General features: G+C 34.4%; 5 protein-coding genes and 5 long non-coding RNA genes across 22 annotated transcripts; 3 read left to right on the top strand and 7 right to left on the bottom strand.

Moving 5' to 3' along the window:
* Positions 1-30,619: 30,619 nt before the first annotated feature.
* On the top strand, positions 30,620-31,693 carry LOC130048678 (zinc finger CCHC domain-containing protein 12-like). Its single transcript, XM_056145691.1, has one exon. The coding sequence runs from the start codon at positions 30,620-30,622 to the stop codon at positions 31,691-31,693; it is 1,074 nt and encodes a 357-aa protein (XP_056001666.1).
* Positions 31,694-37,691: 5,998 nt separating this feature from the next.
* Positions 37,692-41,200, bottom strand: LOC130048135 (uncharacterized). Its single transcript, XR_008796978.1, has 2 exons — positions 40,756-41,200; positions 37,692-39,160 (listed from the first exon to the last, which is right to left on the bottom strand). It is a non-coding gene; the product is annotated as an uncharacterized LOC130048135 (long non-coding RNA).
* Positions 41,201-41,798: 598 nt separating this feature from the next.
* On the bottom strand, positions 41,799-180,823 carry LOC125654515 (multiple epidermal growth factor-like domains protein 11). Of its 7 annotated transcripts, none has more exons than XR_008796960.1 (6): positions 180,324-180,823; positions 176,212-176,518; positions 174,941-175,273; positions 172,032-172,144; positions 170,445-170,779; positions 168,002-168,645 (listed from the first exon to the last, which is right to left on the bottom strand). XR_008796960.1 is itself a non-coding variant. In XM_056144402.1 (6 exons), exons 3-6 carry the CDS (start codon positions 174,955-174,957, stop codon positions 168,245-168,247), a joined length of 768 nt encoding a protein of 255 aa, XP_056000377.1. In that variant the 5' UTR covers positions 174,958-175,273; positions 176,212-176,518; positions 180,324-180,728; the 3' UTR covers positions 168,002-168,244. The 7 variants fall into 7 exon arrangements, 5 of the variants coding, with proteins under 5 accessions (XP_056000376.1, XP_056000378.1, XP_056000377.1 ...); XR_008796959.1 differs by having other exon boundaries at positions 172,032-172,240; positions 180,324-180,817; XM_056144402.1 differs by having other exon boundaries at positions 170,445-170,585; positions 172,032-172,240; positions 180,324-180,728.
* On the bottom strand, positions 78,813-81,522 carry LOC125654518 (uncharacterized). Its single transcript, XM_048884486.2, has 2 exons — positions 79,949-81,522; positions 78,813-79,212 (listed from the first exon to the last, which is right to left on the bottom strand). The coding sequence occupies exons 1-2, from the start codon at positions 80,376-80,378 to the stop codon at positions 79,142-79,144; spliced, it is 501 nt and encodes a 166-aa protein (XP_048740443.2). The 5' UTR covers positions 80,379-81,522; the 3' UTR covers positions 78,813-79,141.
* Positions 86,070-86,831, bottom strand: LOC125654562 (uncharacterized). Its single transcript, XR_007362414.2, has 2 exons — positions 86,482-86,831; positions 86,070-86,216 (listed from the first exon to the last, which is right to left on the bottom strand). It is a non-coding gene; the product is annotated as an uncharacterized LOC125654562 (long non-coding RNA).
* LOC125676907 (uncharacterized) lies at positions 92,340-93,698 on the top strand. Its single transcript, XR_008796974.1, has 3 exons — positions 92,340-92,417; positions 93,371-93,455; positions 93,585-93,698. It is a non-coding gene; the product is annotated as an uncharacterized LOC125676907 (long non-coding RNA).
* Positions 128,572-141,875, bottom strand: LOC130048138 (uncharacterized). Its single transcript, XR_008796988.1, has 3 exons — positions 141,547-141,875; positions 140,449-140,706; positions 128,572-128,612 (listed from the first exon to the last, which is right to left on the bottom strand). It is a non-coding gene; the product is annotated as an uncharacterized LOC130048138 (long non-coding RNA).
* A 448-nt stretch (positions 180,824-181,271) lies between the features above and the next one.
* LOC125662402 (uncharacterized) lies at positions 181,272-184,987 on the top strand. The gene is made up of 3 exons (XR_008796979.1): positions 181,272-181,471; positions 182,728-182,863; positions 184,857-184,987. It is a non-coding gene; the product is annotated as an uncharacterized LOC125662402 (long non-coding RNA).
* Positions 184,988-188,854: 3,867 nt separating this feature from the next.
* LOC125654540 (multiple epidermal growth factor-like domains protein 10) lies at positions 188,855-195,110 on the bottom strand. Of its 5 annotated transcripts, none has more exons than XM_056144418.1 (5): positions 192,780-192,861; positions 192,450-192,514; positions 192,182-192,322; positions 190,288-190,374; positions 188,855-189,024 (listed from the first exon to the last, which is right to left on the bottom strand). In XM_056144418.1, exons 1-5 carry the CDS (start codon positions 192,851-192,853, stop codon positions 188,912-188,914), a joined length of 480 nt encoding a protein of 159 aa, XP_056000393.1. In that variant the 5' UTR covers positions 192,854-192,861; the 3' UTR covers positions 188,855-188,911. The 5 variants fall into 5 exon arrangements, 4 of the variants coding, with proteins under 4 accessions (XP_056000393.1, XP_056000392.1, XP_056000394.1 ...); XM_056144417.1 differs by having other exon boundaries at positions 190,222-190,374; XR_008796963.1 differs by lacking the exon at positions 192,780-192,861 and adding exons at positions 192,661-192,746; positions 193,748-193,860; positions 194,980-195,110 and having other exon boundaries at positions 188,855-192,514.
* Positions 195,111-202,117: 7,007 nt separating this feature from the next.
* Positions 202,118-217,969, bottom strand: LOC125654531 (uncharacterized). Of its 3 annotated transcripts, none has more exons than XR_008796962.1 (7): positions 217,865-217,969; positions 213,091-213,343; positions 212,621-212,740; positions 212,291-212,339; positions 211,123-211,247; positions 207,111-207,238; positions 202,118-207,027 (listed from the first exon to the last, which is right to left on the bottom strand). XR_008796962.1 is itself a non-coding variant. In XM_056144410.1 (7 exons), the coding sequence occupies exons 1-7, from the start codon at positions 217,875-217,877 to the stop codon at positions 206,933-206,935; spliced, it is 705 nt and encodes a 234-aa protein (XP_056000385.1). In that variant the 5' UTR covers positions 217,878-217,919; the 3' UTR covers positions 202,118-206,932. The 3 variants fall into 3 exon arrangements, 2 of the variants coding, with proteins under 2 accessions (XP_056000385.1, XP_056000384.1); XM_056144410.1 differs by lacking the exon at positions 207,111-207,238 and adding an exon at positions 215,875-215,924 and having other exon boundaries at positions 217,865-217,919; XM_056144409.1 differs by lacking the exon at positions 207,111-207,238 and having other exon boundaries at positions 217,865-217,968.
* Positions 217,970-218,590: the final 621 nt, after the last annotated feature.

Consider the following 218,590-nt stretch of genomic DNA (forward strand, 5'->3'; position numbering starts at 1 on the left):
AGTTTGGTCATACTTCGTCATTCAATAACTTATTCAAAATAAAAAAAATATGTTTGTCGGGTTAGCGGTACTATGATTTATGACTATAACAATGACCTGTGTATAACTTGTACATTCCTTGCAAATTCGAGGGGGTTTTCGCCTCAGTAGAACAATGGGGGTCAGCTAATCCGTGTATTTGAAATCAACAGAAGTGCTTAGCTTCTTGCGGAAAGTGTGAAATATATTGGGTCGGCGCAAGATACCCGTGATCTTAGACTAGAACTGATATCGCGCCGACCCAATATATTTCACACTTTTCATGAGAAGTCAAAACCCAAAGTAGTTAACCGTAATTTAGTTATACTGTGACAAGACCCTAGGAATTTGCATGGTATATACTTATTATACAAAAATCATTGCATTATCCAGACACTCCCGATGAACATCTTTTTTTAATGAAAACCTCTATCAAAGTACATCGAACATAAGTCTCGGTCAAATGTAATTAACTCGGGATTTTAAAAATAAATCATTCGATGGTTTGTATTTTTGCTTCTATTAATTACGTAATAAATTAATTCCAATTTGTTAATCATCGACAATGCTCTAATTTCTATATTGGATCAAGTTATATTTGTCAAGATGCATATCAACACAATATGATGGAGGTAATTATGTTAAACAGCGCATTTGTCAGAGAGAGAGAGAGAGAGAGAGAGAGAGAGAGAGAGAGAAAGAGAGAGAGAGAGCACATCGGTAATTATTAAATATCCCTATCACATGTTGTACATGTATGTTTTTCATTTACTGAATATACTAATTCGCATTCAAAACAGGAATTGCCTGCAAGTACGCATTATTTAAACATAGAATTTAAGAATATTTTAATGAAGAAAGAAGATTAAAAGAAAAAAATTCAAAACCAGGTTTTCTTAAAAACATAATATGTAGTGTTTGGTATCGTTGGAATCGGTTCAATATGCTAAAAAACAATATAAGTATCAGGGGGGAAATTATTGACATTTTTTCTTTTTCTTAAAATTCCACCCTTATCTTGATTATTTGGCCTGCGGCACATTTTCACATCTCCCGCAAGGCGCCCGTGGCCAGAACAAAGCTCTTAGCAGCTGTGTGTATTCGCAAATAACACACACCGTGGAACACGGAGGACACGGTGTATCTCCGTGGATTTTCCACCGTGGTCTTTCCACCGTGGGGTGTATAAAACTCGTGTCGTGTACTGTATATACATACAACCACATGACTTATTTTGCATCAATTTTTTTTTCTTTTTAATTTAAGGGGAAAAAAAACCCAGTTTATCTAATCAAAACAAATCTTAAAATATATTTTTATATACACTTTAGCATGTTTATTGATAGGGTCCCTGATGTTGACATTACTGCACGGTAGTAACGTGCAAACAGAAAGTACATAGTTTTAGTCAGAATTTACAGGGGTGGGGTTGTAGTGGAAGGATTGGTTAACCCAAAAGTTCTAAATCTGTGTGATATTACAGTTTCTGTTTCATCCAATATATTTTCGATTTTTATACTCCTATACGTGTATTTGAGTTTTATGATTCATGATACAGGTAGTTGAGACTTGGAACTAGTTCAAATGTTAATAGATTCACCAATTACAGAAAATCTTAAATGTCACTAATGACAAGTGTACTATGACATTCACTCTTCCTGAGCCAATTTTAACTTGTTCAGAATGAGTACTTTTTTCGCAACTTGCATGGTTGCCTGGTCACAGTAAGAATATTCTTTCTACTTTTGGTTCTGTTTACATGCAGATGAGATAATTCATTGTTTATTAAATATTACCATTTTACAATAGAATACTTGTAGGGTTGTGCAGATAAAATCTTTGAATTCATATACAGTGGATTCACAAGAGTCAGACTCACAAATGATATACATTTATTAATTTAAGTATTCACAATTACTATTTATCTTATCTTTTACACCATATTAGACAACTGTTGCATATGTAGTGAAGTTTAAGTTGTTTCAAAAAGGTGGTATTTGACTTTAGATTAGGCCAAAATAAAATATGTGTGTTTCCTAATTCACTCTTTAAAAAAATTTAGGTAGGGTACTAAGGTATAGGTAAAACATTTTATTTTATTGAAATATTTTATTTGAAATCTTAGTTTTTGATATCCTTTCAATACAGGTCTATGCACTAGAAATACTTTTCACACATTTTGAAGATCAATAGTACTAAAATGTACTTCAGAGAAATTCGAATGCAAAGAGATAGAAATTCTAAATTCAGGATTTTTATTTTCTTTTTCATACATGCATATCATCTATAAAATATTTAGGATAAGCAGCAAAAAAGGAAACTGGAAACACACATTTCATTTTGGTCTTACTCTGATGGCACTAGTGTGGCAAGGTTTTGGATATGATAAATCATTTATTAACTTTTAAAACATTGTTTTCCATGTTTCAGGTAATACGGGATTTTCCACGAGAAAAGAAACACAGAAGAGGTGCTGTTTTGCCTAATCAACATCATCAATTGACTGATGAAGAGTCAGAAGATACTTACAGACAATAAAAGTTCTGCATGTCGTTCTACAGGAAGCACAGATAATAATACTCGACAACAATATTATCCTTGTGAAAAGGCGAAGACAACGAACAGCGACCAATCTCAAAACTCTCATAAGACTCATCATGCAAAAATGTTGAAAAACTTCTGGCAATTTGAAACCATTCTTACAATTCAAGTTGAAGATCAAGTGTGGACACAGCAGCTAATTAGTGTGTCTCAAAATATGACAGTATTTCTCATGATCTGCTGATATAAACAGTCATTTTAGGAATTGATGACAATGGACTCCACCAAGAACTAGCAGAAAAAAGAACTGGGTGGACATTGAAATGCAGAAAAAAGGCCACAAAGCTCTCCATTAATTGGTTATATTGCCTCATATTTGTCCAAAAAAATTTAAGAGTGTCATCGAGCCTCCTGAAGCAAAAAAAAAAAAAAAAAAAGAAGCGATTGTCTGATTTAGACTCAAATGATTATGTTGAACAAATGAGTAGTATGGTCAGTGATGTGTTTACTTCTGTAATTGTTCGATAAGTATGCATACATGATAACATGTAATTATGAAACGTATTAGGAAATATATTGCAATCATCTACAGAATGGTACATTTTTTAACAGTGTTAACATGCATATATACATTGAATATTTCAAGTTTATATATATATATATATATATATATATATATATATATATATATAATTCGACTGTAGTTCCCATACATCTATACACTTGGCGTTTGATTCACAATGTTTGAAAGATTTCTCAATAACACTTTAATTATCAGTCACATACTAAATAATATTAAACACGCGTCTACACTGTGCATGGAAATGTGTGACGGTGTTAGCTTGTCCATCTGTCAGTCTATCCACATGTAGACATTCATTTCAGAATAGTTTTCCGTAATTATTTGATATCCAGCTACATCATGATGATATATAGCAGATAGAAAATATGGTAGAAGATGATCTGATTCAATGTCGTTTGGAAATTAAATGTTTCACAAGGATATTGTCAGACATTTTCATTTGAACGTTTAGCTTTGTAACTTCCTAAATTCTTTCATGAGGATCAGATACCCCAATTTTACATGTAAATGTGCGCTGTAGGAATTCAACTATATATTTTCTGAGCTGTGGTCTCTTGAATATGCCGTTTATTTTCTCACACTGATACATTCTCTAAGAAAGATAAGAAATAATTGATTTATACGTAGTCATTAAACATAGCCACATGACACATTAGTTTGATGCCAGCGGAACAAATCCATTTTGTGATCAGGTATTTCAAGTTTTGTGCTGCATGAATTTTATAGCATATGTTATTCGTGGTATGAATGATCATATTTCATACTTTACTGCCATAAAATGCCTGAAATATACCCAAAACGATGCAAAACGATCAACAATAAATCATACGCCATGCTTCGTTTAATTTAACATTTGATGAGTTAGAAATTGAAATATTCTGAAAATATTTTAAATAGCGGACACATTTTATATTGATTGTGATACCCGTGTTTGCCATGATTTGCTATTCATGGTTGCGAATCATATCTGACATACTACTGTTAGTTCCTTAAACTTAAATTTACTAGCAAAGGAATAGATGTTGTCAACATTAGCAAGATTCTTCGTCATAATAAGTTTCTTTTTATATTACTATTCCAATATATATTAAGTTCAGACTTGCACCATGCATTGCCTACAAATATTCTTCTACTGTTGGATCGGAACTATCTTAATAGAAAACCAACATTATGGAGCTTTGATATATTAAGCAATCTTTTATAAAATTCACCCACATGTTCCTGTTGTTCTTTTTCGTTGAACTATAATCCACCTGGACATGTCATTATTGAATGAAGTCTTTTCTTTTCCCTCAGGGTGTATATACGTATTAGCTGAAAAACTGAAAGGATCAATAACGAAATAGCAGACACAGATCCTAAACCAATAGTGTCAGTAACAACGTTTTCAAATTAGGACTCGTAGTTGGCAAAGATTCGGTAGAAAGTGTCTCTGCAATAATTATCCGCATTCACTTTACCTTATGACAACTATTCAAATTAAAGAAATGGTAACACTGGACTACTTACAAGAAAGGTAAAGATAACGAACAGTGATCATTCTCATAACTCGTGGAAGGACCCCTCTACAAATTGTCAATGGAAATCTCACCGGCATACGCTATCGAGACAAAATTAGTCAGCGCCATGTGATACTTTTCATACAGAGACAGCAAAATCACATCACTCTGCAGCAAGACAACGCAAGGTTACATGTTGCACGTGTAGTCAGATACTTTTTTTTGTTCAATAAAATGTCGATGTCGTGCCTTTGCCAGCTGTTTCTCTCGATTTATCCCCGATTGAGCGCGTTTGGAATGAAATGGAACGACGTCTACGCCGTTTAACAAATCAGCCAGTGACATTGGCTGATTTAGGCCAGGCTTTAACCAACATCTGGAACAACATACCTCAAGCATTTCTGAACACTTTAGTAGCATTAATGAGGCGCCGTTGTCAAGCATGCCTGAATGCAAATGGTGGTCACACGCGTTATTATCGTTGTCAATTCAAGTTCGAATACCAGTGTCTTTCGAGTGTGCTGAAATTGACGTTATTCGACGTTAACATTAGTGGATGATGAAATGTTGTTTCGAATACATTTGTTAACAGTATTCCAAAAATAAAATTTGTTCATTGTTTTTTTTTATAAGAGACCATAATCAGAGTTGTGAATCAAAACAAAAACAAACTCGTAGATGGCTTTTTTTTTCGCAACTGGTGGGGTTTTTGGATGAGGGACCGGGGTTTGTTGTGTAATGACATCACATTGAACCCATAATCAATGCAAACCCTAGCCACATCGACGATTATTTTATGGAAGGACGAACAATAAGATCGATCAAGATCATATTCATTTCGAATCGGTTCCAAATAATAAAGACTTGTTAATTTTAAATGTATGATAATTTCCAGAGTAGATTATCTGATGAAAGGTGACGATAACGAAGAGCAGTCAATCTCATAACTCCTATAAACAAGTTATATAACAATAACAGAAATATAAATCATTATTACTTGCGATATTTCTAACCCCAGGCAAGTAGCAGTTTTGTTTTTAAAGTGGGAGGTGTTAGGGGGTTGTCAAGATGAAATTGTAATTGTCGAAACTCGTGAAAAGAGAAAACATTCCACTCTCTTCAAAATTGTAACTCGTTACAGGAGTATGGTGTGAAGGGAAATTGCCTATCTACCTCATCCGACAGACCTTCATTTCTAATTCTTTATTCATCTTGTTCATTACTAGGAAAAAAAACTATTGGAGGGCAGAGTCACGCAATATATCTTTATTTGCATATAGAAATAACATATACTGATCAGATGCTGATCGTTGTCAAAACAATTCAAATAATAAAGGGAACGCCTCTCCTCACACACCCTGGTTCGACTTGTCTATGTTAACACCATCCTGATATTTTTTATAGTCTGATCAGAATTTCCTTTCCACACATCGTTGGCGCCATATTTTGAATTCATTTTTTAGAAATTTACGTGTGTCATTAACAACTATTTTAGTATAACGGGTGGATATATATATCATTAATATAACTGGCTACTTAAGATTCTTTAACGATAAAATTTGCGACATTAAAGCCTATATAAAGGATGAACTGCTATCACTTAAAAAACACTTGCATGTCCGTAAAAATTGGTTTATTACACTTGATATACAAAGTTCTAATTAAAATATTGCTCCATCATTTTCTTGGGACACTCTTTGTTTTCCAAACAAGAGAGTGTGTAAGGGGTGTGCTTGTCTGATAATTTTCAACATGTAACGTTACATATAGCTCTGTTTATCATTTATTTATCAACTTCTATTATCATTGACAAAAACCCCTGATCAGAAGAGATTCATATGAATATCTTATACAGTATCAATCATGTAGGACCTAAATTATATGCATCCATACTACTGTAATAAATTAGACGACGATTTGGAGGATTTTCCCCAACTTTGCAATGACTGCAGTATGTACGTAGTCAAAGGTAGACGTCTGCTCGAAGATTTTTTACCTATATCCACTATTGTTGGCAAAAATGGGGTGTAAACGAAACGGATACGAATACTGTACACGAAACTACCTGCCGGGGTTCCAACAGTCTGGTTTAAAGTCAACATTTCGCAAATTCTATGGTCTTTATAACGATCTAGTTTGCCAATACAACTTATTATTGAGTAAAATGCTGTCAGACGTGTTTCATACCGATTGTTATGTCGTTGTTGACACACTGAGATTGACTACGGATAACGCCGTTTAACTGATCAATATATAGGGCTCACGGTGGGTGTGACCGGTGGACAGGGGATGCTCACTCATCCTAGGCACCTGATGCCACATCTGATGTGTACAGAGGTCCAACTTTGCCCAGCTCCCTATTTTGTATTGTTTATATGAGTTATGAGATTGATCACTGTTCGTTATCTTCACTTTTCATTACGCATTTACATTTGGATAATAGATTGAATTTACTAGTCCACTGAAGATTTGTATTTTAAAAACTTTGTGCGTTTTGTTAACTTTTGTGTCATATTGAGCAGACCAAGAATGCATTGTTTAGTGTCCTGTGCCTATAAAAATCTTGTCATCGACTTTAGGTAACGTCTGTGCATGGTTATGGGTTTTTTAGTTTACAAATACAAATTTGAGATTGATTGTAGGTCACATTTTCATCTGGAATTTCGTTCTTTTTTGCTCTCGTGGCCAATATTTCTTTTGCAATATGTTTCTACTATAACGTCGGAAGTAAGTTATTCCCTGTAGACGATCGCCTTGAAGACATTGGACATGTATGTCTACCGTCAGAATTTCATAAACAGATTTGTTTTATAAAGTTCATTAACATCAACAAAGGGTATAATGTTGTTTGTAAACGCATTGTTGTTGCCCGTATTCTTATATCTATTGCAGTTACTAATTCATATTTTGTGTCCAATGACAAAGATTACCTTTTTGTCGGGAGGTCAAAATTTACGAACGATCCTGTCTTCAAGCTGTCAAAGAGTGATTATACCCCACAGGTATTTTATTCCTATAAAGCACGCAATGAAAAGTAATCCATGGGAAACCAATCAACTTACACTTTGATATAATATCTACCTTTGATAATTGATTTCAAAATGGGCGATATTTCAATTTAAGCTATTTCAATTTAACGGACATTTTAATGCAAAGAAAATAAAATATTGAAACTTGAGTTTTGTTTTAAATTTTACTTCAAAATAAGCGATATTTCAAAATAAGCCACTTCCACACACGTGGAGTAAGCTGTATACTGTATTCAACTGCATCCTGTACAACACATGTAACAATATGATCTAGACGCCACGCCAATGCTTAAGATCAAGAAGCACCCAAGACCTTCACTTTTAAGTATCACCGGTCGGTAGAGAAAGGAAATCCCTGTCAGTGTAGGATATGTACAATAATATATTGAAATTGAACAATTTCAAATATACCTTAGTGAGGAAAAGCACAGTTTCAGAAGAAAGAAATCTAAAATTATAAGAAAAAAAACCACAATTACACTCTAACGCACAAACTACAGATCAGCAGGCGACACATAAAACGATAGTGAGCTAACAACGAGATATTTAGATTTTTTTTAAAAATATCAATGTATTGCTGATGATTATTTTTTTCATTTGAGTTTCAAAAGGTTAGTTGGTTGTATATTGTTTAACGTCCCACTCAAACAATTTTCAATCATATGGAGAGGTCACCATTGCCGAATGTAATTTGACTGAGATAACTGTGGAGGACATACTTTTTAATATATTTTTCGTATAAACTTTTTATTTAAAATGACAGTTTGGTTAATTCAGTGGAGTCAGCTATTGAAAATATTACGGATATCATCACTCATAGGTTTTGAAGCAATGCGTCCCATCCACCATGGCTTAGGATTTCCGCAAAAACGAGCATTTAACAACAAACCGCAGAGTGAAATTGTATCCAATTCGTTCGTTTGTGATGTGCGTGATGTTGGAATTCTATATTGGCATTTTATCACAAACAGTATAATTTTTCAGCTATGTGAATGAGTTTTCAATGCAATGCTTGACTAAAACGGATATACTATTAATCATTATGATTTTCTCTTTGTGATAAATCATGAAAGGATATTCGATGACAGATTAATGTGGTATATATATATATATATATATATATATATATATATATATATATATACGTATATATGAAGCACTAAAATGACCAACAACACGAACAACCAGATTTTAAAATTTTCGGGACGACCGGTCTCTGACTTCTTCAGGACAAACGAAAAGAATTACATAATGGGGCCAATATCAACAGAGAATAATAACAAAAACTACATATCTAGCACTACAACTACACTAATCTACAAACGTATTTACAACGCATACTACATGTTTTTTGGTCTTTTGGCTTGCCCATCAATGTTAAAAGTGGATCGAATTAGGACATGCCTTATTCGTCCAAAGAGCTGATCCAAAACGTACGAAGTGATAAAAACAGATTTACTTAATCGCAAGTGGAACAAGTAAACCAATCTGGTTGTTCGTGTCGTTGGTCATTTTAGTGGTTTGTATAATTTTTTGTATTTGACCTTGTATCCATGTTGTGGATCCGACACTTTTAGGTATCGGGTGTTGTTGGAACTTAGTGCTTATATATATAGTCAATCAGCCACTAAACATCGATTACGAGAAATTTGCTGCAGAGATTTTGAAACAGCAAAATGACAGCAAGAATCAAAACCATGTAGAAACGGAGGAATCAGCAGAGTCAACTGTAGCTCAGTCATCTGGCACTGTGGATTAGCCGAATAGTCCTGACACTAGCAATAACATCTCTACTTTAATTAATCAAATATTTAATACAGAGAGCTTTCAGGGAAGCTCCATACTTGGCCAAACAACCAACACACCTTCCATGCCAGCTTTTGCACATTTGACACCTATGGCATGCGACTTAAAACAAGCCTCTCTCAACCCTGCTACAAAAAGGCATATCTACATACATGGGATTTGTGTCATTGGTCAGCATCAAAGCTTACTCTCCCATTACAATTATCTACAATGTGTAACTTTTTGGCTCACCTATATGAAAACAATTATTCGGCAAGCACGTTAGCATCACAAGTTTCCGCCATTTCATTTCTTCATAAAATTTTAAACTTGCCAAACCCATTTTCTAGTACAAAAATTGTTAAAAAGCTGTCAAAAGTCATGTCATGGGGCAGACTCGCGACTCCCAATAACAGGAAATTCTCATGAAACTCCTCAATGCCATACATCATACATGATCCAATTTTCTTCCCCGTGTTTTATTGAAAGCATTGTTTCTCTCTGCCTTTTTCGGATTTTTCAGACTAGGGGAATTAGTTACCAAGTCAAAACAGGCTATAGTTCAAGTAATACAAAGGTCAGACGTCCATTTCGAAGCAAAAGAAGAGAAATTAACCAGTGTAAGCTTAATTTTACGTCATGCAAAAAATATGCAAGCTGACCAATCAATTACTATATGCTTAGAGGTCAAGCCTGACAAGGAATTATGTCCAGTTTTTGCTCTCTTTCACTATTTGCGTAAATTCAAACATTCAAGTGGTCCCCTTTTTCAGTTTATTAATGGGCCCCAGTTTTACATTCATTTGTTTCAAAACAATTAGAGGCAGCTATTTCATTCATGGATTTGAATCCAAAATTGTACAAAGGTCACAGTTTTCGAATCGGAGCAGCAACACATGCAACTGGTTAGATTTTTCTGAAAATGCGATACAGCGAATGGGTCGATGAAAGTCCGATGCTGTTAAGAGATATATAAGGACGGGTTCTTTTACTCTTTCAATCTAATGAGTCAGATTATGTCTGTCATATTCCCCTGTAGGTGTCACTAGATCACTCAACATTAGATGGGTCAGATTATGTCTGCCATCCTCCCATGTAGAGACCGTCTTCAGATAAACATTAGATGGGTCAGATTATGTCTGCCATCATTCTATGACTCTTAGTATATGTAAGTTATTAGTGATGCGTAGGCCAGATTATGTCTGCTTCTTTCTCCGACACCTGTGCTGCTAGAATACATGTACTCCTGTATGTGCTAAATAGGTGACACTGATGTAATCCAGGTCATAGAATCAGGAGTTTTGCTGGCTATTTGAAATTGTATAAGTATTCTGTTGTGTTATGCATTATTGAATTTCCTTTTCTCAAGATTTTCGGATATCAAAAAGGATTTTCTTTCCTCTGGCATGTTTATATGTTGTTTCCCTTGGGTGGCGGAAAATCCAATGTTTATTGGATTTTGGTGGCCTATTGTTTGTTGCCACCTTATTTTTCATCATAGTGATTATAATTTTCACACTATATCTTAAAATGTAACTTTGGGAGATCCTAAACCAAGTCTATGTACAATTTGATAAGAAAGTATGATCTCCCTAATTGTTTATCTTGATATCGTCTTGTCATTAATAAATGACAGTTTTACAACTACAATAATTACTTGTTTGTTGAGATGAAAAATAAATAGCTGCGGGAAACATGTTTTAACTTCTAGATTTATCATGCTGGCTTTGTGACGTAACAATGCACTAGTACATGTGTGACGTTAGATTATCTCTTGACGTAATAAATTACTGTATGACGTTATCAGTATATTGTTATTATCGTTAGTCGTTTCACTTGTATTAAACGAATCATAAGAAAATATATCCACCGCCACCCCTTCAACCATCCTGCTGTGTATATTTTACACGTTGTCATTTGGCTATAGTTGTGACCTATTGTTTGTTGCCATCCTATTTTTCATCATAGTGATTATAATTTTCACACTATATCTTAACATGTAACTTTGGGAGATCCTAAACCAAGCCTATGTACAATTTGATAAGAAAGTAGGATCTCCCTAATTGTTTATCTTGATATCTTCTTGTCATTAATAAATGACATTTTTACAAATACAATAATTACTTGTTTGTTGAGATGAAAACTAACTAGCTGCGGGAAACATCTTTTAACTTCTAGATTTATCATATAGAAGGCATAATTATATATATATATATATATATATATATATATATATATATATATATATATATATATATATATATACATAAATAGCAATATATATGTATATATATATATATACATATATATTGCTATATATATATATATATATATATATATATATATATATATATATATATATATATATATATATTGCTATTTTTGTGCTTTATATGAAGTATTTCGAATGTAATGTGTATCATGTTTGATCCTCTTAAATGTACGTCAAATAACTGTATCCCATTTCCATTCTCAATTACCATGTAGCGTGTGACAGCGTGGTGAGTATTCCATCGTCAACGATAGCAAGTTTTTTCTAGACCTGGCCAAATGGTCGATCGGTCTAGCGCGCTGGTTGCACGCTGCTGGGAGATTTGGTACCGTAGGTCGTGAGCTCAATCCCGGGTAGGGACGGAAGTGGGTATCCAAATGAAGTGAAATTTCCTGTGCTTTATATTAAATATTTCTTCACCTAGGGCAGTTATATTCATTTAAGACTTCATTGCTATTTCTGTGCTTTATATGAAATATTTCTAATGCAATGTGTATCATGAATGATCCTCTTAAATGTACGTTAAATAACTGTATCCCATTTCCATTCTCAATGACTGTGTAGCGTGTGATAACGTAGCGAGAATTCCATCGTCATCGAAAGCAAGTTTTTCTAGACTTGCTTACATGGCCAAGCGGTCTAGCATGCTGGTTACATGCTGCTAGGAGATATGGTTCCGCAGGTCGTGAGTTCAATTCCGGGTAGGGCGGAAGTGAGTATCAAAAGAAAGTGAAATTTCCTGTGCTTCATATAAATAAAACTGAAGAAGACCGATAACACGTTCGAAATATTTCAACAAAGTGTTTAGAGTTATATATATATATATATATATATATATATATATATATATATATATATATATATATATAAAGTGAGGAAGGAAACGCTTAAGCTTGCCTTTGCAACACTGGAGAAATATACTTATATATGTGGATACTGTAAATCAATCAGGAAAACCGTATAGTCTCATATAATCCCTGGAAGGAAAATCCCACGAAATACATGCGGAAATATCAGTAGGTGGTTATATTGAAAACTTAAAACTATTAGGAAGCTCTTACTACATAAATTTGATAAAAACTTCGATAATTTATCTTCTTTATAGGAATTATGAGATTAATCACAGTTTGTTACATTCGCTTGCTCATCTAAATAAACGTAAACATGTAATACTTATGTTGTTGAATACTATACCCGCTCTAAATGTAAAACAAATAACAAGAAAACAAATTTCGATAAATCAAAAGGTGTTTGAATTTGGAGAGTATTAATGGATCTCGGATTATATTCAAAATGAATTAAACGTTAAGTTAAGCTCAATGCAATCTTAAAACAAAACTATTATATCACTACTCCAGTGCCCTTTCTGATACGCCAATTTTGATATAAGAGCTCTTCTGTGTAGGAAGTACATTTAGTGGAACTTTGAAGGCCTTAGTGGGATAGAGTGACACTACAGTCAGTGTGGAAGACGATAATATCTATTAAAACGGCTTTGTTTTTAATATATAAATGTAGGAAATGCAAAACACTATCGAAAGAAATGTTTTATTAAAGTTGAATCATGAAAACAATGTCATATTTGTAAGTAACATCCTGGATACGATACCTACAACAAACGAAATAACGTGATATGATACGATATATAAAGAATTCCATGTATCTAATTACTCCCTGAATACTTATCGCTTAGTTTGTGTATCAGTTGAATTCAGGTAGCGAAACAGCGTAGATGAAACTTACTGAGTGCATTCAGTTATGCAGTGATGAATATTTGTCACACTCCCGCCTGCGTTTTGCGCCTTACTGTATACGAGAGTTCTCCAAAAGGAAACAATTCGGACGTATTTCGTAATTGGCCTATTACAGATTTATTTATCATGACAATCATATTCTTTTCTCGGGTGATGCTGGTTAAAAGTGTTAATGGATGTGGTATTTTCAGATAAATGCATCAACTGTGATGAATTCCGTCCTTCCATCCATTTAGTGTCAGGGAAAATCAGATGGCATATGATAGACCAATAGTCTGAAAGTGAATTAACTTGCACCTGGTCTACTTTTGATATACTTCAAAACTGGTACCAATGTGTTCTGAAGGGGCCACTCTAAAACAATTGTCATTGTCAAAATCTATTCAGGAATGAATTGGAAATGACCTTTATCTGGGAAATACTCATTTCCATATAGCTTTATTTTTCCTGTAAAGATAATTGATGTTGTTCTATCCCCATTTGCTGACACTAAATAGTGTGGTATATACCACGTACATTTGGTTTGATTTGTATCGAAAGACAAAGCAGATACAATATGTTGATTTGAAATCAAATATATCAAGTCTCTTGCTGTGCCATTTAGATATATTGACGACGTATTATCTATTAAAAGTAATAATTTTATATCATATGTAGATTTGATATATCCCATTGAACAAAAAATACAAGATGCAACATAGTCTTCCAAATTTGCTTTGCAGTTAGATATTTTATTAAACATTGATGTTAACGGCAAAGTAGCATCTCAACTTTATAAAAACCGGATGATTTCACCTTCACCATCATCAACGTCCCATATTTATGTAGCAATATTCCATCATTACCTGCATATGGTTTTTATGTCTCTCAACTAATTCGATATGCAAGAGCTTTGTGTATTATAAGTGTTTAAGTTGAGGCAAGCTACTGCCCAACATGTTGATGTTACAGGGATTTCAACAATCTTGTTGAAAGTAAGCAATTCAGTAATTATATGGTTGCTATAACGATGTAGTCTACAAATACAACCTGTCATCGGGTTATTGGTGACTGACGTGGATCGGTTTTGTATTCCTTGTGACGGTCCGTATTGAGCCTAATGCACCACATACATATTTCCAACGTGTCAGTGGACTGTGTTCTTTACACGGACAGATTGATTAATATCGATGCTGTACCATCTTTAGAACCATTTTGTATGGATAATATTCAACTGACAGGTGAATAAGGTAACATAATAAGAAAATATTTCATCGAAAAAAAAAATGGCGTAGGTAAAATGAAAACTACCCTTCAAGAATTTAATGTCACGTTAATCATAGATATCTACATTTAGTCTTCAGAAAGTAATAATCATAAAATGTAAGAAACATAAAATATAATTAAATGTTCTTGCATTTGTACATTTCAAATGCATGTTAAATAAGTCTTTTGCATAGCATTCTTATATAAAGTGAGTGTGTATCTATCTTTGACAGTTTAAAATGAGTAGGAATTATAACGTTTTTTACATAATATTATTATATACTACCAATTTGTCCCATTCCACTGATCAAACTGGAATGGATGGTATGATGAAATCTTCATTGATTGATTCATACAATGGATGCGCCGGTGAAGGTGGGTTTTCGTCAGTTACATGTGGCGTTTCTTCTCTCCGTACGGCGCGTATTAGATAAAAGATCAAAAGGATCAATAACAAAATCACAGACACCGATCCTGAACAAACAATGACGATAACGATTGTTGAATAAATGTTGTTGGTTTTCTTCACACCATAACTCGTAGTTGGTGAAGTTTCAGTAGAAGTGTTCATGTAGTAATGTTCATAATTCACTATACCTTTCGAAGACAATTCTGACAAATCATTGGTAGAACTGGTAAAATAAGACGCATCTTCCACTCCCAGGGTCGATGTCAATGAATTTTCTGAAATAGATATACATTTAAAACAACTGAAGTCCCCAAACAATAATACACTTGACGTTTAATTCATAGCGTTTGAAAGGTTTCTCTATACTATTTCAATTGTCATTCACACATCTAATATTTATATACTCCTATAAAACAGTTCCTATATAACTCCTTACGAATATATGTTCAAAATTTCAACTGTTCTGGCGACTGTTGGATTAGGAACTGTTAAATTCAACTGTTAAAAACGACTGTACGTTGACCGATGACGTCAAATGGCGCTAACTCGAGTATTCCTTTCCTGTTGTTTGGATAAATATAAATGGTGGATGCCCATTTTGCGGAAGCAACTGGGGACGAAATTCAATTAATGTTTCAAAGTAGGGATAAGAAAAACATAGAAAGTTATTTTTTCATCATTTTCTAGAATCAATTGTTTAAAATTAAGGTTAATTATTTTCCTGTTCTTCTTGTAAAAACTATTATATGCAAGTCACATGATTCTTCGTCTGCTGATTTATTAATGTAATGGCGACGTTCACTGATTTTACTAATTCTGAAATACAGAATCTATTAGATGAAAAGTAGAACAGAAATACGAAACATATAATTATAGATTGCGACATTTGGTATGCTTTCTTTTAAACTAGTAGATACGGTGCAAAATGTATGCAATCACACTGTCAATTTCAAAGTCAACACACCATGTGCATCTACTAAAGACAGCCTAAAAATGAAGGCGTATAGGAAGAAAATATTGACTGGTTCCTCAGACAAAATTTGTTTTGTTTGACTCTCGAACGGACATGCTGCCCTCAGCCTACGGCTTGAACCAACACATTCTTTCTTGGGTCAAACCATATGTTGTCCTCGAACCCAGTCAATAACTGTATACTATCAAACACGCGAATTAAGATAGGGCATACAGTGACATGACGCTGTTTTGTTTGTACATTCGTCTGATCCCATGTAGACAATAATCTCGGAATATTTTGCCCTTATATTTTGAAGTTTAGCTAATTATAATGAGATATATTTCAGACTTGAAAGGGGAAGATAACGCACAATTATCAATCTCAGAACTCCTATGAGGTATACAAAATAACGATCTGAGCAAACATGGGACCCTGGGTATAGCAGAGATAGGGTCAGGTGTCTTAGAGGAATAAGCACCACCTGTCGACTGGCCACAACTGTCGCGAGCCCTATGTCTTAATTAGGTAGTTGAGTACTCCGTAGTTGCGGCATGTTTGGATATATGTTCTTTTCTTTGGACATGTTCATGCCAAGGTTTAATAAACGATCACGCACAGTCTATCATTGCAAGTACATGCATTTTGCAGGAAGTCGTCATTATATTCCCTGGTCTTTCATATTTTGGATAATTATCTTACCGTTTCTTTTCTCACACCAACACATGTTTGAGAAATTTGTAAATCATGAAATAAGAGCAGTCCAACTGAGTAAATATCAAACATAACCAAAATATGCGTAAGAAGTTTACAACCAGTGAAACCAAACAATATTCTGATGATATTTTTTTTCAATTGTTTGTACTGTAGGTATTTCATAGCACATATCACATGTCATGTGCTTTACCAATAATTCGTTTGTAATTTAATATACCTAAACAAAATATTCTTTAAAGCGAGCGCATTTAGCATTAATTGCAGAAGCAGAATAGCTCGTGATTTGGAACTTATGGTCATAAAATATGTCAAGGAGGCATACGTTTGCCAAGCTCTTTATTTTGTATTCCTTTTAGGAGTGATGGGATTAATCACTATTCGTAATATGCAACTTTCATATTGCTGGTTATCATACGCATAGTGTAAAAATAATTCCTACCTGTTTGGTCAGAACATTTCCCAGTCATATGGTCACATGTTACGCTACACTGTAATGAACATTTTGTTTGGCATTCCACTCCATACAGCCCAGGTAGACAGATATCACTGCAGTTTAGGCCAGTGTACCCTGCCGTACATACTGTGTGAAATAAGAAGGATACAATTTATTATAACAACAATAAAGGTAATGGCATTGATGAAAATTGAATTCAGTTTCCAAGATATCAAACGTTAGTTCAATTAATGTCGTGGGACTATCTCTCTTGCTTTGACACTCCTGTTCAGTTTGGTTAAAGAATGATCCAGGGCAGCACTGATGGCCTTGTCTCTCTCTGTGAATATAGAGTATGAAAATCAATATATATCGTAAGGGGGTACCGAGTATCAAGACGGTAACTATGGGTAAAAGAGTAGACGTTTGAATGATAACCTTTCGATGTTTTATGAATTATGTAAGAATTTCATTGACTTTAACAACTGATATATCCACTATGACATTGAACATATACATGTATACCAGTCTCCTGTGCCATGGTATTGGGACATTATTGGTGGTGCTGAGATTAAGACAAAACATACATATTTATACTCACCTATCATCACAAGGTGTCTCCATCTTGGTTATAGCATACACAAAGCAGAAACTCCACATGTATTGTAAACACATCATGTATGTTTGAAATTTGAACTGGGGTGATAGTTATTAAATATATTGAAATTACTTCCTGTGAAGTCCTTGAATTTAATCATATATTTGCATATCAAGTGGAGGAGGATACCATTATGTTCATTAACAACTTTTTATGATTTGGTTTATTGGTTTAAACAAAACGATAGCCCTAGAGGAAATAATTATAAAATTGCTATTAATTTGTTACCTATCTATACTATTGAAAGCAGCTAAATGCATCAAAGAAATTTGGGTAAATAAAGAAGACATTGTATCATAGCCTATCATATCATAAGTCTAACATATAATTTTATTGTGAGACGAACGGATTTCCAAAATACTTAATTTCTGTTCAATTTGCAATGCGGCTTTAGTTTTTAAACTTCTTAGAACACTTTAAGTTTTAAAAAAATATCTTTCGTTTTGATAGTGTCTGTGCGTTTTTTCTCGGAAGTATTCGTTTAATTTGCAACAACATATTTATTTGCCATGATTTATGCAGGTATATGTTTGCCTTTCATTTCATTTTGCTTTGTTTGTGGGATATACGGCATTGACGGGTCTTTGTTATCTTTAATACACAAGTTTTGAGATGATATTTCCATTTAGAGAACTCTAGTACCCAGCAAGGTGAGAAAAAATCGTTTTCATTCGGGAGTATGAACAATTTTCATAACCGTATTAATGAATGTGCTCAATGATTTTCTAATGAGCAGTTTCGTGCTCAATGATTTTCTAATGAGCAGTTTCATCACTCAAATTCGATTGATGCACCAGCTAAATTCGCGGGTATGTTAAGGCATGTCATGCTTCATTTATGCACGAAAACTGCATAATTTTTTAGATCTGTTTTACACAGAGAGAGGGAGCTACTAACTCTTAAAAACTATTTTGGATGTTTACATGAGAACATTTTGTATCATAACAACATAACAAACATGCGCTTCCGTATGACGTCATTGCATGACTGTTATAAATAGATCATGGAGGTACCTTAATAGAAAATGTAAAAGTAACACATTATCCCAAGATTTAAATATTGGTCTAACTGGCGATAATGACGGTAAAATACCCATAGTATATCAGCATTACTGATAAAATCCTACCACTTTCAGTTAGAAATAATTATTGAACATTTAAACACGAAGCCCTGTAGCCCATGTTTTATATGTTGCACTGATGCTATGTAGTTTTCTTTAATAGTTTTCTTAACAGACGATTCTATCAGTAATTTCCGTGTACATTAGTTTATGACCTTTCAAACTGTATAAAAAGTCTCTAAAAGTATGCGACATAATGTGTTACTTTTGCAGTTTTATTTCAGTCTGTGACAGAGGAAAATCGGATCGACATGCTAAATGGAATGTTTTCTCCGTTAAACAAAATTGTCAATGAATGATATCAACATACCTTCTTCATATAAATAAATTCTCAGCGTTTCACATATATATTCCATATATCCCATGTCATATATTTCATATACGCCACATTTTGTCGATATTTGCATGGCACACATAAACAAATTCCTTGCATGTGTCAACGTCACTCGATGTATAGTCATGACGTCATCAGTTTACTTTCATATCGATCAGACAGAATATTGCACAACAGCAGTATAGCATTTCGAATTTCGTTGGATCTTAGTATCTGCATGGTTTATTTTATGCATAAATAAAACTTAAATGAAAAATAAAATCGGAATTTAATATATACTTAGTGATATACTTATTTCAATTATGACGTCACATTGTTTCGCAGATTTTATCCCAGTAAAAATTATCATAACATGCCTTAACGTAACCGCGTTGGCAAAAAATATTCAAAGAGTAATTAAAGTTGTGGAATCATTATTAAATCACGTTATTTCGTTATTCGTACGTGTCCTATATAGAACATTTCTTGCAAATATCACATTGTTTTTATGATTGTAATTTCGTAAAACACTGTAGTTATTTGATACCTTTATGGATGACATCCTTTCCAGTCGTGTGGTCACAAACACGGCTACACTCCATTGGACATTGTGTTTGACAATCTAACCCATACATTCCGGGTGGACATACGTCGTTTTCTCTAACAAGAGAATCACCAGTTATTGAGTCAAAGATGTTGTTCTTCCTATTTACTGTGTCTTTCAACAATAATCCAAATGAAGTACTGTTTGCATTGCTATTAATATAAGTGTTTTCATTTGCTAGCATCGATGTTAAAGGGTTTTCTCAAATATATATAGATATAATACAAGTGCATTTTAATAGTTGAATTCGCAATGTTAGAAAAAAAATGCATATCTTAATCATATACCAAATTCTATTGAACCCCCGTATTTAGAAAAGATACAGTGTGGTATGACGTTGATTGTAGATATGTCCTTTCGCTCAGCCGCTTGAAGACAATCAGTTTAGATAATATTTCCGTTGTGCTTTGATATTAAGCTTCACATATTAAAGTATAGCAATATTTATTTTTCATGAAATTTAGTCCACCATGGCAAGCTTGGTAACCTATACACAATATATCTACCAATTCAGTTCAGATACTGTACACAGTCTTTAAAGTTTAAAAAAAATATCTCATACGATATAGGTTTTAAATGATTATAGTAAAATTTATATAGTGCCTTATATAAAAGAAATTACCATAAGACGCTTTAAAATAATACTAATAATATAATTCAGAGGAATTTAACTTGATATTCCCAGGCTATTGTCTCATGAACAGCTATCTGACAGTTAAGACATCTTCAGCACACTTTTTCAGAAACGTACAAAACATGAATAGATATGGAACGTTACAGAACGCTTGCTGATACGGTCCTGAACGCTTAATATCAATCTAGATATCTTACTTCACCCACAACTTCGTATGTGTAAATATGAATTCTTATGGAAGAGAAATAAAATAAAACAAAGGAAAAGGGAAGATTAGTGATATTTTACTAATAATTCATAGAAAGTTCAGAATTCTAATTTTCTAAAATTATACCTATGGTATACCTTTAAGAAACTATGAAGTTTATTTCAAACAATTTACGGAATGTAAAAATTAATTCCTACCTGTTTGGTTAGAACATTTCTCAGTCATATGGTCACATGTTACGCTACACTGTAATGAACATTTTGTTTGGCATTCCACTCCATACAGCCCAGGTAGACAGATGTCACTGCAGTTTAGGCCAGTGTACCCTGTCAGGCATACTGTGTGAATAAAATGAATGCAAATTTTAATAATGACAATAAAGGTAATGGTATTTATGAAAATCGAATTTAGTTTCCTAGATATTAAACGTTAGTTAAATTAATGTCATGAGACTATCTCTCTTGCCTTGACACTCCTGCACAGTCAGGTTAAAGAATGATCCAGGGCAGCACTGATGACCTTGTCTCTCTCTGTGAATATAGAGTATGAAAATCAGTATATATCGTATGGGTGTACAGTGTATCAAGACAGTAACTCTAGGTCAAAGAGAGTCAACGTTTGAACGATAACCTGTCGATGTATTGTTGATTATGACATATGTGAGAATTTGATCTACCTTAACAACTGTTATATCCACTATAACATTGAACATATATACTGTATCCTGTGTCATGGTATCGGGGTATTATTGGTGGTGCTGAGCTATAGACAAAACATACATATTTATACTCAACTATGATCACAGGGTGTCTCCATCTCGGCTATAGCATACACAAAGTAGAAACTCCACATGTATTGTATACACATATTCAACGTTTGAATTTAGATTGGGATGATACTTATTAAATACATTGAAATTACTTCCTGTAAAGTCCTTGAATTTAATAATCATATTTTACATTTCAAGTGGAAGAGGATACCATTATGTTAATTAACAACTTTGTATGATTTGATTTATTGGTTTAAATGTAACGATAAACCTGTTGGGAATAATTGTAAAAGTGCTATTATTTTTTGACCTTTCTATACTATTAAAAGCAGTCGGCTGTATCAAAGAAATTTGTGTAAATAAAGAAGACATATATCATAGCTTATCATACCATACGTCTAACATATATCTTTATTGTGAGACGAACGTTTCCCAAAATACTTAATTTCTGTTAAATTTGCAATGTGGCGTTAGTTTTTAAAATTCTTAAAACATTTCAAGTTGAAAAAACTTTCGATTTGATAGTGATTGTGCGTTTTTTCTCGGAAGTATACCTATAACATGCAACAACATATTTATTTGCCATGATTTATGTAGGTATGTGGTTGCCCCTATTTTCCTTTTATTTTGGTTGTGGGATCTACGACATTGATAAGTGTTTGCTATCTTTGATACGCAAGTTTTGAGATGCTATTTCCCTTTAGAGAAATCTAGTACACAGCAAAACGACAGAAAAAAAATCGTTTACATGCGAGCGTATGACCAATATCCAGAACCTCATTGATGAATGTGCTTAATGAGTTTCTCATGAGCAGTTTTATCACCCCAATTCGAGTGATGCACCAACTAATTTGGCAAAAAATATTCAAAGAGTAGTTAAAGTTGTCAAATTATTCTTATATCACGTTATGTCGTTGCTCGTACTTATCCTATATAGAATAGTTCTTGCAAATATGACATTGTTGTTATGATTTCCCTTTCGTAAAATATTGCAGTTATTTGATACCGGTGTGGAAGAAACCCTTTCCAGTCGTGTGGTCACAATCATGGCTACTATCCATTGGACATTGTGTTTGACAATCTAGTCCATACATCCCAGGTGGGCATACGTCGTTTTCTCTTAAAAGAGGATTACCAGTTGATGAATCAAGGATATTTTTCTCACCACTTGCTTTGTCTTTTGATCCAAATGAAGTGAAGTTTGCATTGCTATTATCAGACATAATTGTATCTCCTAGCATCGGTAGTAAAAAAAATTCTGCAATAGATGTATATATAACACAACTGCAGTTTTCGTAGTTAAATTCGCAATGTTAGAAAACAATTTGCATATTGATTTTAGCATTGTATGACGCTGATTGTAAATAAGTCTATTCGTTCAGCCGCCTGAGGACATTCAGCTCGGATAATATTTCTGTTGTGCTTTGAGATTAAGCTTCATATACTGGGGTATAGCAATACTTAAGTTCAGGAAAAGTAGTCCATTATGGCAAGATTGACAACCTTTTGTCGAGCTATCTACTCATTCAGTTCAGACATTTTTCACAGTCTTTAAAGTTTAAATAATTAACTGATACCATATAGGCTTTAAATGATGAAAATCAAATTTATAAAGTGTCTTATATAAACAAATTACTCTAAGGCGCTTTACAATATGCTAATAATGTAATTCAACAAAATTCAACTTCATATTCCCAGGGTATTGTCTTATGAACAGCTTCCTTAATTTTTATATTTCTGCAGCACACTTTTTAAGAAATGTACAAAGCATTAAATAAATTGTGACCGTTATAGACCTCTTGTTGCTACAGTCCTGGGGGCCCATTTTACAGAAGAACTAACGCAAAGTCGCAAGTCTTAAATTGTATTACACAGTTATTAGTTTGATTGATTAATTAATTGATGGAATATTGTTTTACGTCCCTCTTGAGAATATTTCACTCATATGGAGACGTCACCACTGCCGGTGAAGGGCTGCAAAATTTCGGCCTGTGCTCGGCGTTTATGGCCATTGAGCAGGTCGGGATCTTTATCCTGGCGCACCTGCTGCTACACGGGACCTCTGTTGTTGCAATCTCATCAGAAGGACCGCCTCATTTAATCGCCTCGTACGACAAGCAAGGGGGTGCTGAGGACATATTCAAACACGGATCCCCACGGAATCAGTTATTAGTTTGAATGAAGAAATTTAAATGCTTCTGAAACCTAACTTTCAACATTATTTCTTCACTATTTTACATTGGAGTGCATTATCTTATAATAAGCTGGAGTATTCCAATATGTAAAGTTGGTCGTAAGACGAAAGTTCTTTTGTAAAATGCACCACTTAATTAAACTTAATTAAACATGCGGCTTGTTAAAACTTTACAAAATCATTCTCTATGATAAATCGAAGACTAGACTTTTTGACATCATTCAGATGAAAGGCGAAAATAACGAACAATAATCAATCTCATAACTCCTATAAGCAATACAAAATAGATAGTTAGGCAAACACGGACCCCTGGACACACCAGATGTGGGATCAGGTGCCTAGGAAGAGTAAGCATCCCCTGTCGACCGATCACACCCGCCGTGAGCGCTATATCCTGATCAGGTAAAAGGGGTTATTCGTAATCAAAATCAGTGTTCAAAGAACGGACTAACACTCTATATGAAACACGGCAGACGACATTTGGTCCATTGATTGGTTGTAATGACGACCTAGATCATTATAACGACCATACAATTTGTGAAATGCTGACTTCAATCAAGACTGTTGAAACAAATGCCAGAAATGTTTGCAAAGATCTTTATGAAATCAAACTTTGCGCTTTGCGCATGATAGAAATATATCTTTCAGAATACATATGTAATATCATTCACTGGATAAAGTAAAATGTTTGCTAAATTTTGATAGTGAAAAAGGTTTATATTTTCCATACTTAATCAATCATTTATGATAAAAATATGTTGTAAAAAACCTGTTATGCTGGTATTCCCTTTGCTGTATGTATGTTATACAAAGTGTTCCCTAACATCAGCAATTAATGTATACATAGTTATATAATATGTCTTACGGCGTGATCGTGTTTGAGGGCGAATCAAAAAATATTGGCATTAGTATCTAGATCCATAACAGGGCAAATATATCTCCAAAAATTAGCACCTAATGTGAGAGGACAGAACTCAATCAAAACATTCTAACTTTAGACAATTTTGATCCGCCTATTAATTGAACGCGGGAAACGTTTGCAACTGATGTGAACAGTGCATTGTGACTCATATTCAGCGTCGGTGTATAGCAAATACACCAACATAGGGAGGCATTGCATTGTACAATCGCGTTTTAAATCGAGGAGTGATTATATGATTTAAAAAAAGATTTAAATGCTTTTACAGATTCAATGTAACATCTCAGAACGACCTTAACTTGGGTACACGAGATTCAAAATGGAGAAATACATGTCCACTCGCTAGTATTCGAATCGACACCATTGGGACCAAAATTGTCAAGTTCCATAGGTAGAGTTTAATTTTCGACTTTCTTAGCAGTCTTTTTTACAAACTGTTGACATTAAACAGTTGATAAGTGTTTATCAACTTTCATTATTCTGTTTTAGAAAACTCTGTGATTTTCCGATGTTGACCCATACTTCTGTTTTGATATGTCTGACGGTGTAAAAAAGATAGCAACATACATATTCTCTTTAGTTAATGAACAAGCCAAACTGTATGAATTGAGAATTAATAGTTCTTCCATTTTCAACCAATGATATTTAAAAGTCACATGAGAGTGGAGTTACCTTAAATCACGCTTCCAGCCATGTATAACATGTTTCAAAAATTGCTATATATGTCTGAATAGCAATATTAAAAAACAGTTGACTATGGCTTACGTCAAGCATCAGACATTTTCTAGACACACAAAAATACAGCATGGAAATTTAGACAGATATACATGTAAATTCGAAAAAGAAAATCATATGATATAGCTGAAATTGAACGTCTTGTCGAAGATTTAATCATCTATATCCACTATTTTTGGCAAAAATGGGGTGTAAACGAAACTGATACGAATACTGTACACGAAACTACCTGCAAGGGTTCCAACAATATCGTTTAAAGTCTACATTTTGCAACTTCTACGGTTTTCATAACGATCTAGTTTGCCAATACAACCTATTATTGGGTAAAATGCTATTGTTTTTTGTTTTAGAGGGGGGGGGGGTTAAGACAATTCAGTATTTATTGTGCATGTTTAATTCCGTTAATTTTCTATTTCATAGGCCTAGTTCGAAGGCCCATCAACGTATCAGTGTTCCGTTGTCCAGTATAAAATTAGAAAAGGAAAAATAGTGTCGTCTCGGTTGTCAAGGAGGTGTGTATCCATACCAAGTTACATTTATACAATATCAACAAATATTTTTTTCAGCCTGCTCAACAAATCAAATTGCGTGTTACAAATAAAATTAAATTATGAATTATGACAGACGGATTGAATGCTATATTAGGAGGCACAGATGTCAGATATCCACGTAAGTCCTCCGTGAACTTAAAAGTCTACCTCGCTCAGAAATTAAGACTTCAGAGGTGCCGACAATTTTAAAGGTCCACCGTGTTTTATTTTACAAAAAATAGTTTAGGAGGCGGATGTTTAAAAAAAAACATTTTCTAATTAGTTACTATAATTACTCAAGTTTAACCAAACGTATACAGTTGTTTCTCTTTTTATCGTCAATTAATATCAATTTTAATGGAAATTAATACGAATAGATATATGCAACTTGAAAATATAAACTCGTCTTTGAGATAGACGGTAAAACAATAACATTTACTGTGGTCCTTTCACTGAATGGAATTTTAATTTGATCACGATTTTTTTAATTATGTCCAATATAGCGGGGAAAAAGTAAAGTTTTATGTAGTGGGGCAATGTATCACAGATTCAAACATCGTGATAAAAAATATACAAAAGTTCCTAGCATTTTAACAGTTGTGATTTACAACCAGAATAAGCCCCTAAAAATATATTAACCTATGCGTCCATTTTGTGTGCATTACACTGTGATTCTCATAACGTCAACATCATGATGTTATATAGGTTTTTGGTTGAAAAACAATACAAAGTTAATCGACTGTATAACGAAAACTAGAAAAGATATAGTTATAAAATAAATTGTTTTATAACCTATAACTCCTAGAGCATCAACTGTGAAAGTATCATTTATTTTGTCGAAAACATAAATTTTAGTACTTTGTGGTACTGGTTCTTTCGATAAATCAAAAGGTTTTTCAATATGGAGAGTATCAACGGATCTCGGATTATATTCAAAATGAATTAAACGTTAAGTTAAGCTCAATGCAATCTTAAAACAAAACTATTATATCACTACTTCAGTGCCTTTTCTAATACGCCAATTTCGATATAAGAGCTCTTCTGTGTAGGGAGTACATTTAGTGGAACTTTGAAAGCCTTAGTGGGATAGAGTGACACTACAGTCAGTGTGCAAGACGATCATATGTTTTGAAACAGCTTTGTTTTTGGTATATAAATGTAGGAAATGCAAAATACTATCGAAAGAAATGTTTTATTAAAGCTGAAACATAAAAACAATGTCATATTTGTAAGGAACATCCTGGATACGATGCCTACGATCAACGAAATGACGTGATATGATGCGATATATAAAGAATTCCATGTATCTAATTACTCCCTGAATACTTATCACTTACTTAGTTTGCGTATCAGTTAAATTCAGGTGGTGAAACAGCGTAGGTGAAACTTACTGAGTATATTCAGTTATGCAGTGATGACTATTTGTCACACTCCAGTATGCAAACAACTTCTTTTACACCTTACTGTGTACGAAAATTCTCCAAAGGGAAACAACTCGGACGTATCTCGAAATCGGCCTACTACAGATTTATTTATAATATAAAATGATATTCTTTGATCGGGTGATGTTGGTTAAAGTGTCAGTGGATGTGGTATTTTCAGATTAATACATGCAAGGTGAAGATAACGAACAGTAATCAATTTCACAACTCCTACAAGCAATACAAAATAGATAGTTGGGCAAACACGGACCCTGGACACACAAGAGGTGAGATCAGGTGCCTAGGAGGAGTAAGCATTCCTTGTTGACCGGTCACACCCGCCGTGAGCCCCATATCCTGATCAGGTAAACGGAGTTATCCGCAGTCAAATCAGTGTGCCAAGAACGGCTTAACAATCGGTATGAAACACGTCAGACAGCATTTGACCCAATGCGAGGTTGTATTGACGAACTAGATCGTTATAACGACCATAGAATTTGCGAAATGCTGACTTCAATCGAGACTGTTGAAATCCCTGTACCATCAACTTGTTTGTCAGTAGCTTACCTCGATTTAAAAACTGACTATACCCAGAACAAGCTCTTGCATATCGAATCAGTTGAGATATATAAACACCATATGCAGGTGATAATGGAATATTGTTACATAAATGTGGGAAGTTGACGATGGAGAAGCTGAAATCATCCCGTTTGTCATACAGTTGAGTTGTCAGTTTGCCGTTAATGTCTAGTTTCAATAAAATATCTAAGTATGAAGCAGAAGTGGACGACTATGTGGTGTCCTTTATTTCGAGTTCACAGGGATATATCAAATCGACATATGAATGAAAGCTATCATTGTTAATAGACAAAACGTCATCGATATATCTAAAAGTCGAATTGAAGAGAGATTTTTTCTTCTCACGTAGAATTGAGGAATTCCGTCCTTCCATCCATTTATTGTCAGTGGAAATCAGATGTCATATGATAGACTAATAATCTGAGAATGAATTGACTTGCACCTGTTCTACTTTTGATATACTTCAAAATCGTTCTCAATATGTCCTGAACTGGCCACTTTAAAACAATTGCCATTGTCAATATTTATTATGGATGTTCACGAATGAATTGGAATGATCTTTATCCGGGAAATCATTATTTCCGTATAGCTTTATCTTTCCTGTAAAGTTAATCGATTTTATTCTGTCCTCATTTGCTGATACTAAATAGTGTGGTATATACCACGTGTATTTGGTTTGATTTGTATTAATATACAAAGCAGATACAATATTTTGATGTGTAGTTGAATATATAAAGTGTCTTGATGTGGTCTCCATCTTAACATTTAGATATATCGACGACGTTTTATCTATTAAAAGTAATCATTTTATGTAATATGTCGATTCGATATATCCCAGTGAACTAGAAATAAAACATGCAGCATAGTCTTCCAAAGGACTAAGACCATGTTTAGCTATATCGGCCCTGTGGTGTGTTAAAAAATAAAGCAGAATTAATTGAAATAAAATTGTTATCATTTGATAATATAATCTTTATACCATCGCGACGTGCCAAGATTTCCCCGCCAAAACGTCAGCTTGTGGAATTCTATGCAAGACAAAACCGGTATCGGTCTGGTTTTCTGCAGAAATCTCCACTTTTTTCAAATTTAGTCATATAATTCATATAAAACACGACCTTCGATCCAGAAACTGACTGTAGTCTATCAAAATCTATCAATACAAATAAATTTTGCACGAACGATTTTTTGGATCGAAAGGTGTGCTGTTGATGAATATCAACTTTGAATTAAATCGAGAGCAATCCGGAATTATTTATTTTTGTGAGAGTTGTGGGTATTTTATTAATTATGTTGCTTTGAAAAATTAAAACAACATACTTATGTGGAGTCTATGTAGTAGGGTGAATTAATATCAATAATTTATTTTATTTTTAGTGTAAATAAAATATGTAAGTTGCAAAACATAAACTTTTATTGGATTATATAATGGTCTTCCATATTTCTCTATTTAGATATGTAGTAATGTAATTATGACCTTAATGGCTTTCCTTATGATTAAACCATGCATGCAGTTGTTGTTCATGGTCTATTTAATTCATTTTGGTTGGCTAAGCTTAGTGTCAAAGGTTATATGTCATGGGTTTTGTGAGTTCTGTTGGATTTTTAGATAGTCAGTTGTATTCACTAGCAGAGTGTTGAAGGGTGGTTTTCTTTGCATATCTTTTGACATCTTTTTTCTGACTTGAGGTAAGAAAATGAATCTTAACATATTAATTGGTGTGAATGTGTTAATGAATGAAAGAAATGAAATTATGTACTTTATTTCATATTTAACAAAGGAGTAAAATAGAATTAATATTTTATACAGGTTCCTTGAAAATCAGTTATCTTCCTATTTTTGATATTTTGGCTCTGGTACCATATATCTGGTAAGATCATTGTTTTGTATGTATTTCTGTGATGTCTAACTTGTATTTGTCATATAATTTCTTTTGTGTGTGTTCGATGTGTACTTTACCATTTAGTTTGCATAAATGTCATAAATGATAAGATTTATTATATTTAAATGCATTATGGGTAAAGAGCCTCCTTTTGAGATTTAAATGTTATTTTATAATTTTTCTTAAACTTTACACAAAATAATGGACGACTAATTTTGTGTTCATTGTATTGAAATTATTTCCAAAGTATTTGTGAATATTTTTTTTTTTTTTACATATAACTGAGGTTTGTAGATAGATATTTACAATCATGGTTTAGTACAAGTATTGAAGTTACTGATTTGAAAGAGTGTTGAGAGATAATCTGATGCAAGAAAGATATTAACATTCATTAACTTACAGTGACTTTAATAACAGGATTGTGACTGAATATTTATTGATATAAGAGGTCAGTGCTTGGATCAAAGGTGTTATTTAGATGCAGTTCAGTCAAATCAGGTGTGTTGGTACTTAGTGTACATGGATAAATAGGCAAAGTGTAAATAGGTGAAACATCTTACCAGTCCCCTCAAGCAATTCAAATTTACTCTTTAGCAAATAAGGGTGTACAATAGAGTTACTCTTTGCAAATAAGAGTGTTATTGGTTATGGGTACACATATGCCGTAAAACGTATGCGAAACATTTTGCGATTCATGACAATTATTGGTACCACGCGCGGTTTATTTCCGATTTGGGTTATAACCATCGTGTTTTGTTTCACGTATACGGAAATTTAGTTTTACTGGCGCATTTTCATTCGCTAACTATAACACAATGGCGGAAGTACCTGAACAGTATAAAAGACTACTGGAAACTTTAGGACAAATGGAAGTTGTACCGAAAGCCGATAATCCAGATGATCTGGTGCAATGGATGAAAGAATATGTAGAGTCAAAAGCTGAAACTACAGTAAAAACTGAAAAGGTAGAAACACAGCCAGGGAATCAGAAGAAATATCAACACATTGTCCAACCCCTGAGGTTCAGTTTATTCTCTGGGAATGATAAGTCAAAAGGATCAGACACAACATTTGACTTATGGCTATACGAGGTGCAATGTGTCATGAGAGATAAAGTGCATTCAGAGGAAGACATTGCACAGGCGGTCAGGAGATCACTTCGAGGAGAAGCAGGCAGAGTGATTATGAATTTAGGTCCTGATGCAAATTTGCAGAAAATCATTTCAAAACTAAACAGCGTCTATGGAGATATTGATGAACGGGAAAATATCTTAGGAGAATTTTATGGAACCAAGCAGGCACGAGATGAAGATGTAACAACTTGGAGTTGCAGATTGGAGAATATCATGCAAAGAGCAATTAAAGTGGGAGCAGTCAAACTTGAGATGGCAGATGAGATGCTGCATGATATGCTATATAAGGGTTTGAAACCTGAGTTAAAGGCCAGTTGCCATTACGAAAAGGAGATACACAAGAGTTTTGATGACTTACGAGTTGCTTTGAGAAAACTTGAAAAAGAGCTTAAGTTGGATGAGGAGGATAACAAGAAGGTTCAAGTGAAGCAAGCAGTTGCACAGAAAGCAGATTCGGGTGAGATTGAAGGAGTGTTGAAACAAATAACTCATCGACTTGAGAATTTGGAATATCAGAACAGAGGAAGGAAACGATACAGAGGATCTGGAAATAGGAACAGAGACAAAAACTATTACAGGAAAGACAAAGAGGATGATAAATCACAAGAACAGGTTAACGACCAGTATCCAGACATTGTTTGTAGGAGATGTGGCCGTGAAGGACACATAGAGCGAGGTTGTCGTGCAAACAGGGATGTTCACGGTAAACCTTTGACTTTAAACTACAACAAGTCTATGAAAAGAGGTCATCCATAGACTTCAACAGAAAACAAGACCTCATATCATCAGTAAAAAAAATGAATACTTTACCACCTGGATTATGTGGAGATCCAACTGAATCAAGTATCTTAATAAATGGGATTGAAGCTAAAGCACTCATTGACACAGGTTCCACAGTTTCTACGATTAGTAAACAATTTTATGAAGATCATTTCAAAGAAATTCCTGTTCAAGATTTAGGATCTTTGCTAAAAATCGAATGCGCTGATGGACAACATTTACCCTACGAAGGCTTTATTACACTTGATTTACAAGTGTTAGAAATGAAACCAATAACATCAATTCTACTCGTCATACCAGATAGTCCTTACAACCAGAAAGTACCGATATTATTAGGGACAAATATTTTGAATACCTTAATGAAATTGTTTCAGGAGAAACATGGAGACAAATATTTGGAGAAATCAAAGTTGACAACACCATGGTATTTATCTTTTCGAGCTATTTTACTTAGAGAAAAGGAATTAAGGAAAAACCGTTATAGATTAGGATTAGTTAGGAGTGCCGAGAATACAACAGTCAGAGTACAACCAAATTCCAGGATAGTTGTTAAGGGTTGTATAGATCAGGCAATACCATACCAACAAACATTAGCAATGCTACATCCTACAACTGAGACAAAACTCAACAAAGATCTTGACATAGAACCATCATTGATAGAGTGTGATACTAGTAAAAGAGGATTGGATCCAGTAGACGTATACATCAGCAATGTTACTACCAGAACTGTTATCATTCAACCAAGGTCAATTATATGCGAGATTCAGCCAGTATTAGAACAAGACGTAAATGAGGAAATTAAACGCCCATCGATAGATATCCTGAACAAGATATCACTGGAAGAGAACGAATTGTCAACTGATGAAATTCAGCAAGGGAAAGATCTTATAGCAAAGTATAGTGACCTATTCTCAGAAAGTGACACCGATGTTGGACATGCTGCAAATGTTTATCATAAAATTGAGGTAGATGATGAGAAGAGTTTTAAGCAAAGATATCGAAGAATACCCCCAGCAATGATCAACGAAGTACGAGATCACTTAAAGATACTTTTGAGATCCGGAATTATTAGAAAATCTCATTCTCCATGGTCGTCAAATGTAGTTTTAGTAAAGAAGAAAGATAACTCCTTAAGATTTTGCATCGACTATCGACAACTAAACAAAAGGACAAAGAAAGATGCGTATGCTTTACCAAGAATTGAGGAAATGTTAGACTGTTTAGCAGGAAATAAGTTCTTCTCCGTGATCGATATGAAGTCGGGATATCATCAGGTTGAAATTTATGAGCAACATAAGGAGAGAACAGCATTTACGGTAGGGCCGCTAGGATTATATGAATTTAACCGTATGCCATTTGGTCTGTCTGGAGCACCTGCCACATACCAGCGTTTAATGCAGGAAGTTTTAGGAGACTTACATTTGAAAATTTGTTGCATTTTCATTGATGATGTGATCATCTTTTCTTCATCATTTCAAGAGCATTTAGAGAGACTGCAGTTCGTCTTTGATCGTATTAAAGAGGCAAATTTGAAACTTTCTCCGAAAAAGTGTATTTTCTTCAAGAAAAAAGTTAAATATGTAGGACATGTCGTTTCAGCATCAGGTGTAGAAACAGACCCAGAAAAGATTTCAAAAGTTGTAAGCTGGCCAATACCAACCAATGCAGAAGAGGTAAGGAAATTTATTGGATTTGCGGGATACTTCAGACGATTCATTCAGAACTTCAGTCAGTTGTCCAAACCTCTCACAGAATTATTTCCAAGTACATCAAAGAAAAAGAAAAAGAAACATGCTAAAGATTGGGAATGGGGTGAAAGACAACAAACAGCATTTGATATATTGAAAACAAAACTTTCATCAACTCCAGTTTTAAGTTATCCAGACTTTGCAAAACCTTTTGAATTACATACAGATGCAAGTGGACAAGGTTTAGGAGCAGTGCTTTACCAGGATCATGACGGTTTAAAAAAAAGTTATTGCATTTGCAAGCAGAGGATTGTCGAAATCAGAACAGAATTACCCAGCCCATAAACTTGAGTTTTTGGCGTTGAAGTGGGCTGTAGTGGACAAATTTCATGATTATTTATATGGGAATTCTTTTACAGTTTTAACAGACAACAATCCACTAACCTATGTGTTGACATCTGCCACTCTGGACGCAACAGGACATAGATGGCTTGCAGCATTAGGGACTTACAATTTTGACATCAGGTACAGGCCTGGAGCAAACAATCAGGATGCCGATTCCTTGTCTCGGATTCCATTATCTAAAGAATCTGTTAAGTCGATATGCAAGAAACTGGACATTGCTAGCATTGAAAGTTTTGGCAGTCCAAATACAACTGACATAGTGCAGATAGATCTAAACATGGATGTGTGCATGGATGTGGACTGGAAAACACTACAGTTCCAAGATAGTAATATTAGACCCTGGATGGAAAGAGTCCTCACGGGAGATAAACCAAAGAAGGGTCAGATGCCACGCAGTCCTTTATTTAAAATGTTCGATCGTCTGAGTATAGAAGATGGAATATTGTACAGAGAAGTTACTCTTCAAGATCAGATCAAGAAACAACTTATTTTGCCGTCAGTGAAAATACCAACGGTATTACAACTATTACATGATGAAATGGGTCATCCTGGCAGGGAACGAACATCATCACTGATAAAGGAAAGATTTTATTGGCCTGGTATGTCTAGGGACATTGAGCAATGGATAACAACTTGCGACAGATGTATAAAGAGGAAGGCACAACCTGACCGAGCACCATTGGTAAGTATTACTTCTACCCAGCCATTAGAATTAATCTGCATTGATTTTCTATCTCTGGAACAATCAAAGGGAGGACAACAAAATATATTGGTAGTTACAGACCACTTCACTCGTTATGCACAGGCTTATCCTACTAGGAACCAAACAGCAAAAACCACTGCAGATGTTTTATTTAACCAATTCATTGTTCACTATGGAATTCCAAAACGCATACATTCGGACCAGGGAGCAAATTTCGAAAGCAACTTAATTAAAGAACTCTGTAAATTAATTGGATCCCAAAAATCGAGAACAACACCTTATCATCCAATGGGAAATGGTATGACTGAGAGATTTAATAGGACTTTACTCAACATGTTAGGCACTTTAGATCCAAATCAAAAACTAAACTGGAAGTCTCATGTAGCAACATTAGTTCATTCATACAACTGCATCAAACATGAATCAACTGGTCAATCACCATACTTTTTGATGTTTGGAAGGGAACCAAATTTGCCAATAGATATAGCTTTTGGACTAGTTAAGGAAAAAAGTAGGAAACCTCAGACCAAGTATGTCAAAGAACTCAGGGAGAGATTATTGCAAGCCTATGACTTAGCATTTCGAGAAGCCGAGAAGATGAGAAATAAACAGAAAGACAGATATGATCAGAAATCTCGAGGAGCGGTATTAGAAGTGGGAGACAGAGTCTTAGTACGGACAGTGCATTTTGAGGGCAAACACAAACTAGCCAATAATTGGGAAGACATGCCATATATTATCTTGTCTCAGCCTAATCCAGAGGTTCCAGTGTATGTTGTGCAGAAACAAAATGGAGAGGGTAAGAAGCGTACATTACATCGAAATTTAATGTATCCTATTGGATTTATTTCAGAACGCCCAATACCTGTTCCAAGACCTAGAGCGAGACATTCCATATCAACACCAGTGACTCCACGTCTTAAACCTCAAGGTGACAGAGATGAGGACAATATCAGTACAATTTCTGATGACAGCAGGATTTTGGTTATGGAATCTGAGAGCAATATTTCAACCAATATTGAAAACAATGATATCCAGGAACCAATCCATGAAGAAGGAAGCGCTTCCGAACAGCTGGATGAGTCCGAAGAGAGGGATTCAGAAGCAAATGAGGTGATGGAGGATTTTGGTGATGATGCTGATGCTACAGATGAGGATGAGACAGTACCTATTCTCCCTAGAAGATCATCTAGAGTTAGGCAAGCACCAAATTGGATGTCTTCAGGTGATTTCATTACCAAGTCAAACATATCTGATAAAATGAAGTGGCAAGAAAAATCAGACTTTATATTGAATTTCTTGAAAACAACTTCAAACGCATCAATTTCACCAGAAACTACAGATTTTGTTGTGAAACATGTTTTAAATTTCTGAAGTGACTTTATTTCTGATTGAACTGTATATATTGCAGATATTGGAGTTTTGATTTCAGTGCACCAATTTTAATCAAATTTGAATTTGCATGCATTTATGCTTGCAGTGTGGTCTTGATTGTATCATGACTTATACTTTATAAAGATATTCTTTATTTCAGCAAAGATGAAGATCACTTAATTCAATATATATGCTGAATAAAATGTGTTGGTATATCAGCAACATTGAATTTGTTTATTTTCTTGCAACGGACTCCTTGAATGACATGGAAGTCATTTTCGTACAAGGGGGAGTTTGTAGTAGGGTGAATTAATATCAATAATTTATTTTATTTTTAGTGTAAATAAAATATGTAAGTTGCAAAACATAAACTTTTATTGGATTATATAATGGTCTTCCATATTTCTCTATTTAGATATGTAGTAATGTAATTATGACCTTAATGGCTTTCCTTATGATTAAACCATGCATGCAGTTGTTGTTCATGGTCTATTTAATTCATTTTGGTTGGCTAAGCTTAGTGTCAAAGGTTATATGTCATGGGTTTTGTGAGTTCTGTTGGATTTTTAGATAGTCAGTTGTATTCACTAGCAGAGTGTTGAAGGGTGGTTTTCTTTGCATATCTTTTGACATCTTTTTTCTGACTTGAGGTAAGAAAATGAATCTTAACATATTAATTGGTGTGAATGTGTTAATGAATGAAAGAAATGAAATTATGTACTTTATTTCATATTTAACAAAGGAGTAAAATAGAATTAATATTTTATACAGGTTCCTTGAAAATCAGTTATCTTCCTATTTTTGATATTTTGGCTCTGGTACCATATATCTGGTAAGATCATTGTTTTGTATGTATTTCTGTGATGTCTAACTTGTATTTGTCATATAATTTCTTTTGTGTGTGTTCGATGTGTACTTTACCATTTAGTTTGCATAAATGTCATAAATGATAAGATTTATTATATTTAAATGCATTATGGGTAAAGAGCCTCCTTTTGAGATTTAAATGTTATTTTATAATTTTTCTTAAACTTTACACAAAATAATGGACGACTAATTTTGTGTTCATTGTATTGAAATTATTTCCCAAGTATTTGTATATTTTATGTGGTGTGTGATTGTGTATGCTTATAATTGTTTATTATGTTTCAGAGCTGCTATTTACATGTCAGAAATAGATTTATTTCTTCAATAAACTCATAACCTGTCACGGATGGTCTGTGTGGTCATTAGAACCGGTTTGCAACCCCGTAACATCTACATCATTTCCATGCAGAATACACCCCTATGTGGTGTTTTTATCAAAAGCTATAGAATTTTGATGCGTAAACAAACGAATCTGCTGTCCGACAAATCGGACCTTCAATGCTATAGAACGTTTTTATTTAGACGACACCAACAGAATTACTAAGATCAAAATGAAAAGAATTTATAGAACATGCATTGATATAACTAAAATTATTGCCGATATATCGAAAGTATAACGTTAACTAGGGCAAGTAAACATATAAAAGATTTTTAAGGGTGTGACGTCATAGATGTCGTGGCTTAGTGGTAGAGAGCCCGTCCTTCAATCGGGAGATCCGGGTTCAATTCCTACCCGTGTCAATATTTTTTTTTTTTTAAATCATACTGTTAACTACATTTTTCTTGGCGTTATTGAAAAATTAATTTCTTTCAAGACACTGAAGATGAAATTATACCTGAATACAAATAAAAATAACAATCACAGAACACCAAGAAAATATGCAAGGATTACAGATTACATTTTTAAAATTCATTGAAAAAAACCAAACCAAAATACTTTATTTTCGGACTTGATTTTATTTCAAAGAATGAACCAGCAAAAGATAATGGAAAGGAAAGTTTTTCCAATGCATCTAATGTACAGAAGAAAAGTCAGAAAAAATGTGAATCCATTAGCTATTCGTCATTTCCTGCAGAGTAAGAACTTTCTTGTTGAAACCACCACATGCTATATTGTGTAGCAAGTGTAGACATGTGTGTCAGTAAATTCACATCCAACAAAATTGTCACAATCAATCTCGGCCACTTCCTGAGACAAAGTCTCTACAGAGAATTTCAATACCTCTCGACAGAACCAGGCCTGGGGTAATGGTAATTAAATGACAACCAGTTTCAATGTAATGGGGGTGTAATGGACCATTTTTGCATTACAAGTAATGGTAATGTAATGCATACTGCACTGTACATTATTTTTCATTACATTTACACTACTTCAAATATTTGATGATATTTCGAAGATTTAGAATAATTCATTTTATTAGTGATTGACTGAAGCATTTGAAACATTGATGACAATCAAATGCAATGAATAACTTAATAGATATGTTTCCTAACATTGCTGAATATTTTGTGTTCTTATGTTAATGTATAATTAAAAATCATAATACAGAAATAATTTTTCTGCCATTTCTTTAATATCTGACAGTATGTTATGTAAATGTGTAATGTAAATTCACTCTCAAGTAATGTAATACATTATATTTCAAAATAGGAGTAATGGTAATGTGAAATTTTCTAGGTAATGTAAGGCGTTACATTGCTATGTAATTGACCTCAAGCCTGGATAGAACACCTTCTCATGCATATATGCAAGTGCCTTGGACCCAACTTGTCATTTCCTCTTTTGCAAGATTTTCAGCATTTCTTCATAGAGATCATAATTCCAACTGCAAGGTGTCCAAGATGATGAATTCAGACCTGACCAGTGTTTTTGACAATTTGATAATTTTTGACTCTACACTTTTCATCATTCAAAAAGTACATTATGACATTCATAATTCAACCTGCAGATTTTCATTTGAATCATCAAATATGAATTCTTCCAAATAATAACCCAACCCCCCCCCAAAAAAAAACCACTTTAAAAACCTCCACAGGTATATTTCAAATGACATAGAAGTGCCATGGGTTAATAAGGGTTAAACTTTAGAGTCGACATGTTTCTTCCAAGCAATATAGTCTTGTTTGGATCCAGTTTTTCCAGTTCTGATATAACTGCCTGATACTGTACAATGTAGGTGTCAATCTGGTCCCCCTATTGTGGGAATCTGTTTCCACATAACTGCTGTATAATCTGGTACCTTGCTATTGGCAGGCACAACAAGGAAGCTATTCCTTCAGTGATGTCCAACACTTATCCGCATGTGTCACTGATGCCACTATCATTGATGAGTAGGAATATGGATTCTTGTCAATCTGATTCATGTCACCCTTGCCATCAATTTTTGCTGTACATATTATATCATCCTGAAATTCAAATTACTCCAGTATTATATCATTATCAAAACTATATCATAAATGAAAGGTGAAGATAACAAACAGTGATCAATCTCATAACTCCTACAAGCAATACAAAATAGATAGTTGGGCAAACACGAACCCCTGTATTATAATATTCATATAAAAGTTGTACTTTCATGCCCTCATGTATTTCATTGATACAGAATTCAGAAAAATTACATTTATGTATTCGGTGGGAGATTGACATGTCTCCAACTAAACAATAGAGGACAGTTTAGTTACATGTACATTTCTGCATAAATAATGATATACACAAACATTTCATTTGAATTTGATTCCCCATCTAATAATTTTTGTTGTAGCTAATGTTGATATATTACATGTATCTTACTTCACAATTATCAGCAAATTCACAAAATATTTTTATCTTTCATGCTCTTTCTTGTGGTAGATGTATGGAAAAATTTAATATTCAATAATATAAAGGAGATAAGCTAACAAAAAAATATATGCTTAAATCATGGTAGTACCCATGAAATTCAACATTCTCTGAGTGATTATATATCTAATCCCAATGCAGGCATGTAAGTTGTAAGTGTAATTGTTGAAATTAAGTTTGACATGTTTACAATTTATCTTGAAATAAGGCATATTTAAATTATAAAACTAAACTGTTCTTATGATTTTCCTGGCTTAATGGTGCTTTTAAGTATTTAAAAATTATTGAATGTAAAAATCATTCCGACTTTTCTAATCCATGTTTCTGCGTAAGGCCAAAATATATATATATGTTAATTGGTTTCCACTTTCCCGACTACCCTAATTAAAAATTTCTGTTGACCCTAACACAATTTTTTCTATTCTCACAGATTTTGCAAATGTCATCACTACAACAAGAATATATGTATTGACTAATATGAAGTTATTTATTATGCACTAATACCAGACAGATTCCAAACCACAGAAACAGTTTTTGTTTACAGTAAATTGAAGAAATGTATCGATTCATCATATAACTTTTATTTGATTACTAAATAATCACTAAGTTAAGTTTAAACATAGTAGAATACTCATTCGAAAATTATTCAACCTATAACCCCCCACAGGCCTACATGTTACCCCAGAGACATATACCATTATGAAAATATACATCTATATACAATTATATGCCTCTTTAACCTATCCAAATACTTTTTAGACCATACAATGATACATGGAAAGTTCAAAGTGTGAAGTGAGTCAAACATCATGTAAGAAAATTCAAATAGACCCGAGAAGGTCATGCACTTGGAATTGAAAATGGCATGATCGTGAAACAGCTGATTTTTCTGATCAGCTGATATACATACAATTTTAAATCTTAACAATATATAATTATAATAGATAAACAATAAATATATGTTGACAACAGTTAACAGATTTGTTGTGGGATTTCCAACAGCCCAATGCGTGAATATTATGTGTTTGTCAACACACCACAGGCGCACCATACTATTCGTTCCATGCGACTTCTTTATTATTTTTAAGAGCAATTGGTACACCTATTTGGTTATACAGTTTAACGAGTAGAGGTGAAGTATATTCATATTTCTAAAACTTACGTTGAAATGAGATGAGTACATCCTCTGCAACTTCCACGAACAGCACAAACAGGCTAACGGCGCGGCGTGTGAAAATGGCCGAATGAAGGCAGGATTGAAAAATATGGTGTGCCATTCGGGCTATAAGTAAAATAACCTTATTGCGTATTTTGAAAGAAAATTTCTTTTTCAAGATCTTATTATATATTAAACAGCTCATTGCATAATTATGTTTTACAATACGTTACCACTTCTAATAATATATAGCGACGTTGTATGACGCAATCTTACAAAGTAGAGCAAATTATAGGATTTATACTAGTAATGTAAACCTAAAAATAGTGTTCTTTCACGAACTCTACATATAAAAACCAGTACATTATAGGAAAAGAACATGTTAGAGAATATTTCTAACAAAAAATTATTCACTTTGGACGTTAGGCCGAATTTTGATAAACATGGTCTTAGTCCTTTGCTTTGCAATTGGATATTTTATTAAACATGGATGTTAACGGCAAACTAACATCTCAACTTTATAAAAACGGGATTATTTCACCTTCTCCATCATCAACATCCCATATTTATGTAGCAATATTCCGTCATCACCTGTATAGGGTTTTCATATCTCTCAACTAATTCAATATGCAAGAGGTCTGTCTGGGTATTATAAGCTTTTAAGTTGAGGCTAGCTACTGCCCAACATGTTGATATTACTGGAATTTCAACAGTCTTGATGAATGTAAGAAATTCACTAATTCTATGGACGTTATAACGATGTGGTTTATCAATACAACCTGTCACCGGGTTATTGGTGTCTGACGTGGATCGGTTTTACAGTCCGTATTGAGCTTACTGCACCACAGAGTTATTTTAATTTGTCAGTGGACTGTGTTCTTTACACGGGCAGATCGATTAATGCCCATACTCTACAGACTCTAGAACTATTTTGTATCAAAGATATTCATCTGACAGGTGAATAAGATCATTTCGTAAGAAAATATCTCATCGAAAAAAAAATAACATAGGTAAAATGAAAACTAACCTTCAAGATAGCAATGTCACGTTATTCATAGATATCTACATTTAGTCATCAGAAAGTAATAATCATAAAATGTCAGGAACAAAATATAATTAAATGTTCTTGCATTTGTACATTTAAGATGTATGTTTAATAACTCTTTTGCATAACGTTCTGATAGAAAGCGAGTGTGTATCTATCTTTGACAGTTGAAAAGGAGTAGGAAATATAACGATTTTTGCATAATATCATTATATTCCACCAATTAGTCAGTCAGCATTGATCTCATTCAACTGATCGCACTGGGATGGAAGGTACGACGAAATCTTCATTGATGGATTCATACAATGGATGCGCTGGTGAAGGTGGGTTTTCGTCAGGTACATGTGGCGTTTCTTCTTTCCGTAAGGCGCGTATTAGATGAAAGATCAAAAGGATCAATAACAAAATCACAGACACAGATCCTAAACAAATAATGACAATAATAATTGTTAAATATATATTGTTGGTTTTCTTCACATCATGACTCGTAGTTGGTGAAGTTTCGGTAGAAGTGTTCATGTAGTAATGTGCATCATTCGCATTACCTTTCGACAACGATTCAAACAAATCAGTGGTAGTTTTGGTATTACAAGAAACATATTCCTCTCCTAGCATCGATGTCAAAGGATTTTCTGAAATAGATATACATTTAAAACAACTGACGTCTCCCTACATCAATACACTTAGCGTTTAATACATAGTGTTTGAAAGGTTTCTCTATACTATTTCAATTGTCATTCACACATCTGATATTCATATACCCCTATAAAACAGTTCCTATATAATTCCTTACGAAAATATATTCAACATTTCAACTGTTTTGGCGACTGTTGGACCAGGGACTCTTAAATTCGACTGTTAAAAACGACTGTTGATCGATGACGTCAAATGGCACTAACTCGAGTGTTCCTTTCCCGTTGGTTGGTAAAATAGAAATGGCGGATGCACATTTTGCGGAAGCAACTGGGGACGAAATTCAATTAATGTTTCAAAGTAGAGATAAGAACATAAAAAGTATAACATTAAGGTTCATTTTTTTTCTTTTCCTCTTGGTAAAGCTGTTATATGCAAGTCACATGATTCTTGGTCTGCTGATTTATTTACGTGGTGGTGAAGTTTACTGATGGTGAAATACAGAATCCGTTAGATGAAAAGTAGAGCAGAAACACGAAAAATATAATTATCAATTGCGACACTGGTTATGTTTTCTTTTAAACTAGTAGATACGATGCAAAATGAACGCAATCACACTGTCAATTTCAAAGTCAACAAACCATTTGCATATACTAAATCAGCCTAAAAATGAAAGCGTATAACAAGACAATATTGACTGGTTCCTCAGACAACATCTGTTTTGTTTCACCCTCGAACAGATATGTTGCCCTCAGTCTGCGGCTTTAACCACAAAGTCCTTTCTTGGGTAAAAACGACCGTTGTCTTCGAACCTAGTCAATAACTGTATACTATCAAATACGCCCATTAAAATAGGACATACAGTGACATTACCCTGTTTTATATCTGTCTGACCGCTTGTAGACAATAATCTAGGAATATTTTGCCCTTACATTTTGAAGATTAGCTAATTATGATGAGATATATTTCAGACGTGAAATATGAAGGTAACGAACATTTATCAATCTAAGAACTCCTATGAGGTATTCAAAGTAACGATATGCGGAAACATAAACCACTGGATATAGCAGAGATGGGATCAGGGCGCCGTTTCATCAATAAGTGTAAATTTTCAACTAACTAAGTCTTACGCCGACTACGTAAATCTAGTTACGTATAATCTTAGTTTAGCGCAAACCGCGTTTCACGAAACGACGTAAATACATGCGTACGTTACTACTCGACTAAGTTTTCAACTAAGCTTACGTACTTAGTTACCGCGTCCTGAGCATGCGTACATCATACTTCGTTGTTTGTTTTTTCACTTGTCGTCTGGACCAAAATATTGAATGAAAAGAACGCAAAGAAAATGCACAAGAGGAATTGGGAGGAGACAGAGATGGCCGTGTTGGCAGAGGCAGTAAAATTTTCCTATACCATACTATTTGGGCACTGCATATACTAAATCAAACATATCACTCCATAAACAAAATTTGTTTTTATCTATAAAGGCCTATGTATATAGGCCTACAGTATTTTACATCTCTTCTTCTACGAAAATTAGTTGTTTTATGATTTCAAAGATTATTATATTTTAAGTGCATGTAGGTCGATACGATACATCTACATTGTATATAGATATTAACTATATAGGCCTATTTATACTTTAATTGGTTAATTAATGTAGACTCATAGGCCTAAATGTGTTTGAACAATTGAATATGTGTGCATATTTTTTAGTTTGGGATTATATACAGGCATGTACCATCGTTTTGCAAAGTGACGGGGGGGGGGGGGGGGGGGGTTGCAGCTGGAACAGAAATTAGATGTTGACTTTTCAAATAATCTTTTCTGGTGATTTCCAGAATTTGTTATCTCTCAGGTTTCATTTTCTTCAATCGTGGTGGTGCTATATTCTTCTATAATGAGTGCCTCAAAACATTTTCTTACGAACATGTGTGTATGGGGTTGGGGGTTGGGGGTGGTTAGACTTCTTCTATTAATGCTCATACCTCGCTAAATAGTTTTTATTCATAATTTCCTCTCATTCACTTACAGTACAAAGTTTTAAAAAATCGTATTGTTAAAAAAGTGAAGTAGCAACGCAGGGTGACCCCCCCCGCTTCACTCCGATTCGTGCCTGATATACATGTATATGTTATGTTTTCTTTATCTGAGAACATAAAATATATATCTGTACGGATTATCCTGCACATCACTTATCACCGAAATTCGTCAAGTATCAAACTGTTACGAAAACTTTCTTTTTATTTGGAAGAACTTTATTATTGATATTTTGAAAATCTTCTCCAAAAAATCCCGTCTTAATAGATACATAATATAGTTATATGATGTATCTCTTAAGACGGGATATTTTTTTTCAAGATTTCAGATATACAATGCAAAATAGTAGATTTTATAATAACTATTCATGAAATATACATTACATTCCCGTAGATCCACCCACCATACGACAGAGATCAAATTGAATCGGGCTCGCTAATCACTTGTTCCAAGTTAGTCCAAGCCGATGTTTTGAAGAGATTTTTAAATAGCCTACATATAATACGTTCCCTTTACGGTGGACTACACTGTACATTCATCATTCATGTACAGATAAACACTTGTGAAAAATAATCATAGCTATAAATTTACTAGTTTTCAAAGGGAACTAACCCTTGTAAGGCCTTGCATATTTATCGTTGTAAACGTCTGAAAGCATCCTGTCTTAAAAAAATCTATCACGACGCAAAGCTCGTCGGTAAAAATTCCATATATATCTACATACAGTTAACAGTCGGCCATGATTTTTGCTTACGTATATACTTACGTAAGGGTTCGACCTGACGTAGTATTTCTACTAGTTAGTAGAAAACTTGCGTAAATTCTAATCTTACGCCATTTGATGAAACGGACTTACGTAAAATATTTAGTCTAGTCAGAAAGTTACGCCAAACTAAGCTTATGCAACTAGTTACGATGTTTGATGAAACGGCGTCCAGGTGTCTAGGAGGAATAAGCACCACCTGTCGACCGGTCACACCTGCCGCCAACCCTATGTCTTGATTAGGTAAATGAAGTAATCCGTAGTTGTGGTATGTTTAGATGTATGTTCTTTTGGAGTTGATATTTTACAATCATTTCTTTGGACATGTCCAAGTCAAGGTTCAATAAAGAATCAGACACAGCATAGCCTTGCAAGTACATGTATGTTGCAGATATTCGCCATTATATTACCCGGCTTATCATATTTTGGATAATTATCTCACCGTTTGTTTTCCCAAACCAACACATTTTTTGAAAATATTGTAAATCATGAAATCAGAGCAGTCCAACTGAGTACATATCAATCATAACCAAACGATGCCTAAAAAGCTTACAGACAACGGATCCAAACAATCTTCTGATAATATTTTTTTCAATTGTTTGTACTGTACGTATTTTATAGCATATAGCATATGTCATGTGTTTCACCATTTCATTTTTTCTAATTGAAATATACAAAAATAAATGAATGTTTGATCGCGGGCACATTTTTATATTGATTGCGAAACTCGAATAATAATAATGATTTGCAACTTATTTTCATAAAGTATGTCAAGGAGGCATGCGTTTACCTAGCTCTTTATTTTGTATTCCTTTTAGGAGTTATGGGATTGATCACTGTTCGTTATCTTTACCTCTCATATTGCTGGTTAGCTTACACGGAATGTAAAAAAATATTCCCACCTGTTTGGTCAGAACATTTTCCAGTCGTATGGTCACAGGTTACGTTACACTCTAATGGGCATTTTGTTTGGCATTCCACCCCATACAGCCCAGGTAGACAGATGTCACTGCAGTTTAGGCCAATGTACCCTGCTGGACATACTGTGTGAATAAGAAGTATACAATTTATAATAACGACAAAGGATGTAATGACATTTATCGAAATAGAATTCAGTTTCCCAGTTATCAAACGTTTGTCAAAATAAGTGTCATAAGACTATCTCTCTTGCTTAGACACTCCTGCACAGTCTGGTTAAAGAGTGATCCAGGGCAGCACTGATGACCTTGTCCCTCTTTGTGAATATAAAGTATGAAAATCAGTACATATCGTAAGGGGGTACAGTGTATCAAAACAGTAACTATGGTTAAAAGAGAGACAATGTTTGAATGATAACCTTTCGATGTTTTGATAAGCAATGGAATATCTAAGATTTTCATGTACTTTAACAGCTGATATATCCACTATAACATTTCACATATATATCAGTATCGTGTGTCATGGTATCGGGACATTATTGGTGGTACTGAGATATAGACAAAACATACATATTTATACTCACCTAGGATCACAAGGCGTCTCCATCTCGGTTATTGCATACACAAAGCAGAAATTCCACATGTATTGTAAACACATATTCAGCGTTTAAATTTAGACTCGGGTGATAATCATTAAATACATTGAATGTACTTCCTGTAAAGTCCTTGAATTAAGTAATCATAGTTTTGCATAACAAGTGGAAGGGGATACCAATATGTTAATTAACAACTCTGTATGATTTGGCTTATTGGTTTAGACATAACGATAAATCTATTTGAAATGATTGTAAAAGTGATAATAAGTTTTGACCGATCTATAATATTAAAAACAGCCAGCTGTATCAAAGAAAGAACCAAAGCCACGAATTGCCAAAAATGGCCCTTTGTCAAAACTTAATATTATTTTCAGGGACAAACGCCAAGAATATCTATTTCTCAAATATGCTATTCTTTTTCCTATATCTTTTCAATTTGTTAACTTATTGACGTTCAAAGTACCCATTGTTTTTGGTCAGATTTTTATTGACGGCATACTTTTGCAACCTGATGTCACAATTTTTCAACGTTTCATGTACTTTTATGTTCAAACTCCCTAGGTAAGCAAAACAAAAACACTATTCAGTACAATTTTATTCTAATATTGTACATATATAAAATGTTCTATGTTATTTTCCTTCAAACCGCACACACATGGTATACTCGTACATATCTCTCTGTTTGTCTCCCTGTCTCTCTTTATTTATATACAATCATTCAACAGTTTTTAAGTAATATTAATTCAGTACTTCTATACCTAGCTTTGTTATTTAAATATGACATAGATGTTAATCCAATTCTAATATATTAACTGTACTGACCGTTGTTGCACAGAGCGATAGTTTTCATGGGGGTGAGGGGGTGTGTATTGCTCAAACTCCTGCTCACAGGATGTACACAAAAACACGATGGATCCAACAGTTGACTTACGGATGATATCTATCGGCCTATTACTGTACGTTTCAATATAACATGTGGGTACATAATGATCACCTCAATCAATAATATTTTATACGTTTGCGGGTTTTCACGATATTATTAAATTATCCCACCTACCCTGAAAACAATGACAGCCAAATTTCGGGCAGTGGTTTTGTTATTTCAGATGCATGATGCTGCATACAATGTGTATAAATTTGGACAGTGTGCAAATATTTTTATCTGACGTGTTTCACTTTTATTTTTGCACATCGATTATTATTGAAGTATATGAATTTGTGTTTGAAAAGCTATTAGGACACTACATTGGAAGGAAAGGGGGGGGGGTAGAGGGGGGCTGTTACAAAAGCCACAGCTAGTACAAAGTACATATAGTTAGAAATGAATAACATATGAACATTTAGTTCGATCATAGAAAAATAATAATTTATTTTACATTAGGCTAAGGAAAACTTACATGTAATGTCATCATCAGATAAAACTTCTTCTACATGTATTTGTTATTCCCGGACATATATATCATTCTGTGTGTATACCAAAATACCTAATTATCAATAAGTCAATAATATTTATCAAATGAATTCACTCATAAAAAATATGATATATTATTCAATTTTTACATATTGTGAAAAATGCACGTTTTATCTATTAAGTTGTCTATTTCATTAAGAACATTGACATGTCGGTGGCTGGATTAAAAAAAAAAAACAAGTTGGCACAATCTAACATTTGGGGCGCTGTAAAAATACAGAAAAATGAGGGTTTACAAATACATGTAACATATCATATAAAAAGTAAATGTACTAATAGGAGTTGGTTTATATGTCTAACACATGTTAGTACCCTCCTTCAATATGAAAGGCTATAATTAAGAACTGTCATTCTTCTACCTCACTGTCATCAGTGTCAGTTACATCAATGATAGCAGCATCTTTAACAAAATCACCCCAGGTTTGAACATCTGAAGAGCCCCCGCCATTGTACCTTGTAAATCCTAAGTACCACACGGCAGACGCTATGTGTGAGCATACCCCAACCACACGTGCCCCTGCACGACATTTACAGTACCATGCACTGCCTACTTTGTAGCTTCACTCTAATTAATCTAGGATGTTATTTGTTGACCAAAATATCAGCATCGCCTTCAATGTACTTTTGCATATTATCAAATGAATTTACTCATCAAAAATATGATATATTATCCAATTTTTACATATTGTGAAAAATGCACGTTTTATCTATTAAGTTGTCTATTTCATTAAGAACATTGACATGTCGGTGGCTGGATTAAAAAAAACCCAAGTTGGCCACAGTCTTACTTGATACACGCTGCATGTTACATTTCTTAACTCTTCCTCATCAACTTTGGGGAAATTCAAGGAATCTGTAGCGACTTCCCAGTTGGACGACCTTCGGTCCAGCGTGTTTTCTTCCACAAATGTCTGGAGACTGTTGACTCTCTTCGCCAGGCATTTCATTTTGGTTGGAATAGCCTCATCATCATCTGCATTTCCTGTCGAAAGCGATGCTAAATACTTATTGGAAATTGCGCACACGATGCGCACGTAGTATCCTATGAAAGGCATTTTACGAACCATTTAAGAAAAATTTAGAACCATTTTGTATCGATAATATTCACCTGACAGGTGAATAAGATAACTTAATAAGAAAACAAAAATGGCATAGGTAAAATGAAACATAACCTTCAAGAAATCAATGTCACGTTAATTATAGATATCTACGCTTAGTCTTCAGAAAGTAAAAATCAGAAAATGTCAGAAACATAAAATATAATTAAATGTTCTTGCATTTGTACATTTCAGATGCATGTTAAATAACTCTTTTGCATAACGTTCTTATAGAAAGCGAGTGTGTATCTATCTTTGACAGTGGAGAAGAAGTAGGAATTATCATGTGTTTTGCATAATGTCATTATATTCCACCAATCGGTCAGATTCCACTGATCAAATTGGAATGGAAGGTATGATGAAATCTTCATTGATTGATTCATAAAATGGATGCGCCGATGAAGGTGGGTTTTCGTCAGTTACATGTGGCGCTTCTTCCTTCCTTAAAGCTCGTATTAGATGAAAGATCAAAACGATCAATAACGAAATCACAGACACGGATCCTAAACAAATAATGGCAACAATTGTTGAATATATCTTGTTGGTTTTCTTCATACCATGACTAGTAGTTGGCGAAGTTTCGATAGAAGTGTAATAATGCTCATCATTCCCTATACCTTTCGATTCAAACATATCAGTGGTAGTTTTGTTAAAATAAGAAGCCTTTTCATCTCCTAGCATCGATTTCGAAGGATTTTCTGAAATATATATATACATTTAAAACCACTTAAGTGTCCATACACCAATACACTTAGCGTTTAATTCATTCATAGCGTTTGAAAGGATTTTTTATACAGAATCAATTGCCATCCACACATCTAATATTGATATACACTTATAAAACAGTTCCTATATGACTCCTTACGAAAATATGTTCAACATTGCAACTGCTCTGTCGACCGTTGGACCAGGAACTGTTACTTTCAACTCTTAAAAACGACTGTTGATCGATGACGTCAAATGGCACTAACTCGAGTTTTCCTTTCCTGTTTAAATAAATAGAAATGGTGGATGCACATTTTGCGGAAGCAACTGGGGACGAAATTCATTTAATGTTTCAAAGTAGGGATAAGAAGAACATAAAAAGTTATTTGTTCATCATTTTCTAGAACCAATTGTATAAAATTAAGTTTTCTTATTTCTACGTGTATTATATTCTTGTGAACGCTGTTATGCACAAGTCACATTATTCTTGGTATGTTGATTTGTTATTAGTACCCATCAGCACAAAAGTCGTTTCGAGGAAGGTTATGTCGAATGGATGCAAACACAAAGAACACACTCTGGACTCGTTTGTCTCAATGCTTTCAAAATCTTTCCTACGAGTAGTACTAGTTCTGTGTACTAATTTAAGATTCAGCAAAGGAAAAAATGTAGCACCAAACTTGGGTCAGTAAACCACTGCGCGTCTTTCTTCTTTTTCTCTTATTTTCCTCATCTCCTTATATATAAGTGTTTAAGTTCATTTTCCACTAACCGAAACACAATTAAACTTTATCATTTACTCTCAATTATCTGTACGCAGTCTGGATTGAAAAACATCAAGGTGTATTGCAATTAAGATTCTCAAAGGAATTTATCCTGGAAGGAATCAAAATAGTTTTCAAAAATAATCATTTCTTTTTTGATAACCAATACTTTGTACGAGTTTCACTTATTAGACTGATGATGAAATACAGAATCCATTAGCTGAAAAGTAGAACAGAAGCATGGAAAACATAATTATAAATGGCGACACTGGGAATGCTTTCTTTTAAACAAGTAAATACGGTGTAAAATATACGCAATCACACTGTCAATTTCAAAGTCAACAAACCATGTGCATATATTAAAAGAGCTTAAAAATGAAGATGTATAACAAAACAACTACTGACTGGTTCCCCAGACCACATATGTTTTGTTTGACCCTCGAAAGGACCTGTTGATCTCAGCCTTAACCAACGCATCCTTTCGTGGGTCAATAACTGTATACTATCAAACACGCGCATAAAGATATACGGTGGCATGACGCTGTTTTGCTTGTACATTTGTCTGATCGCTTGTAGACAATAATCTCGGGAAATTTTGCCCTTACATTTTGAAGTTTAGCTGATTATGATGAGATCTATTTCAGACATGAAAGGTGAAGATAATGCTCAGTTATCAATCTCAGAACTCCTATGAGGTATACAAAATAACGATTTGAGCAAACATGGACCCCTGGATATAGCAGATATGGGATCAGGTGCCTAGTAGGAATAAGCACCGCCTGTCGATCGACCACACCTGTCACAAGCCCTATATCTTGATTAGGTAAATTGAGTAATCCGTAGTTGCGGCATGTATAGATTCATCGCAAGGTTCAATAAACGATCAGACACAGCAAAGCTTTGCAAGTACATGTATTTTGCAGGAATTAGTGATTATATCCCCTAGTCTATCATATTTTGGATAATTATCTTACCGTTTCTGTTCTCACACCAACATATTTTTGAGAAAGTAAATCATGAAATAAGAGCAGTCAAACTGAATATATACCAAACGATGCGTAACAAGTTTACAACCAGTGGAACCAAACAATATTCTGATAATAATTTTTCAATAATTTGTACTTCATGTATTCTATAGCACATATAATATATCATGTGTTTCACCATTTCATTCGTTTCTAATTGAATATACTCAAAGAAAACAATCGCCAGCGCTTTTAGCATTCATTACGAAAGCCGAATAGCTCATAAATTGAAACTTATGATCATGAAGTATGTGAAGGAGGCATACGTTTACCTACCTCTTTATTTTGTATTCCTTTTAGGAGTTATGGGAATGATCATTATTCGTTATATTCATCTTTCATATTGCTGGTTATTTTACAGGAAATGTAAAAATAATTCCTACCTGTATGGTCAAAAAAAATCCTAGTCGTATGATCACATGTTACGCTACACTTTAATGGACATTTTGGTTGGCATTTCACTCCATACAGCCCATGTAACCATATGTTACTGCAGTTTAGGCCAGTGTACCCTGCTGGACATACTGTATGAAATACAAATGATACAATCCATAACAACAAGAATAAAGATAATGACATTGAGGAAAATTGCATTCAGTTTCTAAGATATCAAATGCTAGTTAAATTAATGTGGTGAGACTATCTCTCTTGCTTTGACACCCCTGTACAATCTGGTTAAAGAATGATCCAGAGCAGCACTGATGACCTTCTCTCTCTCTGTGAATATAGAGTATGGGGCACAGTGCATCAAGACGGTAACTATGGGTGAACGAGAGTCAACGTTTGAATGATAACCTTTCAATGTATTGATAAGTAATGAAATATGTAAGAATTTCATTGACTTTAACAACTGATATATCTGATATATCCACTATAACATTGGATATATATGTCAGTCTCCTGTGCCATGGTATTCGGTCATTATTGGTGATGCTGAGCTATAGACAAAACATACGAAACATACACATTTATACTCACCTATGATCACAAGGTGCCTCCATCTCGGCTATAGCATACACAAAGTAGAAACTCCACATATACATATTTAATGTTTTAATTTAAACTCGGGTGATAATTATTAAATATATTGACATTACTTCCTGTAAAGTCCTTGAATTTAATCATATAGAATGAAAATATTCATATCTAGTGATCAGTCATTCAAAAACTTACTTTGTTAAACACCACTCTGATTCCACGCACAAGTGCTCTGAAGTTGAAATAAAAAATATGTTAGAGTTCCTCATTGACAATATCTTCGTGGTCTTTGGTGATCAGGTCTTCCAACAGTCTGTTGGAATTCCCATGGGCACGAATTGTGCTCCTTTGTTAGCTGACCTGTTTTTATATTCGTATGAAGCAGAATTTATTCAAACACTTTTACGTGAGAAGAAAAAATCTCTCACTGTGACCTTCAATTCGACTTTTAGATATATCGATGACGTTTTGTCTATTAACAATGATAGCTTTCATTCATATGTCGATTTGATATATCCCTGTGAGCTCGAAATAAAGGACACCACAGAGTCGTCCACTTCTGCTTTATACTTAGATATTTTATTGAAAGTAGACATTAACGGCAAACTAACAACTCAACTGTATGACAAACGGGATGGTTTCAGCTTCTCCATCGTCAACTTCCCACATTTATGTAGCAATATTCCATTATCACCTGCATATGGTGTTTATATATCTCAACTGATTCGATATGCAAGAGCTTGTTCTGGGTATAGTCAGTTTTTAAATCGAGGTAAGCTACTGACAAACAAGTTGATGGTACAGGGATTTCAACAGTCTCGATTGAAGTCAGCATTTTACAAATGTTATGGTCGTTATAACGATCTAGTTCGTCAATACAACCTCGCATTGGGTTAAATACTGTCTGACGCGTTTCATACCGATTGTTAAGCCGTTCTTGGCACACTGATTTTGACTGCGGATAACTCCGTTTACCTGATCAGGATATGGGGCTCACGGCGGGTGTGACCGGTCAACAGGGGATGCTTACTCCTCCTAGGCACCTGATCCTACCTCTGGTGTGTCCAGGGGTCCGTGTTTCCCCAACTATCTATATTGTATTGCTTGTAGGAGTTATGAGATTGATCACTGTTCGTTATCTTCACCTTGTATGTACAACACTGCACGAGTGTATGTAATGAGAGAGAGAGAGAGAGAGAGAGAGAGAGAGAGAGAGAGAGAGAGAGAGAGAGGTGTTCAAACGATGATCTTGTAATAATCGCGCTCTTATTAAGACAAATGATATCGTTAATTCAATACAAGAGAACAGTAACTCAATATTGCTCTCATTAATTGATAATACAGATTTCTTTGATTCATTTAAAGCACGTGATAATTAGAAAATAAACATATCTTTAAATAATGTTATTTTCAATTACTTCATTTTATGCTAATTCAGCGCTCAATATATCTTATATAGCTATGCCATTTTGCCGTATTACATTTTGCGTTGAACTCGACGCAAATTGTAGTAATGCAAAATGCAATAATTGAGTTTATCATATGCGAAATTTTCAAGCACATAGAATTTTTTTTATTTAAACATATTTTATTGAGAAACGCAACAGGATTGGGCAACAGACATAACCTATGTAGGCCCTCTCCCAAATACAAAGGTCAAGTACAAAGGTACATAGATTCAAGGGGAGGGGACAAGAGTGTTTGTCCCCCACTTTTGATAACAATATCCATTTTATTTTGTTATTTTTCCGCCACACTCAACAATTTTTCAGTTATCTGGTGGCGCCCAGTTTTTGTTGGTGGAAGAGAGAAACCAGATACAATGTACCTGGGAAGAAACCACCGACCTTCCGAAAATAAACTGGGACACTTTCTCACTTACCGGCGCGAGCGGGTTCGAACCCGCTCCGACAGAAGTGAGAGGCCGTTATTTTGTTATGCAAGTAAAAAATATATTGGGTGACAACTCCCCCCCCCCCAAAGTTCTGATATAATAGTAGAAGACACACACCACCACCAATAAAGAAAATGAAGATATTATGAGGCACTCATAGTAGAGGATTCTAACCACTCATCCCACCCCCAACGATGGAAGAAAATGGAGTGTAGGGGGTTGAAAGTATGAAATGATAAACAGTGTAATTATCAGATGAATAACGTATTTAACTCGGGATGTTCTTTTTTTCTTCCTCTATTTTCTTTTTCTCTTTAGATTTGTCTATTTCTTTAGCTTAGTATGCCTGACAAGACCTAGAATACACAATTTCCGAGTTGTCCGATAGCTCTTTCCCTTTGTGAAACTCTTACGCACAGCGAGACGCAAAACATACTAGCGTCCACACGCAGTGGGTACAAATACTTATTGCTGCCTTCATTTATTGCTTAAAGGCCAATTATCAGACACCATGCAACCACCCAAACTGCAGGGACACACATTATTTATCAATGCATTAGCATTTGATAATTAAATCGCTCAAACAAAAATCGATTATCACCATCTTTTTTTGATTAAAATATCACTCGTGCAGAAGAGGAAATAAAAAATAATTTCATATTTAATCTAATGGCCCAATTCAAACAAATACTATTCTTGATAAGGTCAGTTTAATGTATACTAACGGCTAATATAAATAAAATTTACACAGCTAGTCTTTAATACATATATACATCTTGTACCGAATGCTGGACAACTCGCCCCAAGACAATTCGCCCTCAAGACAACTCGCCCCCTCTTAGGACAACTCGCCCTCTCTCAGGACAAGTCGCCCCCTTCTCTTGAGACAACTCGCCCCCAATATTATATATAAATATATTATCAAATTTTATTTTTATTTTGTGTGTGTGTGTGTTATTTCCACTTTTAACCCTATAAAGATACGTCTTTTTATTTCATACTTTAACACGAATAGTACATTCTAATAGAATTATACACAGATCTAATTATTGCATTTCAGAAAAAGTTCTATTTTCATAAATCAATTGGCAAGGAAAATTATATTTACTGATCTTCAGGTAATTGATTAAATGTATCCAATACTGAGAAAATTTAGGGGTTGGTGTGTGTTTTATCAATATAGTATACATAAGTGTAAAGGTGAAGCATGGATATTCTGATACATCTAATTCTCGTTGAAAAATAATAAAATTCCAATTTTAGAAATTTTATAACGGCTTTGCTTTACTGATTCTTTTTATGCGGGGTGATTCTTTTTACACGGCGATTTCAAAGTGTAAAGAACTCTGAGGATGAGTAACTCATAACGTTTGAAGTAAATTGATAACAGCTTGGGGAATTCAAACAATTAGATTTAACAACAGACGCATATTATTGCATGATAATTATACTACGTCAGCTGTAGACCAAGGTAATACTCTCCCTATACCAAACACTAACTTGTTTCCGCTGAAATTATATATTTTACATGTACATAAAAGTGATGATGAATTTACTGAACCCAAACACTGAATTTTCACTAAAATCTTTCGTCTTGCATAAAAAGACACGGAGTTCGGTGTTTATGTGAACACGTTTTATTGTCTGTGATGTATAAATTATCTATAAGAAATTCATTGCTAATACACCTCCAAAAATAATAATTGTAAACATGTATGATATGAAGGAGCGAGTTAATTCAAGAGAGGGGCGAGTTGTCCTGAAGAGGGGGCGAGTTGTCTTGATGGCGAGTTGTCTTGGGGGCGAGTTGTCCCGATGAGGGGGCGAGTTGTCTTGAGGGCGAGTTGTCTTGGGGGTGAGTTGTCCTGATACCCTTGTACCCACCGAAGCGTTCAAGAGAACACTGACCGTACCTCCATCACAGTAGAGCTGATATCTCGGAAGTTGCTTTGAAGTAAACTGTTCATTCTTTTAACTTCATTTTACGATGATAGAAAGAAGCACACATTTTCATTTGATTATAATGAAAGCATTTGCGTAGACCTACCCTTCTTATAGACCTACTTCTATGATTTATGGTAGTCATATTTCCTTAATATTTAGTAAATATTATGTATAATTCACTAGCATTACGACAATAATTTTGATTAGAAAAAAAAAATCACACACTATTTATGTAATGTTGGATGCTTTATAAATATCGGTAATGATGAAATATTTGGGTACTCAACAATAATCGGTATCGGCACATTAACAATTGAAAAAACCCCAGTAAGGGCAAAATCAAACGTTTAATGTTTGATAAAAAGAACCCACGAAAACATTAAATTCACATAGTTTTCATCAAAACCCCCCACCTCCCTTAAAACTTAATATGATGAATGTTCGATGACTGAAACTTGCGGGATTTTTTTTTTACCCCCCCCCCCCTCCCCCAAAATATTTGAATATTAAGAATTTTATCAGACATTGAGCTTTTCTTTTTATCTTGTCCCAAATATCTAAGATCAAAACCTGGCATCCTAAAATGAGATTATCACTTTCAATTTCGATAAAGTATCTCTCTGTTTATGTGTCTCTGAATTTGTCTGTCTTTCTTTCCCATCCTCATGATGGATACTTGAAAATCTTTCTCTCTGTCATATTTCATTTTTGGCATGAAACAATCAAGACTCCATTTAACTAAATGATAGGTTACATTGGAAAACTATATTGTTATGCTGACTTTAAATGAGCCTGTTGAAATTTCTGCATCATCAACTTCTTTGTCAGTAGCCTGCCTCGATTTGAAAGCTGGTCACACGCAGAACAAACTCTTGCGTATTGAATCAGTTTAGATATATAGCTCTTATCCTTGGACGAATTTGGCTCCACTTTTTTGGCACGCTGTTTTTTTTTTTGGCTATATTTAGCTCCAAAACTTCATTGTTATTTCGGATTTCAAACATTTCGGTTTGGGAACAAAAATTATGTCGCTGATCAATCAGTGAAAAACGTGGATAAAGGTGTATTAGTAGAATGTACTACTCTTTTATTTATATTGTTAACGTGTTTGAAATATTATTAAGACCTTCTCTGTGTTAAACGAATGACACAGCCGGTAAGATTGGTTTGCTGGTTGGATATTGTTTAACGTTTCGCTCGAGAATTGTTCACTGATATGGAGACGTCACCATTGCCGGTGAAGGGCTGCAAAATGTTAGCTTATGCTCGGCGCTTACGGCATTTGAGCTGGTAGAAATATTTATCTTGCCACGCCTGATGTGACACGGAGCCTCGGTTTTTGCGTCTCATCCGAACGACAGTCGGTAAGGATATTGTCACAAAGATGGCGGCAGTAAAACATTCTGTCCATGCTCTTTTCCTCATATGTTGTGAATTCAAGTCCACAAAAGTGAATTCTTGCTGCTTGAGAAAATAGTCATGAGAAAGATTGATTGGTTGATTGTATCTTGCTTAACGTCTCACTAGAGAACTTTTCACTCATATGGAGACGTCATCAATATCGGTGAAGGGCGCTTACAACCATTGAGCAGTGAGGGTTCCTAAGCGTGCGATACCTACTGGGACACGGGGCACCCGTTTTTAAGGTCATCTCCGAGGACCCGAGACATGCACACCTAATGCCGAGCGTTTGGGGATAGAACTATCATTACCTGTTTTAAAGACTTACGTAAGTCGTGACCAGAATTCGAACACCGGCCTTTCGCATGTGGGTGAACGCTCTAACCTCTAGGAAGAAGAATTGGTATAGTAATGCCTTACTTTTAGGCAATACTGTATTTTCCTATTGTGTGTTAACAATCACAACTACAACACATTGGACTTGTGTTTGACATTCTACACATGTAGTCACATATCCCAGATGAACATACATCATGATGTAAACGAATGAATAATTCGTTTATAAGCACATACTGTACTTTCGTTATATGTATACAGCAAACGTGAACATGTTATCGTCATTAAATAAGTTTATCGCCAGCTAAATTAAACGGTTTTGTGGTCAGATACTTCAATTTCTGTATTGATATTTAACGTTTAGGTTTGACGCTTTAGGATAAATATATTTCTTATGCAGTTTATAAATGGAAACATAGCGTTCAAACAGAGACAATATTCGTTAGATAAAAAACGCATTTGATTATGAAAATTCATAATAGGATTGGACAGCAGGCAATGAGCAGTAACTGATGTCCCAGTGTCATTATGATACCATTCATCGTCATTATGAATCGTGTCTTATCTGTTATATATTTTATCTTGCACTGTATTGCATCGGTAGCTGTAGTTCAGCACGAGAGGTTTCAAACTCAGTCTTTAGAAAATTCATTTTCACAATCCGTTGTTGGTATACTGGTCGTTTAGCTTTCACGCCGCTTTGTATGCCTGTTCGTTTTGAACAGATAAAACAAAGGTCTGGGTTTAATGCATCTTTTGATAAATGATTTTGATAAGTCTGCATATGCCACACATTGACATACATTTGATTTAGTTCAAAATGTTTTGAACGTTTGTTGCTAAAATTTGAATTTTCTTCAAGGTCTTACAGGAGTCTGCTGGAATCCTCATTTGAAAGATGTCCTCCTTATCAAATAACTCGTGGTTTATTTTTTGGTAATCCTATGAGGATGAAATGAAAATGCTTGAAAAACTTACAGTTTGCAACCCTTCACCGGCAATGGTGACACCTTCATGAGTGAACAATTCTGGAGCGGGACGTCAAACTACGCATAATCAAGTAGGCGTTCAATAAATTCAACAGTCTGTTTTAAAGTCAACATTTTGCAAAGTCCCTGTTGTAATGTAATGATGTAATTTGCAAATACAACCTCACATTATATTGAATGTTGTCTGGGGTATTTCATGAAAAGGTGGAAATAACGAACGGTGATCAATCGATAACTCTTATAAGGAATACACATTAAGACTTGAACAAACACGGGTCCCTGTATATACCAGAGGTGGGATCATGTATTTATGATGACTAAGCATCCACTGTTGACCGGTTACACCCACCTCTTAGCCTTATATCGCGTAAAAGGAAATACCCGTAGTCAAAATTATAGCACATGCAGATAATAATTCAATATTCATACATAAACATTGGATGTTAACGATTAATTTGACGATATTAATTGGTGGGATATTCTTTATATATTGATTTTGACTACGAATTGGTATATTCCGTTTACCTGATCAAGATATAGGACTCAAAGTAGAAGCAGTTGGTCAACAAATGATGCTTACTCTTCCTAGGCACCTGATCCCACCTCTGGAGTACCCGTTATTCCCTGCTTCAATATACTCAATAGTGTATTTTTTGTGCAATTTGTAAGATTGATCAATGTTCGTTAGATTTACTTTTTCATATTACAGTATACATTGTAATATATAATCAAAATAATTTGCAGTATAATACCTCCAATGTTTTATTACCTTGTCTTACAATTTACAAAATAAAGTATTGTAAATAGAGGGGAACGTAAGGTAGATCGATCTGCATGCGGTGTCATAAATGTTAGCAAAAATCTTTATGAAATTAAACGTTGCGCATGATAGAAATGTATATTTCAGAGGAATATCATTTACTGGATAAAGTAAAACGTTTGATGGTGAAATATCATTTACTGGTTAAAGTAACACGTTTTATAAACTATTGATAATGAAAAGGTTTATATTTCCCATAGGTAATCAATTATCTCTGATACAAAATGTGTTATCAAGAAAAATAATTATTATGCTGGTATTTCCTCTACTGTATGTATGTTCTACAATGTGTCCTCTAACATCAGCGTTTGATTTATACATATTCATATATTAGCAGTTTTTTTTTCTAAACTGTTAACATTAAAAAGTGTTTATCTACTTTAATTATCCTGTTTTAGAAAGATATGTGATTTTCCGATATTGACCTATATGCTTCTGTTTTGATATGTCTGACATTTTAAAAGATATGGCAACATACATATTCTCTTTAGTTAATGATTAAACCAAACTGTATGGAGTGGGAATTGATAGTTTTTCCATTTTCAGCCAATTATATTTAAAAGTCACATATTAGATCCAGTTTTTGGCACTTTAGTTTTCCTTTTAGCTCTTACAAGTTGTATTGTCATTTCGAATTTCAAAATTTCGGATTGTGCATCACTGAAGAGACATTATTTGGCGAAATGCGCATCTGGTGCATCACAATTGGTACAGTATAAGTTTTAGATTATGACCTGTATTATGATCCCTGGGTCGAAGCCTCTGCTGGTGGACTGTTAGTCCTCGAGGGTCTCTACAGCCCAGTTGCTAAGTACTTTGTTACTAGCTTGAAAATACGGATGTATATTTAATTGCTGGGATAAAATTTAGAAATTCATTTCAAAATTAAGGATTATATCTCCCTCATGCATAGCCCTTATCCTTAGACGAATTTGACTCCATTTTTGGCACTTTGTTTCCGTTAAAATAGCTCTAGGAAATTTATCGTTATTCGGATTTCAAACATTTCGGTTGAGCATCACTGAAGAAACATTATTTGTCGAAATGCGCATCTGGTGCATCAAAATTGGTACCGTATAAATTTTACATTATAACCTTGCCGTATAACAGTACTTTAAATTTCATTAAAAAAATAAAGATAGATGATTATACCACTGGAGACAAACACTGTACACGTTTATGATTATCATATATCTACCCTTCCCCCTACATTAAACAAATGTTATGCCATAGGTATGCATCCTTGATGAATGTTCAAGCAATTCGTTTCAATAGCAATGCATGGGGATTTCCGTATCAAACCTCCATTTAACAAAAAACAGCAGATGCAAATCGTATTTAGAATGTCCGGTTGCGATGTGCTCGACATCGAAATTATATATTTGCATTTAATCACAAAAAGTATAGATTTTCAGCAATATAAATAAGTTTTCAATGTACTTGTATATGTACTTGTACATGCGGATACTGTAGAATAAATCAGGAAAACGGTATATTTCCATACAATCCCTGTGAGGAAAATCCCACGAAATGTATCTGGAAATACATGTATCAGAAAACTTTAAACTATTAGGAAGCTTTTAGTGCATACATTTGATAAAGACACCCAATGATTTATATTCTTTATGGGAATTATGAGATTAACTACAGTTCGTATATTCACTTGTTCATCAAAATAAAACGTAAAAACATATTATTTAGGTATGCTGTTGAATACTATACCCGCTCTCAATATAAAACAAATGACAATAACACAAACTGCGATAAATCAAAAGGTTTTGCATATGGAAATTATCAACGAATCTCAGATTATATTCAAAACGAATTAAATGTTAAGTTAAACTCAATACAATCTTAAAACAAAAGATTTATATATCACGTACTTCAATGTCCTTTCTAGTACGCCATTTTCGAGATAAGAGCTCTTCTGTGTAGGAGGTATATTCAATGGAAACTTTGAATGCCTAAGTGGGACTGAGTGACGCTATAGTCAGTGAGGAAGACGATAAAATGTATCTAAAACGTCTTTGTTTTCAATATGTAAATTTAAGAAATACAAAATACTATCGAAAGAAATGTTTTATTAAAGTCGAAACATAAAAGCAATGTCATATTTGTAAGTAACATCCTGGATTTGATACCTACGACCATCGAAATAACGTGACCTGATAAAACATAGAAGTTTGAGAGTGAATTGACTTGCACCTGGTCTTCTTTTGATATACTTCAAAGTTTGTATCAATGCGTGCTGAACGGGCCATTCCAAAACAAATTGTCATAGTGTAAAACTTATACGGTACCGATTTTGATACACCAAATGCGCATTTCGACAAATAATGTCTCTTCAGTGATGCTCAACCGAAATGTTTGAAATCCGAAATAACAATGAAGTTTTAGACCTATCATCGGGAAAAACAGTGGGCCAAAAAAGTGGAGTCAAATTCGTCTAAGGATAAGAGCTATGCATGAAGGAGATAATTCTTAATTTTGAAATGTATTCCTAAATTTTATAACAGCAATTAAATATACATCCTAGCTACTGGGCTGTAGTGACCCCCAGGGACTAACAGTTCACCAACAGAGGCCTCGACTCAGGGGTCATAATGTAAAACTTACATAGTCTATATTCATTATGTTTGTTCACAATTGAATTGGAATTGACAATTATCCGGGAAATAATTATTTCCGTATATCTTTCTTTTCCTGTAAAGACAATCGATGTTGTTATTTCCTCATTTATAGACACTAAATGGTGAAGTATATAACATATACATTTCATTTGATTAGTATCAGAAGGCAAGGCAGAGACACAATGTTAATTTTTAGATAAATATATGAAGTATCCTGCTGTCGTCTTCAACTCGACATTTAGATACATCGACGACGTATAATTTTTAACAGGTAATCATTTTAATTCAAATGCCGATTCGATATATGACAGTGAACTAGAAATGAAAGACATAACCAAGTTTTCTACATCTGCTTTGTTCTTGGATACCTTATTAAACATGGATGTCTACGGCAATCTAACGACTTAACTTTTTAACAACGGGACAATTTCAGTTTCTCCATCATCAACCTCCCATTAATTTATGTAGCAATATTGCATCATTACATGCATTTGGTGTTTAGGTCTGATTCGATATACGAAACATTGTTCTAGGTATTATAGGTTTTTAATTCGAGGCACACTATTTTCCAACATATTGATGTTACAGGGATTTAACAGTCTTATTTAAAGTAAGCAATTCACACATTTTATGGTCGTAATAACGATGTAGTTTACCAATATAACCTGTCACTGGGACAAATGATGGCTGACGTGGATCGGGTTTGTATTCTCTGTGACAGTCCTCAATGAGACTACTGCACAACAGAAATGTTTCAATGTGGCAGTGGGTTACTTTCCAAACACAGAAAAATCAATTGAAGTCTAAACTCTAAATGTTCTAGAACAATTTTTTATTGATAATCCTCACCTTATAGGTGAATAAAATAACTTTATAATGAAGCATTTCATCAGAAAACATAGATAAAATAAAAACTAACCTGTAAGAAATTAATGGCAAGTTAATCCTATATATCTACGTGTAGTCTTCCGAAAGTAATTATCATAAAATATCAGAAGCATAAAATATTAACTGTTTTTGAATTTGTACATTTCAGATGCATGTTAAATAACTCTTTTGCCTGGATTCTAATCGAACGATAGTGTGTTTCTATCTACCTTTGACAATTGATTTCAACATAGGCAATATTTCAACATAAGCGATTTCAATTTCGCAGACATTTTAATGCAAAGAAAATAAGAGATTGAGACTGGGGAGTTTGTTTTGCTTCTAAATAAGCGACATTAAAATAAGTGGAGTAAGCTGTACACTGTATCCAACTACATCACGTACAACACATGTTGTTTAAGATCATGAAGCGCCAAAATCCTTCACTTTTAAGTATCATTGGTCGGTAGAGAAAAAGGTAGTTTTCTGTCAGTGTATGATGTGTAGAATAATATATTGGAATTGCGCAATTTCAAATCTACCTCACCGAGGAAAAAAAATACAGCTTTAGAATAAAGAAATCTAAAATTATAACCACAAAAAACCCTCCACAACTACATCCGAACACACAAAATACACATCAGCAGACGACACATAAAACGAGAATGAGCTACCAACTAGGTATTCAGATTTTTTTAAATATGAATGTATTGCTGATATTTATTTGTTCCTTTAAGTTCCAAAAGGTTAGTTGGTTGTATATTGTTTAACGTCCCACACGAGAATGTTTCGCTGACATGGAGACGTCACCATTGCCGGAATGTGATTTGACTGAGAGAACTGAAGGGGACATACATGTTTATATATTTTTTGTATACATCTTTTATATAAAATGAGAGTTTTATTAATTCAGTGGAGTCAACAGTTGCAAATATTACGGATAGCATCATTCATAAGTTTTGAAGCAACCCGTTCCATCCACCATGCTTAAGAATTTCCGTATAAAACGAGCATTTAACAACAAACCGCAGATTCAAATCGTATCTAAAATGTCCTTTGTGATGTGTGTGATGTTGAAATTTTATATTTGCATTTAATCACAAACAGTATAGTTTTTTCAGCTATGTGAATGAGTTTTCAATGTAATGCTTGACTAAAAAGGTATAAATGCATTTCAGAATAAAAAAGGAAATTCCAGGAGTACTTTTTCTGGGTTTTAGAGCAAATCTGTCATAGGGTAAACGAATTAAGATAGAGGAATGTTCTCCTATCTCAAATGTTGATGTAGTAACATTACTCTATCCTCTGTGGATCTTATTGCTCAAAATCTCTGATAGAGGAATGTTCTCCTATCTCCAATGATGATGTAGTAACATTACTCTATCTTCAATGATCCTATGATAGAGGAATATTCTCCTATCTCAAATGCTGATGGAGTAACATTACTCTATCTTCTATGGATCTTATTGCTCAAAATCTCTGATAGAGGAATGTTCTCCTATCTCAAATGCTGATGTAGTAACATTACTCTATCTTCTATGGACCTTATTGCTCAAAATCTCTGATACAGGAATGGTCTCCTATCTCCAATGATGATGTAGTAACATTACTCTATCTTCAATGATCTTATTGCTCAAAATCTCTGATAGAGGAATATTCTCCTATCGCAAATGCTGATGTAGTAACATTACTCTATCTTCTATGGATCTTTTTGCTCAAAATCTCTGATAGAGGAATATTCTCCTATGTCCAATGATGATGTAGTAACATTACTCTATCCTCTGTGGATCTTATTGCTCAAAATCTCTGATAGAGGAATGTTCTCCTATCTCCAATGATGATGTAGTAACATTACTCTATCTTCTGTGGAACCTATGATAGAGGAATGTTCTATCTCAATGCTGATGTAGTAACATTACTCTATCCTCTGTGGATCTTATTGCTCAAAATCTCTGATAGAGGAATGTTCTCCTATCTCAAATGCTGATGTAGTAACATTACTCTATCTTCTATGGACCTTATTGCTCAAAATCTCTGATAGAGGAATGTTCTCCTATCTCCAATGATGATGTAGTAACATTACTCTATCTTCAATGATCTTATTGCTCAAAATCTCTGATAGAGGAATATTCTCCTATCGCAAATGCTGATGGAGTAACATTACTCTATCTTCTATGGATCTTTTTGCTCAAAATCTCTGATAGAGGAATATTCTCCTATCTCCAATGCTGATGTAGTAACATTACTCTATCCTCTGTGGATCTTATTGCTCAAAATCTCTGATAGAGGAATGTTCTCCTATCTCCAATGATGATGTAGTAACATTACTCTATCTTCTGTGGAACCTATGATAGAGGAATGTTCTATCTCAATGCTGATGTAGTAACATTACTCTATCCTCTGTGGATCTTATTGCTCAAAATCTCTGATAGAGGAATGTTCTCCTATCTCCAATGATGATGTAGTAACATTACTCTATCTTCAATGATTTTATTGCTCAAAATCTCTGATAAAGGAATGTTTTCCTATCTCCAATGCTGATGTAGTAGCATTACTCTATCTTCTATGGATCTTATTGCTCAAAATCTCTGATAGAGGAATATTCTCCTATCTCCAATGATGATGTAGTAACATAATCTATCTTCTGTGGAACCTATGATAGAGGAATGTTCTCCTATCTCAAATGCTGATGGAGTAACATTACTCTATCTTCTATGGATCTTATTGCTCAAAATATCTGATAGAGGAATATTCTCCTATCTCCAATGATGATGTAGTAACATTACTCTATCTTTTGTGGAACCTATGATAGAGGAATGTTCTCCTATCTCAAATGCTGATGAAGTAACATTACTCTATCTTCTATGGATCTTATTGTTCAAAATCTCACCGCGGTGGCCGAGAGGTTAGAACGTTCACCCTGCATGCGGAAGGCTGGGGTTTGAATCCCGGCCACGGCAGACCACAGCCTTAAAGGACATGTCCCACGTTCGTGAATTATTTAGAAACTGAAGTAACTTTTATCACAATACATATAAAAAATGATCTCCCAGTTTTTGAAGCAAGATTTCAGGTTTAATTTAACATTTCAATCGACTCAAATCGACTTCCTGATTTCGAAATCTCCACTAATGAGATAGCGGGTCACCTGATACCGTGACGTCATATGCGACAATTTCATCTCTCGCCGATCAGCTTTTTGTGAAGAAACCTGTTATTATTTAACTTCGTTTGATACCAGTGTGGTACGGGCAGATATTTTTTTTTTACATCAATGACGAATTTGTTTTATTAGATATTATTCCTTTACATTAAAACTGTTCAACAAGAAAACGACGAATGGAATTTATTGATATAGCCTACTGCATACCGTGCATACTGACATGCATGTACGCGCATCTACATTACGTTAACATTTTGTTTATTTGCATTATTTATTCAATTGATTACTAATGTTCTTCATTTATATATTTAAAAAAAAATATGCCTTGATGTGAATATTTTACTTATAATCCACGCGTAGCTATCGAACGATGTAAACATGGTGAAATCAAAATAAAACACAATTGCTAAAAATAATACGTAAATTAGGTAGGGCTTTTTACATGTCTTATCAAATATATGATATATATATATATATATATATATATATATATATATATATATATATATTAAATCATGAACGTAGGGGGGGGTCTTTTTAAAAAAAATGAATTACGAGAAAATAGCAGTTGTGGACAGGTCAATGCTATCAAAACTCTCGAACACAGGGCTTCCTCAAAATCTAAAGAATACCTGTAGGTACTGGGTGTTATTGTTATCAAAACCGTGGTCTACAGCTACCTGAGAAAGATGTTTTGATAACAATCACGGCTAATGATAACCGGCAGTCTTTAGATCTCGAGGAAAGCCCCTGTATACCTTAGTTTTGATAGCATTTACTTCGGATACCACATGGATTATAAATTACACAATCAGAAATCAAACAATAGCAAAAAAGCACAAATAAGTTATTGAGAACTGTTACAGTAGTAAAAAAAAAAAGGGAAGAAGAGATATTTGTATTTATAATTTATCACGGCTTTATATTTATAAAGGGAGCGAGTTATTGAGATATTTCTATTTATAATTTATCATGGCTTTATATTTATAAAGAGAGAGAGAGAGAGAGAGAGAGAGAGAGAGAGAGAGAGAGAGAGAGAGAGAGAGAGAGAGAGAATGTGTAAAACTGTAGCAATAATAAAGATAGATGAAATAATATGGCAATAGTGTTGCATCTTATGACAATAATTACTCATTTAGTCAATGATTGAGAGTAAGGGAGAGAGAGAAAGAGGGGGGGGGGTTAGACTATATATGTGTCAGCTACTGTTTGGGATACCATCATTACACAAACACTACGTCCACAGACACCCTACAGACGGCCCATATTGAGGGGTATCTTGATCATGTTGTACATGTACACAATTCTACTTGGATTTATTCATTCTCTCGAAGCATGGATATTTTACCTACTACACCCACGACACTGCGAACTCACAGGACACCAGGAAGTGCCTGGAAACACCAGGTAATATTATATTTTAGGAAATTATTTATATACGATAGATAACAGTTTTATTAGAAGTTTTAAAAAGCACAGGTTTTTGAAATGGGCTAAACCTGTTAGCTGCAATACATAAATATGACCAAGTTTGAAGGTTTCGGGAAATAGAAATGCGGAATGCATGTAGGTAGAATTTTTTTTTTTTGCACAAATCGAGACACTAAGCATAATTTTTGATAACCTGAGAAGTTTCCTGTGCAGTGTATATCATAAACATATACACAACAGCCGATCTGTAGGCCAGGTAAATTCCAGGTAAATCATTATTACAAACAAAATTACCGTTTCCTGTGTTTTTGTTATGTGTGGTATGGAATAGACCATTACAACCATTATTATAGATAAAATTACCGATTCTTGTGTTTTCTCATCGCTCAGATTACAAACAACATCGGACATGCATTGAAAGCTGGCCATTTTCACAAAATCGCCTGTTATTTAGAATCATCAACACGCAGTTTGAACTTGACACGAGCGATTTGAAAACAAACATTGTAACAATGAAAAATATTTTTATCTATGACAATAAAAATCCCAGCACATTTAAATAGTATCGATAGAAAACCACAATTATCCCGTAACTCAGGGACTTTGAACAAACGAAGAGGTACATGTACATCTAGGCCTGGCATGCTTTAAGTAGAATCTTTGCCCCTGCAAAGCCAGTCGCCTTCTAATTCTCAGGATCTCGGTCTAGCTGAAGTTTTGAAAAGTGTTCTGAACACAACCGTCTAATATCTGTAGCATCAAACTTGTGTGTGATCCATGCCATCCTCCGAGCTGCATCCTTTGAGGAACTAAAATGATTAAATCGGCACCCTTTCTTCTGAATATTGGTGCAACCGTATGCCGCACAATACACCATAGTCCATTAATTGATGGGTAAATACACATATAATGCTGTTAAAGCGGTTTTATAGATAAAATAATAGGATTATCACCTAAATCACCACCGGTTTACTACGTGCTTTCTCATTCCAATTGTCGCATATGACGTCACAGTAATATGGCGCGTAAATCTCCGATCGAAATATGCATATTGCTGTATTTGAATTTCAACTCGCAATATCTCTGTAAATATGCTCACAACAATTTTTATTGTATTTAGTATCCTTTTCAACTATAGTATAAAGAATATTTTTCATAAAATTATGCAAGTTTTAAAATTACGGGACAAGTCCTTTAAGTCGTTAAAATAGGTAGTGACAGTTCCATCGCCAAACGCTCGGCATCAGCTGTGAATGTCACGGTTCCTCGGAGATTACCTTAAAAACGGATGTCCCGTGTCACAGTAGGTGTGGCACGCTAAAGAACCGAAATGTTCTCCCATCTCAAATGTTGATGTAGTAACATATAGAGGAATGTTCTCCTATCTCAAATGTTGATGTAGTAACATTACTCTATCTTCTGTGGATCCTATGATTGAGGAATATTATCCAATCTCAAATGTTGATGGAGTAACATTACTCTATCTTCTGTGGAACCTATGGTAGGGGAATGTTCTCCTATCTCAAATGCTGATGAAGTAACATTACTCTATCTTCTATGGATCTCATTGATCAAATCTCTGATAGAGGAATATTCTCCTATTTCCAATGTTGATGAAGTAATATTACTCTATCTTCTATGGATCTTGTTGTACAGAAAAGTCTTAATAATTAGAAACTCTAATATTGTCTTTGTAAAGCACATGCTATCTGTGTATGTACTGCACTGTCTTAACAGTTGCTTGTTAAGGTGCATCCTAAACACTATTGTATTCATAACTGTTTGGTAAGAAAATCAATTTGATAAGGGAACTGTATCTTATCTTAATGATCATGATATAAAGAATTTCTATGAACACACACACACACACACACACACATATACATGCATTAGGGCATTGGTAAAGGGGCGGCAATCGCCGTCCCGATAATTTTGAAAACAAAATTGAAAACAAAAATGCAAAATTTGGAGAGGCGATATCTGCTAATTGGAGCGGTGAGTATAACGCGATCTGTGGTCAATAGAGCGGCAAAACGCGAAAGCCATTGTTTACACTAGCTGATGAAAATGGGATCTAAAATTAAGTGATAAGACAATGCCTTCTTGCTGTAAAAGAACCAATTTAGCAATACTGCTAACACAAACTTTCTGTCAATTCAATGAACAGGATATATGTATAATAAAATACATAATGGTAGAAGGCCAATCTCTAAAGCTTACAAAAGTATGAAACAATTAATTACATAGAATATTGAAAGAAGGATGAGGTAGACAGGGAATCCACACATTTCAGAGAAATTATCGCCACAAAAAATTATTTATAAAGTGGGGGAGGATGTAAGTAGTATCCATGCTTCAGGTGCCTGCATGTGGATGAATGCTCTGGATCTCTTTCATAATAGAATTTCAATTCCTTAGACTAATAATTTTGTCACATGCATCGTCCAATTCGGATTTCATGAAAATATAGTTACAATTTACATTACCAGTTTATCTAAGATTTTCAAATATGACAGGAAAATTACAATAATATAAATTTAAGTACAACAGCTTAATCTTTATTTTTGCAAAATAAGTGCTGCAATCTGAATGTGACCAGAAAATTCATATATTCCACCATTTTCACCGATTGGCTGCTTTTATATCCAATTGCTGGCCTTTAAGTGTGTGTCATTAAGGGCCCCGGGAGAGGAATGTACATTCTTAAACAATACACATATATACCCATAATCATTACAGCATTACATTATATCAGATGAACTACTACTGTCACACTTCAAAATGTTGCACTGCACACATTTAACACAGTGTTACAAATGCAAGGTGAAGATAACGAACAGTGATCAATCTCATAACTCCTACAAGCAATACAAAATAGATAGTTGGGCAAACAAAATCTATAAATTAGCACGATGAAATATACAATAGATATAACTAAAACACTTTACACATCTAAGGACGGTGCTTGAGCTAGGGGCTCTAAGGGTGCAGATCGGCCCCAAATTTACATATCTTTAAAATTCAGTCAATAAACTTGACATTACTCTATTGTTACTCTTGGCCATTTAGTTGTTCTTAATAGAGGCATATATCTGGGAAGTCTTGTATCAATGATGTCACATTTACCTGGTATTATGATGTTGTTTCCACAACAAGAGGCCAAGGGGCCTTATAGGTCACCTGAGTATCATGTAACAACCTTCCAATGTTTGAATTAGGTTTGTGTTTAAATATAAGAATTTTACTTTTGGATGGAAGAAACATTGAATAGCTATGTGGTCATGAAGTACATGTGTCATTTTAGAAGAAGATTTTTTAAAATTACACTCATTTTGATGGTTTATGCCCCACCCCTCAGGCCCCAGGGGGGCAGGGACCACGAATTTCACAATTTTTGTTCCCCTCCACCCACAGATGCTAGATGCCAAAATTGGTTGAAATTGGTTCAGGGGTTTCAGAGAAGAAGCTGAAAATGTTCAAATGTTAACGCACGGCGACGGACAAAAACAGATAGCAATAGGTCATCTGAATGATTCATGTGACCTCAAAATCATAAAAATCTCATATTCCTCTATCAGAGATTTTGAGCAATAAGATCCACAGAGGAAAGAGTAATGTTACTACATCATCACTGGAGATAGGAGAATATTCCTCTATCAGAGATTTTGAGCAATAAGATCCATAGAAGATAAAGTAATGTTACTCCATCAGCATTTGTGTTTGGAGAATATTCCTCTATCAGATATTTTGAGCAATAAGATCATTGAAGATAGAGTAATGTTACTACATCATCATTGGAGATAGGAGAATATTCCTCTATCAGAGATTTTGAGCAATAAGATCCATAGAAGATAGAGTAATGTTACTCCATCAGCATTTGCGATAGGAGAATATTCCCCTATCAGAGATTTTGAGCAATAAGATCATTGAAGATAGAGTAATGTTACTACATCATCATTGGAGATAGGAGAACATTCCTCTATCAGAAATTTTGAGCAATAAGATTCACAGAGGATAGAGTAATGTTATTACATCAGCATTGAGATAGGAGAACATTCCTCTATCATAGGTTCCACAGAAGATAGAGAAATGTTACTACATCATCATTGGAGATAGGAGAATATTCCTCTACCAGAGATTTTGAGCAATAAGATCCATAGAAGATAGAGTAATGTTACTCCATCAGCATTTGAGATAGGAGAATATTCCTCTATCATGGGATCATTGAAGATAGAGTAATGTTACTACATCATCATTGGAGATAGGAGAACATTCCTCTATCAGAGATTTTGAGCAATCAGATCCACAGAGGACAGAGTAATGTTACTACATCAACATTTGAGATAGGAGAACATTCCTCTATCTTAATTCGTTTACCCTATGACAGATTTGCTCTAAAACCCAGAAAAAGTACTCCTGGAATTTCCTTTTTTATTCTGGAATGCATTTATAGTATTAATTATTATGACATTCATTTTGTGATAAATCATGAAACCTTATTCGATGCGAGATGAATGTGGTAAATGCAAGGTGAAGACAACGAACAGTGATCAATCTCATAACTCCTATAAGCAATAATATATATATATATATAATATATATATATATATATATATATATATATATATATATAGTGAGGAGGGAAACGCTTAAGCCTGCCTATGCAACACTGGGGAAATATACTTATATATGCGGTTACAGTAGAATAAATCAAGAAAACGGTATATTCTCATATAATCCCTGTAAGGAAACTCCCACGAAATATATGCGGAAATATAAGCAGGTGGGCAACTTACGAGTATTAGGAAGCTCGTAGTACATACATGTAATAACAATTCCAATAATTTATATTCTTCATAGGAATTATGAGATTAGTCACAGTTCGTTATATTCACTTGTTCATCGAAATAAACTAAAAATGTAATAGCTATGCTGTGGAACATTATACCTGCTCTAAATATAAAATAAATGACAAGAAAACAAACTTTAATAAATCAAACGGTTTTACAAACATGGAGAGTATCAGCAGATCTCGGATTATATTCAAAATGAATCAAACGTTAAGTTAAGCTCCATACAATCTTAAAGCAAAATTTCATGTCACTACCTCAATGTCCTTTCTAATACGCCAGTTTCGATGTAAGAGCTATTCTGTGTAGGAGGTACATTTAGTGGAACTTTGATTGATTGATCGATTGTATATTATTTAACGTCCCTCTCGAGAATAGTTCACCCATATGGAGACGTCACCACTGCCTGTGAAGGGCTGCAAAAGTTAGGCCTATGCTCGGCGCTTAGGGTCATTGAGCAGGGAAGGATCTTTATCGTGCAACACCTGCTGTGACACGGGATCTCGGATTTTGTGGTCTCATCCGAAGGACCGCCCCATTTTGTCACCTCTTATAATAAGCAAGGAGGTACTGAGGACCTATTCTAATCCGGATTCCCACGGGATGTGGAACTTTGAATTCCTAAGTGGGATAGAGTGACACTGCAGTCAGTGTGAAGGATAATAATATGTACAGTATTAAAACGGCTTTGTTTTCGACATATAAATGTAGGAAATAAAAAATACTATCAAAAGAAATGTTTTATTAAAGTTGAAACATAAAAACAATGTCATATTTGTAAGTAGCATCCTGGATACGATATCAACGACCAACGAAATAGCGTGATATGATACGATATAGAAAGAATCCCATGTATCTAATTACTCCCTGAATATTTATCATTTACTTAGTTTGTGTATCAGTTGAATTCAGGTGGTGAAACAGCGTAGGTGAAGCCTACTGAGTACATTCAGTTATGCAGTGATGACTATTTGTCACACTCCTGCATGCAAACAACTTGTTTTGCGCCTTACTGTGTGCGAGAGTTCTCCAAAAGGAAACAACCCGGACGTATTTCGACATCGGACTTTTACAGATTGATTTATCATGACAATCATATTCTTTTCTCGGGTGATGCTGGTTAAAAGTGTCAATGGATGTGGTATTTTCAGATAAATGCATCAAATGTGATGAATTCCGCCCTTCGATCCATTTATTGTCAGGGGAAATGAGATGACATATGATAGACCAATAATCTGAAAGCGAATTAACTTGCACCTGGTCTACTTTTGTTATACTTCAAAAATGTGTTCTGAACGGACCACTCTAAAACAATTGCCATTGTCAATATATATTATGGGTGTTTGGGAATGAATTGGAATTGACCTTTATCTGGGAAATACTCATTTCCGTATAGCTTTCTTTTTCATGTAAATACAATCGATGTTTTTCTATTCTCATTTACTGACACTAAATAGTATGGTATATACCAGGTATATTTGGTCTGATTTATATCGAAAGACAAAGCAGATACAATATGTTGATTTGCAACTGAATATATCACGTTTCTTGCTGTGATCTTCAGCTCGACATTTAGATATGTTGACGATGTTATATTTATTAAAAGCAATCATTTTAATTCATATGTCGATTTAATATATCCCAGTGAACTAGAAATAAAAGATGTAACATAGTCTTCCAAATTTTCTTTATAATTAGATATTTTATTAAAAATGGATGTTAACGGCAAACCAACATCTCAACTTTAAAGGGGATGATTTCGCCTTCTCCATCATTAACGTCCCATATTTGTGTAGCAATATTCCACTATCACCTGCATATGGTGTTTATATCTCTCAACTAATTCGATATGCAAGCGCTTTCTCTGGGTATTATAAGTTTTTAAGTTGACGCAAACTACTGTTCAACATGTCGATGTTACAGGGATTTTAACAGTCTTGTTGAAAGTAAGCAATTCACTTATCATATGGTATTTATAACGATGTAGTTTATCAATACAACCTGTCATCGGATTATTGGTGTCAGACGTGGATTTTGTATTCCTTGTGACAGTCCGCAATGAGCCTACTGCACCACAGATATATTTCAACTTGTCAGTGGACTGTGTTCTTTACATTGTCTACAGACTCTAGAACCATTTTGTATCAATAATATTCACCTGACAGGTGAATAAGATAACTTGATAAGAAACTATTTCATCGAGAAAAAAATAACATAGGTAAAATGAAAACTAACCTTCAAGAAATTAATGTCACGTTAATCATAGATATCTACGTTTAGTCTTCAGAAAGTAATAATCATAAAATGTCATCAGAGACATAAAATGTAGTTAAATGTTCTTGCATTTGTACATTGCAGATGCATGTTGAATAACTCTCTTGCATAACTTTCTTATAGAAAGCGAGTGTGTATCTATCCTTGACAGTTGAAAAGGAGTAGGAATTATAACAATTTTTGCATGATATCATTATATTCCACCAATTATTCAGTCAGCATTGGTATTATTCAACTGATCACACTGGAATGGAAGGCACGACGAAATCTTCATTGATTGATTCATACAATGGGTGCGCCGGTGAAGGTGGGTTTTCGTCAGTTAGATGTGGCGTTTCTTCTTTCCTTAAAGCTTGTATTAGATAAAAGATCAAAAGGATGAATAACAAAATCACAGACACCGATCCTAAACATATAATGACAATAATAATTGTTGAATATATGTAGTTGGTTTTCTCCACACCATGACTCGTAGTTGGCGAAGTTTCGGTAGAAGTGGTCACGTAGTAATGTTCATAATTGCCTATACCTTTCGAAGACAATTCAAACGAATCATTGGTAGAGCTGGTATGATAAGAAGCATCTTCCCCTCCTAGCGTCGATGTCAAAGGATTTTCTGAAAAAGATATACATTTAAAACAACTGAAGTTTCCATACACCAATACACTTGGCGTTTAATTCATAGCGCTTGAAAGATTTCTCTATACTATTTCAATTGACATTCACACATCTAATATTGATATACCCTTAAAAACACTTCCTTTATAACTCCTTACGAAACTATGTTCAACATTTTAATTGTTCTGGTGACTGTTGGACCAGGAACTGTTAAATTCAACTTTTAAAAATGACTGTTTGGCCGATGATGTCAAATTGCGCTAACTCGAGTTTTCCTTTCCTGTTGTTTGGATAAATATAAATGGCGGATGCACATTTTGCGGAAGGAACTGGGGATGGAATTCAATTAATGTTTGAAAGTAGGGATAATAAGAACATAAAAAAGTTATTTTTTTATCATTTTCTAGAATCAATTGTATAAAATTAAGGTTAATTATTTTCCTTGTCTCCTTGTTAAAGCTGCTATATGCAAGTCACATGATTCTAGGTCTGCTGATTTATTTACTTAATGACGACGTTCATTGATTTTATTGATGATGAAATACAGAATTCATTAGTTGAAAAGTAGAGCAGAAACACGAAAAATATAATTATCAGTTGCGGCATTTGGTATGATTTCTTTTAAACTAGTAGTTACGGTACAAAATGCATGTAATCACACTGTCAATTTCAAAGTCAACAAACCATGTGCATCTACTAAAAACAGTCTAAAAATGAAGGCGTATAACAAGACAATATTTACTGGTTCCTCAGACAACATCTGTTTTGTTTGACCCTCGAAATGGCTTGTTGCCCTCAGCCAACGGTTTTAACCAACATATCCTTTTTGGGGTCAAAAACATATGTTGTCCTCGAACCCAGTCAATAACTGTATACTATAAAACACACATTAAGAAAGGGCATATGGTGGTATGGCGCTGTTTTGCTTGAACAATCGTCTGATCGCTTGCAGACAATAATCTCGGAATATTTTGCCCTTATATTTTGAAGTTTAGCTAATTATGAAGAGATATATTTCAGACGTGAAAGGTGAAGATAATGCACGTTTATCAATCTCAGAACTCCTATGAGGTATACAAAATAAGGATTTGAGCAAACATGGGCCCTTGGATATAGCAGAGATTGGATCAGGTACCTAGAAGGAATAAGCATCAACTGTCGACCGGCCACACCTGCCAAAAGCCCTAACTCTTGATTAGGTAAATGGAGTAATTCGTAGTTGCGGCATGTTTAGATATATGCTCTTTTGGAATTTGATATTTTACAATCATTTCTTTGGACATGTTCATGTCAAGGTTTAATAAACGATCAGACACAGCATAACATTGCAAGTACATGCTTTTTGCAGGAATTCGTCATTATATCCCCTGGTCTATCATACTTTGGATCATTATCTTACCGCTTCTTTTCTCATACCAACACATTTTTTTAGAAAGTTGTAAAGCATGAAATAAGAACAGTCCAACTGAGTATATATCAAATATATCCAAACGATGCGTAACAAGTGTACAGCCAGCAGAAGCAAACAATATTCTGATAATATTTTTTTTCAATTGTTTGTACTGTATGTATTTCATAGCACATACCATATGTCATGTGCTTTACCATTTCATTCGTTAATAATTGAATATACTCAAAGAAAACAATTTTGATCGCGGGAGCTTTTAACATTGATTGCGAAAGCTGACTAGTTCATAATTTGAAACTTATGATGATAAAGTATGTCAAGGAGGCATAAGTTTGTTCAGCTCTTGATTTTGTATTCTTTTAGGAGTTCTGGCATTGATCACTATTCGTTATATTCATCTTTCATATTGCTGGTTATCTTACAGGAAATGTAAAAAAAAAATAAAAAAAAAATACCTGTTTGGTCAGAACATTTCCCAGTCATATGGTCACACGTTACGCTACACTCTAATGGACATTTTGTTTGGCATTCCACTCCATACAGCCCAGGTAGACAGATATCACTGCAGTTTAGGCCAGTGTATCCTGTTGGACATACTGTGTGAAACAAGAAGGATACAATTGATAATAACAACAATAAAGGTAATGTTATTGATGAAAATTGCATTCATTTTCCAAGATATCAAACGTTGATTAAATTAATGTCGGGAGACTATCTCTCTTGCTTTGACACTCCTGTACAGTCTGATTAAAGAATGATCCAGGACAGCACTGATGACCTTGTCTCTCTCTGTGAATATAAATTATGGAAGTCATTATATATCGCAAGGGGGTAGAGTGTATCAAGACGGTAACTATGGGTAAAAGAGAGCCAACGTTTAAATAACCTTTCGATGTATTGCTAATTATGAAATATATGAGAATTTCATTTACTTTAACAACCGATATATCCACTATAACATTGAACACATATATCAGTATCCTGTGTCATGGTATCGGGATATTATTGGTGATGCTGAGCTATAGACAAAACATACATATCTATACTCACCTATGATCACAAGGTGTCTCCATCTCGGCTATAGCATACACAAAGGAGAAACTCCACATGTATTGTATCAACATATTCAACGTTTAATTTAAACTGTGGTGATAATTATTAAATATATTGAATGTGCTTCCTGTATAGTCATTGAATTTAATAATCATACTTTACATAACATGTGGAGGGAATACCAATATGTTAATTAAGAATTTTGTATGATTTGATTTACTGGTTAAAATATAACGATAAACCTATAGGAGATAACTGTTAAAAAACCATTTATGTTTCCTCATGCTGCACAAACTCACCACAGCTACGTTTATGCTGAGTTTAGATCAATAACATCAACACCAATGTAGAGATGAAATATGTCATTTATTCAAATGACGCAAATAAGGAAAAATATATACAAAATATAATAAGGGGATCAGACCAAAAACTATTCACACAATACATGATGACATATCAATATGCTGATCCCCTAAATTTACGGAAGAACAACATATGCAAAAATTATAAAATTGATTAGGTCTACAGCAAAAAGATGGCATATCAAAAATACAAAGGCCATAACATATCTTAAAACATATCAATGCAAGTAAGGTAGGAAAAGATGGGGTGGTGGTGGGTGTGCCAAATTTGTTGATGCTATCAATAGCTTCGATGAAGCGAGAATGACTGTCTGTTTAAACCCGAATCAGTGTAGTCTTCAACAATTTCTGGGTGTTCATGGGTTGACCAGATGTGAAGCCTGAAACTAGAAAATTTAATTTTTCTTTGTCATAACCTTGTAATTCATTTTTGAAACTTAATGGATTTACTGGTGTTGGAAGGGTCATTGTCAGTTCTGATTGAGGAGGTGGAGTTAGACCGTATGCTTGTGCACTGTAATCGTGGGTGGGGACCGTTACAGTCTTGGCAGGTATGGGAAAATTTACACGGGTGGGATATACACTTTTGCCCTTTGTTATATGCAAAGCAATATCTGGGACGAAAGGGCTGACTCCCTTGCGATTTGTTTGGAGATCTAATCCCCATAGATGCTGCCTTTAACCTTAATTCTGTTACTACTCTTTCCCATGGTAATAAAGATGACTCTCTTATTCTCCTAAATGACTCATCATAATTCCCCCAAGCCTGATCACCATGGAGCTTGCTTATTTCACAAATTTGATACATGTATTTTAACAGATCGCTTGCCTCTTGGGGGAATTTTTGCAAGGATATGCTGATAAATATCAGAAAAGCATCTGTCCACTGATGGATTGTAATTGGGTTTTTATTTGTTGATGCTTGTTGAAGTTAAATTTTACCAGATTCTACCATAATGGAAAGGGGCTCTTCAGTTGAGTTGGGTAAAATAAATTTCAAGTCAACAAATTCATTCTTCCAAATTTTGAGCTTTAGCTTAGCCGAAACAGTAGGCCCAAGAGACACACTATCTGTTAATTGTATTTGTGAATTGCTATCAGAATTTCTGCCTGCTGGCTCACCTGTGAACACATTGTCCAGAAGGGCTCCAAGTGCAGAAGCTGGGACCATGGCACTCGCTTGTAGAGTACCATCAGTAGAAATTGAATTTGTTGCAGGGTTCAGTAGCCCACTGGTGGATTCTGGCTCTGTGACAAGATTGGTAGGTGCTGTTACTTCCTCTTGGCTTACAAGGTTTGCCTCAGCAAGTCCAGTTTCACTGGCTGGCACTTTTTGTTGTTCGAGAATGTGTTTTGCCAGTAAAGCATAGTCAATGTTCGGCATTGCACTCTGTGTCACGGTATATTGCTCTTGATGGGTTGTTTGTTTTCGCCTTTTCTTTGCGTTCATGGCAACAGAGGAGTTGGACTGCTCTCCCACCGAGGAATCACCTTTCTTATTTCTGTTCTTTGGTGGCATTGTTCCTGAGGAAAAGATGATAAGAAATAACATCGACTGTACCAAATTAGGAAAATTTTCACAACAATGCAAGTTAGAAGACTGTCAAATCTATACCAAGAACCATAAAGAATGTGTAAATTCTACATATAGATAAAATGGTCATTTCAAGAGATGACACAATTACTGACACAGTTTTATGAGAAAATTCTGACTTACATGTACATGTATACATGTACATTAAAACAAAAACAGAATACATCCCACAAATATGTTCCAGTGACAAATAGCTCTACCTACTATTACATGTTGAAATTATCCTAAGTATCTATAAGAAAACTTTGACCAAATTCCATGTACATGACACTAGTACCTTGACTCCTTGATAAAAAACATGTTCAAACTAGACCAAATATTTAGGTTAATTGTCTCCAACCAAACTGGATAACTCTGACCCACACCAACACGTGAGTAACAGAGTAACTCTGACTCCTAATTACATGTTGCAATTATAACAAATGGAGGGTAAGTCTGATCCCCAATATCTGGGTAACTCCGACCCATACAAACATGTAAATAACAAAGTAACTTTGTCTCCTAATTACATGTTGAAACATGTAAATAACAGAGTAACTCCGACTCCTAATTACATGTTGCAAATCTAACAACAAGGATAACTCTTATCCCCAAATACTGGGTAAATCTGACCCACACAAACATGTAAAATAACAGAGTAACTCGAAAACCCAATAGATCTTGAAACATGTAAATAACAGAGTAGCTCAGACTCCTAAAACATGTTGAAACTCACAAACTAAGATGGTAACTCTGATCCCCAAATTAACTCTGTCCTACAACACATGTAAATAACAAAGTTACTTATGACTCCTAATACATTTAAATCAATAATTTATTGGATAAACTGATTAACACGGACCTATAACTATAAGGCAACATTAAATGCCTTACTTTACATATCAGATGTATACATAGGGCCATAACAACATACTTTGACTACTAGATATTATATCATCTGCATTGCTTATGTGTAGAATCAAGTGTTTGTTTCCTTCATAGCTACTCTGAAAAATATGTCTGTACATCTCTATCAATTGCTTCAATGATTACAGTATGAATTTCAATGTAATAGTGTATATTTGCACTACCAAAGTGAAATTAAAATTGTCTAGATGTCCAACATTTTGAACAAATGCAAGGCAAACATATTATGATTATAGATTATACTGGCTGTATAAGTTTTGAAAGCAGTATCACCGCATTCCTGATACTGCGGCGATATTTTCTCATGGGCTGGTCCTCGTCGGGGGTACAGAGCAGATGGACACCACCTGGGCCGAGATAATGTAGGTCATTCCAAAACCCTCTATGTCTCCAGTAATGGATACTACACAGGGGGTCACTTAGCTGTTTCAAATGTTGATTCGTCTCTATCACCGTGATATTGAAGTATCTACATGACGCAAATTGCATGCGGCGAATATCAGTCCTCCTTGATATTGAATGCACATTGATCCAAATCCAAATTTTCAGTCCCTGTCCGTGCACAATACTCCTTGAGTCTTCGGATATAAGAATGTCCTACCACACACACGTTTATTGCGTTCATTGTTGTACCTCAACCGGAACCAGCTCAAAATGATAATAAATAGCATTCACTAAACACCACAATAATGCGTTGCAAAGCACTTACAATGATTATGACGCCGATTTTCCAGAAATCGTTTAAGAACAATTTCTTTATTTCAATTATTGTGCCAAATCTTTTAATGCTATCAATAGCTTCGATGATGCGAGAAAGACCCAAGGCTGACTGGTCAGTTACCGACAGCATCAAAACACGTGAAAACAATAATGAATTTTGATTTGCTGTTTTCAGAAAAGGGGTAAGATTTGGCCATTGAAAATTTCGAAATTGCGTAATAAGTCTGCCGCATCTGAAGAACTGGGAAAAATTACATAATATGACACCTGATACCTGTAAGGCCTGGGAGAAGACCAGTAACATTAGATATAAAGAAAAATACAAGCCACAGAGTTACAAACAATTCAAAAAGTATATTAACTTACAAACATTTACATACAAAAAACAGCATTCAACACATAAATGCAATTATTTACATAATTGTTGTTTAAATTTTGACCTATCTATATCATTAAAGACAGCCAGATGTATCCACGAAATGTTGGTAAATAAAGAAGACATATATCATAGCCTATCACATCATAAGGCTAACGTACGCTTTTATAGTGAGATGAACGGCTTCCCAAAATACTTAATTTCTTTTCAATTTGCAAAGTGGATTTATTTTTTAAAATCCTTAAATTATTTTAAGTTGTAAAACAAACTTTCGATTTGATCGTGTCTGTGCGTTTTTTTCTCGGAAGTATTCGTATAGCTTGCAACAACATATTTATTTGTCATCATTTATATGTAGGTCTATGTTTGCCCTTATTTTCATTGTGTTTTGTCTGTGGGATCTACGACATTGATAAGTGTTTGTTATATTTAATAAGCAAGTTTTGAGATGTTATTTCGCTTTAGAGAACTCTAGTTCATAGCAAAGCGAGAGAAAAAAATCGTTTACATGCGGGAGTATGACCAAAAATCATACAGTGGAGCCTCGGTAATCCGGACGTCATTAATCCGGACGCTTCACCTTCCGGACGATTTTTCTAGGGAACGGAATATTTATACATTATTTTGCATCATTAATCCGAAAATACGCGTTCTGGATCCGGACAGTCACTTTTTACTACAAAACGTTATAATGCATTGAAAATTGTACCGTTAATCCGGACGGTGATTTTGTTTAGGGAAGGTCTGTGCCGGACAATTTTAGCAAGGTGGAAATTATAAAGAAAACAAGCAGAACTGTCTAATTGAAGCGATTGCATGTACCCTGTCAACACCTCCCTCCAATTAGGTGGTATGTGATGATAAGTCCGTTAGATAGCACGTGCCGATCGAGATATTGTATTGCCAGTTTTCGCACATAAGATCTTTATTGCGTGTAGTGTTGAATTTTGTAAATAAATCTGTAGCATATTATTTTATAGTCTTGATCAATACCCTAATAGTATTAATAAATTAAACATCATGCCGTAATGATAATTTTTTTAACTGCTACACGTATCAGTTGCACTGATTCGTAAATTGATATCGGCTTATTCAAATTTAAAGAGTGTAGATTATACTTCTAGATTCTGGATTTTATTCTGTTGATTGTCGTGAAATACACATGTATGTTCATGCACTTGTATAATATAAGTTTTTAACGTTTAGAATGTCGCGCATGTAGAATGCACCTTTGTACGATTGATTCTTGTTACGATGTTGTAGAGGTTTATTGCTTTAAAAATTTTAAACTCTGCGTAGAAGTGAGAAAATTACCATTTTAAGGAAAATGACAATTAAACTCTGTATCTACCTTTAATGTTAATTTCACCCGAGTTTTGTTCCGTTATTATTGCATCATGAAAATAATAGGTGCACGTGACTAGATCAAAGCAGTAGTAGGTCTTCATATTACGAGCTTAAATGATTTTATTCTCCTGATATTGTCTTGGATAATTATAGAATAAGAAATATAAAGTCTGGCAGATTGAATTTTGGTTAAAGAATGTTGTCAACTGACATGATAATCACGAAATTCTTATATCAACTTTGGACGATGAAGATTGTTTTAACAGACCGCCGAACCCGTGAATCGTGACAGATGGAAATTACCGGCCTCTTTAAGTAAAAGTGTGATGAAATGTTTGGAATGTAAATTATTATGTTAGTTACTAATCATTTAATTACTTATAGTTACATAAAGTGCTTCATTATTCGTTTTAGTGCATACGGTACACAGTTTTGTATATTTTTTTTCTGTAGGGATCATATGTATGTACACTGTAAACACAGGCAAATACACTGAACACGTAAATTAAATTTTAGTCCTTTGAAATACATGTAAATATCAACATTATCATAACTTATTTACTAATGCAAATGGTTAAATCCAATGATAGAATGTGTTTAATTCACTATGCATCAATAAAGTAGGCACATATTGGCTACTTATGCAAAGCTAGAACATATGAGATTCAATTTTCAGGACGCTTCATTTATCCGGACGATTTTGCTGGGAACCAAAGTGTCCGTATTAACGAGGCTCTACTGTAATGAATGTGATTAATGAGTTTCTCATGATCAGTTTCATCACCCGAATTCGAGTGATGCAACAACTAATTTGGCAAAAAATATTCATAAAGGAATTAAAGTTGTGGAATCATTGTTTTATCACGTTATTTTGTTGTCCGTACCTATCCTATATAGAATATGTCTTGCGAATATGACAATGTTTTATGATTACAATTTCGTAAAACACTGTAGTTATTTGACACCTTTATGGATGAAACCCTTTCCAGTCGTGTGGTCAAAATCACGGATACACTCCATTGGACATTGTGTTTGACAATCTAGTCCATACATTCCAAGTGGACATACGTCGTTTTCTCTAACAAGAGAATTACCAGTTATTGAGTCAATGATGTTGTTCTTCCTATTTGTTTTGTCTTTCAACAATGATCCAAATGAAGTACTGTTTGCATTGCTTTTAATAGAAGTGTTTTCATTTGCTAGCATCGGTAGTAAAGGCTTTTCTGATATATATATATATATATATATATATATATATATATATATATATATATATATGTATATATATATATATATACAAGTACAGTTTTAATAGTTGAATTCGCAATGTTAGAAAAAATATGCATATTTCTAATGATATACCAAGTACTATCAAACCCTCATATTTAGAAAAGATACAGTGTGGTATAACGCTGATGTAGATATGTCAATTAGTTCAGTCGCCCGAGGACAATCAGTTTAGACAATATTTCCGTTGTGCTTTGATATTAAGCTTCATATATTAAGGTATAACAATACCTATGTTTCATGAATTTAGTCCATTATGGCAAACTTGGTAACCTATAGACAATTTATTTACCAATTCAGTACAGATACTGTAAACAGTCTTTAAAATTTAAGAAACTACCTCAAACGATATAGGTTTTAAATGATGATAATAAATTTTATATAGTGCCTTATAAACAACAGATTACTCGAAGACGCTTTATAATAATACTAATGATATAATTCAGGGAAATTTAGCATGATATTTCCAGGATACTGTCTCATAAACAGCTACCTTACAGTTGAGATATCTGTAGCACACGCGTTTTGAGAAACGTACTAAACATGAAATATATATGGAACCTTACAGAACTCTTGCTGATACAGTCCTGGGCGCTAAATATCAATGTAAATTTGTTACTTCACCCACAACTTTGTATGTGTAAATATGAATTATTATGGAAGAGAAATAAAATAAAACAAAGGAAAAGGGAAGATTAGTTATATTTTACTAATAAGTCATAGAAAGTTCAGAATTCTAATTTTCTAACAGTTTAACTATCTTATACCTTTGAAAAACTATGAGGTTTATTTCAAACAATTTACGAAACGTAAAAAATAATCCATAGCTGTTTGGGAAGAACATTTCCCAGTCGTAGGGTCAATTGTTACGCTACACTATAATGGACATTTTGTTTGGCATTCCACTCCATTGAGCCCAGGTATACATATACCACTGCAGTGTAGGCCAGTGTACCCTACTGGACATGCTGTGTGAATAAGAAGGATACAATTTATCATAACAACAATAAAGGTAATGACATTAATGAAAATTTAATTCAGTTTCCAAGATATAAAACGTTAGTTCAAATAATGTCGTGAAACTATCTGTCCTGCTTTGACACTCCTGTACAGGCTGGTTAAAGAATTATCCAGGGCAGCACTGATGACCTTGTCTCTCTCTGTGAATATAGAGTATGAAAATCAGTGTATATTGTTAGAGAGTACAGTGTATCAAGACGGTAACTATGGGTAGAAGAGAGTCAACGTTTGAATGATAACCTTTCAATGTATTGATAAGTAATGAAATATCTGAGAATTGCATTTACTTTAACAACTGATATATCCACTATAACATTGAACATATATTCCAGTCTCCTGTGCTATGGTATTGGGACATTATTGGTGATGATGAACTATAGACAAAGCATACATATTTAGACTCACCTATGATCACAATGTGTCTTAATCTCGGCTATAGCATACAAAAAGTAAATACTCTACATCCATTGTTTACACATATTCAGCATTTGAATTTTAACTGGGGTGATAATTTTTAAATATATTGAATATACTTCCTGTAAAGTCCTTAAATTTAATAATCATATTTTTACATATCAAGTGGAAGAGGATATCAATATGTTAAGAGCCATTCTCTGTAACCACTTAAAAAAATTTGGCACGCATAGTCACCGATTTTCACGAAACTCACCTGAATGGACCATCTATATAACATATTCAAGAACATATATTTAAAAATTAGATAGTGATCATGGTTGCTATGAAAACAGGTACAATTTTATGAAGTTTCGCCATTTTAAAGAAGTTGGTAGTTTTGGCACGAAAGTTGAATATAAAACGTTATGAATAGTCTTAGAATTCTAATTTTTATATTAAATTATAAAACAGATCCCATATTTTTCATTAAAGAAAAAAAATGAATATTGAAAAATCCTAAGTGATTTTTATAATTGAACAAATCTGTAAAATTGTGTTTAAATTCAATGGTTTTTATGTCTTAAAACTTTTATTCGCAACCACCTCAAATAAAGTGGCACAAGTTTTTAAAACAACTAATCTATGTTCTTCATGCAAGGCGAAGATAACGAACAGTGATCAATCTCATAACTCCTACAAGCCATACAAAATAGATAGTTGGGCAAACACGGACCCCTGGACACACCAGAGGTGAGATCAGGTGCCTAGGAGGAGTAAGCATCCCCTGTTGACCGGTCACACCCGCCGTGAGCCCCATATCCTGATCAGGTAAACGGAGTTATAAATATAAACTAAAACTTTTGGGAATCTGCCTATTTCATACAATTTGAAGTGAATGATTTATGGGGGGAAATGCATTCTGTAACCAAGAGTTATTCCCCTTTGAAACTCTTCAACGTGATAAGGCAGTAAAATTACATGGAAACAAAAATAATATGGCGGGATAATGTCTTACTGCATGCTGATAGAAGTTTAGACGAAGACATATGACATTCAAAATATTCTCTCCACTCACCCACACGAAAGTAGAAGGTGTGAGAGACATATCTCCAAGTACAAGCGTTCTAGTAATACAGGTAATTATTCTATTTACTTTGAAATCCATTCACCAGCCTAGAATTAATCAACTTGATCACAATCACTTGATGTCAAATGTTTTCATAGACATTGTGTACAATTATGGATTTCTCTAGATCTGCCAATACCATGGCACATATGATGTGCGTGCGTGCTAAATATTCACCCTTCAACTCGCCACTGCTTCAGATGTATTGATATGACGTCAAAATGTAAACTGTGGCGTCGCACATTACAGTACTTGGATCTACTTAGGCCTAATGCAGCACATTTCATTATGTAGGGGATCGTGTGACTAGGATGAAATTGACATAATAAATGCAAAATCGTTATCATTATCTGTTTTATAATAGAATCATAAAAAAATCAGAGATATTTATTCATTTGAAAAATGCATGACCTTTCGTTATTATACATATTAGATAAAAGAAAAGAGACGCCCTGTTGTGATTAAGTCATTGCATACCGCCCCCCCCCCCCTTGATACATGCCAACACATTGAATAATTCTCCTTCGTTAAATAAAGTAATGGGTCATAACATTGAATTTTATTTCTAATCGTTTCTACTTGTATTAGTTCGAGCGCGGGGGGGGGGGGGGGTATACATGTACAGATACTAAACTGAGAAGTGAATTGAGGTGGGGACACTATTCAGTATTATTAGACATCCACGTATTAATTATTCTTTACTTTTGATGATACTTTAAAAAATTATCAATTCTATGAATAAATTCAATTAATTAAACAGAATTGAAATATTGTAGAAATACCAATACTGATACACCTTAGCCTATACATGTTATGCATGGGAATTTACTCTATATTTTTCTCTTTTTTGTTCAGCTTGATTTTGTTTTCATTTTACACATGCTACTAACAAAACAAAAGTATTTATTAAGGACATACAAGCAACATTTCTGACATTTTCTCTGAATTTTTTTCCATCTTCTTGATATAAAAAGCTATTGTATGATTTCGGAAATAAATTCAAATTTTACTGGCCTGAGTAGCTTAGCGATTAGATAACCTATGTTGTAATGCAGGGGTCCTGGATTTGATCCATTCTTTGCTAAAATATATTTGCACTGTCCTTCTATATACATCGTGCTGTAATACATAACTTTTGATTGCAACAATATTAGAAACTATCAAAATACTGAGTACCAGTATGCTTTTTTTTTTTTGTAGAAACGAGACAGAATGCACATTCATGAAAATTGATATATATTATTGAGAAACGTCGCATCAGTCCTCAAGTGATTAAACACCGCAAAACAATTCTCACTGTTTTGAATATTATGATTAACCCATGTGTTGATTAATTGAGATCATATAATCACCTTAGAGTTTAGATAAAACTAAATCTAGATAAGAATACATCCATTTAAGTAAGTTATTACCTACCGTAAGAAAAGTGTTTGAATAAGATTTCATTCAAACATATTATTTAAGGAATACATATTACAGCTACATGTAGTAGTAGATGCAGGGAAGAACAAGTAATATATTTTAGATGGGACATAAGATTTTGATATGCTTGCATATATTCATCTTGGTAATTCTGTTAAAATTAATATTATTTATTGATTTTGTAGGAAGTGTCGTAATGTGATTTTGGTGGTGGGCCAAGTCAGAAAAATCAGTGTATGTTCGATGCTCATGTTGCCTCAAATGATATGATAGGGTGTGGTTAATTTAACTGGAAAGAATTTCTATCAGGACAGCAGATTACATTATATTTTAGTTGCCTCTATGCCATTGAGAAGACGATTAGCCCTGATGACTATATATGCGCAAAATTAGAAAATGAAAAAGATTGCATGTGTGTGCTTATCTTGTCTATTTTGTAATATGTGATTCTAAAATAAAGGTATACCATTTATAATAGGATACGATTATGAAATATTCATCATCGGAACCCACTGCTCAAAGGCCGTAATTTAAACGCTGAGCATAGGCCTAAATTTTGCAACCCTCACTGGCAATGGTGACGTCTCCATATGAGTGAAAAATTCTTCGGTGGTATGTTAAATGATAATCAATGAATCAACCCGTGGGTTCCAACGATGTCAAATATTAAAAATGTTGACTTTCCCAGCATACTAAATGACTTCAATATGACCATCATTGGTATGTTACAGTTACAAGCAAGGTCTTCTCATGATGTTGAAATATAATTCACATACCTATGTTTAAAAAGATACGTTAAACGAGTGACAATGATGAACGTCCAGACTCTGAAAATAGAGGCCCTCAATTGTTTTTAATCAAATGCCAAGGTCACGAGTCAAGATCAAAATTATTTCTCATGGGTAACTGTAAATTGTCAAGTCATGTATTAAAAAATATTAGTTTAATAGATTTCATACATGGTACTGGCATAACATTTCTTGCATATACAGAGTAAGCAGAGTTAATATTGAACTGCAGAGAGAGAGAGAGAGAGAGAGAGAGAGAGAGAGAGAGAGAGAGAGGATTCCTCATGAATCAATGATAAATTACAATCTTTATGTATCCTATTTAGTGTATTTAACTTGAACAATTTTTAAGATCAATGATTCAATTTCAATGTCACACTTAATTCGATTGGCAAGGTGAAAAAAATGTACTTGATAGTTTGAAATAACTGAAATATTCAAATATGCATTTTCTAGATATGGTAGTTATTGTAATGAATTCTTAAGATATACATTTGCAATTTGTGATACATGTACAATACACAAATAGAAATGATGCACATTTGAAAAAAAAACAAAAAACAACAACTATGCATTGATTTAATTATCTGTTACAAATTAAGAGTGTTTATGATTGAAGAACATGCATGATGTATAACAAAATGAGATTTACTTGAAAAGAATGTGAACATCAAGTTTGCTGTTTTGTGATATTTTGTTACCATAGCAACAATGTAAAATGAATTATCAGTATTAATATTTCATCAAGTATAACATTGACTTCAGTTGAATCTGTTTATAAAAGCATTTTATTTTTATTTTTTGGTCTGAAAATTTATTTATTTTGCATGGATTTCGAATTTGACAAAAAAGCAATTTTCGTTTCCATGGCAACTAACATGAATTCTCATATTACACTTGTTAAAATTTAATATTTAACATCAGTAGCAATCGGTTACTAAGATTATATACTTTGAATACATAGAAAATTGTATTTTGAATTACATTGAAAAATGCATCTCTACTGTCATATCATGACGAAATGCATCATTTTGTTTCCATGGAAACACAGCTTAGATGGTAGATTCCCAAACATGTCTCATTGTTATATGATAGTACTATATCTAATGTATGTTGTACAAGCATTTATAGATTTCAAGCTGAATGCGGGGATTTTTATCCATCATTCAAATTTGCCTCTCAATTAGCTTTTCCAGAATGTATCAAACAACCCTCTTTTCCAGACAGAATGAAAATATAACATAATTATTCAAACCTTTAACTAAATATCAAACTAAATAATAAAAATGCTATATAGCATCATTTGATAATGACTAAATAAGAACTCAAACAGGTTAATCCAGGATAATTGAATGAAAAATGTCATTCTTCATGCAAAAATTGACTCTTTTGTGACCTGAATGGCATACACGTGTTACCATGGCAACAGAGTTGCATAGCAACCAAATTATGATGGTTTTACATTACTTATGCCAGATTAAGTCGATGTGCCAAATTTGAAAAAAAATCGGTGACAGTGCGTGCCGGACCCCTTATATAAATGTTTTAAGTGGTTACAGAGAATGGCTCTTAATTAACAACTTGATTAGATTTGATTTATTGGTTTAAATATAACGATAAACCTATAGGAAATCATTGTAAAAGTGCTATTAAATGTTGACCTATCTATACCATTAAAGGCAGCTAGATGTATCCACGAAATGTTTGTAAATAAAGAGGACATATACCATAGTCTGTCATATCATAAGTCTAACATATACTTTTATAATGAGATGAACGACATCCCAAAATACTTAATTTCTTTTAAATTTGCAAAGTAGTTTTTAAAATCCTGAAAATATTTTAAGTTGTAAAACTTTCGATTCGATAGTGTCTGTGCGTTTTTTCTCGGAAGTATTCGTATAACTTGCAACAACATATTTATTTGTCATGATTTATGTACATTGTAGGTGTTTATTCGCCTTTATTTCCATTGTGTTTATTTTGTGGGATCTACGACATTAATAAGTGTTTGTTATCTTTAATAAGCACGTTTTGAGATGCTTTGTCACTTTAGAGAACTCAACTTCACAGCAAAGCGAGAAAAAAAATCGTTTACATGCAGGAGTATGACCAATATTCATAATCACATTATTGAATGTGCTTAAGGTAGAGACAGATAGCAACCACGTGATCAGTAAAAATCGTGTATATTCACGTGAATTTATTTTCCGGAATGCCGTACACTGTCATAGAGTAGTTGAAAAACATAAAGGGGTTCCGAAAGTACAAGTTGTTGCTGTGACTGACTCGATGATTGAGGGGGTCGTCTCGACGAAAGATAGAGACAGTTGGCCATAGTTTAGATTAGGAATACGTCAATGTAATAATAGTGGACCAAATGTTTCGTCCGTGCAGAATGGCACTTTTTACCTCACGACCATGCATAGCTGCGCAACGTAAACAATTTTACAAAGTCGTTGATGTAGCGTGATCGTGATGTCCGACTCCGAGTGGTGCGAGTTTCAATACTGTTTATGTAGTCATTGAAAGTTTAAACAAAGTTTCTTCTGAGAAGAGGGATTCGATGGATGCATTCAACGTGGACAACGAGATTATAATTTCGTTTGGTAAGTGAAAAAATATGGCAAATTAAATTTGTATTCAACCCACTTTTCCTCTGCTATTTCACAACGTGATTTTATAACATCTATAAACACACAACTTGGAGATGTTTCATTTTCTTTGCATTTATGTATTCCATATGTGCCCAAAATATAACTCCTACATGCTCATGTAATTGTAAATGAATACCATGTATATGCCACATTTAAAAAAAATAGGACTCTCCCAAGTTTTTTTTTTGGGGGGGGGGTGTTGGGGGGGGTGTTGCACTAAATTTCTATTTGGTATACATGATAGTACTTATAATATCTTGAAATTTCATTGACCTAAGAGATATTTCAAATCTGGGGTTTCATGTTTCACACAAGCATGCAAGTCTACAATTTAAAATATTAATATTTCGTAAAATCACAAGTCCCCTCATAGGCAAATGTATGTATTGTATGAACATAAGATATGTATTTCCTTCTCTTGACCCACACTTGGTAAAGGAGACATGTCTGATAAATCTAGAGTTGACTTGTTTTGATATTATTAGAATGAACTGGCAGTTTATAGTATGAAAACATATCTGTCATCTCATATTGCAATATGATAATCATGATGTTTATTCACCTCATTAAAGGGGGGGGGGGGGGTGTATGGGGTATGTACAGTTTAAATAGAAGTTAGCTATAACAATATAAAGTAAATAACAATCATTCAGATGTACTACTACTGCAAGAGTTCACAATGCTGCACTGCACACATTTAACATAGTGTTACATATGTAATACTGATTTCAGACAAAATTTTAAAAATTAACATAATAAATGTAATTTTCAATATATCAGTATTTTAAAGTTCACTGAAGATGCATTGAGACACACAATTTTAAAATTGACATTGTCTGACACAGTATAATTAATGATTAATACTGACTGTGCAAATATTAATTATGATGATTTTTTTCCCTAAGTGTCATCCTAAGGACCAGTGCAAGTTGAAATGGGCTTCGAGTCAACAACTTCAACAGCAATTTGCCTTGAAAATCAGCAAGAAAGGTACAGTATTTTCTAAGATAGAATTTTTCATTTTAACACCAGACATTTGTAAAGACAATTCTTAGTATATTAAATAATCATATTCATTTTTTTTTTCAATATTTGAATATACAGAATATATTTTAACAGGTACTTCATTTACATTGATGATGTCATATCCCCTGGACCCCACAACTTTACAGGTTACAGAGAAAATTCAAGAACTTCTGCACAATGTGGGACTTGTATAGAATCAATAATGTTTTTGTGAGCCCAGCTATATTGTGCAACATACTAAAGTGTGAATTTAATTGAAAACAAGTACATGTACTCATGTATACTATTATATGTCTTTCTTAAAGACAATAATATTGCATAAATGTAGATGAAGTATCATTGTTGATTATTCAAAGTTTTTGATATATCAAAATCAGTAAACATTTCTAAATGAAAATAAAATACCAATTTTATAACTTTTAATCAATGTGTTTGAATTTCTCATTTTCTACCCCCCCCCCCTACCCCCACCCCCCCCCCCCCCCAACACATTCAGTGCATATATACCGTGAACTGGGAGAAATTAGAAATAGATAATGCAGTATGCATGCATTCTGAGTTATCCAATAGCGAGTTTTTGTTTCAGTGTGAGACTACAAGTAGGACTCATAAACTTATGAAGATACATATATATTTGTGAGAGGAAGATAGCTGATATGGGCCTCGAGATCCATGGGTCGAGCCACGGTGGTGGTCTAGAGGTTAGAGCATTCGCCCCGCATGCAGAAGGCCGGGGTTCGAATCCCGGCTGCGACAGACCTAAGCCGTTAAAACGGGTAATGGAAGTTCCATTGCCAAACGCTCGGCATCAGGTGTGAATGTCACGGGTCCTCGGATATGACCTTAAAAACGGATTCCCAGTGTCACAGTAGGTGTGGCACGCTAAAAAAACCTCACTGCTCAATGGCCGTAAGCGCTGAGCAAAGGCCTAAATTTGAAGCCCTTCACCGGTCTTGGTGACGTCTCCATATGAGTGAAAAATGCTCGAGAGAGAGAGAGAGAGAGAGAGAGAGAGAGAGAGAGAGAGAGAGAGAGAGAGAGACGTTAAACAATATACAATCAATCAATCCATGGGTCGCTTGGGTTGAAATCTTTCTATTGATATTGAATATAAAGTTGTTATTTAAACATATTTGGTGCACTATGCTATATAATCATATCAATTTCATCAAATAGGTATAATAGGTAAGCGTGTCTGGTTATTATAGAAAATTGTATGAAAAATAACTGAATATTAATGCAATCATTGTGAGTGCAAAAAGGTCAATTGCAAGAGCACATGCATAAATGCATTGGGTGATTTAACGGGGGGGGGGGGGGGGGGAGGGTAACCGGCGCGAGCCCCCTAAATGTTTCAAGTTTAAGTTAAATCGTGGTATGTTGTTTAGAAAAATGTATACGATAAAACAAGCAATAATTTCCTCCACTTTCGGAGAAATAAATGTCTGCCAAAACGTTTTAATTTATTGAATTACTTTTAGACCCCTGCCTCATACAGTCCCCCCTCCTCCCCCCCCCCCCCGATTACAGTTCCCGATCCGCCCCTGAAATAGCTTATAGAAACCTTCTTATTGTCATGTTCAATTCTCAGAGGTAATTTGGGATCGAATGCTTAAACATTTTAAGTTATTAAAAAGTCAGTAGTTTATCTCTGCTGGCTAAATTCTTCTTCTCAATGCGCCGAGTGCAATTCATGATGTCTATGTTCCTGCTCATTCTTTCTCCTCCATACCATGCAGTATATTAAAGGGGTTGGGATGTAATGGAGACATTTTTTTTAACAAATATAAATTGTATTTCTATTTTTTGTGGGGATTTTTAGGTGGGAAAACTCTAATATTAATCATCAAATGTGATGACGTATGATAAATCTATATTCTGAGTGTAAGTGCACAAAGGTCAACAACGAGAACTACAACAGAGTATAAGCTAAAATTTGAAATACATACTTTCTGTATTATAGTTATTAATTTAAAAAAGGTATTAGAAAGAATCTTCGAATTTCAGCAAGCTTTTTTTATGGATTGTTTACAACATCTTTTAATAATCCTTTTTCTTACGAAAATGTGTAGTTTGTAAAAAGGAGATGGGGTTAGGAATTGTTTGCTAGTTCCATATTGAACCCCATTATGGTGTATAATTTTTTTCTTATATTTAACTTACTAATAGACTAACCACTTAATGAAATAAAATAAGAAAATTGATGGGTATTTTTTTTTGCAGCTAAAGCAAAAGTATGATCCTGTGTGCAATTATTGTGCACTATTTTAAGGTGATAGGCCAATGTAGCTTTGTTGAAGTAATGTTGTTGCATGTTAACAATGATTGGTGAACTTGAAATTGATGTGTAATATACAATTATGTGAAAGGTTGTTTGAAACCATATATGACAAGTTATGATCCTTTTTACAATAAAAATGTTATAGCTCTATTTGTATATTGCTCTCTACTTATTTTTCTTCACTTTTTACGCTTTACAAAGACTAAAGAAGGTGCTATTAAAATTGCCATATTTCTCAAAAACAAGGTCGATTACCAACATTGATTTTTTAATATGTTTTATATCAAAGGTTCATCATAAACATATATCGAAATTTAAAAAATTCAATGGCTAATTTTTTTAGCATCAACCTATCAATCTCTACCTTAATGAGTTTCTCATGATCAGTTTCATCACCCGAATTCGAGTGATACATCAACTAATTGGCAAAAAATAATCATAAAGGAATTAAAGTTGTGGAATCATTGTTTTATCACGTTATTCCGTTGTCCGTACCTATCCTATTATAGAATATTTCTTGCGAATATGACATTTTTTTATGATTACAATTTCGTAAAACACTGTAGTTATTTGAGACCTTTATGGATTAAACCCTTTCCAGTCGTGTGGTGAAAATCACGGATACACTCCATTGGACATTGTGTTTGACAATCTAGTCCATACATTCCGAGTGGACATACGTCGTTTTCTCTAACAAGAGAATTACCAATTATTGAGTCAAAGATGTTGTTCTTCCTATTTGCTGTGTCTTTCAACAATGATCCAAATGAAGTACTGTTTGCATTGCTATTAATAAAAGTATTTTCATTTGCTAGCATCGGTATAAATATAATACAAGTGCAGTTTTAATAGTTGAATTCGCAATGTTAGAAAAAAATATGCAAATTTTTAATCATATACCAAATGCTATGAAACCCTCGTATTTAGAAAAGATGCAGTGTGGCATGACCTTCATGTAGATATGTCCTTTCGTTCAGCCGCCCGAGGACAATCAGTTAAGATAATATTTCCTTTGTGCTTTCATATTAAGCTTCATATATCAAGGTAATACAATACTTATGGTTCATTAAAATTTAGTCTATCATGGCAAACTTGGAAACCTATAGACAATTCATTTACCAATTCAGTTCAGATACTGTAAACAGACCTTAAAATTAAAAAAAAAAATTCCTCATACGGTATATGTTTTAAATGGTGATATTAAAATCTATATAGTGCCTTATATAAAATAAATTACCCTAGGGCGGCCTACAATAATATTAATGATATAATTCAGAGGAATTTAACTTGATATTCCCAGGCGTTTGTGTCATGAAAAGCTATCTAACAGTTTAGATATCTGTAGAACACTTTTTGAGAAACACACAAAACATGAAATAGATATGGAACGTTACAGAAGTCTTCCTGATACGGTCGTGGGCGTTAAATATCAATCTAAATTTGTTACTTCAATTTCAACTTTGTATGTGTAAATAAGACTTCTTATGGAAGGGAAATAAAACAAAGAGAAGGAAAAAGGAAGATAAGTGATATTTTGCTAATAATTCATAGAGCATTCAGAATTCTAATTTTCTTACATATTAACTACCTGATACCTTTAAGAAACTATTAGGATTATTTCAAACAAGTTACGAAACTTGAAAAATACCTCCTACCTGTTTGGTCAGAACATTTCCCAGTCGTACGGTCGCACGTTATGATACACTCTAATGGACATTTTGTTTGGCATTCTACTCCATACAGCCAAGGTAGACAGATGTCACTGCAGTGTTTGGTCAGTGTACCCTTCTGGACATACTGTGTGAATAAGAAGGATACAATTTATAATAACAACAATAAAGGTATTTATGAAAATCGAATTCAGTTTCTTAGATATCAAACGTTAGTTAAATTAATGTCATGAGACTATCTTTCTTGCTTTGACACTTCTACACAGTTTGGTTAAAGAATGATCCAGGGCAGCACTGATGACCTTGTCTCTCTCTGTGAATATAGAGTATGAAACTCAGTATATATCCTAAGGGGGTACATAGTATCAAGACGGTAACTAACGGTAAAAGAGAGTCAATGTTTGAATGATAACCTTTCGATGTATTGATAAGTAATTGAATATGTCAGCCTTTCATTTACTTTAACAACTGATATATCCACTATAACATTGAACATATATCCTAGTCTCCTGTGTCATGGTATCGGGACATTATTAGTGGTGCTGAGATATAGACAAAACATACATATTTATACTCACCTATGATAACAAGGTGTCTCCATTTCGGCTATAGCATAGACAAAGTAGAAACTTCATATGCATTGTATACACATATTCAACGTTTGAATTTAGACTGGCGTGATGATTATTAAATATATTGAAATTACTTCCTGTAAAGACCTTGAATTTAATAATCATAGTTTTACATATCAAGTGGAAGAGGATACCATTATGTTAATTAACAAGTTTGTATAATATGGTTTATTGGTTTAAACATAACGATATACCTATAGGAAATAATTGTAAAAGTGCTATTGATTTTTTACCTATCTATACTATTAAAAGCAGTCAGCTGTATCAAAGAAATTTGTGAAATACAGAAGACATATGCCATAACGTATCATATCATAAGTTTAGCATATATTTTTATTGTGAGACGAGCGACTTCCCAAAATACTTAATTTCTATTAAATGTCCAATTTGGCTTTAGTTTTTTAAAATTCTTAAGACATTTAAGTTTTAAAATAACAACTTTTGATTTGATAGTGTCTGTGCGTTTTTTCTCGGAAGTATTCGTTTAATTTGTAACAACATATTTATTTACCATGATTTATGTAGGTCTATGTTTGCCCTTATTTTCTTTCTGTTTTGTTTGTGGGATATACGGCATTGATAAGTGTTTGTTATTTTTAATACACAAGTTTTGAGATTTAGAGTACTCTAGTACACATGTACAGCAAGGTGAGAAAAAATCGTTTACGTGCGGGAGTATGGCCAATCTCCATAACCGTATCAATGAATGTTCTCAACGATTTTCTAATGAGCAGTGTCATCACCTAAATTCGATTGATCCACTAAATAAGTTGGCAAAAATATTCAAAGAGTAGTTAAAGTTGTGGAATCATTATTATATCACGTTATTTCGTTACTCGTACGTGTCCTATATAGAATATTTCTTGCAAATATGATATTGGTTTTATGATTGCAATTTCGTAAAACACTGCAGTTATTTGATACATTTATGGATGAAACCCTTACCTGTCGTGTGGTCACAAATACGGCTACACTCCATTGGACATTGTGTTTGACAATCATGTCCATACATTCCAGGTGGACATATGTCGTTTTCTCTTGCAATAGGACTACCAGTTAATGAGTCAAAGATAATGTTCTCACTATTTACTGAGTCTTTCAACAATGATCCAAATGAAGTACTGTTCGCATTGCTACTAATAGAAGTGTTTTCATTTGGTGGCATCGTTGGCAAATGATTTTCTGAAATTGATGAACAGATTAACAACTACAGTATTAAGAGTTGAATTCGCAATGTTAGAAAAAATATGCATATTTTTAATCATATACCAAATTTTATTAAACACCCGTATTAGGAATAGATACAGTGTGGTATGACGTTGATTGTAGATTATTGTAGATATGTCCATTAGTTCAGCCGTCTGAGGACAATCAGTTCAGATAATATTTCCGATGTGCTTTGAGATTGAGCTTCATATATTGGCGTATAGCAATATTTAAATTTTTTGAAATTTAGTCCATTATGGCAAGATTGGTAACCGTTTCACTGATTCATCTCAGGTGCTTTACACAGTTTTTAAAGTTTGATAATTACCCCATACGATATATGTTTTAAATGATGATAATAAAACTTATACAGTGTCTTATATAAAACAAATCACTCTACGGCGCTTTACAATAATCGTAAATATATAATGCAGAGGAATTTAACTTAATATTCCCAGGCTATTGTCTCATGAACAGCTATCTTACAGTTTAGATATCTGCAGCACACTTTTTGAGAAGCGTACAAAACATGAAATAGATATTGAACGTTACATAACTGTTGCCGATACCGTCCTGGGCGTTAACTATGAATCTAAATTTGTTACTTCACCTACAACTTGGTATGAGTAAATAAGAATTCTTACGGAAGAGAAATAAAACAAAGAGAAGAAAAGAGAAGATTCTATTGTTTATTGACCAAGAACCATACCATAAGTGATATTTTACTGATAATTCATAGAAAATTCAGAATTCTAATTTTCTAACATTTTAGCTATTTGATGCTTTTAAAAAACTATTAGGTTTATTTCAAAGAATATACGAAATGTAAAAAAGAATTTATACCTGTTTTATCAGAACATTTCCCTGTCGTATGGTCACATGTTACGCTACACTCTAATGGACATTTTGTTTGACATTCCACTCCATATAGCCCAGGTAGACAGATGTCACTACAGTTTAGGCCAGTGTACCCTGCTGGACATACTGTGTGAAAAAGAAGGATATAATTGATATTAACTACAATAAAGGTAATGATATTTATGAAAATCGAATTCAATTTCCCAGATATCAAACGTTAGTTAAATTAATATCATGAGACTATCTCTCTTGCTTTCACACTCCTGCTCAGTCTGGTTAAAGAATGATCCAGGGCAGCACTGATGACCTTGTCTCTCTCTGTGAATATAGAGTATTAAAATCAGTATATATCGTAAGAGGGTACAGTGTATCAAGACGGTAACTCTGGGTAAAAGAGAGGCAATGTTGAATGATAACCTTTCGATGTATTGATAGGTAATGAAATATGTAAGACTTTCATTGACTACTAACGACTAATATAGGCATTGTAACTTTGAACATATATATCAGTATCCTGTGTCATGAGATCGCAACATTATTAGTGATGCTGAGATATAGACAAAACATACATACTTATACTCACCTATGATCACAAGGTGTTTCCATCTCGGCTATAGCATACAAAAAGTATATAATCCACATGTATTGTATAGTGCACATATTCAATGTTTGGATTCAGACTGGGGCGATAATTATTAAATGCATTGAATGTACTTCCTGTAAAGTCCTTAAGTGGACGGATATACCAATATGTTAATCAACAACTGTGTATGATTTGATTTATTGATTTAAATATAACAACAAACCTCAAGGAAATAATTGTAAAAGTGCTATTAATTTTTGACCATTCTATACCATTAAAGGCAGCCAGCTGTATCCAAGAAATGTGTGTAAATAACAAAGGCATATTTTATGGCCTATCATATCATAAGTCTAACATATACTTTTTTGAGACACACCGCTTCCCAAAATATTTAATTTCTGTTACATTTGGAATGTGGCTTTAGTTTTTGAAATCCTTAACACATTTTAAGTTGCAAAAAATTCGATTTGATAGTGGTGATGCGTTTTTCCCGGATTTATTCGTGTTACTTGCATCAACATATTTATTTCTCATGATTTATATAGGTCTCTGTTTGCCCTTCTCTTCATTTTGTTTTCTTGGTGGAATCTACGACAGTGATCGGTGTTTGTTATCTTTAATACGCAAGTTTGATATGATATTTCCCTTTAGAGAACTCTAATTAACAGCAAAGCGAGAGACAGTTCGTTTACTTGCGGAAGTATGACCAGTATACATAGCTGCATTAATGAATGTGCTCAATGAGTTTCTCATGAACAATTCCATCACCCGAATTCCAGTAATTCACAACCTAAGCAAACAAAAAGTATTGAAAGAGTAGTTAAAGTTGTGGAATCATTGTTATACACGTTATTTCATTGCTCGTACGTATCCTATATAGGATATTTCTTGCAAATATCACATTGTTTTTATGATTGCACTTTCGTAAAGCACTGCAGCTATTTGATATTTTAATTGATGAAACCATTTCCAGTAGTGTGATCACAGTCACGGCTACTCTTCATTGGACATTTTGTTTGACAATCTAGTCCATACATCCCAGGTGGACATACGTCGTTTTCTCTTAAAAGAGGATTACTAGTTGACAAGTCAAGGGTATTGTTCTCACTACTTGCTTTGTCTTTTGACAATGATCCAAATGAAGTGATGTTTGCATTGCTATTATCTGACATCATTGTATCTCCTAGCATCGGTAATAGAAGATTTTCTGAAATAGATGTATACATAATACAACTGCAGTTTTCGTAGTTAAATTTGCAATGTTAGAAAAACAAATATGCATATTAATTTTAGTATGGTATGACACTGATTGTAGATATGTCCAATAGTTCAACCGTCTGAGAACAATCAGTTCGGATAATATTTCCGTTGTGCTTTGAGATTAAGCTTCATATACTGGGGTATAGCAATACTTAAGTTTCTTGAAATTTAGTCCATTATTGTAAGATTGCCAACCTTTTGTCGAGCTATCTACTCATTTAGATCAGACATTTTTCACAGTCTTTAAAGTTTGAATAATTAATTGATATCATATAGACTTTAAATGATGAAAATCAAATTTATAAAGCGCCTTATATAAACAAATTGCTATAAGGCGCTTTGCAATAATGCTAATAATGTAATTTAGCAAAATTCAACTTCATATTCCCAGGGTAGTCTTATGAACAGTTCCTTAATTTTTAGATTTCTGCAGCACACTTTTAAAGAAACGTACAAAGCATTAAATAAATTTTGAACGTTATAGAACTCTTGTTGCTACAGTCCTGGGCGCTAAATATCAGTCTAAATTTGTCACTTCACCTACAACTTCTGATGTGTAAATAAGGAGTCATGCCATTGAAGAGAAATAAAACAAAGGAAAAAAAGAAGATAAGGGATATTTAGTAGTAATTAACAGAAACTTCAGAATTCTAACTTTGTGACATTTTAGTCATTTGATATCTTCGCTAACTATTACGTTTATTTCAAACGATTTACGAAAAGTAAAATTAATTCATACCTGTATGGTCAGAACATTTCCCAGTTGAATGGAAAGCTGCAGTCTAATGAACATTTATTTTGATATTCCACTCCATACGGCCCAGATAGACACGTGTGTATGCCAGTGTATGCCAGTGTACCCTACTGGACCAACTGCGTGAATAGAGAGAATACAATTCATAATAACAATAAAGGTAATGACATTTACGAAAATTGAATTTGGTTCCCCAAATATCATGTTTCTCAGATTGATGTAATGAGACTAATTCCCTTGCGTTGACACTCCTGTACAGTCCGGTTAAAGCTTGATCCTGGACAGCACTGATAACCTTGTATCTCTCTGTCAATATACAAGTACAGTATGAAAACCAGGTATTCCTCCGAACAAAGACGTAAAGGGATACATTGTATCAAGACGGTAACACTGGGTAGACGAGAGTCAATGTTTGAACTATGGCCTTTCCATGCATTGATACGTAATGAGATATGTAAGAAATTCATTTACTTTAACATCTAATATAATCACTGTAACATTGAACATATAGATTAGTATTCTGTGTCATGACATCAGGACATTGTTAGTGGTGCTTACATACAGAACAACCATACATATTAATTATATACCTGCCTAGGATCACAAGGTGTTTCCACACCGACTATAGCACACATGAAACAGAACCTCCACATGTATTGTATGCACATATTCAACGTTTGAATTTCAAAACGGGTGATAATCATTAAATACATTGAATGTACTTCCTGTAAAGTTCTTGAATTCAATAATCATTATTCTACACATCAAGTGGAAGGGAATAGCGATTTGTTAATTAACATCTTTGAATGATTTGATGTATTCGTTCAAAATTGATAGCAAACTTATAGGAAATACTTGTAAAAATGTGCTTAAATATCTGTATCATTAAAAGCAGCCTGTATCCAGGATTTTTGTAAATGAAAAAAAGTTTGAATACCTATCAAATCATAATTCGAACACGTGTTTTTTTTTTATCGCAAGACATACTGCTTCCCAAATTGGTTGATTTCTGTTAAATGTGTAATGGGGTTTTATTCATAAAATCCTTAACACATTTCAAGTTATAAAAAAACATTCAATTTAAAAGTGTTGACAAATGTTCTCCACTCTTGTCAGGAATATTCGTATTTCTTGTACAGACTGTATATTACAGGTTTAATTTGTCAATTATTTCTATAGGTCCGCATTTAACCTTCTCTTAATTTTGTATCCTTTGTGTGATTTATGGCATTGAGATGAACAGAAAATTAAGGGTAGGGAAAACATAGACATCTGAAAATATCAGAGGTGGGATCAAGAGCAAAAAATTATTAAAATCCCCTTTGGACCGGTCAAAACAAATGTGAGTTTATCTTTAAATCGGGTAAACGATATAGCCCGCAGTTAAAATTAGCGTGTAAAGAACAGTCTCTATTGGCATGAAACATGTGAACAGTACTTTACCTAATGACCGGTTGTATGTGTAAAGTAGATCGTTATAACCATCATAGATGCAATTAACCTGCCTCGATTTAAGACCTTGTACACAGAAAAAAAGCTTGCATATCGAATCAATAGAGAGACATAAACACCATATTCAAGTAATATTGGAAGATTGCTTTATAATTATTGGAAATTAACAATGGAGAAGTCATAAAGTTGAATGGTTAGCTGCCCGTAAGCATCTATGTTTAATAAAATATCCAAGTATGAAGCACATATGGAAGACTGTGGTTTTTTTTATTTCGAGGTTACTGGCATATATCGAATCGAGATATCAATGAAAATGACTATTGTTCAAAGATACATCGCCATTGATATATTAGAATGTCGATCTGCGAGTTGAAAAGACAATATATTTCTTTTCTTCTTCTATAGAAGCGTTTGAGTATGAAAACAGATCAGTAATAAAGAAAGACAGTTTCTGTCTGTGGGAACTCCAACAGGCGGTTGAAAGAACTGATCACCAAGGAATACGAATATATTGTCAATGAGGAACTCATGCATATATTTAATAACGACTTCGGAGTACTTGTGCGTACAATCAAAATGGTGTTAGACAAAGACCTTTTTGAATGACTGATCACAAAATGTGAATATTTCCTTTTCCCATTTCTAATGAAGAACCACATCTGAATTCAGTAAATACTCTACCAAGCCCCTGTCTTTGCTCCTCGCGAAAATATCAACAGCTGTGAAAAGAGAAACTTCAAACTTTCTGTGCGACTACATATGCTAGAATTGGTGTTAATCAAATGTGGATTTTAAAAAATTCTAAAGAACTTTCAGTAAACTTGAAATCGCAAGACTTTTCAACACTATACACGACCATTCCTCACGATAAACTAAAGACTAGACTTTTTGACATCATAGATAGTTGCTTCTTCAACAAAAATGGAAAAAGGAAATATTCATATCTAGTGATCAGTCATCCAAAAACTTACTTTGTTAAACACCACTCTGATTCCATGCACACGTACTCTGAAGTTGAAATAAAAATATGCTGGAGTTCGTCATTGACAATGTCTTCGTGGTCTTTGGTGATCAGGTTTTCCAACAGTCTGTTGGAATTCCCATGGTAACGAATTGTGCTCCTTTGTTAACTGACATATTTGTATATTTATATGAAGCAGAATTTATTCAAAAAACTTCTTTGTGAGAAGAAAAAGTATCTTGCTTTGGCCTTCAATTCGACATTTTGATATATCGACGACGTTTTGTTTGTTAATAATGATATCTTTCATTCATATGTCAATTCGATATATCCCTGTGAGCTCGAAATAAAAGAGACAACAGAGTCGTCCAATTCTGCTTCATATTTAAATATTTTACTAAAAGTAGACATTAACGGCAAAATGACAACTCAATTGTATGACAAACGAAATTATTTCGGCTTCTCCATCGTCAACTTCCTAAATATATGTAGCAATATTCCATTATCGCCTGTATATGGTGTTTATATTTCTCAACTGATTCGATACGCAAGAGTTTGTACTGCGTATAGTCAGTTTTGAAATCAAGGCAAGCTACTGACAAACAATTTGATGGTACAGGGGTTTCAACAGTCTTGATTGAAGTCAGCATTTCGCAAATTGTATGTTGGTTATAGCGATCTAGTTCGTTATTACAACCTATCATTGGGTCAAATGCTGTCTGACGTGCTTCATATAGATTGTTAGACCGTTCTTTGAACACTGATTTTGATTACGGATAACTCACGGTGGGTGTGACCGGTCAACAGAGGATGCTTACTCTTGCTAGGAACCTGATCCCACATCTGGTGTGTCCAGGGGTTAGTGTTTGCCTAACTATCCATTTTGTATTGCTAATAGGAGTTATGAGATTGATCACTGTTCGTTATTTTCGCCTTTCATCTGAATGGTGTCAGAAAGTCTAGTCTTTGACTTATCATAGAGAATGATTTTGTAAAGTGTTAACAAGCCGAATGTTTAATGATATTCACTTGAAAAACAAGTTTTGTGGTTTCAAATTTACCAGAAGGTCTTTGAAATTTTAAAATGTTTTTTGTGAGAAGCAAATATAGGGACTTGATTACGAATTAACAACACGTTTATGAGCACATACTGTAATTTAGCTATATGTCCACAGCGACGTGAACATGTGATCGTCATTACATGTACATACATTCATCGGCAGCAAACCTAAACAGTTTTGTGATCAGGTACCTCAATTTTTATACTGATTTTTTTTCAACTCCCGTGCGAATCCTGGTTAGAATAGTTCCTCAGTACCCCTTGCTTGTCGCCAGGGGGGACTAATTGGGGCAGTCCTTCGGATGAGACCGCAAAAACCGAGGTCCCGTGTCACAGTGGTTGTGGAACAATAAAGATCCATCCCTGCTCAATGGCCATAAGCGCTGAGCATAGGTCGAGATGTTGCAGCCCCTCACCGGTTGTGGTGACGTCTCCGTATGAGTGAAATATTCTCGAAAGGGACCTAAAACAACATTCAATCAATCAATCAATCTATGTCCGAGGCTTTGGTGTTTAGTATGCTGGTGGACTGTTAGTCCCCGAGTGTCTCTACAGCCCAGTAGCTAAGTACTTCGTTACTAGCTTGAAAATACGGATGTATATTTAATTGCTGTTATAAAATTTAGAAATTCATTTCAAAATTAAGGATTATCTCCCTCATGCATAGCTCTTATCCTTGAACGAATTTGGCTCCACTTGTTTGGCACGCTGTTTTTGGCTATATTTAGATCTAAAACTTCATAGTTATTTCGGATTTCAAACATTTCAGTTGAGCATCACTGAAGAGACATTATTTGTCGAAATGCGCATCTGGTGCATCAAAATTGGTACCGTATAAGTTTTACATTATGCAGTGTATCAATTGAAATATTGCATTCAAACGGACGCAAAAACCCATTCGGTATTGACTGACATGACCATGATCATTATAATGTCATTCATGGTTGTGAGATACCATGTCTTATATGTTATATTTCTTTTATCTTGCACTGTTTTACACCGTTCGTGGTAGCTCAGCGCCAAAGTATTCACACTCAGTCTTTCGAAAATTCATTTTCATTATCCACTGTTCGTAAATTTGACGTTTAGCTTTCACGCCGCTTCGTATATTTCTTCTTATTGATCAGATACAGCAAAAATATTGAATATACTCTCGGGAAAATTGTAATGATATTAGAGCATTTGCATATTATTAAAGTGCAAAGGATTATAGCACATTGTGTCAAGATGGGGGTGACTTTGCAGATGACTTCCATCTATCTGATATGGCTAATATCGTGCCTTTGTTTTTTTTATTAGATTGCAACAGCATTTTAAACGTTTTTGAAGAATAATTTTATATAAGTTTCCACGGAACTCGGTGAAAACAGACCTTGTCTGCGCTATGATATATTGTTTATTTAGCCGTGCTCCTTTTTAACCATTGATAGACTATTGATAGTGAATAAGTTTCTGATGAACGTCACCCATTGCATTATGGTTGTATTGCTCAGTCAACCAATAATTTGCTTACTGTTCCTAGGCACCTGATCCCACCTCTGGAGTACCCGTTATTCCCTGTTTGCAATATTCTCAATAGTGTATTTTTTGTGAAATTTGTAAGATTGATCAATGTTCGTTAGATTTACTTTTTCATATTACAGTATACATTGTAATATATAATCAAAATAATTTGTAGTATAATACCTCCAAATTTTTATTACCTTGTCTTACAATTTACAAATAAAGTATTGTAAATAGAGGGGACGTAAGGTAGATCGATCTTCATGCGGTGTCATAGATGTTAGCAAAAATCTTTATGAAATTAAACTTTGCGCATGATAGAAATGTATCTTTCAGAGGAACATCATTTACTGGATAAAGTAAAACGTTTGATAGTGAAATATAATTTACTGGTTAAAGTAACATGTTTTATAAACTATTGATAGTGAAAAGGTATATATTTTCCATAGGTAATCAATTATCTATGATACAAATTATGTTGTCAAGAAAAATAACTATTATGCTGGTATTTCCTCTACTGTATGTATGTTATATAATGTGTTCTCTAACATCAGCAATTAATTTATACATCATATATAAGCAGTTTTTTTTCCCCTAAACTGTTGACATTAAAAAGTTTTTCTCTACTTTAATTATTCTGTTTTAGAAAGACATGTGATTTTCCGATATTGACCTATATGCTTCTGTTTTGATATGTCTTACATTTTAAAAGATATGGCAACATACATATTCTCTTTAGTTAATGATTAATCCAAACAGTATGCAGTGGGAATTGATAGTTTTTCCATTTTCAGCCAATTATATTTAAAAGTCACATGTTAGATCCAGTTTTTTGGCACTTTAGTTTTCCTTTTAGCTCTTACAAGTTGCTTTGTCATTTCGAATTTCAAAATCTCGGCTTGAGCATCACTGAAGACACTGAAGAGACAATATTTGTCGAAATGTGCATCTGGTGCATCAAAATTGGTACCGTATAAGCTTTACATTATGACACCTGGGTCGAGGTCTCTGCTGGTGGACTGTTAGTGCTCGAGGGTCTCTACAGCCCAGTAGCTAAGTACTTCGTTACTAGCTTGAAAAAACGGATGTATATTCAATTGCTGGTATAAAATTTAGAAATTCATTTCAAAAATAAGGATTATATCTCCCTCATGCATAACTCTTCTCCTTAGAAGAATTTGACTGCACTTTTGGCACTCTGTTTCCGCTAAAATAGCTCTAGCAAGTTTATCGTTATTTCGGATTTCAAAAATTTCGGTCGAGCATCACTGAAGAAACCGTATTTATCAAAATGCGCATCTGGTGCATCAAAATTGGTACCGTATAAGTTTTATGTTATAACCCTGCGGTATAACACTACTTTAAATTTAACTAAAATAAAGATTGGTCTAGCTTTCTTAGAAAACAATGTAAATGTTTAAATGTAGATGATTATACCACTGGAGACAAACACTGTATACATTTATGATTATCATATATCCACCCTTCCCCCTGCATTAAACAACTGTTATGTCACAGTTAAGCTTCCTTGGTAAATTTTCAAGCAATGCGTTTCAATAGCAATGTTTAGGGATTTTCGTATCAAACGTCAATTTAACAAGAAACAACAGATGCAAATCGTATTTAGAATGTCCTTTTGCGATATGCTCGGCATCGAAATTATATATTTGCATTTGATCACGAAAAGTATATATTTTCAGCAATATGAATAAGTTTCCAATGTACTTATATGCGGATACGGTAGAATAGATCAGGAAAACGGTATATTTCCATACAATCCCTGAAAGGAAAATTCCACGTAATGCATGCAGTAATACATGTATCAGTAGGTGGGCAAATTTAAAACTTTAAACTATTAAGAAGCTTTTAGTGCATAAATTTAATAAAGACCCGCAATGATTTGTATTCTTTATAGCAATTATGAGATTAATCACAGTTCGTTATATTCACTTGTTCATCGAATCAAAACGTAAAAAGATATTATTTAGATCTGCTCTTGAATACTATACCCGCTCTCAATATAAAATAAATAATAAGAACACAAACTTCGATAAATCAAAAAGGTTTTTGATATGGAGATTATCAACGGATCTCAGATTGTATTCTAGACGAATTAAACGTTAAGTTAAGTTAAGCTCACGGTGGGTGTGACCGGTCAACAGGTCAACAGGGGATGCTTACTCCTCCTAGGCACCTGATCCCACGTCTGGTGTGTCCAGGGGTCGTTGTTTGCCCAACTATCTATTTCTATTGCTGGTAGGAGTTATGAGATTGATCACTGTTCGTTATCTTCACCACCTTGCATACAATTTTAAAACAAACTTTTTATATCACGTACTTCAATGTCCTTTCTAGTACGCTAGTTTCGAGATAAGAGCTCTTCTGTGTAGGAGGTATATTCAATGGAACTTTGAATGCCTAAGTGGGACAGCGTGACGCTACAGTCAGTGAGGAAGACGATAAAATGTATTAAAAACGGCTTTGTTTTCAATATGTAAATGTAAGAAATACAAAATACTTTCGAAAGATATGTTTTATTGAAATTGAAACATAAAGACAATGTCATATTTGTAAGTAACATCCTGAATATGATACCTACGACCACCGAAATAACGTGGTCTGATAAAATATAGAAGTTTGAGAGTGAATTGATTTGCACCTGATCTTCTTCTGATATACTTCAAAATTTGTATCAATGTGTGATGAACGGGCCATTCCAAAAACAAATTGTCATAGTCTATATTTATTATGTTTGTTCACAATTGAATTGGAATTAACAATTATCCGGTTAATAATCATTTCCGTATAGTTTTATTTTCCGGTAAAGACAATTGATGTTGTTTTCCCCTCATTTATAGACACTAAATAGTGAAATATATAACAAATACATTTCATTTGATTATTATCAGAAGACAAGGCAGATACAAAATGTTAATTTTTAGATAAATATATTAAGTATCCTGCTGTTGTCGTCAACTCGACATTTAGATATATCGACGACATTTCATTTCTTAACAGTAATCATTTTGATACCGATTCGATATATGACAGTGAACTAGAAATGAAAGGCATGACCAAGTTTTCTACAGTTGCTTTGTTATTGGATATCTTATTAAACATGGATGTTTACGGCAATCTAACGACTTAACTTTTTAACAACGGGATGATTGCAGTGTCTCCATCATCAACCTCCCATATATTTATGTAGCAATATTCCATCATCACATGCATTTGGTGTTTAGGTCTGATTTGATATGCGAACCATTTTTTCTGGGTATTGTAGGTTTTTAGTTAGAAGCACGCCACTGCCCAACATGTTGATGTTGCAGGGGTTTAACAGTTTTGTTTAAAGTAAGCAATTCACTCATTTCATGGTCGTAATAACGATGTAGTTTACCAATATAACTTGTCACTGGGTCAAATGATATCTGACGTGGATCGGTTTTGTATTCTTTGTGACAGTCCGCAATGAGACTACTGCACCACAGAAATGTTTCAATGTGACAGTGGGTTGCTTTCCAAACACAGGAAAATCAATTAAAGTCTAAACTCTAAATGTTCTAGAACCATTTTTTTTAAAAATTGAAAATCCTCACCTGATAGGTGAATAAAATAACTTCATAATAAGATATTTCATCCGAAAACATACCATACATAAAATCAAACTAACCTGTAAGAAATTAATGTCAAGTTAATGCTGTATATTTACGTGCAGTCTACCGACGGTAATAACTATAAAATGTCAGAAACATGTCAGAAACATAAAATATCATTAAAAGTTCTTCAATTCGTACTTTTCAGACGCATGTTAAATAACTCTTTTACCTGAATTCTAATCGAAAGATAGTGTGTTTCTATCTTTGATAGTTGAAGAGGAGTAGAATTGATAACGTTTCTTACATAATATCATTATACTCCATCAAGGACAAAAACACTTATGATGAGGTGATGTGTCAAGGACTTTTCAATACGCAAAAGATTGGTAGATAGTAATATGTTAAAGATATCATTAGAAGGAGGATGAACATATAAACATGAATATAAAATAAGGATATCGATATAATGTTACAACATCTTGATATTTATCAAACCTGTCACTTATTCAGAATTGGTTTGATTCCACTGGTCGCAGTGGAATGGAAGGTGCAATTAAATATTCGTTGATGGATTCATACAATGGATGGGCCGGAGAAGATTGGGTCTCTTCATGTGAATGTGACGTTTCTTCTTCAAAGATGGTGCGTATTAGATGAAAGATCAAAAGGATCAATACATGTAACAACATCACCGACACAGATTCTAAACAAATAATGACAATAACAATTGATGAACAAATGTTGTTGGCTTTCTTCGAATTACGACTCGTCGTTGTTGGAGATGTTTCGGTCGAGGTCACTGTACTTTTCGACAACGATTCAAATTAATTACTGGTAGACTTCGTATAGTTAGAAGTGATTTCTCTCCTAACATTGATCTTAAAGGTATTTCTGAAATAGATATACATATAATTCGACTGTAGTTCCCATACATCTATACACTTGGCGTTTGATTCACAATATTTGAAAGATTTCTCAATAACACAATTATTATTCACACACTAAATGCTATTAAACACGCGTATACACTGTCCATCTGTCAGTCTATTCACATGTAAACATTCATTTCAGAATAGTTTCCCGTAATTATTTGATGTTCAGCTACATCATGATGATATATAGCAGATAGAAAATATGGTGCAAGATGCTCTGATTCATTAATAACGACAATAAAGGCAATGGCAATTTTGAAAATAATTTCGAATTCAGTTTTACAGCTGTCAAATTCAAATTGTCATTGTATGAAACTATTTTCCTTGCTTTGACATTCCTGTGCAGTACGTTAAACATGTGTCCAGAACAGCACTAACTACCTTCTCTCTCTCTCTCTCTCTCTCTCTCTCTCTCTCTCTCTCTCTCTCTCTCTCTCTCTCTCTCTCTCCCCTCTCTCTCTCTCTATCTCTCTCTCTCTCTCTATCTCTCTCTTTCTGTGAATGTACAAGTAGTGTATGGAAATCAGGTATGGGGGTATCGATACGTCAATTGTTGGCAAAAAAGAACCAAGGTTTGAATGGTCGTCATCAAATGTATTGATAAAAATAGAAATAGGAAATAATTCCATTTACTTTAATAACCTATACATTCTGTGCGATATTGAAGATGTATGTCGGCATTCTATGTCAGAGCATTATTCATTAGTGGTGCTGAAATACCGAAAGATCGTGAGAACACATTTATACCTATTCTGAGAGCTCAGGCCGTAGCAATGAAGGTTCTTTTTCGTTTTATGTCACTTATAGATACCGAGCGTTTGGCGAAGGAGCAATCGCTACCTATATTAACGTCTTAGGTTTGATTTCATCATGGTAGGAGTGGGATTCCAATTCCCGACCTCCCGGTTACAACTACGTCCAGTGACATAAAAAAATGGCATGCGATATATATCAATATCGCACCTGACAACACCCTCTAGAACCACCGTAGGATTAATTTGAACCAATATCTCAGAAGAAGTGGGTATCATTTAAGCATGCAATACAAGAAGTAGAAAGAGAAACTCTAAAATCAATTTGAGATTATCAACTTTATTGGTGGGGGGATCATACACATATCTGGCCTTTACTTTTTTGCAATAGAGACTACGTCAAAGAGGTTCCCACTCGATATATATAGTAATGTCACTTTCTTGATGAAGTGTATTTCTGATTTCTACATTGAAAGAGAAATAGGAAATTGAACAGAAACACTGGGGTCATACTTCTTGTTTTTGAGCTACGGCGTTCTAAACATGACCTATTTCCAAAAGAGATCAATGATATTATTCATATGATAGAAGGAATACATAAACGTATTTCATATCGTCTAGTGAATTGCACATTCTTTGTATTGTTTACATCTGGAGTTGCGATGCTCCTACTCTTGTTGTACCTAACTTTCCGTGCGATCTCTATAAGATGACCGGAGGAGGCTGTGAACTTTTCTTATGGACTCACCGGTTTCATGTCTTCTATGATTTTGTTTAGTTGAAAGTTAAACAAATGAACAAACATAAATAATCGGTAACCCATAATTATGTCGTAGAATGTATCGGAAAATCCCCGTCTGGTGATTTTCGGAAGACGTGCGCTCGATGTTTGAGGCGTATTTTAAGGTTAAAACATCGTGCAACCCTATATGGGAACTCGCCGACAAACGAATTCGATGGGGGTGTGATGATCGCACGAAGAATGATGTATAACTGCACGTTCTTCAAACAATGTTCGTACAGCCACCTATCGCATTTGTCTCCACATTTCACTGAGAAATTATGCGAAAAATAGCATGGTGACTGTATAAATATAAACATGAAATAATATAGTATCTATATATGTTTATTTCGCACGGAAATCAGTAAACAAATATATTCAAGGACAGATAAGTAGAAGAAGAAATAAATGAAAACCGATTGAGGCAGAGAACTGTTAGTTCCTTAAACTTAAATTTACTAGCAAAGGAATAGATGTTGTCAACATTAGCAAGATTCTTCGTCATAATAAGTTTCTTTTTGTATTACTATTCCAATATATATTAAGTTCAGGCTTGCACCATGCATTGCCTACAAATATTCTTCTACTGTTGCATCGGAACTATCTTAATAGAAAACCAACATTACGGAGCTTTGATACATTAAGTATTTTTTTTTTTATAAAATCCACCTACATGTTCCTGTTGTTCTTTTTCGTTGAACCATAGTCCACCTGGACATGTCATTATTGAATGAAGTCTTTTCTTTTCCCTGAGAGTGTATATACGTATTAGCTGAAAAACTGAAAGGATCAATAACGAAATAGCAGACACAGATCCTAAACCAATAGTGTCAGTAACAACGTTTTCAAATTAGGACTCGGAGTTGGCGAAGATTCGGTAGAAAGTGTCTCTGCAATAATTATCCGCATTCACTTAACCTTATGACAACTATTCAAATTAAAGAAATGGTAACACTGGACTACTTACACGAAAGGTAAAGATAACGAACAGTGATCATTCTCATAACTCATGGAAGGACCCCTCTACAAATTGTCAATGGAAATCTCACCGGCGCCATGTGATACCTTTCATACAGAGACAGCAAAACCACATCACTCTGCAGCAAGACAACGCAAGGTTACATGTTGAACGTGTAGTCAGAGACTTTTTTTTGTTCAACAAAATGTCGATGTCGTGCCTTTGCCAGGTGCTTTCCTCGATTTATCCCCGATTGAGAGCGTCTGGAATGAAATGGAAGGACGTCTACGCCGTTTAACAAATCAGCCAGTGACATTGGCTGATTTAGGCCAGGTTTTAACCAGCATCTGGAACTACATACCTCAAGCATTTCTGAACACTTTAGTAGCATTGATGAGGCGCCGTTGTCAAGCATTCCTGAATGCAAATGGTGGTCACATGCGTTATTATCGTTGTCAATTCAAGTTCGAATACCAGTGTCTTTCGAGTGTGCTGAAATTGACGTTATTCGACGTTAACATTAGTGGATGATGAAATGTTGTAGCGAATACATTTGTTAACAGTATTCCAAAAATAAAATTTGTTCATTGTTATTTTTTTTATAAGAGACCATAATCAGAGTTGTGAATCAAAACAAAAACAAGCTCGTAGATGGTTCTTTTTCGCAACTGGTGGGGTTTTTGGATGAGGGACCGGGGTTTGTTGTGTAATGACATCACTTTGAACCCATAATCAATGCAAACCCTAGCCACATCGACGATTATTTTATGGAAGGACGAACAATAAGATCGATGAATATCATATTCATTTCGAATCGGTTCCAAATAATAAAGACTGGTTAATTTTAAATGTATGATAATTTCCAGAGTAGATTATCAGATGCAATGTGACGATAACGAAGAGCAGTCAATCTCATAACTCCTATAAACAAGTTATATGACAATAACAGAAATATAAATCATTATTACTTGCGATATTTCTAACCCCAGGCAAGTAGCAGTTTTTTTTAAGGGGGAGGGGGCGTTAGTGTATTGTCAAGATGAAATTTTAATTGTCGAAACTCGTGAAAAGAGAAAACATTCCAATCTCTTCAAAATTGTAACTCGATACAGGAGTATGGTTTGAAGGGAAATTGCCTATCTACCTCATCCGACAGACCTTCATTTCTAATTCTTTATTCATCTTGTTAATTACTAGGAATAAAACTATTGGAGGGCAGAGTCACGCAATATATCTTTATTTGCATATAGAAATATCAGATACTGATCAGATACTGATCGTTGTCAAAACAATTCAAATAATAAAGGGAACGCCTCTCCTCACATACCCTGGTTCGACTTGTCTATGTTAACACCATCCTGCTATTTTTTATAGTCTGATCAGAATTTCCTTTCCACACATCGTTGGCGCCATATTTTGAATTCATGTTTTAGAAATTTACGTGTGTCATTAACAACTATTTTAGTATAACGGGTGGATATATATATCATTAATATAACTGGCTACTTAAGATTCTTTAACGATAAAATTTGCGACATTAAAGCCTATATAAAGGATGAACTGCTATCACTTAAAAAGCACTTGCATGTCCGTAAAAATTGGTTTATTACACTTGATATACAAAGTTCTAATTAAAATATTGCTCCATCATTTTCTTGGGACACTCTTTGTTTTCCAAACAAGAGAGTGTGTAAGGGGTGTGTTTGTCTGATAAATTTCAACATGTAACGTTACATGTAGCTCTGTTTATCATTTATTTATCAACTTCTATTATCATTGACAAAAACGCCTGATCAGAAGAGATTCATATGAATATATTATACAGTATCAATCATGTAGGACCTAAATTATATGCATCCATACTACTGTAATAAATTAGTCGACCATTTGGAGGATTTTCCCCAACTTTGCAATGACTGCAGTATGTACGTAGTCAAAAGTAGACGTCTGCTCGAAGATTTATTACCTATATCCACTATTGTTGGCAAAAATGGGGTGTAAACGAAACGGATACGAATACTGTACACGAAACTACCTGCCGGGGTTCCAACAGTCTGGTTTAAAGTCAACATTTCGCAAATTCTATGGTCTTTATATCGATCTAGTTTGCCAATACAACGTATTATTGAGTAAAATGCTGTCAGACGTGTTTCATACCGATTGTTATGTCGTTGTTGACACACTGAGATTGACTACGGATAACGCCGTTTGACTGATCAATATATAGGGCTCACGGTGGGTGTGACCGGTGGACAGGGGATGCTCACTCATCCTAGGCACCTGATGCCACATCTGATGTGTACAGAGGTCCGACTTTGCCCAGCTCCCTATTTTGTATTGTTTATATGAGTTATGAGATTGATCACTGTTCGTTATCTTCACTTTTCATTACGCATTTACATTTGGATAATAGATTGAATTTACTAGTCCACTGAAGATTTGTATTTTAAAAACTTTGTGCGTTTTGTTAACTTTTGTTTCATATTGAGCAGACCAAGAATGCATTGTTTAGTGTCCTGTGCCTATAAAAATCTTGTCATCGACTTTAGGTAACGTCTGTGCATGGTTATGGGTTTTTTAGTTTACAAATACAAATTTGAGATTGATTGTAGGTCACATTTTCATCTGGAATTTCGTTCTTTTTTGCTCTCGTGGCCAATATTTCTTTTGCAATATGTTTCTACTATAACGTCGGAAGTAAGTTATTCCCTGTAGACGATCGCCTTGAAGACATTGGACATGTATGTCTACCGTCAGAATTTCATTAACAGATTTGTTTTATAAAGTTCATTAACATCAACAAAGGGTATAATGTTGTTTGTAAACGTATTGTTGTTGCCCGTATTCTTATATCTATTGCAGTTACTAATTCATATTTTGTGTCCAATGACAAAGTTTACCTTTTTGTCGGGAGGTCAAAATTTATGAACGATCCTGTCTTCAAGCTGTCAAAGAGTGATTATACCCCACAGGTATTTTATTCCTATAAAGCACGCAATGAAAAGTAATCCATGGGAAACCAATCAACTTACACTTTGATATAATATCTACTTTTGATAATTGATTTCAAAATGGGCGATATTTCAATTTAAGCGATTTCAATTTAACGGACATTTTAATGCAAAGAAAATAAAATATTGAAACTTGAGTTTTGTTTTAAATTTTACTTGAAAATAAGCGATATTTCAAAATAAGCCACTTCCACATACGTGGAGTAAGCTGTATACTGTATTCAACTGCATCCTGTACAACACATGTAACGATATGATCTAGACGCCACCCCAATGTTTAAGATCAAGAAGCACCCAAGACCTTCACTTTTAAGTATCACCGGTCGGTAGAGAAAGGAAATCCCTGTCAGTGTAGGATATGTACAATAATAGATTGAAATTGAACAATTTCAAATATACCTTAGTGAGGAAAAACACAGTTTCAGAAGAAAGAAATCTAAAATTATAAGAAAAAAAACCACAATTACACTCTAACGCACAAACTACAGATCAGCAGGCGACACATAAAACGATAGTGAGCTAACAACGAGATATTTAGATTTTTTTAAAAAATATCAATGTATTGCTGATGATTATTTTTTCATTTGAGTTTCAAAAGGTTAGTTGATTGTATATTGTTTAACGTCCCGCTCAAACAATTTTCAATCATATGGAGAGGTCACCATTGCCGGAATGTAATTTGACTGAGATAACTGTGGAGGACATACTTTTTAATATATTTTTCGTATAAACTTTTTATTTAAAATGACAGTTTGGTTAATTCAGTGGAGTCAGCTATTGAAAATATTACGGATATCATCACTCATAGGTTTTGAAGCAATGCGTCCCATCCACCATGGCTTAGGAGTTCCGTAAAAACGAGCATTTAACAACAAACCGCAGAGTGAAATTGTATCCAATTCGTTCGTTTATGATGTGCGTGATGTTGGAATTCTATATTGGCATTTTATCACAAACAGTATAATTTTTCAGCTATGTGAATGAGTTTTCAATGCAATGCTTGACTAAAATGGATATACTATTAATCATTATGATTTTCTCTTTGTGATAAATCATGAAAGGATATTCGATGACAGATTAATGTGGTATATATATATATATATATATATATATATATATATATATATATATATATATATATACGTATATATGAAGCACTAAAATGACCAACAACACGACCAACCAGATATTCAAATTTTCGGGACGACCGGTCTCTGACTTCTTCAGGACAAACGAAAAGAATTACATAATGGGGCCAATATCAACAAAGAATAATAACAAAAACTACATATCTAGCACTACACCTACACTAATCTACAAACGTATTTACAACGCATACTACATGTTTTTTGGTCTTTTGGCTTGCCCATCAATGTTAAAAGTGGAGCGAATTAGGACATGCCTTATTCGTCCAAAGAGCTGATCCAAAACGTACGAAGTGATAAAAACAGATTTACTTAATCGCAAGTGGAACAAGTAAACCAATCTGGTTGTTCGTGTCGTTGGTAATTTTAGTGGTTTGTATAATTTTTTTGTATTTGACCTTGTATCCATGTTGTGGATCCGACACTTTTAGGTATTGGGTGTTGTTGGAACTTAGTGCTTATATATATAGTCAATCAGCCACTAAACATCGATTACGAGAAATTTGCTGCAGAGATTTTGAAACAGCAAAATGACAGCAAGAATCAAAACCATGTAGAAACGGAGGAATCAGCAGAGTCAACTGTAGCTCAGTCATCTGGTACTGTGGATTAGCCGAATAGTCCTGACACTAGCAATAACATCTCTACTTTACTTAACCAAATATTTAATACAGAGAGCTTTCAGGGAAGCTCCATACTTGGCCAAACAACCAACACACCTTCCATGCCAGCTTTTGCACATTTGACACCTATGGCATGCGACTTAATACAAGCCTCTCTCAACCCTGCTACAAAAAGGCATATCTACATACATGGGATAAGTTGTGTCATTGGTCAGCATCAAAGCTTACTCTCCCATTACAATTATCTACAATGTGTAACTTTTTGGCTCACCTATATGAAAACAAGTATTCGGCAAGCACGTTAGCATCACAGGTTTCCGCCATTTCATTTCTTCATAAAATTTTAAACTTGCCAAACCCATTTTCTAGTACAAAAATTGTTAAAAAGCTGTCAAAAGTCATGTCATGGGACAGACTCGCGACTCCCAATAACAGGAAATTCTCATGAAACTCCTCAATGCCATACATCATACATGATCCAATTTTCTTCCCCGTGTTTTATTGAAAGCATTGTTTCTCTCTGCCTTTTTCGGATTTTTCAGACTAGGGGAATTAGTTACCAAGTCAAAACAGGCTATAGTTCAAGTAATACAAAGGTCAGACGTCCATTTCGAAGCAAAAGAAGAGAAATTAACCAGTGTAAGCTTAATTTTACGTCATGCAAAAAATATGCAAGCTGACCAATCAATTACTATATGCTTAGAGGTCAAGCCTGACAAGGAATTATGTCCAGTTTTTGCTCTCTTTCACTATTTGCGTAAATTCAAACATTCAAGTGGTCCCCTTTTTCAGTTTATTAATGGGCCCCAGTTTTACATTCATTTGTTTCAAAACAATTAGAGGCAGCTATTTCATTCATGGATTTGAATCCAAAATTGTACAAAGGTCACAGTTTTCGAATCGGAGCAGCAACACATGCAACTAGGTTAGATTTTTCTGAAAATGCGATACAGCGAATGGGTCGATGGAAGTCCGATGCTGTTAAGAGATATATAAGGACGGGTTCTTTTACTCTTTCAATCTAATGAGTCAGATTATGTCTGTCATATTCCCCTGTAGGTGTCACTAGATCACTTAACATTAGATGGGTCAGATTATGTCTGCCATCCTCCCATGTAGAAACCGTCTTCAGATAAACATTAGATGGGTCAGATTATGTCTGCCATCCTCCCATAGACCGTCTTCATATCAACATTAGATGGGTCAGATTATGTCTGCCATCATTCTATGACTCTTAGTATATGTAAGTTATTAGTGATGAGTAGACCATATTATGTCTACTTCTTTCTCCGACACCTGTGCTGCTAGAATACATGTACTCCTGTATGTGCTAAATAGGTGACACTGATGTAATCCAGGTCATAGAATCAGGAGTTTTGCTGGCTATTTGAAATTGTATAAGTATTCTGTTGTGTTATGTATTATTGAATTTCTTTTTCTCAAGATTTTCAGATATCAAAAAGGATTTTCTTTCCTCTGGCATGTTTATATGTTGTTTCCTTTGGGTGGCGGAAAATCCAATGTTTATTGGATTTTGGTGACCTATTGTTTGTTGCCACCTTATTTTTCATCATAGTGATTATAATTTTCACACTATATCTTAAAATGTAACTTTGGGAGATCCTAAACCAAGTCTATGTACAATTTGATAAGAAAGTATGATCTCCCTAATTGTTTATCTTGATATCGTCTTGTCATTAATAAATGACAGTTTTACAACTACAATAATTACTTGTTTGTTGAGATGAAAAATAACTAGCTGCGGGAAACATGTTTTAACTTCTAGATTTATCATGCTGGCTTTGTGACGTAACAATGCACTAGTACATGTGTGACATTAGATTATCTCTTGACGTAATAAATTACTGTATGACGTTATCAGTATATTGTTATTATCGTTAGTCGTTTCACTTGTATTAAACGAATCATAAGAAAATATATCCACCGCCACCCCTTCAACCATCCTGCTGTGTATATTTTACACGTTGTCATTTGACTATAGTTGTGACCTATTGTTTGTTGCCATCCTATTTTTCATCATAGTGATTATAATTTTCACACTATATCTTAACATGTAACTTTGGGAGATCCTAAACCAAGCCTATGTACAATTTGATAAGAAAGTAGGATCTCCCTAATTGTTTATCTTGATATCTTCTTGTCATTAATAAATGACATTTTTACAAATACAATAATTACTTGTTTGTTGAGATGAAAACTAACTAGCTGCGGGAAACATCTTTTAACTTCTAGATTTATCGTATAGAAGGCATAATTATATATATATATATATATATATATATATATATATATATATATATATATATATACATAAATAGCAATATATATATATATATATATATATATATATATATATATATATATATATATATATATATATCTTGCTATTTTAGTGCTTTATATGAAGTATTTCGAATGTAATGTGTATCATGTTTGATCCTCTTAAATGTACGTCAAATAACTGTATCCCATTTCCATTCTCAATTACCATGTAGCGTGTGACAGCGTGGCGAGTATTCCATCGTCAACGATAGCAAGTTTTTTCTAGACCTGGCCAAATGGTCGATCGGTCTAGCGCGCTGGTTGCACGCTGCTGGGAGATTTGGTACCGTAGGTCGTGAGCTCAATCCCGGGTAGGGACGGAAGTGAGTATCCAAATAAAGTGAAATTTCCTGTGTTTTATATTAAATATTTCTTCACCTAGGGCAGTTATATTCATTTAAGACTTCATTGCTATTTCTGTGCTTTATATGAAATATTTCTAATGCAATGTGTATCATGTATGATCCTCTTAAATGTACGTTAAATAACTGTATCCCATTTCCATTCTCAATGACTGTGTAGCGTGTGATAACGTAGCGAGAATTCCATCGTCATCGAAAGCAAGTTTTTCTAGACTTGCATAGATGGCCAAGCGGTCTAGCATGCTGGTTACATGCTGCTAGGAGATTTGGTTCCGCAGGTCGTGAGTTCAATTCCGGGTAGGGTGGAAGTGAGTATCAAAAGAAAGTGAAATTTCCTGTGCTTCATATAAATAAAACTGAAGAAGACCGGTAACACGTTCGAAATATTTCAACAAAGTGTTTAGAGTTATATATATATATATATATATATATATATATATATATATAAAGTGAGGAAGGAAACGCTTAAGCTTGCCTTTGCAACACTGGAGAAATATATTTATATATGCGGATACTGTAAATCAATCAGGAAAACCGTATAGTCTCATATAATCCCTGGAAGGAAAATCCCACGAAATACATGCGGAAATATCAGTAGGTGGTTATATTGAAAACTGAAAACTATTAGGAAGCTCTTACTACATAAATTTGATAAAAACTTCGATAATTTATCTTCTTTATAGGAATTATGAGATTAATCACAGTTTGTTACATTCGCTTGCTCATCTAAATAAACGTAAACATGTAATATTTATGCTGTTGAATACTATACCCGCTCTAAATGTAAAACAAATAACAAGAAAACAAATTTCGATAAATCAAAAGGTGTTTGAATTTGGAGAGTATCAATGGATCTCGGATTATATTCAAAATGAATTAAACGTTAAGTTAAGCTCAATGCAATCTTAAAACAAAACTATTATATCACTACTCCAGTGCCCTTTCTGATACGCCAATTTTGATATAAGAGCTCTTCTGTGTAGGAAGTACATTTAGTGGAACTTTGAAGGCCTTAGTGGGATAGAGTGACACTACAGTCAGTGTGCAAGACGATAATATCTATTAAAACGGCTTTGTTTTTACTATATAAATGTAGGAAATGCAAATCACTATCGAAAGAAATGTTTTATTAAAGTTGAATCATGAAAACAATGTCATATTTGTAAGTAACATCCTGGATACGATACCTACAACAAACGAAATAACGTGATATGATACGATATATAAAGAATTCCATGTATCTAATTACCCCCTGAATACTTATCGCTTAGTTTGTGTATCAGTTGAATTCAGGTAGCGAAACAGCGTAGATGAAACTTACTGAGTGCATTCAGTTATGCAGTGATGAATATTTGTCACACTCCCGCCTGCGTTTTGCGCCTTACTGTATACGAGAGTTCTCCAAAAGGAAACAATTCGGACGTATTTCGTAATTGGCCTATTACATATTTATTTATCATGACAATCATATTCTTTTCTCGGGTGATGCTGGTTAAAAGTGTTAATGGATGTGGTATTTTCAGATAAATGCATCAACTGTGATGAATTCCGTCCTTCCATCCATTTAGTGTCAGGGAAAATCAGATGGCATATGATAGACCAATAGTCTGAAAGTGAATTAACTTGCACCTGGTCTACTTTTGATATACTTCAAAACTGGTACCAATGTGTTCTGAAGGGGCCACTCTAAAACAATTGTCATTGTCAAAATCTATTCAGGAATGAATTGGAAATGACCTTTATCTGGGAAATACTCATTTCCATATAGCTTTATTTTTCCTGTAAAGATAATTGATGTTGTTCTATCCCCATTTGCTGACACTAAATAGTGTGGTATATACCACGTACATTTGGTTTGATTTGTATCGAAAGACAAAGCAGATACAATATGTTGATTTGAAATCAAATATATCAAGTATCTTGCTGTGCCATTTAGATATATTGACGACGTATTATCTATTAAAAGTAATAATTTTATATCATATGTAGATTTGATATATCCCATTGAACAAAAAATACAAGATGCAACAGTCTTCCAAATTTGCTTTGCAGTTAGATATTTTATTAAACATTGATGTTAACGGCAAAGTAACATCTCAACTTTATAAAAACCGGATGATTTCACCTTCACCATCATCAACGTCCTATATTTATGTAGCAATATTCCATCATTACCTGCATATGGTTTTTATGTCTCTCAACTAATTCGATATGCAAGAGCTTTGTGTATTATAAGTGTTTAAGTTGAGGCAAGCTACTGCCCAACATGTTGATGTTACAGGGATTTCAACAATCTTGTTGAAAGTAAGCAATTCAGTAATTATATGGTTGCTATAACGATGTAGTCTACAAATACAACCTGTCATCAGGTTATTGGTGACTGACGTGGATCGGTTTTGTATTCCTTGTGACGGTCCGTATTGAGCCTAATGCACCACATACATATTTCCAACGTGTCAGTGGACTGTGTTCTTTACACGGACATATTGATTAATGTCGATGCTGTACCATCTTTAGAACCATTTTGTATGGATAATATTCAACTGACAGGTGAATAAGGTAACATAATAAGAAAATATTTCATCGAAAAAAAAATGGCGTAGGTAAAATGAAAACTACCCTTCAAGAAATTAATGTCACGTTAATCATAGATATCTACATTTAGTCTTCAGAAAGTAATAATCATAAAATGTAGGAAACATAAAATATAATTAAATGTTCTTGCATTTGTACATTTCAGATGCATGTTAAATAAGTCTTTTGCATAGCATTCTTATATAAAGTGAGTGCGTATCTATCTTTGACAGTTCAAAATGGGTAGGAATTATAACGTTTTTTACATAATATCATTATATACTACCAATTTGTCCCATTCCACTGATCAAACTGGAATGGATGGTATGATGAAATCTTCATTGATTGATTCATACAATTGATGCGCCGGTGAAGGTGGGTTTTCGTCAGTTACATGTGGCGTTTCTTCTTTCCGTACGGCGCGTATTAGATAAAAGATCAAAAGGATCAATAACAAAATCACAGACACAGATCCTGAACAAACAATGACGATAACGATTGTTGAATAAATGTTGTTGGTTTTCTTCACACCATAACTCGTACGCAGTTGTGTTAAGTAGGGCCATAGAAATATATCAGGAAAAAAGCATTAATAAACAGATCAATTTGTGACAAATTCTGTAAACACAGCCCTTTTATACAAAAATAATATGTATATATCATTAAGTGCATATTGACCTCTTATACATTTTTCACCAGATCGACAGCCTCAACATCAACTCTCTATCACGTGATCAAATATCAAGATAAAAACGCATCGTGTATGTATAAATCGTAGAATTGGCACGATATCCAGATATCAATGCAAGTTGAAGTTAAAATAACTTCAAAGCATATTAATTTCTTAATTTGAAAAGTGCTGAGAGCAAGTTTATTGTGACTTGCAACATGTCTAATTTTTGCATTGAATATGCAAGATGCAGCGATTTTTGCACATACGAAGTTGAATCTAGCCTGAAAAACATATTTTCTGTTGAACCCAGAACTTGCTCCCCTAACTTTCCTTTGGCACTGAAGTTCACATGTCACATAAATGAAACATCTTTCACTTAAAAACCTCGGGGTGTCGTGCCAATGATGATTTTTTTTATGTACGGAAACCCTGTTTATGCAAATGAGTTCATTGTGAAAGTAACTATACATGTAGATTAGGGGCGATATCAATATCACAATATAATATGGATATTTCTTTGGCATGTATGCTAGATAAAGAAGAAATTGAAACTTTTTCAATATCAAAGAGAATTAATATAACCCATTTGACAGAAACTTTTACGCGATTGCAGTTTACCGTTTGACAGCGGTGGTAAATAACGAAACAATATTTTGACATTTCCAACCACAAAAGTACTGTAGATATGTACGTCATGACCTTCGTCATGACGTAAATTTCATTGTGACGTCGTGCAATGTGCAAGTGTGGTAAAGTATATTTATGTACAGCACTGGTATTAAAGATTTTATGGGGAAAGCCTTAACTGAACAGCGTAGTTGGTGAAGTTTCAGTAGAAGTGTTCATGTAGTAATGTTCATAATTCCCTATACCTTTCGAAGACAATTCTGACAAATCATTGGTAGAACTGGTAAAATAAGACACATCTTCCACTCCCAGGGTCGATGTCAATGGATTTTCTGAAATATATATACATTCAAAACAACTGAAGTCCCCAAACAATAATACACTTGACGTTTAATTCACAGCGTTTGAAAGGTTTCTCTATACTATTTCAATTGTCATTCACACATCTAATATTGATATACTCCTATAAAACAGTTCCTATATAACTCCTTACGAATATATGTTCAACATTTCAACTGTTCTGGCGACTGTTGGATTAGGAACTGTTAAATTCAACTGTTAAAAACGACTGTACTTTGACCGATGACGTCAAATGGCGCTAACTCCAGTTTTCCTTTCCTGTTCTTTGGATAAATATAAATGGTGGATGCCCATTTTGCGGAAGCAACTGGGAACGAAATTCAATTAATGTTTCAAAGTAGGGATAAGAAAAACATAGAAAGTTATTTTTTCATCATTTTCTAGAATCAATTGTATAAGATTAAGGTTAATTATTTTCCTGTTCTTCTTGTAAAAACTATTATATGCAAGTCACACGATTCTTGGTCTGCTGATTTATTAATGTAATGGCGACGTTCACTGATTTTACTAATTCTGAAATACAGAATCTATTAGATGAAAAGTAGAGCAGAAATACGAAACATATAATTATCGGTTGCGACATTTGGTATGCTTTATTTTAAACTAGTAGATACGGTGCAAAATGGATGCAATCACACTGTCAATTTCAAAGTCAACACACCATGTGCATCTACTAAAGACAGCCTAAAAATGAAGGCGTATAAGAAGAAAATATTGACTGGTTCCTCAGACAACATTTGTTTTGTTTGACCCACGAACGGACATGTTGCCCTCAGCCTACGGCTTGAACAAACACATTCTTTCTTGGGTCAAACCATATCTTGTCCTCGAACCCAGTCAATAACTGTATACTATCAAACACGCGAATTAAGATAGGGCATACAGTGACATGACGCTGTTTTGTTTGTACATTCGTCTGATCCCATGTAGACAATAATCTCGGAATATTTTGTCCTTACATTTTGAAGTTTAGCTGATTATGATGAGATATATTTCAGACGTGAAAGGGGACGATAATGCACAGTTATCAATTTCAGAACTCCTATGAGGTATACAAAATAACGATCTGAGCAAACATGGGACCCTGGGTATATCAGAGATGGGATCAGGTGCCTAAGAGGAATAAGCACCACCTGTCGACCGGCCACACCTGTCGCGAACCCTATGTCTTGATTATGTAATGAAGTAATCCGTAGTGGCTGCATGTTTAGATATATGTTCTTTTGGAATTTGATATTTTACAATCATTTCTTTGGACATGTTCATGCCATGGTTTAATTAACGATCAGACACAGCATATCATTGCAAGTGCATGCATTTTGCAGGAATTCGTCATTATATTCCCTGGTCTATCATATTTTGGATAATTATCTTACCGTTTCTTTTCTCACACCAACACATGTTTTCAGAAAGATGTAAATCATGAAATAAGAGCAGTCCAACTGAATATATATCAAACATAACCAAACTATGCGTAAGAAGTTTACAACCAGTGGAACCAAACAATATTCTGATGATATTTTTTTCAATTGTTTGTACTGTAGGTATTTCATAGCACATATCATATGTCATGTGCTTTACCATTAATTCGTTTCTAATTTAATATACCCAAAGAAAATACCCTTTAAAGCGAACGCATTTAGCATTGATTGCAAAAGCAGAATAGCTCGTGATTTGCAACTTAAGGTCATAAAATATGTCAAAGAGGCATACGTTTGCCAAGCTCTTTATTTTGTATTCCTTTTAGGAGTGATGAGATTAATCACTATTCGTTGTATGCAACTTTCATATTGCTGGTTATCTTACACAAAGTGTAAAAAATAATCCCTACCTGTTTGGTTAGAACATTTCCCAGTCATATGGTCACATGTTACGCTACACTCTAATGGACAAAATGTTTGGCATTCCACTCCATACAGCCCAGGTAGACAGGTGTCACTGCAGTTTAAGCCAGTGTATCCTGCTGGACATACTGTGTGAATAAAATGAATGCAAATTTTATTAACGACAATAAAGGTAATGGTATTTATGAAAATCGAATTTAGTTTCCCAGATATTAAACGTTAGTTAAATTAATGTCATGAGACTATCTCTCTTGCCTTGATACTCCTGCACAGTCAGGTTAAAGAATGATCCAGGGCAGCACTGATGACCTTGTCTCTCTCTGTGAATATAGAGTATGAAAATCAGTATATATCGTATAGGTGTACAGTGTATCAAGACAGTAACTCTAGGTCAAAGAGAGTCAACGTTTGAATGATAACCTGTCGATGTATTGTTGATTATGAAATATGTGAGAATTTGATCTACCTTAACAACTGTTATATCCACTATAACATTGAACATATATACTGTATCCTGTGTCATGGTATCGGGGTATTATTGGTGGTGCTGAGCTATAGACAAAACATACATATTTATACTCACCTATGATCACAAGGTGTCTCCATCTCGGCTATAGCATACACAAAGTAGAAACTCCACTGTATTGTATACACATATTCAACGTTTGAATTTAGATTTGGATGATACTTATTAAATACATTGAAATTACTTCCTGTAAAGTCCTTGAATTTAATAATCATATTTTACATTTCAAGTGGAAGAGGATACCATTATGTTAATTAACAACTTTGTATGATTTGATTTATTGGTTTAAATGTAACGATAAACCTGTTGGGAATAATTGTAAAAGTGCTATTAATTTTTGACCTTTCTATATTATTAAAAGCAGTCGGCTGTATCAAAGAAATTTGTGTAAATAAAGAAGACATATATCATAGCTTATCATACCATACGTCTAACATATATATTTATTGTGAGACGAACGTTTCCCAAAATACTCAATTTCTGTTAAATTTGCAATGTGGCGTTAGTTTTTAAAATTCTTAAAACATTTGAAGTTGAAAAAACTTTCGATTTGATAGTGATTGTGCGTTTTTTCTCGGAAGTATACCTATAACATGCAACAACATATTTATTTGCCATGATTTATGTAGGTATGTGGTTGCCCCTATTTTCCTTTTATTTTGGTTGTGGGATCTACGACATTGATAAGTGTTTGCTATCTTTAATACGCAAGTTTTGAGATGCTATTTCCCTTTAGAGAAATCTAGTACACAGCAAAACGACAGAAAAAAAATCGTTTACATGCGAGCGTATGACCAATATCGAGAACCTCATTGATGAATGTGCTTAATGAGTTTCTCATGAGCAGTTTTATCACCCGAATTCGAGTGATGCACCAACTAATTCGGCAGAAAATATTCAAAGAGTAGTTAAAGTTGTGAAATTATTCTTATATCATGTTATGTCTTTGCTCGTACTTATCCTATATAGAATAGTTCTTGCAAATATGACATTGTTGTTATGATTTCCCTTTCGTAACATATTGCAGTTATTTGATACCTGTGTGGAAGAAACCCTTTCCAGTCGTGTGGTCACAATCACGGCTACTATCCATTGGACATTGTGTTTGACAATCTAGTCCATACATCCCAGGTGGGCATACGTCGTTTTCTCTTAAAAGAGGATTACCAGTTGATGAATCAAGGATATTTTTCTCACCACTTGCTTTGTCTTTTGATCTAAATGAAGTGAAGTTTGCATTGCTATTATCAGACAAGATTGACAACCTTTTGTCGAGCTATCTACTCATTCAGTTCAGACATTTTTCACAGTCTTTAAAGTTTAAATAATTAACTGCTACCATATAGGCTTTAAATGATGAAAATCAAATTTATAAAGTGTCTTATATAAACAAATTACTCTAAGGCGCTTTACAATATGCTAATAATGTAATTCAACAAAATTCAACTTCATATTCCCAGGGTATTGTCTTATGAACAGCTTCCTTAATTTTTATATTTCTGCAGCACACTTTTTAAGAAATGTACAACGCATTAAATAAATTGTGACCGTTATAGACCTCTTGTTGCTACAGTCCTGGGGGCCCATTTTACAGAAGAACTAACGCAAAGTCGCAAGTCTTAAATTGTATTACATAATTATTAGTTTGATTGATTAATTAATTGATTGAATATTGTTTTACGTCCCTCTTGAGAATATTTCACTCATATGGAGACGTCACCACTGCCGGTGAAGGGCTGCAAAATTTCGGCCTATGCTCGGCGCTTATGGCCATTGAGCAGGGAGGGATCTTTATCCTGGCGCACCTGTTCCTACACGGGACCTCTGTTGTTGCAATCTCATCAGAAGGACCACCCCATTTAATCGCCTCGTACGACAAGCAAGGGGGTGCTGAGGACATATTCAAACACGGATCCCCACGGAATCAGTTATTAGTTTGAATGAAGAAATTTAAATGTTTCTGAAACCTAACTTTCAACATTATTTCTTCACTATTTTACATTGGAGTGCATTATCTTATAATAAGCTGGAGTATTCCAATATGTAATGTTGGTCGTAAGACGAAAGTTCTTTTGTAAAATGCACCACTTAATTAAACTTAATTAAACATGCGGCTTGTTAAAACTTTACAAAATCATTCTCTATGATAAATTGAAGACTAGACTTTTTGACATCATTCAGATGAAAGGCAAAAATAACGAACAATGATCAATCTCATAACTCCTATAAGCAATACAAAATAGATAGTTAGGCAAACACGGACCCCTGGACACACCAGAGGTGGGATCAGGTGCCTAGGAAGAGTAAGCATCCCCTGTCGACCGGTAACACCCGCCGTGAGCGCTATATCCTGATCAGGTAAAAGGGGTTATTCGTAATCAAAATCAGTGTTCAAAGAACGGACTAACACTCTATATGAAACACGGCAGACGACATTTGGTCCATTGATTGGTTGTAATGACGACCTAGATCATTATAACGACCATACAATTTGTGAAATGCTGACTTCAATCAAGACTGTTGAAACAAATGCCAGAAATGTTTGCAAAGATCTTTATGAAATCAAACTTTGCGTTTTGCGCATGATAGAAATATATCTTTCAGAATACATATGTAATATCATTCACTGGATAAAGTAAAATTTTTGCTAAATTTTGATAGTGAAAAAGGTTTATATTTTTCATACTTAATCAATTATTTATGATAAAAATATGTTGTAAAAAACCTGTTATGCTCGTATTCCCTTTGCTGTATGTATGTTATACAAAGTGTTCCCTAACATCAGCAATTAATGTATACATAGTTATATAATATGTCTTACGGCGTGATCGTGTTTGAGGGCGAATCAAAAAATATTGGCATTAGTATATAGATCCATAACAGGGCAAATATATCTCCAAAAATTAGCACCTAATGTGAGAGGACATAGCTCAATCAAAATATTCTAACTTTAGACAATTTTGATCCGCCTATTAATTGAACGCGGGAAACGTTTGCAACTGATGTGAACAGTGCATTGTGACTCATATTCAGCGTCGGTGTATAGCAAATACACCAACATAGGGAGGCATTGCATTGTACAATCGCGTTTTAAATCGAGGAGTGATTATATGATTTAAAAAAAGAAGATTTAAATGCTTTTACAGATTCAATGTAACATCTCAGAACGACCTTAACTTGGGTACACGAAATTCAAAATGGAGAAATACATGTCCACTCGCTAGTATTCGAATCGACACCATTGGGACCAAAATTGTCAAGTTCCATAGGTAGAGTTTAATTTTCGCCCTATATTAGCAGGCTTTTTTTACAAACTGTTGACATTAAAAATTTGATAAGTGTTTATCAACTTTCATTATTCTGTTTTAGAAAACTCTGTGATTTTCCGATGTTGACCTATACTTCTGTTTTGATATGTCTGACGGTGTAAAAAAGATAGCAACATACATATTCTCTTTAGTTAATGAGCAAGCCAAACTGTATGAATTGAGAATTAATAGTTCTTCCATTTTCAACCAATGATATTTAAAAGTCACATGAGAGTGGAGTTACCTTAAATCACGCTTCCAGCCATGTATAACATGTTACAAAAATTGCTATATATGTCTGAATAGCAATATTAAAAAACAGTTGACTATGGCTTACGTCAAGTATCAGGCATTTTCTAGACACACAAAAATACAGCATGGAAATTTAGACAGATATACATGTAAATTCGAAAAAGAAAATCATATGATATAGCTGAAATTGAACGTCTTGTCGAAGATTTAATCATCTATATCCACTATTTTTGGCAAAAATAGGGTGTAAACGAAACTGATACGAAAACTGTACACGAAACTACCTGCAAGGGTTCCAACAATATCGTTTAAAGTCAACATTTTGCAACTTCTACGGTTTTCATAACGATCTAGTTTGCCAATACAACCTATTATTGGGTAAAATGCTATTGTTTTTTTTGTTTTAGAGGGGGGAGAGGTTAAGACAATACAGTATTTATTGTGCATGTTTAATTCCGTTGATTTTCTATTTCATAGGCCTAGTTCGAAGGTCCATCAACGTATCAGTGTTCCGTTGTCCAGTATAAAATTAGAAAAGGAAAAATAGTGTCGTCTCGGTTGTCAAGGAGGTGTGTATCCATACCAAGTTACATTTATACAATATCAACAAATATTTTTTCAGCCTGCTCAACAAATCAAATTGCGTGTTACAAATAAAATTAAATTATGAATTATGAGACGGATTGAATGCTATATTAGGAGGCACAGATGTCAGATATCCACGCAAGTCCTCCGTGAACTTAAAAGTCTACCTCGCTCAGAAATTAAGACTTCAGAGGTGCCGACAATTTTAAAGGTCCACCGTGTTTTATTTTACAAAAAATAGTTTAGGAGGCGGATGTTTAAAAAAAACATTTTCTAATTAGTTACTATAATTACTCAAGTTTAACCAAACATATACAGTTGTTTCTCTTTTTATCGTCAATTAATATCAATTTTAATGGAAATTAATACGAATAGATATATGCAACTTGAAAATATAAACTCGTCTTTGAGATAGACGGTAAAACAACAACATTTACTGTGGTCCTTTCACTGAATGGAATTTTAATTTTTGATCACGATTTTTTTCAATTATGTCCAATATAGCGGGGAAAATGTAAAGTTTTATGTAGTGGGGCAATGTATCACAAATTCAAACATCGTGATAAAAAAATATACAAAAGTTCCTAGCATTTTAACAGTTGTGATTTACAACCAGAATAAGCCCCTAAAAATATATTAACCTATGCGTCCATTTTTTGTGCATTACACTGTGATTCTCATAACGTCAACATCATGATGTTATATAGGTTTTTGGTTGAAAAACAATACAAAGTTAATCGACAGTATAACGAAAACTAGAAAAGATATAGTTATAAAATAAATTGTTTTATAACCTATAACTCCTAGAGCATCAACTGTGAAAGTATCATTTATTTTGTCGAAAGCATAAATTTTAGTTCTTTGTGGTACTGGTTCTTTCCATAAATCAAAAGGTTTTTCAATATGGAGAGTATCAACGGATCTCGGATTATATTCAAAATGAATTAAACGTTAAGTTAAGCTCAATGCAATCTTAAAACAAAACTATTATATCACTACTTCAGTGCTTTTCTGATACGCCAATTTCGATATAAGAGCTATTATGTGTAGGAAGTACATTTAGTGGAACTTTGAAAGCCTTAGTGGGATAGAGTGACACTACAGTCAGTGTGCAAGACGATGATATGTTTTGAAACAGCTTTGTTTTTGGTATATAAATGTAGGAAATGCAAAATACTGTCGAAAGAAATGTTTTATTAAAGCTGAAACATAAAAACAATGTCATATTTGTAAGGAACATCCTGGATACGATACCTACGATCAACGAAATGACGTGATATGATGCGATATATAAAGAATTCCATGTATCTAATTACTCCCTGCATACTTATCACTTCCTTAGTTTGCGTATCAGTTAAATTCAGGTGGTGAAACAGCGTAGGTGAAACTTACTGAGTATATTCAGTTATGCAGTGATGACTATTTGTCACACTCCAGTATGCAAACAACTTCTTTTACACCTTACTGTGTACGAAAATTCTCCAAAGGGAAACAACTCGGACGTATCTCGAAATCGGCCTTCTACAGATTTATTTATAATATAAAATGATATTCTTTGATCGGGTGATGTTGGTTAAAGTGTCAGTGGATGTGGTATTTTCAGATTAATACATGCAAGGTGAAGATAACGAACAGTGATCAATTTCATAACTCCTACAAGCAATACAAAATAGATAGTTGGGCAAACACGGACCCTGGACACACCAGAGGTGGGATCAGGTGCCTAGGAGGAGTAAGCATTCCCTGTTGACCGGTCACACCCGCCGTGAGCCCCATATCCTGATCAGGTAAACGGAGTTATCCACATTCAAATCAGTGTGCCAAGAACGGCTTAACAATCGGTATGAAACACGTCAGACAGCATTTGACCCAATGCGAGGTTGTATTGACGAACTAGATCGTTATAACGACCATAGGATTTGCGAAATGCTGACTTCAATCGAGACTGTTGAAATCCCTGTACCATCAACTTGTTTGTCAGTAGCTTACCTCGATTTAAAAACTGACTATACCCAGAACAAGCTCTTGCATATCGAATCAGTTGAGATATATAAACACCATATGCAGGTGATAATGGAATATTGTTACATAAATGTGGGAAGTTGACGATGAAGAAGCTGAAATCATCCCGTTTGTCATACAGTTGAGTTGTCAGTTTGCCGTTAATGTCTAGTTTCAATAAAATATCTAAGTATGAAGCAGAAGTGGACGACTCTGTGGTGTCCTTTATTTCGAGCTCACAGGGATATATCAAATCGACATATGAATGAAAGCTATCATTGTTAATAGACAAAACGTCATCAATATATCTAAAAGTCGAATTGAAGAGAGATTTTTTCTTCTCACGCAGAATTGATGAATTCCGTCCTTCCATCCATTTATTGTCAGTGGAAATCAGATGTCATATGATAGACTAATAGTCTGATAATGAATTGACTTGCAAGTGTTCTACTTTTGATATGCTTCAAAATCGTTCTCAATATGTCCTGAACTGGCCACTTTAAAACAATTGCCATTGTCAATATCTATTATGGATGTTCACGAATGAATTGGAATGATCTTTATCCGGGAAATCATTATTTCCGTATAGCTTTATCTTTCCTGTAAAGTTAATCGATGTTATTCTGTCCTCATTTGCTGATACTAAATAGTGTGGTATATACCACGTGTATTTGGTTTGATTTGTATTAATATACAAAGCAGATACAATATTTTGATGTGTGGTTGAATATATAAAGTGTCTTGATGTGGTCTCCATCTTAACATTTATATATATCGAAGACGTTTTATCTATTAAAAGTAATCATTTTATATAATATGTCGATTCGATATATCCCAGTGAACTAGAAATAAAACATGCAGCATAGTCTTCCAAATTTGCTTTGCAATTGGATATTTTATTAAACATGGATGTTAACGGCAAACTAACATCTCAACTTTATAAAAACGGGATTATTTCACCTTCTCCATCATCAACATCCCATATTTATGTAGCAATATTCCGTCATCACCTGTATAGAGTTTTCATATCTCTCCACTAATTCAATATGCAAGAGGTCTGTCTGGGTATTATAAGCTTTTAAGTTGAGGCTAGCTACTGCCCAACATGTTGATATTACAGGAATTTCAACAGTCTTGATGAATGTAAGAAATTCACTAATTCTATGGTCGTTATAACGATGTGGTTTATCAATACAACCTGTCACCGGTTTATTGGTGTCTGACGTGGATCAGTTTTACAGTCCGTATTGAGCTTACTGCACCACAGAGATATTTTAATTTGTCAGTGGACTGTGTTCTTTACACGGGCAGATCGATTAATACCCATACTCTACAGACTCTAGAACCATTTCGTATCAAAGATATTCATCTGACAGGTGAATAAGATCATTTCGTAAGAAAATATTTCATCGAAAAAAAATAACATAGGTAAATTGAAAACTAACCTTCAAGATATCAATGTCACGTTATTCATAGATATCTACATTTAGTCATCAGAAAGTAATAATCATAAAATGTCAGGAACAAAATATAATTAAATGTTCTTGCATTTGTACATTTAAGATGCATGTTAAATAACTCTTTTGCATAACGTTCTGATAGAAAGCGAGTGTGTATCTATCTTTGACAGTTGAAAAGGAGTAGGAAATCTAACGATTTTTGCATAATATCATTATATTCCACCAATTAGTCAGTCAGCATTGATCTGATTCAACTGATCGCACTGGGATGGAAGGTACGACGAAATCTTCATTGATGGATTCATACAATGGATGCGCCGGTGAAGGTGGGTTTTCGTCAGGTACATGTGGCGTTTCTTCTTTCCGTAAGGCGCGTATTAGATGAAAGATCAAAAGGATCAATAACAAAATCACAGACACAGATCCTAAACAAACAATGACAATAATAATTGTTAAATATATATTGTTGGTTTTCTTCACATCATGACTCGTAGTTGGTGAAGTTTCGGTAGAAGTGTTCCTGTAGTAATGTGCATCATTCTCATTACCTTTCGACAACGATTCAAACAAATCAGTGGTAGTTTTGGTATTATAAGAAACATATTCCTCTCCTAGCATCGATGTCAAAGGATTTCCTGAAATAGATATACACTTAAAACAACTGACGTCTCCATACACCAATACACTTAGCGTTTAATACATAGTGTTTGAAAGGTTTCTCTATACTATTTCAATTGTCATTCACACATCTGATATTCATATACCCCTATAAAACAGTTCCTATATAATTCCTTACGAAAATATATTCAACATTTCAACTGTTTTGGCGACTGTTGGACCAGGGACTCTTAAATTCGACTGTTAAAAACGACTGTTGATCGATGACGTCAAATGGCACTAGCTCGAGTGTTCCTTTCCCGTTGGTTGGTAAAATAGAAATGGCGGATGCACATTTTGCGGAAGCAACTGGGGACGAAATTCAATTAATGTTTCAAAGTAGAGATAAGAACATAAAAAGTATAACATTAAGGTTCATTTTTTTTTCTTTTCCTCTTGGTAAAGCTGTTATATGCAAGTCACATGATTCTTGGTCTGCTGATTTATTTACGTGGTGGCGAAGTTTACTGATGGTGAAATACAGAATCCGTTAGATGAAAAGTAGAGCAGAAACACGAAAAATATAATTATCAATTGCGAGACTGGTTATGTTTTCTTTTAAACTAGTAGATACGATGCAAAATGTACGCAATCACACTGTCAATTTCAAAGTCAACAAACCATGTGCATCTACTAAAACAGCCTAAAAATGAAGGCGTATAACAAGACAATATTGACTGGTTCCTCAGACAACATCTGTTTTGTTTCACCCTCGAACAGATATGTTGCCCTCAGTCTACGGCTTTAACCACAAAGTCCTTTTTTGGGTAAAAACGACTGTTGTCTTCGAACCTAGTCAATAACTGCATACTATCAAATACGCCCATTAAAATAGGACATATAGTGGCATTACCCTGTTTTATATCTGTCTGACCGCTTGTAGACAATAATCTCGGAATATTTTTCCCTTACATTTTAAAGATTAGCTAATTATGATTTCAGACGTGAAATATGAAGGTAACGAACATTTATCAATCTAAGAACTCCTATGAGGTATACAAAATAACGATATGCGGAAACATAAACCACTGGATATAGCAGAGGTGGGATCAGGTGTCTAGGAGGAATAAGCACCACCATTCGACCGGTCACACCTGCCGCCAACCCTATGTCTTGATTAGGTAAATGAAGTAATCCGTAGCTGTGGTATGTTTAGATATATGTTCTTTTGGAGTTGATATTTTACAATCATTTCTTTGGACATGTCCAAGTCAAGGTTCAATAAAGAATCAGACACAATATAGCCTTGCAAGTACATATATTTTGCAGATATTCGCCATTATATGTCCCGGCTTATCATATTTTGGATAATTATCTCACTGTTTGTTTTCCCAAACCAACACATGTTCTGAAAAAGTTGTAAATAATGAAATCAGAGCAGTCGAACTGAGTACACATCAAACATAACCAAACGATGGGTTAAAAGCTTACAAGCAACGGAACCAAAGAATCCTCTGTAATATGTTTTTAATTGTTTGTACTGTATGTATTTTATAGCATATAGCATATGCAAGGTGAAGATAATGATGTGCTTGACCATTTCAGTTTTTCTAATTGAAATATACAAAAAGAAAAGAATGTTTGATCGCGGGAACATTTTTATATTGATTGCGAAACTCGCATAATAATGATTTGCAACTTATTTTCATAAAGTATGTCAAGGAGGCATGCGTTTACCTATCTCTTTATTTTGTATTCCTTTTAGGAGTTATGGGATTGATCACTGTTCGTTATCTTCACCTCTCTATTGCTGGTTAGCTTACACGAACTGTAAAAATTATTCCCACCTGTTTGGTCAGAACATTTTCCAGTCGTATGGTCACAGTTTACGCTACACTCTAATGGGCATTTTGTTTGGCATTCCACCCCATACAGCCAGGTAGACAGCTGTCACTGCAGTTTAGGCCAGTGTACCCTGCTGGACATACTGTGTGAATAAGAAGTATACAATTGATAATAACGACACAGGATGTAATGACATTCATCGAAATCGAATTCAGTTTCCCCAGATATCAAACGTTTATCAAAATAAGTGTCATAAGACTATATCTCTTGCTTTGACACTCCTGCTCAGTTTGGTTAAAAATTGATCCAGGGCAGCACTAATGACCTTCTCTCTCTGTGAATATCAAGTATGAAAATCAGTATATATCGTAAGGGGGTACAGTGTATCAAAATGGTAACTATGGTTACAAGAGAGACAGCGTTTGAATGATAACCTTTCGATGTATAGATAAGTAATGACATATGTCAGCCTTTCATTTACTTTAACAACTGATATATTCACTATAACATTGAACATATATACTGTATCCTGTGTCATGGTATCGGGACATTATTGGTGATGCTGAGCTATAGACAAAACATACATATTTATACTCACCTATGATCACAAGGTGTCTCCATATCGGCTATAGCATACACAAAGTACAAACTCCACATGTACTGTATACATATATTCAACGTTTGAATTTAAACTCGGGTGATTATTATTAAATACATTGAAATTACTTCCTGTGAAGTCCTTGAATTTAATAATCATATTTTTACATATCAAGTGGAAGGGGATACCAATATGTTGATCAATAAGCTTGTAAGATTTGCTCTATTGGTTTAGATTTACGATAAGTCTAGGGAATGATTGTAAAAGTGCTAATAAATTTTGACCGATCTATAATATTAAAACCAGCCAGCTGTATAAAAAATAATTGTGAAATAAAGAAGACGTATATCATAGCCTATCATATCATAAGTTTAACATATATTGTTATTGGGAGACGAGTGACTTCCCAAATTACTTAATTTCTATTAAATTTGCAATGTGGCTTTAGTGTTTAAATTTCTTTAAACAATTTAAGTTAAAAAAACACCTTTTGCTTTGAGAATGTTTGTGCGGGTTTTTTTCTTGAAAGTATTCGATTAATTTGCAACAACATATTTATTTGTCTTGATTTATGTAGGTCTATGTTTGGCCTTATTTTGATTTTGTTTTGTTTCAGGTATGTACAGCATTGATAAGTGATTGTTATCTTTACTACACAAGTTTTAAGATGTTATTTCCGTTTAGAGAACTCTAATACCCAGCAAGGTGAGAAAAAAAATCGTTTACGTGCGGGAGTATGAACAATCTCCATAACCGTAGTAATGAATGTTCTCAATGATTTTCTAATACGCAGTTTCATCACTCAAATTCGATTGATGCACCAGCTAAGTTGGCAAAAAATATTCAAAGAGTAATTAAAGTTGTGGAATCATTATTATATCACGTTATTTAGTTACTCGTACGTGTCCTATATAGAATATTTCTTGCAAATATGCAATTGTTTTTATGATTGCAATTTTGTAAAACACTGCAGTTATTTGATACCTTTATGGATGAAAACCTTTCCAGTCGTGTGGTCACAAACACTGCTACACTCCATTGGACATTATGAGTGACAATCGAATCCATACGTTCCGGGTGGACATGCGTTGTTTTCTCTAACAAGAGAATTGTCAGTTATTAAGTCAAAGATGTTGTTCTTCCTATTTGCTGTGTCTTTCAACAATGATCCAAATGAAGTACTGTTTGCATTGCTATTAATAGAAGTGTTTTCATTTGTTAACATCGATGTTAAAGGGTTTTCTGAAATAGATATAAATATAATACAAGTGCATTTTAATAGTTGAATTCGCAATGTTAGAAAAAATATGCATATTTTAATCATATACCAAATTCTATTAAACATCCATATTTAGAAAAGATAAAGTGTGGTATGACGTTGATTGTAGATATGTCCTTTCTCTCAGCCGCTTGAAGATAATCAGATTAGATAATATTTCCGTTGTGCTTTGATATTAAGCTTCACATATTAAGGTATAGCAATACTTATTTTTCATGAAATTTAGTCCACTATGGCAATCTTCGTAACCTATACACAATATATCTACCAATAAAGTTCAGATACTGTACACAGTCTTTAAAGTTTAAAGAAATACCTCATACGATATAGACTTAGAATTATGATAATAAATTTTATAAAGTGTCTTATATAAAACAAATTACCATAAGACGCTTTAAAATAATACTAATGATATAATTCAGAGGAATTTAACTTGATATTCCCAGGTTTTTATCCCATGAACAGCTATCTAACAGTTCCGACATCTGTAGCACACTTTTTGAGAAACGTACAACACATGAAATGGATATGGAACGTTACATAACTCTTGCTGATACGGTGCTGAACGCCAAATATTAATCTAAATATGTTACTTCACCCACAACGTCGTATGTGTGAATATGAATTCGTATGGAAGAGAAATAAAATAAACAAAGGAAAAAGGAAGATAAGTGATATTTTGGTTATAATTCATAGAAAGTTCAGAATTCTAATTTTCTAACATTTTAACTATATGATACCTTTACGAAACTAATAGGTTTATTTCAAACAATTTAAAAACGTAAAAAAAAAATAATTCCTACCTGTTTGGTCGGAACATTTCCCCGTCGTATGGTCACATGTTATGCTACACTTTAATGGACATTTTGTTTGACATTCCACTCCATACAGCCCAGGTAGACAGATGTCACTACAGTTTAGGCCGATGTACCCTGCTGGACATACTGTGTGAATAAGAAGGATATACTTTTTAGTAACGATAATAAAGGTAATAACATTGATGGAAATTGAATTTAGTTTCCCGGATATCAAATATTAGTTCAATTAATGTCGTAAGACTATCTCTCTTGCTTTGACACTCCTGTACAGTCTGGTTAAATAATGATCCAGGGCAGCACTGATGACCTTGTCTGTCTCTGTGAATATAGAATATGAAAATCAGTATACATCGTAAGGGGGTACAGTGTATCAAGACGGTAATTCTAGGTAAAAGAGAGTCAACATTTGAATGATAATCTTCCGATGTATTGATAAGTAATGAAATATTTAAGAATTTGATTTACCTTAATAACTGATATATCCACTATAACATTGAACATATATTCCAGTCTCCTGTGTCATGGTATCGGGACATTATAGGTGATGCTGTGCTCTAGACAAAACAAACATATTTATACTCATCTATGATCACACGGTGACTCCATCTCGGCTATAGCATACACAAAGTAGAAACTCCACATGTATTGTATACACATATTGAACATTTGAATTTAAACTCTGGTGATTATCATTAAATACATTGAATGTACTTCCTGTGAAGTCCCTGAATTAATATCATATTTATGTATCAGGTGGAAAGGAATAGCAATATGTTAATCAAGAAATTTGTATGATATGATTTATTGGTTTAAATATAACGATAAACCTGTAGGAAATAATTATAAAAGTGCTATTAAATGTTGACCTATCTAAACCATTTACCCCCTTCCCCACAATCACGCACTTTAACGCATATACCTTTGCCCCACAATCACGCACTTTAACGCATATACCTTTGCCCCACAATCACGCACTTTAACGCACTTTCAACGAGCAGTTGTTTTTACTGCGTTTATCGTTGATACAGCGAAAAGTGGTTTTTTTTTAATATTTTGGGTTGTAAGACAAAATAATGATAAAATGAGCCATTTGCCAGATTTATTTGATAGTTCCAACAGTAGCAAAGAGATAGATTAGGGTAAACACTACTGCAACGCAGCTCCATTGTTTACTGACGGGAAAATCTAACACGGTATTGCAGAGGAATTATTCATGTTTGGTTTTATTATTTTATTTGATTATTTCAATTTATTATAAACTTACAGGGTTATAAATATTACTGATCGTCAGAAAAATGATAATTTTATTTTGAAGTAGCATCAGAAATAAGAGGTGGGGGTGGAGGTTAAAAATCCAACACAAATTGCATCATGAATTTCGTGGTATGCATAAGTTATGCATATCAAATAAAGTATTAAAAAAAAGGGGGAACTAATTTTCAAAAGACATATGTATATATGTGTTCCCCTGCAAGGTTGACACAACAACATTTTTATTTTAAACGAGAGAGGAAATGTGTGTACATTTTCAATTGGTAATTTGTAGTGTTGATAAAGAGACCCTAGTCAAAACCATGCCTTTCAAAACTCGGACGCACAGATTACGCAACCTTAAAAATCACATTACTTAAAAATTTACCGAAACAACTGAAGTCAGTAATGGACACGGAATATAACATTTGATTAGATTTTAAATGAAATGATTGGCAAAATGAAGTCTATATGTAAGGGGCGAGATTTAAAGTTAGCTTAGGGGGAAGGGGGATGAAAACTTCCGTAAGTTTCTGTCATCCGACATCGATTACATATTAGTGGAAAGAGGGGGAAAAAACAAGTGTCTGGTAAAACTACATGATAATATCACATTTTAATGAACATTTTAAAATAGTTTTAATGTACACTTTCTTTTTTGAATAAACAGTGAAAAGGGTATACACAGTGTTATTTATACTAGTTTGTCCTCACTTGTTAATCTATTAGTTTCAACAGTCATCATATTTAATTTAAGGGGGGGGGGGGGTTCTTGGTAAAACCTATGTGAACTTAGTTTTTTGTCAGACATTGAACTTTTGATCTCGTCCCAAAATCTTTCTATTTGTTTATCGTTATTTTTCGCAACTGAATTCATTGAATTATCGAAGGCTTGGATCTAAGCAATTTTTATTTCATTTTTAATTTTGTTTTACTTTGCAATAAATGACAGAATAAGTAGCAATTCTTAATATAAGAGGAGGGGGGATGCGCCTTCAATTTGGCCAAGTTTCAGGTAGAATTTGCAGATAAACCATGCCGCTTCGAACTGACAATTCCTCGTAAAACCCGTGCATTTCAAAACTCCGACTGAACACGCGTGAAGACAGAAAGTATTACGTAACCATAAAACCACACTGCTTATAAAACACAAGCTCTAGACGTTTTAATTATATGTATAGAAATGAAAATTACATGTAACGAGAAGAGTAAAGCCAAGGATGAAATTTTTAAAGAAAAATTACATTTACCATTGTCAGAACAGAACATCTTCCAAAGAATAAAACTATCTATGCAACAGAATCTGCTATAAAAAACACGAGAAAATTCAAACGAAAGTAAGACTGGTCGAGTTTTTATTAAGATCTATGCATTTTTTTTTTAAATTGAAGATTCAGTAAAAATATATATATATATATGTTTAAGGAAAAGAACACCAGCCCATCAATTTTAATCTCAATAACATGTATTTGCCAATCTGGCCACATGTAGTGTATCGATTGTTAATAAAGCTCGTGTAAGTATTAACTTTACTACCTATATGTATTTAACATAACTCAACACCAAAGTACAAATCATACAGCTTGCCGTGTACGCTGGAGGACGTGCACATTTATCATTCAGACTTATACACAAATGTGAGTGAAAATACACAATACCGTTCCTATAAATATATTAGTACAATTGCATTTAATAGCACATTAACCCCCTTTGTGAACACCAGAGTCGGCCAGGAAAAAACTAGAAATAAAACGATAATAATCGTGAACAACTCTAGGAAAAATGTATCTGATGCCATTGCTCCATGATGCAGGGGGAGTGTGACGGACCTCACACTTTACAAATATATAAAATGCTAGAATAAGATGAAAACTGAAATTAGCAGAAGTTGTCCTATCCGCATGAAGTGACCAGTCTAACAAACCCGCTTACTCCCCGTGACAATATACTAACCCCTATTGGTCAGTATTATAATGGACCAAAACAACTTTATCAAAACACGCTACTATAACGTGAGTACATAATTTTCCCGCTTTCACTAGCGAACCGCGGGATAATATAATTATCAAGATTCGGGCGCACTGGTAGGCGGGAAATATTGCGCAATCATACATAGATACACTGTAACAAGGCAAATACACATATGTAAATGTTCTACCATTTAATTAAGATACAATTACCAGTAAAATGCGCATCCTCCAGCGCATAAAATGATTTGCAAAATGAATGGTGTCAAAATAAACACGAGAAGATTCATCGAGAATTTGAATTATCTTTCTCATAAGTCACTCAATTATGATGATGATTCATTTATCAAACATCTAAAGATTTGGGTTTGGTTCAGATTTATGTAATCATTACTTTTAACCAATTTTAAGAGTGGGTACACTAGCTAGCTGATATGTATGTTAACTGTAGAGAGACAATATACTTAAATTGCTTATAAATTAAGTGTTTCACCGGATCAGTTGTTAAGTACAATGTGTACATGTAAGTATTTATCAAATGATTATTATACCATAAATTTTATATTTTCTTTTATCAAATTATGACTGTTTGACATGGGCCGTTTCATCCACAATTTTTATAATAGAAGGAAAATAAGTGCAGTTCTAAATTCATTTTAATAGAATTACAAATGTTGTGATAAGTTACGACATGTTCTTATAAATTTCTGTTCAGACCAATCATTTTTTCGAGATGTTAACATGTTGACATACACACACACTATCTAATTAATCGCAGTCGGGCGGAGGTTGAGGCAGTTTTAGTAAATGAACACTCCTCCCCTTCCATGAATTAGACCTGAAGTTCGGACAACCTCCCCTATTTTTATTTCCTTGTCAATAATTTTAGACAGGACATCTTCGTCACCCCCCTCTCCATTTTTATGTTGTTGAAAAGACGATGCTACGTGCCTGTAGGCCTCGCACTGACACAGCTCCTAATCGGAACATGCAGAACACCGCAAAACAATTGCAAGGTGGTTACAGTGCATTTTTGTAATTTCTGTTCTAAAGCACACACCCTCCCCCAAAAAACATAGTTCGCAGCATATGGATACGGACTGTGTAATGTACAGCAGTGCTTTGCTTTTTTCACATCTTGTTTTGAACATTGAAGATAATCTATGCATGCGTAAAAAAAATTCCAACTACATATATAGGATAATTCTTATTTACAGAACAAGATGTAGTACTTATATATACTTATATGAATATACTTATATTCGTTTAGTTTCATTAAGTAAACTTTGAATCAGTCGTCACTTTTTTTTTGTGAAATAAAGATGAAAAATGATAAGATTGTTTGAATTAAAACAAATAATATATACAAAACATATTGAAGGGGAAAAACCCATTGGAAATTTAGATACATGCATATTGATATGATTTTTAAAAATACAAGTAGATAAAAAAGTATTAATTCATGGTATTTCTTTGTTATAAAAACATACATGTAGAATGAATAATAAAATAAATAATCAGAAAAAAGGCAAATTTTGGACTATATATCTTTTCAAAAGAAAATATTGTGTTCCATATTTATCGTAATTTTTCACTTGCTTTCACTCCCGATTCGATAGTCTTAAAGTATGAGCTTTTATCAGAACTATCCGCGATAAACTAACAGAATATACAACAATGGAAAACGTAGTGAAGAAATGTGTTAAACATTCCGAATTTTCACAAATCAACTCCAAAGCGCTGTGGGGAAAAGGGTAACGTCATCATTCAGCGGCGAATGCAAATGCTACTGTTACGTCATAGGCGGCGTGATAGGCAAAGAGTTAAAGGCAGCCAGATGTATCCACGATAGTTTGTATATAAAGAAGGCATATATCATAGCCTGTGATATCATAAGTCTAACGTATACTTTTATAGTGAGATGAACGGCTTCCCAAAATCCTTAATCTCTTTTAAATGCAAAGTGGATTTAGTTTTTGAAATGTTTAACATCTTAAGTTTTAAAACTAACTTTCGATTTGATTGTGTATGTGCGTTTTTTCTCGGAAGTATTCGTATAACTTGCAACAACATTTTTATTTGTCATGATTTTTGTAAATCTGTGTTGGCCATTAATTTTATTTTGTTTTGTTTGTGGGATCTACGACATCGATAAGTGTTTGTTATCTTTAATAGGCACGTTTTGATATACCATTTCCCTTAAAATATTTCTAATACACAGCAAAGCGAGAAAAAAAAAATATTTTACATGCGGGAGTATGACCAATATTCATAAACGCATTAATGAATGTGCTGAAGAAGTTTTCCCATGAGCAGTTTCGAATTCGAGTGATTCACCAACTGAGTTGGCAAAAAAATATTAAAATACTTATGACAGTTGGGGAATCATTGTTTTATCACGCTATTTCGTTGTTCGTACCTATATTATATAAAGTATTTGTTGCAAATATCATATTGTTTTTATGATTGCACGTTCGTAAAACACTGTAGTTATTTGATACCTTTATGGATGGAACCATTTTCAGTCGTGTGGCCACAATCACGAATCCACTCCATTGGACATTGTGTTTGACAATCCTGTAAATACTCTCCAGGTGGACATATGTCGTTTTCTCTTGCAAGAGGACTACCAGTTAATGAGTAAAATAGAATGTTCTCCCTATTTACTTTCTTTCAACAGTGATCCAAATGAAGTACTGTTTGTATTGCTACTAATAGAAGTGTTTTCATTTGGTGGCATCGGTAGTCAATTATTTTTTGAAATAGATGCACATATCAAACAACTGCAGTATTAAGAGTTGAATTCGTAATGTTAGAAGAAATATGCATACATTTAATCTTATTCCAAATTTTATTAAACGCTCGTGTTTGGAATGGATACAGTGCTCTATGACGTTGAATGTAGATTATTATAGATATGTCCATTAGTTCAGCTGCCTGAGGACAATCAGTTCAGATAATGTTTTGAGATTAAGTTATATTGGGGTATAGCAATACTTAAGTTTCATGACATTTAGTCCATTAGGACAAGATTGAAAACCTTTTGACAATCTATCTACCCATTCATCTCAGATGTTTTACACAGTCTTTAAAGTTTAAATAATTACCCCACATGATAATGGTTTTAAATGATGATAATAAAACTTATACCGTACCTTATATAAAAAAAATCAGTCTAAGGCGCTTTACAATAATCCCAATAATATAATTCAGAGGAATTTAACATGATATTCTCAGACTATTATCTCATAAACAGCTATCTTACAGTTTAGATATTTTGCAGCACACTTTTTGAGAAGCGTACAAAACATGAAATAGATATGGAACGTTCTAGAACTCTTGCTGATACGGTCCTGGGGGTTAAATATCAATCTAAATTTGTTACTTTACCTACAACTTGGTATGAGTAAATAAGAATTGATAATAGTCATAACGTACGCATATACAATTGCTATATACAGTGTCAATTTTCATTATGGGGAGCTTTTCTTTTGTGTAAACTTTGCAATGTGGAATTATCGTAAGCATGGACAATTGGATATTAACAAAAAAAAAATATGTTGCTGATCAATCAGTGAAGAAAGGTGGAGAAAGGCGTATTAGTAGAATGTATTACTCTTTCATTTACATTGTTAACTTTTTGAAATACTTATAAGACCTTCTCTTTGTTAAGCGAATGGCAAAGCCAGTAAAGTTGTTAATTGATTGCATATCATTTAACGTCCTGCTCGAGAATTTTTCACTTATATGAAGACGTCACCACTACCGGGGAAGGACTGCATTTAGGTCTATCGCTTACGACCTTTAAGCAGATAGGCATTTTTATCGTGTCACATCTGCTGTGACATAGAACTTCAGTTTTATCGGTGTCAACCGAAAGACAGCGGGTGAGGAAAGTGTCACGAAGATGGCGGCTATAAAATAATCTACCCATGCTGATATGCTGCGAATTCAAGCCCACAGAAGAGAATTATTGTTGCTTGAAAATGGAAAGAAGAATTAGTATAGTAATGTCTTATTTTGAGGCAATACTGCAGCTATTTGCTGGACAAAAAAAAGTTAAGGATCGTGATTTATAAATTATTTAATTTATAACAAATAACAATATATTTCATCATAACTATATAATATACATCTTTAACAAGTAAACAAACAATTTTTATTGTGTTTATCAAAAATCCATGGAGCGTTAACCAGGATCAATTGTCACATAACCCCCAAACAGAATGAAAAACAGCCTTGGTAAAGGATGGAAAATCAACACGTAACCGTTTGCACAGTGTTCTGATGTGTTCAATATGCTATATTACCACCCCGTGCTTGAATAACCGCGCGACAACGCCTCTGAATAATGTGGATAAGTCTCCAGAAGAATATTTGCGGCAATCTAGTCCATTCCTCGACGAGTGCTGCAGATAGCTCCTCACGTTTCCTAGGGAGTACTGGGTGCGCTGAAATGGCTTACTGTAGCCTGTCCCAGGCATGTTCTGTGGGATTCAAATCAGGAGAAAGACTCGGCCAGTTCATTCGCTCAATGGTTTCATTTCCCAGATCGTCTGTTACGACGCTAGCCCTGTGAGGTCTAGCATTATCGTCCATTACAATGAAACCATCACCGATAGCACCTACATACAGCCTAACAATAGGGTGCAGTATATCATCACGGTATCTGATCCCCGAAAGATTACCTGCGTTAACGTGCGAGTAAGTCTTTCCGGTTATACTGATACCACCCCAAACCATCACAGAACCACCCCCGAAACGATCATGTTCAGCAACACAGCAGTCTGCATAAAGTTCGCCAAGATGGCTTCGTGCCCATTGGAGTCTGGCTGTTCCCTGTCTTGCGGTCAATTTGGAGCGAACTGCTAGTCGGAATGCGCGGATATTAGCTGCATCGAGTCTGTTACGAACTGTTTGTGGTACACGCACTCTTGTTTTTGTTTGAAAGTCTGAATTTAGCCTAACAGCACTCTGGAACCTCTGCCACTTTGTCATATTGACCAGATAACGGTCCTGACGAGCCGTGGTTGACCTTGGACGACCAGAGCGTTGTCTCTCAGTAACGGTACCAGTATGTTGGAATCGATTCCGTAATCACGAAATGACACTTTGGAACACATTAAAGTGTGCAGCAATAGTTCTTTGAGTATTGCCAGATTGAAGCATACACACAGTTTGGGCTGCCTCAAAGCCGGTTAAGTGACGTCTCATGGCTTGAAATGTCACAGGGTCATCAACAAATATTCATAACTTCACACACGTATTCAAATAACCAATTTCGTTAACTTTGTGTATACCCTGAATCACTTTGTTTTGACCCTGTGTCGGCATTCAATTAAGCATGAATTGCACGATCCTACAGGTAACATTTTCCGATCAATAACATGTTAAAGAAAGTATGGATGAACTATAACGTAAAACATCGATTACAATTTTTTGGAGAAAACATTTCAAAATCATAATCCCTAACTATTTTTGTCCAGTATATATGGATGAAGCATCTTCCAATCATGTGTTCACAATCACAACTACGCTCCATTGGACATTGTGTTTGCCATTCTAAATGAACACACATCATAACATAAAGCAATTAACAACACGTTTATGAGCACATACTGTATTTTAGCTATATGTCCACAGCGACGTGAACATGTGATCGTCATTACATGTAGTAGTACACATACATTCATCGGCAGCAAACTAAACATTTTTGTGATCAGGCACCACAATTTTTATAGTGATTTTTTTTCAACGTCTATGCCCGACGCTTTGCAATTTAGTATTAATGAATTTCTTATGCAGTGTATCAATTGAAATATTGCATTCAAACAGACACACCAATCGTTAAATATAGAACGCATTCGGTATTGACAGATATGTCCACGATCATTGTAATGTCATTTATGGTTGTTATGTATCATGTCTTGTATGTTATATTTCTCTTACCTTGCACTGTATTGCACCGTCGGTGGTAGCTCAGCGCCAAAGTATTCAAACTCAGTCTCTCGAAAATTCATTTTCATTGTCCACTGTTCGTTAATTTGACATTTAGCTTTCATGCCGTTTCTTATCCTTTTTCTTATTGATCAGATACAGTAAAAGTATTAAATATACTCTCAGGACATGGCTAATATCGTGCTTTTGTTTTTTATCAGATTGCAACAGAATTGTAAACGTTTTTGAATAATGATTTTATACAAGTTTCCCCGGGACTCGGTGAAAACGGACTCTGACTGCGCCATGATTTATTGTTTATTTAGTCGTGCTCCTTTTCAACCATTCATATACTATTAATGGTCTATATGTTTGTATTGATCCTCACCCATTCGATTGTGGTTGTATTACTCAGTCAACCAAGAATGTGTATTTGCTGTTGATATATATTGGCGTTCGAGTGTGGCAGGTGTGCGTCAAAGACACATATTAAATAGCTAAAAATTGCCTTACTAATGATACGCATAATTTTATTTATTTCCAAAAAACTTGGTACATGTATTTTAATGAGTGTCTTCTGGTGACGCAGCGTATCATTAAACATAATATCGTGACTGCTATTTAGCTCACTAGTAGTGCTCAACAGTTTGCTTTTTATTAGATTTGGCATTTAAATACATGTAAATGGACGACTACCTAATTCTTAATAGCAACCCTAGCCAATATTGCGAAACGCATCTTTCAAGAGGACTTGTGTTTTTTTCTGTTTTCCTTTTCTTGCCAAGAGGCACACAGGTCTGGGTTTCATGCATCTTTTGATAAATATCTTTGATAAGTCTGCAACTTCCACACATTGATATCCGTTTCGGTTAGTCCTAATTTCTTTGAACTTGTGTTGATGAAATTTGAATTTTCTTTCAGGTCATTTAGGAGTCTGCTGGAATCGTCATTGGAAAGATGTCCTCTTTATTAGCTGACTTGTGTTTTGGTAATCTTATGAGGAATGATTCAAATGCTTATAAATCAGAAAGAAGATATCTAGCCCTCGCCTTTAACTCGATATTTACATACATCGACAAAGGTTTTCTTTTTCTACTACAGACTGTAATCATATTTCCTTCCATCCATGTTGATTCCATATATCCCAGTAAACTACAATTCCACTTCAAACACACCACACAGTCATCTTCATCTGATTCGTGTTTGGATATTTCATTGAAAACTTCTAAGAGGATAATGGCAAGCTAATGACTAGATTTTAAGACAATCGGGATGACTTCAGATTTTGAATTCTCGTTTTCACATATTCATGTATGTGAAACAAATTCCCATCATCACCTGCACATTGTGTTTAGTTACGTTTCTCAACTAACTGGATATGCGATATGTGTGTATTTTTATGATCAATTACAAACTGAAGCAGACTACCGACAAATAAAGTCTAGATATGTTGACTCCGTTTACCTGATCAAGATACAATGTATTTGACTAAAACTGGAAGTGGCTGGTCAATAAATTATGCTTACTCATCCTAGGCACCTGATAGCACCACTGGAGTACCTATTATTTCCTGTTTGCAATACGCTCAATAGTGTACTCTTTGTGCAGTTGATGAGATTGATCAATGTTCGCTAAAGAACTTTTAGTAAACTTGAAATCACAGAATTTTTCCCAAATCAATAGCATTAAAACCTATGACTTTTCAACACTATACACGACCATTCCTCGCGATAAATTAAAGACTAGACTTTTTGACATCATAGACAGTTGCTTCTTCAACAAAAACGGAAAACGGAAATATTCATATCTAGTGATCAGTCATTCAAAAACTTACTTTGTTAAACACCACTCTGATTCCACGCACAAGTACTCTGAAGTTGAAATAAAAAATATGCTAGAGTTCTTCATTGACAATGTCTTCGTGGTCTTTGGTGATCAAGTCTTCCAACAGTCTGTTGGAATTCCCATGGGCACGAATTGTGTTCCGTTGTTAGCTGACCTGTTTTTATATTTATATGAAGCAGAATTTATTCAAAAACTTCTACGTGAAAAGAAAAAATCTCTCGCTGTGACCTTCAATTCGACTTTTAGATATATCGATGACGTTTTGTCTATTAACAATGATACCTTTTATTCATATGTCGATTTGATATATCCTTCTGAACTCAAATTAAAGGACACCACAGAGTCGTCCACTTCTGCTTCATACTTAGATATTTTATTGAAAGTAGACATTAACGGCAAACTAACAACTCAACTGTATGACAAACGGGATGATTTCAGCTTCTTCACCGTCAACTTCCCACATTTATGTAGCAATACTCCATTGTCACCTGCATATGGTGTTTATATATCTCAACTGATTCGATATGCAAGAGCTTGTTCTGGGTATAGTCAGTTTTTAAATCGAGGTAAGCTACTGACAAACAAGTTGATGGTTAAGGGATTTCAACAGTCTCGATTGAAGTCAGCATTTCGCAAATTCTATGGTCGTTATAACGATCTAGTTCGTCAATACAACCTCGCATTGGGTCAAATGCTGTCTGACGTGTTTCATACCGATTGTTAAGCCGTTCTTGGCATATAAATTTTGACTGCGGATAACTCCGTTTACCTGATCAGGATATGGGGCTCACGGCGTGTGTTACCGGTCAACAGGGAATGCTTACTCCTTCTAGGCACCTGATCCCACCTCTGGTGTATTCAGGGGTCCGTGTTTGCCCAACTATCTATTTTTTATTGCTTGTAGGAGTTATGAGATTGATCACTGTTCGTTATCTTCACCTTGCATTTACTTGTTCATATCAAAGTATTCATTGTAATATACATGTATAATCAAAATACTTTTAGTGTGATATCTCCAATGTTTTATTACCTTGTCTTACAATTTACAAAATAAATTATTGCGCATAGATAGGGGGTGGGGGGGGTAAGGTAGATCGATCCTCCTGCGATGCCATAAATGTTTGCAAAAAATCTTTATGAAATCAAACTTTGCGCATGATAGAAATATATCTTTCAGAATACATATCTAATATCATTCACTGGATAAAGTAAAATGTTTGGTAAAGTATTGATAGTGAAAAAGGTTAATATTTTCCTTAGATAATCAATTATTTATGATAAAAAAAAATGTTGTAAAAAAAACACTGGTATGTTGGTATTTCCTTTCCTGTATGTATGTTGTACAATGTGTTCCCTAACATCAGAAATTAATTTATAAATATTTATATATTAGCAGGTTTTTTCTAAACTGTTGACATTAAAAATTTGATAGGTTTTTATCAACTTTCATTATTCTGTTTTAAAAAAAATCTGTGATTTTCCGATGTTGACCTATACTTCTGTTTTGATATGTCTGACATTGTAAAAAAAGATAGCAACATACATATTCTCTTTAGTTAATGATTAAGCCAAACTGTATGAATTGAGAATTAATAGTTCTTCCATTTTCAACCATTGGTATTTAATAGTGACATGAGAGTGGAGTTACCTTAAATGACGCTTTCAGCCATGTATAAAATATTACAAAAATTGCTACGCATGCCTGAATAGCAATACTACAAAAACAGTTGACTATGACTTACGTCAAGCATCAGACATTTTCTAGACATACCAAAATACAGCATGAAAATTAAAATATATATACATGTAACATCGAGAAAAAAATCAAATGATATAGCTCAAATTGAACGTCTGGTCGAAGATTCAATTATCTTTATCCACTATTTTTGGGGTGTAAACGAAACTGATACAAATACTGTACACGGAACTGCCTGCAGGGGCTCCAAATGTCTCGTTTAAAGTCAACATTTTGCAACGTCTACGGTTTTCATAACCATTTAGTTTGCCAATACAACCTATTATTGGTTAAAATGCTGTCAGACGTGTTTCATACGGATTGTTATGCCGTTGTTGACACACTGAGATTGACTACGGATGTCGCCGTTTACCTGATCAAGATACAGGGCTCATGGTGGGTGTGACCGGTGAACAGGGGATGCTCACTCATCCTAGGCGCCTGATGCCACATCTGATGTGTACAGAGGTCCGTATTTGCCCAGTTCCCTATTTGGCATTTTTTATATGAGTTATGAGATTTATCATTGTTCGTTATCTTCACCTTTCATTACGCATTTACATTTCGATAACAGATTGAATTTAGTAGTCCACTGAATATTGGTATTAAAAAATATGTAAGTTTTGTTAACTTCTGTTTCATATTGAGCTGACGAAGAATGAATTGTTTAATTTTCTATGCCTATAAAAAATTCGCCATCGACTTTAGGTGACGTCTGTGCATGGTTATTGTTTTTTTTTAAAGTTTACAAATACACTTTCAAGGTTGATTGTAGGTCACATTTTCATCCGGAATTTCGGTGGGTTTTTTTCTCGTTGGCAATATTGCTCTTGCAATATGTTTCTACGATAACATCGGAAGTAAGTTAATCCATGTAAACGATCGCCGTGAAAACATTGGACATGTATGTCTACCGTCAAAATTTCATAACCAGATTTTTTTTTTAAAAGTTCACTAACATCAACAAAGGACATGATGTTGTTTGTAAACGCATTGTTGTTGTCCGCATTCTTATATCTATTGCAGTTATTAATTCATATTTGTGTCCAATGACAAAGTTTACCTTTTTGTGGGGAGGTCAAAATGTACAAACGATCCTGTCTTCAAGCTGTCAAAGAGTGATTATACCCCACTGGTATGTAATTCCTATAAAGCACGCAATGAAAAGTAATCCATGGCAAACCAATCACCTGACATCTTAATATAATATCTACCTTTGGTAATTGATTTCAAAATGGGCGATATTTCAATATAAACAATTTCAATTTAACCGACATTTTAATGCAAAAAAATAAGAGATTGAAACTTGGGATTTTGTTTTACTTTAAAATAAGCGATATTTCAAAATAAGCCACTTCAACATACGTGAATTAAGCTCTACACTGTATTCAACTACATCCTGTACAACACATGTAGCGATGCGATCTAGACGAAACCCTAATGTTTAAGATCAAGAAGCACCCAAGACTTTCCTGCACTTTTGAGCATCACCGGTCAGTAGAGAAAGGAAGTCCCTTTCAGTGTAGGATATGTACAATAATATATTAAAATTGAACAATTTCAAATCTACCTCAGCGAGGAAAAAAAATACAGCTTCATAATAAAGAAATCTAAACTGATAACACCCCCTTCCTCCCCCCCCACCCCCCCCCCAAAAAAAAACTGCATTCGAACGCACAAACAACAGACCAGCGGACGACACATAAAACGATAGTGAGCTACGAAGAAGATATTTAGATTTTTAAAAATATATGAATGAATTGCTGATAATTATTTTTTTATTTAAATTTCAAAAGGTTGGTTGATTGTATATTGTTTAACGTCCTGCTCAAAACTTTTTCACTCATATGGAGAGGTCATCATTGCCGGAATGTGATTTGACTGAGATAACTGTGAAGGACATACTTGTTTATATATGTTTGATATAAACGTTTGATATAAAATGACAGTTTGGTTAATTCATTGGAGTCAGCAGTTGAAAATATTACAGATACCATCATTCATAGGTTTTGAAGAAATGCATTCCGTTCACCATGCTTAAGGATTTCCTTAAAAACGAGTATTTAACTACAAAGCACAGATTCAAATTGTATCCAAAATGTTCGTTTGTGATGTCCGTGATGTTGAAAGTCTATATTGGCATTTAGTCAGAAACAGTATAACTTTTCAGCCATGTGAATGAGTTTTCAATGTAATGCCTGGCTAAAAAGGATGTAGTATTAATCATTATGACATTCATTTTGTGATCAATCACGAAAGCTTATTCGATGACAGATGAATTTGGTATATATATTCACAAACCAGAAAATATGGCCCTTAAAATATATAAAAATGAAAGTAAATGTTGAATAGGAGTATTGGTGTTATAAATAAGTATTAGAATCCGGGGTTTAAAAAAATGTTAGATTTTAAAAATAGGAGCCCAACTAATGCTGTATACATGCTAGAACCGGATATGATACCGTATTTTTGTCATTTTCTTCAAAAACTGGCTATTTTGTAAAGGTTTTGCCATACTTTTTTCAAATCGTCCAAAATATTTAAAGTATGTTTATTTGATACATATTTTCAATTGACCATCAATGTAAACATATTTTAGGGCGAGCTAGGAGCACTATTTTTATTTTTCAAAAAATGATATTCCGGATTGCTGAAAAACATTACGGTTATAATGCGATGGTGGTGGTAAACTTGAATTTTACAGATAATATGGCTGATTGAAGTATCTAATTATGGAGAAACAAACTACGTTTTTTATTTCGTGTCATGTATAGGTAATTTTAGTTCGGTGTTTATTTTTAAAGCAAGGGGAATTCCCTCACTTAATAATAGTTTTCTGTTGCAGTTTGTTTTGTCCATTTACTATAGTTGTTCATTTTCAATACCTAGTTGTTTTCATCATTTAAAGTCGTTCAGAAAGTATCGTCATTGCATCGTTGCTTAAAAACTGTGTACAATTTTTGTAGTTTTACATTATTATCACAAACATTATCATTAAACGAAACGACAGTTACCGAATTGTTAGGCCTAGTGACTGGAATGTACATGGCGTCTTCTTTCACTTTGTGATATCAGAAAGTATTCAGGCTTCACACAAATATGCTTGTATGGTACTGATACAATATAGAATAATTTTTGCTTTAATAATTTTTTTTTTATATTGTTACTACGCAGCTTTAGACTGTCAACATTCGAAATAACTGTTTTATTTAACCTAACTTTACGTACAAAGTGGGAGCAAGTCCTTCTTTGATTTACAGTAGGTCCAAGTTTCGGGCTGAACATTAGAATGGCCTTGTCAGAAAAAAAAAGGAATTCAAAATAAAATATTTAAACTACAATATGACTTACTATGGAATACAGCATTACCGTCAGTTAAATCCGACACAGTAATTTATGTAAGCAATTCATAGATCCTAGCCATCCACATGTGATCGATGAGACATGACGTCATCTGTTGTAAGACATTCATGACGCATTTTATGCTTCAATAGGCAAGCAGATCAAGTAACCCCTATATGAAAATACTCGATATACCGGTGGTTTGATTTATTTCACATATGATACCTTTGTACATGTCAAGAGCTTTTCTATTTTTTTTTTAATTTTTATGTAACTTTACTTGTAAACAAAACCTGTGCGGTTGTTGGGGTTGTTTTTAGGGGGGGGGTGTTAAGACAATACAGTATTTATTGTGCATGTTTAATTCCGTTGATTTTAAAGTTCATAGGCCTAGTTCGAAAGCCTATCAACGTATCAGTGTTCCATTGTCCAATGCAAAATTAGAAAAGGAAAAGTAGTGTCGTCTTGGTTGTCAAGGAGGTGTGTCTCCATACCAAATATACAATATAAACAAATATTTTTTCAGAGTGCTCAACAAATCAAATTGTGTGTTAGAAATAAAAAAAAAATTATGACAGACGGACTGAATGCTATATTATGTGTCTTGCCAATTAATAAACTGGACATGTGTGGTGCCAATAAATATATCTTAATTTGATAATCCAGCCTACATATAGCAACAGGATATTGTGCTTAAATTGTCCAATCTATAAAACCTTAAAGTGTGTACATGTGTGTGGTGGCGGTGGTGGGTGGTGGTCTTCATCCACTCAAACTGTCCCAATACCCCTCCCGAATTCAATTTCTTTAAGTGTGCAGTGGATAGGTCGCCACATGGACCCATCTAAGTCTACTGTAAGGATGTTTTAAAATATCGGTGTCAAATGCAACTAGTTCACACAAAATATATATATACAAAATTATTTGACGGTTTCCATTTTAGTTGCTTATATTCACACACGCTATACAACAGTACTGAGTCTATAATATCGTGAGAGAGAGAGAGAGAGAGAGAGAGAGAGAGAGAGAGAGAGAGAGAGAGAGAGAGAGAGAGAAAGAGAGAGAGAGAGAGAGAGAGAGAGAGAGAGAGAGAGAGATAGCATCAGTAATTGTATACAGGTACGAGAAGTTTAATCAAATCTTAAACTGTACAATATTTTTCTTATTAATTAATTATTCCACTTCATTCTGATATATTTAATTTCCCTTTCTTCCGTGTTAAATTATTCGGCTGGCGCGAGTTAGGACTTGCTCCCTTCCTTTTTAAACCGACGTTATGCGCCTAGCTATCTAACGCCCTCTCAGTCAAAAATAAAATAAATATAGTATCTATATTAGTACAACTTCATTGGATTTACTAGACTTTTTTTAAAAACCGTAATACAGGTTTATGCAAGCGGAAAATCTAGGCATTTTCAAAATTATTTTTCCCATCTTCGATAACAAAATGTTTTCAGTCCACAAAGAGCACAATGACCCAAAACCCATGGCAAGCAAAGATGGTTTTTACCCCCGTTTTCGGGTTTTATAACTGACCAACAAGAGCAACGCCAACATGGCATAATACGTCCGTAGATTTTGCTCAAGGAAAACATATTTTAGTGGGATTCGTATTTTAGTGAAGTTGGCACTGTCCTCTGTGAGCTAATTCATTATTATGCTTGTAGAAATGGATATCAAGATATAAAGAGGGATATAGCCTTAAAATGCGCTACTTCATAAATATGCTAATATACCACACACCTTTGTTTGCAACAGTTAGTGCTAAAGTATAAGTACAGGTACAATATACTGAAATGCAATATTTAAAACACAAGTCTATAAACTTACTATACCAGATTAGTAACCAAGCCAAATCATCTTCGGTTTGTATCCTGCCATAATGGTGATCAAATATACCAAGTTATAATATCCAGGAGCTTACGGTTCGGTTTGTATCCTGCCCACAAGGATTTCCTAATAAGTGATAATACGACCTTGACAATTGACCTTGAAAAACAATAGGCACCTTCCTCTCATCATGATGATCAAATATACCGAGTTATTATATCCTGGAACTTACGGTTCGGTCTGTATCCTGCCCACAATGTTTTCCTAATAAGTGATAATACGACCTTGACCTTTGACCTCTGACCTTGAAAAACAATAGTCACCTTCCTATCATCATGGTGATCAAATATACCAAGTTATAATATCCTGGAGCTTACCTAATAAGTGATACTACGACCTTGACCTTTGACCTCTGATCTTTAAAATCAATAGGCATCTTTCTGTCATCATGGTGATCAAATATACCAAGTTATAATATTCTGGAACTTAGCGTTTGGTTTGTATCCTGCCTACAAGGTTTTCCTAATAAGTGATACTTCGACCTTGACCTTTGACCTTGAAAAACAATAGGCATCTTCCACTCATCATGATGATCAAATATACCAAGTTATAATATCCAGGAACTTACGGTTCGGTTTGTGTCCTGTCCACAAGGTTTTCCTAATAAGTGATAATACGACCTTGACCTTTGACCTCTGACCTTGAAAAACAATAGGCATCTTTCTCTCATCATGGTGATCAAATATACCAAGTCATAATATCCTGGAGCTTACGGTTCGGTTTGTATCCTGCCCACAAAGTTTTCCTAATAAGTGATACTACGACCTTGACCTTGAAGTCTGACATTGAAAAACAATAGGCATCTTTCTCTTATCATGGTGATCAAATGTTCCAAGTTGTAAAGTCCTAAGGCTTATGGTTAAGTCTGTATCGGACAGACAGACGGACAGACAGACGGACAGACGGACGACGCCATACCATAATACGTCCCGTCTTCGACGGGCGTATAAAAAATAGTATGTTTGTTTTACAACTTTCATTCAGAAGACGGGTAAGTTCGCGAGTCACTGAATAAACAAAAAATCGTCCGCATTCTTATTTCAATCGTTGTAAACTATACACTTTTTGATATTTCAACACTACATGTAAACATGTAGACAGCGGATCTAAATCACCTAATATTCTTTTATGACATACAGGTGTTTGTGTATGGGATGTCGAGAATTGGGACCTTTACGTCTACGGGAAGTCTGCATACGGATATACATCAATATCTTGATATATCTATATACAAGAAATAATCCCGATTTACAATTAATTATTAGATCCAGTGAGCTAGGCATTCCGCAGCACATGTCTGCTTGCTCGACATTCGAGCCAAATGTAGTCCGATCCCAGCGTGTTTAATGCATCAGCATTGACTTGAAATAATAACACCCGTGAATATGAACATGACTTTATTGATGCTTCAAAAGGTACAACAGAACAATTTACACGAGAATGGAACAAGGTTTGTAAGTGGATGAAAAAGGCCGCAATTTTTGTGGGGGACAGGGGGATACATGCAATTGTACCAAGACAGTATGGGCACAAAGGAGGTCGAGTGTAAGCACAAGTGCCTGATCCGAACGATTACCACGTTCTGGACCAGTGTAGGTGGGACCGCCCTTCTCCCTGTCTCCAGCGCCACCTGGTTTTACATTTACCAGACTGTGGCCTCCCCTTGCTTGAACGAGGTGGAGGTGGGACCAGCCCTGGCAGGCCATGGCCCACGATTGTTACCATATTTGCACAACTACACATTGTTACTTTGAGCCACGCCCCCCTGCTTTGTATGCAGGGTGGGGAGACCACCAGGTTATGGGGTCACTTGATCCCAGCCTACACTACGGTATCCCCCAGTCCCCGCCACAGGACATAGGCACTATGTCCCCCCACAAAAAGAAGAATTGAACACTTAATTTGAGCTACTCTGAAGGGTAGATGTTAGACGTGTTATTTAAAAACAACTGAATCCCAGATTGCAAGTTGTTTAGATAGATGTCTAGACCTGTTTTGGATAAATGAGTACCATCGTGCCTGAACAGGGGAGTTTCTGAAACCCTGATAGTTGTGTATGGTTAATATAACAGCCAGTGACTTCTTGGGTAATAAACTTTTTGATAGCCTTATTGACTTTGATGCGTTTGCTATTGATTTTGCCACCTGCTGTAAGTGGGGCACCGTGCCAATATAATCTGGGTAACATTGATGAAAAAATTAATGTGGTGTTGGGAAGAAGTACATTGTAGCGGTACAAGCTACATTGGATTCTATGGACAAGCTCAATGCCTGTCAATGCAGGTGTAGTAAGGTCGTTAGAGCCAAGATGTATTTGCAAAAATTTTGGTGGGGGTAGATGAAGTAAATGTTCAGACACCAAACTATCCAGTTGGTCCCAATGCATTCCCCTGCGACCAAACCAATTGATTAAAACATGTAGATTAAGGTTACTTCCCCCTGGTCGTTGGGTTGCTGCATGGTGTCCTGCCCAAAAAGGGATTGATGATCCAGGGATCCAAATTGTAGGGGTACCTACAATAACTTTGGTATGGTTAGCATAGGAGAACATCTAATAAATTAAAGAGTTATCTTCGGATATAACTTAAATATGCAGCAGATCGCCATCTTCCCTTGGCCTTGATTTCAGAATCAGAAAGGCCCATTTTTGCTAATTCTGTTGCCAGGCCTATTCTGAAGCTATGTGACCTAAAGTAACCTGATACTCCTATGAATTGCAGTGATTTTTGGAGTACTGCTTGAAACTGATATTTTGTTAAGGGCTTAGTGTTCAAGTGTGCTAGCAAGGGGCCGGTTCTGGATACTCGGTCTCGAAGGCGCAGGAACTGACTGATGGTCGCAACTGGGTTAAGCGTGGAGTTATGATGTGGAGTGATATCCACTTTGGCAGAGCTGCCTATCTGGTCCGTTTTGGACTTTTGTATGATAATTTGGCAAAGGCTGTGATGCACAATAGTAATGTCAGAGTGTTGTAGTGCAATTGTTTCAGAAACTCTGAGCAAACCATAATAAGTGATGTTGAATTCCGCCGAGAATAATGCCGACTCATAAGCAGACCTACATACATTGGGTTGGGAGTGGGTAATTCGACAGAAAAGTTCGTAGGATATAGGAATACGGATATCCTTGGTTACGCCTGCTGACCTACGCAGTCCTTCAAGGGTTTTGGTAACAATGAAACATTTGGTTGTATCTTGAAGGCCATATATTTTATGCTGGTAGGCGATGGCATTTAGATAAAGTGATACAGTCCTGTAAGACATGTTTTGTAGTGAAAGGTGCCCAATGTAATGTAGTAACTGTGTGACTGGGACTGGCCAAAATGGGTGTAAATGGAACTGAACAAGAAAATTGTGGAATTTGTTAAGCGTAGCCGAATATGCTTTCTGTGTAGATGGTGCTGATGATCTGTGAAGAAGTCGATCTGCCTCCAGCTTTAGATTTGCCAGATGTCGTGTGGCAGTGGAACTGGGGACAGGTCTGCTTGGGGTGTCAGTCGCCTGAATCTGCCCGACTGTGAACGAGATAAGGAGTCTGCTATAAAATTTTGTTTGGTTGGGATGTATGACGCCTGAATACAGATATTGGACTTGAGGCATGTTAATACTAGCTTACGAACCAGGTTCATAACCCGGTCGGATTTGGATGTAGCCTGGTTGATAACCTGGACCACTGCCATATTGTCAATGTGAAATAGGAGTTTGGAATGAGCAAACTGGTTTTCCCATAAGGTGAGAGCGACAACCACTGGAAAATATTCCAAAAAAGTCATGTCTCTAATGATGTCTTGCTCGGCCCAACTACTTGGCCAGGACCCATGTGCCCACTTCCCCGCAAAATGAATACCAAAACCTCCCTTTGGCCCCCCTGCGCTGTCTGTAAACAATTGAATTGTTTCATCATATACCCAAGGTTGAAGCGAAATCACAGAAATGCCATTGTAAGACTCTAAAAAATTGCTCCAGACCTCAAGGTCTGCTTTGATGTTTTTTGTTACCCTGATTCTGTGATGGTGTTTAGTGATGCCGATAGTTGAATTGATGAGCCGACAGAAGGCTCGTCCTGGGGCGATGACCTTGCAAGCAAAGTTAAGTAGAGCAATGAGACTGCATTTCGCGAAGAGAGACCTTTTTTGCGTTGTAGAAGTACTGTAATGAAGACTGGCCAGCCACGTGTGTTAAGGCAACTTCTTTGTGAATTTTATTGTTAGCTATTGTTAAATTAGCATTAAGGCTAGGGAGATTATTGGACTCGCGTGGTGACCTAGGCCCTCTATACTGAAGTTTAAAACCGTGTAGAAAACCGTCCCGAATAAATTTGCCGTCCCTGTATCCTTCCAAATGTGTGCATAAATTATAATACTTTATGGGTGTTGCTCCCAAAGAATATATGGGACTGTTATTTTTGGACATCTGCTGCTTGGGTGGTTGTCTCCACACTTGCTGCATGCGTGCTTGTATCTGCACCTGGGGAAGAAAGGGTAACTTACTCCCTTATTGAAATGGTTGCAGTACATTACTGCAGAACGGCTTGGTTGATTAAAATGACTGCCTTGGTTCTGATGAGCATTGTTGCGGGTGTGGGTTTCTGACCTATTTGAAATGTGCAACAACCAAAATTTTTGGTTGATGTTGCCCCACGACAGTTGTGGCTGACTGGCCATTCTGAGACGAAATTGCTCATCGTATCGAAACCAATAGTTAGACCTAGACGCCGCAAGTCTAATGTCCCTCAGATATTTAAGCAATTCTTGCGCCCGTGTCGGAAACTTTTCTAGCATGATGCTAATGAAGATGACAAAAGCGGAAGTCCACATGTCTATATTGAGGTAAGAATTGGTCTTGGGCTTAACGATGCACAACCGCCCCTCCTTAACCTTAATATCACCTTGTCAATCGTAATCTTGCAATTCGTTGGTGGTTTTAATGAGAAGGGAAAGGTCTATGAATTTGCCCTCCCAAATCTGAGTTTTAATTCGTTGCGGGATGTAGACGCCCAATGAATCGTAACAACTTAATTGTTGATAAGGGTGGGAGAAAAATGACTCACCCAGCATAACGTGGTGTTAGGGTCTAATGTAGCTGATGAAGGTATCTCTTCGTCAGATACGTAAGGCAGTAGTGGCTGGTCTTGTGGTGGACCACGTGGTAATGGAGGGGGCACCGGGGTGCTTTGTTTGCACCACTTCCCTTTCCCTCTAGCGGGCGTTCCGATGCTCTCTTTTCTTTTCCGAGATGCTCGGGTGTTTGGTCTGGTCCTAACCGGTGGCATTGTCCTAAAGGATGACAACAATGATGTCCGACTTTTTGGCTGTCGAAAACAAAAGACGTCCTTCTTGTTCGGTGGATTTTGAAAAAGAGCACGACATCCGGGGACTGTTTGTTGTTCATTAACTCGTGCCGTAGCATAGTCGTACCATAACGTAGTCGTAAGGTAATACCATTGTAATATAATTGTTAAGGGCGACCAGGGTGACAGCCCGGGTGGAAACCTGTACTAAATTAATAGTTGACTATTTGATATAAAATCAAATAATCTTGATTAAACATGTTGAGATTTCTGCTTAGAGATAATCAAAATCCATTTAACGATATTGTCCATTCTATTTCTGGGGGTTTTAAAAACATTTTATCTGCTTCAAACATATAAACGTGAAAAATTAATACAAAACGAACGTCATAAGTTAAGGGTAATTAAGATTAATTGTTTCGAATAGCAAACTCCAACTTGTGAACAATTTAAGTAAGTTATCAAATCTGTATGATAGTTCTATATACATTTCGCCGTTTTATACATTTTAATTTCCACCCACTAATATTTCGTTTATTATTCATTTCTTTGTTTTATCATACGAAGGTGGACCGTGGCACAAAGGAGGCACAAATGTCAGATATCCACGGAAATCCTCCGTGGACTTGAAGGTCTACCTCGTACAGAAAATTAAGACTTCAGAGGTGCCGACAATTTTAAAAGTCCACCGTGTTTTATTTTTAAAAAAATAGTTTACGAGGCGGATGTTTAAAAAATCCATTTTTCTAATTAGTTACTATAATTACTCAAGTTTAACCAAAATTATACAGTTGTCTCTCTTTTTATCGTCAATTAATATCAATTTTGATGAAAATTAATACGAATAGATATATGCAACTTGGAAATATAAACCCGTCTTTGAGATACACGGTAAAAACAATACCATTTCCTGTGGTCCTTTCACTGCATGGAATTTTAATTTTTGATCACGATTTTTCAATTATGTCCAATACAGCGGGCGAAAAAATGTAAAGTTTTATGTAATGGGGAAGGGGGCAATATATCACAAATTTAAACATCGTGATAGAAAATATACAAGTTCCTAGCATTTTAACGGTTGTAATTTACAACCAGAATAACCCTTAAAAATATATATTAACCTATGCGTCCATTTTTTGTGCATTACACTGTGATTCTCATAATGTCAACATCATCATGTTATATAGGTCTTCTGTTGAAAAGTAATACACAAGTTTGAACGACTGTAAAACGAAAATTAGAAAAGATATAGTTATAAAATAAAGTGTTCTATAACCTATAAATCCCAGAGTGAAAGTCTCATTAATTTGTCGAAAGGGTAAATTTTAGTATTTTGTGGTTCTGGTTCTTTCGATAAATCAAAAGGTTTTTCAATATGGAGAGCATCAACGGATCTCGTATTATATTCAAAATGAATTAAACGTTAAGTTCAGCTCAATGCAATCTTAAAACAAAATTATTGTATCACTACTTCAGTGCCCTTTCTGATACGTCAATTTCGATATAAAAAGCTCTTCTGTGTAGGAAGTACATTTAGTGAAAGCCTTAGTGGAACAGAGTGACACTACAGTCAGTGTGGAGGACGATACTATGTTTTAAAACGGCTTTGTTTTCGGTATATAAATGTAGGAAATAGAAAATACTATCGAAAGAAATGTTTTATTAAAGCTGAAACATGAAAACAATGTCATATTTGTAAGGAACACCCTGGATACGACACCTACGATCAACGAAATAACGTGATATGATACGATATATAAAGAATTCCATGTATCTAATTACTCCCTGAATACTTATCACTTATTTAGTTTGTGTATCAGATGAATTCAGGTAGTGAAACATCGTGCGAGAAACTTACTGAGTATATTTAAATTTGCAGTGGTGAATATTTGTCACACTTCCGCATGTAAACAACTTGTTTTGCGCCTTACTATGTACGATAGTTCTTCAAAAGGAAACAGCCCGGACGTATATTGAAATCGACCTATTACAGATTTATTTATCATGACAATGATATTGTTTTATCGGGTAATGCTGGCTAAAAGTGTCAATGGATGTAGTATTTTCAGATTAACACATCAAACGTGATGAATTCCGTCCTTCCATCCATTTATTGTCAGTGAAAATCAGATGGCATATGATAGACTAATAGTCTGAGAGTGAATTGACTTGCACCTGTTCTACTTTTGCTATACTTCAAAATCGTTCTCAATGTGTGCTTAACGGGTCACTTTAAAACATTTGTCATTGTCAATATTTATTATGGATGTTCACGAATGAATTGGAATGCTCTTTATTCGGGGAATCATCATTTCCGTATAGCTTTATTTTCCTGTACAGTTAATCGATGTTATTCTATCCTCATTTGCTGACACTAAATAGTGTGGTATATACCACGTGTATTTGGTTTGATTTGTATTAATATACAAAGCAGATACAATATGTTGATTTGTAATTGAATATATCAAGTTTCTTGCTGTGGTCTTCATCTCAACATTTAGATATATTGACGACGTTTTATCTATTAAAAGTAATCATTTTATATCATATGTCGATTCGATATATCCCAGTGAACTAGAAATAAAAGATGCAGCATAGTCTTCCAAATTTGCTTTGCAATTGGATATTTTATTAAACATGGATGTTAACGGCAAACTAACATCTCAACATTATAAAAACGGGATTATTTCACCTTCTCCATCATCAACATTCCATATTTATGTAGCGATAATCCGTCATCACCTGTATATGGTTTTCATATCTCTCAATTAATTCAATATGCAAGAGGACTGCTGGGTATTATAAGTTTTTAAGTTGAGGCTAGCTACTGCCCAACATGTTGATGTTACAGGAATTACAACAGTCTTGAAGAATGTAAGAAATTCACTAATTCTATGGTCGTTATAACGATGTGGTTTATCAATACAACCTGTCACCCGGTTATTGGTGTCTGGCGTGGATCGGTTTTACAGTTCGCAATAAGCTTACTGCACCACAGATATATTTTAATTTGTTAGTGGACTGTGTGCTTTACACGGTCAGATTGATTAATACCCATACTCTACAGACTCTAGAACTATTTTGTATCAAAGATATTCATCTGACAGGTGAATAAGATCATTTCGTAAGAAAATATTTCATCGGAAAAAAATAACATAGGTAAAATGAAAACTAACCTTCACGATATCAATGTCACGTTATTCATAGATATCTACATTTAGTCATCAGAAAGTAATAATAATAAAATGTCAGGAACAAAATATAATTAAATGTTCTTGCATTTGTACATTTAAGATGTATGTTAAATAACTCTTTTGCATAACGTTCTTATAGAAAGCGAGTATGTATCTATCTTTGACAGTTGAAAAGAAGTAGGAAATATAACAATTTTTTGGCATAATATCATTATATTCCACCAATTAGTCAGTCAGCATTGATCTGATTCAACTGATCGCACTGGGATGGAAGGTACGAAGAAATCTTCATTGATTGATTCATACAATGGATGCACCGGTGAAGGTGGGTTTTCGTCAGGTACATGTGGCGTTTCTTCTTTCCGTAAGGCGCGTATTAGATGAAAGATCAAAAGGATCGATAACAAAATCACAGACACAGATCCTAAACAAATAATGACAATAATAATTGTTAAATATATATTGTTGGTTTTCTTCACACCATGACTCGTAGTTGGTGAAGTTTCGGTAGAAGTTTTCATGTAGTAATGTGCATCATTCCCATTACCTTTCGACACCGATTCAAACAAATAAGTGGTGGTTTTGGTATTATAAGAAGCATCTTCCTCTCCTAGCATCGATGTCAAAAGATTTTCTGAAATAGATATACATTTAAAGCAACTGACGTGTACATGCACCAATACACCTTAGTGTTTAATTCATAGCGTTTGAAAGGTTCCTCTATACTATTTCAATTGTCATACAAACATCTAATATTGATATACTCCTATAAAACAGTTCCTGTATAACTTCTTACGAAAATATGTTCAATATTTCAACTGTTCTGGCGACTATTGGACCAGGAACTGTTAAATTCGACTCTTAAAAACGACTGTTGATCGATGACGTCAAATGGCACTAACTCGAGTGTTCCTTTCCCGTTTGGTAAAATAGAAATGGCGGAAGCACATTTTGCGGAAGCAACTGGGGACGAAATTCAATTGATGTTTCAAAGTAGAGGTAAGAAGACCATAAAAAGTATAACATTAAGGATCATTGTTTTTCTTTTCTTCTTGTTAAAGCTGTTATATGCAAGTCACATGATTCTTCTTCTGCTGATTTATTTACGTAATGGCGAGGTTTACTGATGGTGAAATACAGAATCCGTTAGATTAAAAGTAGAGCAGAAACACGAAAAATATAATTATCAATTTCGACACTGGTTATGTTTTCTTTTAAACTAGTAGATACGATGCAAAATGTACGCAATCACACTGTCAATTTCAAAGTCAACAAACCATGTGCATCTACTAAAACAGCCTAAAAATGAAGGCGTATAACAAGACAATATTGACTGGTTCCTCAGACAACATCTGTTTTGTTTCACCCTCGAACAGATCTGTTGCCCTCTGTCTACTGCTTTAACCACAAAGTCCTTTCTTGGGTAAAAACGACTGTTGTCTTCGAACCCAGTCAATAACTATACTATCAAATACGCCCATTAAAATAGGACATACAGTGGCATTACCCTGTTTTATATCTGACCGCTTGTAGACAATAATCTCGGAATATTTTGCCCTTACATTTTGAAGATTAGCTAATTATGATGAGATATATTTCAGACGTGAAATATGAAGGTAACGAACATTTATCAATCTAAGAACTCCTATGAGGTATACAAAATAACGATATGCGGAAACATAAACCACTGGGTATAGCAGAGGTGGGATCAGGTGTCTAGGAGGAATAAGCACCACCTGTCGACCGGTCACACCTGCCGCCAACCCTATGTCTTGACTAGGTAAATGAAGTAATCCGTAGTTGTGGTATGTTTAGATGTATGTTCTTTTGGAGTTGATATTTTACAATCATTTCTTTGGACATGTCCAAGTCAAGGTTCAATAAAGAATCAGACACAGTATAGCCTTGCAAGTACATATATTTTGCAGATATTCGCCATTATATGTCCAGGCCTACCATATTTTGGATAATTATCTCACCGTTTGTTTTCCCAAACCAACACATGTTTTGAAAAAGTTGTAAATAATGAAATCAGAGCAATCCAACTGAGTACATATCAAACATAACCAAACGATGCGTAAAAAGCTGACAGGCAACGGAACCAAACAATCTTCTGATAATATTTTTTTAATTGTTTGTACTGTATGCATTTTATAGCATATCACATATGTCATGTGTTTCACCATTTCATTTTTTCTAATTGAAATATAAAAAAGAAAAGAATGTTTGATCGCGGGCACATTTTTATATTGATTGCGAAACTCGCATGATAATGATTTGCAACTTATTTTCATAAAGTATGTCAAGGAGGCATGCGTTTACCTATCTCTTTATTTTGTATTCCTTTTAGGAGTTATGGAATTGATCACTGTTCGTTATCTTCACCTCTCATATTGCTGGTTAGCTTACACGGAATGTAAAAATTATTCCCACCTCTTTGGTCAGGACATTTTCCAGTTGTATGGTCACAGGTTACGCTACACTCTAATGGGCATTTTGTTTGGCATTCCACCCCATACAACCCAGGTAGACAGATGTCACTGCAGTTTAGGCCAGTGTACCCTGCTGGACATACTGTGTGAATAAGAAGTATACAATTTATAATAACGACACAGGATGTAATGACATTCATCGAAATAGAATTCAGTTTCCCCAGATATCAAACGTTTATCAAAATAAGTGTCATGAAACTATATCTCTTGCTTTGACATTCCTGTTCAGTTTGGTTAAAGAATGATCCACGGCAGCACTGATGATCTTGTCTCTCTCTGTGGATATCAAGTATGAAAATCAGTATATATCGTAAGGGGGTACAGTGTATCAAAACGGTAACTATGGTTACAAGAGAGACAGCGTTTGAATGATAACCTTTCGATGTATTGATAAGTAATGAAACATGTCAGCCTTTCATTTACTTTAACAACTGATATATTCACTATAGCATTGAACATATATACTGTATCCTGTGTCATGGTATCAGGACATTATTGGAGTGCTGAGATAAAGACAAAACATACACATTTATACTCACCTACGATCACAAGGTGTCTCCATCTCGGCTATGGCATACACAAAGTACAAACTCCACATGTATTGTATACACATATTCAACGTTTGAATTTAAACTCGGGTGATAATTATTAAATACATTGAATGCACTTCCTGTGAAGTCCTTGAATTTAATAATCACAATTTTACATATCAAGTGGAAGGGGATACCAATATGTTAGTTAATAAGCTTGTATGATTTGTTTTATTGGTTTAGATATAACGATAAGTCTAGGAAATGATTGTAAAAGTGCTAATCTATTTTGACCGATCTATAATATTAAAACCAGCCAGCTGTATAAAAAATAATTGTGAAATAACGAAGACGTGTATCATAGCCTATCATAGCATAAGTTTAACATATATTGTTATTGGGAGACGAGTGACTTCCCAAATTACTTAATTTCTATTAAATTTGCAATGTGGCTTTAGTGTTTAAAATTATTTAAACAATTTAAACGTTAGAAAAATAACACCCTTTCTTTGAAAATGTTTGTGCGTTGTTTTTTTCTTGAAAGTATTCGTTTAATTTGCAACAACATATTTATTTGTCTTGATTTATGTAGGTATGTGTTTGCTCTTATTTTCATTTTGTTTTGTTTGCGGTATGTACGGCATTGATAAGTGATTGTTATCTTTACTACACAAGTTTTAAGATGCTATTTCCGTTTAGAGAACTCTAGTACCCAGCAAGGTGAGAAAAAAAGCGTTTACGTGCGGGAATATAAACAATCTCCATAACCGTATTAATGAATGTTCTCAATGATTTTCTAATGCGCAGTTTCATCACTCAAATTCGATTGATGCACCAGCTAAGTTGGCAAAATATATTCGAAGAGTAGTTAAAGTTGTGGAATCATTATTATATCACGTTATTTCGTTACTCGTACGTGTCCTATATATAATATTTCTTGCAAATATGCAATTGTTTTTATGATTGCAATTTCGTAAAACACTGCAGTTATTTGATACCTTTATGGATGAAAACCTTTCCAGTCGTGTGGTCACAAACACTGCTACACTCCATTGGACGTTGTGATTGACAATCGAATCCATACGTTCCGGGTGGACATGCGTTGTTTTCTCTAACAAGAGAATTGCCAGTTATTAAGTCAAAGATGTTGTTCTTCCTATTTGCTGTGTCTTTCAACAATGATCCAAATGAAGTACTGTTTGCATTGCTATTAATAGAAGTGTTTTCATTTGCTGGCATCGATGTTAAAGACCCCAAAAAATCACCGTACGGTTGCTCCACGGATGACTGAATGTGGGCGGAGCTTATCCATGGTCAATGTTATTTACCTGGAATTTACCTGGCCAAGAGATCGGTTGTTGTGTATATTTTTATGATATACACAGGATATTTCTCAGGTTATTACAAATTATGCTTAGTGTCTTGATTTGTGCAACAACAACAAAAAAAATTAAATTTCTACCTACATGCATACCGCATTTCTATTTCCCGTAAACCTTCAAACTTGGTCATATTTATGTATTGCAAATGACAGGTTTAGCCCATTTCTAAACCTTTGCTTTTTAAAACTTCTTATTAAATTGGTATATATCGTATATAAATATTTTCCTAAATATAATATTACCCGGCGTTTCCGGGCACTTCCTGGTGTCCTGGGAGTTCGCGGTGTCGTAGGTGTTGTAGGTAAAATATCCATGTTTCGAGAGAATGAATAAATCCAAGTAGATATGTGTACATGTACAACCAAATGAAGAATGATCAAGATAACCCTCAATATGGGCCGTCTGTAGGGTTTCTGTGTCTGTAGTGTTTGCGTAATGGTGGTATCCCAAACAGAAGCTGACACGAAGTCTCCCCCCCCCCCCATCTCTCTCTCTCTAGGGTTTCTGTGGACGTAGTGTTTGTGTAACGATGGCATCCCAAACAACTGACACGAAGTCTACACCCCCTCCTCTCTCTTTCTTTAGGGTTTCTGTGGACGTAGTGTTTGTGTAACGATGGTATCCCAAACAAAAGCTAACACATAGCTAGTCTACCCCCCCCCCCCTTTTCTCTCTCTCTCCCTTACTCTCAATCATTGACTAAATGAGTAATTATTGTCATACGTATGCAACACTATTGCCATGCCATATTATTTCATCTATATTATTGCTACAGTTTTACACATTCTCTCTCTCTCTCTCTCTCTCTCTCTCTCTCTCTCTCTCTCTCTCTCTCTCTCTCTCTCTGTCTCTCTCTCTCTCTCTGTATAAACATAAAACCGTGATAAATTATAAATAGCTCAATACTCTCTCTCTCTCTCTCTCTCTCTCTCTCTCTCTCTCTCTCTCTCTCTCTCTCTCTCTCTCTCTCTCTTTATAAATATAAAACCGTGATAAATTATAAATAGAAATATCTCAATAACTCTCTCTATATATATATAAACATAAAGCCGTGATAAATTATAAATAGAAATATCTCAGTAACTCTCTCTCTCTCTCTCTCTCTCTCTCTCTCTCTCTCTCTCTCTCTCTCTCAATATAAAGCCGTGATAATTTCAAACAGAAGCATTTTTTAAACTACGGTAACAGTTTTACGCATGGGCAATATAACCATTATACATGTTGATGTGCTGCGCCAATAAAGAATTGTTCATGTTTTTATAAATATAAAGCCACAATAAATCATTAATAGAAAATATTCCAATAACTTATGTTTGTTTGGGTTTTTTTTATTGTTTGATTTCTGATTGTTTAATCTATAATACATGTATACAGATGGAAAGAGAAAATACGATGATAAATTGCATTGTATAGGGGACGTTAGAAATTAAATATTCTAGGTGCGAGTCAATGCTATCAAAACTCAGGTATACTGGGGCTTTCCTCGAGATCTGAAGACTGTTGGTCATCATTAGCCATGATTGTTATCAAAACATCTTTCTCAGGTAGCTGTAGACCATGGTCTCTGCAAACGTCAATCAACCTAAGCTCTATTGTTAAAAGTTTGATTGACCAGCGGCTTATCATTGATCGCGACACAGGTAAAATTTGGGGGCGTTAACTTAAAGTTGGGTCTTTAAAGGGTTTTCTGAAATAGATATAGATATAATACAAGTGCATTTTAATAGTTGAATTCGCAATGTTAGAAAAAATATGCATATTTTAATCATATACCAAATTCTATTAAACATCTATATTTAGAAAAGATACAATGTGGTATGACATTGATTGTAGATATGTCCTTTCGCTCATCCGCTTGAAGACAATCAGTTTAGATAATATTTCCGTTGTGCTTTGATATTAAGCATCACATATTAAGGTATAGCAATATTTATTTTTCATGAAATTTAGTCCACTATGGCAAGCTTGGTAAACTATACACAATATATCTACCAATAAAGTTCAGATACTGTACACAGTCTTTAAAGTTTAAAGAAATACCTCATACGATATAGACTTAGAATTATGATAATAAAATTGATAAAGTGCCTTATATAAAACAAATTACCATAAGACGCTTTAGAATAATACTAATGATATAATTCAGAAGAATTTAACTTGATATTCCCAGGTTTTTATCCCATGAACAGCTATCTAACAGTTCAGACATCTGTAACACACTTTGTGAGAAACGTACAACACATGAAATGGATATGGAACGTTACATAACTCTTGCTGATACGGTGTTGAACGCCAAATATTAATCTAAATATGTTACTTCACCCACAACGTCGTATGTGTGAATATGAATTCTTATGGAAGAGAAATAAAATAAGCAAAGGAAAAAGGAAGATAAGTGATATTTTCCTTATAATTCATAGAAAGTTCAGAATTCTAATTTTCTAACATTTTAACTATATGATACCTTTACGAAACTAATAGGTTTATTTCAAACAATTTAAAAACGTAAAAAAAATAATTCCTACCTGTTTGGTCCGAACATTTCCCCGTCGTATGGTCACATGTTACGCTACACTCTAATGGACATTTTGTTTGACATTCCACTCCATACAGCCCAGGTAGACAGATGTCACTACAGTTTAGGCCGATGTACCCTGCTGGACATACTGTGTGAATAAGAAGGATATACTTTTTAATAACGATAATAAAGGTAATAACATTTATGGAAATTGAATTTAGTTTCCCGGATATCAAATATTAGTTCAATTAATGTCGTGAGACTATCTCTCTTGCTTTGACACTCCTGTACAGTATGGTTAAATAATGATCCAGGGCAGCACTGATGACCTTGTCTGTCTCTGTGAATATAGAATATGAAAATCACACATGATGAAAAATGCACTTTCCGCAAGGCTGAAACACTGGGGAAACTTAGGCATACATAAGGTTTCTGGCAAGTTTCCGGTTGGAAACTTCAAGTTTCAGCAAGATTCCGCACTCCGGAAACTTAGGGTGTCCACGAATCCATATGGTTTCCGCAACGGAAACTTGCTGAAACCTCAAGTTTCCGCGAATTTACGAAGCCATAAACCATTGACATCCATATGGTTTATCATCAGTTTCCGCAGGCGTAAACCATCAACATGCATATATGGTTTATCATACGTTTACGCATACATAAACTATATTGGTTTATATATGGTTTACGTCAAGTTTCCACAAAGTTTACATCAAGTTTCCGCATGCATAAACTACTAATATGCAAATGGTTTCTGCACACGTGCATTTGATATCAAGTTTCCAACTTGATGCTCAAAGACCTTCTACTGTACAGAGAATACAAGCCACAATTTGACAGTTTTATTCATTCTTAAATATTATAATATTCACACAAATGAACTTGATGTAATTATACTGATACACTAGTACTAAAGCAGAACAAATCTGTATAAATATATCAAGGTAACTCCATACTTGCAATATTCTCTGATAAAAGTATCAAAAATGCATTTATTTCAATTTATTAAAGTTAAAATTAATAAATTATCAAATGAAATATATAGGTCATCACACTTTTTAAGATGCTAGACATACTTAAACAGTGTCAATTATAAACATCCGAAAAATTGCAATTCTCCTTCAATAGCATTATTAAAATTTCATAAAAACTGGTTATAATGGTATAAAAGTATTAATTGTGACCTTGAGCCTTTGGCTCAGGTGAACTAGAAATGAGGAAATTAAATATAACTATTAACAGTAATAGCATCATTTATAAGTAGAGGAAACGGCCCACTCTTGAATGCTCCTAGGTGGTGGGGTCATAGTCATTTCCGTTCTACTTCTAATGGCCTTGGCTTTTTGTCTCTTTGATTGAAGTTGCAAAGATTCAGCATACTCTCTGTCCAGGTGACACTTAACATTACGCAGCAGGGATGACTCCCATATAAATGGTAAGACCTTCCTCTGGGTGGCTTCCTCATCATCCGTTACTTCTGGAGACGTTGCCTCCTTAGTCAGCACCTTTTTAATCTTTTTTTTTTTTTGTCCTTGGTCGAGAAATGGGAATTTCTCTCCAGCTGGGCCTTTCGACTCTTTAGTTTCTGTAAAAAGGTGTGCAATGAATTATAACGATACTGATGGTGAACTTATACTAGCAATATTTGTATATAGGATACTTCTACATAGAATCCAAAGAAATGTCATTCTAGCACTCAGTATCTTGTTTAACACATCATGTGTACTAACACTTCTTTTTATACAGTAAATTTCATATTATATTTGATTGTCCTTTACACAAACCTAATTTCTATGAAAATAAATTGTTATATAATTCTCAATTGGGATCTTTACAGATGTTCTCCAAACATCAATGAGTACAGAATCCAAAAATTTCAAAACTATTAATTCAAATCCAAACAAGAGATGCTTGTAAAACATATATGGCCCCATGGTGCAAAATTGAAAAGAGTTATACACATGCATCATCTAATTTTATAGTAGTATCACCAATTCAAAATATTGAGAAGACAATATCTTCCTATGTCAGGAGTGGATTGACCATGTGACCTAAAAATCAATATGGGTCATCTACTCCTTATGCTTTGCCAGTGTACCAAGTTTAGTGTCAATCAATCAAATAATTCTTAAAGTATAGGAGACAATATATTACTATGTCCAGTTTAACCCTTGACCTTTGACCTTAAAATCATTAGGGGTCATCTTCTCCTTATACTGTACCCGTGTGCCAAGTTTGATGTATGTCAAGCAAAGGGTTCTCAAGATATTGAGTGGTCAGTATTTTCTATGTCCAGTTTGACCTTTGACCATGTGACCTCAAAATCCTTTGGAGTCATCTGCTTCTTAAGATGTACCAGTGTATCAAGTTTGATATCTGTCAAGCAAAGGGTTCTCGAGATATTGAGTGGACAGTACCTCCCTATGTCCAGTTAGACCTTTGACCATGTGACCTCAAAATCACTAAGGGTAATTTATCTTAAGATGTACCAGTGTACCAAGTTTGATGTCTGTCAAGCAAAGGGTTCTCAAGATATTGAGTGGTCAGTATCTTCCTATTTCGAGTTTGACCTTTGACCATGTGATTTCGAAATCACTACAGGTCATCTATTTCTTAAGATGTACCAGTGTACCAAGTTTGATGTCTGTCAAGCAAAAAGTTCTCAAGATATTGAGTGGTCAGTATCTTCCTATGTCCAGTTTGACCTTTGACCATGTGACCTCAAGATCACTAAGGTTCATCTATTTCTTAAGATGTACCAGTGTACCAAGTTTGATGTCTGTCAAGCAAAAAGTTCTCAAGATATTGAGTGGTCAGTATCTTCCTATGTCCAGTTTGACCTTTGACCATGTGACCTCAAGATCACTAAGGTTCATCTACTTCTTAAGATGTACCAATGTACCAAGTTTGATGTCTGTCAAGCAAAGGGTTCTCAAGATATTGAGTGGTCAGTATCTTCCTATTTCGAGTTTGACCTTTGACCATGTGATTTCGAAATCACTACAGGTCATCTATTTCTTAAGATGTACCAGTGTACCAAGTTTGATGTCTGTCAAGCAAAAAGTTCTCAAGATATTGAGTGGTCAGTATCTTCCTATGTCCAGTTTGACCTTTGACCATGTGACCTCAAGATCACTAAGGTTCATCTACTTCTTAAGATGTACCAATGTACCAAGTTTGATGTCTGTCAAGCAAAGAGTTCTCAATATATTGAGTGGTCAGTATCTTCCTATGTCCAGTTTGACCTTTGACCATGTCACCTCAAAATCACTAAGGGTCATCTTCATTTTAGGATGTACCGGTGTACTAAGTTTGATGTCTGTCAAACAAACGATTCTCAAGATATTGAGCAGACAGTGTATTCCTGTGTCCAGGTTGACACTTGATGTTTGACCATGCTACATCAAAATCAATGGAGGTCACTTACTCCTTACAATGTACTTGAGCACCAAGTTTGATGTACAACGGACTGAGATAAAATTCAAAGTAGATTTGTAACTTGTTATGGCAAAGCAATGTACTAAATATCAAATGTATATCTGTAAGAACAGAGCAAAAAGTGCTTAAAACTGATCTGACAGACAGACGGACGGAGTGCAAACCTAAAGTCCCCTTCCATTGTGTCGGTAGGGGACTAAACACAACCTCTAAGAGATCGTATCATAGTGCTTTGTAAAAGAGAGGTGACTTTGACTTAAAAATGCTCAATTTGTTTGAAAAATGCAAACATTAGAAAATATCTGTATGGCCTTGACCTTTGACTCTAAATTCAAGGTCAAAAGAGTAAGAACCAGAATTAAGAAAACCTAAACTGAGTACATGTAATAGTATCAAAGATATTCAAGTCAAAACATAAAATTAAAGGGATGGTAACTGGAGTTGACAAGAATTCAAGGTCACAAAACATCTACTGTATTTGAGAAGAGCTAGCGCTCAAACAAAAAAACTGCAGACATTCAAGGACAATAACCAGGTTTAAGGGTCTTCAGATCCCTTCGATTGATCTCTCACTGGATTTTTTTAAGTGAATTCATGAGTAAATGTTTCGTGTCTCTGTATCTTTCGATTTAGTAAGTAAGAATAGCAATAACAATTTTTTTTAAAGCAAGTCAGTGTTTAGCAAATGTTTGATGTTCATAGAATTTAAAGTTAGAGAAAAGTAATAAAAACAAGGATCAGATTCAAAATTCAAGTATGTAGGTTGATATCTGATTATTTCTCAAAAAGCATTGTATTATGAACTAACAAGAGGCCCATGGGCCACATCGCTCACCTGAGTCACCTTGACCCATATTTGAAGACTTTCCATATATATTTGCATGTAAAACCTTAGTCCCTACTATGGCCCCAACTACCCCTGGAGGCTACGATTTTTGCAAACTTGAATCTACACTATGTCAGAAAGCCTTCATGTAAATGTCAACTTATTTGGCCCAATGGTTCTTGAGAAGAAGATTTTTAAAGATTTTTCCTATATTTGTATGTAAAACTTTGACCCTCCCCGACTTGTGGCCCCATCTTACCGCCGGAGGCCATGATTTGAACAAACTTGAATCTGCACCATGTCAGAAAGTTTTCTTGTAAATATCAGCTTTTCTGACTCCGTGGTTATTGAGAAGAAGATTTTAACTATATATTTGTATGTAAAACTTTGATTCCCAATTGTGGCCCCATCCAACCCCTGGGGCCCATGATTTGAACAAAGTTGAATCTGCACTATGTCAGAAAGTTTTCATGTAAAAATCAGCTTTTCTGGCTCAGTGGTTCTTGAGAAGAAGATTTTTAAAGATTTTTCCTATATATTTGTATGCAAAACTTTGATCCCCTATTGTGGTCCCATTCAACCCCCGGGGCCCATGATTTGAACAAACTTGAATCTGTGATATGTCAGGAAGCTTTCAGGTAAATTTCAGCTCTTCTGGTCCAGTGGTTCTTGAGAAGAAGATTTTTAAATGACCCCACCCTATTTTTGCATTTTTTTTTATTATCTCCCGTTTGAAAGGGACATGGCCCTTCATTTGAACAAACTGGAAAGCCCTTCACCCAAGGATGCTTTTGGCCAAGTTTGGTTGAAATTGGCCCAGTGCTTCTGGAGAAGAAGTCGAAAATGTGAAAAGTTTACAGATGGACGACGGACAAAATGTGATCAGAAAAGCTCACTTGAACCTTCGGTTCAGGTGAGCTAAAATGTGTTTCAATATGTCTTAAAGAGTGATAGATTTTGATGGTAAGAAAAAATAATAAACAGAACAATATCAATATGACTTTCAACAGAAGAATGGAAAGCTCTAAATACATGGACCCCAATGCTCATTACAATTGTTCCATTTTCTTGTCATAGTGACTATCCTTCAACTGTTCAGTAATGAATCCTTAAATGGTATGCTCACATAAAACTGGTATCCTAGCTTCTTACTTCTGTGGTGCTTTTAACATGTTTAATCAAAATGGTCTTCTGACACCAAAACTTGAGTCAATATGGTCCTTGTCCATATCCGTCTTGTTGCTTCCTAGATAAATAGACTACCACTTTACTGAATCAAGATGGACTTGTGACAGGAGGAGTGTTCATCCATTGTAACACTGAAAGTTGGTTCCAATCTCATGGGCTCTCTTTCAAATCATATGGGGAGTCAGTCATGGAATGCATCTTCTGCTCATCTAGTTCTAAAAAAAACAGTAAACAAAAATTAATCCTATGTAACATATGGTATATCAAGACTGAGTAGACACATCGTTACTTTGCTCAATTCTGTCTTCACTTTGCCAGTGGCTGATTTAAAAACGCACACATATTGAGACCAAAAATAAATAAGAGGCCATTGGACCAAATAGCTCACCTGAGTCACCTTGGCTCATATTTTAAGATTTTTCCTATTCGCATGTAAAACTTTGATCGCTATTGTGGCCCCAACCTACTCCCAGGGGCCCTGATTTTTACAAAATTGAATCTGCACTATGTCATGAAGCTGTCGTGTAAATGTAAACTTCCCTGGCAAGTGATTTTTTGAATGTTGATGAGCTATAATAAAACCATTTTTTGTGTACAATAATTCTTGTTTAATTGATAATTTAGCTGTTTAGTTAGATTGTGCAAATAGCAAATATCTGCAAACTATATACACTAATAGTCACTGTTGAATATGTGTACAAGTAGAAAACTGAATTTCATGTCAAGATTTTATTATTTCTCTCTTGGGGGGGGGGGGTATTGATTTTGTACTTTCTGTCTGTCAATCACTACATGTTGTGAACGCTCCTGGCTTCTCATCCTTATTCGATAGACTAAAACTTTGTATTATGCTTCATTACTATTTGTGGATGTGCATATTTGTCGGTACATGAGTATTCAATTATTTTCCATAAGAATGAGGTTCTATCAATAAGATAATATTTGTAAACATCATTCTGCATATTTCAGGTTACAGCCAGTGAATGTTATGACTGCATGAACTATCATGGTCTGTAAGCATCATGTAACCTGGACATCCAACTAGCCAAGAAACAATGCAGTGGTGGATCCAGAATTTGTTATATGGTAGGGTTATATAGGTTGGGGGGTCTGGGACTGCATTAAAGTCCACTGGTGGGGGGCCAAGGGGCAAGACTCGAGGGTTTGGGGCTTTTTAGGTAATTTTTTTTTATTATTTTAACTATAATTTATTAAGAAATGAATCTTGTAATTCTTATCATGATGCATCATGCAGGTATCAAGTTGTGGAAAATTGGATGAAAATTTTTATCAATGTGCATTAATGAAAAAGTGTCCTGTACAGTTTTCCCTATGATACCGTCATCAATAAAAGAATTATGAGATTGATTTAATTTATATCATTCAATATTTTAAAACATCGAGTTTGAATAATAAAACATGATTTTGTTTTCAAATTCATATGATGTATCAATACATAACATATAGTCAAAATCCGGTCTCTTTGATGCAGAAATCAAAATCACCATAATTTCATTAAAACAATAAATATTAAATGATTACATATTAAATTATATTTAAATTAACAAAACTGCGTACACAAAACATAATTTCATAGTATGTCTGTTTTTTTTGATAATTATACCCCCCGAACAAAGTTCTGGGGGGTATATAGGAAACACTCTGTCTGTCCGTCCGTTTGTCCGTCTGTCTGTCTCCAGATTCGTGTCCGGGCCATAACTTCTTTGTTCTTTGACATAGGCATACCATATTTGACACATGAGTGTATCACCATGAGACTATGTGTCATGTACATTTATGACCTTGACCTTTGATTTCAAGGTCTAAATTATAGGTTTATGCCATGGATTTGTGTTCGGACTATATCTTCCATTTCCTTCTACAAAGGCATACTATATTTTTACACTCAGGAAAGAGGTAATTTATGCCTATTAACAACACCCTTTGGGAGATTGGGGTAAGCGGGGGGTATTCTTAGTGAGCATTGCTCACAGTACCTCTTGTTTGGATTACATTTAGTATCTTATGAATGTGGATTTAAAATGTATAAGGGGGTATATAATAAATTTATCATTACTACAATAATTTAATCTGAAGAGTTGGATCACATCTCGTTGACAGGTGCGGAACATCAGATCAAACCCGACGCAAAGCGTCTCGTATGATCTGATGATCCACTCCTGTCAATTCGACGTGATCCAACTCTTTAGATCAAGTTACTGTAGTAATGATATATATATATATATATATATATATATATATATATATATATATATAAAGAATTACTTGTCAAGAAACTTTACTTCCTCCATAATATAATTAGACAACATACTTATTTGCAGCATGAAAGAGAAAAGACTCACCATCAGGATTGTGAAGTGCACAGGAATCCTGGGAGTTTGGTTGACCATTAACACAAATGGCATTACTGTAGGCATCTGAGGAGAAAAAGTTCCCTAATTAGTGAAGAAGAACTGGGTAGGTACATTATTGTAGGAATATTTGATATTACAGTATGAAAGTCTTACCATCAGGATTCTGGGGCGTGCAGGAATCCTGGGAGTTTGGTTGACCATCGACACAAATGGTATTAATGTAGGCATCTGAGGAGAAATAGTTCCTAGTTAGTGAAGGAAGAACTGGGTAGGTACATTATTGTAGGAATATTTGATATCACAGTATGAAAGTCTTACCATCAGGATTCTGGGGCGTGCAGGAATCCTGGGAGTTTGGTTGACCATTGACACAAATGGCATTACTGTAGGCATCTGAGGAGAAATAGTTCCTAGTCAGTGAAGGAAAAACTGGGTAGGTACATTATTGTAGGGATATTTGATATCACAGTATGAAAGTCTTACCATCAGGATTCTGGGGCGTGCAGGAATCCTGGCAGTTTGGTTGACCATTGACACAAATGGCATTACTGTAGGCATCTGAGGAGAAATAGTTCCTAGTTAGTGAAGGAAGAACTGGGTAGGTACATTATTGTAGGAATATTTGATATCACAGTATGAAAGTCTTACCATCAGGATTATGGGGCGTGCAGGAATCCTGGCAGTTTGGTTGACCATTGACACAAATGGCATTACTGTAGGCATCTGAGGAAAAATAGTTCCTAGTCAGTGAAGGAAAAACTGGGTAGGTACATTATTGTAGGGATATTTGATATCACAGTATGAAAGTCTTACAATCAGGATTCTGGGGCGTGCAGGAATCCTGGCAGTTTGGTTGACCATTGACACAAATGGCATTACTGTAGGCATCTGAGGAGAAATAGTTCCTAGTCATTGAAGGAAGAACTGGGTAGGTACATTATTGTAGGAATATTTGATATTACAGTATGAAAGTCTTACCATCAGGATTCTGGGGCGTGCAGGAATCCTGGCAGTTTGGTTGACCATTGACACAAATGGCATTACTGTAGGCATCTGAGGAGAAATAGTTCCTAGTCAGTGAAGGAAAAACTGGGTAGGTACAATATTGTAGGAGTATTTGATATCACAGTATGAAAGTCTTACCATCAGGATTCTGGGGCGTGGAGGAATCCTGGGAGTTTGGTTGACCATCGACACAAATGGTATTAATGTAGGCATCTGAGGAGAAATAGTTCCTAGTTAGTGAAGGAAGAACTGGGTAGGTACATTATTGTAGGAATATTTGATATTACAGTATGAAAGTCTTACCATCAGGATTCTGGGGCGTGCAGGAATCCTGGCAGTTTGGTTGACCATCGACACAAATGATATTAATGTAGGCATCTGAGAAGAAATAGTTCCTAGTTAGTGAAGGAAGAACTGGGTAGGTACATTATTGTAGGAATATTTGATATTACAGTATGAAAGTCTTACCATCAGGATTCTGGGGCGTGCAGGAATCCTGGGAGTTTGGTTGACCATCGACACAAATGGTATTAATGTAGGCATCTGAGGAGAAATAGTTCCTAGTTAGTGAAGGAAGAACTGGGTAGGTACATTATTGTAGGAATATTTGATATTACAGTATGAAAGTCTTACCATCAGGATTCTGGGGCGTGCAGGAATCCTGGCAGTTTGGTTGACCATTGACACAAATGGCATTACTGTAGGCATCTGAGGAGAAATAGTTCCTAGTTAGTGAAGGAAGAACTGGGTAGGTACATTATTGTAGGAATATTTGATATTACAGTATGAAAGTCTTACCATCAGGATTCTGGGGCGTGCAGGAATCCTGGGAGTTTGGTTGACCATTGACACAAATGGCATTAATGTAGGCATCTGAGGAGAAAAGGTTTTGAAATTAGTGAAGAACAGGGTAGGTACATTATTGTAGGAATATTTACTTGCAGTAGGAAGGTATTTTGAAAACTGGGAAGAATTAATATAGTATTCTCATTCATAATCAAGACTGAAATTTTTGATTTCTTATAAGATTCATATTACTTCATTTATAATTTTTCTGAATGTATTTAAAGATGTACGATGATGTATTGTAGATTAATACCAGCAATTCCTCGTAACGGCATGTCAAGGGCAATCCTTTGTGGGCCTTCAACCTTGGAGGAAACAACATCTTCATGATTCATGGTTCCATAGAGTCCTGGGTAAATTAAACATAAGTTGTGTTCTGTTTATAAATGGGATTTAAATGAAGCGTTTAAAGTTAACTCTAAATTTTCATCAGTGTTGGCAATCTAGATATGTTCTGATTTGCCCACATGTTGCCTAAAAGGTCTCTATGTAGTGATTATATGATTTTATATTGTTGAATTGTCACATAATTTAGACTGAGTAATGCAATTACATGTAATATTTGTTGGATGGTTATTCTTATGTTCAATATTGTAGGTTATACCTGACACTGTTTGCACTGACTGACAAGCTGTCTCTTCTTGTTCATCTTCCATGCGCTGATCTTTATTCATCTGGAGGTTGTCCTCAAGACATAGTTCAAGTCCTGGAGATTAATAAACAAGACGTGAAATACTAGATGAAAATATATATGCACATTTAGTATCCACCATTTTGTTTTTGTAATTGGACAACATTTTTGTATTCATAGCTATTGTTTTTATCATTTTGTTTTAAATTATTTTTATTTCAATTTGTTAAATTCAGTTTTAGTTCAAGGTTGAATTTGTGCTTACTTTCATTACTAATCACTTTTGGCTTCTTCCCACTAAATGTCTTCAGTTTCAACAGTGGCAATTGAATGTCCCCCTTTCCAAATGCAGCTACACATTTTGCCCATGAATTCTCCAGGAGTTTGGTAGTGTCAGCAAAGGTGTCGGTACAGAAATGTTGAGATGAAGTATTAAGTTGATAAGGACCACCATGATTAGGACTGTCGTGAAAAACGATATCATCTCCATCCAAATGCCACCAGATGTGTTCTCCTTCTAGCAGGAAATCGGCGATTCTCTCACAGTGTGTTTGAAACAGATATGGTCTTGCCCTTAGCATCTCAACTGGAAATCTAGTGTTTTCAGCTGCAGGAAGTAAACGAGCCTGTTGTGTTATCGTTGATTCCTGTTTCTTGTAGCTAGAGAATCTGTTTTGTTGTTGTTGGGCATTGAACCTCACAATGGCATTGTCTATTATTTTCCCACATTGTCGGTTGGAGGTGTTGAGAGAAATTCTTCTCATGTCTCCGAAGGAGCGTTCTTGCTGTTCTGGGATGAGAGATCTCAGGCAAAAGATTCGGAATATCTGAGGAGCATGGACAGTTAAACAATGAAAATGACATCCATAGAATTTCCGGAGGGTTACCTTATTGGGATTGCCGATGACTGTTTTGCATAGAGTGCTGAAGAGAAAGCATTGATTGTATAATCTGAGGATTGATTTTGGAGATCTTTCTTTGTAGTGGCTGTAGCATATTGATATGATTTCAACTAAAGAATTGCAGAGAAGGAAGATGTCTTTAGAAATGGAGTTTGCTGTGAATTTTTGATGGGCAAATTTGGTAAGTTTAACAGCAAAAAGTCTGGCATCAGATCCTTTTAGTTGATTTTTGTCGCCTATAGTAGCATTAGCAAACTTCTGAAATTCATTTTCAACCACTTTGTCGTTAATGTGTGATGGAAGCTCAGTTATCAAGTTTTGAACAATGTTTGTCAGGTCGTGTAACGGTTCACATGGTGGTATCTCATACTTAGACAAAGAAAGAGAATGAATGTCACTGCTTAAGAGTGGTGGAGGTCTCCGGATTCCATGCAGAGCTGTTGCTAGTTCTTCCCTCATTTCTCCTACAGCTTTCCTAAAGGTGTCGAAACCCCTGGCCTCCAGTTCATCAATGAGTTCTTCTTTTTTCAGATGAGTGAGAGGATTTATGTTGGTGTTTGAAAAATCCTTCCAATGAACTCCAGCTCTGAAGATCTCCATTCTCCTACCAAGTGTTAGAGGTGTGAATTGGATTGTGACTCCGCGTTGATGTCCAGCCTCAAACTGTCTGGCAGGGCCATCACCACTGAATACACGAAGAACATCATGAATTGCACTGCCCTGATGATAAGTGGGAAGGTGGATGGAGTTGATGTCTTCTAGTCTGGTTGATGTGTAGGAAAGCTGGTCAACATCACTGGATTTGGACTGCCCCAAGATATACAAGTATGGCTTCTCCACTACAGACTGAACATCAACTGGAGGGTTGTCGGGGTACTTCTGTTGGAATTCCTCATCTGTCAGGAAGATTGCAGGATCATACAGCGCAGATATCATAAAGCTGACATAGCTGTAGGTTGTGATGAAGGAATGGATACCTTTTTATACAACAGTTTATGGCGGGCACGTCTCACTCTCTGGATGTAATATCTGCCACTTACTCTTTTCTCAGTGTTGAATATTGTGATGTTTATTCCAATGGACTTTGCAGCCTCCATTAACACCTGACCTGCATTGCTCGGCCGTGCTCCGGATTTGTTTCTAACGTCAAACTTGATCCCCAAATTTCTCCAGCTTACCTTTGATCCTGACGGAAGTGCTGTCATCAACTTCTTGAATTCATCTATTTTAAAGAGGTAGTTTTCCAGGTTTCCAATATGCTTTTTTGGCTTATGGACTCCGGCTTTCAGATTTTTTTATTTTGGAGGTGCTTCTGATTTGAGCAGCTTCTGTGGTCTCGAAGTAAATAGCCATTCGTTCCCGATCTTTCTTGTTGTATGAATTCCCTGATGCAAGGAATGACGTGACCTCATTGTTGTTGTTGGATATTAGTCTTGAAATCTTCTCGCTGTTCTCCCTTGTTGATTTTATTTTTTGCATTTGCTTTTTGTCGCTTGACAATTTTTCTGTTAAATTGTACTTCGATGTTACTGTGTTTTTCAGGCTTTTTTGAAAAGTGTTCTCCATAATTGGTTCAATTATTTTCACTAACTGTTCTGCTCCATCAACCATTCTATCTGAATGCAACATTTTTATTTCTTGCGCCAGGTCATTTGTTTTAGCAATATTATTTTTTGTACTTTCACTTACAGACACATGCATGGATGCAACTTCTGGATTTTTGGCCTCACACTTAACACAGTTTTTCAAAGTATGCATTTGTTTTTCTCTCTCTGGTAATTTCAACCAAGATTGTAAGCTGAAAGTTTGAATAAATTGGCTTTTTTCCCCATTTCTGTTTCCTTGTTTCCAATATTTAGCATTTGTTATATACTTTTGTAATCGTGGCAGATTTGTGGAAAATGGTGTGAATGGTAAATACATTTTGGGGTATTTCTGCATGACATTTTGGTAAAATTCATACCTCTTAGCCACTGGCACGGTGTTGCTGAATTTACTTAGCTGTTGTTGTCCTGTTTTTCCTGTCGTATTTGATGAATGTGGGTCTTTGGAGTTTCTTGCAATGATAATTTTTGCATAATTACAGAAATTCATGGTGTTTCTATGATGTATATAACTGGCACATTTTTGAAGGTTATTCTGCCATCATGGAAATTAATCTCTAAATAAATGCTAAACTTTCAAATAATTTTTTAAAAAATTTATTATTTGTATTAAAACACCCATCCTTTTTATTTAATATTCACCTTGAATTTAAAAGTGAAATTTACACTTTATTTTGAATTTTATCTATGGTTTATGATTTTACCATTTGGCTCATATTGAAAATATGTACTTATAAACTATTCAGTACCAAATTCAATTGCTTGAAAATCATTTGATTGGCTCTTCTTGATGATGTCATGCATTTACAATCTTGTTTCAGTCAGTTGTTTAGTAATTCAATTCGGCGCAATTTTGCTTAGAGATTAAATTCCAATTTTACTCTGTAGATATGTGCATTTCTTACAAATTCCATTAAATTGCTCTTTTCAATTCATTAAAAATGAAACTTTGACAAATGTGTCTTGTTATTTATCAATGAAAGTTGAGAGTCGTTTCAAAGTGAAAATGATGTGGTTGGGAATGGGGGGGGGGGGTAGTCAGGCCGCAATATGCTTTCTTTTGCATTTAGAGCAACTGTATTGAAAAAAGAAACATGTAGAATAAAATGTGTCCATCATTTATTGAAAAATTTGGTTTAAAAGGTACAAAATATGAAGCTGAATTAAAAAAAAATGTCTCCTGTATCAAAATACGAAGTATGTGATCCATGACTCGGGCAAGAGCCAGTTAGCTCCCGTTTTCTGTCGTATCCGCTCAAATATGGCAAGTCATTATCTGAAAAAGAAAAAGGGTCTATTTTAATCAAAAAAATGGCATGATGTTTGTCGTGGGGTCGAATAAGCAAATAGTAAATGCGTTATTCGAAATTCTTTTGAAATTACCCGCTCTTAGTAAATAAAAGAGTTATGTGCCCGTGGTAATATCTGAATCGCTGCTGCGTTTGAAAATGGGGTAAAGTTTAGGAAAATTTGAACGACTCCACTTCTGCACGTTTTAGAAGGGCATAACCTGCATGGATTGATTTGATACTTCGCAAACAGTTTACGGAGGGTTAGATAAAATTGAAAACTGATGCTGGATCATTCAGTTCGCCGGATTTATTGGAATTCAGTACCGATGTGTAAGGCATGTCATCGGACATGTGTAAATACAATACTTTTCCGTGAATTATGTGTAAAGTAAACTTCATCCGAACGAAGCAGCAATGATTTTCATATTCAGTATATATTAATGCATTTACAGAAGCAAAAAACTTGAACCTAGGTGTGGGTTATGCCGTTCTAAAACCCGATATATTGTTTGACTCAATAAAGTGTATATAAATACCAATGTCACGTGACAGACACGTGATAATGCATAAAGTTATATGCAGTTGCACACCGGAGATCTTGTAGGATCATCATCGCATATACAGGGAAAACTGTGTAGCATTGTTAGTTTAACACAGCGGTGGTATATATGTGGGCATTTTAATGCATATTTAGTGCGTATTATTTCTATAGGAGCCCTTAACAGTCTTGCGCAGAAAGTAATAATCACAAAATGTCAGGAACAAAATATAATTAAATGTTCTTGTATTTGTACATTTAAGATGTATGTTAAATAACTCTTTTGCATAACGTTCTTATAGAAAGCGAGTATGTATCTATCTTTGACAGTTGAAAAGAAGTAGGAAATATAAAAAAAATTGGCATAATATCATTATATTCCACCAATTAGTCAGTCAGCATTACTCTGATTCAACTGATCGCACTGGGATGGAAGGTACGAAGAAATCTTCATTGATTGATTCATACAATGGATGCACCGGTGAAGGTGGGTTTTCGTCAGGTACATGTGGCGTTTCTTCTTTCCGTAAGGCGCGTATTAGATGAAAGATCAAAAGGATCAATAACAAAATCACAGACACAGATCCTAAACAAATAATGACAATAATAATTGTTAAATATATATTGTTGGTTTTCTTCATACCATGACTCGTAGTTGGTGAAGTTTCGGTAGAAGTTTTCATGTAGTAATGTGCATCATTCCCATTACCTTTCGACACCGATTCAAACAAATCAGTGGTGGTTTTGGTATTATAAGAAGCATCTTCCTCTCCTAGCATCGATGTCAAAGGATTTTCTGAAATAGATATACATTTAAAGCAACTGACGTGTACCTGCACCAATACACCTTAGCGTTTAATTCATAGCGTTTGAAAGGTTTCTCTATACTATTTCAATTGTCATACAAATATCTAATATTGATATACTCCTATAAAACAGTTCCTGTATAACTCCTTACGAAAATATGTTCAATATTTCAACTGTTCTGGCGACTGTTCGACCAGGAACTGTTAAATTCGACTCTTAAAAACGACTGTTGATCGATGACGTCAAATGGCACTAACTCGAGTGTTCCTTTCCCGTTTGGTAAAATAGAAATGGCGGAAGCACATTTTGCGGAAGCAACTGGGGACGAAATTCAATTGATGTTTCAAGGTGGAGGTAAGAAGACCATAAAAAGTATAGCATTAAGGCTCATTGTTTTTCTTTTCTTCTTTTCAAAGCTGTTATATGCAAGTCACATGATTCTTCTTCTGCTGACTTATTTACGTAATTTGGCGAGGTTTACTGATGGTGAAATACAGAATCCGTTAGATTAAAAGTAGAGCAGAAACACGAAAAATATAATTATCAATTTCGACACTGGTTATGTTTTCTTTTAAACTAGTAGATACGATGCAAAATGTACGCAATCACACTGTCAATTTCAAAGTCAACAAACCATGTGCATCTACTAAAACAGCCTAAAAATGAAGGCGTATAACAAGACAATATTGACTGGTTCCTCAGACAACATCTGTTTTGTTTCACCCTCGAACAGATCTGTTGCCCTCTGTCTACGGCTTTAACCACAAAATTCTTTCTTGGGTAAAAACGACTGTCGTCTTCGAACCCATTCAATAACTGTATACTATCAAATACGCCCATTAAAATAGGACATACAGTGTCATTACCCTGTTTTATATCTGTCTGACCGCTTGTAGACAATAATCTCGGAATATTTTGCCCTTACATTTTGAAGATTAGCTAATTATGATGAGATATATTTCAGACGTGAAATATGAAGGTAACGAACATTTATCAATCTAAGAACTCCTATGAGGTATACAAAATAAAGATATGCGGAAACATAAACCACTGGATATAGCAGAGGTGGGATCAGGTGTCTAGGAGGAATAAGCACCACCTGTCGACCGGTCACACCTGCCACCAACCCTATGTCTTGATTAGGTAAATGAAGTAATCCGTAGTTGTGGTATGTTTAGATGTATGTTCTTTTGGAGTTGATATTTTACAATCATTTCTTTGGACATGTCCAAGTCAAGGTTTAATAAACGATCAGACACAGCATAGCCTTGCAAGTACATGTATTTTGCAGATATTCGCCATTATATTTCCCGGCCTATCATATTTTGAATAATTATCTCACCGTTTGTTTTCCCAAACCAACACATGTTTTGAAAAAGCTGTAAATAATGAAATCAGAGCAGTCCAACTGAGTACATATCAAACATAACCGAACGATGCGTAAAAAGCTGACAGGCAACGGAACCAAACAATCTTCTGTAATATTTTTTTAATTGTTTGTACTGTACGTATTTTATAGCATATAGCATATGTCATGTGCTTCACCACTTCATTTTTTCTAATTGAAATATACAAAAAGAAAAGAATGTTTGATCGCGGGCACATTTTTATATTGATTGCGAAACTCGCATAATAATGATTTGCAACTTATTTTCATAAAGTATGTCAAGGAGGCATGCGTTTACCTATCTCTTTATTTTGTATTCCTTTTAGGAGTTATGGGATTGATCACTGTTCGTTATCTTCACCTCTCATATTGCTGGTTAGCTTACACGGAATGTAAAAATTATTCCCACCTCTTTGGTCAGGACATATTCCAGTTGTATGGTCACAGGTTACGCTACACTCTAATGGGCATTTTATTTGGCATTCCATCCCATACAATCCAGGTAGACAGATGTCACTGCAGTTAAGGCCAGTGTACCCTGCTGGACATACTGTGTGAATAAGAAGTATACAATTTATAATAACGACAATAAAGGTAATGATATTTATGAAATTCGAATTCAGTTTCCCAGATATTAAACGTTAGTTAAATTAATTTCATGAGACTATCTCTCTTGCCTTGACACTCCTGCACAGTCAGGTTAAAGAATGATCCAGGGCAGCACTGATGACCTTGTCTCTCTCTGTGAATATAGAGTATGAAAATCAGTATATATGGTTTGGGTGTACAGCGTATCAAGACAGTAACTCTAAGTCAAAGAGAGTCAACGTTTGAATGATAATCTTTCGATGTATTGTTAATTATGAAATATGTGAGAATTTAATTTACCTTAACAACTGTTATATCCACTATAACATTGAACATATATACTGTATCCTGTGTCATGGTATCGGGATATTATTGGTGGTGCTGAACTATAGACAACAAAAATACATATTTATACTCACCTACGATCACAAGGTGTCTCCATCTCGGCTATAGCATACACAAAGTACAAACTCCACATGTATTGTATACACATATTCAACGTTTGAATTTAGACTGGGGTGATGATTATTAAATACATTGAAATTACTTCCTTTAAAGTCCTTGAATTTAATAATCATATTTTACATTTCAAGTGGAAGAGGATACCGTTAATTAAGAACTTTGTATGATTTGATTTATTGGTTTAAATGTAACGATAAACATATAGGGAATAATTGTAAAAGTGCTACTAATTTTTGACCTATCTATACTATTAAAAGCAGTCAGCTGTATCAAAGAAAGTTGTGTAAATAAAGAAGACATACATCATAGCCTATCACATCATACGTCTAACATATACCTTTATTGTGAGATGAACGGCTTCCCAAAATACTTTATTTGTGTTAAATTTGCAATGTGGCGTTAGTTTTTAAAATTCTTAAAACATTTTAAGTTGAACAAACTTTCGATTTGATAGTGACTGTACGTTTTTTTCCTGGAAGTATACGTATAACATTCAACAACATATTTATCTGTCATGATTTATGTAGGTCTGTGGTTGCCCTTATTTTGGTTGTGGGATCTACGACATTGATAAGTGTTTGTTATCTTTAATACGCAAGTTTTGAGATGCTACTTCCCTTTAGAGAACTCTAGTACACAGCAAAGCGACATAAAAGAAATCGTTTACATGCGAGAGTATGACCAATATCCATAACCGCATTGATGAATGTGCTTAATGAGTTTCTCATGAGCAGTCTCATCACCCGAATTCGAGTGATGCACCAACTAATTTAGCAAAAAATATTCAAAGAATAATTAAAGTTGTGAAATTATTGTTATATCACGTTATGTCGTTGCTCGTATTTATCCTATATAGAATAGTTGTTGCAAATATGACATTGATTTTATGATTTCCCTTTCGTACAATACTGCAGTGATTTGATACCTTTGTGGATGAAACTCTTTCCAGTCGTGTGGTCACAATCACGGCTACTCTCCATTGGACATTGTGTTTGACAATCTAGTCCATGCATCCCAGGTGGACATACGTCGTTTTCTCTTAAAAAAGGATTACCAGTTGATGAATCAAGGATATTTTTCTCGCCACTTGCTTTGTCTTTTGATTCAAATGAAGTGATGTTTGCATTGCTATTATCAGACATAATTGTATCTCCTAGCATCGGTATTAAAGGATTTTCTGCAATAGATGTATATATAATACAACTGCAGTTTTCGTAGTTAAATTCGCAATGTTAGAAAAGAATTTGCATATTAATTTTAGTATTGTATAACGCTGATTGTAGATAAGTCCATTAGTTCAGCCGCCTGAGGACAATCAGTTCGGATGTTTCTGTTGTTATTTGAGATTAAGATTCATATACTGGGGTATAGCAATACTTAAGTTTCATGAAATGTAGTCATTTATGGCAAGTTTGACAACCTTTTGTCGAACTATCTACTCATTCAGTTCAGACATTTTTCACAGTCTTTAAAGTTTAAATAATTATCTGATACCATATAGGCTTTAAAGGATGAAAATCAAATTCATAAAGTGTCTTATATAAACAAATTGCTCTAAGGCGCTTTACAATATGCTAATAATGTAATTTAGCAAAATTCAACTTCATATTCCCAGGGTATTGTCTTATAAACAGCTTCCTTAATTTTTAGATTTCTGCAGCACACTTTTTAAGAAACGTACAAAGTATTAAATAAATTGTGAACGTTATAGAACTCTTGTTGCTACAGTCCTGGGACCCATTTTACAGAAGAACTAACGACGAATTAAGAAATTAAAACGTTTTTGAAACCTAATTTTCAACATTATTGCTTCACTATTTTACATTGGAGTGAATTATCTTATAATAAGCGGGAGTATTCCAATATGTAAAGTTGGTCGTAAGTCGTAAGTTCTTTTGTAAAATGCACCACTAGGCGCTAAATATCAGTTTAAATTTGTTACTTCACCTACAACTTGTGATGTGTAAATAAGGATTCAAGTCATTGAAGAGAAATAAAGCAAACAAAAAAAGGAAAGAAAAAAAAGATCAGGGATATTTTACGAGTAATTACCAGAAACTTCAGAATTTCAACTTTGTAACATTTTAGTCATTTGATATCTTCGATAACTATTACGTTTATTTCAAACGGTTTACGAAAGGTAAAAAGAATTCATACCTGTATGGTCAGAACATTTCCAAATTGAATGGTAACAATGAAAGCTACAGTCTAATGGACATTTAGTTTGACATTCCACTCCATACGGCCCAGGTAGATACGCGTGTACACCAGTGTACCATGCTGGATCAACTGCGTGAATAAAGAGAATACAATTCATAATAACAATAAAGGTAATGGCATTTACGAAAATCGAATTCGGTTCCCCAAATATCAAATGTTTCTCAGAATGATGTAATGAGACTAATTATCTTGCTTTGACACTCCTGCACAGTCCGGTTAAAGCTTGATCCAGCACAACACTGATAATCCTGTATCTCTCTGTCAATATACAAATAGAATATGAAAAACAGGTATTTCTCCGAACAGAGACGTAAGGGGACACAGTATATCAAGACGGTAACTCTGGGTAAAAGAGAGTCAATGTTTGAAGGATGGCATTTCGATGCATTGATACATGTAAGTAATGATATATGTAAGAATTTCGTTTACTTTAACATCTAATATATTCAGTGTAACATTAAACATATATATCAGTAATCTGTGTCATGACATCGGGACATTATTAGTGGTTATTGCATACAGAAAAACCATACATATTTATACCTGCCTAGGATCACAAGGTGTTTCGATACCGGCTATAGCACACATAAAGCAGAACATCCACAAGTATTGTATGCACATATTCAACGTTTGAATTTAAACTGGGGTGATAATCATCAAACACATACACTGTACTTCCTGTAAAGTTCTAAAATTCAATAATCATTATTTTACACATCAAGTGGAAGGGGATAGCGATTTGTTAACTAACAACTTTGTACGATTTGATTTACTCGAACAAATATGATAGGAAACCTATCGGAAAAACTTGTAAAAGTGCGATTAAATTGGGACCTTTCAGTATCATTAAAAGCAGCCTGTATCTAGGATTTATGTAAATGAAAATAAAGTTTGAATGCCTATCAAATCATAATTGAAACACGTTTTTTTTTATCACAAGACATACAGCTTCACACAGTGGTTGATTTCTGTTAAATGTGTAATGGGGTTTTATTCATAAAAATCCTAAACACATTCAAGTTATAAAAAACTTTCAATTTGAAAGTGTTGACAAATGTTCTCCACTTTTCTCAGGAGTATTCGTATTTTTTTTATATATTACAGGTTTTATTTGCATTATTTCTATAAGTCCGCATTTAACCTTGTCTTAATTTTGTATTATTTATGGGAATTATGGCATTGAGATGAACAGAAAATTAAGGGTAGGGAAAACACGGACATCTGAAAATATCAGAGGTGGGATTAAGAACAAAGAATGGTTAAAAATCCCCTTTCGACCGGTCAAAATAAATGTGAGTTTATCTTTAAATCGGGTAAATGAAATAACCCGTAGTCAAAATTAGCGTGTACAGAACATTCTCTATTGGTATGAAACATGTGAATAGCATTTTACCTAATGACTGGTTCTATGTGTAAATGAAATCGTTATAACCATCATAGAATTCGCGAAATGATGAATTTAAACAAGATTGTCGAAACCCCTGTTATATCAACTTATTTGTCAGTAGCCTTCCTCGATTTAACACTTTATACACAGAACAAGATCTTGCATATCGAATCAATAGAGAGACATAAACACAATATACAAGTGATATTGGAACATTGCTCTATAAATATTGGAAATTAACAATGGGGAAGTCATAAAGTTGAATGGTTAGCTGCCCGTAAGCATCTATGTTTAATAAATATCCAAGTATGAAGCACACATGGAAGACTGTGTGGTCTTTTATTTCGAGGTTACTGGCATATGTTGAATCGACATATTAATGAAAATGACTATTGTTTAAAGATACATCGCCATTGATATATTCGAATGTCGATCCGCGAGTTGAAAATACAACAATATATTTTTTTTCTTCTTCTATAGAAGAGTTTGAGTAAGTTCTCCCTTATAAGAGTATGAAAACAGATCAGGTAATAAAGAAACAAAGTTTCTCTCTGTGGGAACTCCAACAGGCGGTTGGAAGAACTGATCACCAAAGAATACGAATATATTGTCAATGAGGAACTCATGCATATATTTAATAACGACTTCGTAGTAATTGTACGTAGAATCAAAATGGTGTTAGACAAAGAACTTTTTGAATGACTGATCACAAGATGTGAATATTTCCTTTTCCCATTTCTAATAACGAACCACATCTAAATCCAGTAAATACTCTACCAAGCCCCTATCTTTGCTCCTCGCGAAAATATTAACAGCTGTGAAGGAGAAATTTCAAAATAACTGGGCGATTACATATGCTAGAAGTGGTGTTAATCAAATGTGGATTTTAAAACATTTTTAAGAACTCTTAGTAAACTTGAAATCGCAAAACTTTTCTCAAATCAATAGCATAAAAACCTATGAGTTTTAAACACTATATACGACCATTCCTCACGATAAATTAAAGACTAGACTTTTGACATCATAGACAGTTGCTTCTTCAACAAAAATGGAAAACGGAAATATTCATATCTAGTGATCAGTCATTCAAAAACTTACTTTGTTAAACACCACTCTGATACCATGCACAGGTAATCTGAAGTTGAAATAAAAATATGCTAGAGTTCGTCATTGACAATGTCTTCGTGGTCTTTGGTGATCAGGTTTTCCAACAGTCTGTTGCAATTCCCATGGGCACGAATTGTGCTCCTCTGTTAGCTGACCTGTTTCTATATTCATATGAAGCAGAATTTATTCAAAAACTTCTATGTGAGAAGAAAAAGTATCTTGCTTTGGCCTTCAATTCGACATTTAGATATATCGACGACGTTTTGTCTATTAACAATGATAACTTTCATTCACATGTCAATTCGAGATATCCCTGTGAGCTCGTAAAAAAAGAGACCACAAAGTCGTCCAATTCTGCTTCATACTTAATTATTTTACTGAAAGTAGATATTAACGGCAAAATGACAGCTCAATTGTATGACAAACGGAAAGATTTCGGCTTCTCCATCGTCAACTTCCCACATATATGTAGCAATATTCCATTATCGCGTGTATATGGTGTTTATATCTCTCAACTGATTCGATACGCAAGAGCTTGTTCTGCGTATAGTCAGTTTTGAAATCAAGGCAAGCTACTGACAAACAAGTTGATATTACAGGGGTTTCAACAGTCTTGATTGAAGTCAGAATTTCTCAAATTGTATGGTCGTTATAACGATCTAGTTCGTCATTACAACCTATCACTGGGTCAAATGTTGTCTGAGGTGTTTCATATAGAGTGTTAGGCCGTTCTTTGAACACTGATTTTGACTACGGATAACCCCGTTTACCTGATCAGGATATAGGGCTCACGGCGGGTGTGACCGATCGAGAGTGGATGCTTACTTTTCCTAGGCACCCGCTTCCACATCTGGTGTGTCCAGGGGTCCGTGTTTGCCTAACTATCTATTTTGTATTGCTTATAGGAGCTATGAGATTGATCACTGTTCGTTATTTTCGCATTTCATCTGAATGATGTCAAAAAGTCTAGTCTTCGATTTATCACAGAGAATGATTTTGTAAAGTGTTAACAAGCCGCATGTTTAATGCTGTTCACTTGAAAAACAAGTTTTGTGGTTTCAAATTGACTAGAAGGTCTTTAAAAATTTTAAATGCTTTTATGAGATGCAAAGATAGGGACTTGATTACGAATTAACAACAGGTTTATGAGCGGAAACTGTATTTTAGTTATATGTCCACAGCGACGTGAAGATGTGATCGTCATTACATGTACGTACATTCATTGGCAGCAAACCTAAACAGTTTTGTGATCAGGTCCCTCAATTTTTATACTGATTTTTTTTCAACTCCCGTGGGGATCCTGGTTAGAATAGATCCTCATTACCCCTTGCTTGTCGTCAAAGGCGACTAATTGGAGCGGTCCTTCGGATGAGACCGCAAAAACCGAGGTCACAGCAGATGTGGCACGGTAAAGATCCCTCCCTGCTCAATGGCCATAAGCACCGAGCATAGGGTGAACTTTTACAGCTCTTCACCGGCAGTGGTGATGTCTCCATTTGAGTGAAATATTCTAGAGAGGGACGTAAAACAATATTCAATAAATCAATCTATGTCCGACGCTTTGTAATTTAGTATTAATGGATTTCTTATACGGTGTATCAATTGAAATATTGCATTCAAACAGACGCAAAAACTCATTCGGTTTTGACTGAAATGCCAATGATCATTACAATAGCATTCATGGTTGTGATGTATCATGCCTTATATGTTATATTTCTTTTATCTTGCACTGTATTGCACCGTCCGTGGTAGTTCAGCTCCAAAGTATTCAAACTCAGTCTTTCGAAAATTCATTTTCATTATCGTTAATTTGACGTTTAGGTTTCACGCCACTTCGTATGTTTCTTCTTATTGATCAGATACAGCAAAAGTATTAGATATACTCACGTGAAAATTGTAATGATATTAAAGCCTTTGCATATTTTTAAGGTGCAAAGCATTATAGCACATTGTGTCAACATTGGGGGGCGGGGGGGGGGGGGCTTTACATATAACTTTCATCTATCTGACATGCCTAATATCGTGCCTTTGTTTTTCATTAAATTGCAACAGCATTTTAAACGTTTTTGAAGAATAATTTTATGTAAGTTTCCCGGGAACTCGGTGAAAACAGGCCCTGGCTTCGCTATGATTTATTGTTTATTTAGTCGTGCTCCTTTTTAACCATTCATAGACTATTAATAGTCAGTAAGTTTGTATTGATTCTCACCCATTGGATTCTGGTTGTTTTACTCAGTCAACCAAGAATGTGTATTTGCTGTTGATATATATTGGTGTTCGAGTGTGGCAGGTGTGCGTCAAAGCCACATATTAGATAGCTAAAAATTGTCTCACTAATGATACGCATAATTTTTTTTTCCAAAACACTTGGTACATGTATTTTACTGAGTGTCTTCTGGTGGTGCAGCATATGATTAGACAGAATATCGTGACTGCTATTTAGCTCACTAGTAGTGCTCAACAGTTTGCTTTTTATTAGATTTGGTATTTAAATACATGTAAATGATTATTCTAAATAGCAGCCCTAGCCAATATTGCCAAACGCATCTTTCAAGAGGACTTGTGTTATTTTTCTGTTTTCCTTTTCCTGCCAAGAGGCACACAGGTCTGGGTTTCATGCATCTTTTGATAAATATCTTTGATAAGCCCGCAACTTCCACACATTGATATCCGTTTCAGTTAGTCCTAATTTCTTTGAACTTGTGTTGATGAAATTTGAATTTTCTTTCAGGTTATCTAGGAGTCTGCTGGAATCCTCACTGGAAAGATGTCCTCTTTATTAGCTGACTTGTGTTTTTTTGGTAATCTTATGAGGAATAATTCAAATGCTTATAAATCAGAAAAAAGATATCTAGCCCTCACCTTTAACTCGATATTTACATACATCGACGACGTTTTTCTACTACAGACTGTGTGTGTGTAACCATATTTACTTCCATCTATGTTGATTCCATACATCCCAGTAAACTACAATTCCACTTCAAACACACCACACAGTCATCTACATCTGATTCGTATTTGGATATTTCATTGAAAACTTCTAAGAGGATAATGGCAAGCTAATGACTAGATTTTAAGACAATCGGGATGACTTCAGATTTTGAATTGTCGTTTTCACATATTCATGTATGTGAAACAAATTTCCATCATCACCTGCACATTGTGTTTAGTTACGTTTCTCAACTGACTGGATATGCGAGATGTGTGTATTTTTATGATCAATTACAAACTGAAGCAGACTACCGACAAATAAAGTCTAGATATGTTGACTCCGTTTACCTGATCAAGATACAATGTATATGACTAAAAGTGAAAGTGGCCGGTCAATAAATGATGTTTACTCATCCTAGACACCTGATAGCACCACTGGAGTACCTATTATTTCCTGTTTGCATTACGCTCAATAGTGTACTCTTTGTGCAGTTGATGAGATTGATCAATGTTCGCTAGATTTACTTTTTCATTGTAATATACATGTATAATCAAAATAATTTTAGTATGATTCCTCCAATGTTTTATTACCTTGTCTTACAATTTACAAAATAAAGTATTGTACATACATGGGGGGTGGGGGGGTAAGGTAGATCAATCTTCATGCGATGTCACAAATGTTTCCAAAAATCTTTATGAAATCAAACTTTGCGCATGATAGAAATATATCTTTCAGAATACATATGTATTATCATTCACTGGATAAAATAAAATATTGATAGTGAAAAAGCTTTATATTTTCCATAGATAATCAATTATCTATGATAAAAATATGTTGTCAAGAAAAATAACTGGTATGCTGGTGTTTCTTTTGCTGTATCTATCTTATACAATGTGTTCCCTAACATCAGCAATTAATTTATACATAATTATATTAGCAGGTTTTTTCTTCTGAACTATTGAAATTCAAATTTGATATGATTTTATCAACCTTAATTATTCTGTTTTAGAAAAATCTGTGATTTTCCGAATTTGACCTATACTTCTGTTTTGATATGTCTGACATTGTAAAAAAGATAGCAATATACGTATTCTCTTTGGTTAATGATTAAACCAGACTGTATGCAGTGGGAATTAATCGTTTTTCCATTTTCAATCAATACTATTTAAAAGTCACATGAGAGTGGATTTACCTTAAATGACGCTTTCAGCCATGTATAAATGTTACAAAAATCGCTATATATGTCTGAATAGCAATATTACAAAAACAGTCGGCTATGACCTACGTCAATCATCAGACATTTTCTAGACACACAAAATACAGCATGAAAATTTAGATAGATATACATGTAAAATCGAGAAAAAAATCAAATGATATAGCTGAAATTGGACGTGTGCTACATGTTAATTATTACACGTTGCCCGTGAATAAAAACAGACCGAATCAGTCGAACTGCACATTTAGACAAGTTATGGATGTTTCTTTCAAAACGTCATGTTCTTGAACAGTTGAAGAAAAGCAATACCTTTGACCAAAAATATAAAGGAACACTGGGGTAAAAATGCAACAGATGCATGGAGTATTACATGATTGATAAGAGGGAATTGAATAAATACACAAACAATCAAACAGAAGCCAAATACATCAAATGCAAAAGAAGTCTTCGTTTTATTAAGATACAAACTAGTCATACATTCATTAGAGAGTTATTTACAAATGAAGAAATAAAATGTTTAAGAGAAGTTGTCAGTAACCATTAAGAATTGTCTTTTAAAAAGTGGAAAGTGCAAAAATCGCAAATCTGAACGAAAATCTAACACTTTTGTGCATTGCGATATAGTAGATTTTAAAAAAGTGGAAATTACGGGAACCATGTAAAACGTATACGGTACCAATGTTGATGCACCTGATGCATCGTGTTTCTATGGCATCAAACCGTGCCCACAGTTAAATCTTTAGATGTTAAGCTTTGTTAATCTTTTCACAAATATTTCTAATAAAGCAATTTCCCAACAAGGTACAGTGAAGGGAAATTCAAGAAAATACAATGTACTTAAATCATTATACTTGTGTTTGAAAAATACATATTTTCCTCTTTATTATTAAAAATTAAGGTAAAAAGACGAGCATTTATGACCTCTTTTCAGACTATATTTTCTCTAAAGCACAGCAGGGCTGACATTAATTCTACATGTCTTTTTTAAGACAGCTATTTATGTTACCAATATAGTAAATGAAGACAGTAAAACACTTTACTCTTTCTGTACCCCCTCCAAACACTCCACACTGGTGCCAATCATTTTACACAATGATTATACCCCTTATGCGAACTCTCTAGAATTAATGGAAGAAATGAATGAATATCACTTAGCAGACGGCATCAAAAATTCTGGATGGTCATCAAGGAATCGAATTAATAGAAACCTTGAAAGAAAATGACTGTAGATAGTTGCCTATTTTCCTGTGAATCAAATTTTATATAGTAGTTAATAGTAACGTTAGAATCCATGTAACCATTCCAATATCATACCAACTGGCTTGACTGATAGTAAATCAATGATAAGTAAAATTTGATGTATATATATTGTAGAACATTCGTTTCTCGTGAAAAAAAACCCACCCTAAACAAGATCCGTCTAATAGAAATATCTAAATCATATTTTACACAATAGTATCAATGCTAATGTCACACTTTAATCTCAAATTGCGTCATACTCAACAGGCAATGTGATGCACTTTTTGTGTATTCAAAGCACAGTATTTTCACTGAATCATATTATATTCTACCAATTGGTCAATGTAGTTTCTATTGTAATGCAATTCGTATTTCGAAATATTGTAAACGTAACGATGTGGATTTCTGTTTATATGAGAAGGGACGGGGTGGGTTATTGTGCACTGCGTATTTCGTTGGTAGGTCCTCTAACAAATATGGCATTCCTATATCATCAGGTTATTAGTACATGTATAGCACACACACACGTTTTCCAATTACAAATCGAAATAAAGAAATATGTGAGGCCTACTTTTCCAACATACGTGTATTTTGACAGTCCCCCAATAGTAAACTTAACGACCTGGTGATTTTTGTATTATGTTCTATGACTTTGTTATATATATTTTCTCATAGTTGAGGTATGCACAGAGCCATACATCAATATTCAATTTTATTTCTTTTTTTATATACACAGGTTGGTTAGTAGATAAGATATATACATGTTTAAATCAAATCCATCTGAAGTTTATGTTAACTGATTAAATATGACGGTCACTGGTTATTGTATGTGACCTTGATATTATAGGACAAGGTCATTTACAAGTTTCAATAGAATTTAGAATGGCATTAAAGAGTAATCAATGCACCCAAATAGCAAATAGTCTTGCCCTGAAATAGTTAGTTAATTAGATAAATTTTCGAAAATGTAGCTGAACATGAAAAAAAATGGTGCTTTTGGTAAGGTCACTAACAAAAACAAAAAGTTGTTTAAATGATTTTATTGTTTTGAATAGAAATCTAACATTTGTGTCTTCTTTCTATATGATATACATTGACTGATTGTGCTGCGCCTCTGAAAAAAGTCTATTGTTTTATTTGAATTTTTGACTGTATACAATGCAAGGCATGTTTGTTACCATGTCAATCAATTTTGCTGCGATATTAAAATTTCTTACTTCATTATATATATATATATATATATATATATATATATATATATATATATATAAGCCTTGTTTATTTACCTTAAACTAAAAAAAATGCATCTTATTATCTTAATTTTATTGATTTTTTTACTTTAAAAAGGTATATTTCACTGTTGATGTTTTTTCAAGGACTTTGTCCTTGTGATCATGGTAACAACAAAGTTAGCAATAACATTGTATTATTTGAGTTTAAGTGACCAATATATGCAGTTTCAATATTTTTTTTAAAGAATTCTTCAATTAAAAAATGCATTTTCCAAAATATTCTCCATGATTACTGACAGAGTCTCTTTAATAGTATGTTTTCTAAATTGATTACTTATTTGAACTCTACATCATTGAAAAGCTTAATGTATGCTACAGACATGCTACAGACATGCTGAATTCACCAACACACAATACCACATTTATATGTCATAAACCAATCCACAATGAAACATAAAACAGCTTTAAAATGCAAATTTAAATTGCGCATAGAGATGAAAATGCATGGAACACAAGTGGCTTGACATTTTGAACTTGTAATATATATTGCTATTGTCAATGCAAAGGTATATAATATAATTGATAATCATATTGCTAAACAAAGTTTTTAAAATTACGTAACCTTTAAAATACAGCAATATTGCTAGTAAATGGATTGCAAAAGGCAGTGCATTTTCTAAATAGATTCTTTACCTATTGAACACATGTTTGATAATCCATAAATTATAAAAAAAAGAAAAAAAAAAAAGAATGGGAAAATACATTGCAGAAACATTCGGCAAGGCACTGGGTTTTAATGTAATATGAACACATAACAATTTGATTAAACAGCTAGATGAAATCAATGATATCGCGAAAAGGAAGGACTTTTTAAATATATGTTTCAATGAACGATACAGTTGTATCTTTATTCAAATGGATTTAAGACTATTTTTTTTTAAATAATTGCGTGCGTTGGTTAGGTTATATGCATTGATATCATGTGCGGTAAATAAGATTCGATTACTATGAAGCCACATGGAGGTCCAAATTAAATATTCTTTATGTAACACAAATGATCTATCTCCGCATTGAAAACTAAATAATGAATTTACGAATGTAATCGTAGTCCTCCATGCCGAATTTTTACCAAAGACAAAATAGACGGTGATTCATAATTTCAAAATTGCGATGTATTTATAAAGGCAGTTTTTGTCCAGTGCAACAATGTACAATAGATACACGTGTTTTTTTCTCGCCAAACGCAGTAATCGAAAACATGATGCATAATCTGAATATCAAACAGAAAATGCTGTTATATTGTAAACAGCGATCTGATTTCTGGGACATTGCCAGGTAGTGTACAACCTAATATTTCGGTAAAATGTTTTAAATGTACAGTTATAAGGCGTAAGCTCCCCAGAACAGTTTCGGACCATTCGATATCTGACGTATTGGATAGTTTTCGACCTATTACTTACTTTCAAGATATGTGTCATCACAAGACACGTTCAACCAAAATGAAAACGTTTTTGTGTTCACCCATGTGTTTGTACATGTACATATCAGTGAATTTTAATAAATTATTACAAAACCTCGTAATTGCGACTTTTATAATGACGGAGAAATTAACATCGAAAATATCAGATGAATATTGTATTTAAACATTTATCGGTGTGTCGGATCACTATTCTCGGTAGGGTAGGGGGTACCCTAAATTTACTAAGATGTATATAAGTAATATAATTATAAATCTTCATAAAGACGGTATATATGGGCTCGCTCTGGGTGTTTCGTTCTCAAAATTTCCATGACGTTTATTCAGGACTAAAATCACGAATTGAAGAAACGAACGGGCATATCTTATCTGTTCAACAATTATCAGATCTTAACTCCTCAGCAAGATCAAAATCAAACATCGATAAACAACGGATTTACTTCATTTAACTTTAAAAACTGACTTAAATCCACCAAAGTGTATCCACCAATCTACTATCATTTTTGCGATTCCAGGGTAGTTTATTGAAAACAAAAGTAGATGTTTAATTACTTTTACAAAATTTACTGGTCAAGTAAAATCCCATTGCAGCTTAGGGACTTCACCTTACATATAAAACAATATTAAAGGTGCTAGTAGTAACTCTGGAGCAAGCGGTTCGGATTTTATTGTCAAAATTTATCAGTTTATAAGTATATATGTTATCTCTATGATATATTAGAAATATACACATTTTCTTTAAAAAGAAATTAGAATTATTTTGGATGCCTTTTTTGTATCTTACTTTGGTTCTGCTATTTTTACTCGACACATCATAGCAATAAAATACAATAAGGAATTGCAGTTAACGTATGTGTTCGGTATCTATTTAAGAATGAATTGATGTTTTTGAAGTGGAATAGTGATTTTTTTTATTATTTGAGGTCTCCTTGTAGTGTAAGGCGAGCTATAAATAGTGAAATAGTGATGTGAAATACTTATTCTGACCTCTTAGTGTGTAAGCCGGGGTATATGGGGTGAATGGCGATACGCCAAAGAGTTCAAGGTTTATGATTCACATTTGAGGGGTTAAAGATGTTTAAATGATTTCCGCGCTAGCATGGATGTACTACTGTTGTAATTATCTAACTACTCACTGACATGTGAAAATAAAACAATGGTGATATTGTATAATGCAAATGATCGTATGAAATAAATCAGGTTCGTAAGATGTAACTACCAGACCAAAAGGACGAATAATAATCCTTCCAATCGTAGTTTGACATGTATGAGAAGACTCGCCATTGAATGCTATATCCAGTTATATATTACACTGTCCTTGGTTAAGTTCTATCCGTTTCTCTAACATGACACCAGTGACTTCATTCTCAGAATTTGTCGGGTTTGCTCTGTTTTCTAATGAAAAAAAAAAATACGAGTCAAGCGATGAAATAATGAATCAATATAATCAACTTATAATTGCAAATGAATTATATTACATTGTATGATATTCCATATATCCCTGCATTGTGAGATCAGTCGCTGTAACTTTGCTTCGCAACGCACGAGGATAATCCATACCCTCAAGTAGGACCCAGGGTCACCCCATTTTCTACAGTTTACTACACTATAAAAATAGTCCAACATAAAGGTGAAACTACAATGCAGACAATTTACATTGCACACTACTAAATGAATATTGAGAAGGCATTATTGATCATTCACAAGTTATCATTTCTGAAATGAATTCATAACAGAAAATAAATTTGAGCATGTCTATCCGCCGAAAGATGTGTTCTTCGACAATGACAAAATCATGCAGGAAGTAGGCATACTCACCCTGTTTTAACAGACAAGAGTGTTATACTTCTATTTATGATTACGCGCATTTATTTCGAGATAAAGAACTACTTTCGGGTGACCCCAGGTCTTACTGGAGGGTACGAATTACAGTACCCGCGACGTTATTCTTGACATTCCTATCGTGCTCTATCGTGCGTGTATCCTATCGTATCGTGCGTGTATCCTATCCTATCGTGTATCAGGTTTTCCGTTTTCTATCGTGTTTTGCGTTTATCAGGTCTATCGTGTATCGTATTTTGCATGTATCAGGTTTTCCTTTTATCGTGAAAATCGTTTATCGTGTATCTTCGGAAACTATCGGGATCGTATATAAAATCTAATGAAAAAGTATGATACTTTCCGACACCTTTATTCGTTTTGTTAAAGAAGCTATTTTTAGGAATCGAGGAAAGACGGTATATTTGAAGGAGAACATAAAGTTGTCGATTTTAAGGCAGAAGAAGAGCTATTTGTCTGTCCAGAGAGAGTGAAAATTTATCACAATTTAATTCTAAGTAGCTGGAAAGTAGGCAGTGGTCTGTCGAGCAAACCGAGGACAGTAAATCTGAAAGCTCCTTCATCTGAAGTTCATAAACATTTGTTTGTCTAGAAACAATTATTTGTAATTAACACTAACAGAAAAATAGGGAGTTCCGATTTGAAAGAAAAAATCAGTAAATTACATTGTTTATCACATACATGTATATTTTAATAATGGTTCTTTTTCTTCCGATTTTTTTCACCTGTATGCTGCTTATATAGCAACTGCTGAACTTGTGCACGTCCTTATATATGATTTTGTGTATCACCCGTGTTTTGACAGCAAACATTCTCAGGGACATTGTATTTCACACATTTAGAAGATTAAGTTGTAAAAGGGTGCAAGGGTGTTGCATCCCCCAAAATTCTGCTCAAATGGGCACGATTTCTTTGTCATCGTTGTTTTTATTTACTTGTACATGTACACCTGTACCAATAGTCGTACGTGTAGATACTGGAAATTTATGTTGGTTTTGATGATTATTTGAATTTTTTACACACTAAGCGTTTCAAAATTGCGAATTTAAACAAGCCGGATTTTGTTTATGTTTTTTTTTTAAACAGTTTATTTATGTTTTGTTAACAAAATATCAATTCAAATAAATATGTTCCAATTACTTATGACTATCAATTATCATTCATAGTGTAAAAATATCTAACAGGTGTAGTGCGGTTGATTTGTTTAAAGTGGTCGTTATGAAAATAACTTGAGATGTTGAATGAGCGATGAACTTAGAGCCTGATGCAAAATAATCCCCTCCTCGCTACACACACAATATTACTTGGTTTTATTTCATATTCAAGGTAATATACATTAGCATAAGAGAACTACTAAACCATGATATCACTACATTATATTACATTTAGTTAATTCCCTGTATGATTTATATATTACACATTACGTGACAATAGAAGTTTTAGAATCATTGGTTGACAAAATTCATATAGATATCAAATACTGAATTCAATGCCGAATATATTTTAGTTTTTTTTTATTTTAGCTGTGATGGCATAAAAAACATAAATTAAAAAAAAAAAAAAAAAAACGTACGACCGTGGATTAAAGAAATTATATGGTACAAAACCGATCAATGTTTTAAACAAATGTTACCGTGACGGGGACAGGTAACTGATAGTCACGCGGTTTACCTGAGTTACCTATAGATAACCGCGTTAGATTTTTCCCATCGCGGGAACGCGGAAAACAAGAAATCCGCGTTGTCCGTAATGTAGGTATATGATGAACATGGAAATCCTTCAATATTATTATCAACATAATGTAATTATGTTGTAGGTATCAAAATTTCGTTCTGTCTAAATTGTTTCTAAATTTACAACATTTCTATCAGGTTTTCCGTTTATCCTGAAGATCGTTTATCGTGTTTTGCGTTTAACAGGTCTATCGTGAAGATCGTTTATCAGGTTTTGCGTTTATCAGGTTTATCGTATATCCTATCGTATCGTGCATGTATCCTATCGTATCGTGCGTTATCCTATCCTATCGTGCGTGTATCGTGTCCTATCGTTTATCATGTCAAGAATAACGTTGAGGGTACTGTATCCTTCTTCTTTCGCAATAGAAAGACTAAGGGTTCGATTCCCGATCCCGACGCCGCGTCAAAATGATGACGTTTAACACAAGTAGTGACTATTCGTTCGCCAAGCACGCAGTATCAAATTGGAAAGTCATGGACCTTTTGGATATGATTATAAAAACATTGGCAAGATAGAGAACTCTCACTGAAAAGACCTTGAGTGTTTTGCATCTATGAGCTTTAGGTCAAATTGTGCTGCTTCATCTAACAAAACACATGGCGTCCCTGTGTGAAAATAACGTTCATTCTATGGTTGTTATGATCATTTGATTTGAAAATACAACATCTACTAGGTTGAATGCTGCTTGACATGCTTCAGAGCGTCTGTTATGTCGTTTTTACGGACTCCGTAAGCGGTCGCCACTTTATTTATCTGGCGGAGGCCACTTGATATAACTAGCGAACTTCATATAAATTAACAGGCGGTCGCCACTTAATCTATCTAGCGGCCGCCAGTTATATCAATTGTCGGCCATCACTTAATTTATACATGACGCCTGCCTATTTCAAATAAAAATTCAATTCATACTGCTTAGTGATTATTTTTGAAAGATTTAGAAACGGACGCAGGCATGTGCTATCGTTTTTTAAAATGTATGGACGGTCGGATGAAAAATTGTCTTCCAAAAGTGTTGGCAAGCAGAAAGGGAATCTAAAATTTCTCTTTTGCCTAAACTTCATAACCCTAAATTGAACGGAGGGGGGTCCATTCGTCCTTGAATTCATCATTACTTTTTAACCATTCATCACTACCACCAAAAATAATGAGATTAGGGGCCAATATATTTTATTGTACTTGTAAAAATAACTTAGCTTGCATGTGGAAATAACGGAAAATGAATGTTGTCAAAAAAATGGAGGACCCCTAGTTCTACGTGCCTTGGTATATTGAGTACACATAAATATTTTCTCGTGCACGATTCTGTCGGCATCTCATAACATGAAAAATTAGATAACTTTGTAACCGACAAACAATAATGCTCATAATTGTACACTAAGCAATGAGGAGGGGCATTACAGGGATATCACCCCTTTCCTTTTGGAGAGAGAGAGAGAGAGAGAGAGAGAGAGAGAGAGAGAGAGAGAGAGAGAGAGAGAGAGAGAAATGTCGGCTGCCACATAAATTAGCATGTACATGCTAATGTTGACTACAGATTGCTTCGTTTACCTGTCAATATTTAGGGTTCATGAGCAATACTTTTAAATGATTTGAATGGTATCTTTAAATTGGAATCAATGTGTCAGTTGGAGAGGTGTGTTGTCCTCTATTAGTACTATTTTGTATACATGTAGTTTTGGTATTTATGACATTGAACACTATTCGTTTATCTTCACCTTTTGTTGAAAGAAAAAATACGGAATGTAACGTAAACCAAAATGCAGAGTACTCAAATTTGATAATAGACGGGATTTTATTTTGGGGAAAAACTAACAATATTTGGACTATTTAATCTACGCTTTCTTCGATGAATATTTTGTTACCAGCTGCTCAGCGGAATATATCCTTCAATGAAGATTTTAGTAAAACACTCACGGTTTCTTTTGTGTCTACATCTGTGAATAGTGTAGACCACAGTTGTTATGAATGCGATACAAGCTAGTAAGATGAACAGAACTATAGCCCAGGTCGGAAACACTTCGTTTTTTGCAATGCCAGATCTGTAATGAAAATATCGCAGAATGAATTATCGTAATATGTTTAATATATTTATAAATGTTTATTCATTCAAAATCTTCAGTGATGATCTGAAAAGCTAAAACTAAAAGATATGGCTGTAGTAACAAGCGATTCTGGATCACCCATTACCTGCTTTATACGAATGGAATTATATGCATGGTACACTGTAGATAGATGTACACGTAAGTAAATATCGCTAAACAGAATTACAATTTGAAATGTATGAACATGGTACACATAACAAAGTGTTTACAATTGCAAAGGGACGTATTTATCAGTGTACACGTACAAATGTACATATATCTGTTATTCTGCCGGCGTTATTAAAGACAAATACTATCAACTTTCGGTCATGCACTTTCAGCCTATACAAGTACAAAGCTAACTGATTTTATACCACCACGGTGACCGTTGTTAATATTTAACTGTTATTGTTAGAGAAAACGCAACATTATGTGTGTGTGTGTGTGTGTGTGTGTGTGTGTGTGTGTGTGTGTGTGTGTGTGTGTGTGTGTGTGATGGACATTTAACCAAAAAGTACAACCGATTTAATTGTAAGCATGCTTAACATTATTTATCCAAAGAGATTGCATTTTTTTTCATACGCGGCGACTTTTGGGAATACTATTTCACTATTTTACGCTTTAATGTGGGAATAAAATGTTACTATTTTAAGTTTTTAGGAACACTATATATATGTGTGTTACTATTTTGAGTATTTCGTGTGGCTTTTTAATACTTCGTGTGGCATCAGAAAGCAGTTCATGGCTATATGAATGTGATCATGTATATCAAGGAAAACAGATACATGTATTGTGTAGATTTTGGAAATTGACGTTACATGGTATATCACAACACGACGGCAGATTATTTGTTTCTCTTAAGGGAGGGAGTGTATGGGGAATTTAGAATCCCTGCCCCTTCTCTCTCTCTATCTCTCTCTCTCTCTCACGTCGCAACTTATGATTTCTCAATGATGATAAAGTTTAAGAACATATGCAGTATGCAGTTGAAGTAAACTTGCCTATCTGCTACAGGTTTTGAATTCTCGTCCAATGTATAACATCCAGAGTCTACAAAGAAATAAACCATTCCAATGACGCATTTATAGGAAATTCACGATCAACATCGATCATTTTAGGACATTATTCAAATACGACATTTACTTGCTTGTAAAATGACTCTAGCACCTAATGATATACTCCAGTATTAAGGAATGTGTTATCAATCTTAATAAATAAAATTGCAATGCAATATTTTTTGCCCATATAGATACAGTAAGATGCATATATATTCATGCATATATATAAATTTTCAGAAGTAAAACTTGTTTTTGTTTTTGTCAAAACCTTACATTTGTAAGACTCCGTAGATTCGTAGAACTGCAAACATGGAGGGGTTAGGTAGGAACAATTTCTTACATAGTTATCGCGAATGATGAGATAACCTGTACTGAATAACGCACATTTTCCAACTGTAATAGTAAAACATAATTCTACAAATAATGAAAATATTTCTTTTCATTCATCCATTTGGATGTGCCATTGAATGATCATCACATTTTATGCATATAGTTTACTTAATCTTAATATAAAAATGATATCATGAAAAGTGAAGATAACGAACAGTGATCAATCTCATAAATCCTATAAACAATACAAAATAGATAATTGGGCAATCACGGACTCCTGGACACAGCAGATGTGGGATCATGTGCCTAGGAGGAGTAAGCATCCCCTGTAATAATTACGCAAGCACGAAGACACCTATATGTATGTACGGATATGTTTATTTCAATTATGAAAATGGCCAAGAGAGACTTACTAGAAATATACCGTAATGCCGCACACACCTCGACCAAATATGTCGTATTGTCATTCCAGACACAGTGATACAGAAGTGGTGGACATCTCGCGTTGTTGTATTGGCTACAGTTCTTCCTCTTTGCGTCATATTCATATTCTTCTTTGTTTGTAGGGCATTTGGACACGCGTGATACAGTATCCAAGGATATTTCACAAGCACCCTTTGACAATTCCAGACATCGCACAGTTTTCAACCATGTGTTGACAGATATCTATACACAAATATACGAAAATCGTGCTAAGCTTTGAATTATGTCAATATCAAATCACAAAAGCAAAGGCAGAGAAGCATCTGTATCCTTCTAGCCTATTGAAATCAAGACAAAATTGCCGTGTGTGTCTTAGCAGAGAACAACTCAGTATGTATACACACAACTTAATATGCATTGGAATTTTTGAATGTTTAAAAAGATACTCTTTCACTGAATAATTTTACATGACATGTGGTGTCTCTAACATATATCGAAACGTACCAAACATAATAAACATTTGAATATAATTTGATTTTTTTTATTTCAAAAAGGCATTATTTGAAAAGACAAGGTTCATCTACAAGCATTTCTGGTTCTGTATTTCAAAGATTCATCACTTCACAGGCAAATCAGTAATTTCTACTGTTGAATTATTCCGATATGATTGAACGCAGATTTTCATTTCCAAAAGTGGATCCGTATGTCGGGGTATGGCATGGAAGGGTGGTTGTGGACATTCTAGATACATTGCATAATTATAGTTAACATTCGGTTTAGTCAAACTGTCTATTACATGTGTTTAACTCAGGGAAGATACCCACGCTTCACAGTCAAGATTACTCTATAGCTCTGTTTAGTTATCCAATGTCCTTTGCTACTTCTGTTATGCATAGGTATATCACTCTTACGCGTTTTTCACATGTTGTCGTTGCTTTTTTATTTTAAATTTAATTGTAAATTGCTACCAAACCTTAAAATTATCTCTTTCTCTCTTTAAGGACGTTAGCCTTTACATTGTGGATTTATAAAAATGAAAGCGAACGGTAATCAATCTAAATTGCATAATGATAGAAGTATATAGAAGGATATAAGTATAAGAGTTGGCCAATAGAACCCCTGAACACATCAAACCTACATAATTTCAATCAAGAAAAACCCCTATATCGATAACTCTCCAAAGTTGTTATTTTTTTTCACTCTTATGTCTCACATATGTCTCACATCAACAACCACATAATGATGAAAACGTGAAGATAAGGAACAGTCAGTGATCAATCTAGTACCTCCTATATATAGCATCAGACATAAGACATGTGCATATCCATTTTCATTAGGATTGACAGATGCTAAGTAAATCCGATCAGCTTTGATAATTTGTAGTTTTTCTTAGTCGAATGAAACTATGCCGTAAAACGCAACAGATTGGTGGGTTTTAAAACAAAATTAAGATTACCATTACCTCGATGTGTTTGGGTTTGTTTGTGTGTTTGTGTGAGTGGGTGTTTTTTTGTTGTTGTTGTTGTTGTTGTTGTTGTTTGTTTTTTTTTTGTTTTTTTTTTTTTTGCCTGTAAACAATTCATTTGAAAATTCATATCGACACTTTTGTAATTTGATATTCAGATATGGAACCAGAATTGACTTGCCGCGAAATTAGCCATTTTCTATAGTGAGGATAATCATTTCTCAAACCAGTGGTGAATGTTTATTTAGGCAATATAATTTATAGTTAATTATATATTGTGTGATACCTGTTGATACACCTTTTCATAGAGAGCAGAGTTTAAAAGTTAAAGAAGCAAAATTCATATTCAAGAAGCAGTTATTGTAGTATATATATATTAAGATTGAGGATGAAGGAAGAAAAAAAGCAGAATCAGACTATTCTATTTTATTCTAAATTTCTAGGCAGATATCTATAGAACTATTTTTATTGTCTTCAAAGTTTTACAGGAATTCAGGGGATGCCCCTAAAACTGAATATTCTATATATCTTGAAAACTGAAAGCATTTTGTTAAACGTAGTAGAACAAACGTTGCAGACAATGACGAGACCTATTCGACCATTTCAGGTTTTAGGAGCCACCCTCTCAAATTCAGGACCGATAGGGGTCAAAACTATTTTCCAAATATCTCAAAAATTAAAAATCAAAGTTGTTTGTTATAATGTTTTGTGAATGCTGAAGTCAGGAAAATGAGCATTGATTACGTAATAAGGGACTTTTAGGGGAATAGTGTACGAAACGTTGATGACTTGCTATTTTGTAATGCGTTATAGAATATAGCTTGGTCAGAATGTAACTCTAAACAATATGCTATCTTCAAAGTTTGTCTAACTTTCCCTTTTAAAGAATTAAAGTGATGGCCCCTTAAACAGAATATCCTATATATATTGAAAACTAAAAACACTTTGGTAAGTATTATAGAATAAAAGTTGTAGATAATGACGAGACTTATTCAACCATATCAGTATGTTGGGGCCAGCCGCTCAAATAAAAGGCGGAGTGGTCGATGATATTTTCTTAATATTCTAAAAACCAAAAGAATTAAACATTTTCGAAGCAAAGTCGTTTGTTGTGACGATCTGTAGGTGATGACGTAATTGTTCCATAAAAGGTCCTATATTATCTCATCGGAAATCGGACAGAAGACCTACTCGTTGCTCGCAACAAGATTGTGTTTAGTTATTAATATTAATATTATCATGATCATATAAATGCATAGAAATGCCCACCACCAGTAATGGTAATATCATGAAATGAGTTGATGCATACCAAAGCAACACATGTAATACAAATTCTGCCACTCAAACTCGATGGTAGTCCTGTGGAAAAAATCAGAAAAGATTTGTGTAGCAAGATTTTGTTTTCAAAAGAGCATATAGTGTACTGAAATATTGATATGTTGATACGTGTTCAGATCACGATAATGCAGCTCACGGAAAAAATAAACAGGTGTCTGCATGGGTTTACCTGTAAATAAAATTCTACCCTGCAGCAAAATTTCTGCAGACAATGAACATGCGTAGTACAGAAAGAAATGTGTCTGAACATAATTGATATAGTTGCTTATGAAAAATGTTACCATGTTACCAAATCCCTAATGATTATTAAGTAAATTTGTAGGGGGTAGGGGAAATACCACTGGAGTTTGAGGATGTCTTAAGTCCCTTTATGGATACAGGACAAATCCCTGGTCACGAACCCATATGTAATTCATGGCTTTTAGCGAGTATTTAAGTACGTATATAACTGATTAAAGACGGTTGATACAAAAACTATATACATGGGTTGATTTATATAATTTGCCTTATTTTGGTTTTACTACATATAAATGTAGAATTCCGAGAGAAATATCAATAGACCTACAAATTATCTATGATGTTAAAAAGTTAAAATGTGTTAACTTCCCTATATATATATAAGTATCTCCAAATTCTCTCAACTGAAATAATTCCATACCGTAGATTGCATTCATTTTACTTATAAAACATTCATTTAGTTTTCATTTTCATCAATTTGAGAAAAAACGTTCTATTGTTCCTACATGTACCCTGCGATTCAATGTTACATATTTCTCCCTTGTGTAATCTAGAAAGGTGATTTCTAAATGGTGGGTCTAGAAAGACAATTGTGTTTTATTGTTGGCGTGCATTATAAAAAAAATAACCATCATTATCACTTGATTATTCTACTAAATGAAGTCACAGTACTTATTGCGCATATATCTGATTTCGACATATACAAATTATATAATAATATAATTTCATATTTGGTATAAGTAATCTATTAACACGCACTATTTATTTTCGAGAGTAACTTCGTGGTTTATTTCATGTAATCAGGGTTTACAGCATTTGTTTTCCCTTTGTTGTACGATTTGTTTTCTTCATGTCTTACCTTATATTTCATATGTTGCCTGGGTATAGTTGTGGCCGAATTTGACGCTTGCTCTGATAACTTTTTTTGTACTTTACTATGATACATTAATCTATTTTTATCGTAAAACAATCTCATCTGCTCTCACGCTCTGGTGCATTTCATCATTGTAACATCCTGATTTCAGTCTACGCAAGGTGTTGTTCAGGATAAGATTTAAGTTACAGTTTTACTCATCAAAACAAAGAATGTGCGTTTGTTTCTTCAGCATAAACAATATTGGCGTGTTTAGTATTGAGAAGCACAACCAATATGCACATCTATACAATTTGGTAATGATTATGTTTTGTCCATTTTAACCAAGATACAGATAACTGCATTATTACATGTAATTCAGTGTTTAAACTTCCCCGGGCACACGTTAATTTGTTTACTGTTACCTGATACAAATTCACACAGTGAATCAACCACACAACACACCTGGCCAGGAAAAACCCAAATGACGGTGACCTATTTTACAATCAATTGATTTTTTGTCCGCGACATTGTTGTTGTTTACTTTAATTGATTTTGCATAATATGGGTGCATTTTCCCACGTGTATAGCTACACGATGTCTTCGATTTAACGTTTTCTATGGTATCTATCTTCTGTCAATAAGCAACAACCATAACTTAATGCTTAATATATTACTTCCTGGTGAAAATAAAAAATATATAAATGCAAACAACTACATATTATAACACGCATCCAGAAACGAAAGCTGACATTTAAATATTGATTTACCACGTCATTCTTAACTAACATGCGTTGTTTGTATAAGGTACATTTATTTCGACTAGGTACGAACAGAGCAGAAAAAGGAAAGTTCATCAATATATACTTACTGGCACATGCCATCGCCCATCTACGCAGAGTTCTCGTAATACGCCCTCTGGTGACAGATTGGCCATCGCCATGGATTTCCGTTATTATAAATCGTCACTACGGGCGTGGTTAAAAAACGCCGAGAGGAAAAAGGAACAAAATGGGGATATAAAGGGGCATTAGCTGTGAAAGTGATGGCAACTATTTTACTCAAAATATCTCAATGGCATGGAGATGTATATCAATGACTAATAAAAACATTTATTTCGTACAAAAACAAGATATGCCTAGTAAAAATACATTCGTTAGCCGCTTTTAGTGTAAAGAAATATATATGGAAGAATCATTGTTTTAGAAGACAATAATTATTTAATCCCCAAAATCACATATCCATGTGTATGTTTTGAGGTCAAATATTTTGTTTGAAATAATTAGATACTGGCGTTTTATTACTGAAATATATAATATTGAGCAATTTTCATTTATTGAATTCAATTTTCGGTGACAAATTGACAGAGCTACCGTAACACCCCTTTAAAATGATTTAGAATTATTGCACGTAAAGTAAATAAGATAACACCAACACTCGGGCAGATACGATTTTCTTATTGAAATCAAAACAAGAATGTATTCACCAGCGGTAAAGCAAATCTAACTTAAAATTCTGCATCGTATATTGATTAGGCATACACAAATGTAGTTAGATGATTGTATAAACGTTTACAAGGCGTTTTACACAATTTTGT

The sequence above is a fragment of the Ostrea edulis genome, chromosome 7 (genome assembly GCF_947568905.1).
Source record: "Ostrea edulis chromosome 7, xbOstEdul1.1, whole genome shotgun sequence".
Classification (NCBI taxonomy): Eukaryota; Metazoa; Mollusca; class Bivalvia; order Ostreida; family Ostreidae; genus Ostrea; species Ostrea edulis.

Bases quoted from the DNA above. Each gene is read 5' to 3' on its own strand.
- LOC130048678 (XM_056145691.1), top strand. From the start codon at position 30,620: ATGGCGGAAGTACCTGAACAGTATAAAAGACTACTGGAAACTTTAGGA.
- LOC125654518 (XM_048884486.2), bottom strand. From the start codon at position 80,378: ATGTTATTTCTTATCATCTTTTCCTCAGGAACAATGCCACCAAAGAAC. The intron at 79,213-79,948 runs GTGAGCCAGCAG...TAAATTTTCTAG, and splicing joins TCTGGACAATGTGTTCACAG to TTTCAGGCTTCACATCTGGT.
- LOC125654515 (XM_056144400.1), bottom strand. From the start codon at position 172,272: ATGCCAGCAAATGAAAACACTTCTATTAATAGCAATGCAAACAGTACT. The intron at 170,586-172,031 runs GTATCAAATAAC...TTATTCACACAG, and splicing joins AAAGGTTTTCATCCATAAAG to TATGTCCAGCAGGGTACACT. The intron at 168,646-170,444 runs GTGGGAATAATT...TATCTATTTCAG, and splicing joins AAAATGTCCTGACCAAAGAG to AAAATCTTTTGACATCGATG.
- LOC125654540 (XM_056144416.1), bottom strand. From the start codon at position 192,853: ATGTGTATACAATACATGTGGAGTTTGTACTTTGTGTATGCTATAGCC. The intron at 192,515-192,779 runs GTGAGTATAAAT...CTATATTCACAG, and splicing joins GAGACACCTTGTGATCGTAG to AGAGAGACAAGGTCATCAGT. The intron at 192,323-192,449 runs GCAAGAGAGATA...TTATTCACACAG, and splicing joins GACTGTGCAGGAGTGTCAAG to TATGTCCAGCAGGGTACACT.
- LOC125654531 (XM_056144409.1), bottom strand. From the start codon at position 217,936: ATGGCGATGGCCAATCTGTCACCAGAGGGCGTATTACGAGAACTCTGC. The intron at 212,340-212,620 runs GTAAGGTTTTGA...ATTTCTTTGTAG, and splicing joins ATCTACGGAGTCTTACAAAT to ACTCTGGATGTTATACATTG. The intron at 207,028-211,122 runs GTGAGTGTTTTA...TTTTTTCATTAG, and splicing joins ATGTAGACACAAAAGAAACC to AAAACAGAGCAAACCCGACA.